Below are 288,358 nucleotides of genomic sequence, written 5' to 3' on the forward strand. Positions count from 1 at the left end.
AGGCCTCTGTTGTCACTTCCCTCTTTTCATTGGTCTTCATCCATTTGAGTGTCTTTAAATACAGTCAGAGCATTACAGTTTATATTTCCATCCGCTGAAACTCATGAGAGAAGAATGACCAGATCTCAATATAGAAAGCTGTTGCTGTCATAGTAACCAGAAGCAATGAACGGAAAACATGAGACCATATACAGAACACTAGCTGTACAATGGGTCTGGCGATGCATGATCATTTTGTGAGAGATTTTTTTTTTTTTTTAAAGCAGGCAATCTGAGCACTCAAGAAACTTAAACAGCCTGCACTCAGTATGTTCAATCCATTGTGGCTGTCTAAAAGTGAATGAAAATGTAAAGTTTCTTATCTGTAGGTGTAGTTTTGCTGTTTGAAGAATTTTCTGGGTTCACATGTTGTGCATTATTCTGCCAAATAATGGTTGGATTCAGAACTCCATTGATTTTTAGTCCTTCTCTTGATTTTTTTGTTTGTTGGTAGGCACTGACGAAGACACCATTTGGTGTACCCTTGTGACGTCGTCCAACTTCCTCCAGATGTTCCCACCCCTGGTCGCCATCTTCAAATCCTTTTTTTCCTTACTCCCATCTGCTTGGTGGAAGTGGGTGGGTCGCTTGTGAATCCAGAAAATTCTTCAAGCTGAAAAACTACACCTACGGGTAAGGAACTTTAGGTTTTGCAGAGTGAATCTTTTCTGGATTCACACCCTGTGCATTGATTTCAAAGAGGTTTTACTCTTGTGGTGCCTGGGTATTGATTTGTAAACCGATGTTGTGTCACCTTTTGACCTACTTGTGCTTCCTTGTTCCTGTGTATTTCAATACAGTAATGTCTTCTGAACAAATATACTGATGCCCATGTTGCTGCCATGCAAATTTCCTGCAGCAGAGTACTTGCTAAAAAGGCAATGTTTGCCCCTTTTTACTGTGTAGTGTGCGCTCCTGTTACCTTTTGCAACCTTTCTCATGCATTTGTCTGGCACAACTTCATTTTTTGTTTAATCCTTCTTGCTACAGTGTTCTTAGTTACCGATATGCCCAGATAACCTTTACCAAATGACAAAAGTAGCCGTTGAGTCTTCCGCAAAGATTTTATTTTTTCAGTGTAGTACGATTGACCATCTTGCGTCCAATGTATGCAAAGTTCTTTCTGCAAGGGTCTTCAGGCTCTGAAAGAAACTTGGTATTTGTATAATTTGCTTGATATGAAATTGCGAGCCTATCATTGGTAGGAATTGTGCGTCTCTAATTCTGTCCAAGTGAGTGCTTGTAACTCAGTCACTCTGGGTAGTGATGTAATGGCTACTAAGAAGGCCACTTTTGGAGTTAGCATCTGCAAAGTAGCCTTAAGTAATGGCTCAATTTGTTTTTCATGATTTGAGTTAACACCACATTTAGGTTCCATGCGGGTGCTGGCATCCTCTTTGGGGTAGTGCCTCTTGTTGCTCCTTTTAGGAATCTCTTTACTACTGGTGCGTGAAAAACGTCTTCCCATATATCCCCTTGTGTAAGCCACTACTGCCACTAGATCAACCTTCAAGGATGCATATGTAAGATCTTCTTGTAGGAGATCTGTCAGCTACCTTAGAACTGTCTTTTCATGGGTGCTTTTCTTGTGTAACCCCTTTGTTACACACCACAGTGAAACTCTTCTATTTTTCTGTGGAATACTTTCTTGTTGTCTGTTTTCTTGCCTCCCTCAATACTGCCATTGTCTTTTTTTGGTAACTTTAAATGACCAAATTCTAACTCTTCAGGAGCCATGACGTTAGGTTCAAGGATTCTGGTTCTGGGCGTAATACCCTTCCTTCTTTCATGGACAATAGATCCTGTTGTCTTGGTAGCCTTTGGCCTCTCCATTGTGCTAATTGCAATATCTCGGAGTACCGTGTTTGTATTGGCCATTGCGGTGCGATCAGGATTAATGTCATGTGACTCCTCTTGCATTTGTTGACTACTGTGTGCAACAACGGGATTGGGAGAAAGTCGTATGTCAATGTCCCTGACCAGTTTATCGAAAAGGCATTCCCCAGTGATGGACGGTGCGGGTGACTGGAGGCAAAGTTCTGGCATTTTACTTTCTGTAGAGCTGCAAATAGAACCACTGATGTTGTGCCCCACCTTTGAAAGATCCTTTCTATTACTGTTTGTTTGAGCTCCCATTCGTGGGAGCATGAGACTTGTTTGCTCACTCTGTCTGCCTCAACATTGTCCTTTCCCAGTAAGTATATTGCCTGAATGTCCATGTTCCTCTGTATTGCCCATTTCCAGAGCAGTTAAGCCAACCTTGATAGGAGTGGGGATTCAGTCTCCTCTTGCTTGTCGATGTAAAACATTGCAGTTATATTGTCTTCCCCCAAAGCTGGTTCTGGAATGCTTTGAGGGTAAGGAAATCCATTTTCAGTTCTAGGAGGTTGATGTGTCGTACTGCATCCTGATCCCTCCATATCCCTCTTACTTTGAGGGACCCCATGTGTGCCCCCCATTCAACGTGAGAGGCATCTGTGGATACTGTCACAGATGGATTTGGTTGTATAAAAGGCCTTCCTTGTGTAATGTTTTCTCTGTTCCATCACGGCATTTCCTCCTGCACCAGCTTCGTTAGTATTTATTTTTTCATATTGATGATGTTTGCCCTGATTTAATCGCATGCCATGTAGATGTCCCAAGAGTCGCCGATGATGTGGTTCTGTTAGCGCGGACCCCCAATACCCTGCGAACGTTGGTGACTCATTTTGTCGAGTTCATGAGCAGTCTAGATCTTGCAACAAACCATGGCAATCACAGATTATGGCTTGTGGCCCAGGGTGCGCTTCCTCTTGAAGGCTTGTTGTTCAAGGGCAGCCACCAAGTAGTGTTAAAAACTTCAGCTACTTGGGTGTAATTTTCAACTCAAAGGGCTCTTGGCAGCCCCAGGTATCTAGCTCATGTCTAAAGGTAAGCAGATCAGCAGGAGCTATTCTTAATCTTCAAAGGACAAGAGGGGAAGAGGACTTTAGGATCCTTTCTTAAAATCTATAATCCGCAAAGCATTTCGGGTGCCACATATGGGGCAGGGATTTGGGGACATTTGATTGATTGATTGATTGATTGATTGACATTACAACTGTGTTACCCTCCAGTTAGTGGAAAACCGATTTGCCAGAAGATGCTTCAGCTTCCACCGAGCCCCTAATTATATTATTAATTCTGAGCTAAGACAACATTATATAGAAGATAAGGTACACCTGGCTCCGCTTGTGCTCTTGATTAGAATCTCGGCCATCCTCCAAGCAGAGTCGTCATTACGGATTGCCTGAGCCTGGAGAGAGGTCTCCTTGGTTAAGCTATATTTTTAGAACATTTCAGTCATTAAGACTATCTGACCTATTCCTGAAACTTGAGGAAGTCAACAACGTTGATAAGAACAGGGTAAGGTGCCTATTTGGGGAAGCTTACGAGGAGAGGAGGCTAAAATCTGAGCTGATAAAAGTACCATGCTGACGTTTTATAGATCTTTCTCGACGTGAAGCATGTTCTGTATCTTTCCCTGAATTTAACTGATTGGGAGCGGTCACTTTTGTTTCATCTCAGAGCTGGCACAGTCTGGAGGCTCCTGAGTAATGGGTGACAATCAGACTTCCTGGGAGCCTCTCCCTTAGCTTGTAGCTCCGTAGGGACCTCTAGGCAGTTATTCTTACATTACATGCTTTTTTTCAAGCACTACAGTCATATATGCCACCTTTTTCTCAAACCTGTGTTAAAATCATCAGGTTATCGCAGGTGTAGTGAGGCCTTGCACTTTTTGCAATTATTGATTACACCAGACATCTGTTTTAGTGTATGTTCATTCTTAAGGTCTGCAGTACAAACAAGAACTATGGAGGGTAACTACTATTGCTTGTTTTATTTTACCTGTTGATACTTATTTTGGCTTTGCAGCCTCTGACAAAATTATACAATGACGAGTTATGGAAATTCAGAATTGTATGGTGTTAATGATTCTGTCTTTTATAATTATGAAAGTTATGTATTTATTGCTTCTTAATTATTTATTTCGTATTGGCTTAGTTGTTTATGGCCTTAACTGCCCAAATTAAAGATTTTATTATTTGACTGATCCTCCTGTACTTTTTAATGTGACAACCACTAGCTCTTGCCAACTCCCCGTTGCCTGTGACCACTGACTTTGAAGCCACTCCTGGATCTGTCTCATGTGAAGTCTCGCATATGGGATCAATGGAAAGCAAGATGCCATCTTCCCTAGTAGTTTCCCCACCATCCTCGCTGTCAGACCTTGCCCCCTGCGGTAATGGTAAATCTCTTCCAGAAGGGATTGAGTCCTCTTCGAGTTAGGGTATGCTTTCCCTTGAATTGAATTCAATCTTGCACCCAGAAAAACCTTTTCCTGTTCTAACTCTGGAGAAGACTTCGCTATGTTCAATGAGAAACCTAGTGTGTACAGTGTCTGCATTACCCAGTGAATATACTGCTTGCAGAGTTTGCTCTTACTAACCAGTCGTCAAGCTACAGATATACATGTATTACCCTTCATCTGAGATGCACAGCTACAGCTGCAAGGCATTTTGTAAGCACTTGGTGCAGATATTATTCCAAATGCCAGCAATGTATGTCCCGTTGACCACAAACCTTAGGTATTCCTTGTGTCTTGCATTCATAGGGATGTGCAGGTAAGCGTCCTTCAAGTCTATGGTTGCCATGTAATCCCCTTCTTGAAGTTGTCTTATGACTTCCTGTAAGGCTGTCATTTTGAATCTTTATAATCTTGTTTATGAATCTGAGGACTAGAATTGAGCATAAGGATCCATCTACCTTTGGAATTAGGAAATATGTAGTTTACTTGCCCTTGTTGATTTCCTGTTTTGTGATTAATTCTATTGCCCTCGTGTCCAACAACTCTTCGCCCTCTTTGAGATGAGCTATCTCCTCTTTTGAGTGTATTTTCCTCTTTGGTCCCCTTCCTGGGGGTAATTTGCTTAGTTCTATGCAATATTCAAATTGGATTGTTATTTAAAAATCCACCTGCCTTAAGTTATTTTCCTCCACTCCAGGAGGAAGTCCTTAAACCTTCCACCGACTGGTGTGCTGTGTTTGAATTTGAATTTAATGTTTTTTTTTCCTTGTCATTTTTGATAGTTTGGCCTTCTCTGAACAGTCACTTATTTGCAGGAGCTGCACCTCCTCTGGTTGTTTGTCTTCTCCCTCTGAATCTTCCTCGAAAGGAACCTCGCCCCTGTTGCAGATGCTGCCAACTTTGATCAGTTGAGGTGGTTTGTGTCCTGCTCTGGAAGCCTTGATGTGAGCTTCCTGTCTGGAAGCTTTCCCTTGAGGCTGGTCATCTTGTAGTAAATATTCTCTTTCATAATCATCCTCGAAACTGCAGTGCACCCATGGACTTTGCTGTTTTGTTGTTGTTCTTTAGTTGGTTGAGACTTTCATCCACTGTGTTTCTGAGCAGTTGTTGCCCATTGAAGGGGGTGTTTATAATATTCCCCTGCATATGTGGTTTAAACTCCAATATTCTCAGCCATGAGTGACGTCTTATTGCGATTCCCATCACCATCTGTCACCTTGATGGGTCTGCTGCATCTAACGCCGATTTTAAACTTATTTTTGTAATGTTTTATCGAGTTTCAGTAAAATGTGCTGCCCTTCTCCTATACTGTTCAGGGAGGTGTTTTAACAGCTCTACCATCACCTCCTAATGCTGATAAGCATGCCTACTGAGCTGTGCATTTGAGTTTGCAATGTGCCACTAGTTTTGCAGCACTACACTTGAATCTGAGTCCCACAAGTTCCATCCTTTTGTCCTATTTTTCTGGAGGGGGACTGAGGTTGAGGAGATATTGGCCCTTGTCCTGGCTGTAGCTGTGATTATGGAGCCAGCCGGAATGGTGCCTTTTATGTATGCCGGGTCCTTCGAGGAAAACATATGTCTTTTCAGCCCTTGGCATCACTGCTCTACATGTGACTGGCTCCTTAAAGGCTTTTCACCCCTGGTTGAAGATTCTTGGCTTCTTGTCCAAGTTTGAAGCAATGTTTCTAGTAGGAAGCATGATTGTGGTTTATCCTTCTCGAGTTGTACATTAAACCTGTTTACTGCATTTTTGATGGCCAAATTGTACATTCCCATGTCATCTGGGAGGTGAGGGCTTTGATGGGTATGATTCTTCAGACGAGTCTGTCTTTAAGTCCTCTCATTGTTGTTCCATGTGTTAACTCCCCTCTGAGGCCTGACACCTTCCAGTCTGCTCTTTATCCTCCTCATAGAAAAACTCTTGTTCTTCTGTCTAAGGATCTGGTGTGAGTGGAGGCTATATTTCTTCGACTTCCATCACAGATGAGTGTGTTTCAGCGTCAAAGCTTTTTGATGAATTCTAAATTCTTTACGACTATTGTCGAATTCCTTTCTCCGATGTAATAACATGGACATTCCGGTCTTGTGCCACCTCCCTTTCTTTTCAGTGTTGATGGCCCATTTGGGATCTTTGTCTTTGACATCAAACCCTCTTTCGACGTGGACTCTGTCATAGCACTTCGGTGACCTCCTCTCGACTGTTGTGCTTTCGATGTTGAAGCATCTTTTTCCCATCCATCCTTTGACGTTATAAGTTTTTTCGGAGTTCTGCTACCAGCAGAATTCCCCTTGAGGGCTCCGTGAGAATCCTTTCCTTGGGTGATGGTTGTGGGCAGTAAGATGTTTGACCCTGAAGGTCCCTTGTGCGTTCGAGTCCGATTTTTTTGACTCAGAAGTCTTGAGCAGAGTGCCCAGTGTCTCTTACCCCCACGTTTTGGTTCTTCTTAGATGTTTGTTCCTCCACGTCGATGATTTTCCGATAACCTTCTGATGTCGCGCCTTCGGCTCCCTGTGCGATTTTCTCATCATTGTCGCTCAACAGCCAAATGTCTCTGAGAGACGGTGTGGACTTCTAGCACTGTAATGCATGGTCGATCATTCTCTGTCTCACTCTTACCTTCAAAGTCTTCAGTGCAAACACTGCGCAGGTGATGTAATCTTCACTCCAGTGTTCCCGTGGTAGGCAGAGATTACACACCATATTTTTGTCCTTTTGGGCGTACTTGTGGTGACAATTTTTGCAAAACTGGAACAGCGTTTTCTCCGTTACTCCGAACAGGGGACCCCCTGAATGAGCATTCTCACTACTCTGTCGAATGAACAAAACTTATCTTCCTCTGGCTTTCCTTTTTTGTCCACTTCCTGCCAACAATTTTTCCAGATTCTACAAACTTCGCTTCAAAAAAACTTCTGACTCCTTCCAAACTATTTCCTCGTGTTGGAGACTTCTCTGCTAGCATCCAGACCCAACAGGAAAAAAAAAAAGAATCTGAATATGCCGACCAAGGGCGGTAACATCTGGAGGAAGTAGGACAACATTACAAGGGGACACCAAATGGTGGTTTCAGTGACGCCCACCAGCAAACAAAAAAATCAAAAGGACTAAATCAATGGAGAATTCCAAACACAATCACTAGATGGCAGAATAATGCACAGTATGTGAATATATAAAAGATTCATGCTGCAAAACTGTAGGTTGTATTATTCCAAAGACATTTAATACACATTCCATATGAGGTTACAAGCCATATAAGTGATTTAATGTGCATCAACAGTGGGACACATTATGTTTCCCATGAATGGCTGCTTTGTGAGGATGTTCTGAGCTCTAGGGCTGACAATGGCATGAAGCTACCACAGGAAGGGTATGGAAAAGTCAATAAACCAAGTCTTTGTGACCACACCAATTCTCTTTTCTTGAGGCAAGTTAACAAGGAGCTTGATAAGACAAATTATCAGGACATCCTTCCAAGGCAGGATATATAGATGCATGGTACTTACTCCTATGCCTTATAAGAGTGTAATCATCGATAAGCGCTAAAAGTTGTGCTGGTAGAGAGGAGATGGTCACTGAATGAAGACATCCTGTTGAGGTCAGAGTTTTCCAAGCCCTTTCCTGCTGTTTAAAATACTTGATTCCATCAGGAGGGCTGTAAAGAAGAAGTAGAACTGAATGCCAAAGATTCCACATCCTGAGTCTGGAGACAGACGGAATTGTTGGGAAAGTTCTCATATGAGCACCGATTATCAGCAGACCTCTGATGAAATCCTCTGATGCCCTGGACTTTGGAACAATAATGGCAAAACTGTCATGCTCAAGTGTCCTGGGAGGATGAATACGTGCCACTACAAAAGTTATGAAGAAAAAAACCACTCTCTGCAAATAGTGCTTTAAAACACTGGAGTTATTAAGCTGGAAAGATTACCATGCAAGTACTCAGATTTAATACCTTTGCAGTGCTGATGCAAATTCAAAGGTGAGCTTATTCAAAAGGAGAAATGGGAAATTTTAGAGAAACATCACAAGAAAATCCAGGATCCAATGCTCAGTGACACCGTAAAACATAAACTGACAATGCAAGCTGAACATCCTAACTCTTGACGTTTCCCTTTTTTCTATGTAACATTGCAATGTGCCAGTCATGCAAGCAATGACATTATTGGTGGTTAGGTTCCTACAGGAAGAGCCCTGGACGGAAACATAAAGCAGGAGATTTTAGATATTTTCTTTACAATGTAAATTTGTAGAAAATGAAGTGACAACATCTTGGAGACATCTATTATAAGCATGAAGTGCTAAACGTGAAAAGACATTACATATGAAGAAAGACTCAGTAGAGCGCGTTGGAAAGCAGACAGAGGCAGAAGACTGAACATAATAAAACAGAGTTCAGAATGGATGGGTGGACAAGAAGTTTAAGTGGTGACAGTGCTTAAGGGCAAAGAAATACATTTCAAATATCTAAATAAAGTAATTGGAAAGTAAAGTGATAGGAAATAAACTTGCAATTGGAACTACAGAAGAAGAATAACACAAGTGGAGTCTGGTTTATAGTAATGAAAACAAGTCAAAGTCTCTGAATAGTGATGACAATAACTTCACTGCAAACACACAGATTTGTTTTCGGTTGTAAATATTCTTTATGTGGAAATCTCTTCCTTACCTGATGGATCAAATGAGCTCCCACCAGTTGAAGGGGTTGCTCCAAAAGCTGCATAAAAGTTAGTCTGCAATACATTATTCTGAGCTGGAGTTATTGGAGCTGCAGAAGGAGCCATGAAAGAACCTCCAAACCCTGTAAAATAGAAAGTATGTTTCATCTTCACATTAGATAAACTCATTGAACTACATTCACATAAATGTTACTATTATTCAGACGTGTACATAATCAAGAACGTTAAGTCCTAGATTCCAATATGACTTAAATGTGACTGAAATCAAAATTGTTACATTTAATTTATAGTTTCCTATTCTTACGCATTATGCACTACACGCTGTACCTTCAATCATTAGTTGAGGCTCTCTGTTCCACAATGTTTGATGAAATAATCTTGCCCACCAGTTCTCAGAAGGACTGATACATTTTCAAAAGGTGGTTCTGGAAACTTCTCAAAAGTTTTATAGATCTGTGATGTGATATAGTACAGATGTGTCCCAGCTAGGATCCTCTAATTCTAATGTGGCATTACTGGTACTACTCAAAAGGAAACATCTAATTGTGCATCATTTTGTTCACATCAAAAATCATTTTCTGCACTCTTACACGTTTTTCCATTTCATGAGAGTAAAGAGATGATTTATGTATAAAAAAGAGCACCTAGATTCTCCGCCTACCTAATGTAGCGAAAGGCGATTGATCAGAGGGGCATATTACTCTATAGGTGGTTAAAGAGGAAGCATATTGTATTTTTTTTTTTTAACTGATTAGGGCTAGTAAAGGAAGGCAAATATTACATATCTCAGGAAAGAGAACACTACATCTCCTTTGTTGAGTAAGGGAGCTCCAGTCTGGAATTTCTTAATGGTATCCATTCGGTATTACAAGAAGCTGGAGTAGTCTTTTCTTGGAAATGAACACACCACAACGTTGAAAAATAAAGGAACTGTATATTTATGAAGCATCAGGGAGGGCATCATTTAAAAAAAAAAAAAGAAAAAAGAAAAAAGAAAAAAAAAAGAAAATTGGACACAAAGGATTTTTAAAGGCAGCAGTGACATGATTATAGATTTAATTTTCATAGCAGAACATACTGCCAAATTCATTGCAAACAATTAATGGTAGTTGTGGCAGTAGATGTGTGCTTCAAACAAGACATTTACATAAACAAATGTATTCAATAATAAAAAGACAAATGCTAATTAGTGAAACAATTAACCAGTACAGTACTTGCAAGTACCAAAAAGTGTCCATGTTGTGTTTGTACTTGAATGTTTTATCGATCTAGGTTTGGAATTGTATTACGTAGTATAGAAATCTCATATGTATTACTCTTGTGAGCTTCTGCATTCCAGGAATGCCAGTTGCTCACTGGGGGCAATTGTGTAAAGTGTGGGCCTTGTATACTTCCATTTGTTTTTTTTTTTTAAGTCGGATGTCAAGCCTTACCTTCTACGAAGTAATTTACTACAAATAGGCAACAAGTCTTCAGCCCTTATATCCTCAAGGGACATTGTGTAGTGTTGTTTAGTTGTAAGTTTCAGTTGTTGCCTGTTATTTCTTAGTAACATGGTTTGCATCGTGCCAATTTGGAATATCATGATGTAAGCCAGTTCAATTGTGTATCTTAGAAATTGTGTCTCTTGTTGCCTGGAGGAAAACGATGCAACTGCCGTCTTGTCTGGAGATCAGTGACGCCGTGGCTCTTTATGGTTATTTCTCAAACAGAAATAAATCTTCACCTTTACTGAAACCCTTCGTGACGTGTCACCGCTTTTATGCTTGTTAACCCACACTACACACTGCTCAGCATGTGGAAGTGCTGCTGATCTGTGCATGACGATACAGTCTTGAGCACTTATGTGATCGCCATCAAGTTAAACATCTAGACTGCGGCACAGTTTAGTTGTAGCCATTAGGGACACTGCTCAGCATGTGGAAGTACTGCTGATCTGCGTGTGACGTCACCGTCTCGAGCACTGGCGTGATTGCCATCACATTAAACATCCAGACCTCATACGCGTTCAAATTTGTCATTGCACAATGTTACATGCCACCAATTGTTTTCATACAGCACTCCATTCAAATAATATGATCCCCAGAGTGCAGCTGCATGCGCTGTTTATATTGTGCAACACTAGAAGGTATACATGGAAAATGTCACTTATTCAGTGTACATCTGTTCGTGGCATGTAGTGCTACAGATTCACATGCTATGCATATCTATATCGACATCTAGTGTTGGGCTCGGAGTGTTACAAGTTATTTTTCTTCGAAGAAGTCTTTTCGGAGTCATAGGAACGAGTGACTCCTCTCTTCGGTTCCATTGCGCATGGGCATCAAATCCATTGTTAGATTGTTTTCCCGCAGAGGGTGAAGAAAGGAGTGAGTGTATAAGAGAAAAAAGATAACCATGCAAATGTAAATGTATATACATATGTACAAATGTTAGTAACTTAAACAACTACAGGCTTCCGGGGAGGAGGGAGGGTGCATGTGAATCTGCAGCACTACATGCCTCGAACAGATGTACTCTGGGTAAGTGACATTATCTGTTCAATGATGTGTAGCTGCAGATATACATGCTATGCATAGACTACAAAGCAGTTAGTTCTCCCCAAAAAGCGGTGGCTAGCCTGTAGGAGTTGAAGTTGTTTGAAATAATGTTCTTAAGACAGCTTGTCCTACAGTGGCTTTTTGTTGTGAGAAAACATCAACACAGTAGTGTTTAGTAAATGTATGACGGGTTGACCATGTAGCTGCTTTACAAATATCAGCCATTGGTATGTTTCCTAAAAAAGAGCCATTGTTGCACCTTTTTTTCCTGTAGAATGTACTTTAGGAGTGATTAAAAGTTGTCTTTTTGCTTTGATATAACAAGTTTGTATACATCTAACAATCCATTGGGGTTTGGATGCCTGATTTGAACTTTGTTTTGTGTTAACAAATCTGGTCTGTTTGGGAGTTTGGAGTGAGGTACTACAGACAGGTCTAGTAGTGTTTTGTACCAAGGCTGACATGCCCATGTTGGTGCTATGAGTATCATGTTGAGTGACGTTAGACGCAACTTGTTGACCAGAAATGGAAGGAGTGGGAGAGGGGGAATAGCGTAAGCAAATATCCCTGACCAACTGATCCATAGAGCATTGCCCCTAGACAGGGGATGTGGTTGCCTGGATGCAAAGTTTGGCATTTTGTGTTTTCGCTTGTTGCGAATAGATCTATGTTTGGTGTTCCCCACTTTTGAAAGTACTTTTGAAGTACTTGGGGGTGAATCTCCCATTCGTGTGTTTATTGGTGATTTCTACTGAGGACATCTGCCAACTAATTGTCTATTCCTGGAATGTACTATGCTATTAGGCTAGAAGGGACAGTTGAGATGAATGTCTCCCTCCCTGTTTGTTGAGATAATACACGGTTGTCATGTTGTCTGTCTTTATGAGAACATTCTTCTGTTTGAGAAGAGGTTGAAATGCTTTTAGGGCAAGGAATACAGCCAATAATTCTAAGTGGTTTATGTGTAGCTGTTTCTGTTTGACATCCCATTGCCCTTGAATGGAGTGATTGTTTAGGTGAGCTCCCCAACCAATCATTGATGCATCTGTTGTAATTATGGTTTGAGGCACAGGGTCTTGAAACGACCACCCCTTCATTAAACTGCTGCGATTCCACCATTGAAGGGACATATGTGCTTGGCGCACCATCAACACTAGGGGGGTCATTCTGACCCTGGCGGTCGAAGACCGCCAGGGCCACGAATGACTGAAGCACCGCCAACAGGCTGGCGGTGCTTCATAGCCCATTCTCCGCCACGGTCAGAAAAGGGGATCCTTTCCCGCCGGATTTCCCCTGGCTGGGCTAAACCTGGGGATTCCGACCCCCTTCCCGCCAGCCTGTTTCTGGTGGTTTTTACCGCCTGGAACAGGATGGCGGGAACGGGTGTCGTGGGACCCGTGGGGGCCCCTGCACTGCCCATGCCACTGGCATGGGCAGTGCAAGGGCCCCATAACAGGGCCCCAGCATAGCAGACAGTGAAAATCGCGACGGGTGCAACTGCACCCATCGCACACCTGCAACACCACCAGCTCAATTCGGAGCCGGCTTCTGTGTTGCAGGCCTCTTTCCCGCTGTGCCGACGGGCGCTCCCTTGGCGGGTGCCCGCCGGCCCAGCGGGAAAGTCAGAATGGCCCCAGCGGTCTTCTGACTGCGGAGCGGCCATTTGGCAGTTCCCGCCAATGTTAGAATGACCCCCTAGATCTTGAAGTTGACCGTGGTGCCTGTGACCATTGTTGTGCAAGGCACTGCTGTAAGGGCCTCAAGTTTAATCTTGCATGTCTAACTATTGCTATGCAAGATGCCATCATTCCTAAAATCTTCATGATAAATCTTACAGTGTATTGTTGGCTATATGAGTGGAATTAGATTTTGGAAACCTTGTATCCTTTGGGTATTGAATACGCTAGAGCTAGTTGAGTATTTAGGATAGCACCTAGATACGGTTGTACTTGTGATGGTTGAAGGTGTGACTTTTGGTACTTTATAGAAAATCCTAGGGTGTGCAGAGTTTCTATCACATAACATGTATGTTTTTGGCATTGTGTATGATTGTTTGATTTTATTAGCCAATCATCTAGATATGGAAAGACATGGATGTGTTGTCTTCTTAAGTATGCTGCTACTACCGCTAGACACTTTGTGAACACCCTTGGAGCTGTTATGCCAAATGGTAACACTTTGAACTGGTAGTGTTTTACTGCTATGACAAACCTGAGATATTTTCTGTGAGCTGGGTGGATGGGTATGTGGAAATACGCATCTTTTACGTCTAGAGCTGTCGTAAAATCTTGTTTTTGTAGCAGTGGGATAACATCTTGCAGAGTTACCATGTGAAAATGCTCTGACAAGATGTAGAGATTGAGGGGCCTGAGGTCTAATATTGGTCTGAGGGTGCAATCGTTTTTGGGAATTAGGAAGTATAGAGAGTATACCCCTGTTCCTTGTTGGGACTGTGGAACTACTTCTATTGCTTGTTTGAGTAGTAGAGATTGAACCTCTTGTTGTAGCAGAACTGTATGTTCTGGGGATAATTTGTGATATCTTGGCGGAATATTTGGAGGGGTGTTTATCAATTCTAGGCAATAGCCATTGCAGATAACTGATAATACCCAACTGTCTGTGGTGGTATTTTGCCAATGAGAGTGGAACTGCTGTAGTCTTCCCGCCACAGGAGATGTATGGAGTGGAAGGGAGTGAAGTAAGTCACTGCTTTGGTTGGGTAGCTGGCTGATTAGAGGTTTGGAATTTACCTCTATTTCTAGAGTATTGACCTCTGTATGGTACTGGGTTTGAGATGGCTGCTTTGTTTGTGAGGTAGAAGACTCGGAAGATCGAAACTGAGGCCTACGAAATGACCCGCTGTATGGTGTGGTGTACAGAGCACTCATTGCTTTATCAGAGTCTTTTCATAATTTCACGATTGTAGTGTCCACTTCTGGGCCAAAGAGGTGCTTTTTATCAAAAGGCATGTTTAGCACAGCCTGTTGAATTTCTGGTTTAAGCGTAGCCATGCATGCCTTCTGATTGTAATGGCTGTGTTAACGATCCTTGCAGCTGTAACAGCAGCATCAAGGGCAGATCTTATTTGATTGTTACAATGGCTTGCCCTTCCTCTACCACTTGTTGTGCCCGCTTTTGGTGTTCTTTTGGGAGATGCTGTATAATATCCTGCACCTCATTCCAGTGAGCTCTATCATAGCGGGCTAGCAGTGCTTGAGAATTAACTATTCTTCATTGATTTGCTGCTTGGGAAGTAACTCTTTTCCATGCAGCATCAAATCTTCTGCTCTCTATCTGGAGGGGGTACATCTCCTGAAGACTGGCTATTTTCCCTCTTTCATGCTGCACTAACCACCACTGAATCTGGAGGCACCTGATGAATAATATAGGGGGTTATTACAACTTTGGAGGTGGTGTTAATCCATCCCAAAAGTGACGGTAAAGTGACGGATATACCACCAGCCGTATTAAGAGTCCATTATATCCTATGGAACTCGTAAAACGGCTGGTGGTATATCCGTCACTTTACCGTCACTTTTGGGACGGATTAACACCTCCTCCAAAGTTGTAATAACCCCCATAATCTGAGTCAGAGGGTGCAGGCTTATATTTCTTTCCATTCTAGGTGTGATGATTCTTGATTTCACAGGCTCACTAAAAATTTGGTCTGCGTGTTTTACCATGCCCAGTAACACTGGGAGGCACTGGTACCTAGAATGTGTTGAAGATAATGTATTAAATAACGAATCTTCTCCCAATGGTTCAGAGTGCATTGTTACCCCATGATAAGCTGCAGCCCTGGCTATGACCTAGTTGTATACTGTGGTATCCCCAGGTGGATATGGTTTGGATGGGTAAGTATCAGAGTCATTATCTGGGATGGGATCAGGATCATAAAGGTCCCATGGATCTACTAGGTCTTCTTGCGAATAAAAAGTGTGTGATGGAGAAGGCATTGGTGGAGGGCGAGACAGATAGCTGTGGAGAATGAGGAGGAGAAGAGTGAGGAGGTACTGGCTTCTTCTGCTTTCGCACTTTTGCTGGTGGCTATGCAGTGTCCAGTTCTTGGAATGCCAGCTTTCTTTTTGTTTTTAAAGGAGCTGCTGTAATAATAATAATAATCCTTCCTGTCTCTTTGCGACTGTGTATTCTAGATTGTCTCTCATCCATAATTTGTAGAATGGGCTCAATGTCTGACTCTTCCTCAGAGGTTTTATGGTTTTCTACTAATTTATTGGAACACAATTTATCCTCCTAGTAGGAATGGAGAAGTTAAGAGGTTGGTTCAATAGGGTGATAAAAGGTTCATTCCAATTCCAAAAAGTAGGCAGTCATTTTGGAGGGTGAGTATAAGGAGAAAGGTCTGGAAAAAATGGCACTACACCAAATGTTACTGGATTCAGTCCATTTACTATAATGAGAGGAAGAATTCCTTACATGAAAGAATCAAGGATGGTTAGTCCATTCCAGAATGTTGCATTGGTCACCTGTTAAGTTAGGCAAAATATTTATTTGTGTTGTAATTTTTTTATTATTGAGAATAGTAATTAAGATACATTGTAACACAGCATCAAGAGGCAGGTAAATAAGCCATAAGAACAAGGCTAACGGACAACAGTCCTTGCATAGTAGGGTCCAAAGAACGCAAGAATATCGCCTGAGATGAAAGTACAAAGACATAAAATATGCTTAATCATCAATATAATTAAGCGGTGTCAAGGAGAGAGAAAGAAGAGAATACCAGGAGAAAATAACAGGGATGGGGCGACCAACGACAAGGAACGATCAATACCAAAGGGGGGGGAGACAAAGGGGGGTAGGTGGGGGATGCAGGCCTTGCAGAAGTCTGCTGTCAAAAGAGGGGGTCAGCCAACATAATTGGGCAGCATTCAGAGGTGTGGCCGTCTCCCATGGTCCCTGGAGCTCTGTGTATCATCTCCTCCTTCATCCAGGATTGATGTGGGCAAAATTCAGTGCAACTACCGCAAACAGGATCCGTATTATAGCAGAAGCTATTGGACAGGGTATATGCGGGGACAAGGGGAGCAGCGGTGTGGCAGTTGGGCAATTCGAAAAGCAAGAGTTATGGAGATATGTATGGGGGAAAGGTAAGATGTCCAGGTCTTGCAGCATTAATCGGGAGATGAATGGGAAGGAGAGAAGAGCAGAGGAAGGGGAAAGGGGAGGGAGGGAAGGAAGACAGGGGCGACAGAGAGAAACAGGAAGTGGAGGGAGACAGAAGGGAGGGAGGGGAATGAACTGGTGTCAAAAAAGGAAGAGAAAAGAGGGAGAACATAAAATGTAAAATATATATAGGTGGGAGGGGAGAGGTGGGGGTGAAGGAAGAGAGTGATACCAGACGGACGAGTGCAGTGGTCCGAGGGCAAGGGTAGCAAAGAGAGGGAGAGTGAAGAGGGAGAAGGATAGGGGGGTGGGGTGGAGGTAGAGGGAAGGGAGAAAGAGAAAATGAAAGGTGTATGGGGTTGGCTGGGGGGCGGCAGTGGCGACAATGGCACAGTCAAGATGCCAGTGAGGAAGAGAGCCCACACCTGAGCAAAAATGGCAGCCTGGTCCTGTAGGTTATAAATTACTCTCTCATGTGTAGCTATGTTAGTCATCGCCACAATCCATTCCTCGGGCGCGGGGGGTAGTTGTGGATCTCCAGTGCCGTAGGATACATATGCCAGGGCTGTATGCAAAAGCCTTTTTTGCGGTCGCGATAAGGCCGGGAGGGAGGCCGTATTGTGCAGCATGAGCAATGACGGGGGTAAGGGAGTTGGAAGCAAAATGGATTCCGCCAGGACCTGTTCAACCACTCTCCATAGAGGCTGTACCGATGGACAGCTACTGAGTACGTGTAGCAAATCACAGCGCTGTGCAGCGCCAACATGATGCATGCGGAAGAAGGCCAGTCCTATGTAGTTTCACAGGGGTCCAGTACCAATCGTGGAGTAGCTTGAAGAGGCAGAACTTTAGGCGAGCCTCACGCTTACCTCTGTCTAATGCTTCCACTGTGTCTACCCAGTCCTCCTCGTCAAAGTCCTGCTGGAGGGGGGTTTGCCATTGCTGACGCAGCTTATCCAGGATCGGTCGTGAGAATAGATGACTTATAAGGACTTCGTACAGGCCAGCCATAACACCCTTGTGCTTCTCCCTTGTCGCCAGGCAAGCTATTATAGGTGAGGGCTGAAGTCCACGATGGACAATATTGGGGTTTTGACGCATGCAATGCTGGAGTTGCAAGTATTTCCACTCCTCTGCAGGATGGAGGTGGAATTCCTCCCTCAGGCTGGCAAAAGGTTTGAGCCTGCCGGTCTCCAGTACCTGGTCTAGACGATTAATACCAGCGTCCCTCCATTGCCGCTAGTTAAGAGCCGTTCCCCCTACGCGTATGCTATCATTGTGCCACAAGAGAGCCTGGGCGTGGAGAAAGGGGTGGACCCCCAGAAGACGGTGGGTCCTCTGCCAAGCCTTCAGAATCGGATTCGGGTCACCAGAGGGAGCGGAGGTCGTGCGGTGAAGCCCGTTAAGGCCTCCCCAGTGGGAGAGCAACTCTCTCTCCACTGATATCCATTGCGGCGATTCTGTGGAGTCAGACAGTGCGGCAGCCAACGATGACAGATGGAGGGCTAGAGCGTAATGTTCCACCGAGGGGAGTCCCATTCCGCCGTGTGACCTACGTGCTATGAATTTGGCCGATGCATAGACCCCCACACAAAAGACCTAATTGCAGCGTCCACCAGTCTCAATGTGGAGAGGGGTATCTGGAGGGGGAGAAGGCCCAGTATGTATGTGAAGCGCGGTACTGTGACCATCCGCACCGCCTGCCCCACATGGAAAGGCCTAGTTGGGCCCATTTGTCAAACTCAAGTCTCATACGTGCAATGAGGGGGATCTAGGTTGTCCGCTGTCATTCGTTCCAGGCCGCGGTTAACGAGGACCCCCAGATATTTAAGGTGCTGCGGGGTCCAGCGGAATGAGAAGCCCAGAAGCGCTGATTTCATCATCCTGCGTGACAGGGGTAGGGCCACGCTCTTGTCCCAGTTTACCTGATAGCTAGAGAGAGGAGCAAAGCCGTCCATAATCTCCATAAGGGCAGGCAGTGAGCGGTCAAGGTCGGTTAGGGTGAGCAGGACATCGTCAGCGTACAAGTAAAGTTTAGAGGTGGTACCACCTTGCAGAGGAAGGCCCGCTATCCCGGGATGGCGCTGATGGCAGCCGCCAGCGGTTCCAACACCAGCAGGAACAAAAGGGGGGAAGAGGGCACCCCTGCTGTGTTCCTCTACAGATAGGAAAAGGATACGAAAGGAAGCCCCCACAGTAGACCCGTGCCGTAGGATGATCGTATAGCAAGCGAACTTTGGAAATAAATTGGTCACCCAGTCCGTACTTTGCCAGTGTTGCAAAGAGGTATGGCCATTCTATAGGGTCAAACGCTTTTTCAGCATTAAGGGACAGTGCTAGGGCGGCCTCCGGGATGGCCAGAGCCCCCCAAAGGGCATGACATAAGGTACGGAGAAGATTCCTTGAGCTGCGGCCCGCACAAAACCGACCTGCGACTGGTGTATGAGAGATGGTATGACCTTGCGCAGGCGATTCGGCAGGACACTGGCTAATATCTTCAGAAGGGATATTGTAAGAAAGTACCATCTTGCCTGGCATGTTACCCCCATTTTTCACTGTATATATGTTGTTTTAGTTGTATGTGTCACTGGGACCCTGCCAGCCAGGGCCCCAGTGCTCATAAGTGTGCCTGACTGTGTTACCTGTGTTATGACTAACTGTCTCACTGAGGCTCTGCTATCCAGAACCTCAGTGGTTATGCTCTCTAATTTCTTTCAAAATTGTCACTAACAGGCTAGTGACCAATTTCACCAATTCACATTGGCATACTTATAATTCCCTAGTATATGGTACTGAGGTACCCAGGGTATTGGGGTTCCAGGAGATCCCTATGGGCTGCAGCATTTCTTTTGCCACCCATAGGGGGCTCTGACAATTCTTACACAGGCCTGCCACTGCAGCCTGAGTGAAATAATGCACACATTATTTCACAGCCATTTTCACTGCAATTAAGTAACTTATAAGTCACCTATATGTCTAACCTCTACTTAGTAAAGGTTGGGTGCTAAGTTACTTAGTGTGTGGGTACCCTGGCACTAGCCAGAGTGCTCCCACATAGTTCAGGGCAAATTCCCCGGACTTTGTAAGTGCAGGGACACCACCATTACACGCGTGCACTACACATAGGTCACTACTTATGTGTAGCTTCACAATGGTAACTCCGAATATGGCCATGTAACATGTCTAAGATCATGGAATTGCCCCCTCTATGCCATCCTGGCATTGTTGGCACAATCCCATTGTGAAGCTACATATAGGTAGTGACCTATATGTAGTGCACGCATGTAATGGTGTCCCCGCACTCACAAAGTCCGGGGAATTGGCCCTCAACAATGTGGGGGCACCTTGGCTAGTGCCAGGGTGCCCTCACACTAAGTAACTATGCACCTAACCTTTACCAGGTAAAGGTTAGACATATAGGTGACTTATAAGTTACTTAAGTGCAGTGTAAAGTGGCTGTGAAATAACGTGGACGTTATTTCACTCAGGCTGCAGTGACAGGCCTGTGTAAGAATTGTCAGAGCTCCCTATGGGTGGCAAAAGAAATGCTGCAGCCCATAGGGATCTCCTGGAACCCCAATACCCTGGGTACCTCAGTACCATATACTAGGGAATTATAAGGGTGTTCCAGTAAGCCAATGTAAATTGGTAAAATTGGTCACTAGCCTGTTAGTGACAATTTGGAAAGAAATGAGAGAGCATAACCACTGAGGTTCTGGTTAGCAGAGCCTCAGTGAGACAGTTAGGCACCACACAGGGAACACATACATATAGGCCACAAACTTATGAGCACTGGGGTCCTGACTAGCAGGGCCCCAGTGACACATAACAAACATACTGAAAACATAGGGTTTTCACTATGAGCACTGGGCCCTGGCTAGCAGGATCCCAGTGAGACAGTGAAAACACCCTGACATACACTCACAAACAGGCCAAAAGTGGGGGTAACAAGGCTAGAAAGAGGCTACTTTCTCACACAACCCCCCCCCAAACGAAGGACAATAAGGCTAACCTTGGCCAGTTGAGACTTTATTGTCTAAGTGGTGATAAGTAGAGAGTAGCTCTGCAATAGACTGGTTACTCCCTTTATCATCCACTATATGGTTACTTCCCTGTGGGGATGTAAACCACCCTGTTTGAAGTTTTTTAGCTAAGCAACAATGTGAAGATGTATTTTCAGAGTTTCTATCAGTAAGTTTTAGTTTAGAGCAGTGGGAATTGTCTACTGAACCTATTTGTAGTGATGGAAATGCCAGACAGGGATGCTGTCTCAGAAAAGCCATAGCTGGGCAAAAACTTTGTCCATATGGCTGGAAGAGAGAACAGGGATGCTGTTTCTCTTGGGTTGGAGCAGGGCAGGGAGGCTGTCCTATGAGCTCCACACTAGGGCAGGGATGCTGTCCTAAGTGTTGTGAGGCAGTGCAGAGTTTCTGCACTAAAGTTTCTCTGGGAGGGTTGGAGGGATGCTCCATGTTAACTAAAATGGTGCTCTTTTTCTCACCAATGTTAGTTATCCCACAGAGAGGTACTTCCACCTCAGGGAGTATAGTTTTGCCAACTGATGATTCCATGGAACAGGTGCCACCCCAGGAGAGGTTTCTCCCACCACAGGAATTGTATCCTGAATGGTAGGGTGGTTAGGGGATACTGTGATACCCTTTTTACCTGTTGATGGAGAGGGATCCTGAGTTTTCAGGCCTTCTCTCCTTTGCTTTTTCATTTCAGTAGAAATGAGAGGGAACAATTCCTCTGGGATGCCCAGCATGGCTGCATGGGCATAAAACTATACATTAGCCCAACCTGAGGTCTCTAGGTCATTACCTAAGAGACAGTCTACAGGTAAGCTAGGTGATACCACCACCTGCTTAGGGCCAGTAACTCCACCCCAACTAAACTGAATTATAGCTAAGGGAAGAAACTTAGTGGAGTTATGGACATCAATATTCTTATACTCTTGTCCAATGATGTGTTGATCAGGGTGCACCAGGTTTTCAGTCACCAAAGTGATACTGGCACCTGTGTCCCTGTAGGCCAAGGCCTCAACACCATTTATTGAAACTGTCTGCCTGTACTTATCCATTGTAAGGGGACAAGCAGCCAGTGTGGCAAGGCCAATGCCACTAGGTGTGACAGAAACTGTCTTGGGACTAACTACACCAGTTTCTACTATGGACCCATAAGTGAACCCAACTACACCCTTAACATGACTGTTGCCAGCAGTCCCACCACTAGTACCACTACTGCTAGGGGCACTAGAGCTTGATGTATTAGTGGTGGTAGGCTCAGGGGGTTTACCTGGACAGGACTTATCCCCTGGCCTATGGCCTCTGTTTTTACACACAAAGCACCAAGGCTTTTTAAATTGTGTAGGTTGAGAAGAAGAGGAAGAATTTGTTTTATCCCCACCCCCTGAAGAGTGTTTAAGATTTGAAGTGGAATCTTTGGTTTTACCCTTATCCCCATGCTTATCTTGAGATTTTTCACCATCTTTCTTCTTATTGTTCTCTTTGTCACCCCCCGTATGAACTTTTCTGTTCACCCTTGTTCTGACCCATTTGTCTGCCTTCTTTCCCAATTCTTGGGGAGAGGTCAGATCAGAGTCCACCAAGTACTGGTGCAACAAATCAGACACACAATTATTAAGAATATGCTCTCTCAGGATCAAGTTATACAGGCTGTCATAATCAGTAACTTTACTGCCATGTAACCACCCCTCCAAGGCCTTCACTGAATGGTCAATGAAATCAACCCAGTCTTGTGAAGACTCCTTTTTGGTCTCTCTGAACTTTATCCTGTATTGTTCAGTGGTTAAGCCATAACCATCCAGGAGTGCATTCTTAAGAACTTTGTAATCATTAGCTTCATTTTCTTTCACAGTAAGGAGCCTATTGCTACCTTTTCCACTAAATGATAGCCATAGGATAGCAGCCCACTGCCTTTGAGGGACATCCTGTACAGCACAGGCCCTCTCAAGTGCAGCAAACCACTTGTTAATGTCATCCCCCTCCTTATAAGGGGGAACTATCTTGTGCAGATTCCTGGAATCATGCTCTTTTGCAGGATGACTATGGGGAATACTGCTGCTGCCACCATGGGTTTCTAAACCCAGTTTCTGTGTCTCCTTCTCTACTTCTAAAGTCTGTCTATCCAAATCCAGCTGTTGCTTCTTGAGCTTCAGTCTGGTTTGTTCCACTCTCAATCTATTGAGCTCCCTTTCTAACAATCTGTCATCAGGGTAGGTGGGAGGGACATGCCTTGAAACAGAAGTATGGTGAGAATGGACAGAAGGAGACCTGTCCCTTACAGAGGGCACCCTAACAGCTTGGCTAACAGAAACATCAGTACCACTGTGGTGTGAATAAATGCTTTTGCTATGATGTGAGACAACACTATTTGTATGGTATGGCTCTCCATCATTATCAACTATGCTAGACTGTCTAGTAATGTAGTAATGGGCAGGCTAGGAAGTTTCTTTCCTGAATCTTTTCCTGGGGGAGTCCCTGGATCAGATTGGGAACCATTAGCTACTTTTTCAACAGATGGGGCACTTCTTGCCTTATCTTGTTCTCTAAGCATGTTAAGTAACAATTCCAAGGAAGGATTCTTCCCTACACTCAAACCTCTCTCTATGCAGAGACTCCTTGCTCCTTTCCAGCTAAGGTGGTCATATGCAAGTTTGGACAGATCAACATTTTGGCCTGTGCCAGACATTTTTAGAGAGAGTTAAAGTGATAGAAAAAGAGAAAAAAGTTTTCAGAACTTTTTAGAAAGACAGAAAAAAACTTTTTAAACTTTTAAGAACGTTTTGAAAGTTTAGAAGTACTTTTCAGCACTTTAGAAGAGAGTGAAAAGAGGAAATGCAAAACTTTTTAGCTATGTGTATATACACTGAACTTGTTTTGTATATTTTTCTCTTATGAAAAGTACAATGACAAGAGTGGTAAGTAGTCTCAAAGCCCTTATCCCACCGCTGCACAACCAATGTAGGAGGCTGGACTGGCTTGTAGTGAGTACCAATGGGTACTTGCACCTTGCACCAGGCCCAGTTATCCCTTATTAGTGTATAGGGTGTCTAGCAGCTTAGGCTGATATATAATGGTAGCCTAGCAGAGCAGCTTAGGCTGAACTAGGAGACGTGTGAAGCTACTACAGAACCACTTAGTGTCATATGCACAATATCATAAGAAAACACAATACACAGTTATACTAAAAATAAAGGTACTTTATTTTTATGACAATATGCCAAAGTATCTTAGAGTGTACCCTCAGTGAGAGGATAGGAAATATACACAAGATATATATACACAATAGCAAAAATATGCAGTATAGTCTTAGAAAACAGTGCAAACAATGTATAGTTACAATAGGATGCAATGGGGACACATAGGGATGGGGCAACACAAACCATATTCTCCAAAAGTGGAATGCGAACCACGAATGGACCCCAAACCTATGTGACCTTGTAGAGGGTCGCTGGGACTATTAGAAAATAGTGAGAGTTAGAAAAATAACCCTCCCCAAGACCCTGAAAAGTGAGTGCAAAGTGCACTAAAGTTCCCCTAAGGATAAAGAAGTCGTGTTAGAGGAATAATGCAGGAAAGACACAAACCAACAATGCAACAATGATGGATTTCCAATCTAGGGTACCTGTGGAACAAGGGGATCAAGTCCAAAAGTCACAAGCAAGTCGGAGATGGGCAGATGCCCAGGAAATGCCAGCTGTGGGTGCAAAGAAGCTTCTACTGGACAGAAGAAGCTGAGGTTACCGTAGGAACGAAAAGGGCTAGAGACTTTCCCTTTGGTGGACGGATCTCTCTCGCCGCGGAGAGTCGTGCAGAAGTGTTTTCCCGCCGAAAGAACACCAACAAGCCTTGCTAGCTGCAAATCGTGCGGTTAGCGTTTTTGGACGCTGCTGTGGCCCAGGAGGGACCAGGAGGTCGCAAATTGGACCAGGATGTAGAGGGGACGTCGAGCAAGACAAGGAGCCCTCTTAGCAGCAGGTAGCTCCCAGAGAAGTGCCAGAAACAGGCACTACGAGGATGTGTGAAACAGTGCTCAACCGAAGTCGCACAAAGAAGTCCCACGTCGCCGGAGACCAACTTAGAAAGTCGTGCAATGCAGGTTAGAGTGCTGTGGACCCAGGCTTGGCTGTGCACAAAGGATTTCCGCCGGAAGTGCACAGGGGCCGGAGTAGCTGCAAAAGTCGTGGTTCCCAGCAATGCAGTCTAGCGAGGTGAGGCAAGGACTTACCTCCACCAAACTTGGACTGAAGAGTCACTGGACTGTGGGGGTCACTTGGACAGAGTTGCTGGATTCAAGGGACCTCGCTCGTCGTGCTGAGAGGAGACCCAAGGGACCGGTAATGCAGCTTTTTGGTGCCTGCGGTTGCAGGGGGAAGATTCCGTCGACCCACGGGAGATTTCTTCGGAGCTTCTAGTGCAGAGAGGAGGCAGACTACCCCCACAGCATACACCACCAGGAAAACAGTCGAGAAGGTGGCAGGATCAGCGTTACAGAGTTGCAGTAGTCGTCTTTGCTACTATGTTGCAGGTTTGCAGGTTTGCAGGCTTCCAGCGCGGTCAGCAGTCGATTCCTTGGCAGAAGGTGAAGAGGGAGATGCAGAGGAACTCGGATGAGCTCTTGCATTCGTTATCTAAAGTTTCCCCAGAGACAGAGACCCTAAATAGCCAGAAAAGAGGGTTTGGCTACCTAGGAGAGAGGATAGGCTAGCAACACCTGAAGGAGCCTATCACAAGGAGTCTCTGACGTCACCTGGTGGCACTGGCCACTCAGAGCAGTCCAGTGTGCCAGCAGCACCTCTGTTTCCAAGATGGCAGAGGTCTGGAGCACACTGGAGGAGCTCTGGACACCTCCCAGGGGAGGTGCAGGTCAGGGGAGTGGTCACTCCCCTTTCCTTTGTCCAGTTTTGCGCCAGAGCAGGGCTAAGGGGTCCCCTGAACCGGTGTAGACTGGCTTATGCAGAATTGGGCACATCTGTGCCCAAGAAAGCATTTCCAGAGGCTGGGGGAGGCTACTCCTCCCCTGCCTTCACACCATTTTCCAAAGGGAGAGGGTGTAACACCCTCTCTCAGAGGAAGTCCTTTGTTCTGCCATCCTGGGCCAGGCCTGGCTGGACCCCAGGAGGGCAGCTGCCTGTCTGAGGGGTTGGCAGCAGCAGCAGCTGCAGTGAAACCCCAGGAAGGGCAGTTTGGCAGTACCAGGGTCTGTGCTACAGACCACTGGGATCATGGGATTGTGCCAACTATGCCAGGATGGTATAGAGGGGGCAATTCCATGATCATAGACATGTTACATGGCCATATTCGGAGTTACCATTGTGAAGCTACATATAGGTAGTGACCTATATGTAGTGCACGCGTGTAATGGTGTCCCCGCACTCACAAAGTCCGGGGAATTGGCCCTGAACAATGTGGGGGCACCTTGGCTAGTGCCAGGGTGCCCTCACACTAAGTAACTTTGCACCTAACCTTTACCAGGTAAAGGTTAGACATATAGGTGACTTATAAGTTACTTAAGTGCAGTGTAAAATGGCTGTGAAATAACGTGGACGTTATTTCACTCACGCTGCAGTGGCAGGCCTGTGTAAGAATTGTCAGAGCTCCCTATGGGTGGCAAAAGAAATGCTGCAGCCCATAGGGATCTCCTGGAACCCCAATACCCTGGGTACCTCAGTACCATATACTAGGGAATTATAAGGGTGTTCCAGTAAGCCAATGTAAATTGGTAAAATTGGTCACTAGCCTGTTAGTGACAATTTGGAAAGAAATGAGAGAGCATAACCACTGAGGTTCTGGTTAGCAGAGCATCAGTGAGACAGTTAGGCACCACACAGGGAACACATACATATAGGCCACAAACTTATGAGCACTGGGGTCCTGACTAGCAGGGTCCCAGTGACACATAACAAACATACTGAAAACATAGGGTTTTCACTATGAGCACTGGGCCCTGGCTAGCAGGATCCCAGTGAGACAGTGAAAACACCCTGACATACACTCACAAACAGGCCAAAAGTGGGGGTAACAAGGCTAGAAAGAGGCTACTTTCTCACAACAGGGAACAAGTAGAACACCGTCCCTGCCCCATTCCCCAGGCTCCATGGCTTTGGCTACCTTCAAGACACCTGTGTGTCAGCAGAGTCAGTGGTAATCATCACCCAGCAGGTCCATTCACCCAACTTTTAAAGGGGCAAAAGGAGAATAGTGCCACTGGCCCTGATGATATCCATCCTAGTCCTGGGTGGGTCAACTGGAGTTAAAGTCTTTCAGTCCATCTTTGCCCTGGCAGAAGGTGGCTTCTTCCAGCGTGGCGTTCTTCCACTATTGTAGCTCCCAGGTCCATGTCCTTCTCATCTGTCCCTCCTTGTGCAGGGAATTTAAATGAGGGTGGAAATTTCTAGAATCCAGGCAGCCCTGGCAAATCCTAGGGTGCCATATCACTCCACTCCTGTTCAAACCCTCCTGCACAGCATTCTGGGACATTCCAAAGCGACTACAACTTGCCTGTGGAAAGAGCTTCAATGACAGCCTCAGCTCAACACTAGCTGACATAGCTGCCTGATCCTGTCCCACCCAAACTTCAAAGGTGAAAACCCCCTGTGCTTGTCTGACCATTCTCCCTTGTTTCTGTGGGCTTGGGCTCTCCCAGCCCTGTTGCAAACTGACAAGCTAATCAACAGATGCAGCGTATTCCACCCTTTTCTCTCTCAGGAAGCGGGTCAAGCACAGTTAATGGCTATATTGTGTGGGAAGACTATAATCTACTGGACAGAAGAGTAATTAACAAGTAATCAAGTTGGCCAACTGGGGAGATAAGACTGGAATCGGAAAAGGACCTGAGCAGGGAAATATGGCAAATCGAAAAGTGCCATAAGGAGTGTTAATATGATAAAAGGGAGTATATACCTTTGTCAGGATACACATTTACCTCTAGACGAACCCTGTAGGCCTAAATGGGGGGAAACTGTACTTTAGTGCAGATTTTTCCTTGAATGTGTAATACAGTTTAAGCACCACAGGCTTCAGTGAGCACTATCAACCTACACTATGAATGCCTACTGTTGGAGGTGGCACATCCTGGTTGGCTGAGGTGAAGCTCTAGCTAGGCAGAACCTGTCACTCCAGTCAGGGGGTGAGTGATTACAGACTTACTGTATAACCTGCCCTCATCCTTGGGTAGCTTGGCACAGAGCATTCAGGCTCAACACAGAGGAAATGTGTAAAGCAATGGCACAGCAGAATAACAGAACAAGTACAATGAGTGTCACAAAAGAGACATCACACGAGGTGTATGCTAACAAAATTTGTATTCAACATACATTATTAACACAGCATAATCATCATGTCAATATGGGCATAAATCACATAAAAAATATAATTTGCCATACTGCCAAACACAATAACAAGTATGTACACATGAGAAAAATAACACTTTCCTCCGAACACCCTCATGCTATTCCAAACGTTGTCAGCACAACAGAGATTACCCCAATTGAATAACATACTGTTGCCGGGCGCACCTTGGTACACAAATTTAGCAGCTATATGTACATACAAAGACTTGCAGCATTTTAAGTTAGCTCTGCAGCCTGAGCCGCACAAGTGAAGCTCAAAGGCACCTGTAAGAGTCCTCTTGCAATAAATAACGTGTCAGGCAACACCACTGTGTTGTTTAAACAATCACCCGCATACACTCCCTGACGTTCTCTAAGCACCACTATGCGTTGCCACAGATATCAGACGGCTCATTTGCACGCTCTCGCGTCTTGCACCCTAATGTGGTGCACTGATATCCGCCTGGTTAATGTCACTGTGTGCGCAGACACCAGAGTCCCCAAACTGCGCTCCACCTGCCAATCAGTTCCTGCTACCCCACCCTCACAAGTTGAAGATGAAACCAACCTTTTCCCCGGATACTAGGTCGCATGTGATCAAAATCACACTTTGTCAGGATCCCAGGGATAAGGTGGGGGAGGAAAGAGATAACGGTTGATCAGCAAAAGTTAAAACTGGAGGTTTGGGCACCAATCGGGATCTTCACTCCAAGACCTGCAAAGGTTTGGGGGAGGGCTGCTGGGGCCACACGCTAGTCACAGCGGCACCCAGCCAGGCACTTCAAAACCCCAATAGTTACCAATTCCACACCTCCTGGGAAGGAGGCACATGTCTGGGCGTAATGACTCAAGCTGCCCTGAATTCCGGTTGTATACAAAAAGTTAACAGGTCCATGGGGGGGTGTGAGAGGATCGGAGGGGGTGGGGGTGTGTGTGTGGGAAGGAGGCACAATATCTGGTGTGCCATGACATGAGTCACACCAGACCATACCAATCCCACACTAAACGAGCTCAATGCCATGCCTTCCAGGAATAAGGCACAACGTCTTGGGCCTGGTGACTTGAGTCCCCCCAGACAATTCGATCACACACAAAATAGGTTTCCAATGCAGTATCTTCCTGGAATGAGGCACTAGTCTAGTGTCCAATGACTTGAGTCACAGTAGACAATTCCGGATGATCATGCAAAGAACTCTAATGCCGTACATCCCTGGAAAGAGGCACAATGCCTGGTGCGCAATAACTTGAGTTGCACCAGATAATCCTTTCACACTCTAAGACCTCCACTTCAGTACCTCTCTGGAATGAGGTGCAAACTCTGGTGTGGGATGACTTAAGGTGCACCAGACAACCCGGTCACACACAAAGATGCAAGTTAAGTGGTGCCATACGAGGTAGAATGTGGCACTGCTCCGGATGCATCACAACATTCGAGGGTCGCAACCTATGAGTGGGGCAATGCCCACAATAAGCATGCAGTCGGGTGTCACGTGAGAAAAATGTGATGCACTCGACAAAAGAGGGCCACGCGGGGTGAACCTGCTCACAACAAACAAGACATATAGGTGGTCATTTTGATATTGGCGGTAAAAACCGCCTACCACTGCGGTGACAGCCATCAAAATACCTCCACTGCGGTTACCATCTGTCCATTGTGGTGCGTGTCTGTGGGTGTGTGGGTGTATGGGGGGTGGGGGTGTCAGTGAGAGAATAGGAAGGGGTGGGGGGTGTTTGGATTGGGGTGGGGGCATGTATTTGAATGTTGGGGTGGGGATTAGTGTATGTATGGGGGTTGGGGGGCCTTTGGATTGAGGGGTTGGGTGCATCTGGTGTGTGTTGGGGGGTGTGGAAGCCACCTACTGGTGACAGGGAAACCATGGTGGTATGCAGGCTCATAACGCTGCCGGCGGTACTGTGCCGGCCACCGGGCTGAAGATTGACATCTCTGGCTCAGCGGCTGATACCACCATGGCGGTATTAGTGGAGAAGTGTTGGGTTGGCTGCAGCCAACTCGACATTCTCATAATGTGGCGGTATGTCCCGCAAGCCAGTTTGCGGTGCTACTGCCACATTAACACTCACTGCCGAGGTCATAATGACTCCCACAGGCTTGCAATGGACCCACAATGAAGAGCCCCACTCTAAGTGTGGCCTGTACCTTGAAAACTCTGTACCAGGCAATTCTGGACTTAAGGCGCAATACTTATTCTCCTTTCACACTGTTGGTATCAAGTGGAGTGCAGCAGAAGATGTAGGCATGGAGGAGGGCACCGCTCTCCAGATGTCACCTGTAGATGGGGTAGGTCCCTCACAGGAGGTCTTTGATGTCCCTGAGACCTCCAGGCAGAACAGGGGGTAAACCAACAAGCCCCTGGAGAGCACACTTCAAAGAGCCACACAGCATCAGGTAATCTGCCCAGGCCAGCCAGGATGAAGGAAGGGTGCCCGCATCCCTTTCAAGGACACTAAATGCTCCTGTGCATAACACATTCGTCTGGCAGTGTGCACCACGGGGTCCAGCCGTACTGGTCCCACGTCCCTGCTAGTGGATCTTTGAGTTGCTTAAGTGTGGTACTCATGGTTATACTCAAGTGTGCCTTTGAAGTTTGGACATGTCTTCCCAAAATTTCGGACCTGTCTGCCATGGGGCTGTGGAATGCGGATCTTTATCTTTAGTGATGCCATGCTCTGGCTCCGAGAGGCCAAGTGTCAGAACCTTTTCCTCCAATCTATGTAGCTAGGCCCTCAAATGGCAGAGGTCTGTCGTTTCAGTTGCCTACGTTTTATAGCTGTTACCAGAGAATGCACAGATGTGCTTTTCTCCCCTGCTTACAGTGCAATGAAGCTAAATTACAACACACACAAAGAGATTTTAGAACATAGAAATGCCCACTTTCTAGAAGTGGCATTTCTATGGTGTCATTGATGAAACCACCTTTAAACCATGAGAAGCCGTTTATCATTGTGAATCCAATGATAGTTAACATCATGAGGCCGCTCCACTGCAATCCACTATTGCAGCAGGGATTAATTATAATCTTTCCCCTATGGACATAGCAGCTCTGAGAACACACATGGGTATTGTGTGCTTCCTGGTTACATGTGCCCTAGTGCATGCACATGCCTGGAGTGGCAGATTGGACTCAAGTTAAGGATCACCAAAAAGGTGCAAGTGCGCCCATACAGGTCTGCTGTGACAGGTTCAATATATGTGAAAACACCAATGTGCCAGTGTGCACATATTGGGTAGCACCACTTCCTAGTGTATGTAGTATGAGTGTGCGCACATTCACATACTTTTTCAGTGGGTTAGTGCTCAGGGCCTAAAGGCCATTCAAAGAGAACCAGCAAAACCTCCTTAAAAAAAAAACAGTTTGGGGATCCACTACCTCAGCTTGTCAGGTTTTACACCCACTCACATGATAAGGCCTATCCTAAGTCAGTATAAATCCCTGAACTGTCCCTTTTATAACAAACTACCTGTGCACAGCTACTGGGCTGACCAAAACAGTAGTCTGACACAAGCAGTGCGCCAATGCGTCACATACTCACTTGTAACCAGTTCAGGGTCTCTACCCTACACCAGCCTCATCTTAAAAGGCAGACACTGGTGGTTGGCACTCTGTCAGTTTACCATGAATTTACCATGAGTGAGACTCTGGTAGTGAGGATCACTCAGAGTAAAAGTCAAAGACTCAGGTATTTACAAGCAAAAAGATCCAGGAAGATTACATGGGCGGAACCCACTTTACAACAGAGACCTAGGAGAGGAATGGTAGAAGACTAGAATCTATGGCAACTAACCATTTCATACACATGTTCAAAGGAGACATGAAGGTGCTCCACAAAAAGATAAAGTTATTCTGCTATCTGCAGTGGTCGCGCAAAAGCTAAGGGCCTGAGCATAAGATGCCTAAAGTGGAAGAGATGATCAGGGTTGGAAACTGGTTTACAAGTTGAGGGAGTTGGAACCATAATCTCTGTCAGGGTGAAACACAATCAAACCTCCAATCAGCGTGTACTTAACCCTCTGGTAGGTTATCACAAAAGCAATCAGGCTTAACTTAAAGACAAGGTGTAAGATATTTATGCAGCACTTCAAACAGTAATAAAGTGAAAACACAACACAAGAAAAATACTACACCAGATTACAAAATAGAACACAACTTACTAAATTATTTGACAACGACAGGACAATAATCCAACCAGTAGAATTAGAAATATGCAATGTTAAAGATTTAAGGTAAAACAGTGCCTAAAAGTGCAAAGCGACAACTGTAGTGCTTGACTGGGGCCAAGTTAGGCAATCGTGATGGAGTGCAGGCGGGATACAGGGACCAAGTTACGCCGGCTGTACAAAAGTACCTTGAATCCTGTTTTGTGGAGTGTTGCAAGATCCTTTGTCAAGCATGGGTTGCGCAGCAGCGGTTCAAAGGAGCTGTAGGGATGCGATGTGGAGTCCTGCATCACTGTCAAGGATGCTGTTGATGAGGGACTTAGGGTGTTAAGTTCTGCGTTGAAGATGCATCGCATACCCGCAGTTCCAGAGAAGTTACAAAGATGTGAAGTCCTGCATCGTTAACGAGGGGTTTGGAATGGAAAGGCCTGCGTTGATGCTTTGTCAGGCAGCTGCGGTTCCGAAGTGGCTGCAAGACCATGCATTGCGCTACATCGGTTCCGCTCACAGGACCACAAAGGACCTGTCAAAGCTCATTCAGGCTCACTTCTAAGCGTCCGGGACTGGGGTTGCACCACTGGAGGACAAGACTTGCAGCAAGTAGAGTCCAGGCGCTGGGTTCAAGATGGATGGAGCCTTTTCTGTCCATGAGGCTCTGGTAACACCTATGTTCCCTTGTCTCAGTGTTTGGGAGCAGTACACAAAGACCAACAGCCAGCTACTCCTAGCCACGTGACCAGGAAAACAGGCTGCAGGCACCAAATGGTAGGTGTTAGACCGGACATCCTTGAGGTATCTCCCGTAACATTTTGCCCTCTGATGTCCTGTTTTTCTGACTTCATTTTCGCTGGCGTTAGGATTCTGAGCACTTCACCACTGCTGAACAGTGCTAAAGTGCAGATGCTCTGTAATCTAAACATGGGGACACTGGCTTCTTCACAATTGGCATATTTAATTTACTTGTAAGTCCCTAGTAAAGCATATTTTATGTGTCCAGTGCCTGTAAAATTAAATGCTACTAGTGGGCCTGTATCACTGATTGTGCCACCCACTATAGCAGCTTTTCAAACATATCTCAGGCCTGTCACTGCATGTCAGGAATCCCCAAGGTGCCTCCTGGGTTGTGTGTCAGCATCCCCAGGGATTAGGGTTAAATGATATATCTGTTCTGGGTTAAACCTTCATGTTTCTAAGTAAACATGATGTGCTGTGTTACACAATTGGTTTTATCAATGCTTGTTTTACCAATGTTTGTTTGCTAATGTGAGCAGGTGTAGACATATGCTTCTAATTGGTTGTGGTGTAGACGTGCTTCTAATTGGGTGTGGTGACTCATCCACATGTGGAAACTCAACTTCTTTGCAGATTGGCTATAAATAGAAGAGTGAAGCATGCCTCCCTGCTTGGCTTTGTTTTGCTTCCTGATCTCAGCATCTGATTTGGAAGTCCAGCCCCTGATGTCATCCTCTTATTCAGGACTTTTGAGGCAATTCTTTTCTTTGTTCCTGTACCAGCTGACACCAGGCATTCCTCCAACACTCCGGAAAAGACTGCAGCTAAGTGACTAGTATTCTCCAGGGAGTTTGTTCTTTTAGCGCTGTGCTTTCCAAGAACAGCTGGTGTATTTCAGACCTCGTATTTTGCCAGAGTGCTTATCTTGAAGAGACAAATGCATTTCTGAACATTCTACATTATTATTATAGTTACTTGACTAAATGTGCTTCAGGAAATCTGCTTGAGCTCAAGTATTACAAAAAGTGACAGTGCAATTTTAAAAGAGCATTTCCATGACTTTTCTTTCTCTAATAGCATAACTCTTGGATTTAAATTGTGTCATTCATGCCTGAGTTTCAGGTTTAAGGAATTTGCTTTTGAAGGGTTTTTCTCACACAGTGAAACCAAATCAAATTGTGCCACCCTAACTGTTTAAACCCAGAGTGAACATTTGTATTTCTTGGATTGTTTTTGTTTCTTTTAGTTTAACCCTATGCATGCAGGAAAGTTGTACGTGATATAATTAATGCACTTGTTTGTCTTTCTTGTGCATGATAAGTGCAACCACAGTTCTAATTGTAGTGTGCAACAGTGAATCTCTGTGAAGCCAGCCCTAGTGTCGTAGTACTTATTGTTATGGTACTCAGTTTGGGTTTTTAGTAATGCAGTGTTAGTGATTGTGCTAACAGTTATTATTATCCAACAAAAGAGCTGAGCATCCCGGTGTTCTTCTACCGCTCCCGTGCCCATATCAGTAAGAGAGATTCAGTTTAAAGGAAGTTAAGTGCACTAACTCTACTACCACTCTCACTCTGTCAACAATGACCTGCCCCCCGAAGTTACAGGGTGCCTGGCTGGACCTGCAAGACGTGGCAGTGGTTTGTCTTTCTCTTTCACTCCCCCTTTCTTTTTGGGACACCTGCCAGGGTTTCTGTGTCCACCAGGAAGTGCCGAGAGGTGTTCCAGGAGGTCGGGGTGCATACCATCGCCCCTGCAGACATCCTGCTTTTCAGGTGAGTGGCCCCGTCTCGACACTGCAGAGGCTGAGTGTGCAGTTTTAAACTGCCACTGCAAAATGACAGTGCACCCGCTTGCCAGACCCAAACCTTCCTTTTTATTACACATAAGTCACTCCTGGTTAGCCCCTAGGTCAGGGTGTAGTGTACGTAAAAAGTTGGACATGTAGTTTTAAGTTTAACATGTCCAGGTAGCAAAATAATTACTATAATTGTCTTTTTTTTTTTTTTTTTACTACTGCAAGGCTTATCCTTCCCAATGTTTAAAAATGGGGTTACCTTAAAGCATCCTATAACTGTAACTTTCAATTGGGAAAAGACAGATATGTGGAGTTTGGTGTCGATGGACTCACAGTTTAAAATCACAACTTATGGTGAAGTTGAAGTTAAATTTTAAGTCTGAACATACCACTTTTAAAAGATTGGCATGTTCTTACTTTAACCATTCTGTGCCTCTGCCTGTCTCTGAATACATGTCTGGGATAGATGACGGCTGGGCTTTGTGCATTTCCTCTAGAATGTCCCACACTAAAGGAACATGGGTGTAACATCTGCAGACTGATGGGTCTTCCTGAGTTAGATGGGGCGGGATGAGCTGACATCTGAATAGGGCAAAATAACCACCTGCAGAGTGCCTGAGCCAGGGAAGGAAGGGAAGGGACATTGTCATCTTCAAAGGCCTCTTTGAACATTCCACTACTTCAAAGGCACATTGGGGTATAAGTATTGGACCCTAAACCTCATCAAATCAGAATCCTACTGGAACCAAGAACATTCTGCTAGGAAGAAGGACTGCTGTGCTACCAGGATGGACTGCCACGCTGCAACTGCATTCCTGTGCTGTCCGACTGCTTGCTGTGCTGTAGGAGGGACTGAGACTTTGCAACCTGGTTTGCTGTGTTGGCCTGCTGCCTACGCTGGAGTGAGAAAGGACTGGACCTGTTCTCTACATCCTTACACCAAAGAATCTCCAAGGGTCTGTTGGCTTGCCCCCTTTTCAGGGAAGTCTCAAGGCCGTCAAAGACTTCCTCCGCACAACTGCTGTTAGCTACTTCTGAGTCCGACCCTCCTGGATTTGCCCACGATCAGCCTTGGGCATCTTTTGGTGGGCCTGCTGCCGTTTTGCAAAAGCCTGCATGTACACACACTGTGCCCCAACTGAAAACTCATTGTGTGCACTGCTGATCACAGACTGTTACAGGTGCCTGGTTTCCCCAAACCTGCACTGCAAAAGTAACCCAGCGTGGCCCCATGCGGCCAACATCCATCAGGTGGGGGAGGACCACTCACTACGTGACACTGATCCCCTCTCCACCCCTGAAAGTCCAGATGAAGGGAGACTGCTGTGCCTGCCCTCACTGTCTTGAGTCAGCTGCATCGGACTCCAGCGTGACTTGCCTTTGCATTGCGGATGCTAAGGAAAAGTACTGTGCACGCCGATCTGCGTTCACATAGGTGGCCCAAAACCCACCCAGTTCAACTAAATCACCATGTTCTTGCATTCTTGCCATAATACTTGTGAAGGATGGTATGCATGCGTTTACATTGAGAAAATCCCTGTCTCCTTCCCCAGGCATCACCATAAAGGATCGGACTGTCGCTAGTATGTTTTCACCACTACAATTGCATACCTTGTTAAAACGTTAACATTTTTGTTGGTTTGCACTTTACTAAGACAAATATTACACATCTTTCTAAACTGATGTGGAGTCTTGTGATGTCTTTCACTACGTTGCTGTAACCAGGTATTGTACAAATACATTACACATTGCCTCCTTGTAGGAAGGTAGCCTCTTTCTAACCTTTCTACCCCCACTTTTGGCCTGTTTGTGAGTATATGTCAGGGTGCTTTTACTGTCTCACTGGGATCCTGCTAGCCAGGACCCCAGTGCTCATAGTTTGTGGCCTAAATGTGTTCCATGTGTGGTGCCTGTGTCACTGAGGCTCTGCTAACCAAAACCTCAGTGCTTATGCTCTCTCTGTCTTTACAATTGTCACTGCAGGCTAGTGACCATTTTTGCAATTCTGATTGGCACACTGGAACACCCTTATAATTCCCTAGAATATGGTTCCTAGGTACCCAGGGTATTGGGGTACCAAGAGATCCCTATGGGCTGCAGCATTTCTTTTGCCACCCATAGGGAGCTCAACCAATATTACACATCCACGTTATTTCACAGCCATTTTACACTGCGCTTAAGTAACGTATAAGTCACCTATATGTCTAACTCTCACTTAGTGAAGGTTAGGTGCAAAGTTACTAAGTGTGAGGCAACCTGGCACTAGCCAAAGTGCCCCCACATTGTTCAGGGCAATTTCCCCAAACTTTGTGAGTGTGCGGACACCATTACATGCGTGCACTACATATAGGTCAATACCTATATGTAGCTTCACAATGGTAACTCTGAATACAGCCATGTAACATGTCTAAGATCATGGAATTGTCCCCCCCAATCCACATCTGGTATTGGGGTGCAAATCCCATGCATCCCCGGGGCTCCAGCATGGACCCCGGGTACTGCCAAACTAGCTCTCTGGGGTTTTCACTGCAGCTACCGCTGCTGCAAACCCACAGACAGGCTTCTGCCCTCCTGGGGTCTGGGCAGCCCAGTCCCAGGAAGGCAGAACAAAGGATTTCCTCTGAGAGAGGGTATTACACCCTCTCCCTTTGGAAGTAGGTGTTAAGGGCTGGGGAGGAGTAGCCTCCCCCCAGCCTCTGAAAATGCTTTGAAGGGCACAGATGGTGCCCTCCTTGCATAAGCCAGTCTACACCGGTTCAGGGATCCCCCAGCCCCTGTTCTGGTGTGAAACTGGACAAAGGAAAGGGGAGTGACCACTCCCCTGTCCATCACCACCCCAGGGGTGGTGCCCAGAGCTCCTCCAGTGTGTCCCAGACCTCTACCATCTTGAATGCAGAGGTGTGAGGGCACAATGGAGGCCTTTGAGTGGCCAGTGCCAGCAGGTGACATCAGAGACCCCTCCTGATAGGTGCTTACCTGGATTAGGTAGCCAATCCTCCTCTGAGGGCTATTTATGGTCTCTCTGTGGGTTTCTTGTCAGATAAAGAATGCAAGAGCTCACCAGAGTTCCTGCGCGTCTCCCTCTTCGACTTCTGCCAAGGATCGACCGCTGACTGCTCCAGGACGCCTGCAAAACCACAACAAAGTAGCAAGACGACTACCAGCAACATTGTAGCACCTAATCCTGCTGACTTTCTCAACTGTTTCCTGGTGGTGCATGCTCTGAGGGCTGTCTGCTTTCACCTTGCACTGGAAGCCAAGAAGAAATCTCCTGTGGGTTGACAGAATCTTCCTCCTGCTAACGCAGGCACCAAACTTCTGCATCACCAGTCCTCTGGGTCCCCTCTCATCTTGACGAGCGTGGTCCCTGGAACACAGGAGCTGGATCCAAGTGACCTCAACAGTCCAGTGGTCCTTCTGTCCAAATTTGGTGGAGATAAGTCCTTGCCTTCCCACGCCAGACAGTAATCCTTTGTACTGCGTGGTCTGCAGCTGCTCGGGCTTCTGTGCACTTTTGCGAGGAATCCTTCGTGCACAGCATAGCCCAGGTCCCCAGCACTCCGTCCTGCATTGCTCAACTCACTGAGTTGACCATCGGCTTTGTGGGACCCTCTTTTGTAGTGTTGAGACGACCCCGTGCTCAGATTTCTTGAACGCCTGTTCAAGTGTTTCTGCGGGTGCTGCCTGCTTCTGCGTGGCCTCTCTGTGCTGCTGAGCACCCCCTCTGTCTCCTCCTCCAAGGGGCGACCTCTCCTGGTCCTTCCTGGGCCAGGGCAGCACCCATTTTCCTCAACTGTGAATCTTGCAGCAAGCAAGGCATGTTTGCGGTCTTTCTGCGTGGAAACAACTCAGCGTCCTCCAGCACGCCGTTGTTGCAGAATATTCAGCTTCTTCCACCCGGAGGCAAACCCTTTTGCACCTTCATCGGGGGGTTAGTGGGCTCCTGCCCCCCCCGGACACTTTCGTGACTCTTGGACTTGATACCCTTCCTTTACAGGTCCTCAGGTCCAGCAATCCGTCTTCAGTGCTTTGTAGTCCGTTGTTCTCTTTGCAGAATCTCCTATCACGACTTGTGTGTTTCTGGGAAGTAGGGTAACTTTACTCCTACTTTTCAGGGTCTTGGGGTGGGGTATCTTGGACATCCTTAGTGTTTTCTCACACTCCCAGCGACCCTCTACACACTACCCTAGGCCTGGGGTCCCTTCGTGGTTCGCATTCCACTTTTAGAGTATATGGTTTGTGTTGCCCCAAGGCCTATTGCATCCTATTGTATTCTACAGTGTTTGTACTACTTCTCTAACTGTTTACTTACCTGATTTTGGTTTGTGTGTATATTTTGTGTACTTTACTTACCTCCTAAGGGAGTATATCCTCTGAAATATTTTTGGCACATTGTCACTAAAATAAAGTATCTTTATTTTTAGTATCTGAGTATTGTGATTCTTATGATATAGTACTATGTGATATAAGTGGTTTAGTAGGAGCTTTGCATGTCTCCTAGTTCAGCCTAAGCTACTCTGCTATAGCTACCTCTATCAGCCTAAGCCGCTAGAACACTACTAATCTACTAATAAGGGATAACTGGACCTGGCACAAGGTGTAAGTACTAGCAGGTACCCACTATAAGCCAGGCCAGCCTCCTACACTCCTATGTTAAGTCTGACTGCTCAGTGCCAAGCTACCACAGGGTGAGCACAGGTTAAATTACATTGCATAACTGACTTACCCTGACTAGAGTGGTGGTCCTTACATAGAGAGGGTGCATTCACTTGCCAACTAGAGACCCTAATATTGGGACAAGACAATACCAACTTTCTAAGAGTGGAAGTTTCAGAATTGTGACTTACCAATAGAGTTTTAAATTACAATTCTTTGGACACCAAACTCAACATTCCTACTGGCTCTGAATTTAATGTTAAATGTAGTAAGCCAACCCACTGTATTCCTATGGAAGAGGTAGGCTTTGCAGTAGTGAAAACCAATTGAAGAGTTTTTCACTACCAGGGCATGTAAAAGCTAAGCGTGCATACCCAACTTTTATAATACACTGCACCCTGCCCTATGGGCTTTTTGGGACCTACCGTAGGAATGACATGCATTAAAAAAAAAATGACGGAAGGCTTAGACCTGGTAAAAGATGTATTTTGCCATGTCGAAATAGCAGTTTAAAACTGCACACATGGGCTACAATGACAGGCCTGAGACAGGTGTAAATGGCTACTTAAGTGAGTTGCACAATCCGTGCTGCATCTCACTAGTAGCATTTGATTTGCAGGCTCTGGGTACATGCAGCACACCTTTCCTAGGGACTTATAAGTAAAGTAAATGTGTCAATTGGGTACAAGCCAATTTCACCAGTTTTGAAGGAGATAGCACATGTACTTTATCATGGCTTAGCAGTGGTAAAGTGCACAGTCTTAAGGCCAACAAAAACAACATCAGCAAAAATGGAGCTGTAGGTCAAAAAGATTGGGGAGACTGCCCTAAGGCTGAGACAGCTAATAATCAAGAAACTGGAAAGCACCACTAGTTTCAGACATCAGTCTCAGATTGAAGAAGGCTTGCCATACTGAAAGAGTGTAGACAGATTTCTCAGAATCTGGGACCAATAAACTATGTAGGCGACAGGTGATGCATGTGATGGTTGTCTTCGGTTTTAAAGTCAGCCAAGTAAACTGCATGTCAGTAGTCAAGTGCTCTGACTTTTTTATTTACTAGGGGATGTCAAACTACAGATCAGAAAGCGTAACAGGCCCCCTATACAATCAGTTTCCTTAGAATTGTGGTTTACATTTTGGAAAGTTGTAATATGCAGTCCAGTATGAGAAGCAATGTACTGCCCACAAACACTGTGAAAATATGTTCTTACTCCAGAATACGTTTCAGTAAATCGTTATAGCTATTTAGTAGTAGAGAGACAACACCAATTGAGCTTATCCTCTCTCCCGGAGTTAAAGCCTTAATTAGCCTTAAACCAATGATGCTAGCATAGATACATCTGACTGTTCAGTTTATATTTTTACTGCTTATGAAGAAAACATGTAATTGGAATTGGAATTTATGTTCACTTCTTGGTACATTGTCAAATTTACCTCTAGTGGGTGAGTTACTGACATGATTCCTTGTGTAATGTGAGCAGAGTGATGATTTTGTTTGTCTTTCAAAATAAATATTTCACAGGAAAGATTGTAAGTTCAATTCATTTTAAAGTCATCCAGGTCATCAAGGTTCATGGTTCATGGTTCATTTAGAAAAAGACAGGTAGGGTACCCCAGTGCTTCACAGCTGCAGAGAAGGCAAGTGCACACCAACACAAGCCAACAATATGCACATACATACATACATCCCTAGGTTTGCTATATTGAACTGAGTATTACATGTAGCACTATCTGTGATACAGATGAGGAGACTCACACAATCACCAAATGCAGATCCATCCCTGGAGATGTCTGCACCCCAACCAAATGAAAACAGAATAAGCCCAATAGATAACACCCAGTGTACTGAAAAGCTGTACCACAATATCAGATCCAAACAAGCACTACCAACCTACATAAAAGTAGTATACCAGAAGCTCTAGGGATCATGGAAGGGGGTTTAATTCCATCAAATGACCAGAGCTTGATGTTAATTCTCCCTGCACAAGTTCACCCGTTGGAGAATTGAATCCTCTTCATGGCAATAGCAGCTTGAATAGGAGGATGAGTTTTGTAGGTCTAGCAACCAACCTGGGATACAACAATGATCAACAAGGCTATGTCCTATTTCTTCATAAATTATTATTGACAGAGGCATTTGACAAACATGGGTATAGTGCACAGCTTATGATTGTTATAAAAGTGAATGTGGAGGCGGCATCTGTGGTTACTCGCTTAGGTGAAAAAAACACCTACTTTGCCTCATCAGAACTTAATAACGAGAGTAAGGACGTTTAAGTCTGCAAAATATTGTTAGCAAGGACATACTGATGTTGCATAAAAATTATTACTCACCACAAGATCTCTGGAGAAAACCTGTAAATTAACTGGGAAGACGTTTATTCCTCAGATACAGTAAGGAAACAGACCTGGGGCTCAAATTGGGATTCTGCAGCGTGACTAATGTTTTTGTTACTTTCATGTTAATGTTTATGTTGCCGCATAGGCTCTTATTATCTTAATGAGAATACTGGATTTCGAGTGCCAGAATCGCCTGCGGTGTGGGAGACTGAGTATGACCCACTACAGGTGACACCTGTCACTCCAATCCGGGTTCAGCTCCGGCAAACTAGCAGTGTCATCTCTACCACAGGGCAGCAGAAAGCATGACATAACTGGTTTCTCAAGGAAGCCGTGGTCACTCAGGTCTCACCCGTTTCTCTCAGTTACATTAGTGTCACATACACAATGACAAACAGAGGCAGTATGTTTCAATAATGCTTTAATAAAGAGACTGCATCTTAGATAGCAAAGCGTGGACTGCAATAACCAGGATGATACAGCATGACAAGATTAAAATTGTGACAAGGAGAGTAAAACATAAATAATGCTACCATATTGTCACAAGAGTCAATAGACTAATTCCTACCTAAGCTATGATAGAGCACAGCGTGTTAAGCTCTAATTCTGCCCTTCAGGTTCCCATGGGAAGACATCATTCCCCATACCTGAGCAAAGGCCTGAAGTCTGTAAAGACAGCTGTAGCGAAGCAATCAGCATACAGTCGTGGTTCTCTGGCTGGAATCTCCCTCTAACGTGTAAGGGACAGGGAAGTGTTTTTATAATAAAACAGCTGATGTTCTGTAGAAAATGTCCCTATGTAAGGATGTGTATTTTCTATGAATGTCACAGACTAAACTTATTCCACTTTCACCGCCAACCTATCTTGCTGCAGCCTTGGAAGAAGCACAGAGTGAGGAAGAATGTCTTGTTTGAGAACAGAATGCTGGCCTAGGCAAAAACAGTTAGATAGAGAGAAATAAAAAGACCGTAAAAGTTGCTATCATAACAATAATAAAGCAAAGCTGAATAAAATATATCTAGGTTAAAGTGCACAGCGGCAGGCCTAGTATGTTAAAATAATGTGTGTGAAGCTATAACTAAAATGGCTACACAGCAATGTAGACAACGCACCCCCAGTTCCTTAAAAATAGTAGGTTGTTGGAGCAAAGATTCTCACTCTTCATGCTTATGGTGAGATATGTTGGAGAAAAAGAGGCTTTTTGACCCGTCTTGGACCCAGAAAAAAGACTTAATACTGATAAGGTGGTGCTGAGAAGTGTGTAGAAAAACATGCTGTTGAAGCAAACATGGCCAATGCCATGTTTATTCTCTACACAAAAAAAGATGAACATTCCAGATAGAGTGGGTGGAAAAGACTCATGCAGAGCTGTAAACTGGCGCCTACCCACTACAATATACTCCTAAATAATTTTGAGAATTGTGTTAGAGTGCCCAATGGGCAACAGTAATCAAGTAAAAGTTTATTATATCCAAATGATACAGTACTATTTTTCTAGAGCAAATTATCACCAGCTTCCAGATGCCTTTCAATAGTATTGTGGCCATAGACAATAAGAAACCAATGATTTTCACACAAGGTATCATAGCGAGCAGGCAATATATTGAAAAAAAAAAACAATTCACACTGTATAGGATTAATCTGCAAATGGTGGAGAGATATGACTATGTGGACCTCTGTTTAAGCGGTAAAGGCTCATGAGCATCACGTCGCAAAAATTCAATCCCAACCTGGCAAAAACAGCGAAGTCGATTGCAGGGACCTTATCAAGTCTAGGGGAGGGAGCCACCAAGACCCACTCCCAGTGGGGGAAGAGGGTGGGGAAACCATGATTGTTCCTCATGAAAGCAAAGACATTTCTGCAATAAAAATGGCAAGACAAGTGTTTAGCCGTTTTTTATCTGACTAGGCAGGAGGGCGATCAATTACTTTATGTAATCCATTTATATCCAGTCTTCACTGCCCAGTGGGTTATGAATATCACAACCAATGGCAGATGGTATTATGTAATTAGGACCACAACATGTATATAGAGTAAAAACACTTGCAAATGTCTTCCGTTCCTACAATTCTTGCAATTATATAACCAACATATGAAAATAAACTGGCATAAATCAAGATACATAAATCATAACCACTACACTGATCACATAAATAAAAAAGAATCATATTTTAGCTATATGTTACAATATTTACTGGCATACATGCACACGGCATATAATAATACATGACATGTAATAACAATTTTGCACAAACTTAAAGCAAGTCAGCATCTTAGTAACAAGAGGCAAGTACAATAGCAATGCACGACCTTGGTAAAGGCAAGGCATTTCTGAAAAAGCTAGAAAATATGTTTATTACCAGCAAGGAGGTCTGCAGAAGCTGATGAGCTAGATACTGCTTGCGCTGTGGATTGTGGTTCTGTAGTGCATCCTCCAAAGGCATCTGCAGAGTATTCCCGAAATTTAGCATGAATGGTGATGAAACACTGCAGTAAGTGCAAGGTTATTCCACAAATGGCAACACAGAGTACAATGGAATTATGACCTGGAGCCGCACATAAATCAAGTCTGGTGATGGCTGGCCATGTAGTATTATCATTTAGGGCCAAGAGTTATGACATGGAGACTTGCCCCGTCTGTGCACTGTGACAGCAACTCACTGCATCATGTTATTAATTACCTTCCACTGTGCCAAGGATTATACAGTCTGGACCCTCATTAGCTTGGCACCAAATGTATCACTTATTAAATGTACCTACGCCTAAAGTCATGTTCTGGGCCTTCTTCAAGTACCATTGCTGAAAATTCTCTCCAGTGGCTTCTTCTCATACCTTATACCTTAACTGAGTGACCTTCTATAGGGCATAGGCTTGCAACGGTTGGTGCTCTCATCCTTCTCATTCCTGATGACCTTTTAACCCCTGATGCAGTCAAAATGCTGCTGAATCTCATACAGCTACTTCCTTGGGTCACACAATCTTCTACTTGATTTTTTATGTTATTGACTAGTCTCATTATTTTAGGAGTCCTGAGTCAGCTGATTTTTACCTCTATATAATCTCTTCTTACTTTGTCACTTGCCCACCATGTGACCACTTTTTGAGAACTAGCTTTTGTGATTGGGCATTTATATGTTTATATGAATAAAATGTTTATTTTGTAATTCTCTCAGAAATGTTTGAGATTAAGGGTGGAGGTATGTACAACTCAATGCATTACTGGCTTAAATGGTGATCCAGTGAATAATCAAGTTACTGACACACAAGTCAATTATAAGCTATTATTCTTGTTACTGCTTTAGTTTCATAATATTCTTTGGTGAAGTATGAGATAGTCCTGGTTAAATGTGACCGATTTCCTATCCTTAGCATCTGTGAAGACAATCTTATGAAAATCATGCTAGCCTAAATTTCAGTCCAGCTATGGATGCTCTTGTTCAGCCCATACACATTTGTGAGAACTTGCAATGACGTGACAGACTTTTCCTCTATGCACAATAATTAATGTAATGGCATCATAAAGGGGTCACCAATGCTGCCCCAAAATACTTTGTTAGCCCCCTGGCCTACTGTGAAGCACTCAAATTAGCAGTAGTTACCTGACATTTTGTGTAGTTCTCCAAATTTATAGTCAGGACCTGGCTTACTGAGCCTACGTTTGAATGATTACATATAGTGGTAACAACCTGTCCTATGATGTTAGCACCCCACTATATAAAGCCACCATTTCTGTATTTTATTTTCTGCCCAGGGTGTTCAAAACTGTCAATGTTATTCAATCAGGTGTTTAAGGTACAAAAAAGAGTTTATCAAAGGATATATTCAAACACACCCCAATCATTAAATAATGGATACCTAGGCACATACCCCTCCTCATTGAACTAAGTTCTATTAACAGTTAAACAGATCGCAAAAATTAAAAAAAGGCCTGAGATTCATTTATAGTTGTGATACTTTACTTATTCAAATAAAAGGTAATCAACAGTCACCAAAATCGTTCAACCAAAGACTAATAATTCAGTATCCCAAAGAAAAACTATATATGAGCGACAATAATTAAGCTGTCCATGTTTATTCATCATTTTCCAACACAGAGGGGACTGAAGGTCCATCAAAAGAGTCAAATGCGCTGTACCTTTCTATCCCGCTTCCTAAATTGTCATTAAGCCGGGTATCTATGGTTAACACATGCTAGGAATATAAGTGTAACAGTGCTGAATATCCGTATGATTTGCTTTCTGAAAATACAAGTTAAGTCTTTAGTTTGTTACAAAAATAAGATAAGTGACTATTAGCCAGAACAAAATACTATCTAAGAAGTTAATTATTTTGTTTTTCACAGTTGACTGGAGGCTGAAAAAGTGTTGTCAGGATTGACTTTGATGGCAATAAGAATTTTGAGAAATAACTTCAGGACAGGTATGAAAGAAGTTTGTTAATGTGCTCCTTTGCGGTCGACTGGGAAGAATATAGGATCAACCATGAGTTGAAAATCAATTTCCGATCTCTCTAGCCAATGGTTTTGACTGGAAGCCACACCCTGTCCATTATTTTGCACACCATGCCACCTCAGTTTGGACCCAGTCATATGCGAATCAGTCTCGACCCTGCAACATTAGGACCAGGCCAGCCCAGACTGCCAGGTCCTCCTTGAATCTGAACACAAGCAATCCAAGACAGGTTTCACCTTATTAGGCTTTTCAGTCCACTGGGATGAACTAACACATTCTATCCATGCATATGGCCTGGGTCAAAACAGTGTGGCATGGAATACAAAGTAATGATGGGCTGGGATGCAGTTCAGAGTAATACCAGTACCAGAGATTAATTCAAGTATTCCATACATCTTTTCTGTATACTTAAGTTTGAGAGAGGCAGCAGGGGTTGGGTTTGATATGGGCCTGTAGCAAATCTGTATTTTCTGTATGGGCTATTTGGATTTTACTGTCTTTTTCTAGACCTTATTTTTGCTGGTTTTATAACTCTGCAAACTTTTAGTCCTGCTAATCACCAGGAAAGTACCCGTGCTTCCCTTTTAAACATAGTTACATTGGATTATCCCTGATTGGCATGCATAACTTGCCTGCTAGACCCTAGACTATGGTATGGAAGTTATACTGTGTGCTATAAAGTTAAATGCCACCTGTGAACCGCAGCACCTGTTGTGCCATCCACGAATGGTCATATCAAATGGGGTTTTACTCCTATCCTGTGTAGTCTGGCTGCAGCAGCCAAAAACCTGCTGTCAAGCTTGTGAAAATAACCCTTTTGACAGGTGGTTACTCTGCTTTTAAATATTAATAAGTATCCCCTGAGAATAACCTGTCGCCCACAAGGTAGGGTGCCTAATATTTCAAAGTAGGGCTTGTGCAAAATTAAATCTGGCATGTTCCTCCAATGACTAGCCCCCAAAATGTATTTCCAATGGCAGGACTGTAAATGGATGCTAGAAAATGCCAGTATAGGCTATAAACATGAATCTATAACCCTTGATTGGAAATAACTAAACTAGTTATTCAAAAATATTTTACTATCAATATATCAATGTTTATTAAAAAAAAGTCACTTTTAGAAAGTTACCCTTTTTCTGCCTGAAGTTCCCAGAGGCTAGTTTGCATTAGCCTCTAGCAGATTCCCAAAATGTACTTCCCCTTAAGGAAGTGTGAAAACTGCTCCCAGACAAATGAATGGCTTGGGCCTGGTGACAGGCTGGCTGGGTGCTGGGCATTTGACCGTTATCAGCCCAGGAAGGACACCTGGGGTGGCCCCAGGAATTTCATTAACTTGAAAGAGAAAGAGGTGAAAACTGCCCATTCATAACCTAATGCAAGGAGAGACTTTAAGAAAGGAAAGCTCTTGTCCTCAAGGTCAAAATTAGCCAGGCTGGATCTGAATCCAGTTGAAAGGAAGCTACCCCTCTAACTGGTTTGGAGAGGACACATAGGACTGCTCAAATCCCTAGCCATACCTCTAGGTGGACACTAGAACTCTGCAGACGGGGGAAGGGGTTGCCCATCTTGGATTTTATAAGTGAGGGAATCCTGTGGGATTGTTGGCAGTAGGGCAAATGGGAACTGCTGAAAAAGTGTTAACCTCACTGGTAAGGTAGTCGCCAGGAATCCCTTCCACCGATTAGTTAGTGCCAACCATAAATGTGGTATCCTGTGGTACCCTCTTCAAAACAGTTTCTGGTCACGTGGAAGATCAGAAGAGGACTGGACCTGCTGCCTGTGACCTGACAGCAGCCTGAAGGACTACACTTGCTCCCTCGTGTGCCCAGGACAAAGAAGTGGACTCCAAGAGTCAGTTAGCAGCAATTCTTTTCTGCAAGTTGTCTTTTTTCTGAAGTGATCCCTTAACCAGTACCAACTGTACTTGGAAATTACATTGCTGATGTCCTCGCGCTAGTGAGTCCTGGCCCTCAAGTGCTGCCCTTGAGATCCAGAGAGCCATAGAAATAACCCTAATGATCTGGTCCAGGAATCATGAGAGTTGGGAAGATTTTTTACTTCCTCAGGAACTGTCTGGTGGACCTTGCAGAAGAAGTGTCCACTTTTGATGCAGCTACACCGGATACTGCTTCAAATATATTCTGCTGGAGGGCTCTGAGCTACATAAAAAGGCTAAGTCAGAAGGTAAGTCTTTGACCCAGACAAACGCACTTGGAGTATTGGAGTTACACTCATCAATGATGCCATATGAAATCTCATTAGTGATGTCATAATTAATGTAATTTAACCGGTCACAAATTATGTAATATGTGAGGTCATAAGCAGTGCTCACAGTTGTCTTGGGACAACTTGAGGGGGATTGGTAGAGCAAGGATTCTAATGTTTCCATTCTGGGCTGCACTTGAAGTCATGACGCTGTTAATAGTGTTATGTAGCCCACTCTTGCCTTCTTGAATCCTCTGTAAGGACTACTCACCTGGCAGGCTTCCAAAACAGAATTCAATTTGTTAGTAGGTTGTTAAATAACATGATAAAGGAACTTTAGTTTGTGACCAAATGCTGCCCAAGCAGTAATGGGTTACTTGCAGGCAATTTACCCAATTATTGAAACTGTTACAACTTGCTAACAAGGTTTGCCTCAAAATAGAGCTCATTTTCATACAGTAGTTTCTTACAAAAAGAAGTTTCTTCTCATGCATATATTTTACAATTTACTTTCAAACATTGTAGTGTAAGTCTACATGACACTAATTTGGTGTTTAGGTTACTTTATAATACCAAAAGACAGCAATGGTGTTGTATGTGCAATCTGCTAATATCTGCTACCTTGTGGAGTAAATATGTTAAAAAGGACAGCCAAGCCTCACAATCTGAGATTTTACTAATATGGCTAAGTGTTGCTAATACTCAAACCCATCTTGGCATCCTGCACCCAAATATGAGGTGTCACATGTTTTATTTTCTTCTGCTGGCCTGTATTTGCCGGTTTCTCTGCTCCAGCAAGGGATGTCTAATTCAGATGAGCAGTGGACTGCCTTCAAATAGTGTCCTGATCATCTATAATTGAAAATGAATCCTTCTTCCTCCCCAGCCTTTCTTTCATATTCCCTGCAAATGTATTGCTTAGACCGGTGCCTGGCTGTACCCAGAGGCAAGTACTCCACCAGTACAGGTTTCCACAGCATTTCTTTCATCACCTGGGTGAGGTGCTCCACCTCGCTGGACTACAAATTAGGCAGGCTGATCTTTGCCTGCCCTTTGAATTGAACAGATCTCTTTATTCTAGCCAGCACACCCAGTTTCAGGACCACTGAATGTGTGAATTACTTTAAATTTAGTTTGTGGTGTGCATATAAACACACAGTACTGGTCCTAAATGAGTCACAAATAAATAATTTCAACCTTCTTCCTGGGTATCTAGGCCAGGCACCAGTCTTGACACTTTCATAGGCTTTTCCTAATTTGTTAAAATTTAATATATTTGAATACATATTTTTTTTGTTGAATCCCCATAACTTTCATTTCCATGTAATTATTTTATTGATAAATGTTGAAAATGGCCCTTTCTGCAGGGTTATCCCTAACGTTTTGCCCTCCTCCTCCTAGTTTTCAGACCACCTTTTTGTTGGCTTTGAGAGTCTTGGCACTTTACCACTGTTAATCAGTGATAAAGTGTATGTGCTCTCTCCCCTAAAACATGGCATGGTTGGCTTACACCTGTTTGGCATATTTAATGTATCTGTTAGTCCCTTCTAAAGTGGTATAGCATATACCCAGGGCCTGTAAATTAGCCCTGGCTCTTACAGGTACAGGCATAGATTACACAACCCACAGAAGTAGCCTTTCAAACCCATTTCGAGCCCTACACTGCAATGCCTGTGTGCGCAGTTTACTGTCACCTTAACTTAGTATTTCAAACTACTTGCCAAGGCCTTAAATCACCTTTTACTACACCCAAGTCACCCCAAAGGTAGGCCTTCGACAGCCCTAAGGTCAGGGTGCTGTGGAGATAAAAGGTAGGACATGTGCTTTTATGTTTTATATGCCCTCGTAGTGACAAACGGCCTGTTTAGTTTTTCACTACTGTGAGGGCTGCTCCTCTCATAGGTTAGCATTGAGAATTCCCTTATTTAATTTTAAGTGGTAATTTATTATCTGAAAGGAGTAGTGTTGGCATGCGTGGCATGGTAGTGAAAAATCCGGTTTACTGGTATAGTTGGATTTTGCATTACTATTTTAGAAATGCCACTTTTAGAAAGAGTTTAAAACTCTAGGTGCTTTGCAGCCTGACACCAATCCATGTCTACGGCAGAGTGACAGTTACTCTTTATCCATACTTTCCAGACAGCCACCACACAGGAAGTGCTGGATGCGACAGGAGAGGCATCTCCATCCATCTGCATACTGACAGTCTTCTTGGGCTGGGAAAATGGGAAAATGAGAGGTTTTTCACACTTTACATATCAATAGGCTGCACCCAGCCATCACACCAAGGGTCGATTTACCCCCTACTGATGTCTGGAGCCAGGGATGGGTTCAAAGAGGTCTGTGTACACTTGAAAGCGTTTCTTTTAAGTGACCCCTTACGTCAAAGACATTTTTGAGTATAAGTACAGTGGCCCTTACCCCATGTTTTTCAGAGCACTTTTGGAAGTGGGACTAAGCCTCTGTCAGGAGGACTGTTGAACTGCTCAAGGACTCACTCATCTGAAATGCTCTTCTGCTGTTGCCCTGGTACTGGCTGGATGGCCTAAAGGACTTGCTGGATTGCTTTTCTATTGTTGCCCTGTTGCCAGCTGCTCCCTGGCTCTGTTCTACAAGGACCCTACAGGAGGTACCAGGAGAGATAGCCATCAGGACTGTTGGACTGGTTGTGCTGGTCTACCTGCCTACTGCTGCCTGCCTTGTGTCCCCCCTACCAAATGTTCTCCCAGGTCCCAAGTGTTTGGCGAGCCTTGGTTCCTGCCCCTGCAATTATATAGCATGGTAAGTGATTTATATCAATACTATACTTATGCCACTAGTGCATGGTGAGCGCTCTGCATTCTCCCTTCTCTAGCACATGGGGAGCGCTGTTTGTGTGTCCTCTGGGGCCGTGACAGACTGCCCCCATGCATTTAAGCATAGTGTGTGGGACCAGCCTCCTTGCTCTCCAGTGCATGTGAAGCACTGTATAAGTTTCTGATCCCCACCACATGTCAGTGCTTAACCAAAGGAACATCAGGATTACAGCACACGTGCAACCTCAATGGAATACCCCAACCAGCATGAATGCAGCAGGTTGCCTCAGCAAAAACAAAGCTTACACTAATGGCTGTCATGCACCCTCTTCCCAAGGACTTCGGCCAAGCCGACAGAAGATTCCTCACACCCACGGGCCAGGTACACTACACTGCTGAAGTGCCACTGAGGATAGCCCTTTTGTAAGGAGGACACTTCCACTGCCTTTCTGAGCCTCTCCCTTCGACCAACGCGGGCCCCATGAGCGAGGCCACAGCTCCTGTGCTTCCCTCTGCTGCACTGCGGACAGCTTCCTTTCACCATTTCGTAAAGCGGGGGGACCAAGTGCGGCCTCCCCTCCATCATTCACATTGTGTGTGCCCCCCCTCATTTTGGACCGACCTGGGGGGAACTGATTCCATCATAGCCTTACAGGAAGAAACCTCGATGAGGTCAGCGAGAGTGGTAAGAGATTGCCGCTAGAAACATGCGTTATTTTTGAGAGTTGGAGATTACTGTAATGCAGATAAAAGGTGTGCAGGGGACCCTCTGACTTATGTATAGAACCTCAAATACTATGTAAAGCTTAGTAGAAGCATCAGTATGCTGTACCCTATGTGTTATAATAGGGAGTGATCGTTGTGCTTTCCCTGCAAATTGGTCTTTATGTCTAGCAAGATATTACATTCCTGTGGAAGCTATCAATCCCAGGAATGTAAAGTGCCATTTCTGTACTTTTTCTGCTGCATCTATGGTGACAATTTATTCCTGCATCGCGTGCAAAAATGCTCACTCATATAGACTGATTTTCTTGCCTTACATTAGCAGAATGCTGAATCCCATTGTACTACTTACATGCAATGCCTTCTAATTATGATTCCTATTGTTTTGGTTTTGTTTCATGCATAATATATTTCATATCTTTTATATAATCCGACGTGAAATCTCTTTTGTGGTATGTTTATTGTGTTTCTGTGCTAGTGTGTTGCTCTGTGCCAAGCTACTGGGGGTGAGCACAGGTTAGCTTTGGTGTGTAACTTACTTCCCCTGACTAGAGTGGTGGGTTCTACCTGACTTTGGTGCATACCCTAGTCAATCAAAAAACCCATTTCTAACAATAACCAAACTTTATTTCTATTGTTTGATACCTTCTCTAATGGATTTTGAGCGTAACACTCTTCTTATTGGGGAAATATGAAAAAGCATATCATATCTGCAATAAAGAAACAATTCAGTTCATTTAGCCAGGAGGATAAAAAACAGATTACTGCATATTTATTTAAATTATAATTTTTTTCATTTGAAACAGTCCCATGGAAGTTCTCATCTTATATAACGAGAAAAATCAAAGCATGATAGTAGAATATAGCGATGGCAAGGAGATGGGGAAGTGGGCACCTTATGGTAACCTGATGGCTCAGGATGGTTTAGGCTCACCCTCAAGATAGTGAATTGTAATTATGTTCTTACATTTGCTGGCTAGTTGGTCTATACAAATATTTTGCTCCCAGGTGACCTCAGTCTGTAGACACATCCTTCCAACAGAACTTTCAGTAAGCTGGAATGTGTGCAGATCTTCCTGCATTCAAGTCAGCTTTTCCTGGCCGACCCAGTCCAGCATGCAGGAAAGCGCTCCATCTCTGTTGAGGCCTCAGAGGAAAGGCTACTTAGACTTGGGCCCAGTTTGGAAGTATAGCAGCAACCCTGCAAAGATTCCACACCTGGTCCCATTTTCACTTCTTTCTTACACTAATGTAAAGGCCTTCTCTTTTTCATCTACTTTCCTACGATTTCTGGATCATCAAGAAAGATAATCGGTGAAGGTTCATATAAACAGATGTATAACTAATGCAACACAATTGTGTCCATTCAGGAGACTTCGACTTTGGAACAGATTATCTACAACACCCAGTTCCTCTAGCTAATAAGGATCCTTTTAAAATGTTTGACATCATCACCTATCTACAAACTAAATGTTCCACCTGACTTTTTCTAGCTCTCACACCAGCGATTAGGGATTTTTCAAAATGCAAAGGGCTAATGTATGTATCCATTCACTCATAATCCAATAAGTAATAAAAGATAACACATGGTGGCTGGTTATGTGACAAACTGTACATAACATGGTGTACATTGGCATTCTGCTTTTGTAGTTTACTGTAATACATTGAAAGTGTAATCAGGGTATGCAATGAATAGATTTGCAATCATGGTTTTCAGAGTTCTTGGTCATTATGAAATTATTAGCTGGCTGAGATAAAAAGGTCCTTCCTACCCAGCGTTTGTCAGATGAATTTTGACTTTTGACCTTGTGGGCACTGTAGGAGCTTCATTTAACTGACTGCTGACCCACTACTAAGACTTCACACCCTTAACTGCCAAGGGGGCATTAGTGGACATTGCAGTGGATGCTTCTGTTTTCGCACAAATCGCCCGCTCCCATTCACTGCTTGTTCCCTCTTGATGAGCACTGAGGCAACGCCACAGTTATGTACAACACTTTACAAAATCCAAATATTAGGAAATAGTTAATCGCACAAGTAAAAATAGGCCAAACAGACTAAGTACAGTAGTGTGAATTCACATGTTTTATGCATACTGATTAGACGAGATACAGCAATTGTATGCAGCAATGAAGGAATCATACCCACCACCAAATAAATCTATCACAGCAGAAGAGTCCACTTTTGCAGGAGAAGCTGTGGGTACAGGAGGGGGGGCTGCAAATGTATCGTCTAGAATAAACACAAATTGGGATGAAAATTAATCTGAATATAAATATTTTGCTTTGATGATATATTATTTATAAAAATGTGTATCACAATGCTGCAACCAACACACTAAAAGTAAAGGAAGCTCAAAACAAGTCAACATTTAATAATAGTGAGATCAGTGATATCGATTCCCCAGTTGCCTTTTCAATCAATGTAGTGCAGACGAAAGTCTGGATACATGGAATTATTTGTGATGTCGGGATTAGTTTATTGCAGTGGCACATAAGCACATAAATGCAAAATAGACTAGGGAGACTTTATGCAGTGTGTAATGTGTCTCTTAAGCTTCAAACACTGAATCGTTTTTCTGGTATGAATTAAAGCTAAAAATAAGTTTACAAGAGTACAAAGGGTCTGTGTGTTTTCAATCTGGCGCTCACACTTTTTAAATGCGGAGTTCTTCAATACTACAACCATCATAGTATTTGAAAGAAAATGATGTGACATGTAGAACCACCACTCACCGGACAGCAGATCAGCAGTGAGAGAACTCTCAGCCAAAGGAGAAACCCCATGGGAAGCAGATGAAAAAGCATCTTTCAAAAAACAAGGGCAAATCATTGGCAAATAATGTTTCATTTCTTGCGAGATAAAGCAGCAAACACAAGCCATGCAATTGAAACATTTAACTGAGAGGGTGTGATTTGTTACCTGAATCAAGTAGATCAACGTGAGGTGCAGTGTCAGACTTGGGAGCTGTAGGTACTTCTGATACAGAGTCAAATAAATCTACAACAAGATCAATAATGTGTTTATTTTCAGAATGCTCAGCAAATATTCTGAGGTTAGAAAATGTAAATGGTGGCCATTGTCACTTCAAGTATTTCACGACAGACATGCACATGCAATTAAAGAAGAAGGTACAATAATTTGACAAGCCAGAATTAAAATCACCTAGATGGAAATTATGCAAAATAATTTACCACCAAATATATCTAGAGCAGGAGCAGTGGTGGTGGAAGTGGTGGTGGAGGCAGATGTGGTGGCGGTTGTGGTAGTAGTAGTAGTAGCAGTAGTGGCTGCAGCAGGAAAAGGAGGAGGAGGAGGAGAAGGAGTAGTTGCAAGAGCCGGAGAGGCTGTGCTAGTTGTAGGGGTAACTACAGGAACACTGGTCTCAGTTGGCTTCATAGCAAAAAGGTCCAGCTCAGAAGCAGTCTCTGCACTACCTTCAGATGGGGCAAAGGGGTCTTGTAGAAAGGGAAGTAAAGAATATACAGGATCAGTAAGCAGGACATCAGTGAGACCATTCACAACTATGGCCAATATATGTTGTACAAGTACACAATACAAATGTACTCCCCAAATCTAACATTCATCACACCTCCCTCGACAAGCCAGTCTAAAATTTTGAGACAATAAGAACTATGTCTCTTTTCCAATTATGCACAAATATTTTCTCATTAATTTATACACCTCACACCAATCTTGTAACTTCTCAATAACGAATTTTAAAGAAACAGACTGACTGTGAAAGAAAAACAGAATTCAAGTCCTGCCATATTAGCCACCCTTATCATTTTTTAGCTATTCAACATCAAGTAAACAAAATGAGGGGCATACAAGTGGCAGACATTGTACAACTACTCACAACTGTGATTATCAATTAAAAGGTGTCTACCTAAGACTCTAACAAAGAGAAAAAAAAACTTCCCAACATAAAACCCACCATTTCCTGAACATGCATCAAGAGCTGCTGCAACAGGGACGGGGGTAGCTGGTGCTGCTGCCCCTTCAGGTGCTGCAGGGGTTTCACCAGGAGAAGCTGCAAAGGCATCTAGAGTGCATTTTTTAAAATAACAGAAATTAAAAGATGAAAAAAGAGCAAAAATATAGAAAAGGAATCAAAACAAGTTGATCTTCCTTATACAACATGAGTTACCTTTTGACGTGTTCATTGAAGAAAATAAATTCCACTTTTCATATTCATCATTGTATATTAGTTTTACATTGATTTAATTTGTGAAAAGGAACTACATCAATGTACAAACGTAAGTGTTCTCATTGTATAAGGTCAGAGAAGCATGTTTATGTGGTACTACAAATAAACTGTATGGAACTAACAACATTTTACACACCAGATGTCAATCAAATTCTAAAAGTTCAATATTAGTCAAACAAACTGTATGAACAGCAGTGATTTTGCACAAGGCTGCCTTTCTTATCTCATGTGCTAAGAATGATCAATGGTTCAAAGTAACTAATTTTATCTTACAAATTGATAGATAAAAAGCACACAATCTCACAGGACAGATGGAAACTAAGTTCAAATGTATTATTTTGACTAGTCTAAACTCCCTACTTAGAAACAATTTAGGTATTTGAGTTAACCTATTGCAGTGGTTGGTACACATTCAATTTTTATCAAATACGATAAAGCAGCCTAAAATAAAAAATTACTTCAGTGCATTTTTGTAGTGCATATCATCGAGTTGAACTTGCACCTTTTTTAATAATCCTAACATCTTGGGATCAGTACTTGCAAGGTATTTTCCTTAATTCCTTAATAGCTGACCAGATCACCACCTTGCTACTAACTAAATACAAATCCAGAGCTGGGGTCAGGACAGAGGGAGCTACTTTAAATGTTTCCATGACACCTACTGCGTAATGCACTGTACATCATCATCATAAACTGTTGAGTCTGTTTGAATCCATAATGGGCTTCTGCAACCACATCATTCATTGGTTCACCAATAAGCAGTAAAAATTGAGAACCATACTGCCTCTAATACAGTCTCCCCCAAGACTATTTTAGCACCATTTGTTTTTAATTGCCAACTAAAACCAAACTGTACTTGATTCTTGAGACACAGTACACTAGTATGCCGATGGCAGACAATTATATGTAAAGACATAATCCATCAATGACATAATTAACTCCTGATTCTGTCTCCGGAGTATTCTGCAGCTGATTTCAAATATTTCCCTGTTGCTCTAAATACCCCTCCTCTTCATAAAAATCATCCTGCTCACTACTAAGCATGAGACAAATTTGATATAGCACTCTTGAACAACTTTAAAATTTGATGAGTTCCATACAAAAATAAGGTATGATTTAATTGCCACTAACTTACATGCAACTGTGATGTCATACAGACATAGGGCTGCATGTGTGATGTTATACGTAAATAATAAAGAGCAAAAAGTGCAAGTCTATTGATTCAGCTTAGGACAGTTGCCCTGAAAAAAGAAATTGAACTTCAGCACCACACAAATTAAACACACAAACTTCCCCAAGGTAAAGGCACTGCAATTCCTCTACGGTAAATTTCCACTGAAGTTCTGCAGAAGAGTAAATGACAAGGGCACTGGTCTTATTTGGAAAAAAATTTACAAAATTCTAAGCAACATTTGGATAATAGATCACCTGAGGGACAGCTGTTCACAAAAGTGTACAAATCCTTCCAGGAGGGGCCCAGCCATGTAGTGTGAAGTAATTGCCAGCTCAGGTCAAAGAAGCGGTTTGTGAGCAAGTGCTGTATCTTACATCTTCTTGAGAATCAATACCACATCTCAGTGCAATAAACATGTTTTTAACTAAAACCAACTGGATGGGGCAAAACTATAAACGAATAATACCCATGCTCATTTGTGTTCAAAGCAATTGTGCTTAAAAAAATAAAATTGTCTGTTCGTAAAAGGCGTTTATGAGTAAAGGTTCATTGACATTTACTGCAGCTATGGACATTTTGACAAAAAGTGGCTAAAGCTGACAGACCAGTTAGCTCCATGTCTCTGGAACACAATTTTCTCATTACTGGACTATTTTTGTTATCATGTGTTTTATTCCAATCGGTTTAAACCTCAAGTAAAACAATACTACAATAATATGAACGCACTCAAGTATTAACTGAAGCACAAAATCACAAACAATATGTATTTGTTGCAGCTACATCTATGTATATTTTAAGGTTGAACTGCTTGGGCAGTGGATACCTCTTTAGATAGTATCTACCCAGTCCCACATACCCATTTACAGACAGGAGATGAACTGTGTGTCTGAATCACGTTTTGCCTGCTACGCTAACACTCCTAAATCAGTAAACCATGCTTAACCCAGCAAAGATGCCAAAACAACAATGTAGGAGTGAGTCTGTCGGCCACACTAGCTTGAGGCTTGTATCAATCAATATCAACAGAGCATTAGTGGCAAGTCTCTAGAAAAGATTCCTGGGTCAGCTGCAAAATCAGTGTAGCCAACACAAAGTTTAGAAAGGTAAGTTCAAATGGGAAATTGGAGTATCCCGAAATGAAGTTGGAGGATCCAGAATTATATCAATAGCCAAAACCCAGGAATAATAAACTAAAGACAAGTGCAGTATATATTAATTTCCATTTGTACAACAGATAGAATGCTGTAAATAGCATAAATTTCCAAAAGGAGGGAACACGACATATGCATAAGGAAGACATTCTGGACTATATCCAATGTAAAAACAGAAAATGCATAAGTAGGTAGGAGAGAAGAATGTAGGCATTTCAACAGTAAACTCCTTTGGAATCGCCTTATTCCAAGAACAGGATAAAAGCTTGGCTATCATTCACTGATGATCTATTGCCAGGAAACTTTAATTTAAGAGATCGGAGACAAATTCCACAAAGAATTGCTTGTTTCATAAGTATCGGCCTACACCAGTCAAAGTAATATCTGCAAATCAAATCTAACTTGGATCACATTTTAAATATTAGGAAACAATGAGACAAATTACTCAGAAGTGTTTGTCGCTGAATTTTAACAATGGATTTCAAAGTGATTGTTTAAAAATAACACACAACGGGGAACACACACTTTAGCTATCTAAACTTATTTTTATTTTGGTTTAAAAGGATTATACAACAAACCAAAAATCAAAAATAAGAGTATGTGGGGAGAGCAGGTGTTGACACTTAAAGGGTCTGTTGGTCCTGGTCCTTTCCGCAGGGTCACCACCAAACATTTTGACTTCACGCCTTCTGTTTTCTCAACCCATTTGTTTCGTCTTTTAGGGCTCTCTGCTTTTTATCACTGGTAACCAGTGCTGAAGTGCCTGTGTGCTCTCTCCTTTAAACATGGTAAAATTGGCTTACATCCAATTGGCACATTTAATGTACATACGTGCCACTCATAAAGTGGGAGTGTAGGTACCCAGGCCCTATAAATTAAATACTACTAGTGGACCTACAGAACTTACTGTGCCACCTACTTAAGTAGCCCTTTAAAACATGTCTCAGGCCGGTGTGCAGTTTCAAACTGCCATTTCAACTTGGCCAAATCAACATTTTTCCAACATAAAAGACAATTCTGAATACACAAATGTCACCGACTAGGGTCGGCCCTAAATAGCCCATAGGGTAGGGTGCATTGTATTTAAAAAGTTGGACATGTATTTTCAAGTTTTACATGTCCTGTTAGTGAAAAACTCACAAATTCTTTTTTTCACTACTGTGAGGCCTACCTCTCCCATACGATCACACTGGGTTGCCTTATTACATTTAATAGCTTTTGCTTGGGGCAGGCAGGAATGTCATGTTTACTATCTGGAGAATTGTGATTTAAATCCCTCTTTAAGGATAAAGTAGGATTTTAAGTCATGATTCTGAAAATTCAACTTTTCAAAAAGCCAGCATTTTCTTGCCCTAACCATTTGTTGCCTGCAGTCTGCTTCCTGGGTTGCATACCTAGGTGTAATTGGCAGTAAACCTTTGCACATTCCTCCCAGACAGTAGAGACAATAGAGGGCTTGGGCGTTGCCAGGATAGGCCATCCATGGCAGGGTGGGGTGCAAAGCAATGCACAGACCAACTTGCACTTTAAATAAACTGCCTCAGCTATCAGACAAAAAAATTCTCACTAGCTTATTTCAACTGCTGACAGACTAGGACCAGGAAATTCTTAACACCTTTACGGGAAGGAAAACTCCAGTAGCTTCTCCCATTTCAAAATTAGCAAAAGGTATGAAAATTGGACACTCAGGACCACTCTTCAGTACACTCATGGCTGTATGGGCACTACAGAAGAAGGCCTGCCCAGCTGCCCTAGGCCTCCACTGTGTGCTTGAGGTCTGCCCTTCTGACTGAAAAGGAAGACTGGACCTGCTCCCTTCATCCCAGGCTGTTTGAATGACTCCAGGTGCATGTTAGCTGGCCTCTTATTATGAGATAGAGGGACACTGTAAGAGGCTGGCCCTCTATGCACTGTGTAAAACTAGGCACACTGTGCAGGGAGTCAAGACAATCACACATTGGTTTCCGAGGTTAAAAATTAGACTACCTAATGCTCCAATTTTTAAGGTAGCAGGTCGAGCAGTTAGGCTAATCCAGATGTGCTAAGCATTTGTTGTACTCACAAAATCAATCATGCAGCACACACACTCAATGAATAACTTGAGACGAGACTTTATAAAAATGCTTCAGACTTTTATATAATGTTTAAGACCAAAATGGTTAAGATAAGTTTAGTACTTTTTGAGTTATGATTTTTCAAAGTTTAATAAAGTTCGTTTTTTTTTTTTGCATAATTACGCACCATAGGAATCAATAGGCAGTCATTTTTAAAAATGCATTCAAACATCGTACAGCTGAGTTACCAGTCACTTCTTTTGCAGGATGGTCGATGCAGTCGGTGGGCATCTAGTCCCAGCTGGAGGGCCTCGGTCGCATCCCGGTTCCGGCGGGAGCAGAGCTGGAAAGTCTCTTGGCATAGGCAAAGGGCCACCTGGAAAATTAGATGATTTGCAAACTTAAAGGTGGTGCCCTGGGGTCCCCTTGGGCTTTCAAGGTCGCAAGGGGTCGGGGACCCGTGGAGCACAGCTGGTTCCTCATTGCAGGACACAAGGCGGCCGGATGCAGGGCAAGTTGGAGATCTAGGAGCTATGCGCAGTGGAGTCCTTTGGAGCTGGAGGTGAGTTTCTGAGGGCTACTTACAGGACAACGGGGTCACTCAGGCAGAATGTCTGGGGTGTTCTGGAATTCCCTCAACTGGGGCGTCCTCCTGATCTTTTTTTTTTTTTTTTTTAGCTCAGAGGGAGCTGGTCTTCTGGTTGTCCGAAGTCAGCGGACCAGTACCCAGGGTATTGGCGTAACTCTGCCACTGGAGGACGCAGTGCCACCAAACTTGGCACACGTGTAGGTTGCGTCAGGGAGGTCTGTGTGTCACCTGGTCCGGCTGCAATTTCCGGTTGCAGAGACATCGGCCGGTCAGTGAAGTGACCCTTACAGGCTTTTTGGTTCTTGGTTGGTTGGTGAGCGCTGCCTCCACTCAGAAGGGAGATCTGGGATGATTCTTGAAGCCTGGTGGTCCCATGGGTTTCCTAGGGTCACTCCTGTGTCCAGGTCCTCTGCAGCATTGATTTTCTGGTTCTGGGTGCAGCAGGTAAGGTTTGGCACCTTTTCTTCTGCAGTAGGTCCACAGTTCTCTTGCTTTGGATCTTCTTTGGTGCTGATCTTCTTTATCCTTTTAAATCTGATTTCTTGGTCTAGGGATGCCCAATAAATACTGAATTTAGTGGGCATATTAGGGGGAACCTGGCAATGTCCAATGGGATACTTATCTATGGGTGGCTCTACCTAATTTAGTGACCACTTCCTGTGGGAAGGGTCACTTCCCTAAACCTGATTGGCTATTTTCCTCTATTTCAAGATGGAGGAAACTTAATTTGAGGGTCCACTTCACAGGCAACATCTTAGGGGTAGTGCATGCTAGGTGAGGCTGCCACTCCTACCCTTTGTGTGGTTTTCCACCTTTGCTACCTCCAATAGTGGAGGTTTGCAAAGGTGGAGCCATTCTGCTGCTAGCAGCAGGCCTAGGGATCATGTTTCAAGGGCGGTAGCCCTTTGAAGCTCACTGCCAGGGCTGTGCACATTCCTGTGGGAGGGGGTGTTAGCTCATCCAGCCAGGAAGGGCATTGACTTACAAACCAGAGAGACAGGGCTCTCCCCCTGGTTTGTATAGTGACTGTCAGGAAGTGGTAGGTTGGATGAAACCAGTCAGCAGCCATGCCAAGATAGTTAGCATTTGCAGGGGGCACCTCTAAGGTGACCCCTGGGTACATTTTATCATAAATCCAATACTGGTACCAGTTTAGATTGATCATTCTGAGATGCTTGATATCAACAACTCAGGGTTCAGAGTAGCCATTATGTAGCTGGGAAACTCATGTTGACCGGTGTTCAGCACATACACTAAAATGGCTACACTGTTCACTCACTATGCCCCAGGTTTGGCATGGATACGTGGGGGCATATTGCTCATGAAGCTATGCACTCACATATAATATGGAGCACCCTACCTTAGGGCTGTAAGGCCTGCTGGAGGAGTGTCTTACCCATAGTAAATGTAGTGTATGGGGGACAGGGCACACAGGTAGTGTGCAAGTCGACTTTTGTGTGTTAGGTTTGCACCAGAACACTCAGCCTGCTATGGCAGGGCTGGGTGCATCCGGATGCATGGCCCTAGAGTGTGGCACAATCAGTGCTGCTTCCCTCAGGGGCTTACCCATAGTACCCCATGCCCTGGGTACTTACGTAACTTTCACTAGGGACTTGTAGTGATAGCTAAAGGTGTATCCAATTACTTTTACATTGTTTTAGGGAAATAACACTGGCACTGGGAACCTGGTTAGCAGGATCCCAGTACACTCCAGTCCTAGTTACATTTAGAAACAAGGCACAAAGTGTGTGTGTGGGGGGGGGGAAATACTACAACAAGGTGCCAGTTTCTCACAGACACAACAAGTTCCAGAGGTCTCCCTGCATCTTTCCAGTTGGCCTGATGCTGTGGATCTGCAACTGGATCTGCCTGAGCTCTGCTTCCCTCTGCTGGAGTACATTCCTTGACCCCCAAAGAAGTGCCTTCCAGGTCCTGGACCTTTGGTGCTGTATAAGTTGAGCTTCTCTGAGAAGAAAAGGAGAAATTCTTAAGTTTGGGCTCTTCACAACAGCGAATAGGCCCATTCACACAAAGATCATGCCGCCTGCCAATGCGATGCTCTGATGAGTCTGACTTTCCACATTACAGCAACCACCAGTGACGACCGGTAACATGAGATCTGCACTTAGAACTACAGCATTGACAGCACACAGTGACCACCAACACCAAGCTCAAACATTGACCATCCGCGATGAATTGTCTTGCTACAGCGATGGCCTTATGCTACACTTGTCCAGCTCTTCATGCTGCAGTGATGACTATTCGCAACACTATCCCTGCTCCTTACAGCCTCCTCCGTGTATCTAATTCTTTGCTCTGGATTGTGGAAGATAACCTTTTTGGCAGGACTAACCGGTTTCTTGTATCCGGCCCACACTTCATCATGGTCGGCCTGAACTTGTGACTTTCAACCGTTCTCACATAACAAGATAAGTTGAAGTGGTGCTTTGAGGTGCTATACTTATCTTAAATCTTTGAAAGTGCGCATCTCCAGTTCTGATTGGATTTTATTTCTTTCGATGTCAATTTATTCAATTTTACTCTATTTTGCTAAATTTGTGTGGGAGGTTTGCGTTGTGTTTTCACTTTGTAACTTTTTTTTAAATTCTTTTTTTTTTTTTTTTGTTACAAACTATAACCAACAATAACATACAATGCAGTGCAGGTTATAGCAAGACATAACATTATCATTATATCACAGTAGCAAAGGGTATTATTCAACAAAGTCCAAGCAATGAGACAGTTAAAACCACTGTACTAATATTGCCCTCCACCCTGCCATCCCAGCCCAAATCATCATGAGACTAGACATCACATAGCTTGTAGAAAACAGAAACATGTTGAAACAATAGTTGGTCGTCACCTGCTCGGAAGGTTCAATCTGTATCCTCACCCCCTCATCCTCCGTACTACCTACAGAGCTTAAGTCCTCCACACCAGTAAACCGTTCCAGTAAGGTTTCCCAAGCCGCTACATCAGTGAGTGCCCTCTCATCCCCCCGGTGTCAGGGGCATATGCTGTTCCTCGGCTGCACCCCATTCCATTAAATCCTGTATCCAACTGGAGATCAATGGATTCTGGGTGCTCATGCAACCAATTGCTATCCTGCGCCTAGCCAACACCAGCGCTAACTGTGCCAGTTTATATGGAATGCTCCTGCCACGTTGTTTCTGCACCACTCCCAAGAAACAGGTCATCAGCATTTCCTCCAACCCCAGTCCCGTAACCTCCTCAACTTTCACTGCCACTTCCTGCCAGAAGTCATATACTGTCCTGCAAGTCCAGGCCAGATGTAGGAAGGAAGCACCAAGTGTACCACAACTAGGGCATCCCGCTCTGTGGCTCGGGTCAATCTTGTTTAGTCGACTGGGTGTGAGATACGTTCTGTGTACACAGTTAAAATGTAACAACTTAAACCTAATATTACATGACACCATACGTACCAGAGACAAAGCCAAATCCAAATCTGCATCCGCTATGTGTTCCCCCAGGTCATACTCCCACGCCCCACACTTATCACACCTGGTTGATCCTCACAAGGGCTTTATAAAACCGGGTAACAGTCCCATGGAAGTTCTCATCTTATATAACGAGAAAAATCAAAGCATGATAGTAGAATATAGCGATGGCAAGGAGATGGGGAAGTGGGCACCTTATGGTAACCTGATGGCTCAGGATGGTTTAGGCTCACCCTCAAGATAGTGAATTGTAATTATGTTCTTACATTTGCTGGCTAGTTGGTCTATACAAATATTTTGCTCCCAGGTGACCTCAGTCTGTAGACACATCCTTCCAACAGAACTTTCAGTAAGCTGGAATGTGTGCAGATCTTCCTGCATTCAAGTCAGCTTTTCCTGGCCGACCCAGTCCAGCATGCAGGAAAGCGCTCCATCTCTGTTGAGGCCTCAGAGGAAAGGCTACTTAGACTTGGGCCCAGTTTGGAAGTATAGCAGCAACCCTGCAAAGATTCCACACCTGGTCCCATTTTCACTTCTTTCTTACACTAATGTAAAGGCCTTCTCTTTTTCATCTACTTTCCTACGATTTCTGGATCATCAAGAAAGATAATCGGTGAAGGTTCATATAAACAGATGTATAACTAATGCAACACAATTGTGTCCATTCAGGAGACTTCGACTTTGGAACAGATTATCTACAACACCCAGTTCCTCTAGCTAATAAGGATCCTTTTCAAATGTTTGACATCATCACCTATCTACAAACTAAATGTTCCACCTGACTTTTTCTAGCTCTCACACCAGCGATTAGGGATTTTTCAAAATGCAAAGGGCTAATGTATGTATCCATTCACTCATAATCCAATAAGTAATAAAAGATAACACATGGTGGCTGGTTATGTGACAAACTGTACATAACATGGTGTACATTGGCATTCTGCTTTTGTAGTTTACTGTAATACATTGAAAGTGTAATCAGGGTATGCAATGAATAGATTTGCAATCATGGTTTTCAGAGTTCTTGGTCATTATGAAATTATTAGCTGGCTGAGATAAAAAGGTCCTTCCTACCCAGCGTTTGTCAGATGAATTTTGACTTTTGACCTTGTGGGCACTGTAGGAGCTTCATTTAACTGACTGCTGACCCACTACTAAGACTTCACACCCTTAACTGCCAAGGGGGCATTAGTGGACATTGCAGTGGATGCTTCTGTTTTCGCACAAATCGCCCGCTCCCATTCACTGCTTGTTCCCTCTTGATGAGCACTGAGGCAACGCCACAGTTATGTACAACACTTTACAAAATCCAAATATTAGGAAATAGTTAATCGCACAAGTAAAAATAGGCCAAACAGACTAAGTACAGTAGTGTGAATTCACATGTTTTATGCATACTGATTAGACGAGATACAGCAATTGTATGCAGCAATGAAGGAATCATACCCACCACCAAATAAATCTATCACAGCAGAAGAGTCCACTTTTGCAGGAGAAGCTGTGGGTACAGGAGGGGGGGCTGCAAATGTATCGTCTAGAATAAACACAAATTGGGATGAAAATTAATCTGAATATAAATATTTTGCTTTGATGATATATTATTTATAAAAATGTGTATCACAATGCTGCAACCAACACACTAAAAGTAAAGGAAGCTCAAAACAAGTCAACATTTAATAATAGTGAGATCAGTGATATCGATTCCCCAGTTGCCTTTTCAATCAATGTAGTGCAGACGAAAGTCTGGATACATGGAATTATTTGTGATGTTGGGATTAGTTTATTGCAGTGGCACATAAGCACATAAATGCAAAATAGACTAGGGAGACTTTATGCAGTGTGTAATGTGTCTCTTAAGCTTCAAACACTGAATCGTTTTTCTGGTATGAATTAAAGCTAAAAATAAGTTTACAAGAGTACAAAGGGTCTGTGTGTTTTCAATCTGGCGCTCACACTTTTTAAATGCGGAGTTCTTCAATACTACAACCATCATAGTATTTGAAAGAAAATGATGTGACATGTAGAACCACCACTCACCGGACAGCAGATCAGCAGTGAGAGAACTCTCAGCCAAAGGAGAAACCCCATGGGAAGCAGATGAAAAAGCATCTTTCAAAAAACAAGGGCAAATCATTGGCAAATAATGTTTCATTTCTTGCGAGATAAAGCAGCAAACACAAGCCATGCAATTGAAACATTTAACTGAGAGGGTGTGATTTGTTACCTGAATCAAGTAGATCAACGTGAGGTGCAGTGTCAGACTTGGGAGCTGTAGGTACTTCTGATACAGAGTCAAATAAATCTACAACAAGATCAATAATGTGTTTATTTTCAGAATGCTCAGCAAATATTCTGAGGTTAGAAAATGTAAATGGTGGCCATTGTCACTTCAAGTATTTCACGACAGACATGCACATGCAATTAAAGAAGAAGGTACAATAATTTGACAAGCCAGAATTAAAATCACCTAGATGGAAATTATGCAAAATAATTTACCACCAAATATATCTAGAGCAGGAGCAGTGGTGGTGGAAGTGGTGGTGGAGGCAGATGTGGTGGCGGTTGTGGTAGTAGTAGTAGTAGCAGTAGTGGCTGCAGCAGGAAAAGGAGGAGGAGGAGGAGAAGGAGTAGTTGCAAGAGCCGGAGAGGCTGTGCTAGTTGTAGGGGTAACTACAGGAACACTGGTCTCAGTTGGCTTCATAGCAAAAAGGTCCAGCTCAGAAGCAGTCTCTGCACTACCTTCAGATGGGGCAAAGGGGTCTTGTAGAAAGGGAAGTAAAGAATATACAGGATCAGTAAGCAGGACATCAGTGAGACCATTCACAACTATGGCCAATATATGTTGTACAAGTACACAATACAAATGTACTCCCCAAATCTAACATTCATCACACCTCCCTCGACAAGCCAGTCTAAAATTTTGAGACAATAAGAACTATGTCTCTTTTCCAATTATGCACAAATATTTTCTCATTAATTTATACACCTCACACCAATCTTGTAACTTCTCAATAACGAATTTTAAAGAAACAGACTGACTGTGAAAGAAAAACAGAATTCAAGTCCTGCCATATTAGCCACCCTTATCATTTTTTAGCTATTCAACATCAAGTAAACAAAATGAGGGGCATACAAGTGGCAGACATTGTACAACTACTCACAACTGTGATTATCAATTAAAAGGTGTCTACCTAAGACTCTAACAAAGAGAAAAAAAAACTTCCCAACATAAAACCCACCATTTCCTGAACATGCATCAAGAGCTGCTGCAACAGGGACGGGGGTAGCTGGTGCTGCTGCCCCTTCAGGTGCTGCAGGGGTTTCACCAGGAGAAGCTGCAAAGGCATCTAGAGTGCATTTTTTAAAATAACAGAAATTAAAAGATGAAAAAAGAGCAAAAATATAGAAAAGGAATCAAAACAAGTTGATCTTCCTTATACAACATGAGTTACCTTTTGACGTGTTCATTGAAGAAAATAAATTCCACTTTTCATATTCATCATTGTATATTAGTTTTACATTGATTTAATTTGTGAAAAGGAACTACATCAATGTACAAACGTAAGTGTTCTCATTGTATAAGGTCAGAGAAGCATGTTTATGTGGTACTACAAATAAACTGTATGGAACTAACAACATTTTACACACCAGATGTCAATCAAATTCTAAAAGTTCAATATTAGTCAAACAAACTGTATGAACAGCAGTGATTTTGCACAAGGCTGCCTTTCTTATCTCATGTGCTAAGAATGATCAATGGTTCAAAGTAACTAATTTTATCTTACAAATTGATAGATAAAAAGCACACAATCTCACAGGACAGATGGAAACTAAGTTCAAATGTATTATTTTGACTAGTCTAAACTCCCTACTTAGAAACAATTTAGGTATTTGAGTTAACCTATTGCAGTGGTTGGTACACATTCAATTTTTATCAAATACGATAAAGCAGCCTAAAATAAAAAATTACTTCAGTGCATTTTTGTAGTGCATATCATCGAGTTGAACTTGCACCTTTTTTAATAATCCTAACATCTTGGGATCAGTACTTGCAAGGTATTTTCCTTAATTCCTTAATAGCTGACCAGATCACCACCTTGCTACTAACTAAATACAAATCCAGAGCTGGGGTCAGGACAGAGGGAGCTACTTTAAATGTTTCCATGACACCTACTGCGTAATGCACTGTACATCATCATCATAAACTGTTGAGTCTGTTTGAATCCATAATGGGCTTCTGCAACCACATCATTCATTGGTTCACCAATAAGCAGTAAAAATTGAGAACCATACTGCCTCTAATACAGTCTCCCCCAAGACTATTTTAGCACCATTTGTTTTTAATTGCCAACTAAAACCAAACTGTACTTGATTCTTGAGACACAGTACACTAGTATGCCGATGGCAGACAATTATATGTAAAGACATAATCCATCAATGACATAATTAACTCCTGATTCTGTCTCCGGAGTATTCTGCAGCTGATTTCAAATATTTCCCTGTTGCGCTAAATACCCCTCCTCTTCATAAAAATCATCCTGCTCACTACTAAGCATGAGACAAATTTGATATAGCACTCTTGAACAACTTTAAAATGTGATGAGTTCCATACAAAAATAAGGTATGATTTAATTGCCACTAACTTACATGCAACTGTGATGTCATACAGACATAGGGCTGCATGTGTGATGTTATACGTAAATAATAAAGAGCAAAAAGTGCAAGTCTATTGATTCAGCTTAGGACAGTTGCCCTGAAAAAAGAAATTGAACTTCAGCACCACACAAATTAAACACACAAACTTCCCCAAGGTAAAGGCACTGCAATTCCTCTACGGTAAATTTCCACTGAAGTTCTGCAGAAGAGTAAATGACAAGGGCACTGGTCTTATTTGGAAAAATGTTTACAAAATTCAAAGCAACATTTGGATAATAGATCACCTGAGGGACAGCTGTTCACAAAAGTGTACAAATCCTTCCAGGAGGGGCCCAGCCATGTAGTGTGAAGTAATTGCCAGCTCAGGTCAAAGAAGCGGTTTGTGAGCAAGTGCTGTATCTTACATCTTCTTGAGAATCAATACCACATCTCAGTGCAATAAACATGTTTTTAACTAAAACCAACTGGATGGGGCAAAACTATAAACGAATAATACCCATGCTCATTTGTGTTCAAAGCAATTGTGCTTAAAAAAATAAAATTGTCTGTTCGTAAAAGGCGTTTATGAGTAAAGGTTCATTGACATTTACTGCAGCTATGGACATTTTGACAAAAAGTGGCTAAAGCTGACAGACCAGTTAGCTCCATGTCTCTGGAACACAATTTTCTCATTACTGGACTATTTTTGTTATCATGTGTTTTATTCCAATCGGTTTAAACCTCAAGTAAAACAATACTACAATAATATGAACGCACTCAAGTATTAACTGAAGCACAAAATCACAAACAATATGTATTTGTTGCAGCTACATCTATGTATATTTTAAGGTTGAACTGCTTGGGCAGTGGATACCTCTTTAGATAGTATCTACCCAGTCCCACATACCCATTTACAGACAGGAGATGAACTGTGTGTCTGAATCACGTTTTGCCTGCTACGCTAACACTCCTAAATCAGTAAACCATGCTTAACCCAGCAAAGATGCCAAAACAACAATGTAGGAGTGAGTCTGTCGGCCACACTAGCTTGAGGCTTGTATCAATCAATATCAACAGAGCATTAGTGGCAAGTCTCTAGAAAAGATTCCTGGGTCAGCTGCAAAATCAGTGTAGCCAACACAAAGTTTAGAAAGGTAAGTTCAAATGGGAAATTGGAGTATCCCGAAATGAAGTTGGAGGATCCAGAATTATATCAATAGCCAAAACCCAGGAATAATAAACTACAGACAAGTGCAGTATATATTAATTTCCATTTGTACAACAGATAGAATGCTGTAAATAGCATAAATTTCCAAAAGGAGGGAACACGACATATGCATAAGGAAGACATTCTGGACTATATCCAATGTAAAAACAGAAAATGCATAAGTAGGTAGGAGAGAAGAATGTAGGCATTTCAACAGTAAACTCCTTTGGAATCGCCTTATTCCAAGAACAGGATAAAAGCTTGGCTATCATTCACTGATGATCTATTGCCAGGAAACTTTAATTTAAGAGATCGGAGACAAATTCCACAAAGAATTGCTTGTTTCATAAGTATCGGCCTACACCAGTCAAAGTAATATCTGCAAATCAAATCTAACTTGGATCACATTTTAAATATTAGGAAACAATGAGACAAATTACTCAGAAGTGTTTGTCGCTGAATTTTAACAATGGATTTCAAAGTGATTGTTTAAAAATAACACACAACGGGGAACACACACTTTAGCTATCTAAACTTATTTTTATTTTGGTTTAAAAGGATTATACAACAAACCAAAAATCAAAAATAAGAGTATGTGGGGAGAGCAGGTGTTGACACTTAAAGGGTCTGTTGGTCCTGGTCCTTTCCGCAGGGTCACCACCAAACATTTTGACTTCACGCCTTCTGTTTTCTCAACCCATTTGTTTCGTCTTTTAGGGCTCTCTGCTTTTTATCACTGGTAACCAGTGCTGAAGTGCCTGTGTGCTCTCTCCTTTAAACATGGTAAAATTGGCTTACATCCAATTGGCACATTTAATGTACATACGTGCCACTCATAAAGTGGGAGTGTAGGTACCCAGGCCCTATAAATTAAATACTACTAGTGGACCTACAGAACTTACTGTGCCACCTACTTAAGTAGCCCTTTAAAACATGTCTCAGGCCGGTGTGCAGTTTCAAACTGCCATTTCAACTTGGCCAAATCAACATTTTTCCAACATAAAAGACAATTCTGAATACACAAATGTCACCGACTAGGGTCGGCCCTAAATAGCCCATAGGGTAGGGTGCATTGTATTTAAAAAGTTGGACATGTATTTTCAAGTTTTACATGTCCTGTTAGTGAAAAACTCACAAATTCGTTTTTTCACTACTGTGAGGCCTACCTCTCCCATACGATCACACTGGGTTGCCTTATTACATTTAATAGCTTTTGCTTGGGGCAGGCAGGAATGTCATGTTTACTATCTGGAGAATTGTGATTTAAATCCCTCTTTAAGGATAAAGTAGGATTTTAAGTCATGATTCTGAAAATTCAACTTTTCAAAAAGCCAGCATTTTCTTGCCCTAACCATTTGTTGCCTGCAGTCTGCTTCCTGGGTTGCATACCTAGGTGTAATTGGCAGTAAACCTTTGCACATTCCTCCCAGACAGTAGAGACAATAGAGGGCTTGGGCGTTGCCAGGATAGGCCATCCATGGCAGGGTGGGGTGCAAAGCAATGCACAGACCAACTTGCACTTTAAATAAACTGCCTCAGCTATCAGACAAAAAAATTCTCACTAGCTTATTTCAACTGCTGACAGACTAGGACCAGGAAATTCTTAACACCTTTACGGGAAGGAAAACTCCAGTAGCTTCTCCCATTTCAAAATTAGCAAAAGGTATGAAAATTGGACACTCAGGACCACTCTTCAGTACACTCATGGCTGTATGGGCACTACAGAAGAAGGCCTGCCCAGCTGCCCTAGGCCTCCACTGTGTGCTTGAGGTCTGCCCTTCTGACTGAAAAGGAAGACTGGACCTGCTCCCTTCATCCCAGGCTGTTTGAATGACTCCAGGTGCATGTTAGCTGGCCTCTTATTATGAGATAGAGGGACACTGTAAGAGGCTGGCCCTCTATGCACTGTGTAAAACTAGGCACACTGTGCAGGGAGTCAAGACAATCACACATTGGTTTCCGAGGTTAAAAATTAGACTACCTAATGCTCCAATTTTTAAGGTAGCAGGTCGAGCAGTTAGGCTAATCCAGATGTGCTAAGCATTTGTTGTACTCACAAAATCAATCATGCAGCACACACACTCAATGAATAACTTGAGACGAGACTTTATAAAAATGCTTCAGACTTTTATATAATGTTTAAGACCAAAATGGTTAAGATAAGTTTAGTACTTTTTGAGTTATGATTTTTCAAAGTTTAATAAAGTTCGTTTTTTTTTTTTGCATAATTACGCACCATAGGAATCAATAGGCAGTCATTTTTAAAAATGCATTCAAACATCGTACAGCTGAGTTACCAGTCACTTCTTTTGCAGGATGGTCGATGCAGTCGGTGGGCATCTAGTCCCAGCTGGAGGGCCTCGGTCGCATCCCGGTTCCGGCGGGAGCAGAGCTGGAAAGTCTCTTGGCATAGGCAAAGGGCCACCTGGAAAATTAGATGATTTGCAAACTTAAAGGTGGTGCCCTGGGGTCCCCTTGGGCTTTCAAGGTCGCAAGGGGTCGGGGACCCGTGGAGCACAGCTGGTTCCTCATTGCAGGACACAAGGCGGCCGGATGCAGGGCAAGTTGGAGATCTAGGAGCTATGCGCAGTGGAGTCCTTTGGAGCTGGAGGTGAGTTTCTGAGGGCTACTTACAGGACAACGGGGTCACTCAGGCAGAATGTCTGGGGTGTTCTGGAATTCCCTCAACTGGGGCGTCCTCCTGATCTTTTTTTTTCTTTTTTTTTAGCTCAGAGGGAGCTGGTCTTCTGGTTGTCCGAAGTCAGCGGACCAGTACCCAGGGTATTGGCGTAACTCTGCCACTGGAGGACGCAGTGCCACCAAACTTGGCACACGTGTAGGTTGCGTCAGGGAGGTCTGTGTGTCACCTGGTCCGGCTGCAATTTCCGGTTGCAGAGACATCGGCCGGTCAGTGAAGTGACCCTTACAGGCTTTTTGGTTCTTGGTTGGTTGGTGAGCGCTGCCTCCACTCAGAAGGGAGATCTGGGATGATTCTTGAAGCCTGGTGGTCCCATGGGTTTCCTAGGGTCACTCCTGTGTCCAGGTCCTCTGCAGCATTGATTTTCTGGTTCTGGGTGCAGCAGGTAAGGTTTGGCACCTTTTCTTCTGCAGTAGGTCCACAGTTCTCTTGCTTTGGATCTTCTTTGGTGCTGATCTTCTTTATCCTTTTAAATCTGATTTCTTGGTCTAGGGATGCCCAATAAATACTGAATTTAGTGGGCATATTAGGGGGAACCTGGCAATGTCCAATGGGATACTTATCTATGGGTGGCTCTACCTAATTTAGTGACCACTTCCTGTGGGAAGGGTCACTTCCCTAAACCTGATTGGCTATTTTCCTCTATTTCAAGATGGAGGAAACTTAATTTGAGGGTCCACTTCACAGGCAACATCTTAGGGGTAGTGCATGCTAGGTGAGGCTGCCACTCCTACCCTTTGTGTGGTTTTCCACCTTTGCTACCTCCAATAGTGGAGGTTTGCAAAGGTGGAGCCATTCTGCTGCTAGCAGCAGGCCTAGGGATCATGTTTCAAGGGCGGTAGCCCTTTGAAGCTCACTGCCAGGGCTGTGCACATTCCTGTGGGAGGGGGTGTTAGCTCATCCAGCCAGGAAGGGCATTGACTTACAAACCAGAGAGACAGGGCTCTCCCCCTGGTTTGTATAGTGACTGTCAGGAAGTGGTAGGTTGGATGAAACCAGTCAGCAGCCATGCCAAGATAGTTAGCATTTGCAGGGGGCACCTCTAAGGTGACCCCTGGGTACATTTTATCATAAATCCAATACTGGTACCAGTTTAGATTGATCATTCTGAGATGCTTGATATCAACAACTCAGGGTTCAGAGTAGCCATTATGTAGCTGGGAAACTCATGTTGACCGGTGTTCAGCACATACACTAAAATGGCTACACTGTTCACTCACTATGCCCCAGGTTTGGCATGGATACGTGGGGGCATATTGCTCATGAAGCTATGCACTCACATATAATATGGAGCACCCTACCTTAGGGCTGTAAGGCCTGCTGGAGGAGTGTCTTACCCATAGTAAATGTAGTGTATGGGGGACAGGGCACACAGGTAGTGTGCAAGTCGACTTTTGTGTGTTAGGTTTGCACCAGAACACTCAGCCTGCTATGGCAGGGCTGGGTGCATCCGGATGCATGGCCCTAGAGTGTGGCACAATCAGTGCTGCTTCCCTCAGGGGCTTACCCATAGTACCCCATGCCCTGGGTACTTACGTAACTTTCACTAGGGACTTGTAGTGATAGCTAAAGGTGTATCCAATTACTTTTACATTGTTTTAGGGAAATAACACTGGCACTGGGAACCTGGTTAGCAGGATCCCAGTACACTCCAGTCCTAGTTACATTTAGAAACAAGGCACAAAGTGTGTGTGTGGGGGGGGGGAAATACTACAACAAGGTGCCAGTTTCTCACAGACACAACAAGTTCCAGAGGTCTCCCTGCATCTTTCCAGTTGGCCTGATGCTGTGGATCTGCAACTGGATCTGCCTGAGCTCTGCTTCCCTCTGCTGGAGTACATTCCTTGACCCCCAAAGAAGTGCCTTCCAGGTCCTGGACCTTTGGTGCTGTATAAGTTGAGCTTCTCTGAGAAGAAAAGGAGAAATTCTTAAGTTTGGGCTCTTCACAACAGCGAATAGGCCCATTCACACAAAGATCATGCCGCCTGCCAATGCGATGCTCTGATGAGTCTGACTTTCCACATTACAGCAACCACCAGTGACGACCGGTAACATGAGATCTGCACTTAGAACTACAGCATTGACAGCACACAGTGACCACCAACACCAAGCTCAAACATTGACCATCCGCGATGAATTGTCTTGCTACAGCGATGGCCTTATGCTACACTTGTCCAGCTCTTCATGCTGCAGTGATGACTATTCGCAACACTATCCCTGCTCCTTACAGCCTCCTCCGTGTATCTAATTCTTTGCTCTGGATTGTGGAAGATAACCTTTTTGGCAGGACTAACCGGTTTCTTGTATCCGGCCCACACTTCATCATGGTCGGCCTGAACTTGTGACTTTCAACCGTTCTCACATAACAAGATAAGTTGAAGTGGTGCTTTGAGGTGCTATACTTATCTTAAATCTTTGAAAGTGCGCATCTCCAGTTCTGATTGGATTTTATTTCTTTCGATGTCAATTTATTCAATTTTACTCTATTTTGCTAAATTTGTGTGGGAGGTTTGCGTTGTGTTTTCACTTTGTAACTTTTTTTTAAATTCTTTTTTTTTTTTTTTTGTTACAAACTATAACCAACAATAACATACAATGCAGTGCAGGTTATAGCAAGACATAACATTATCATTATATCACAGTAGCAAAGGGTATTATTCAACAAAGTCCAAGCAATGAGACAGTTAAAACCACTGTACTAATATTGCCCTCCACCCTGCCATCCCAGCCCAAATCATCATGAGACTAGACATCACATAGCTTGTAGAAAACAGAAACATGTTGAAACAATAGTTGGTCGTCACCTGCTCGGAAGGTTCAATCTGTATCCTCACCCCCTCATCCTCCGTACTACCTACAGAGCTTAAGTCCTCCACACCAGTAAACCGTTCCAGTAAGGTTTCCCAAGCCGCTACATCAGTGAGTGCCCTCTCATCCCCCCGGTGTCAGGGGCATATGCTGTTCCTCGGCTGCACCCCATTCCATTAAATCCTGTATCCAACTGGAGATCAATGGATTCTGGGTGCTCATGCAACCAATTGCTATCCTGCGCCTAGCCAACACCAGCGCTAACTGTGCCAGTTTATATGGAATGCTCCTGCCACGTTGTTTCTGCACCACTCCCAAGAAACAGGTCATCAGCATTTCCTCCAACCCCAGTCCCGTAACCTCCTCAACTTTCACTGCCACTTCCTGCCAGAAGTCATATACTGTCCTGCAAGTCCAGGCCAGATGTAGGAAGGAAGCACCAAGTGTACCACAACTAGGGCATCCCGCTCTGTGGCTCGGGTCAATCTTGTTTAGTCGACTGGGTGTGAGATACGTTCTGTGTACACAGTTAAAATGTAACAACTTAAACCTAATATTACATGACACCATACGTACCAGAGACAAAGCCAAATCCAAATCTGCATCCGCTATGTGTTCCCCCAGGTCATACTCCCACGCCCCACACTTATCACACCTGGTTGATCCTCACAAGGGCTTTATAAAACCGGGTAATCAAGTGTGTTTGCACCCCCCAGTTAATCAAGCTGTTCAACACCACAGAGGTCTTAGGGGCTACCGGAAAACCACTCCATATCTCATGTGCCACACTTTCCATTTTTGCGTACTGCAAGAATTGACCAGGGCCCAGGCCAAAAAAATCCTTAGCTTCAGTGAAAGAGATAAACTCTCCATTGGGGTAAAGATCCCCAGCCACCTCACATCCTCCCAGTCTCCAAGCCTCCACAAACATCAACTTTTCCAAGTCCCGAAAGGGTGCCAAATCCCACATTTTCAGCTCTCTGTCAAAGGGGGCTCATTGGAGTACATGTTTAACTGCCTGCTCCCAGATTCCAGGAGTGGTCTTGACCAAGTAGGGAGCAGAGGGGTCAGATCTGTCCCCGACATCAATATATGCACAAAGGTCCACCCATCCAACATTCCTGTAAACAACCTTTTCTCACAGAGATCAGTATCCGTCATCCACTTGGCAGCATATTGCAAGTGTGCTGTGTAATAATAGTGTCTGATATTAGGAATCGCCAGCCCTCCCCCCTCAAGATCCCTCTGCAACACCGGTAGAGGCACCCTACTTCGCCACCCAACCCACATCAAAGAGATCAGCAGACTATCCAGGCAATGGAAGAGCCGGGCAGCCAACGGATATAGGGGCTGATTCTGACTGTGGCGGGCAGCGGAGGCCGCCCGCCACAGTCCCGCCGACAAATGACCGCACCACGGTCAAAAGACCGCGGCGGCCATTCTCACATTTCCGCTGGGCCGGCGGGCGCTCTCCAAAAGAGCGCCCGCCGGCCCAGCGGAAATGCCCCTGCAACGAGGATGCCGGCTCCGAATGGAGCCGGTGGAGTTGCAGGGGTGCGACGGGTGCAGCTGCACCCATCGCGTATTTCAGTGTCTGCTTTGCAGACACTGAAATACTATGCGGGGCCCTCTTACGGGGGCCCCTGCAGTGCCCATGCCATTGGCATGGGCACTGCAGGGGCCACCAGGGGCCCCGCGGCTCCCCCTACCGCCATCCTGTTCCTGGCGGGAGACCCGCCAGGAACAGGATGGCGGTAGGGGGTGTCAGAATCCCCATGGCGGCGGAGCGCGCTACGCCGCCATGGAGGATTCCCCCGAGCAGCGGAAAGTCGGCAGCAACCGCCGACTTTCCGCTTCTGACCGCGGCTGAACCGCCGCGGTCAGAATGCTCGAGGGAGCACCGCCAGCCTGTTGGCGGTGCTCCCGTGGTCGGTGACCCTGGCGGTCACCGGCCGCCAGGGTCAGAATGACCCCCATAGTGTTCTGGACCAGGTATAGACACCGCGGCAAGAACACTATCTTTGCCACAGCGGCCCTGTCCATTATGGAAAGAGGTAATCTGTTCCAGAATAATATCGAACTTTCCAGGTCGGCAACTACTCACTCGACATTATGCTTATAATGCGCAGCCATAGATTGAGTAAAACATATGCCCAGATACCTGAAGCTCAACTTCCCATCTGAGTCCTGCCCTAGGTAAATCAGCATGCGGAACGCCACGGGGAGCAGGAGTGATTTTTTCCTATTTACTTTGAGACCAGAGACGACCCCAAAAACATCCAACCTCTGCAGCAGCATAGGCACCGAGACATGAGGTTCTCGAAGATAAACCAGTGCATCATCTGCGTACAGAGAAACCACGTTTGGTCCGCTCCACTTGGATACCCCTCAGTCCTAGCTCCTCTCGAAGCCAGATCACTAGTGGCTCCACCACCAGAGCAAAAAGGAGAGGCAAAAGTAGGCATCCCTGTCTCGTGACCCTACCGATCTCCCAGGAGTCCGATAGCTCTCCCACCACCCGTACTTGTGCGGGGGGGTGTATAGTAACCGCACCCAAGCGCAGAAACCGGGGCCAAACCCCATGCCCTGCAAAACATCTAAGAGATAGCCCCAGTCAACTGTATCAAAGGCTTTCTCTAGATCCAAGGACACTAGCACCAATTCAGTTTCCTCACCTTCAGTCTTGTGCAGAACATGTGTCAAAAGGCGCAAGTTATAGGACATGCTACGACCAGGATAAACCCACAATAATCCTCGTGCACCAAACCCTGAATCACCCTGCGGAGCCGAGGGGCCAAAATCTTACAAAGTATCTTAACATCGCTATAGAACATGGTAAGCGGGCGATACGAGGAGGGGTCACCAGGATCCCCTCCCGGCTTGAGTATCAAGCACACAATGCCTTGACGCATAGTTTCTAGCAACATGCCACGCACTCGGGCTTCCTCAAACCCCTCTAGGAGCTTCTCCCTCAGAGACAAGGAAAACGTTTGATACAACTCAACAGGAAAACCATCACCACCCGGGGACTTAGACTTGGTCATTGCAGCAAGTGCCTCACTCACCTCCTCCACAGTAATCGCAGTCTCCAGACCATCCCTACTCTCTAATTCCAAGCGCGGAAGCCACATCTGCTTCAGAAATCCTCCCATACCATCCTCTGGGGGTGCAGCATTAGCCCTCGACACCCCTTGCAAATGCTCAACCAAAACCTGTAAAATGTCAGTGCGCTTCTTGAGCATTCGCCTCTAGTATTCCTAATGTGCAAAATGGGAGGAGCCACCACATCCTGATTCAGAATCCATGGCAAAAGTTTGCCAGATTTATCCCCCTCCCGGTGCAGTCACTGCCTGTATCCTATAAGAGAGACCCAACTCAGGGTATCCCAACAATTTTTAACCTCTTGTATAACCTAAGTTCCTCCCTTTCAGCCATTCTCATGTCCGGTAACCACTGCTGCAAGTTCCCTAATTTCTCCTCCAGATCTGTAAGTTCCTGCTCCATTTGTCTGCGTACGCCGACACCCCCCCATACTACTGCCTTCATAGCCTCCCACTCCAGGCCCCTAGACAGTGTTGTGTTCCAATTCAAATCCATGTACCCTTTGATGGCCTCAGCCACCCTTTCCAGACACCCCACATCAGTGAGGAAGTCCGCAGGCAAACACCAACTACGCGCTAAACAGGAGGTAGCTGCCTCCCACTGTAATTGCATCAGCACTGGTACATGATCAGATAAGAACCTACCTATTTGTGTAACATCCAGCACCTGCGAGCTATTAAGACCGCCCAGCAGAAACCCATCCAATCAGGTATGTGTAGTATGTGTTCTGGAATGACAAGTGTATTCCCTGCTCTCGGGGTGCAGCTCCCTCCAAATGTCCCAAAACCCTAAATGAGTCATCACTTTCGCAAGAGATTTCACCATCAAAGGCTTAGTCCCCAGCTTCGGTGGGAGGCAATCCAGTTCCCCGTTCAATATACAGTTGTAGTCCCCCGCCCAAACAATAGGCCTATCCACACTATCCCCCAAGATCTCTGGTATTTTGGTATAAAAGGAGTGATCATCAGTATTAGGCGCATAAGTGTTGAGGATAATAATAGGTGATCCATCCAACATACCTTCAACCAGACCATATCTACCCTCGACACCAACTTCACTGTCTATGTGGGTGAATGGAACCCCTAGAAACACCCCACGCATAAGAGGAGAAGGAGGATGAGAACATTTGATCCACCATTTCTTGGACAGTTTTTGTGCTTCCTCCTCAGTCATGTGTGTTTCCTGAAGACAAGCAATATGAACCTTATGCCTTTTTAAGAAGGAGTGTACCCTATAGCACTTGGTGCATCGCTTCAGCCCCCTGACATTCCACGTCAACATATTAATCAGATGACCCATATTGGTACAGAACTTCCATCCCTCCCATTTGAGCGCCACCCCTCGTACCCCAACCCACCATGGGAAGACAAGGAAGGTACACATTTCACATCGCTCCATTATACCTGCACTGTTGGAACAACTTCAAATATTGACAAACTGTGCCAACCCCCTCAAAACCCCAACCCCCACCCCGGATATACAATAAAACAACCATAACAAACCATACTGTAAATCCATGCTACAGATGCTGCCAGGACTACAGCCTAAACACCAACTATCCAGGTCTAAAGTCCTACCATAGCTGTGGAGTGACCACCTCCTACCCTGGCATCGATCTGCAAATTGCCTGAATACCACCCCAACGTAGCTCACTATTGTCATAAGCCCCAACCCCCTGATGTCCAATATATTCCGACTCTTAGGTGAGGCCCCCTCAGGACCTTATTCATATTCTAGTCCCATGTCTCCTCCAGAGAGGCACTCTCACGTTAACACAGAAGCCCGGCAAGCAAGGGTGCAACAGCCATCCTGGATCATTAAGGACATAGTCAGACCTGTGTGCAGACCCTCAGCTCCCCTCTCCAGCTCCACATTCAAACCCCCAGCCAAACCAGCAGACACCACTGCCATTGTCCCATCCTGTTGTATCTCAAATCTACAAGTAGAGTCTGCAGACGACCCGCAAGCCCCAGTGTCCTCCAGCTGACCATCATCACGTGAGCTCCATTACGGACCTTCCGCTCCAGAGGCCCAAGGAGAGACCCCTCCAGTCCTTTCCGGTATTCCCAGGGTCACCTTATCCCACATTTCCAGCCATCTCCATACCTCCTCCGGGCATTCGAAGAAATGAGACCTCCCACCTGAAAGCACCTTTAACCGCGCGGGATACAGGAGCATATATCTGATGTTCATGGCACAAAGCTTCGCCTTGACCTCCATCAATCCCTTTTGAGAACCTGCACCTTGTTCGTATAATCAGGATAGATGGATATTTTGCAGTTCTCATATATTGCCCTGTCGGAGTCCCGGGAAAACGTGCAACATGCAGTTTTGGTCTTTATAGTTCAGAAGACGGGCAATGAGCTCTTGGCGGCACGCCTGGCCAGGGAGGTGCAACAAGTGCCCTATGAGCATGTTCCACTACAAATACCCTGGAGAGCCCGGTCAGCTGCAGTACATCTCTGATCCACTTCCCCACAAAGGTTTCTGCTGGGGACCCCTCCTCATGCTCTGGGAAAACCAGCAGTCTGACATTATTCCACCAGGACCCCTCCTCTGGGTACTCCAGGACCCCAGAATTGGCTTACGCTATTTGTTTCCAAAGGACTCCCACCTCTGTTTGCAGCTCCACAAGAGAGCCCTTTGCCACTTTGACCTTATCAGACACCTACCTAAGGTCCACCCGGAGTAGGTTAACTTCCACTGCCACAGTTTCAATCTGACCCTCCAGAGCCACCCTAGAGCCCCGGATGGCCGCAAGAAGCTCCGCATGTGAAGACTCCTTAAGATTCGCCAGTACGCTAAAGTCATCTCCGCTCCCCTCCCATCTGGCCAGATGTTGCGGCAAGGGCACCGGGGTCGTATATATTGCTCAATGGTGTTACCCTGTGATGCATCTGTCCACCTATGCCGCACCATCTCACTCCATACCCGGATCTGAGATATGACCCAGTCTCAGCTGCTGCAGGGAAACAGCAAGAGTCTCTGGAGCACAAGGTACTGCAAGGACAGGATCCACTGCTCCTCCCTCTGTAGGGCACCACTGTACACTGCTATTCCACAGTGTGTTCAAGGCAGTGGTAGTAGATACCACCAATAAGAGAGGACCCCTCTCGATGAGTTCAGAGCTAAGAGCCAAAGGGTTCAGAAAGTTAGAAAATCTGGGAACAAGGGCTGACGCGTGCACACCTGCTCCAGTGTGCGCTGACCAAAAGCTTCAGCCAGTCAGGCCCCTGCACGGCTCTCCAGAGCCCAGCCGATCCCACCGACGCCCTTCTCAGGACACCTCCGGCCGTTTCAAGGCCCCGGAGACCTCCACTGTAAAGCAGGGGCCGCCCGGCCAGCAGGCCTACCGAATCAGCAGTGCGGCCCACGCCAACTGATCACTGTCACCACACTAGCCCATGGGGCCCAGCTGCCACCTCACCTCACCTGCAGCCCAGGAGTGGCCCACAGACACGGCCTCAGCACACGTCAGGCCTCAGTAGCCCAGAGCCCAGCCGATCCTACCAGCACCCTCTCAGGAAGCCGCCGTCCACTTCATGGCCCGAAGACCTCCTTTGCAGAAAGGGGGCCGCGTGACCAGCAGGCCCACCAAGTCGGCAGCACAGCCAAGTCGCCAGCTCACTGCCTCCACGCGAGCCCTCGGGCCCAGCAGCCACCTCGTGCACAGCTCAGGAGAGACCCACAGACACGGCCTCAGCGCCTGCCTCTGCGACCTCCCAAAAAAGGGGGACTGTGATGCACCGGACATCTCAGTGCACCGTCCCAATGCAGGGGGACGCCACCATTTGCCTCAGGCACCCCAGGATAATTACAGGATTCCACCGGAAAGCGGTAGCTCACTAGGAGTGTGTCCCACCGGCCATGTTGCTTGTCCACAACCCCCCCTACTTTGTTACCGTTTGAGGTGCTGCATAAATACTTTACTAATTGCCTTTGAGTTAAGCCTGACTGCTTTTGTGCCAAGCTTCCAGAGGGTTAAGCACAGGTTAATTTAGTGACTTTTGTGGTTCACCCCGACAAGAATTGTGGCCGTTGCTTAAGAAGACAATTCACCCCCCTCAAGAACAATACCATTTCTCTCAGGATCTATTGATTTTGAAAGCTGGCACAATTAAAAGAATATACATTCTCTAGAAAGTAGAGTGTTTGAGACTGCAAGAAAATATTTTCCATTTTGTTGTTGATGGAACAAATTGCTCAATTTAAAATGCTGCAGAGCAGTGAGATCTATGTGATGTTACGTGATGAAATTACAGCATTCCTTTACTGTTAGTCGTTACACATTTTCCAATTTGTCCTCTTCCAGAAATATGCTGAGAACCTGAGTAAATTTGCCTTTTTCAGTTTTCAAATTAGTTGAGACTACTACACTCTTGTGAGAAATTGGGTTGTTGGTGATTGGGGCGTGAGCACTGGTCAAGCAGCAATCACAATCCTTGTCAGGGTGAGGCACAAGCCAATCCTAAATTAGATTGTGCTCAACCCTCTATTAGCTTGGCACCGAGCAGTCAAGCTTAACTTACAGGCAATGTGTAAAGTATTTGTGCAACACTTCAAACAGTAATAAAGTGAAAACACCACGCAAAAGGGTCCTACACCTAGTAAGAAAAATAGAACATCCTTTAATAAATAAAACAAGACCAAACCTACAAAAGCTTAAAAGGGAGACATAACATTTTAAAGATTTTAGTAAAAATAGTGTTAAAAAGCAAAAAGCTCCAACTGTGGATAGCAGGTTGCACCAGACCGGGACAAAGTCACAAGTTCAGGTTGACTGTGATGGAGCATGGACAGCCTGAGGGATCCAGTAAGGCCTGCCGAACAGAGTACCTTAAATGCTGGTTTGCAGAGCATTGTGAGCATCCAAGTTGCAGTTGTGTCACGCAGCAGACGTGATGTGTCAGTTCTGAGATGAAGCAGGGCTGCGATGCAAAGTCCTGCGCCATCATTGAGGATTCCATTAATAGGGCTTGTGATGTGAAGTCTGGCATTGAGAATGCAACATGTAGTCAGGGTGATTTGCTGGTTCTGAGGAGCTGCAAGGCTGAGATGCAGATCTTTGTGACAAGTCCAATCCACACAGCAGCAGCAATGCATCCATTCTGCTTAGGTTTTCACCATGCAACAGAGGAGATGTGTCAGTTCTGCTGGATCCACAGGCTGGCAGACAAACCTAAGCCCGCTTCCGAGGGGCCAGGACTGTGGTGGGGTGGCACCACTTGTCAGGGTAGACTCACAAATGGCAAAGTCCAGGTCCAAGGTTGTTGGAACCTGTTGTGTATCTGAGCCTTCAGATCAGGAGACCAGCCAACTAGCCCTTGGAGTCACTCTGCGTATAAGAGAAGCAGGTCCAGTCCTTCTCACCCAGGCAAGACAGCAGCAGATAAGCATGTCAGCACAGCTGTATAGCAGTTCTCCAGAGCAGCAGTCCAGCAGAGTGGCAGTTAATTCAGCAGCACAGCAGTTTCTTCCTCGCAGAGTATCCAAGTCCAAAGGTATACTGAAGTGGTGGTGTCTGAGGTCCTGTATATACATACCCATCTGTGCCTCTGAAACGGCGAGAAGCTTCTAGAGGTAGACCTTTGAAGTGCACAGATACCCTGCCTTCCCCCTGACCTGGCCCTTTGTGTGGAGACAAAACACAGTCTTTCAAGTGAAGGGAGCTGGTCAAGCTCCTCCCTCCCATCCTCCCAGTGATGGCCCATCCAGGTACACCTATGGTTCCCATTGGGTGTGGATGTCTAGGAGGAATATACAAAGTCCAACTTTCTCCCATGCTCAGTCATGTAACCCTGCAAGCTGCAACCACCAAATGGCTTAGACAGGAAATGAAGCATTTTCAAAATTGCAATTTAAAATCTGACTTCACCATACATTAGGGTTTTCATTACAATTCCTGAGACACCAGACATGAACTGCTTACCTAGCCCCATTTGGGAATTGCACGTATAAAAAATAATAAGGTAACTCCAATGTTATCCTATTGGAGAGGTAGGCCTTGCAGTAGTGAGAAACACATTTCAAATTTTTCAATACCAAGACATGTAACACTTAAAAGTACATGTCCTACTTTTTAAATATATAACACTGCCTTCTGGGCTGTCCAGCGCCTTCCCTAATGGTTACATATGTATTAAAAAGGAAGGTTTGGGACTGGCAAAAGGCTTACTTGCCAGGTTGAATTGGCATTTTAAAAACGTGCAAACACACAGGCTGCAATTGAAGGCCTGAGACAGGTTGTAAGTGCTACTTAAGTGTGCAGCACAATCTGTGCTACAGGCCCACTACCAGCATTTAATTTACAAGTCCTGGCCACAGGTAGTGTCAGTTTACTAGGGTCTTACAAGTACACAAGATATGACAATTGGGTATAACCCAATTCTACCATGTTTTAGGGAGAAAGCACAAGCACTTTAACACTTGTTAGCAGTAGTAAAGAGTGCAGAGTTCTAAAAGCCAACAAAAACAGATTCAGAAACTAGGAGGGTGAACACAAACGTTTGGGGATGGCCCTGCACAAAGGGCCATCTTCGACAATCCTTGAAAATATATGCCTTCCAAATTCAAACAAAATACTCATTTTAATAAAAGGAATTCACCAACAGAAAAATTGAATGCTTTTTAAAAGGAATACTGCAATAGCCACTGAAGTCCCGAGCTAAGAATCATACTTCTTTTTGTTCAGTAACGTAAAACGTATGCTTTGACCTTCTAAAAGCATTTTACAAGACAGACTTTCAAAAGGTTTACGCAGAAAAGCTAAAACATCATAAGTATTTGCCTTTCCACAGTTCAACGTAATACTGCATTGCCATAAAGATATTCCTGTTTCAAACATTTCATAAACGGGATGGATATATCTATTTTGTGGAGTTTTATGTGTAAATTTCTATTGGTGCATTCTCATGCAAACTTGGACAGTCCACTCTAATTCAATAACTTCATGTACACTACTCAAAACCTTATTAAGGGTACTCAAGTACTCAAAGAGGCCAAACGTCTGACTATGGTGGCAGGAATAAAAACAGAATGCAGCTGGAATGCCTTTGCCTGGAAACTTGCTACATTTCTTAACACAGTGGCACAGAATTGTGTGCAGAAAATCTGTCCCCTGTTCTTAAGCTCCTGAACTTTGCTACAATGTTTGTACAATTTTGCCATCTTAGCACTATATCCTGTGGAAATAGTTGTAGTGTTCAAAACAGAATCTGTAGTTTTGAAATCCAGTAAAACCTTTACATAAGGACTTGGGAACTTCAAATACTCCTTGTCCACTGTGGTGATATCGAGGGGGATTTTTTTTCAGGTGGACTAAACAAGGACCATGAAACACAAAAGCACTGTTAGTGAAGCTATGCAGATTTTTCAATGCCATGTCCTGCAAAAAATAGAAAATCACAGAAGTGTAGCTGGGGTTAGGGCCCTCCTCACAAAAATAACCGTGAAAGCTAGGTCTGACCACGCAAGAAAACAAGCGCGACAGTTGTTCCACCACTAGAAAACAAGCATTTGCAATGCACTAGGGTCTCGCATTTGTCGGAGTTACAGCTGTTCACAGTTGTAAACTCCCAACTGGATTTTTCTTGCATTAAAAGAAAAAAACTGCACGATTGCGCAGCTACAGTTTACACATAATAATACCTATCGGCAAAAGTGCAATTATGAACATAACCGGCAAAAGTGCAATTAACTATGTAACAAGGTCGATAGTATGCGAAGCGCCCGACTTCTGCCCAGTGAGATCGCGCTGCGAACATAGAGAAAAAGTAGTCCACAAACTCAGCGAGCCTCGCATGTTTTCTGTACTTGGTCGCTGCGCTCGAGGAGGGCTAACCACCGGAAAAGCCATGACATATGTGTGCCTTCCACTAATCAAAAGAAGCGGATTCTAACAGGCAAGCCAACTTGCCAGTGAAAGACACTGACGTGACGTCGACGGGGCTCCAAGCCCTTTTCTAATACCTAAAGCATCTCGCTAGCGATATGCATGCACGAGCGCATGCGACGCAGGCTCAACCCTAAAAAGCAGGGAAAAGGGAGAAGGCCAGCGTGGTAGCCCGGCAATGAAGCGAAACACAGCTTTGTTTTTTAGTTCAGGCCTACCTTCACCCTAACAATGCACACACCGCCTGCTGCTCTTCCTAAAATAACACGAAGTCACATGGTTTGGCAACAGCAGATCAAAAAGGGGTGTGCTGGTGCAGTGGGGACAGAAATCAAAAATCAAAGAATGGCCAGAGATCGAGAAAGCACTGAGGGGCTCTCATCAGCATACTGTGTCCGTTATTGAGATTGGTCTAGTTAAATATTCTAGAACCATTAAAGTTGCAAAAAAAAAAAAACGACAAAATTGACTCAAGGCAAAGCCTCAATAAAATGGAGGAATCCACGTTTTTCTCTTATCCATTGGCAAGACAGAGGCAACTATGTTTTCCTGATGTAAATTTATAACAAATGGCATCATGCCAATAAGTTTGTCAAAAGCGTTTGATAATCTGGTGACCAAAAGCCTAGAAGCAACAATGTAATGCCTGACAATGAGTGAGTAGAGGAGACGAGGTGTTTGGGGTAAGGACATCATCTCTCCTAAAAAAAAAAAGTAAAAATAAATAAAATAAAATAAAAGATCTGTTAGAATTGTCTCTCTTTTAGCAATCAATAGACCAAGAAATTAATCTACGTTCCTGAATAGAAGAAGCACCCAAGTATTTTGTGCATGAAACATTTGAAGAACTAAAGCGTAGATCAGTGCATTTGGGTAGGGCCAGGTCCTCAGGCACTCAGCGATTCGAAGAGCCATTGGATGATAAAGCCATTAACAGAGTTTTATGCACCGTCTGATAATCCTAGTACACTCTCCTAGCTGGACTTCGGCAAAAATGGAAACAGTGCCTAGAGTTGTTAAGCAGGAATTTTCTTATTGTATGTTCATTAGAGGAATATGCCACAATAGGGGCCTGGTCAGCCTTTATAATACTCTGTCTATTCTTCTGCCTAGTCCTCAGCATTACATCCAAGATTTTCCTGTTGTGATAGCCAACTATGGTATCATGACACGAGGAAAGGTGGGTGAGCCATTAAACACGGAGCAAGATCAAGGTTAAGACACTGATTTGTCCCAAAGTGCAAAAGTACAAACTGAGCCATTAAAGTTCTATCATGAGAATGCGCAGCAGATGGCATGTTCATGTATGGAAAGAGGCTATGCATTTATACAGTTTTTTTAAAGTGTGTGTTTTAATTTAATATATTAGATCAAATAACTGTATACAATTACACTTACAAAATGTGTTAAGTGCTAAATAAACTTAGAAAAATACATTGTCTTAATGATACTGCCGTGAGTGAACCAAGAGACACTGATATTTTTGTTGGACGCTACGAAAATGATAAATAACAGTTGATGGAGCAACATTAACTTTTATTAAATCTCTATGATCTTTTTTTTCTGGGGCACTGCACATGGAACTTAATCGCCTTTAGATACTCCAAAAGTTAGCATTTAAAGGAAATCAGACATGGTGAAAGAAATGCTTAGCCTGGGATCACCGAGTTTTTTTTCCTATTGGGGAAGCAGGACTCGTGCTCAGGTTTACCAGGTACACTAAACGCAATGTAGCCACAATAACCATTTATTCCTGTCTCTAGTTTTACAGGGAAGGACAACGATTTATACAGCAAATCTATTTCCAGACCAACCTGCATCTTGTGCACCCCATATGATAAATCCAGACGAGGCTATGTGATAAAACTTTCAAGAAAACTTGGCAGGCAAAACGGATGTGAATCAACAGCAAATGGTCAAGAGCGCCTAAGAGAATCGCTATGCAGAACTTCAGCATGGAACAAACAATCAAAACACATTGATTCCCATGTAACAGCCTCAAAAGAGGCAATAAAACGATGGGCAGGAGAAAGAAGTTATCGTTACGCTCGGTTGCGGGATTCAGGATTAATGCGGCAGTTCCGTGACATGCAACAAGGCGGCACTCTACACACATTTCTCACTAGATTGCAATTTCAATAGAAAGAGAAAACATATCTTTCGGATTTGTTTCATAACCGAAGTGGGTGCAGCTGTCCTTCATCTAGCATGACGCTACGTCTTTATGTTTCAGCACAAGCGGTGCCCTGGCTCGGCTGCAGGGAGTCATGCACATGGAACATACCGACGAGAGGGGGCCACGGCAGTCATTTGGCTCGAGCCATGTCACGGCTTTTCTAGCCTCTCCCAGTGGTACCTGAGGGCAAACAGTACTCACAGCACAGTGTTCAGACTCTGCCCTCACGCTGGTATCTTCTAACGGATTAGGTTGGAAGCATCTGAGTAGGTACCTCATAGTGAACATGAGAAAATAGAATCCACGAACCGTCTTCTTAACACAGACAGGTCTTCGACATTTTGGCAAATTCAGGACAGCAACGTCTAAGAAAAGGCAGATGAAGGACTAGTGCATAACAGCAAGATTATGGGGCTCATTTTCAATACCGTCTGTTACCTTCAACTGCCGCATCTTATTTTATAGCATGCAAGTATATATATATATATATATATATATATATATATATATATTATTTTTTAAGATTTGCCTACTAGGTGGCAGAAGTACACAAAGTATGGGAAACCGCAGATTCTGACTATAGCTTAGTTATTCAAAAACTGAGTTATCAGGCAGTGGAACTGCTAATGGCCATAAAATCAATCAGGAATTTGTAAAGCGCACAACTCACCTGTGAGAGTCCCAAGGCGCTGAGGTGGGGGAGGGGGAGGATGCTGCTACTGCTCGAACAGCCAGGTCTTGAGAAGTTTCCTGAAGGTGAGGAGGTCTTTGGGCTGACGCAGGTGGGAGGGAAGAGTGTTCCACGTCTGGGCGGCAAGGTGCAAGAATGATCTGTCGGCAGTTGTAGTTCTGCGGACCCGTGGGACGGTTGCCAGGGCAGCGGAGATGCTGGGTCGGGGTGTAGAAAGGAGAGCCGTCTGTGGAGGTATTCCGGTCCTGTGTTGTGCAGTGCTTTGTGAGCGTGGGTGAGGAGTTTGGAGATGATTCTCTTGTTGACTGGGAGCCAGTGAAGGTCTCTCAGATGGCCTGTGATGTGGCGCTGGCGGGGGATGTCCAGGATGAGGTATGCAGAGGTGTTCTGGATGCGTTGCCGCCTCTTCTGGAGTTTGGCCGTGGTTCCTGCGTAGAGGACATTGCCATAGTCCAGTTTGCTGCTTACGAGGGCTTGGGTGACTGTTCTTCTGGTTTCGGTGGGGATCCATTTGTAGATCTTTCGGATCATGCGGAGGGTGTTGAAGCAGGAAAAACTGCATTGCAGCACCATCACATATAATAAAAGTATCCCTGCCTCCTGGAAACAAAGGGCCTGGTTTTCGTTGCGTCTTTACCACGCTGCGCTACGTGACAATTTCATAAATATGCCCCCACAGTTTATGAAATAGCAAGAAAAACCGGTGAACCATATTTATGGCAAAGGCACAGTGCAGGGTAGCAAGACACCTTGCTGCGCTGCACTGCATCACTTGGAAAGGGCAGGAATGCGATGTATTTAGGGCATACGGTGCATTTCTGTCCTTTTCGAAGGCACTGGTGCACAATGGACTGCTTGGTGCCACCGCAGGCACCCTTTCACCATGGTGCAAGGGTGCCTATGTTGCATGCAGGATTGTTTTTGTGAAGGAAGGGGCCCCTTCCTGCACAAAAACAATCCTTAGAGGCATATTCCTCTATGTGTGCTACAGCACACATAGAAAGAGGAAGTAACGAGGAGAAAAAGATATTTCTCCTCGTTACACCTCTCCTGGGGAAGCGTATCTTTGTGGCTCATTTCTAGGTTCACCAGATTTGGTAAATCTGGGAATGCCTAAAAAACTATATGACTTACATTTTGACACCCATGGGACGCCTCCCTTGCATAGAGTAATGCAACACAGCAATTTGCGCTGCATTGCTGTTGCAAAGTCATATTTTTGCCCTGTTCATACCCATGTTTTGTTGCTGACTGATGCTGATGGTAAATGACTGACTGTGCCCTGGGCTCTGTTATCCAGACCCAGGCAAGTGCTATGTTAAAAAACACTCATGTATTACACTATGTATTAGGGTACCCTTCCAATTGGCCTGACAGACCCTGTAAGCCTCTAGTATATTATAGGGCAAGGGGGTACAATCTGCCTATTAGCCCATGCTATATAATAGGGCATGGAGATTAGACGCCCACAGAAGGTCTACACTTGCATGTGTGAACTGCTGTTTTCTTTCTGTCCTTCTAAATGCAGGCCTGCTTTGCAGCCTGTCTTTAAAAGTTAACTTAATACAATTTGCATGACAGCCCCTATGAGTCCCTAGTAATTAGCATGGCAAGGGGGCGCCAACTACATACAAGACCCTAGTTTATAAGAGGGCATGGGAGTAGGGGCCCAGCAGAATTGCTGCCCTTTGCATGTGGGCACAGCTGGAGGTTTTCTGTTTGTACATGCAGCCTCACTCTGTAGACTGCATTTAAATGGAAATGATGTCCTAATTTGACTTTGGTGTTATAGGCACTTTAAATGTAATGATCTTCTATATTTTCACATTAGATACCCACATGGTCCACTCTAGGTATACCGGGGGAGGGAGGATCATGTAACTATAAGTAGGGGACATATAAAATGTTTTATAAACCCTGGTGAGGGAAAAACTGATCATTTCACGTTTCCCCCATTGTAGATACTGGCCTTAAAAGGCTATCATAGCAATATTGTATTTTATTTTCATTATAGTAAGGAAAAGCATAGAAAAGTCATTCAAGGACTTAAGATTTGTTTTGATAATCCCAGCAATTTCACATTGGTGAATTTATCACAATTTGTACAGAAAATAAGTTATAAGGCTTTTCTTTCGGTAAACCAAAATTTGTCCTTTGAAGGTCCCCTTTGATTGGTCAGTGCTAACAGGATTAGCAGAGCTGCCTGGTTAAGTGATAAGTGGCTGTCCAGGGGAGAGTCTATCTGGTGAAGGGCAGCTCTGGGGCTACATAGGAATGCTGGAGCAGGGGGAGGGGTAATAAAATATACAGCCTCAAAGGACAGCAGGGCAGGAGGGAATACCAGATTGCCTAACCCCCACCTTCTGGACCCCTGAGCCAGATACCAGGTTTAAAGAAGGAATTTACAGATGTTAGGAGAGCTATGGAAATGAGCCACATTGAGAGATGGTTCAGTCAACTCTTACTGCTCTGCTGAAATTTCAGCCATCATGGTTTTTAGAAGAATGGTGCTTTTTGTGACAGGAATATGCCACACTTTGGAGGAAGTGGTCATGCATCTGGGTGTCACTCTGCATTCTATTGGTCAGGATGCCCATTTCCAGATGCCTAGGAGCTGGGAATAAATATGTGAGAGGTGCATAGCCTCTCAGACCTGCTGCCTGAAACTACAAAAGGAAGAAGGACTGCCCTGTTGGAATGTGGAACTGTACCCTTGGCCTGCACTTCTGAGTGAACTATGCCTACTGCACAATCTGGTACTGCATCCCTGGGGATGGTGCCCTGCTTCAAGAGAAACTCAGGAGTGGACTCCCTGCAGCTACCGGTTAACAGAGCTTCACCTGTATCATCCCCAGCCAGAGTCCCTAGCCTGGAGTGCATCCAGTGGACTTTTACAGATTTGGCCAGGTGCATTGTGGAATCATTGTACAAGATTCCAGACCCTTGGATTTGTGTTTTGGACCCTTTGCACCTTCAAGAAGGGCTTCAGGAAACAACTCCTGAAGTTTGCAGAAGTTTGAAGATTGTTGGTAAAGTTGGCACTTTGTGTTTCTGGGAGGTGCTTATTCTTTAAAAAATAATAACTCTGGTTCCAAGGACCATCCTGGAGATTCCAGACCATTGGATTTGTATTTGGGCCCTTTGTACCTGCAAGGAAGACTTGAGGAAACACCTCCTGAAGTCTAGAGAAATTTGGTAAAGTTGGGTGCTTAGTGTTCTTAAGCACCAGAAAGTGTTTATTCTTTAAAAAAAAAATCATCTCTCTGGTTCCCTACACTCGATTTTTGTCGTTTTAATGTCTATTTACTCATAAAAATATTACCTATTTTTTATTAAGCGGTGTAGGATTTTTATTGTGTGTTGTGTTCCACATATTTGCTGTATTGGTGTTTTTGAATGCTTTACACTCTTTTCTCATAAGTTGGGCCTGCCTGCTCAGTTACAGCAACCAAGGGTTGTGCAGGGGGCTATTTTACTGGGACCTTTAATGAACCTATATTTGATTAGTGGCCTTATTACAAGTGGTAGGCTCATACTTACCACTACTAATAATCCACTTTCCAACAGTTGCATTACTCCAGATTTTTAAAGCCATTCACAGTCACTCAAAGTGGCATTACGTGGCTTAAAATCCTACTTAGAGGTTTGCATTACGCATGTATCACGATGTATGGTGCAATCATGAAGCAAAAATCTCATAAATATGTCTTGGTGTGTGCATCCACTCTCAGAAGATGCGCATTCTGTGAAACGTGTGTTAACTTACTGATTGATTGTTTGCTAGAAAACAGTTGGTTAATTAAATTATCTTTAAACAAAGTAGTTTGCTGGCTTCAAAATGTGTAAGGTAAAAAAGTATATTTCATCGAAGGATCATCCAAGGACTAAAGAGTCAACCCAAAAAGTCTTGTGAGCATACGGAAAATAAAGTTAGATGAAGAAAGACCAATTATTCATTTCAGCTGCCATTTTACAACTAGCCCATGCCTGTTTTTCAAAAATGTTCAAAGGTCAACACTTTTATTTTATTTCTAAAGCACAGAACGTAAATCGCAGACACCTAAGCGCCCAGTTCCTATGCATCACAATACATTCTTTAAAAAAAAGTAACGTAAAAGGAACAAGCATAAACCTTCAAAATACCAAGAACGTAAAACATATTTCAGTATACTTTGGCAAACAAAGTTTTACCCATATTACTAAATCATCACCGACTACAAAATTATCGTAGACAGCAATGAAAGAAAACGATTAAATCCGTAAGTTTCCCAGATGATAGGAGTAAAAGTAACTTTACAGAAAAAGCAACCAAACTAACCTCCGAAAAGATCAACTTCAGTAGTGACAGCAGCTAGAGTAGCAGAAGTGCCAGAGGGCGCAGATGTCTCACTGGAGGTGGCACTTGAGACTGGCTCTGGTGCAAACGGATCAGAGAGCTGGGCCTCAGAAAGAACAGTAGCAGAAGGTGCAGAAAGGGTGTCTGTGTGCAACCAGAGATGAAGACCAGAGGGTATTGAGAGAGGGTCGAGTGAAAACACTAGGCTTGAACTATAAACTTAAGATGCAACATAAATGGACAAACAACAAAATCACTACACATACAAAAAAACGAACAGTGACAACTTAAAACATCACTCACATTCCCTCAAAAGATCTGCGGTAGTGTGCTTTTGGTAAGCAATGTAAATAAACAAAAGTTAAATAACCTTCTATTCTTCGTATTAGATTTTATTTACACAAGTAGGAAAGTTGTACAATAAACAATTTGAAAAATCGGCTTTAATCAGGTGTTCACAATTTTATATCAACTGTAGTCCCACGAAAGACTAATTTTTGGACAGTGTGCAGTGTATCACCACCAGGTTGGACATCAAACAACAGAAGTTTCTTTGATTTCAATAAAGAAGAAAATTATATATTTACACGTTCTTATATATAAAAATAAAATCTAGCATTGTGGACAAATTATTTTTTAGGCCTTCGTATTCCAGGTTCCTGGGTGGGGGGTGATTTTAAACTCTAAAGACTGAATAGCAACTGAAGGAGTGAGCCTCTGCAATTTAACAAGGTAATCCGTTGAGACGGGGCAATTCAAGCCTCACTTCCAAATCTGAACTGCACTGGGGTATATACTGGGCAGAGTACAGCAAATACTGCTTCTAGATGTGGATGATAACACAAGATAGTGGCGGTCTTATTAATGAGCAGTCACGCAACATTCCAACTGAAGGCATGTTTTGTGATTGACTAGAAATCGCAGGTCTGCCACTATCTGAAAAAAAGTGTTTTAAATAAAGCAATTATGGGGGGCATGGCCAGAGGTCACGCAAGATGGCCGCTGCTCTTTAGAGCTCTGTGAGGCTTCAGCACTTCCAGGAAGGAAGGAAGATGTTTTCACATCAAAATGATTCATTTCTTCAGCATTTTTTAGCACTGGAGCTCTGCCGCTGCATAAATATGCCTTTATCTTACAGAGACATCGAGTTTTGAAGTCATTTCAGAGACTTCATGTGAGGGCCTGAGGTAATTATTTATCTGCATCATTTGCGTTTCACTCCATAAGCCTCTGCATAAACCTAAACTTTCACAGAGATGTTTCTATTTGACATTTAACTGCTAGCCTGGATGTCATTCTACAAATCTAATTTCCTCTGCAATGGAATATTTATTACCTTCTGACAGTCAGCTGAACTTTTGACCTCTCTCTTCAAATACATTTAGGGAGGTTTTCAACTTTCAGTATTCACTGGCAGCTCTTGTTGTCAAGGAGCTCTTTCAAACTTTCAGTATTCACTGGCAGCTCTTGTTGTCAAGGAGCTCTCTCAAATTTGCTCTTCATAACATGGTAAATGGTTTCCTTTGACGGAGGGGATTTATCCTTTTCAGAAGGTTCCCTTAAAACTATTCACCAATTGTTTGACTATGTGCAGTAAAGTGCTTTGCTCTTGTGGTATTCCGTCATGCCTGTTATAAGGGAATAATTTAGGATTTTCTATTTAAATATTTGTCATTATATTTTGCTCTGTTGTTGGAAACTTCTTGCAGCAGCTTCTCATCGTAATATAATTTCTTCATCACCTCACATTGCTGGCTTCCTATTACCAAATTGCTGCTGGCTTTTATGGGGAGACCAAATAATTCTCAGAGCAGCTAGTCATCCTCTTACTCCAGGTCTAATAATCCTCTTCGAGTGGTGTGCACACATATGACTAAATCTTCTCTACCATCAGCTTTAACAATGGATAGTGCTACAGACTTTTTAAAGGATAGTGCCTCTTCATCTCATGCTGCTGGCGCAATTGCGAAAAACACAACACCTAACACCTCCTCTGTCAAGTGCCCAAAAAAAAGACCTTGATTCTCCCTCCAAATCACCTACACATCTTACTCTAGATGATGTCATGGAGGAATTGCGTGCGTTAAAGCCCTCTATGATGGACACTAATGCCTCTTTGCAACTTATTGAGGAGCAATGGTCCCAACACAAACACTTCTCTCCTGCTACAGCTGCACGTCGCAAACAGTTTTTGGACTTACGTCCACAACTCAAATCCTTGAATATTCAATAGGGTCTTCTTCACCCATGCCTTTTCAAAATTACATTCAAGGACAAATCTTACTCGTTTGAGGAACCTTCAGCACTACAAACTTTTATTAACCAACACAAAACAGAAGCAATGGAACTAGGAGCATCTGCAATTACTTGAAGATATAATTTAATTTGTCTTTAATGTCCTTTCTTTTTTTTTTCTGGACAGTTTAATAGTAATGGTTATGTTTAGTATTTATATCCATGGTTTTCCTTCTCTGCATCTTCCTATTTTTTTTTTTAGATAGTGTTCTTTGTGCAATCCTCATGTTCCTTTCCCAACAGTATCCCTTTCTCACCATCCAAATTGTTCTACACGTTCCACTGGTAAGGTTTGATTTTTATTGTTCTTCATGTCACACTTCTTTACTGTAGTTATTACGTTTTTTGGTCTCCTGAATGCTAAATTTTTCGTTTGTATGTTTTTTTTTCTTCCTTGAAACTCGCCTTCATATGTTTTAATATCACTTTTCTTGTGCTGAAGCCACTCTTGCCTGTCTTTTCAGGTTCTAAGCTGTCCCTCTACCTTTCAGGGTATTCACTTTCTATCTTGCCTTCTTTAGCTTTTGTGGACTTTGTCCCTGTATTGCTGCATCAATGTATATACAACTTCTGGAGGACATCTTCCTCCTTTTCTTTTTCTTTACTATCTTGTTTCTTTCCCATTTCTTTGCTTTTGCAAAATTGATATGCCTAGTTTTTTCCTTGTTACAGCAGTTGTTTATTAATACTTCTTGTTATGCAACTTGGAATGTTAAGGGGCTTATACACCCCATTAAAAGTCAGCGTGTCTTATCTCACCTAGCTCATTTGAAATGCCAAATTGCTTTGTTGCAAGAGACTCACCTCAACGACTCTGAGGCAATTAAGCTTAAAAAACAATGGGTGGGGGACATTTTCTACTCCACTTCTACCACAAACAAAAATGGGGTAATTATACTCTGTCATAAATCTCTCAAACCTACCATAATTTCACAGCATCGAGATACAGAAGGTCGCTGGGTACTTGTTACATTTACAATTGACAATTTTTCTCTTACTATCCTAAATATATAAGGCCCCACACATCCAGATCCACATTTTTGGAAGAATCTTTCACATATTGTCTCTGAACATTCCTCAAACAATTTACTAATAGGTGGTGACAGCAACCAAATTCTCGATCCATTTTTGGACAGACGTTCCACGTCACATTTAATTCCACATGCCTCCCACAAAGGTTTAAAAACTTTATTTTACAGCATTCTCTCTCTGATTCCTGGAGAATATGCAATCCCGACCTCTTGGAATACTCTTTATTCTCCTACCCACCATTTCCATTCTAGGCTTGATTATATCTTTCTGAGTAAAGGTTTATTGCAACATATGGTCAACTCTGAAATCGGTGCTATTTTGATCTCAGATCACGCACCTGTGATTACTGACCTTGATCTTTTTCTTAATGGTTCTAAAACATCTTCATGGAGGTTTAATAACTCTCTACTTTTAGATGCTACTTTTATCGCTTCCTACAGTAAGTTTATAGAAGAATACTTCCACATCAACGATAGTGATCAACTATCATGTCATTCTGTGTGGGATACATTCAAAGCAGCCTCTAGGGGTTTCATCATAAGTTACGCTCACTCAAAAACAAAAGTCTGCTCAACAATAATCGACTTCCATCCTTGAAAATATAAAGTCCCTAGAACATGAATACTATACTCAAAAAACTAGTAAATCACATCTTGAAGCACTAGTCTCAGCTAAAATGGAGTTTAACCAGTATACCACTGAGCAAGCATGCAGCACCCTCCTGAAAATAAATGCCAGATATTATGGTGGTAACAAAAAAGCTGGTTCTCTTCTAGCTCGATATTTGAAACAAAGAAAAGAAAAAACAACTATTAAATCTATCACAGATAACAATGGTGTTAAACACTTTAGAGATAAAGATATATCATTGTGTTTCGCTTCTTACTATAAGGACCTGTGCACTCCAGAACACATGCCAACAGTTGAATCTCTCAACCAATATTTCTCTAATCTCAAACCAAGAGACCCACTGCAGATTGACATCTCATCTTTAGACCAACCTCTACAATTTACCGAACTATATATATTCCTCTGGCAGCTTTATCATTGGATGCGGAAAAGGCCTTCAATAGGGTCTACTAGGGTTTCATGTTGAAGGCATTGGAATGGCATGGACTAGGTACTAAATTCTGACATTTTATATTCCTTACCATGTTCCTCGGTTATTTCAAATGATATCCGATCTCCTTTTTTCCCCTCTTAAAAGGGGTACTCGTCAGGGATGCCCATTAACTCCTTTACTATTTATTTTGGCTCTCGAACCTTTTCTATACCAATTAAAAACGACTGAACAATTTACCGGGTTTCAGATTAATAATGCACACATCAAATTTATGGCATATGCTGATGATATTCTTTTGTTCATGTCTCACCCTGACACTTCTCTTTCTGCATTCCTGCATGAGCTCAACCTATATTCTGATGTATCTGGCTATAAACTTAATATAGACAAAACAGTGGTCTTACCACGTAATGCTCATTGCACTGGCTCTGTATTCCTTGATGCAGGATTATCTTGGAATTCTTCTAAGATTAAATGCCTGGGGGTATGGTACTGCACTACTCTCAAGGATACATTAAAGACTTATTTAGAAATCTTATCTGCAAAGCTTGTAGATCTCACACAGAAATGGTCTCCGTTATATCTCACGAGGTGGGGCCGCTTGGACACCATTAAGATTATGCTTCTCCCTATCATGAACTTCTTCCTTATGATGCTTCCTATTAAGATACCTAAACTATTTTTTAGTTCAGTTGATAAAATTCTATCGAAGTTTCTGTAGAACGGTAAACAATCCTGAATCTCTCTCTCGAAATTAAAACTTTCTAAAGTACAAGGTGGAGTTAATTTTCCTTTTTAATTTATCACAAATCTTTTGGCATTAAGCAAATACATCCCTAGTAATCTACACTCAATGGTGCCCCTCAAAAGCTATGGTTCTCTTTGGAAGAAACATTTATTTCTCCCTTTTCCCATAAACCCATTATATTCATGTCTAACCCCACAAAATTCTGGTTGCCCAGCACTATCTCTCATTCAGTCAACTTACTGAAACCTTTTTTCATTTCGCATCTTACCCCCATTAATCAACTCTTTAACAGTCTTATTTGGCACAATAGTTCTCTTAGGAAACAAGGTAAAACCTTGTGTTGGAAGGCTTGGATGACTAAAGGTATTCTTCTCATTTCCAAATTTTATCATAAAGACTCTCTCATCCCTTTTACTACTCTCTGAGCAATTTATAATCTCCCTATTCGCATGAAATCCCAATATATCATTCTTTCTATTCTGGTCCAAGAGGCCCTCTATAAACTTATGCATCATAATCATTCTTCTCTTGCATCATCTCCACACCCGATCGTAACTTCTAATAATCCTAGGGCAGCTGGAATTTATAAAAAAAAATGTAAAGAGTCTGTTTCACCTAGACTCAAATCACCTCTTGAGACATTGTGGGAATCAGATCTTTGTGTTGTTTGGCCAACTTTTTTATGGGATAGAATATGGTATCAGATACATTCCACTACACACACTTGAAGCCTCACGCAGACCCTATTTATTTTTTATAATGGACTTTTCTACACTCCTGTACGCCTTTACAAACTCAAACTTGCACAAAATGACAATTGTTGGCACTGCCACACTCAGCAGGGTATTGACTTTCACATGTTTTTTTCTTGTCCATCCCCATCTACTTTTTGGTCCTCAATATGGTCTTGCATTTCACCAGTAGATCAGATCTCCTTACCAATGTCATATGAATTACTGTTTTTGGGTGGCATACACAATATCTGGAGTTCATTCAGGCCTCTTGGAAAATTGGTGGACCTTTTGCTTTCTATTGCAATCTCTATTACTTCTAACTGGAAATCTTCGGAGAACATTACTCTCAGACAGTGGTGGAATTCTGTTTGTTATCATCAATCGTCATAGACTTGACAGCTATAAGCTTAATTCAACAGGAACTTTCTTCAAACGTCATCAGCTATGGTTGCCATTAAGTAACTATCTCTCACGCACTGCGAAGGAAATTGATTTTTCTCCTCCTTTGAAAAAATTGCCAATATATTTCCTGTTTTTCTTCTTATGTATACTTATTTCATCTTACATTCCCTGTAACTAATGTCTATTACCTCTGTCTCCACATGGCTATCACTTGATTCCCTTTTCTATCCCTATAGCTCTTCTCCCTCTCCCTTTCTCTTTCTTTATTCAAACTTGGAGTCTTTGATACTATATTGCTGTATATGCCTAATTCATTTAAATGTTTAATATGCATTTATAAGTACAATATTCTTTATGCATATATATTCACAACTGCATATCTCCGTCCTGGCAATGTTAAGTTAATGTTCTTGTATTTGACTCAATAAAAAACATCTTTAATAAATAAATAAATAAATAAATAAATAAAAAAGAAAGCAATTATTAGTTTTAAAACCAATTCCTACATGTCTTTTAAAATTGTTTTGGATTGTTTTAATGACGAATGTATGGAACTGGGATCATAAATGGAATCACATCTTTCCTGGTACTTGACACTCAAAGCACTGAGTTTAGACCCAAGTCTGTGGTCAGAAATGTGGGCTAGAAGAGAGCCAAATATGTATGAACCCCTAAATTCTGCACTACCATACATCCCTGCAATAGGTCAGTTTCAAGGGTCTGTAACTAGATTGGTCACGGCTTATTATCATGTCTTCTTTTTTACAGTCACTGCATTCTAGAATGAGTCTTTATACCAGAGGCAGACAATCTCTACTCAAACCAAAAGGCAAGAAAGGAGGAAAAGCTATGTGATGCCACAAATTCAGATAGATTATTTTTATTCCATATCTGCCCTCTCCCTTTGGCCTAAATGTAGCCAAGCTCACAGAGGAGTCCTACTTTGTACAATCTCCATCCATGACAGGGGTGAGTGATAGTGTGTGAGAGTGTGCGACAGTGTGAGTGAGAGAAAGGCTGTCTATATATTTTCTCTCGCTCTCTCTCAACCAACCGGCGGTTGCTAGTAGGTACTTATATCTAGGATCCAGTCTACATAAGAAAAACATTTTTTTATTGGCTTTTAACTTTGGTGCTGTTTGCTGAATCTTCCGAAAAGCTTCCTAAAAAAGTGCACTATTTTGTCTTGTTCCGCATGGAAAGTTTTGGGGTGATAGTTAATGTGCGTTTCTCTTGTTATTTCCCATAGAGCTTTTCGACAACTTCAGCCTGAACGGCTGAATGGAATGACACCAAATCCAGCAGAAAGCTAGACCTTGGTCCAGTAAGATCTTGAGTGTCTTCTCCTGGCTTTTCCTTCATTTTCACTGTTTTTCCTTGCTGTTTCCGCTGTTTTTTTGTGTGCCTTTGCCTCTTTTTCCCTTGTTTTCTATGCTTTCTCCTTGCTTTTTCCCCTGTTTTTTGTGTGATGTGCGCTTGCTTTTCACTCGTTTTTACTACTTTCTCCTTGCCTTTCTCCTCGTTTAATGCGTGCCTTATCCTTGCTTTTCCATAGCCTTCACTGCTTTCTCCATTTTTGAGTGCAGTCTCCTTGCTTTTCTGTTGTGGTGTGGGGTTGGATGCATGCAGGGGTTGACTGCGGCCAACCATTTGGTTGTGCGTAGTGAGGGGCTGGAGGATGGATGCATGTTGGCGGTTGGCCACAGGCCAGACCCTTCAGCCAACCCCCCTGCTACGTAATAAAAAAAAAGAAAAACGCATAGAAATTCACTTTAAAGAAAACCAAAAAAACAACCGTTACAGAGGTTGTTGTAGTTAGGAATTATCATTTACAAACGCTTGGAAAGTAACTAAAACAACCGAAGGTTACAGGGACGTTCTAGTTAGGGTTAGTATTTACATGCACACCACCACAGGAATTCAGCTATTATAGTTAGAGTTATTTCAAGTGACTAACTCGTGCCCTAATGTACATAACTGGTACCCTTGCCACTCACTGCTTATTATCCCACATATTACATCAGTAATATGTCTATGACATAATTGATAATATAATTGCAGCAAATTATTGATCTGAAAACTACATGGCCAGGAGTTATAGTTACTTGAAATAACTACTTGCATTTCTACGGTTTGTGTGTGTATAAAGTGTGTATATATATATATATATATGGAAAATGTCACCTACCAAGTGTACATCTGTTCGTGGCATGTAGTGCTGCAGATTCACATGCTATGCATATCTCTTCCGACATCTAGTGTTGGGCTTGGAGTGTTACAAGTTGTTTTTCTGCGAAGAAGTCTTTTCGGAATCACGGGAACGAGTGACTCCTCCTCTCGGTTACAGTGCGCATGGGCATCGACTCCATAGTTAGATTGTTTTCCCGCAAAGGGCAAGGGAAGGAGTGATAGAGTATAAGAATATAAAGAGATGCCCATGCAAATGTAAATGTATATACATATGTATAAATGTTAAACTTAAACGACTACAGGCTTTCGGGGAGGAGGGATGGTGCATGTGAATCTGCAGCACTACATGCCGCGAACAGATGTCCACTGGGTAAGTGACATTTTCCGTTCCATGGCATGTGTAGCTGCAGAGATACACATGCTATGCATAGACTACAAAGCAGTTAGTCCTCCCATAAAATAGCGGTGGCTAGCCTGTAGGAGTTGAAGTTGTTTGAAACAGTGTTCTGAATACAGCCTGGCCTACAGTAGCCTGTTGGTGTGAGAAAACATCAACACAATAGTGTTTTGTAAATGTATGTAGAGATGACCATGTGGCAGCTTTACATACATCAGCCATTGGTATGTTTCCTAAAAATGCCATTGATGCACCTTTCTTTCTCATAGAATGTGCTCTAGGAGTGACTAAAAGTTTTCTCTTTGCTTTGATGTAGCATGTTTGGATGCATCTAACAATCCATCTTGCTAAGCCTTGTTTAGATATAGGATTACCTTTATGTGAATGTTGAAAAGCAACGAAAAGTTGTTTTGTTTTTCTAAAACCTTTAATTCTGTCAATGTGGTACATAAGAGCTCTTTTGAGATCTAAGGTATAGAGAGCTCTTTCTGCTACAGAGTCTGGCTGTGGAAACAAGACTGGCAATTCCACTGTTTGGTTGATGTGAAAAGGAGACTACTTTTGATTAGAAATTTTGGATTTGTCCTAAGTACAACTTTATGTTTGTGTACTTGGAAGAAAGGTTCTTCAAGGGTGAACGCCTGTATTTCACTAACTCTTCGTAAAGAAGTGATAGCTACAAGGATGGCAATTTTCCATGTTAAAAATTGATTTTGACAAGAGTGCATGGGTTCAAAAGGTGAGCCCATAAGTCTGGTAAGTATGATATTTAAATTCCAGGAAGGAACAGGTGGTGTTCTGGGTGGAATAATGCGTTTTAATCCTTCCATGAAGGCTTTAATAACAGGAACTCTGAACAGAGAAGTGTGTGTTGAATATTTTGTAACTAAGCAGATATTGCAGTAAGGTGGACTTTCATGGACGAGAAAGCTAAATTTTATTTCTGCAAATGAAATAAATAACATAGAATATCTTGTAAAGGTGTTGTAAACGGTTCAGTGTTTTTAGATTGACAGTAGTAGACAAATCTTTTCCACTTGTTTGAGTAACATTGCCTAGTAGTAGGTTTACGTGCTTGTTTAATTACTTCCATACATTCTGAAGGAAGCTTAAGGTAACCAAATTCTAAGACTTCAGGAGCCAAATCGCCAGACAGAGCATTGGGGTTTGGGTGCCTTATTTGACCTTTGTTCTATTTCTGTATTAACAAGTCTGGTCTGTATGTGAGTTTGGAATGAGGTACCTCGGACACATCTAGGAGTCTTGTGTACCAGTGCTGATGTGCCCACATTGGGGCTATGAGTATCATGGTGAGTGACGTTTGACGTAGTTTGCTGACCAGAAAGGGAAGGAGTGGGAGAGGGGGAAAAGTGTGAGCAAATATCCCTGACCAATTGAGCCGTAGAACATTGCCCTTGGATAGGGGATGTGGGTATCTGGATGCAAAGTTTTGGCATTTTGCTTTTTCGCTTGTTGCAAATAGGTCCATTTCTGGTGTCCCCCACTTTTGAAGTACTTGCGGGTAAATCTCCCATTTGTGAGTTGTTGGCGATTCCTGCTTAGGAGATCTGCCAGCTGATTGTCTATCCCTAGAATGTATTGTGCTAACAGATGAATGTGATTGTGAACTGCCCATTTCCATATTGTTTGGGCTAGTAGGGACAGTTGAGATAAATGTGTCCCACCCTGTTTGTTGAGGTAATACATGGTTGTCATGTTGTCTGTTTTTATTAGAACAGTCTTCTGTTTGAGAAGAGGTTGAAACACTTTTAGGGCAAGAAATACAGCTAATAATTCTAGATGGTTTATGTGAAACTGTTTGTTTGGCAGCCCATTCCCCTTGAATGGTATGATTGTTGAGATGAGCTCCCCAAACTATTATGGATGCGTCTGTTGTGATTATGGACTGAGGCACAGGGTCTTGAAATGACCACCCCTTCATTAGATTGCTGAGGTTCCACCACTGAAGGGACATATGTGTTTGCCGGTCTACCAACACTAGATCTTGAAGTTGACTGTGTGCCTTACACCATTGTTGTGAGAGGCACTGTTGTAAGGGCCTCATGTTAAGTCTTGCGTGTGGAACTATAGCTATGTAAGATGCCATCATCCCTAGAATTTTCATGATGAATCTTACAGTATATTGTTGATTTGGATGTATTTGTAGTATGAGATTTTGGAAAGCCTGTATCCTTTGTGTATTAGGATATGCTAGGGCTTTCTGAGTATTTAGAAATGCACCTAGGTAAGGATGTATTTGTGCTGGTTGAAGTTGTGATTTTAGGTAATTGAGAGCGAACCGTGGTGTATGTAGGGTTTGTATCATGTATTGAGTGTGTTTTTGGCATTGTGTAAAATTGCTTGATTTTATTAGCCAATCGTCTAGATATGGAAAGACGTGAATGTGCTGTCTTCATAAGTAAGCTGCTAATACTGCTAGACACTTTGTGAGCACTCTTGGAGCTGTTGTTATGCCGAACGGCAGAACTTTGAATTGGTAATGCTTTCCTGCTATGACGAATCTGAGGTATTTTCTGTGAGCTGGATGGATGGGTATGTGGAAATACGCATCTTTGAGGTCTAAAGCAGTCATGTAATCTTGTTTTTGCAGTAGTGGAATGACATCCTGCAGAGTTAACATGTGAAAATGTTCGGACAGGATGTATAGATTAAGAGGCCTGAGGTCCTAGATGGGCCTGAGGGTGCCATCTTTTTTGGGAATGAGTAAGTATAATGAATATACTCTTGTTCCCTGTTGAGAATGTGGAACCAATTCTATTGATTGTTTCGTTAGTAGAGATTGTACGTCTTCTTGCAGCAGAACTTTGTGTTCTGGGGACAATTTGTGGTGACGTGGTGGTATGTTTGAGGGGTGGAGATTAATTATAGGCAACAGCCATTGCGGATAATTGATAATACCCAATTGTCTGTTATTTTGCCAAGGAGAGTGGAATTGCTGTAATCTTCTCCCCACAAGAGATGTGTCGAGTGGAAGGGTGAGAAGGAAGTCACTGCTTAAATGGTGTAGTGCTTTTTTTTGAGGCTTGGAACTTGCCTCTGTTCCTGAAATATTGTCCTCTGTAGGACCCTCTAAATCCCCCTCTTTGATATTGAGTTCATTCTCCCTGCTTGGTCTGGGAGGTAGACGCGTCAGAGGATTGTGGCTTAAATCCTCCTCTAAACTGTGGTGTGCGAAAGGAGCCTCTATATGGTGTGGTATATAATGCTACCATTGCCTTAGCAGTGTCCGAGTCTTTTCTCAGTTTCTCTATAGTGGTGTCTACTTCAGGGCCAAATAGATGTTTCTTATCAGAAGGCATGTTATTTACTGCCTGTTGTGGTTCTGGTAATTAGAAGGCAGCGCAGCAATGCATGCCTTCTAATTGTAATGGCAGTGTTGACGCTTCTTGCAGCTGTATCAGCAGCATCGAGGGCAGACCTTATTTGGTTATTACTTATAGCCTTTCCGTTTTCTACAACTTGTTGCACCCCTTTCTGATGCTCTTTTGGGAGGTGCTGTATAATTTCTTGCATCTCATCCCAATGGGTTCTATCATATCTAGCCAGCAGTGCCTGAGAATTGGCAATTCTCCATTGGTTAGTTGCTTGTGTGGCTATTCTTTTGCAACAGCATCACATTTTCTGCTTTCCTTATCAGGAGGAGAAGTGTCTCCTGATGACTGGCTGTTAGCTCTTTTTCTGGCTGTGCTAACTACCACTGAGTCTGGAGGAACCTGGTGTGTTATATAGTCTGGGTCCATAGGGGCAGGTTTACATTTTTTGTCAATTCTAGGGGTAATGACTCTAGCTTTGACAGGTTCACTAAATGTCTTCAGCATTGTTAGAAATGGGGTCTTTGGTTGACAGTCAGGTTACGCCCTGTTCAAGCAAGGACCCTCACTCTAGTCAGGGTAAAAGAGAATCACCCTCAGCTAACCCCTGCTTTCCCCCCTTGGTAGCTTGGCAGAGCAGTAGGCTTAACTTCAGAGCGCTAGGTGTAAAGTATTTGTACCAACACACACAGTAACTCAATGAAAACACTACAAAATGACACAACACCAGTTTAGAAAAATAGGAAATATTTATCTAAACAAAACAAGACCAAAACGAAAAAAATCCAACATACACAAGTCAAGTTATGAATTTTTAGAGATTAAACTCAAAAATAGCGTCTAGAAACAAAAATGCTTCGATGAGATGTTAACACGGCGTCGTGATGGAGTCATTCCAAACAAGCCAACACCAGCGGCGCCGGACACGGAGTCGTGTAGACCTCCAAGTACAGTACCTTTGGTGAAGAGTGAAAACAAGCCGAGACGCGAAGTCGGGGATTGCGGCATCTATGCGAAATGTTGAATCCACGCGTTTCGAGCGGCGTCGGTCATGACGGGGTGTGGCGACTTCCACAGAGCCGCGGACTTCAGCGGGGCTGCAGCGGCGTCGAGCATGCGAAGAGCGTCGCGTTCCAGCGAAGGTCACGCGTCAGGTGCACGCGGCGTTACCGGATTCGGCAGCGGCATCGGTCCGGAGTCGTCGGAAGTCGATTTCCTTGGATTTCCACCAGCTTTCCTTTCAAGGGCCCAGGGACTGGATAGGGCACCACTTGTCAGAGCAGGAGTCTCTCCAGAGACTCCAGGTGCTGGCAGAGAGAAGTCTTTGCTGTCCCTGAGACTTCAAACAACAGGAGGCAAGTTCTAAATCAAGCCCTTGGAGATTTCTCCACAAGATGGAAGGCACACAAAGTCCAGTCTTTGCCCTCTTACTCTGACAGAAGTAGCACTGCAGGAAAGCTCCACAAAGCACAGTCACACGCAGGGAAGCACTTCTTCCTCAGCTATCAGCTCTTGTCCAGGCAGAGGTTCCTCTTGGTTCCAGAAGTGTTTCTAAAGTCTGTAGATTTGGGTGCCCTTCTTATACCCATTTTAGTCTTTGAAGTCACCTTTCTTCAAAGGGGACTCACACCTACTTGTGAAATCCTGCCTTGCCCAGGCAAGGCCTCAGACACACACCAGGGGGTTGGAGTCTGCATTGTCAGAGGCAGGCACAGTCCTTTCAGATGAGAGTGACCACTCCACCCCTCCCTTCTAGCAGAGATGGCTAATCAGGAAATGCAGGTTACACCCCAGCTCCCTTTGTGTCACTGTCTAGTGTGAGGTGAAAAACAACCCAACTGTCAAACTGACCCAGACAGGGAATCCACAAACACGGCAGAGTCACAGAATGGTTTAAGCATGAAAATGCTCACTTTCTAAAAGTGGCATTTTCAAACGCACAATCTTATAATCAACTTTACTAAAAGATGTATTTTTAAATTGTGAGTTCAGGGACCCCAAACTCCACATATCCATCTACTCTCTAGGGGAATCTACACTTTAATCATATTTAAAGGTAGCCCCCATGTTATCCTATGAGAGAGACAGGCCTTGCAACAGTGAAAAACGAAGCTGGCAGTAGTTCACTGTCAGGACATATAAACCACATTACTATATGTCCTAGGGCCTACCTTAGGGGTGCCTTACATGTAAGAAAAGGGAAGGTTTAGGCCTGGCAAGTGGGTACACTTGCCAAGTCTAATTTATAGTGTAAAAATACACACACAGACACTGCAGTGGCAGGTCTGAGACATGATTCCAGAGCTACTTATGTGGGTGGCACAACCAGTGCTGCAGGCCCACTAGTAGCATTCGATTTACAGGCCCTGGCACCTCTAGTGCACTTTACTAGGGACTTACTAGTAAATCAAATATACCAATCACGGATAAACCAATCACATACACATTTTACAGAGAGAGCATATGCACTTTACAATGGTTAGCAGTGGTAAAGAGCTCAGAGTTCAAAAGCCAACTGCAACAGGTCAGAAAAAACAGGAGGCAGGAGGCAAAAAGATTGAGGATGACCCTGCATAGGCAACAAAGTGCAACAAGCATGTTAAACCATTCCAGGCAACATTGGGAGACACTGGTATCTGGATTGAGTGGAAGACAAAGTGTTGAATAGAAAATCTTCCAGGGGTTCAGAATGCATGCGCACCCCATGATAAGCCGCTGCCCTAGAGACTACCTGAGTGTAGGCAGTAGTGTCTTCTGGTGGTGAAGGTTTTGAGGGGTAGAGTTCAGGATCATTATCTGGAATGGGATCAGGGTCATAGAGATCCCATGGGTCCACTATATCTCCATGTGAGTATAATGAGTGTGTCGGAGAAGGCAGTGGTGGTGGACTATTGTGAGGTGAAAAAACGTTGTGGAGAGTGAGGAGGAGAAGTAGGGAGAGGTGCTGGTTTCTCCTTTTGTTTCTGCACTTTTGCTGGTGGTTGAGCAGAATGTAACTCCTCTTGAAAGGCCAGCTTTCTTTTAGTCTTTAAAGGAGGTGCAGTGAGGATTCGACCAGTCTCCTTATGTATATGGATTCTTGATTGTCTTTCATCCATAACCTCCAATATTGGCTCAATTTCAGTCTCTTCTTCTGAAGCTTTGTGAGATTCTTGAACGGGCTTTGAGATTTGCTTTGGTTGTCTTGAAAGTCCTTGTTCCTCTGTATATGAAGATTTTTTCGGCTCAGAAGTTTGGATCTTTTTCGGTCCCAAAAAATAAGTTGGTTGTTTCGGCTCTGAAGCAGGGTGCCGAATTTTCGACTCCAAAGAGTGAGGACGTTTGCTGGAGTCCGAGTTGAAAGTTTTAACCAACTTGCTCGACTCTGAAGTGGACGGAAGAGTGGCCTTTTTTGGGGCCGATCCAGAAGGGGCAGATGTACTCACATGCTGGCCAGCTGTGATGATCTATCATCTTCCGATTCTTGTTCGGAGTCGGTGTCTCGGATGGAGACTGCTGTCTGCATCTGCTCTTCCTCCATTACGTTGAGATGTTCGGTGCTCTTGGACGCCATTTCTAATCTTCGGGCCCTGCGATTTCTTAAGGTCTCCTTCAATTGAAATGATCGACAGGCTTCACAGTCTTCCTCTCAATCTTCCGGAGAAAGGCACAAATTACAAACCAGGTGTTGGTCTGTATATGGGTACTTTGCCTTGCACCGAGGGCAGAATCGAAATGGAGTCCGATCCATCAGGCTTTCCACGTGGTAGGCCCAAACAGGCCTAAGTCGGGTGCATGCAACCCAAAGGGCGAAATTTAGATTCCGGCGGTACTACAGATTCAATGCTAGATGGGAAACGCGATCGAAACAATACCAATGAATAACTAGGTTTTCTAAAGTTTTCCCATTCGAAATCTCGATGCAAGAGGAAACATGTCCGATGCCGACAGCGGAAAGAAAACAATCTAACTATGGAGTCGATGCCCATGCGCACTGTAACCAAGAGGAGGAGTCACTCGAACCCGTGACTCCGAAAAGACTTCTTAGAAGAAAAACAACTTGTAACACTCCGAGCCCAACACTAGATGTCAGAAGAGTTATGCATAGCATGTGTATCTGCAGCTACACATGCCATTGAACATATATATATATATATATATATATATATATATATATATGGAAAATGTAACTTACCCAGTGTACATCTGTTCGTGGCATGAGACGCTGCAGAGTCACATGCTGTGCACATCCCGCCATCTAGTGTTGGGCTCGGAGTGTTACAAGTTGTTTTTCTTCGAAGAAGTCTTTTTGAGTCACGAGATCGAGGGACTCCTCCCCTTTCGGCTCCATTGCGCATGGGCGTCGACTCCATCTTAGATTGTTTTCCCCTCAGAGGGTGAGGTAGGAGTTGTGTATTATAGTAATAGTGCCCATGCAATGGAGTAAATATGTATGTACATAATGTGGTTTAAATCGATATATTTAAAAATGTACAAATGTTCAAGATCAACTTCAAGCGGCTACAGGCTCCCGGGGAGGCGGGTGGGCGCATATGAATCTGCAGCGTCTCATGCCACGAACAGATGTACACTGAGTAAGTGACAGTTTCCGTTCGATGGCATGTGTAGCTGCAGATACACATGCTGTGCATAGACTAGTAAGCAGTTATCTCCCCAAAAGCGGTGGTTCAGCCTGTAGGAGTTGAAGTTGTTTGAAACAAAGTTTGTAGTACTGCTTGTCCTACTGTGGCTTGTTGTGCTGTTAACACATCCACGCAGTAGTGCTTGGTAAACGTATGAGGCGTAGACCATGTGGCTGCCTTACATATTTCAGTCATTGGAATGTTTCCTAGAAAGGCCATGGTAGCACCTTTCTTTCTAGTTGAGTGTGCCTTTGGTGTTATAGGCAGTTCTCTTTTTGCTTTGAGAGAACAGGCTTGAATGCATTTAACTATCCATCTGGCAATGCCTTGTTTGGATATTGGATTCCCTGTATGAGGTCTTTGGAAAGCAACGAACAATTGTTTTGTCTTTCAAATTTGTTTTGTTCTGTCAATGTAGTACATTAACGCTCTTTTGATGTCTAATGTATGTAGTGCTCTTTCAGCTACAGAATCTGGTTCTGGAAAGAACACTGGTAGTTCTACTGTTTGATTCAAGTGGAACGGTGATATGACTTTTGGTAAGAACTTTGGATTTGTTCGTAAATCTACTTTATGCTTGTGTATCTGAATAAAGGGTTCTTGTATAGTAAATGCTTGGATCTCACTTACTCTTCTTAGAGATGTGATGGCAATTAGAAATGCTACTTTCCATGTTAAGTATTGTAGCTCACATGAGTGCATGGGTTCAAACGGTGGACCCATGAGTCGTGTTAAGACAATATTAAGGTTCCACTAAGGAACTGGTGGCGTCCCTGGTGGGATAATTCTTTTCAGACCCTCCATAAAAGCCTTTATGACTGGGATCCTAAAAAGTGATGTTGAGTGCGTAATTTGCAGATAAGCTGAAATTGCGGTGAGATGTATTTTAATAGATGAAAAGGCTAACTTTGACTTTTGTAATTGCAGTAGGTAGCTGACAATGGGGGTCATTCCGGGGACCACGGAAGCACCGCCAACAGGCTGGGGGTGCTTCCCTCCCCATTCTGACCGCGGCGTTAAAGCCGCGGTCAGAAAAGGGAATCCGGCGGTTTCCCGCCGGATTTCCCCTGCATGGGCTGAATCTCCATGGCGGCGCGGAGATTCCGACCCCCTTCCCGCCATCCTGTTCCTGGCAGTTTTTACCGCCAGGAACAGGATGGTGGGAACGGGTGTCGTGGGGCCCCTGGGGGCCCATGCACTGCCCATGCCACTGGCATGGGCAGTGCAGGGGCCCCCTAACAGGGCCCCAGAAAGATTTTCACTGTCTGCTTAGCAGACAGTGAAAATCACGACGGGTGCAACTGCACCCGTCGCACCCCTGCAACACCGCCGGCTCCATTCGGAGCCGGCTTCTGTGTTGCAGGGTCTTTCCCGCTGGGCCGGCGGGCGCCCGCAGGCCCTGCAGGAAAGCCAGAATGGCACGGAGCGGCCATTTGGAGGTGACCGCATGGCGGGCGGCGACCGCCACCCGCCGCGGTCAGAATGAGGCCCAATGTCTTTAGCAGATGCGTGTAAGGGTTGTATTTGTTTATCATGGCAGTAATGAACAAATCTTTTCCACTTATTTGCATAGCAATGTCTTGTGGTTGGTTTCCTTGCTTGTTTTATGACCTCCATACATTCTTGTGTGAGGTCTAGATGTCCATATTCTAAGACTTCAGGAGCCAGATTGCTAGATTCAGCGATGCTGGATTTGGGTGTCTGATCTGTTGTTTGTGTTGAGTTAACAGATCTGGCCTGTTTGGTAGTTTGACATGAGGTACTACTGATAGGTCTGAAAGTGTTGTGTACCAAGGTTGCCTTGCCCAAGTTGGTGCTATTAGTATGAGTTTGAGTTTGTTTTGAGTCAATTTGTTTACCAGATATGGAAGGAGTGGGAGAGGGGGAAAAGCGTATGCAAATATCCCTGACCAACTCATCCATAACGCATTGCCTTGAGACTGATCCTGTGGGTATCTGGATGCAAAGTTTTGGCATTTTGCATTGTCTTTTGTTGCAAATAGGTCTATTTGTGGTGTTCCCCATTTTTGGAACTAAGTGTTTAGTATTTGGGGGTGAATCTCCCATTCGTGGATCTGCTGGTGATCCCGAGAGAGATTGTCTGCTAACTGATTCTGAATCCCTGGTATAAACTGCGCTATTAGACGAATGTGGTTGTGAATTGCCCAATGCCATATTATTTGTGCCAGGAGACACAACTGTGTCGAGTGTGTTCCTCCCTGTTTGTTCAGATAATACATCGTTGTCATGTTGTCTGTTTTGACAAGAATGTGTTTGTGGCTTATAGGTTGAAATGCTTTCAACGCCAGAAATACTGCCAGTAGTTCTAAGTGATTTATGTGAAACTCTCTCTGCTGAGTGTCCCATTGTCCTTGGATGTTGTATTGGTTGAGGTGTGCTTCCCACCCTATCATGGAGGCATCTGTCGTTATTACGTATTGAGGCACTGGGTCTTGGAAAGGCCGCACTTGGTTTAAATTGATATTGTTCCACCATTGAAGCGAGGTGTATGTTTGGCGGTCTATCAACACTAGATCTTGAAGTTGACCCTGTGCCTGTGACCATTGTGATGCTAGGCACTGTTGTAAGGGCCGCATGTGCAATCTTGCGTTTGGGACAATGGCTGTGCATGAGGACATCATGCCTAGTAGTTTCATCACCATCTTCACTTGTATCTTTTGTTTTGGGTACATGGCCTGTATTACATTTTGAAATGCTTGTACCCTTTGTGGACTTGGAGTGGCAATCCCTTTTGTTGTGTTGATTGTCGCCCCTAAGTATTGCTGTGTTTGACACGGCTGAAGGTGTGACTTGTTGTAGTTGAGTGAGAAACCTAGTTTGTGGAGGGTTTCCATGACATACTTTGTGTGTTGTGAACACCGTTCTTGCGTGTTGGTTTTGATTAACCAATCGTCTAGGTACGGGAACACGTGTATTTGCTGCCTTCTGATATGAGCAGCCACTACTGCCAGGCATTTTGTAAAAACTCTTGGCGCAGTTGTTATCCCGAATGGCAACACTTTGAATTGGTAATGTACTCCTTGGAATACAAACCTTAAGTACTTTCTGTGTGAAGGATGTATCGGTATATGGAAGTATGCATCCTTTAGGTCTAGTGTTGTCATGTAGTCGTGTTGTTTGAGCAATGGGATTACGTCCTGCAGTGTCACCATGTGAAAGTGATCTGATTTGATGTAGATATTTAATGTTCTGAGATCTAATATAGGTCTTAGAGTTTTGTCTTTTTTGAGTATGAGAAAGGTCAGCGAGTAAACTCCTGTTCCTCTCTGATGAATTGGTACCAGTTCTAGTGCATGTTTTTGTAACAACGCTTGGACCTCCAGTTGTAGAAGATCCATGTGTTGTTTTGTCATATTGTGTGTTTTCGGTGGGACATTTGAAGGGAATTTTAGAAATTCTATGCAATAACCATGCTGGATAATTGCTAGGACCCAAGTGTCTGTTGTTATCTCCTCCCATTGTTTGTAGAACTTGGTTAGTCTCCCCCCAACTGGTGTTATGTGCTGGGGATTTGTGACGTCGAAGTCACTGCTTGTTCTGTGGAGTTTTGGGACTTTGGAAATTCCCTCTACTTTTTGGGAACTGTCACCCTCTATAGTGCCCCCGAAAACTTCCCCGCTGATATTGGCTCTGATAAGTGGGCCTTGTTTGTGAGGTTGTGGGTTCCGTGCTTTGTCCTCGAAATCCCCCTCGAAACTGTGATTTTCGAAATGTGCCTCTACTTTGTGGGGAGTGGAGTGCGCCCATGGCTTTGGCCGTATCTGTGTCTTTTTTAAGTTTTTCTATGGCAGTGTCCACCTCCGGCCCAAACAACTGCTGTCCGTTAAATGGCATATTCAGCACAGCTTGTTGTATTTCCGGCTTGAATCCTGATGTACGCAGCCATGCGTGTCTCCTTATGGTCACTGCTGTATTTACTGTCCTAGCAGCTGTATCCGCTGCATCCATTGCAGAGCGTATTTGATTATTCGAGATGCTCTGTCCTTCCTCCACCACTTGTTGGGCCCTTTTTTGGAACTCTTTGGGCAAGTGTTCAATGAAATGTTGCATTTCGTCCCAATGAGCCCTATCATATCTCGCCAGCAATGCCTGTGAGTTGGCAATGCGCCATTGGTTGGCTGCTTGTGCTGCAACCCTTTTACCCGCAGCGTCAAATTTGCGACTCTCCTTGTCTGGAGGTGGTGCGTCTCCTGAGGTGTGCGAGTTCGCTCTTTTGCGAGCTGCCCCTACTACCACAGAGTCTGGTGTTAATTGCTGCGTGATGTATACAGGGTCTGTTAGTGGCGGCTTGTATTTCTTCTCCACCCTTGGAGTTATGGCCCTGCCCTTCACAGGCTCCTGAAACACCTGTTTGGAGTGTTTTATCATTTCAAGTATCATAGGGAGACTCTGGTACTGGCTATGTGTGGACGATAGTGTGTTAAATAAAAAGTCATCCTCAATAGGCTCTGCATGCAGGGTGACATTATGAAACGCCGCAGCTCTTGACACCACCTGTGTGTAGGCTGTACTGTCCTCAGGTGGCGACGGTCTCGCTGGATAACAGTCTGGGCTGTTATCTGATACTGGCGCATCATAAAGATCCCATGCGTCGGGATCATCCTGACTCATTCCAGTATGAGTTGGAGACTGCATCAGTGGTGGAGTGTCTATCGGTGATGGTTGTGTTGAACGTGGTGGAGATGGTGACGGGGTTACTTGTCTTGCCACCTTTGCCTGTGGCTGCTTGTCTTTCTCTTGGAAGGCAAGTCTTCTTTTCATCCAAATTGGGGGAAGAGTACTTATCTTCCCTGTGTCTTTTTGGATGTGGAGCCTTCTTTGAGTGTAATCTGGTTCCATTGACTCTAGTTCTTGTCCGAACCTATGTCCTTGCATTTGTGAGGACAGTCCCTGTTCCTCTGTGTAGGAACTTGATTTCGGTTCCGAGGCCGGATGTTTCGGTATGGAAACTTTTTTGGCAGTCTTTTTCGGCTCCGACGCCACTTTTTTAGTTTTCGGCGTTCCGATCTCTCGATGCCGACTTGCTTCGGTGCCGCCCTCTCGGTGCAGAAATTGCTCTGACCTGCATTCTCGGGGTCGCGTCTGCTCTGTGCCTATATCTCGACCGGAGTCGGATGCCTTCGACACATGCGTGCCCTTTTTCGGTGCCGATGGTCGGTCACCTACTTTCTGGGTTAAGCCATGGCCTGCTGGCGGTGGCGTCCCCTGGGCTTTATTGGACTTTCCGTGTGTTTTGTGTGTCGACGTCTTACTCACGGTTTTTGGCGTCTTTTCGGGATCGACCTTGTCCGAGTCCGAATCCTCGATGGAGAAGGTTTCTTCTTCCTCCTCCAAGTGTCTTTGTCCTGTCGGCGCCGACGCCATTTGTAGTCTTCTCGCCCTTAGGTCTCTTAATGTCTTCCTCGACCGAAACGTTCAACAGGCCTCACAGGTATCCTCTTTGTGTTCGGGAGACAAACACAAATTACAGACCAGATGCTGATCTGTGTAAGGATACTTGTTGTGACATTCGGGGCAGAAGCGGAATGGGGTCCGTTCCATTAGACTTGAAGATGCACGTGGTCGGGCCGACCAGGCCCCGCCGGGGGATCAAAAACCCCGAAGGGCCACCGGAGTTCTTCAAAATTCGGTGTCGATCTGTTGTAACTAACCCGATACCGAACGCAAACAATACTGTAGAATTTTCCGAGATTCTAACTATCTTTCCGAACCGAAACGCGGAGCGAAAAGGAACACGTCCGAACCCGATGGCGGAAAGAAAACAATCTAAGATGGAGTCGACGCCCATGCGCAATGGAGCCGAAAGGGGAGGAGTCCCTCGATCTCGTGACTCAAAAAGACTTCTGCGAAGAAAAACAACTTGTAACACTCCGAGCCCAACACTAGATGGCGGAATGTGCACAGCATGTGTATCTGCAGCTACACATGCCATCGAACATATATATATATATATATATATATTTTTTTTTTAACTCACACACACACACACACACACAGATACACAGAAAGAAATATCCCAGTTTTGTGCAACAAACCCTTCCTCTCACACTGGGAGCAATTCAGTCTTGCTTCACCACGTTGTAGTAAATTCTCACAGGGTGGACAATGCCTCTAATAACAGAACAGTGTGAAATTCTTTAAAAAGCCAAACTCTTGTGATGAAGAGGAGAAGGTACACAGTTTTTCAGAGTCTTCAGGGAAAGATGGTCCAGACCCAGAAATGTAAAAAAAATAAAAAATAATCCAGGACCAGCAGCTGTCTGATATGCTGTGGCACACCATGGAAAATATTGGGTTCTTTTCTTGATGCGTTTTCTGCCCCAATAACAAGCATCAATTCCCATCTGGCCAGCACCGGAAGCTCTGTTGGAGTTATTTTTTTTTTCTTTAAGAAACAGCCACCTTGAAAATGGATATGCAGGGAGGTGAAGATTTGTAGGTACTGCTCAGGGAGCAAAGAGGTGGAGGTATTATTAGGGAACAAGATGATGTAGCAGAAAGAGGAGTGATGGCAATTCATCAAGATAAATGGGGAAAGGGAATGTACTTCATCCTGTTTTTGATACAGAAGACATCTAACGATTTTGGACCTAAGCGATGTCAACAAATACCTTGTATATACTTTGTATATCATCCCTTCAAAATGGTTTATTTCCTAGATCCCAGGCCCCTGATCCACCTGAAAGTATATATGCACATATCCACTCAACCTATCCACATGAAATTAATGTGCTTTCTCCTTAAGGAAAATGACCTATAGTTTGCTGTCATATTCGGCCGTCCATCGTCTTCAAGGTAGTTTACCAAAGTTGAAGAGATTTGCTTTACGTGTCTCTTGGGAGCCCCCCCTATATTGAGCTTCTGTTTATTTGCTCTTTGACACCTCCAACCGTATAAGTCATTCTTTCTCTCTAATAGTAGGTGTACTTGTGTTAATTGTGGTTGTAGGAAAACAACCCTTTTAGCATGGTTAGTTCCCGCTTTTTGCCTAGCTTCTGATGTAATTTTGACTGAAACTGCACTGGATTCCTGCTAACCAGGTCCCCAAAGCCAGATCTCTTTCAACTAAAACTGCATTTCCCCAAATGGCAAAACCTTTAGATTCCTCTGTAAGTCCCTAATAAATGGTACTTCAGGTACCTAGGGCCTGGGGTACTAAAGAAGGTCCCTAAGGGCTGCAGCGTGAATTGTGCCACCCAAAGGGACCCCTCATAAAAGCACGTGGCAGGCTGCCATTGCAGGCTGCGTGTCTTGGTGCAGACAAAAGTGAAACTGCAACATGGAGCACAGTGTGTGTGTGTGTGTCATATACCCTAAAACTGTACGTAATATATGTAAGTCACCCCTATTGCAGGCCTTACAGCCCTAAGGCAAGGTGCATTATATTACATATGAAGGCATATCTGCAGAAGCACACATGCCCCTGCTACATATCTGTCGACTCTCAGACATAGTAAGTGACCAGGAAGCCATTTTAAAAACGTGCTGGACACTGGTCACTATGAGTTCCACAGCCACATGATGGCTTCACTGAAGATAGGGATGTTTGGTATCAGTGAACCCACACTGATGCAAGTGCTTGATTCACTAATACATGCACCCATACGGCACCTTAGAGGTGCCTCCCAAAAATCTACCAGCTACTAGCTTTTTAACTGACTGGTCGTGACCCGTTTACCCACCTTAGCCACGTTTCTGACCCCTTAAGGGCTCTTGGGTTCCACAGACAAAAGCCTGCACTGGGCGGGGCGTGGACACCTTCTCCAGGCAGGATGGACATTTCAGGTCATGAAGCTTCAAAGGCCTAGCCGCCTTTGTAATGCAACCCAGGTCTCTCCAAGTGGTGGTGATAACCACCCCCCCCCTTTTTTGTCCTGACCCCGCTTTTGGCAGAAAGGCAGGAAAATTAGGGAGATTAGGGGGTGTGCCCACTTTATGGCAGTCACCCCCACCCAAGTATGTGAGCTGAAGTGGGCACCAGTTTTTAAATTCCTCAATCATGGTTTGGAAGGAATTAGACCACTGGGGTCAGGGTTATGCCAACTTCCCAACAGAAGTGGTAATAGAAAGGGTGCAGTCACCCTAATGATGGGCAACCCATTGGCACTCCCTGTAACACCCCTAAATTGAGCCTTTAGGTGGCACATCTGAACCCCAGAACTCATAAGCTGATGACCTAAGTAAAGAACTAAGAAGAAATACACCCAGAGAAGAGGAGAACAAGAAGCAGCTGACCTGGTACCAACACTGCCGGCCTTTCTTCGACGGACTAGGCACCAGAAGATGCCCGTCCAGTAGCTGAACCATCAGAAACCTGGGGGGACTGCTTGCCTTTGAAGAAGACAAGTCTTCTGTGACCAGAGGACCTGCTCTCCAACCATCTCTAAGGAAAGGACTCTGCAGCACCCAGAACCTCAAAGACCGGACACCTGAAGACACCATTGCACGCAAAGTCACCGACCCTAGGGGGAGTGGACTTCTGGTGCCAGCAAGGTTCCCCAGCTGCCCAGGGCCTGAAACCATCATGGTTTCACCCTTCCTGAAGTTGAATGTAGCCTCAGCAACCAGGCCCCCTCTCCATCAGCCTCTGAGATGAGACACCTGATCTCAAAAGAAACCACTGCATCCGTCGCCGCTGGCCCGAGTTGAAGTGGACCCCTGGTGTGAACAACATCCTCCAGCTATTCTGAGCTGACGTCCACTGTGGCTTCACCTCTCTTGGACTTCATGACGAAGCCTGCAGCATCAGAACACAGAACCCTCCCAACCGTGATTCGTCCTGGTCAAGGAAACCAGACGCCAAACAACACCCCTGCATCCATCACACCCTGAGCCCTAGTAAAGAGGACCAAAGATGCACCTATGTCCCTAAGCACATCATGTTTGCGACCTACCTGTTGGTTGGCCCCGACTGGCACCCCAGTCAGAGCCTGCAGCCTAAATCCCAGGGGATCAATCCCCATTGAAATACATTGGTCACTCGACGCCATACTACACCTCTACACTCGGCTGCCCTAGTGCTGCCTGGAGTGACCTGTTGGTGTGGTCCGGTACCTTGCCCAGTGCTCACTTTAAGTCTACACAATTGGTCCTATGAGTAGTTGTAAAGTGCTTGTTTGCTGAATGTGTTTTCCTTTAATGGGCTAACATTGAAGAGCTAGTGAAATTGCACTGTGTCGATTTTTGCAAGTGAAAAGTATTTATGCTTAAAAATGTACTTACCTTATAACGAAGTATTGGGGTTTAAAGTATATATAAAAAGAAGTGTTATTTTGTAAATTGGTCTCAGATTTATTCTTTCAGTTTGTGTCTCATTTAGTGGCTCTTTGATCACAACAAATGCTTAGCACTACCCTCTGATAAGCCTAACTGCTCACCCACACTACTACAAAATAGAGCATTAGTCCTATCTACTTTTTCTTCTGCAAACTAATTGGGGATCCACTGGCCTCTCTGCAGGGTGTACTTCTTAGTGCACCATATAGAGAGCCAACTTCCTGCATTGGTGGAACTGCGATGTGGTCTACCACTTAGCATCTGCTGATACCACTTGTTCAATAAGTGACTACATGATTAAATCCAAACATTGCCTTTAGATAATTTTTTTGAATTGGGTATTTTTTTTTCCAAATTCCTAAACGTAACTGTTAGGGTCCTGGATAGTTCCCAGCAGCATAACAGTTAAAAATCTTAAAAGACTTACTTTAGTTAGGACTGTAAAATTTGTGTTCGGATTATGGCATAGCTCAAAAAGTTCCCAACTACAGAACTATAATGAGTACCTCAGAGGGTGTGCATAAGTAGCTCATCTTTACCCTTTACTTTTGAGGTTTACTTCCAGTTTTCCCATAAGCAGTTAAAAACCCTCTGCAAAGGGCACAAAATTAAAACAGGCTCAAACCTTACCACAGTAAAGCTCCAGGACCTGTTGCCACAGTATGATCAGACCCATCTGATGGGGCCAATGACCCTAAGGATCACAGCAGATTGAGTAAGTTGGACCCTCCATACTTGAGAGGATCCTGCACCCCACATATAACCTCAGATGCCTAGAGCACATCCCTCTAGTGAGGACGGCTCAAGGCCCAGAGAAGAACTCTCTGAGGATGAGATTATTTAGAAGAGATTGGCTTGAAGAATTGCCCTGGAAGACAGGATACCGGCCATAAAAAAGGTAAAGAGCAGAAATGGGTTTAACATCCATGAAGAATGGCAGCAATGTTATAACTAGGGACAGTGTAGGGCACTCTAACCCTAAAATACCCAAAGGGATTGTCCCCAAATATGAGGATGATGATGATATCACCAAGTGTTTCACAGCCTTTGACAGGGCCAGTGTTTCCTAAAAGCTTAGCAAACACTGGGGCTCTCTCCTTTGGGAAATGTTCTCAGAAAAATGCAGGGATAGACTCTTGACACTGAATGAGGCAGATGTTCAATCCTATGACCTCAGAAGAACACCCCGCTTGAGGGCCTTGGGCTTACTCCTGAAGAGTACAGAACTAACTTCAGGTAAACTCTAAAAAACTCAGTCAGCCCTGTAGTCTTTTCAGTACAGACACTAGGTGGCTGGTTAGAAGGTAACAATGTGCATGATTATGAGGGGCTTTACAATGTATTGATGACTGAACATCTGTTGAGTAATTGCGTGCAGGAAAAGCGAAATCAGTACCTGGTAGGCCTAGGTTCACTTTCTCTTCAAGAATTGGGCAAGAAGGTAGACCACTGGGTCAAACCAAGGGTGAACAAAACTTCCACTGGTGGGGGAATACAACAAAAAGAAGGCCAAACAGTTCCCACGAGGAAAAGAGGGTAACCAAAAAAAGGAGTCTTCTGAAGGCCCCCAAAAACCTACACAGGAGGGTGGGTCACAAGTCTTTACCCAGCCCAAAGGCAGGTACAAGGGTAATAACTGGGATCATAGAAAGGCTTGGTGTCATACCTGCCAAACCAATGAACACCAAATTGGAGATCTTAACTGTTCAAACAAAAATAATGCTTGTAGTGCACCTGCAGTAATTGCAGTGTTAAGTCTCCAGATGGGATTCCAAGTTGGCCCTGCCCATGTCAATGAGCTTACTGAGGCAACCTTAGTCTCAGAGGGTGGGATGGATGTAGCTGCCGTGGCCGTCTGGCCCAAGAATCTATAGAGATTCAGACAACAGCCTCATATCAACCAAGTTGAAGCACCGAGAGACACTGGTGCCAGTGTCTCCATTGTGACTGAGCAACTTGTGTCCACTGAACAGTATCTGACTGGTAAGACATACAAAGTCCTTAATGCTGATAATCAGGCTAAGGTACATCCTACGGCAATGGTATCCTGGGAATAAGACGGGGTTCTGGCCGGAATAAGATGGTGATATCTCCCGCTATACATGTGCACTGTCTGCTAGGAAATGATCTGGGCTGAGATAGAAATAAAAACCCATGCAGCTATGCTGAGTATCCCTGAACGGATCTGAGTAAAAACAAGATCACAAAGCAAGGCTGAGGGTGAAAAAGTAGAGTTGGAGTCTGGAATGATGGTCCAGCCTACTAAAAGGAAAGACAAAAAGTCTGGGACGGCAGCTTCCAACCAGACACCAGAACAAGTCCCCTCTTCTCAGGGATAAGACCTGACAGCCCCAAATGAATTGAACCTCAGCTCAGGACTTGCGTGGCAGAGCTCCTAGGACCAGGGGGACGCTTTAGGGAGGATCTGCGCCAGGGACAGAGGACCTGTCCCACTCTTGAAGGCCTGAGAACGCAAGCTGCTTGTCAGGAAAAGGGAGATATCAGTGGCTCCCACAGGACCTACTCCTATTCACTGAGGCCAGAGACCCACACCTGGTGCCACTAGGAGGGTGATAGTGCCTCAGCAGTTTAGAGAGTTTCTCCTCACTTTGACCCACAATATCCCCCTAGCTGGACATCTTGGCCAGGCAAAAACACGAAGTAGGTTGGTAACCCATGTCTACTAGCCTAGTATGTCCAAAACGTTTTCCCCAGGGAGGGGAGCTTTAAAGGCCTTTCCGCCTTTGTAAAGCAACCCAGGTCTCTCCAGATGGTGGAGATGACCAGCCCCCCATCCTGACCCCAAATTTGGCAGCAGCACAGTTAGGAAATTAGTTAAATTAGGAGGAGTGCCAACTTCATACCAGTCGAACCCCTGAGGTGGACGAGCTGATGTGGAAACTACTTTTTAAATGACTCTACCTTGTTTGGAAGGAGTTAGGCCACTAGGGTATTGCCACTTCCCAGAGGAAGTGGTCATAAGAAGTGTGTAGTCAGCCTAAAGGTGGTTAGCCCATTGGCTACCTCCTGGCACTCCCCAGTAATACCCCTAAATTGAGTATTTAGGTGGCACCCCTGAACACTAGAACTCAGATTTCGACAGCCTAAGAAGACCCAGACAAAGAAGGGTTGCACCCACAGAAGAGGAAAAGAAAAAGCAGCTGTCCTGGAACAAGCCACTCCAGCCTGCCTGCTGACCTTGAAGGATCCTGCACTAGAAGCCAACTTGACTCAAGCCTCCAGTGGGAACTGGACTTGCCCTGCAACAAGAAACTCCAAAAAACAAAACAAAAAAGACTCTGCAGCTGGTGGACCCCAGAAACCCGATACCAGAAGTGACCACTGCATCCAACGTCCACGACCTGAGGTGAAGCCAACTGACAGTGCTAACACCAGTCCCCAGCTGCCAAGAGAACAAGTCCAGTGTGGTCTCACCCATCTTTGACTCTCCTGAGACGCCTGCAGTCTCTCAACGCAGGCCCCCTCTCCCACATGCTTGTGGAGAAAGAAAATCCGTCAGCTCCAGCAATCATTGCACCTGTGACCTCTGACCCCAGTTGAGGTGTGTTATGGGGGCCAATGACGTCCCCTTGCTCCTAAGAGCTTAAGTAAACCCTGGGTCTATCCCTGCTGGACTCCACAGCGATGCCTGTAGCCTCAACACACAGGACCCCTTGAAGGTGAGTGCTCCTGGACATAAAAACTCAATGCATAAAGATACCACTTGCATCTGTCACCCATGGGCACAGGAGAAGAGGGCCAGATGTGCACCTACGTCCCTGAGCACCCCAAGTCCATTACCTACCTGCTTGTTGTCCCCTACTGGCTTCCCAGCCAGAGCCTGCTACCTGTTTGTCATGGGGTGAAACTCCCATAGGAAACCTTTGGGCATCCAATCCTACACTGCACCTCTGCATGCGGCTGCCCTAGTGACGCCCTGTGTGACCCATTAGTGTGGTTCTGATCAGTGCCTAGAACGTTCTTTAACTGCCTGAGATCGGCTTTGTAAGTCGTTGTTAACCATGTGTTTGCTGAATATTGCTTTTCCTCCATAGGATAACATTGGGAGAACTCTGAAAATTGTGCTGTGTATATTTTTGAAACTGCAAATTATTTATGCTGATAAGTCTACTTGATTACGAAGTTCTTGGGTGCAAAACATATATAAAAAAGAATTATTTTTCTAAATTTGTCTTGGATTTATTCATTGAGTATGTGTCTCATTTATTACCTCTGTGACTACAACAAATGCTTAGCACTACCCTCTGATAAACACTCACCGACGCAACCACAAAATAGAGCATTAATCATATCTACTTCTGTCTTTGCAATACCAACTGGGTATCCACTGGACTCTCTGCACAGTGTACTTCATTTAAGTGCACTATAAAGAGAGCCAGCTTCATACAATGTACCTCTTTCTTCAATAAGTAGTACTATTCCCTGGGGAAGGTGCAATCAATATTCTATGATTGTTTTATTGGCACTGAATGATAAAAGCCAACCTCTAACTAATTAGTTCCATGAACAATACAAAATGGTACTTTGTCACGTTTTGTGGGCACTTTGCCGGTTACTGCTTTGGATTTGTAGCCTGTATAGGAGGTCCACGCCTGACTACTAGAGCCCCAATCTTGGTCCTTGCCACCTGTAATACATACGGTCTGGGTTGTCTATATACATTCACTAGTTTCAGCAATACCTCATATTTGATGTGCATTAAAATGTTTATGCTTGAGTGTGGTGTTTATTCCATTAACGCTGCCCATGTGGATCCCGGAAGTCTTGATAGACCCGTTCTAACTAGCTCTCCTATGCATGGTAACTCCCCATTGAACCATAATGAAGGTTCTTGATAACTTAAGGGAGGGTCTGCCAATTACAACAGTGCCTGTCCCCAAAAACATCCTGCTGGGGGACTGCAGCCATTTTTACATATTTGCGCTTTGACAGGTCTTGTAATGAACATCTAAAACACTTCCTGAGAGTGGATCTTTTGAACAGCCCAGTTTACTACATGGGGGGACAACAATACCTAAAGCATATTCCCTCTAGGTATTGTTGTTCAGGTTGCTTTTTGAGTTTAGCCATGCCACATTTCCATTGTCTTTGATTATTGTCGGATTTTCAAGAGGATCGACAACCATATACCCATGTAAACAGTCTCATTCATTTAGGTTTTGGAATGCTACATATCGTTCTAAGTTGTATGCACCACCATTCTATGAAAAGTTAGTGAATGTCTCACAACCTTAACTACGTAGGAATTATTTGTCTGATACTCTCCATCCAGAATACTACACAGGCACTGTCAGAATCTGTCCTGCATATCCTACACCTTTATGTCTGTGTTACAAAAGCAAGTTATTAATATAGCAAAGTATTAATAAAGAAAACAAATAAAACAAAACATTTCTTGGTTCATCTGGAACAATCACCTAATTAAGAGAACACAAAATATCTGCAAAGCACATATGCTGTGAAAAAACAATCTTAATAGAATCCCACATTAATTCAGAAAGGGAAAAAAACATTTTTAGGCTTAAGGTACTTAATATTCCACTATTGCAATCTGAGGGTGCATGATGTTAAGCAGACAAGAAACGAACACTAGCTCTGAGACCTAAATGAGGAGAGAATCAAACATTTGTCTACTTTGTACGATGTTCTGAATTTCCTGAACCATGGAGGAAATACCTCAAACTAGTTTTTTTCCTAATGGGACAAGATCTGATAAATCGGTTTTTAATAATATTTTAGACAGATTAATGGAAAACTGTGTTGTACAACTGTTAATATTGAAACATTTTAAGTAGTGGAATAAACAATAATTCAAATGCATTCAAATTATCACATGAAGGAGAGCAGTTCTCTTGCAAAGAGTGCCATATTTGTTTGGTGACCAGGGCACAAGATCTTGATTGCTACTATATACTTAATCAGACTGAATGCTACAATGCTCTATGACCAAATTCTCGTGCAGCTAGTAGGCCTCATCTTTACACAGCACCTCTTTCTATTTACCCTATCTGACAATTTTCCAACTTTTTCCAACTGACCAGAGAAAGCTTGAAGATTGCCACAGACTGAGAAGTCCTTCTTATAAACCAAATCCACCAAAAGACACAGGGAAAATGAATGTGCACTGCACTGCCCCGACCTTCTACTGCAACAGAGGAGGTGCTGAAGTGTGTTGTCAAGCTTAGGAGAATTAAGGCTCTGTCTCTCTCTCTTTGTATGACTCTTTCATGAAGGGCATTTCACAAAATTGTAGACAGTGGCCTCAATTATTAAAATGACCAAGACATTCAGTGTCACTTATTGAGTATCCAAATATTTTTCTACATTACTGTACAAGTTCAACCCCATGCCACACCTAAAACCAGTCCATTATGGAGTAATTATATTTAAATGCTGATGAAAAGGCAGAGCAAATGGCCTCTTAGCGCGTGACGAGATAACAAAATAGGCGAGCATTTGTGCAGAAATAACATACACAATAGCATTGATAAAGATTCTAGCCTTAGATATACTGGAAGAGATAAATACCAAATGAGAAGACAGATTCATTTGATCGAAATGAAAAACACATTGAGTAAAATAATGTTCAAATCATTCACTCTAAAACACACAACATATTACTCAAATTTTTACCTCCTCATGAACTTGTCCCTGCAGAAGAAACTGGAGCAGACTGTACAGATGATGTAAAATCTGGCTGCAGATCAAGAAGATCATTGGATGGTCTACTGGCACTGCACACAAAAACACTTTATTTTGAATTTGATCATAAAATAAATTTACTGCAAGCACTTTGCATGTTTTCATGACTTCAAATAACTTTGTACCAGAAACAAAACCACATTAGAAGGTATTAGCCTTGCTTTCCTTACTCCCTCTATTTTCTCTGGAAAGTGACAATAGGCTGTGTTTTTGTAATAACATTTTAAGGTCTGGCATTTCCTCATTTGTACAGCGCAATCCATAACACCACCTGAATATTTTTTCATTGCTTCCCATCACTTGCCCAGTTGTCTGTGGTATTATACTCCACTTCAGAATATGTACTGAATGTTGATTTATGAAAATATTATAAAACTACTAAAATACAGACTATCACTTATGTTAATTTGGGCAAACGTATTCCCAGTAATTGACAACATAAATACAATTTAAGGTGAATAGTCAGATTTTGTCCTACACCAACTGCACTGCCATTATACCAGCTATTTTACTGGTATGTACTCTTAGCTGTTAAGAAAGATAATCTATGGATACAATAGTTACATAATCAATCTGGTAAACAGCAAATATCAAAATGGTTTTTCATCATCGTCCGCAAAAAAACCAAATAAATTAACACTGTCAAATCAAGCAAGATAAATGTTCGTCAAATCATTAAATTGAAAAGTTCAAATATCAATGTACAAAAAAAAAGTTGCCTACTACTGCCTATATAAATATTATATATGGAAAATGTCAGTTACCCAGTGTACATCTGTTTGTGGCATGTTCCGCTGCAGATTCACATGCTGTGCATAGGTCCTGCCATCTAGTGTTGGGCTCGGAGTGTTACAAGTTGTTTTTCTTCGAAGAAGTGTTTGAGTCACGGGATCGAGTGACTCCTCCTCTTCTGCTCCACTGCGCATGAGCATTGACTCCATCTTGAATTGTTTTCCCGCAGCGGTAAGGTAGAAGTGATAGAGTATAAAGGAAAGAGATGTCCATGCAAATGGAAGTGAAATATATGTATACATATGTACAAATGTTTGTTGTAACTTAAATGGCTACATGCTCCCGTGAGGCGGGTGGGTGCATGTGAATCTGCAGCGGAACAAGCCACGAACAGATGTTCACTGGGTAAGTGACATTTTCCGTTCAATGGCATCTGTAGCTGCAGATACACATGTTGTGCATAGACTACAAAGCAGTTTTTCTCCAATAAGCAGTGGTCAGCCTGTAGGAGTTGAAGTTGTTTGAAATAGTGTTCTTAGTACAGCCTGTACTACTGTGGCTTGTTGTGCTGCTAACACATCTACACAGTAATTCTTGGTAAATGTATGGGGTGTTGACCAAGTGGCTGCTTTACAAATCTCTGTCATTGGTATATTTCCTAAAAAGGCCATTGCTGCACCTTTTTTTCTTGTGGAATGTGCTTTTGGTGTTACTAATAGCTATCTTTTGGCTTTTAGGCAACACGTTTGGATACATTTTACTATCCATCTAGCTAGTCCTTCTTTTGAGATTGGATTTCTAGTATGTGGTTTTTGGAATGCCACAAATAACTGTTTAGTTTTCCTAAATGATTTTGTTCTGTCAATGTAATACATTAAAGCTCTTTTAATGTCTAATGTATGCAGCGCTCTTTCTGCTACTGATTCTGGCTGTGGGAAGAAGACTGGAAGTTCCACTGTTTGATTGATATGAAACGGTGAGATGACTTTAGGTAGGAATTTTGGTTTGTGCAAAGTACTACTTTATGTTTGTGTATTTGTATAAAGGGTTGTTCAATAGTGAATGCTTGTATTTCACTAACTCTTCGTAATGAAGTGATTGCAACGAGGAATGCTACTTTCCACGTTAGATATTGAATCTGACACGAATGCATGGGTTCGAATGGTGGACCCATGAGCCATGTGAGTACAATATTGAGATTCCATGAAGGCACTGGAGGTGTGGTATGATACGTTTTAGCCCTCCCATGAAGGCTTTGATAACAGGGACTCTAAATAGAGATGTGTGTGGTATACTTTGTAAATATGCTGAAATAGCTGTGAGATGTATTTTAATGAATGAAAAAGCTAAATTTGCTGTTTGCAGATGAAGCAAGTAACCTACAATATCTTTTATTGATGCGGAAAGAGGTGTAAATTGTTTGGATTGACAGTAAAAGACAAACCTTTTCCATTTATTTGCATAGCACTGCCTGGTAGTGGGTTTTCTTGCTTGTTTAATTACTTCCATACATTCTGGTGGAAGATGTAGATATCCAAACTCTAAGACTTCAGGAGCCAAATTGCTAGATTGAGTATTGCTGGATTTGGATGCCTGATTAGTTGTTTGTTTTGTGTCAACAGATCTGGTCTGTTTGGCAGCTTGATGTGTGGTACTAGTGATAGGTCTAACAATGTTGTGTACCATGGTTGACATGCCCACGTTGGCGCTATAAGTATGAGTTTGAGTTTGTTTTGACGCAGTTTGTTGACCAGAAATGGAATGAGCTGGAGAGGGGGAAAAGCGTAAGCAAATATCCCTGACCAGTTGATCCATAGAGCATTGCCCTTGGTAGAGGGTGTGAGAATCTGGATGCGAAGTTTTGGCATTTTGCGTTTTCGCTGCTGGCGAATAGATCTATGTCTGGTGTTCCCCATTGGTGAAAGTATTTGTGAAGTACTTGGGGGTGAATTTCCCACTTGTGTGTTTGTTGATGATCCTAGCTGAGAACATTTGCTAATTGATTGTGTATCCCTGGAATGTATTGTGCTACAGGGTGAATGTTGTTGTGTATTGCCCAATGCCAAATCTGTTGTGCTAGAAGGCATAGTTGTGATGAGTGGGTCCCGCCTTGTTTGTTTAGGTAGTACATTGTAGTCATGTTGTATGTTTTGATGAGAATGTGTTTGTGAACGAGAAAAGGTTGAAAGGCTTTGAGTGCTAGAAATACTGCTAGCAATTCTAAGTGGTTTATGTGAAGTTGTTTAGGTTTGTTGTCCCATTGTCCCTGAATGTTGTGATTGTTGAGGTGTGCTCCCCATCCAATCATTGATGCATCTGTTGTAAGTGTGGCTTGAGGCACAGGGTCTTGAAATGGCCGCCCTTTGTTTAAATTTGTGGATTTCCACCACTGAAGCGAGGTGTGTGTTTGCCGGTCTATCAACGCTAAATCTTGAAGTTGACCATGTTCCTGTGACCATTGTTTTGCAAGGCACTGTTGTAAGGGCCACATGTTTAGTCTTGCATTCAGTACAATGGCGATGCATGATGCCATCATGCCCAACAGTTTCATGACAAACTTGACTGTGTACTGTTGGTTTGGCTGTATTTGTGGTAATATATTGTGGAATGATTGTACCCTTTGTGGACTTGGGCTTGCAAGTGCTTTTTGGGTATTTAATGTGGCTCCTAAATACTGTTGAACTTGCGCTGGTTGGGAGTGAGATTTTTGGTAGTTTATTGAGAACCCTAGCGTGTGTAGGGTCTGTATTACATAACGTGTATGGTGTTGACACTGTGTCTGGCTGTTGGATTTTATTAGCCAGTCGTTGAGATATGGGACGACATGGATGTGTTGCCTTCTTATGTAGGCTGCGACTACGGCAAGGCATTTTGTAAATACTCTGGGAGCTGTTGTTATCCCGAAAGGCAACACTTTGAACTGGTAATGTTTTCCTTGTATTACAAACCTAAGATATTTTCTGTGCGCTGGATGGATGGGTATGTGAAAATACGCATCTTTGAGATCCAATGTTGCCATAAAATCTTGTTGTTGTAACAGTGGGACTACATCCTGTAGTGTTATCAAGTGAAAGTGTTCTGATAAGATGTAAAGATTGAGGGTTCTGAGATCTAGTATTGGTCTCAATGTTCCCTCTTTTTGGGGAATGAGGAAATACAGGGAGTAAACCCCTGTTCCTATTTGATGATGTGGTACAAGCTCTATGGCTTGTTTGAGTAGTAGTGACTGTACCTCTGTTTGCAACATTGAAATGTGTTGGGAGGAGAGTTTGTGTGGTTTTGGAGGAATATCTGGAGGAATTTGCGCGAATTCTATGCAGTAACCACGGTGGATAATGGATAAGACCCAATTGTCTGTTGTGATGGGTAACCAGTGTGTGTGGAACTTTTGCAGTCTTCCTCCCACAGGGGAAGTGTGGTGAGGGAAGATGTGGAGCAAGTCACTGCTTTGTGTGTGAGGTTTGCTTTGATGGCTGATATTTTCCCCTACCTCTGGGGAATTGGCCCTTGTAAGTTCCTCGAAACCCACCTCTTTGGTATTGAGGCTGGTAGGACAGTTTTGATTGTGAGGTAGATGCCTCAGATGTTTGGGCTCTAAAACCTCCCCTGTATTGAGGCTTGCGAAATAAGTCTCTGTACTGTGTTGAATAAAGAGCACCCATGGCTCTTTACCAACCTGAGTGACAAAAAGCTTTTTTTCTTTAAATGGCATGTTAAGGGCAGCCTGCTGGATTTCTGGTTTAAACCCAGACGACCGAAGCCATGCGTGTCTTCTAATGGTGACCACAGTATTGATTGTTCATGCCGCTGTGTCTGCAGAGTCTAGAGCTGACCTAATTTGATTATTTGTAATAGCCTGCCCTTCCTCGACTACCTGCTGGGCTCTTTTTTGTTGATCCTTGGGGAGATTCTGGATGATATCTTTCATCTCGTCCCAGGGGGCCCTATCGTACCTAGCCAGTAGTGCTTGGGAGTTGGCTAATCTCCATTAATTGGCCGCTTGTGATGCTACTCGTTTACCAGCAGCATCAAATTTCCTGCTTTCTTTATCTGGTGGCAGTGCATCAGCCTAGCGACTGGGAGTTAGCCCTTTTCCTTGCTGCGCTGACCACTACGGAATCTGGAGGTAGCTGCTAGGTAATGAAAGCTGGGTCAGGAGGCGGCGGCTTATATTTCTTTTCTACCCTAGGAATGATGACGCTTGCCTTAACTGGTTCCTGAAAAATCTGATGTGCATGTTTTAACATGCCAGGAAGCATGGGTAGAGACTGGTACGTAGTGTGAGTGGAGGATAACGTATTAAAGAGAAAATCATCCTCAAGAGGTTCTGTGTGCATGGCTACATTATGGTATGACGCTGCCCTAGCTAGAACCTGAGTGTATGACGTCCGATCCTCTGGGGGGGAAGGTTTTGACAGATAGCAGTCTGGACTGTTATCAGAAATGGGATCATTGTAAAGGTCCCATGGGTTGACATTATCTTGGTGCGAATCTGCAGAGTGTACTGGAGACTGTGCAGCGGGGGTAGTAGGTGGAGAGACAGTCAGGTGAGGAGAATGAGGAGGATACTAATGAGGTGAGAACTGTGGAGGTGGAGATTTTTTGGGGGGTTTTGGCACTTTAGCTGGTGGCTGATCATTGTCCAATTGCCCTTGAAAGGCCAGCTTCCTCTTTGTTTTTTAGAAGAGGTGCAGTTAGGATCTTGCCAGTGTCTTTATGAATTTGAATCCTGGCCTGCCTTTCAGCAAAATCCTCCATTTGCATAAGTTCCTCAGCAAATCTATGACTTGCTTTAAGTTGTTTGGAAAGTCCATGCTCCTCTTTGTATATTGGTCTTTTCGGCTCCGAAGCCGGTTTCTTCGGGATCAAAAGGCCTGGAGTAGATGTTGGCCTCGGCTCTGAGAGGGATTTTCGAGGTTTTGACTCAATGGGTTGGTGTTTGCCTATTTCGGAGCCTGTGCTTCAGCTCGAGTGCGAAGGCTTCGGTGGCGTGGTCTTTTTCGGTGCCGAAGTTGTTGCTTGGTCACCGGAAGTCTTTTTACGGGTGGTGCCATGGCCTTCTGACAGTGGCGTCCCCGAGGCCTTGTGTTTGGGCTTGGATGGGACAGGGGCAGGTGAACTCATGTGCTGTTCTGCTGTGATTGGTCTGTCATTGTCGGTCTCTTGCTTGGAGTTGGACCCCGAATGGAGACTGCGGTGTGCATAATCTCCTCCTCTTCCATGTCGAGGCGTTCGGTGCTTCTCAACACCATTTCCAACCTTCACCTCTCCGGTCTTGTAGAGTCTTCTGCGAGTGGAAGGGTCAGCAGGCCTCGCAAGTATCCTCTTGGTGGTCTGGAGATAGACACAGGTTACAGACAAGATGTTGGTCTGTATAAGGGAACTTGGCGTGGCACCGAGGGCAGAAACGAAACGGGGTCCAGTCCATGAGGCTTTGGTCAGCCCAACTAGGCCCAAGTTTTGCGCAGGTGCCCCGAAGGGCAAGTAAGGAGCTGGATCTGCTGGTATTGAAGTGTTGATGACAGATGGTACGCAATTGAAACAATACCGACGAATTAGAGAGTTAGTAGCACTTTTCTGACTCAAACTACCGGAGCGAAAAACAAACCATCCGAACCCGATGGCGGAAAGGAAACAATCTAAAATGGAGTTGATGCCCATGCGCAATGGAGCCGAAGAGGAGGAGTCACTCGATCCCTTGATTCGAAACACTTCTTCGAAGAAAAACAACTTGTAACACTCAGAGCCCAACACCAGATGGCAGGACCTATGCACAGCATGTGTATCTGCAGCTACAACATATACACACACACACACACATCTATACACATAGATACACACACGGTTATACATACATATATTCTAGAAAAAACAACTCAACTTAAGTGTGGTTTGCAGCTCCACATGCAGCTTTATTAAGTTAAATAGCCAGCCATGAAATCATAGATAATCGTATGAGGAGTATCCCATCCACGACTGACATCATTACATGGTCAAAGTGAAGAAGAATGTACTAATAAAATCAAAGCATGCAACACTACTCCAACAACCATATCTGTCATAAAAGAGAAAAGAAGCTATGCTTGGCATGCAATCCATTAAATCTTGTGAAAATGACTGTGTTATCATTTTAATTCACTTGGAAGATCAACTAGATACAAGAACCTATTCTATAGAAATTTGGTCATATACATGTTTGAAGTTCTAAAAATAAGAGAGAACATAGCATTATTTTTTAATTCAAGTTGCTGTTTTAAACAATATGTGAGCATTTCCTTCAGGTGGAATTAAAATAGCAATTTGTTTTTAAAAAGGTGTTATATAGACAGAGTTGCGATATGGCAACCTAATTAAGTGAAAAGATGTTAGCTTTTGCTTAAGAAAACATGAATAACCTCATGTTTAGTATTGCTGAGGTACTTGTACTACAGCTGACAGGTACTCCGGATGTACTATTAGAAGGCTTGTTTGATCCCCAGTGCAAAGGAGGAACAACTATTACATTGCTTAAAATGGAAAACAAAGAATTACGAAGTGCATATAAAACAAAGTAGCCGGTTACTTACCGCTTTAGCTCACTAGAAACTTTCCAATCACAATAACATTTTAGAATATTGAAAAAGCAAAAAAAGAGGTGGTGTCTGGAGCTACGTGGAGTTGGGCAAGAAACAAACTACATCATCTAATTACAGTTTAAAAGCATGCTTATTTTTGGTATTCGTTAATTTTAGTCACAGGATTCACACATTTGGTGCCATGGGGGTAGAGAAGGGGCAGTTATTTACAGGTTTACTGGTCTGTCAAATAACTGAGTTACATTACGGCCACAGTGGGCGTTACCTCATGACTAAGTTCAACTGAGGCTCTTAACTACTAGTTTCAGGCACATATTTAAATTTCCTAATGTGTCACAAATATTGTAGTTAGCAAAAAAGACTCTTTCATGCTCTACTGTTGTAGGTTGTGATTTGCCAGGTTATATATTGTAGTATTCTTGTTTGTTCATGTAGTTTGCTAGTCTTAGGTGCTCAAGTATGTAACTAGGCCTTTAAAAATAGAATGAATAATTTCCCTAAATTATCTTAATAATATTAGCAAAAGGTGTGAAATTGTTTAGCAACATAGTAGTTTTACAAAAGAGGTACTAAGGTGTGACTGAAACGGCAATGCTTTGTTGTGAATATGTTGGACGAAAGTTTCATCATTGTTACAGCAATTTTAGTATCTTAAGTATTTTATTTCACAACCCACAGCATTTGGTCCCAAATATTTGCGGTTTTGGTTGTCTACACATGTACTGTGGAGTGTTGCCCAGCATAATATTGGCAAGAAAGAGAACCATTCGGAAAATCAATTACAGTATTTATCAAAATACAGATATTTGTCATAATATCAAGCATATCAATAGTTTATTTTCTAGACACAAATTTAGCAAGTGTGGATAGGAAGGTGATAATAGGGGAGACTTCAAAAGGTGTAAATGTTTTTATTCATGGTCAGTACCTTATTTTATCTCTTTATTTTTCATAATTTTATAGTGCACAAACTTGACACAAGGACAATAATTGATTTACATTAGCACCAGACTACATCAGGCTTTTATTTTTTAGCCAAGGTGAGATTAAGCGATTGGCCCAAAATCACTGGATGTTGAGCTGAGGCTGCGACTCAAGTCTGGTTCACCGATTAGGCCACATCTCCTGTGTTGCTGGGCCTTAAAGGAAATGGGACATGCTGATGCATGAAAACTTGCAAGATAAACTAAGTAGTCCAGAGAAAGGCACAAAGGCCAACGTTGACAAGTCAGACCTGGGGTCAAAAAGAGACTGAGGCCTATACATTTGATTTAAATAAATACTTGAAGACCTGCTCCACTGAAATCATATCATTAATAACTCACTGAATTAATGGCACATGCCGTGCCATCTATTTTCTCAACACACAGCACCCACTCAATCATACTTTTTCAATCATCTACTTACAACCTCTTAAATTTTCTCATCGCTCATTACGCACCTCATGTTTTACCCAAGTCTGCTTAATATGTCACTCACCATTTAAACCACTTCTAACACCGCCAATGAAGATACTAATTATAGTAATAAAACAGACATGTCACCCCTCACACCCATGCATCCCAATAATGACCAAGCAATCACTCACATCATCCACCCAGTCATACCAACGCTATATTCACTTCACCAGAATAGCACTCACTACACCTCTTACTCTCGCACTTACAGCAGCATACTCCAACAATTGATGATTTAAAGACTCACTAAAGTACACAACCCACAACTGTGTCAACACCTCATTCTGGGCCTGATTTAGATTTTGGTGGAGGGATTACTCTGTCACAACAGTCACAGATGCTCTGTATACCGAAATTAAATTCCATAGGAAACAATAGGATTTAGTTGTCAGAGTACGGGATAGCTGTCCCTGTTGTGACGGAGTAATCCCTCTGCCTAAATCTAAATCCGGTCCTCTGTCTTTTGGTCCAACTCCCATACAATCTGGCATTAAGACTCCTTTGGTTTTCACTAAGTAATAGCGTATCACCACCTGAGAGGTAAGGGGGTAAAAGTACTATATAGTTTAAGCAGATATAGCACTAAGCTAGAGTACATACGGTACATTTAAGAAAATTTGCAAAAGTTACCAAATGTTTATACTTCCATTCCTCAGATCTTCGTTTTTCAGCTATACTATCTTTCGACAAGCAATACTGGTCTGGAGATTACAATGCATTAAGAAGATATGCGCTGGCAGGACCCCATACCAGGTGGTGGGAAGAAATTGCAGTATGAATGTTTACACTTGCTTTAAAATTTGAGATAGGGTAGTCTTAGTTGCAGAGGCAAAGCATTACAGAGTCTAGGAGTATTTCAAGAAAAAGCTAGTTATCAAACTCCCGGCAGGGTGGCCGCCATCTATGCCGTGACCTCCCTGCCAGAGCTATTATGAGTTTCCTGCTAGGTCAGTGGGCGGACACCTAAGTTTAGGTTACACTAATCGAGCCGTCAGTAATGCTGTCGCCTGCAGGGTGCCAAGGCACCCTCGCAATGTTCACTGTCTGCAAAGCACTGCAATGGTGCTGACCAGGGGGGAGCCTGCACTGCCCATGTCAAGTGCAAGGGCAGTGCAGGATTCCCCCCCGTGGCCCCTTGCACATGTTCTCCGCCAGCCTTTGCATGGCAGTGCTACAGCCATGAAATCGCTGGCACAGAACAAGGTCATAATCCCTAGGGCAGTGCTGCTTGCAGCACTGCCCTGGTGGATAAGGATTTCCGCCACCACCAGGATCCAAGCTCGGTTGTAATGTGGCAGTCAAGAGCACCACAGTGAGTGTGGCGGTCTATAGACCACCACACTCTTAATGAGGCACAAAGTCTTGATTTTAATGAATGCATGAAGATATTGCCCGTACAAGGCTTTTAGGGATAGATGACGGAGGCAGTACATTCCTATGATCAATGTGAGAAAACAAAAGAGACTGGAGTGGATGAAGAATTTGATCTTGTTGATTAAGCAACTTGGTGAGATGATGATTGTGCCTTGTTGGTCACACAATTCAAAAGGCTAAATAATAGCAGAATCATTTTGCACAGAAGATGAACACAATGCCTGACAGACAGGACTACATTTTTTTGGGGTCTGCCCAAATGGGAGAACAAATTCTGTTTTTATATTTAATTTTAAGGAACGAGCATACATCCAGGCTTTGCGTGGCTGAGGCCAAAATGGAGGCATATGGTTGAACTATTAGGTGAAAAAGGAGAGACATGCAATGCATCACTTATCAAGGAAGTACCCAGTTATCTAGATTAACATATAGCCATGTTTCAAAAGTCCAAAATATGTCCCTTCATGGTTACTTCTATAAATATGATTCATAACTTTTTAGAAATTCATCAAGAGTCCCAGGAGATTTCCAGGAACTCTAAGAGAGACATCTTGGTGTAAATGCAATGAGTAAAATATACACATAACCCTTTTCTAGAATGTGGAAATTCATTAGTAAATAAGTACTGAGTCCTTATAACCTTTTATATATTGTCAACAATGAAAAGCATTTCCATTTAAATATCCAGTGTTCATTCATACACACACATATATATATTTATATACACATATATATATATACATATTTACATATACATATATATATACATATTTACATATACATATATATATATATACATATTTACATATACATATATATATACATATTTACATATACATATATATATATATATATATATATATATTCCTACAGGAGCAAATCTGCATGTGTTTATGGAATTGGAAACCACATAAACGAGTTGAGTACTTTCAAATTTGGTAAAACACCTATGCTCCAGGGGCTGGACAAATGCCAAAACAGGGAGGAAAGCCACAGAATTAAGAGCAAGATACTACAATAGACAAGAAAGCTATCCAATAGTGAGCAAAGAGCTGATCCAAGGCCCATTCTATGCATTGTAGGCAAAAGGTCTTTTAGAATTGTCTGCAAGGGATACCTAAAATGGAATATAGTGCTATAAGAGCATTTAGGTCATATTTCGGCCCCCAAGGTACTAGCATAAGATTTACTGATGGCTCCTTGTCAATAAGGTTCCAGTGATTTAGTTGTTGTCCTATTACAAATTATTATTAAGTAATTTAGGCCAGTTGGATTTATTGACAATAATCAGTACTAGGACAGGTCGAATGCACTCATAAAATAGTAGCCTTAGACAGAAGCCTTTGAAAGATGGATGATGCAATGTGACTAATTCCTCAAAGCACACAGAGATTTCCATTGGCTCCTCAGGGGTCTTTATATTGGAATAAGGCCTCTGAGCTGGCTAGCCACTGATGTTTTTTTTTCATTCTGCTCAAATGAAAAGTGATTGCTGTGGTGACTGGTCATTCCAGTCCTGAATAATGAACAATCTGCATTTGCAGATTAGGAAAAACGGCAATCATCTTTTCTTTAGAAAGGTATTAACAACTTTTGACTTAAGTTACATTGCTTAGGAGACCACCTCACCTCTTGATCATGATTCCATGAAATATTGCTATTTTTTGTTTTGTATTCCAGCATCACGAAGTCACTTGTTGAAGTTTGTCGTGCTTTTCAAACCAGCAAATTAAATCGTTGGTTTCTTGGAGACATCGCATAACCTCTCCTTGCACACCTCATTTATGTATCTAAATTTTAATTGTCCACTTTTGATTTCCTCTAAATTATAAACCTGTTAATTTTAAAAGTAACATCACTAACTGGCTCTTCTTATGTTATTTATTAAGCTGTATCTGATTTACGAACCAATTATCTTCTAGGGTAAACCCTAGGAGATGGAAATTGGTTTGGAAATCAGATACAGCATAATTAAAAGTTCCTCAATAAAGCTTCAAATACTCAAGCAGAGTAGCATTGCTTTACGTTTTGAATTACACAATTATTGAGGCCCACGGACACCAGCAGAAAATTACAATATTAACCTCACACAGAATGCAGTACAGTAACCTCAGACTAGCCTAGAATCCCATAAATATCAACGCAGCCCTGACATTGATAAGCTTCTGATTAGTTCAGGCTTTTGAATAAGACATGCTTGACAAACTAGCAGAGCTGTGTGTGGCACCTTTTTCATCCAGGGGGTCATTCATAGGTTGCCGAATGGATGATTGCTTTCTTTACGTCTTGCCTGGGCAGCTTAGAGAGACTTCTCTGATTCTCTGTAGTGTGGGAAGGAGATCATGCAGATTGTCACTTGGTCTGCTCAACAATGATTCACAAGAGTATTGAATGAGATTCCATTAGACAGTTACCAAAGTGCACTCTGTCCACTTGGCTTCAATATGGTGGACATGCTAAGGGCATTTATTTTAGAAGGGTGCATTCTGAATTCAAAGATCATTTTGTCTTGAGAGGTGTGAGACTATGGAATACAAAATGGATCTGATATTAAATACCTTTTTCACTACTGCTCTGAGATCCTAGTCTTCCTCGCAGTTCAGCATAGATGGAGGGGTCACACCAGGACAATGGCTGGTGAGATTTTTAAACTGACGTAAGAGTGCAATATTTGTGACCACTCTTCTTCCTGATATCATTAGAAGCCCATCTGTGAATACATCTTGCTACAACCCTTGCTTGTTGTTTTTTATTTTTTTTATTTGAGAAATTGTGTGAATCTTTCAATAAATCCCTCCACCGACACCCCGTCCCTCCTTCCGCCACCTTCCCTGTCCCGGTTTGAATCACAGGTATGCACGCTAGAGTATGCTTAAGGACTTGTTCCCAGAAATGTTTTGTTTCTTAACCCCTATGGTGCCTGGGACCCCTATGGTGCTTAGTATTTCTCTTCCGCTCAGGAGGAGGGGACAGGCAGAGGGATGAAAGGAAAGGACTTTACTTTCCTGTCTCTGTAAGCATTTCTGCAGCCCGATCGCATCACCCACTAGGCAACGGGGATTTATTTTATTTTTTTCCTATATGTGAATAAGGGGAGTGGCCCCTTGGGCAAGGGCTGCTCCACAGGGGGGCTAATAATTATTAGGCTTTTTCTGCCCCCCAGGGCAGATCGGACTATTAGGATTAGGCCAATCTGCCCCCAGTGGGCAGAAACCACTAGACATCCGGGATTACTATTTATTTATTTTGGTTTGTTTTGGGGGGGGGCAGATCGGCCTTTACTGATTAGGCCGATCTGCCCCCGGGGGCTGGGGGAGAGTTGGGGGGTGAGGAGCAAAAGCTACTGGACACCAGGGATTTTTTTAGGTCGAGCATTGCAGCGCGCAAGCGCTGCTTTTCCAATGTGTTGGTGTTTATCTGGGCTTTTAACAACGCCCACCTCACGCCCATCACTATTACTCGTTTGTGGGCTTGCCCTTCAAAAATCCTTTGATTACATTGGTAAATGGTTTACCTTTGTCCGTCCTTGGGGAGGTTTTGTTACCGCCTTGGCCATCGCCCCTGTTACGTGGCTAATTGCTCTTTTGCCGATAAGTTTAGCTGCAAGTGGACTTCTTTTCCTTTTGTGTATCTCTTCACGCTGATGCTCATGGAGGCCATGGCGCTGTGAATTGGCTCCCTTATGTGAAAGTGTTAAACTTTTAATTTTCAATTTATGTGGCAAGAAAAGTCGGGTTAGGAGTTTATAACGCTAATAGCTCTAACTCGAGCGGATGCGAGACCCACTGCATTGCAAATGCTTTTTTTTTTTTTTTTTTTATCACATTGGCATAAGGGGCGTGGCCCCTTTGGCAACGGTTGCTTCCCAGGGGTCAATTTTCCTTTTTTATTAGGCCTTTTCTGCCTCCCCAGGGGCAAAAGCCACTAGACACCAGTTTTTTTTTTTTTTTAATTTAGTCTCTCAAACCAACAAATGCAGCAGACTCATAAAATGTGCACCTATCCCTACATATCCCCAGTTAGGGCCTGGGCAAGATATTATATTGTTCTCTGTATGCACCTCAACCAAATACCTGCTGCTAAGGTGTAACCTTTTTTATGAAAAAAGGAAAAAACATTAAAAAAACATAATGGTGGTGCACCACTTTTTCAAATAAACAAATTTTATATTGAAGAGTCCAATTCCTTTGAAGTGTGATAAATCTTCTCTTTATTTTCTTCCTCTTTTTCTCAATAACATAAAATTGTGGTGACAACAGCCAACACGTTTCGTCCTTCAACATAGGACTTCTTCAGGGCTAATCCATTTCTGACTGGCTTGTTATTTTATTTATTTCCTCATACCCTTGGAGTCAGCTGTGACACATCTTCTTAGATCTCCAAGATCGTTGTGATCAAAAAGAGAACTCCTGTTATAAGCCAGTTGTCTTTCAATTTCCCCTATGTAGTCACCTTTTTTCATTATAACCACATTTGCTCCTTTATCCGCTTCGCGGATCACTATTGTGTGATCAGATCTTAGAGATGCAAGGGCCTTTCTTGCCAATACAGTTAGATTACCACTTTTATGCCACTTATCTGCCCTTTTATCAAAACATTTATATAAATCTTTTGTGACCTAACTGGTAAAGAGATCAATGTTATGATGGGTTCTAGCAGGTATGTATTTAGAGCATGATTTCAATCCACTGTTCACGTCCAAATTTTCCTTAATACCTAGATGTGCCCTTAGGTCCTCAATGTCCATTTCCTTATCCTGCAAAGACATCATAAGTTGTAAATCATATAGATTTGAGACAAGATGTGTAGATGCCTGTGAATCCTCAGTAAATATCTTATCTGGCACTGTCTTAGGAGTAATCATTCCTTGTGAGGAATTAAAATAATCTTTCAATTTAAGCGGACGTGTAAATTTGAACAGATCTACAAAGACATTAACCCGACCATTCATTTGGGTGGGACAGAACCCCAGACCTTTACTAAGTACATCAGATTCTACTTTAAGAGGGCAGTCAGACAGGTTTACAACAACCAACTCACCCCCATTTATGACTTCTTCATGGGGTTTTGTGGAAGCTAGTTTTTTTTGGACCGTGTTCTGATCCCTGGTTTTCTAGTCCTTTGTTTCCATCGCTTCCCACCCCTTTTGGTCTTTGTTTTTTTCAGATCAGTTTTGTTCCTACCATAACCTTTTCATTACCACTAAAAAATTAGATGTGCCCTGAAGAGTAGATTTAGATTAACCAGTTTCATTTGATGTCATACTATTCAATGCAGTTACAGAACTCCCATTGGACAGATCAGTATCACTTAGATCCTCACCTGTGTCTGGCACCTTCACATTATATTTACAGGCAAAGGTATAAACCCTGCCTAATTTATAGTCCAGGTCATCTCTTAACTTTACGTAATTTCTTGTCACGTAAACAGATTTGGTAATCCTCCACTATTCTGTCTAAGATCTCATAGTTCTTTTTAATCAGATCTTTTTGAGAAACACTATCTATTTCTTTTTCCAATTTATCTATATCTGCTGGTTTTACCATCTTGAATCCTAGGTTGGCGGGGAACTCTGGGAGCATCTGAGTGGCCATGTCAGACAGGTGATGTCAGGACCCCCTCCTGATAGGTGGCCACCCAGCTGGGTGACCAATCTCCCTATTTAGGGTCTCTTTTTTGGGTGGTTCCTCAGATTTGGCTTGCAAGATTCCAGCAGGACTCCTCTGCAACCTCCACTTCAACTCCTGACCAATGAAACTGCATTTGAACTCTTCAGGACCTGACAATATGCAACAAAGACGAAGACTTTGCTTGCAACATTGTTTACACTGCTCCTTCCAGCTTCTGCAACATTTCCCCAGTCGTCCATCCTCGAAGGACTGCCCGCCTTCAGTCTGCACAGGAAAGAAGAAGGAATCTCCCTTGGAATGACTAAGACACCCACCCCTCGCATCTGCAGGGGCCAACAGCAATGACGACCGGCTGCATGGATCCCCTCTCCTGCTGAACTGCGTGGATTCTATATCACAGGTGGTGGTCAGAAGTGGTCCCTTCAGTTCTCTCTACCACCTGTCCTACTGTTAGCCCTTGCCTTCCCACACAGGACAGTACCCCTGTGCACTGCATCTTTTGCAGCTGGCAAGGCTTGTTGGTACTTCCTCCAAGGGGTCTTCAGGCATCGTGTAGCCCAGCCCCAGCACTCCTTCCTGTGATTCACAGCTCAGTGATTGGCTCTCCTGCGGCGTGGGATCCCTTTTTGTAGCGCTGCGTGGGCTCCATTTGCAACTTGTGTGTCCCGTCCTGTGGTACTTCTGAGGGCCCCCTCTGGGTCCACCTCCTGGGTTGAGTCATCCTGGGCCTTGCTGGACCCCAGCAGCACCACTTTCCGCCAACCGCACATTTTACCTGTACAAAGGCTTGTTGTTGGAATCCGGACATGCACACCCAACTGCAAACTTCCTTCTGGCGTGGGACATCACTTGCATCCTCCAGGAAGTCGACTCAACTCCAGGGCTGCAGTGCTGACTTTTCTTCCCCACCGTCGACCAACGTCTGCTTCCTCAGCCTGGTGGGTAGGAACTCCTGCCCCCACTGAACTCAGCTGTGTCTTCTGGACTTGGTCCCCTCTTTCCACAGGCCTTCCTCTTCAGGAGTTCCCCTCTGGGTTTTGCAATTCTCTTCTTTTCTTCGGAGTGGGTGTTTTGGGGAAATTCTAGTAATTTACTCCTACCTTAAGGGTCACTGGTGGGTGTTGTGGTACTTACCTTTGTGCTTTCCTCATAACCCCAGCACTCCTCTACACACTCCACTTACCTAGGAGGGGGTCAGATTCTCGCATTCCCTGCTTTTAGTATATGGTTTGTGCTCTTCTGGAGTAAGAAGTAATGGTCCATCCTCATTTAAATGGAAGAGTAATCTGTTTTTCTCTGTAGTTTACACACAAGAAAGTGTTGCTAGAATGTGTGATGTTAAAAAGTGTGCATAGCCACAGATGTTAGCACTTATTTTTCAAGTGGTGTGCTGATAAAATTATATTTCACATTTTAATTCTGATCTCTATGACCCATTCTTTCTCTTCCTCTATTTAGAGCATGTTTATTACTACCATGGGAGGAAGATTAAGTGAACATTAAAAAGTCTCCATCTCCAGGATGGCAGCATAGCCATAACTGGTCATCCAAGAAAACACAGCCCACATGTCTGGTTGGCACTGAGGCACTCCAGGACGACTAGGGTAATCTCTCAATAAGTCTGAACTACTCCTGAAGATTTGAATGTGAAAAGTGAGCTTAGAGTCTCACCTAAAGACAATTCCATGGCTATCCATGCTAAGGTTCCTGACATTGAAGGCAGACATGTTGCAAAACCCCAGAAATGACAGTCCTAGCCTTTACACAACATTTGAAATACAGGACAGGGTGGACAAGAACTAAAATATACCAAGTAAAAGTAAGACATCACACTATGCATTTTTCAGCAAGTGACAAAACAGCTTCTGTTTTACATCAGTCTACAAACCTCCAGGATATTGAGAAAGGAAAGTTTACAGATATTAATAAAACATTGACATGCAATTATCAGGGCTACTGGCAGACTGATAAAAAAAAGTCAGAGTAAATTTGTGGGAGTGTTATTTTCAGCTGCTTGTAAATAGACATCCTCGTTTGGCAATAACTGACTACTCCAGGAATCTCTTCCCTATTGTTCTCCATCAATTGAAAAGGTAAGCACCAGCACCAGGGTCATGGCTGAGTAGCAGTCGAAACCTGAGAATTAGGTGATTATCTGTACAACTACCACAGACCAGCAGTAGCAACTGAGCAAAGTAACAAGGAGGAACAAGCATTATGTGGGGCTAGTGAACGATGAAACCATGTGTATAAGGACTCAGGACTGACAGTATTTTTGACACCTGCTCAGCATGACTGCCTACAAGTTGTGAATATTGCCTGAGAGAAGTCACATCTAAAAAAGGTCTGGTTCTCGGGGTACATGCCCAGCTGGATAACATTTTCTCATGTCTCATTTCTCAGGTAACTAATTATTGTAACCAATTAGCACCATCATCACAGATGAACACAGCATAGAACCATGGGAAAAGGTTATAGAACTGACTTTTGACACACCTCGAATGGAATCAGTCTCTTGATCACAATGAATTAATTCTCACAGGATCTAGAGGTTAAGCTAATTCACTCAACACACTGGAAAAGCTGTTGAGCACACGTGTTTCCACAAGGTATTCAAAACTGTCAACGATTCACCCTTCAAGTCATGAGAATTCCACAACAATCTGTAGAACCTAGACATTTACCCTCACCAGATCTAGTGTCAATGGAGAAGTAGAAAGGATAAAGCACAATATCAATTAATTGCTTCATAAATTCCTGAATTAATCTCAGTCACTTGTATTTAGTCTGTAGACCTTTTCATTCAATTTCTTGTTCATTGTGTCACTACAGAGAGGGACCAAACATTATGAAATTGGTCTAGGTCCAGTAGGACACAACTCAACCATTCCTACTATGCGACAATCCCTCTTTCTATGGGAACACAAGCAACCTCTGCCCTTGCGGTCTTGTTGGCCCTCATCCGTGAAATGCAGATTGAGTCCGATAGCATAGCCAGCTAAGGAACCAATATTTATGCTCACTCCAAAACCTAAAAAGGCATTTAATTTGAATACTGCATACTAAAAGACTTGATATGAATAAAGCCCCGCCTTCCAGGCAATGAACGGAGTCTCCTTGACTGTGTTGCTCACAAATCTGTGCCATCAGTTTCCCACCCTTGTCAGAATTCAAACTATATCTAAAAATGTAATGTGTTCCAATTTTATCAACTAGCTTAGTCAGTTTCCTTCAAGGGTACCCATATTCATCGCTAGAGAACGATACCTTAAAAAACAAGTGGGCAGTGTGGTAGCAAAATATGTGTAAACATTGGCACCGAAAAAGAGTTATGTGAGCAAAATTGAAGTGTCCATAGAATACACTAGTAAGGTATCTGTGCATGCACAAACCTGACACAATACATTCGTTTTTTCTCTTAGAAAGGTTTTGTATTCTGTACTGTTGAGCTGTTGTCAGATACACCCTTCCAAATGTAGAGTTCCTGAATATGTATGTATTTATGTTTATATGTAATATGACCAAAAGGCAACTTAGTGCTGTAGAGGGCCAAAGGCAAAAATACAGTCAACAGAGGATTAAAGAGGTAATTGGGTCCTGGGTACAGAAGTGGACAGTTACTGCATCATAATGTAATGTTCTTTAAAGACGTGAATTTTCAGCTCTTTTCTAGGTCACAACGGGGGTCAGGCCGTCGCCAATGTAGAGGTCCAACCGTCACATTATGACCGGAGCTGTAGCGCCCCAGTTCGGCTGACAGCACCTCCCCTTTACTGCTACAGGACAGACTGGAAGTGCTAGTGGTCCTAACCCAGCAGGGCAGCTTTCCGCCAGTGGTTTCATGGCTGTAGCACCACCATGAAACTGCTGGTGGAGACAGGGTACAGGGAGACCCTGCACTGCCCATACACTTAGCATGGGTGGCGCAGGGGCCCCGCTGGCCAGTCCCATCGCAAAGTTTACTGTTTTCCTTGAAGACAGTGAACTTTGCAACAGGTGCTGCTGCACCCTACGCACTACAGCATTGCTACCGGCTCTATTAGGAGCTAGCGACAATGCTGTAGGCCATTTCCTGCTGGGCCAGCGGCCAAAACACTGTTTCTGCCCGCTGACCCAGCGGAAAAGTCATAATGGGGCAGACGGGGAGGCAGCTGCACTGGCAGAAACCTACCCATCGGAACTTCGGTGCACGGGCTTTTCCGTCTGCCAAAGTCATAATCGACCTCTTTATGTCTATACTGGTGAAATGTTTCAAGTATAGTTGTGTCATGTCAGCATATTGGTCAATTTTAGTGTGGTCATCAGAGAGTAGAGCCCCAAGGACAAGAAGCAATCCTAGGGAATTCAGCTTGGTGATAAGGATCTTTTGGTTCCTGCTGGTGTCCACGTGAATAAAATTGGTTCTGTTTGTATAGGCAGGAGTACCAGTTAAGATCTTGCCCTTTTCACCCCAATCCCTTCAAGTGCAGACAAATGCACATGCTTACTGTTCAAGCAGGCACTGTAGGGCTACCAGGGGGATGGAAAGGGTTCTTTAGAATATGGCCAACTATATCACTCTACTGTGTAGCACTGTACCTGACCACTTTAGCAATATATATATTTAAACAATTATAATAATTATTGAGGAGGATTAATAGCAAAAATTACAATGTAGTATGCTAAGGTACGCCAAGTGAGACTGAAGCAAAAATGAAGATAATACTGCACTACAAAGCATAATGCAAAGGAACAACTTAATTTACTGATCAAAGACAGCAGAGCAAGCATTCTGGAGCAATGAAGCAGCATTTATGGGAGCTTACTAAACTCATTGTCGGTTAAAAAAAAGTATCAACAGGGCCAAATTCATTGACCAGTAGATGCAGCCATAGTTTGCAAGGCCTACCTCAGCCAATTGGTATGTTGACCTAGAAACAGACGTGCTAGCATCTAAATATTCTTAAAGTATAGAAAGCCTCAAAGATGCCCTCCTGGCATGCGTGCCTATGTAGGAGAAACAACCTTGGAATGGTTAATGATTTATAATAGCCGCTTGTCGATACAGCAGCAGCCGGCCCTCAGAGCATGCCCTGGCCTGGGGGGCATGCTGGTGCTGATAGTATGTTGGGGGAATGGAGGAGATGGATTTAAATAAAATAGGCTGGGGAGGAGAGACGAGAATAGACAGAGAGGGAGAGAGTAAACTCATATGCAATGCAAAGTGTAACATCAGCAGTGGAAAGATACGTGCCTTCAAATTAGAACACACTGAGACTGAAACTCTACTTGGGTGGGACAAACAAGAATAGGGAGTAAACTCATTAAATGAGGAACCGGTTAAGTAGGAAAGACAAGAAAGTCGCCCAATCATGAGCATACAGCTAACCAAAGCCCCCGTTGTGTATTTTGCACAACACACAATAAGCCATTAACAGCACACAGGTACACCTATCTGTTCGCATGGGCTAAAACGTAAGCACTGCATAATTTAAACAGAAAGCACCATAACAGTCCCTAATAAACTAACGTTTTTATTTCTAATTCAAGGAGTTCATGCTATGCAAGAACTCACCTTGCTGCACCTGTTGTGCACGACGTTGCAAAAAGGTCAATAGGTGGCGATGTAGTAACCGATTTTGCTGGGGTTGTACTGGGTGACGTAACTGTTGTAGCTGGAGCAGCCTAATGAATACAAATAGCAAATGGTTAAATGGAAAAATAGAAGAAAACCTACGTGAAAAATATGAAAAATAAATGCGAAAGACACTTTGTATCATAGTACAGCCACGTTAGCTCACATTTTTGCTTCTTAAAGTCCTGAATTTTTTTTACAAACAGCAGTAAATCACCGACTGAATATGAAAGTGTGACAGCTGAATGACCTGGCAGTCATACGTTCATTTTCAAACTGTCTAGGGTGCCTGGTGCGTATTTTCAAAATATACTGTGTTTTTGCATCTCCTATAAAACACTCCAGGTAGCGGGGTGCCATTTTTGATTCTGGCACTTCAGACTACCTCAGACCTCATCCAATTTACATTGTAAGCTTCCAACACTTTTGAATACCCTATTTTCCTACAGTGACATCCCAATGGGAATGCAGCTCCGGCCGGTGTGAATTTATTTCTCAATGGTGGCGTTTTACCAACGAGAGTTCAATTAATCGATCAATCAATCAAAACTAAAGAGAATTATCTGGCAGAGAGCATTCAAATAGTTGTCTCCCCTTCGGTAACGGGTGGTATCTTAAAACGGACGGTTTCAGCAGAACGGATAAAGGAAAGGTATGGCCGACACATTTATCTGCTTCCCCTTGCTCTCTCCTAGTCTTCCTGTGAGCTCTCTCAATCTTTCCCTTGCAGTCTATTGTTCAAGAGTTGAAAAGGCCTATAACAAGTGAACACCCCGTTTTGATTTCCCATGGCTGAAGCATGAACAATCGAGTCAGACTGCAAAGTATTAAAGAAAATCTCAGAAGGCAACCGGAACTAAGCAGGTCATACAAAGTATGTTAACTTTGCAAATATGTTAATTGTGTTCATTGAAATATATGGTGGCAATTTTGAGTTGATTAAAAACTATTCAGGCAGCATGGGCCCTAAAACGTATTTATCGTAATTCATCTAACTGATAAAAATGTTACATGAATCTCAGTAGGAAATCCCTCCCAACCCATCGCACAATGTAACAGTGATTTCCTAGGTAGATATTTGAGCTTTCTTGCAGTGGAAAAATATTCAAAATCTTTCCTAAAAACTTGGTTTGGAAAGAAACCTATGTATGGAAAATACTACTTACCTGTAACAATAGCTTGTAGTGGTGTAGATAACATGCTGAGCACACTCTTGCCTTGGACTGTTGGTGTGGAAGTTGCAAGTTGTTTGTCCTTGAAGAAGAGGTTTCTGTTTCAAGGTGACCCATACCACCTCCCTAGAAGCTCACAATGCACCAGAACATATACTGTCATAGATTGTTATATACTGCTGGTGAGAACAAGTGAGCGTAGAGATGCAAAGCTGTAAAGTCAAAAGTCCTATTGAAAGCTTACATCCAGGAATATGGGAGAGCACATGAACCTAGAGCTCCACAAGCAGGAAACCAGATTTTACAGGTAAGCAATGTTTCTCGTTTGCTGCATGTGCGGTTGTATATCTCATGCTCAGAACAGACTGAAAAATAGTACCCATTTCCCTAAAGAGGTAATGAAAGATGTTCAGAACAAAATTAGAAGTTACACTATGTGCAATTTGGGCTCCCTTCGGGCATGAATGTCCCCACTGTAATTCTTACTGAATGTGCGAAAAGCAGATCATGTTGTAACTTTACAGATGGCTGAGGGCGATGTGTTGCTTAGGAAAGCCGGTGTGGCTTCCTTCCTACAAGCAGTCTCTGTCCTAGGCAAAGAGTGCTGGCTTAACATATCTGAATGTATTCGACAATCTACATGAAAAGGCTGGTCTTCGAAACTGGTTTTCCAAAACTGAGGTTGGTGAACAGGGGCAAAGAGCGTTTTGGTATCCAAATAGATTTGGAAAGAACAATGTACTACATAAGGGCTCTTTTAACGACGAAAGTGTGTAAAGCTGGTTCTTTAACTGACCATTGTTGGAAAAAAAGAGTTAATCAATGGTTTGATTAGGTGAGATAGAATTTGACAGAAAACAACAGTGTGTTATGAGGATAAGCCAGTCTTTATGCACTTGGATAAATGACCCCTCAATTCTTAGAGTTTAAAGTTCACATATACTATGGAGGGAAGTGATCACAATGGGGACTCCACTTTCCAGGAGAGGAACTATAGTGGACAAGTGTGTAGTGTCTCAAATGGGGCTCTTATAAGCTGAGTGAGTTTAAATTTCAGGTCCCATGAAGGGGGCAGTGGTGTTCCTAGTGAGGTAGTACAAGTTTTTTTTTTTATGTGCAATTTCAGGTGCAACATATTTTTGCAAATTAATGATTTTCATGACATATCTGGTTGTAACTGATGAACTAATGATGCTGCACTTAAAATGATTTTATTACTTTGCTTAGAAGTGTGATTATTAATGTTGTGTACTTATGCCACATTTTCATGTGAGATACCATTCATTTAATATGGATGCAGTTTCCGATGTCCTGCTCATCGCCCCTACCAATCAGTGGCCCACTGCAAGTTTTTCCACAGTTTCCATGGAGCACAGAATGCTAGGACACAAAAGGACAATGTATTAGAAACATGTATTGTGAATTAAACTTTTAAGGTGTACATGATAAATCATACTGAAGGTTTTCTGCTGGAAATTCTGATGAGTTTTTTTTTCAAACTTCGTTAATTGGTATTTTGCAAATTATGTACAACTCTTGGATTGGAGTAGTATCTCCTGTTGCATGGTAAATGCGAAAGTTCCGACATTTCAGCTGGTCCCGATCAATGTTATTACAGTTCTATCGCGACCCCTCTGGGTTTACTGATGGCATCCAGTATATTCAGTATATAAATCTTCATTCGCATAGTCTTGCAACAACTACCCCACTTTAGTTAGTAGTCATGCACTATCATCCTTAATATTACCATTCACACCATTAACACAACAAAAGGCAACATTCAACAATGCGCTGGAGAGGCTGTTCCATGCTGTGGTGTAAATGAGGTATTCAAGACTAGCCGGGATATCTGAGTTGGGAGATCAGTATCCTTACAGAGACCCCTATCTCTCCCCAGTAGAGGAGTACAGTTCCCCCCGACCGGCTATAGATGTTGTCTAGGGTTTACTGGTTGAGGCAGTATAGATGTTGTGATGTCAAAGCTGTGGCCCCTGTCCATCTACCTCCAGTAATGCACACCAAGTGATCTCTGCTTAATGACATGGGTTACATCACTTCCCCTATATTCCATCAATTTAGGGATGGAGCCCACTTCTAGCAAGGCACAACCTCCTCGGCTTCCAGGTCCCCACCTACCCCCGTCTCTGTGTCTCCCATGCCTCCAGCACCCCGGCCCACGAGGGAGCAATAGGACTTGCATGCACTCCCCGAGCCTCCTCTCTCCACAGCGTAAGCAGCTCAGCCTGTGCCCAGACTGATACATCTTGTCTCCAGTCCACCAGGTCCGGGCCCGTAGGTGATTTCCAGGCCATGGCAATCTGACACCTGAGCAGCACCACGGCTAGGTCCAAGAACCTGCTGCCAACCTTCCTAGAGGTGGGTCTGGAGTATAGCCTCAGTAGGCAGAGGGAAGGATCCAGCTCCAGCCGCTCGTCTAGGACCCTCCACAAAGCTCCCAATGCCCCCTGCCAGCACCGTTGTATCTCGGGTCACCCCCATGTCATGTGGTCAAAATCTGAATCTAAAGTATTGCACCTGGGGAATTCCCTGGGTTCGCCACCATATATTACCCTGAGTCTATGTGGAGTGAGATATGTTCTGTGTATATAATTATATTGGATGTAGCGGAGACGTGTGTTATGCGATGCCCTACAGGGTTTGCCAGCACTTTCTGCCACTCTGTGCCCATTATCTCCTTGCCCAGTGTCCCTTTCCATTTCACTCTTAATGCCTGCAAAGACTTCAGGGTCATCTCGCTATGGGCTCTATAGAGCCTGGTCACCGAATGGGCACCCTCTCCCATTGTCAATAAGAGTTGGAGTATTTTATGCACCTCTGGTTCTGCGTTCACTGTGAGCCAGAGTCCCCTTATAGCATGCGTCAGCGTCTGGTACAAGAGAAGTTGCCCCCCTGGGACTCCACTCTCCTCAACCAAATCCATGAATGGCCATAGGACCCCTTCCCGGAAACAATCCCCCAGTGTCGTCAACCCTGCCCAGATCCAGGTCCTCATTTGGCTCCTCAAGAAATTGTGAGTCGATGTCCCCAAGGGTATCCCCGTCAGTTGTATTTCAGGGTAGTAGGCAACAGTCACACCCGTACATCTCAGGCACCATCTCCAGCAGGACAGGGCCACTGTCAGCACGCCATTTCGTGCCGGTAGGGTGATCTGGGGGCTGAGCATCCGCTCTAGAAACAGATCTACTCTGACATGGCCCCGGTCTGTGGTCAAGTATAACCGATTCCCGCCCACGGGCCATCTGGCTACCCACTGAAGCTGGCTCGACAGGTAATATAATTCAAAATCCGTACTCCCAATCCACCTCCATCAGTGGGGCAGCTGAGATTAAGAGATGTTCGCTGTCAGCTCCCGTCCCATAGGAGCTCCCTGAGGAGCGCATCTAATTCTTTAAACCAGCTCACTGGTATATTCACTGGGATATGAGCTATTGTTTGAGAAATGTTTCATATTATGAGGTCCATCTCCGGAGTGCAGTGACTGAGGAAGCAAGCAGAAGATTTCTCTTACCTTAAGAAATGGGTTTGTCCTCAGATGGATTCATTAATAAGATGATTTTGATTTGTCAATGTAATCTAACCATGATCATAAGATGCTGAAATTGTGGTTTTGCTAGCTGCTATACTCAGATTGTGCATAAACGCTCCTGGAGTTGAAGGACTGGGGGCAGCATCTTCTTTTCCCCCTTAGAATCAGTCTGGTTATTTTGAGACTTCCTTTTACTCACTTAGGATGATGTCAGTACTCTTTATGAGTTTCATACCTAGTATTTGGAGACATTAAATTGCTGAACTAAGGATTTTTATGATGAGACTGTAGTTATGTATACTGTATCTGAGCCTTTATGGCAAGCAATGCATTTTTTCCTGTATCGTTCAATTAATATGGTGCATAGAATCTTTTAAAGTCAATTCTGACCTAGAACTCATGATTTTGAGTGGTCTCGGTTTCTAATTTCAGATTCTACTCAGCGGAATAATTGATAGACTGAAAGATAGGGGTGTTTCCTCCTGCTAGATCAACGAGAAATCCTGGAGCCGAATTGCCCAAGGTAAACACTGTGCTAGGGAGGCTACTGGGGTTTAGGAAATTACTGGGGTTAGGCTCCCACAGGATAACTCTTTTTACCCCTTCCATAAAAGCTTTAGGATCTGAGATTTAAAAGGTAGGGTGGTGTTCCCTATTCTGTAAATAAGCAGCTAAGGGCTTTGTGTACCTGTTTGACCTGTCATCCTTGGCATGGTTTCCTCCTAACCTTTAGCCCTCCAGTTTGGCCGAATCATTTTTGCTTGCTTTAGGAATATGTACACTTTACCATTGCTAACCAGTGCTAATGGGCTTGTGCTCTCTGCTCAAAACATGGTAACACTGTGTTACATCCTGTAGGAAAATGCCACTGTTGGCATGGTCACCCCCCACCTTTTGCTTAGTGTTGATGCCAGCTTTGATTGGAAGTGTGCTGGGACCCTGCTAACCAGGCCCCAGCGTCTGTGTTCTTTCCCTAAAACTGTACCTTTGGTTCCACAATTTGCACAGCCCTGGAACACAGTTAAGTCCCTTGTGAAAAGGTAGCCCTTGTACCAAGGGTCCTGTGGCTAGGGAAGGTCCCTAATGGCTGCAGTATGTATTATGCCACCAAATGGGACCCGTAGCTCAGTACATGCACACTGCCTTGCAGCTTGGGTGTGCTAGTGGGGAGAAAAGACAAAGTCGACATGACACTCCCCTCAGAGAGCCATGTCCACCAACCCCGGCCTGTGGCATAGGTAAGTTACCTCTCTAGCAGGCCTTATAGCCCTAAGGCAGGGTGCACTATACCACAGATGAGGGCATAGCTGTATTAGCACTATGCCCCTACAGTGTCTAAGTCAATTCCTTAGACATTGTAAGTGCAGGGTAGCCATACTGAGTATATGGTCTGGGAGTGTCATTACGAACCCCACAGCACCATAATGGCTACACTGAATACTGGGAGGTTTGTTATCAAACTTCTCAGCACAATAAACCCACACTGATGCCAGAGTGGGATTTATTGAAAAATGAACACAAAGGGCATCTTAGAGATGCCACCTGTAAGTTAACCCTACTGCTAGTGTAAGGCTATGTAACGTCTATGCCAGCCTGCTACTTCTAGACGAGTTTCTGACCACATAGGGTGAGTGGCTTTGTGCACTCTGTGGTCAGAAACAAAGCCTGTCCTGGGTGGAGGTGCTTCACACCTCCTGCTGCAGGAGCTGTAACACCTGGCAGTGAGCCTCAAAGGCTCAAGCCTGGTGCTACAGTGCCCCAAAGCACTCCAGCCAGTGTAGATGCCCGCCCCCCACCGGACAAGTCGCCACTTTTGGTGGCAAGTCCAGAAGGAAAATGAGAAAAACAAGGAGGAGTCATCCCCTCAGCCAGGACCACCCCTAAGGTGTCCAGAGCTGAAGTGACCCCCTACATGAGGAATCCCCCATCTTGCTTTGGAGGATTAGGACCAATAGGGATAGGGATGTGGCCCCCTCCCCAGAGGGAGTGGGCACAAGGAGGGTGTAGCCACCCTCAGGAACAGTATCCATTGGCTACTACCCCCTGACCCTAAACACACCCCTAAATTTAGTATTTAGGGGTGACCCTGAACCCAGTTCTTCAAATTTCCTGACGACCTCAAGAAAGAAGGACTGCTGCGCCCAAAAGCCCACAAAGAAGAGAAGGAAACAACTGACTTGTTCCCAGCCCTACCAGCCCGTCTCCTGCTTTAAAAAGCTGCAAAAGAATAAGCAACGTGTTCTGCAAGACCAGCGACTCCTGAAAAGCCTCCAGGGGACTGCCTTCATCACCGAGGACCAAGAAACTCCAATGGACAGCGGACCGGACCAACAAGAAGACCAAGAAACCATCTTTAAAGGACTCCCACCTGACTCCAAAGGCGTGAGTCCCCAACTTCTGTACACCCTACGTCCCTGGCATGTGTCCCGAGAAACCAACTAGCCAAAGAGGATCCCCAGGCGATTCTGACTATGTGTCCACCCTGGGCTGACCTCTCCAAACCTCCACGACGATGCCTGCAGAGGGAATCCCTAGGACTGCCCTGACCGCTACTGCCCGGGACAAAGATATCCATCACCTGGAGAAGCACTGTACCCACAGCCCCCAGGCCCGAGAGAAACTGACCACCAGTGCAGCAACAACTAGCAGGCGGCCCTCACCCTTGCCCAGTCAGTGGCTTGCCCGAGAAGCACCCTGTGACCTGCCTGCAGCGTCTAAAGGACCCCCCCATGTCCCTCCATAGAGTTCTATTGAGAACCCGACATCCTGTTTGCACACTGCACCCAGCCACCCCAAATAATATTTTTCTATATAAAAACCTACTCGTCTGGAGTTAAGTCATTGAGTGTGTGTTTTTACTTATTGCTTGCGTGTGTACAACAAATATTTAACACTACTCTCTGATAAGCCTAACTGCTTGACCACAATACCACAAATAGAGCATTAGTATTTTCTATTATTGCGGGAATCCTGGACCCTGTGCAAAATATATCTCATTTTGATATAGTATATACAGAGCCAGCTTCCTACACATCCAATTAGCATATTTAAAAGACTTGAGGTCCCTAGCAAAGTGCACCACCTGTGCCCAGGGCCTGTAAACAAAATGCTACTAGTAGGCCTGGCACACTGGTTGTGTGAACCTCTAAAGTAGCACTTGAACCATGTCTCAGGTCTGTTTTGCCAGGCCCAAACCTTCCTTTTAAATACATATGGAACTCCAAGGATGGGCCTTGATACCCAGAGGTCAGGGACAACTGTATTTAAAAAGGTGGAGCACGTAATTTTTAGTTTTACATGCCCTGGTAAAGAAAACCTCTTAAATTTGTTTTTCCCTACTGCAAGGTCTACCTCTCCCAAATGATAACACAGTTGTTACCTCATAACATGTAATAAGCTGTAACTTCCAAATGGGAACAGGCAACTCATTCCTGTTGGATGTTTTTGGAATTGTAATGGAAAATCCTAACTTATGGTGAAGTTGGATTTTATATTACAGTTTTGAAAATGCCACTTTTATAACGTTGGCATTTTCCTGCCTTAATTATTATGTGCCTGCAGCCTGTCTCTAGGACAAATTACTGGGTGTATGCAGGAAGCTGGCCTGGTGTGTGGTGTCTAGAAGCCAGGCTCTCTAGAGGTAGTTATGGAGAGCAGCCAAGGCATATCTAGGAGACAAGCAAAGCTCATGTAATATCACTACAGTCACACAGTACTTACACACAAGAAAGAAAACATTTGGTTGTACAAAAATAAAGGTACCTTATTTTAGGAACACAATATCAGAAAAGACTAGAGGAAACCCTCCAATATGCTAATCCTATGCTTGAAAACTTTGTAGATAAACAGACATTTGAGGTGCAAATCTAGAGTGTTGCTGGTGTTGCAGAGTGCTCCTTACTAGAGCTGCTCTCCACCTGAACTTGGGAACTACCCAGAGTTCTCTATTCTTTTTTGCATAATTTATGCATCACTCTCACCCTGAAAGGGATTTGTTTTGACTTATACTGGATGCTCCCTTGTGTCTGGACAAAGCTAAACGTCTCTGATGAGCTCTAATGAGAGCGAAACACGTGTCCAGGGTTGCTTTTACTCATTCCAGGTTGGCTTGGACGGTATTTTACCAGTCGAAAGCTGTAATACTGTGCCTGGAGTGGTAAATGGCTTTTGTCATTTTACAGCTCGGCAAGGTTGACACTGTGTCGAACCTATGCTTAAAGACTTTGCTGTACAAACGGCAAAAGACTTTGTCACTATCTAACTCGGCATGGATAGCACTGTGCTAATCCTATGCTTAAAAACTTTGCTACATAAACAGACATTTGAGGTGAGCAAATCTAGAGTGTCGCTGGTGTTGCAGAGTGCTCCTTACTAGAGCTGCTCTCCACCTAAACCTGGGAACTACACAGAGTTGTCGATTCTTTTTTGCATAAATTATGCGTCACTAACCCTGAAAGTGATTTGTTTTGATTATATATATATAAAAATATATATATAAAAACAGTAAGAGGCATAAAAAGGTTGGAAAACAATTGTAAAATAGCAATAAGCAACGGTGGCCCTAGGGGGAACCCAAACCACATACTAAGAAAGTGGAATGTGAACACAGGCCCCCCCCCCCTAGTTAAGTAAATCGTGTAAAGGGGAGCTGGGAGTACTAAGAAACCACACAGGTAAGTAATACAGTACCCCCAGTGACCAGGAATGCAGGGGTAAAACACTTGATTTCCCCAGAACCACCCCAAAGGATGAAAAGAAGAAAACAAAGACTCCCAGAACAGCCTGCAAGAAATCAGCAGTGGATTGCCGAAGATGGAGACCTGTGGAGAGAGGGGACCAAGTCCAGAAGTGTCTGTGGTGTCCAGGGGGAGTAGGAGATACTACCCACCCAGAGGTACCTTTTGGAGTTGGTCCATGAAAAAGAAAGACAAGTCAGCACTGCACCTGGAGAAGAGTTCCTGATGCATGCAAAAGGTGTCCCATGCTGGAAGCTGGTTTTCAGATGGGTGTGGATGAAGGATTTCCACTAACAAGCCTTGGCAAAGGCAAAATCGTGGTTCCAGGAAAAGAGGCACTGCCAGGAACCAGCAAGGTCCAGGAGGACTATACCCAGCAGGGGGAGAAACAGGGGACTCTCTGCGTCACAGAAGACCCACAGGAGCAGAGGCAGCACCCATATCTGTCCCACGTGGCAGGGACACAAGTCGCCGAAGCAGCCCACACAGCACCAAAGAAGTTCCCACATCACCGAATGACTACACAGAGGCCCATGAGTTGCAGGAGGGAGTGCTGGGGGCTGTAGCTACATGTTGCCTGAAGTTCACCTTGGAGGTGAAGCAAACAGGCCTTGGTAGCTGCAAAGGACGCAGTGCACAGGGGTGCTGTCTTGCACCAAAGTGCGACAGCTGGTAGGGAGGACCAAGGGTAACTCTCCGGACCACCACTGTGATGCAGGATCCACACCACTCAGGATGAGGGGAGATCCATGCAGCCGGTCGTCATTGCAATCAGGTACCTGCGGATGCAGGGAAGTGATGTCTTCACCCCAAGGGAGATTCCTTCTTCTTGTGCAGGCATAAGAGTTGCAGTTTTCGGAGGATGCACAGCCGGGGAAATGTTGCAAAGCTGGCAGGAATTCTGGATACAATGTTGCAGAAGACTCTTCCTTGTTGATCTGCAACTTGTAGGTTCCTGGAGGGTTCAGTCGCGGTTCCGGAGGGCAGAAGTTGAAGCAGAGGTTGCAGAGGAGTGCTGCTGGAATCTTGCAAGCCAAATTTGAGGCCCCACCCCAGAGGAAGACCCTATACAGCCCAACGAGAGGGCTTGGTCGCCTAACCACTTATCAGAGGGTGCCTCGGACATCACCTGCCTGGCATGGCCACTCAGATGCTCCCAGAGTTCCCTGCCAACCTTGGAATCAAGATGGCAGAACCCAGGGACCCTCTGGAGGAGCTCTGGGCACCACCCCTGGAGTTGTGATGGACAGGGGAGTGGTCACTCCCCTTTCCATTGTCCAGTTTCGCGTGAGAACAGTGACTGGGAGCCCCTGAACTGGTGTGGACTGGTTTATGCACGGAGGGCACCAAATGTGCCCTTCAAAGCAAACCAGTGGCTTAGGGAGGCTACCCCTCCCAAGCCAGTCACACCTATTTCCAAAGGGAGAGAGTGTTACCTCCCTCTCCCAAAGGAAATCCTTTGTTCTACCTTCCTGGGCTTGATCAGATCACGCGGCAGGAGGGCAGAAACCTGTCTGAGGGGTGGCAGCAGCTGGGCTTCCGGAAACCCCTGTAAGACTGGTGGTAACAATGCTGGGGGTTCTCTAAGGAGCCCCCGGAATGCATGGACTCATACTTTCAATACTTGCAACAGTATTGGGGTATGATTCCAACAGGTTTGATTTCAAACATGCCCAGATTCGGAGTTACAATTATGTAGAGGGACATAGGTAGTGACCTATGTCCAGTACACATGTAAAATGGGGTCCCCGCACTCACAGTCCAGTAACACGGTGCTGGAGTTTGTGGGGGCACCTCTGCTAGTGCAGGGGTGCCCTCACACACAGGTACCTGCTCCCTGCCCTCTGGGCTGAGAGGGCCTACCATAGGGGTGATTTAGTGACCTGGTGCAGTGACCTGCAGTGAAACCGGGCGCGTGCATCCGGTTCACGCAGACTGCAATGGCAGGCCTGCAGAACCCTTTGCATGGGCTCCCTATGGGTGGCAGAATAACTGCTGCAGCCCATAGGAATCCCCTGGAACCCCAATGCTCTTGGTACCTAGGTACCATATACTAGGAACTTATATGGGGGGGGCAGTATGCCAATTGTGGGAAGAAAAGGTTACTAGCAACCAGATGTAGAGGAGAGCGCATATTCACTGGGGTCCTGGTTAGCAGGATCCCAATGAACACAGTCAAGCACACTGATAACATGCAGAAAATGGGGGTAACCATGCCAAGAAAGAGGGCACTTTCCTATAGTGTAGTTGGCAGTTGGGGTCTGTGTATTACTCCTAAATGGAGGCACAGGATAGGGATCTTAGTTGTCCCTAGATGGGCCTTCACAGGCAGGATGCGATTGTGGAGCTGGACCCAGCCCCACTCTTACACTTGAACAGGCTATGTCCTGTATCCATACAAAGGACTGCATACTCCCTGTAGTTAGTCTGGGGCGGGGGCAAAGAAGGCAGGGCACCTGTGCACTTAAGTCTTTCCTCTAGAAGCTTCTTCCACTTCAAAGGCAGAACTGGGTATAAATATTGGACCTCAGCCACTAACTCTTCAGTACACTTCAGGACCTGTAGATACTGTACCAGGAAGATGAACTGCTGAGCTGCTGAAGGGAATGCCACTCTGCTGGACAGCTGCTCTGAAGGACTGCTGCCCTCTTGCCTGGGTGAGAAGGACGGGACCTCAATCTGTTGAGTCTAGGACCCAGAGTGGCTCCAAAGGCTAGTTGGCTGGCCTCCTGACTTGAGCCTCAAGGCAGAAGGCTCCAAAAACCGCAACTCCAGCACCTGAACTCAGCTATCTGGGAGTCTACCCTGCCAAGTGGTAACACAGAAGTCTGGACCCTTGGAAATGGAGTTACGATTCTCTGTCAGCATTTGTGGACCCAGCGGAACAAATGGATCTCTACTGCTGTGTGGCGCAGCTCAGAGCAGAACTGACACATTGCCGCCACTGGCTTGGCTCTCCTCTGTCTCAAAGACCTCCATTGCAGCCCACCATATCATCAGAACCACCACTGCGTCATGCACCCTCAGCGCAGGCCCTCGCATCCCTCGATGGCAGCTTCAACAATGTCACCAGACTCCGCATTGCAGCTCCTAGGAACTGACGCCTGGGCCAGACTGTGCAAAAAATCCTCAGCGTTGGACTTCGTATCACAAGCTCTCTTTGATGGGATCCTTGCATCTCAGCATCTTGCAATCAAAGCATTGCTTTGGCTGCACAACTTATCTTCGCCGTGGACCCTTGCAATGCTCTACCAACCAGGTTTAAGGTGCTTTGTGCAGCTGGGCTAAGTGAGTGCCTTTAGATGGCTCATGCACCCCGGTTGGCCTGAACTTGAGGTGGTCCAAGTCCTACGCAACCAGATACCCACAGTTGAAGCTTTGTGCTCTTGGGTGCTATTTTCCCTGAAATATTTAGAATTGCTTATCTCCAGTTCTACTCATAAGTGTTTTTTTTCATTTTGGTCTGGTTTTATTTATAAAAAATGTGGTGTGGGATCCTTTTTGTGTGGTGTTTTCACTTTATTACTGATAGAAGTGTTGCACAACTACTTTAAGCAATGCTTCTTAACTAAGCCTGACTGCTCTGTGCCAGGCTACCAGAGGGTTGAGCACAGGTTAATTTAGGGTTGACTTGTCTCTTACCCCGACAAGGATTGTGGTTGCAGCTTGACCAGGGCTCACACCCCAGTCAACCAACAACTCAATCTCTTACAGTACCCTTACAGAAAAAAAGTTAGCCTTGCCTTTTCTTAAGTGCAATAAATATCAAATAGTGTCTTCCTGCAACTTCTTAATCTGCAGGACCTGTGGGTCTATTACCCCTACCGCATCAAATCAAGGGGAGGGAGGGAAGAGTCTGTTGCTGCTCTCCCACATTCTTGCTCTAGGCCAGTTCTGGACATGATGCTGAAGGCACAATGACAGAAGGGGTGTGGTCAGCTGGAGTGAAGTACTCAAAAACTGTGTGGCCTAAAACATTTGGGTTTCTAAAAGGGCACCTTGTGAATCATTGTCCTATATGGGTACTGTGATGGCCATCTGGAGCCCTTTTTTGTATCAAGAGAGGTTGGTGGGGGGGGACAATGAAAGAAAACCAAACCCACTGCACAACATCAATCAATGCGGAACTACAGCAGGGGCAGCAGCGCTTTACATTGCAGAGCAGTCCGATTCCATCTGGTGACAGAGGACGTTTATAGAAGGCCTTGAAATGTAAGCGACCCTCCTCAGTGACTATCCTTATTCCAAACAGTACATTTTGCAACCACCAGACACAAAATAATTTCTGTGGCACACTTGAGACCTGCCAAAACGATTGGCAGGAGTTTCCCTTGACCATTATTTATCTCGGTAGGGTATTTGGGGCACTGATCTTGGAGATAACTTCAAGATCAGTGATGAACCTAGAATTCCAGGGACGAATACCTGTTAAGAAAACATTTGTAAGATAACTTGACCTTTAATTGTAGAAGGCTCACTGTAAAGACCACTGAGAAAAGCTTGCTAAAGGCCACACAGAAAACTTGGATGATTAGGCTAAAGAGGGGCTTTTTGAAAAAATGTCAGTAGAGATGCGATATAATTGCTTAATACTGTTGCATTACAAGTGTGCATAATGAGGTGAGCGCTAATCACTTACAGCTTAGAATAATTTGTGCATTATCAAGTTGAATGTGACGGTCTACAATGGGAGTTAATGTTTGTATGAGTTTTCACAGGCCTTCTGGCCTAACCTTCCACCACAGAGGTGCCATTTTGTTTTCATTGTGCTCTAGTGGTTGGAGCCTGCTCAATGTCAGAGAGGTCTTTTGAGCATTAAAAGAGGGCCATGGCACAGATGTGCAGTGGCTGAATTGCCTGGTAATTGCATGTTTGAACAGCTAAATGTTTTTATACCTTTTAATTGTTCGAGGAAATCTGTTAAAAGGGGTTGGAGGAGAGGTGAATGGCATTTTTAACTTTATTTTCGGCAGGAACATTTGTCTTTTACACATTTTGAGAACTTTTCACCACAGAGGTGCCATTTTGTTTTAGTGGTGTTCTAGTGGTTGTAGCCTGCTCAACATCAGAGCAATCTCTTGGGGATAAAAGCAGGACCATGACACAAACGTGCAGCAGACGTGCGCAGTGGGCATGCTGATGGGGTGCCAAAGGCTACCCTGTCTACACCTGTCCGTGCCCAGATCACCTTCTGCGCCAGCCAAGCTGCTGTGACCTGGCCGAACTTCCCTTTTCAGGTCTTTTCCAGGGAAGAAATGATTGTAATACACAAATCAAATGTAATTTGGATTTTGGTGACGGCCATATGTACACCCGTACAGCCTGTAAATCCACTCTTGATGCCCATGCTTCTAGTCAGCACACGTCATATACATCTATAATTAACACCAATACCTTGAATAATAGTGTATTTAACTATGCTGCTTCTATGGCTGTTTCTTTTTCAACTTCTCATCAATTATCGATCCTTCCCCAAACATGCCTTAACTATCTATAACTTACTTCTTGAAGATAAGTGTGACTTTATGTTCCTAACTGGAACCTTGTTGAAGGATACATCTACACCAGGTATTGTGCAAGCAACACCCCTTGTTTTCTAATACAACACCTAAGCCGGGAGGGCAAAGTGGGAGGTGAAATTGTTGTAAGTAAAATAGATCTAATTTTACATATTCTACTTCATAAATCAGTGTAATTAGAAATAATGAAGAGCAGATCTTTACAATGAAACTGCCTCCATATTTCTCTCTATTAAGTGCCCCAATTTATAGACCTCCAGACTGCAATACTGGTTCCCTACAATAGTTTGCTAATGTAATTGGACAATATCTCTTTATCATTCTAAATTCATGGTACCAGGTAATTTTAGCTTGCATATAAAATATCGGAATTGTACTGCAGCCAATTAATTTAAGGCATTATTAGAAGGTGTCAATTTAAAATAATTAGAGTCTGGCTCTACTCATACAGCTGACCACACTTGGGATCTTATTTTTTCCAACCTTTTCAATTTTCAATTTAAAGCTGCTCTTAAAATTGTTTGGTCTGCCTATTTTTGGTTTCTTTACTAGACTGACAAATCAAAGATTTCAGGAAGTGACACAAAAACTCTCAAGAGCCTGGCACAAAATCTTTAAAATTCGAATGGTTGAGGTCTTTCACTCTATTCCCCTAAGAGGAAAAACGTTTTTGTGAATTATTAGAGCTAAAATGGAGAAGATCATATGAAGAGGATGCAAAACTGAACTATAAGGATATGTTAAAGACGTTTTGCAAATCTATAAGCAAGACACACAGTGAATACATCTCACATCAAATTTCATCCGCTTCTAATATGCCCTGTAACCTTTTAGTATTATCGGTTCTTTTCTATCTCCCACTGTCTCGAAAATAAAATCACTCCTTCATCCAAACTATGTGACAATCTTTCTGACTTCTTTTATAAGAAAACAAACAATATTTGCTCAATTCTCAGGACAAGGTGCAACTGTTAGCCTCTATGCCTCAAGCTCTCCCTCTGGACCTTTGTTATTCACATTTACACCTTTGTATCTTGAGGATTTACCTTAAGATTTACCTAAAGAACCTGCCAACTGTAAATCTGGATCCTCTCTTGACCAATGCCCCCGCTATCAACTTAAATCTAGTATCCAGATCTGTCAATCCTATATTAAATAATGTAATGAAAAATTCCTTAGAGTTGGCTACGGTTGCCAGGAGCTGGAAACAAGCACTTCTGCTTCCAATATTAAAAAAGCCAAAAGCTGACCCAAACACCATGTGATTTTAGACTAATTTCACTTTTGCAAGCTGTGTAAATGATGCGAGAGAAAATAATTAACAGCAAGCAACTAACCCATTTTTGGAATCCAACCATCTCATGCATGACTCTCGATCCAGATTTCGTCCGAATTTTAGTATTGAATCTGCTCTGTTAGAAGTCACAGAATTTATTAAAGACAATCTTGACTAGTACTTCTGGGCTATGGTGGCCCTACTCAACCTGTTACCTGCATTTCATGTGGTCTCTCATTCAGTTCAGGTCACGCCTTGGCTTGGTTGAAATCTTTCCTTGAAGATAGAACACTGGCATTTACTTTCTGACACTTACATCTATTGCAAAATCGCTTTGTTATGGAGTCCCACAGCAAACTATTGAGTCCTACCCTCTTTAATTTATATTTGGTGTCTTTGGCTAGCCTCATTGAATCTTGGAGCTTATGAGTGATCTCATATGCTGATGACACTCAACTCTGCCTGTCTTTTCAGAAGAACAACAAGAATGCATTGACTTTGTTCAAGCAGTGTTTCAAAGAAGTGGTTGAGTAAATGGACAATAATTGTCTCAAATGAAATTAATGAAATTCGGAAAAAACAAAAAATATTGTTTGGGGGGGGGAGGGAGAAAGTCCGCTCCAGATTCCAGCAGATGGTGGCCAGATGAGCTTGTTTCCTCCCCCAGTCTCACCTTATCAGTAAGAATTTTAGGTATCAAATTTGATATTGATCTTTCTTTGAACCTCAAAGTCAGGCCATTTTTTTTCTTTACATTGCTAAACTCAAGTCTTGCATTTAGTCCAAGAATACCATTTAGAGACCATTGTCCATACTATTGTAACTTCCAGACTTGATTATGGCAATATAATATAATAATAATTTAGCTTTATTTCGGCTGAAAGCCATAAAAGCAATACACAAACCAAATAAATGCATACTGTTCATAAAAAGCATATTTCAAATACATAAAACATGGTTAAAATCAAAGTCCATAATATCACTAAGTAGGTAGGGCCTCACAGGCAGTTTCTCTGATGAGTCCATCACTGTCTGGTATCATCCTCAGACTCCAATAAAGCACAATTCCAGCCAGCAGTCACGGTAAAAGGTTATGAACCACCCGAGTGCAAAACCCCCTAGATGTCTCGGACCAAGCACTTTGCAAATATCTGATTACAGCAAACACAACCTTTTCACTGGAGTCACTTGTCAATATGCAAAGTGATTCCCTGTGAGTCCTTACACCAAAAAGCCTGCATAGGGGGATGATCCACTTCCTCCTAGGTGTTAAATAACTTGGGCAGAAGAATACAAAGTGGGCGAGGGTCTCGAATTGCATCGGACAGTAATATTGAAAGCTAGACACATAGCTGGCTTTGTTCCAACCCATAGTAAAAGAGTTCAGTGGCAAGATCCCCCATCTAAAATTAATAAAAAGGCTTTTAGACTGGGCCAGTTGTATATTATCCATGTAGTGCTCAATCGCTGGTGAGCATTTGTGATTTAAAAATCGGTACGTTCTGCTGCCTGATATCTGGCTAAGCCATGCCTCAATCAAAACCGCCTCCCAATAACATCGCTTTATACGCAAGATCACATCTCTTGTTATAGTCTGGGGAGATCGCCATACCTCCTCCATTTTGATCCAGTATCCAGTATTAATACCACACTGTAAAGTATTAATGACTCAGATAAGGAACCAGAGGACCAGAGGTGCACCCATTATATGAGTGGTCTCAAGGCAATTACTTTGTGCATCTGGTTAAGTGCCAAATCGAATATAAGGGGAATAAGTGGTGGGCTAGCTGGTAAATAAAGCAAGAACGTAAGAAAGTATTTTCTACCAAGGTCAAATTCTGAGAGTTACAATACCCCCAAAGTTCGGCACCATAAGTTGCAGCTGTCGCTGCAGCAGCTTTATATACCATAATAGCTGGCAAAATTTGCCCTCCCATAGAATTTTTCATTTTCCTTCTGATCGCCACTGACCACTGCTGAAGGGAAACAGCACTCTTCTTGATTTACGTTGACCATGAGAGATTATCAGATAATCTTATCACCAGATAATCAAGCTGGCTAACCTGTTCAATAGGTACACCCCCAATACTAATGTTCCGTCTAAATTTCTTATGTGGATTTAAGGCCATAAACTTAATTTGATCTGAATTAATCTCAAGCCCCCTCATCTCGCAAAACATTGTAAATGCATCTAGTTCATTCTGGAGTCCCATTGTAGTTCTTGATATCAATAAAGTATTGTCTGCAAACATGAGGATTGGAACAGGTACTCACGTTAGCTTGGAAGCATGACTGCACCAAGTTAGTTGATCTACTGCACCATTAATATAGAGGCTAAACAGGATGGGGGGCAAAACACACACCTATCTAACCCCTCTAGCAATAGAAATTGAGGATGTAAGATTGCCTTCCTGGGTCCACCTGACCCTTGCATAGGTTCCCTCGTGAAGATATTTCATCAGCCTTAAAAGTTTGCGGTCTAGGTAGTTAGTGGGAGCACCTAAAGTTAATGTTTTGCATTTTATGTTCTCGCACATGGCAAACAGGTCTACTTCTAGGAATCCCAACTCTAGAAGTACTGTTGAAGCACTTGGGTGTTGACTGCCCATTTGTATCTTTGTTTACACATCCTGCTGAGCAGGTACATAAAATAATTGTCCACTCTAGAGAGGTGTCCCACTAGACAGAGGACATGATAAAGAATGGCCCATTGCCAAATTGTCTGCATTAGCTTGGACAACTGTGGTAAGAGCATGGCCGCAGGTTTCTGAATGGCATACATTGTAGTAATGTTATCAGTGGGAATGAGCACTGATTTTCTGCTAATGAGGTTGCCAAATTCTTGCAGCACCAACTGAATTATCAGCAACGGTAATGTGAACTGATGGTTGCTCCCCACTCCTTGAGCGAAGTGTCACTGTTGATGGTAAATTGTAGCAGAGGCTCAAGGTTCAACAGGTCCAGTAATAAGTTCTTGTTCCGCCACTGCAGTTGGTGCTAGGCTCCATCAATAATGGATCTTCCCACTGCTCAGTAACCTATGACCATTTTCTTGCAAGTACATCTTGAAGAGGGAGCACATGCAATTGGATTTTTGGGAGTAGCAAAACGCAAAATACTATCACCACCAAAAGTATCATTCTTATCCTCACTGTCAGAGAACACAATGGGCCTGATTCTGACCTTGGCGGTCTTTTCGCAAGACCGCCGAGTTACCGCTGCGGCAAAGACCGCCGACCGCGGCGGTATGCCGCTGCGCGTATTCCGACCGCTGGGAGCGTTCCGCCGGAATACCGCCAGCAGCCACACTGGCGGTCGGCGGGAAAGTGGAGACTGGTCAACCTCCACCGCCACGCCAGCAGAACACCGCCCCCAGAATTACGACCCACATTTCTGTGTGGCGGTCTTCTGTTGGCGGTCTTCTGTTGGCGGTCACGTCCCTATGGCTCCCGTCGCCTCCCGGAGGACCAACGCACAAGGTAAGTTGATCGTCCGTGAGGGGAGGGGGTGGGGGGGTGTTGTGTGATGTGTGCGTGCATGGGGGTGTGTAGAGGGGGTGTGTGAGTGCGTGCATGCGGGCGGGGGGTGCTGCTGTGCCTTTGGGCAATGTGTGTAGTTCGGCGGGTGCGCATGTCGGCATGTATGTGTGCGGGTATGTGCCCCCGTTGTGTATGTGTGTGTGTAGGGGGTGTGCATACGTGCATGTTGGGGGTGCGTGCATGTCGGGGTGCGTGTATGTGCATGTCGGGGTGGGGGGGGCAGGGGGTTTGTACCACCTCTGGGGGGTGGCAGGGGGGTGGAGGGTGTGGGGGGAGGACTCGTGGGGGGCAGTGGGGGGTGGGGGAGACCCCTATCAGTGCCAGGGAAGGAATTCCCTGGCCCCGATAGTGCCTACCGCCATGGTTCGCATGGCGGTTCCCGACCGCCAAAAACCGCGGCGGTAAGCAGGGTCATGATACGGTTGGCGGTCTTGGGTCGACCGCCGGGCCGGAGTGTGCGAACTCCAGCCCGTCGGTCATGACCGCCGTGGCGGTCGGAGTGGGGAAGTAGCGGTCGATCGCGGCGGTGACCGCCGCGATCAGAATGCCATTTTTTGGACCGCCGGTCTGTTCGCGGTCCAACCGCCGCCTCTCCGCCGACCGCCAAGGTAAGAATCAGGCCCAATATCTGTTAAGGAGAATGCAGCCTTTGAAATGTTATCACCCTTTTGTTGCTGTGGCAGGTTTTTCCTGTGACTGTTACTGAGATGGTTCCCAAAAACAAATGCCTATGTTGGGGACAAATGTAAGAGTTTTTTGGCATATACCTCTTGGTAGGGAGAAAGGAGACTGCTTCCAGTTGCCCAGGTATGGAAAGAGATGAATGGTTACACTGAAGATTCTGTGTTACCCCTGTCAGACTTCTGATAAATACCTGAGGGGCTGTTGTGACTAAGGGATAGGACTGTGACTTAATAATGAACTCGACTTACCACAAACCTGAGGTGCTGATGGGAAGCTCAGTGAAGATAGAGAGGCAGGCATAATTGAGGCAGAGGATTTTGAGTAGTGTCCAATGCAAAACAATGCAAAGATGTGTTGGCTAGTTGTGATCTTGCAGTGCTCCGATTGTATCGACTGAGTGGTTGTAGATTAACTGTAATATCCCATCATTCTTATGTATTAGAAAGTATAGAAAATAGTTACAATATTCTCACTGATGCAGAGGGAAAGGGTCTGTTTTTTCTTTAACTAATATTTGCACTTGAGAGTTCTAGATGGTCTTGGCTGATTCTATGGCAGCATGGAGAAATATTCCATGGTGTGGAATTCCATACAGTAGCATTGGGTGATGATGGAAAGCACCCAGCGATACAAGGTTATAGCCTTCTAGGCCTGGTACAAAGGGCTTTGGAAACAGGTTGCAGATTTTGCTGTATCTCATGTTTGTTCTCAAGGAAAGCCCAACTTTGGAGACCAGTTCTGTAATGCCTCCATGGCTTTTGCCTTATCCTTTTTTAATTTTTTCCAACATGGTTTCGACTTGGGTCCTAAAGATGTGTTTACCATCAAATGGAAACAACTAAAGTGCTGTCAACAACAGCAACAGAAACTTACCAGCCAGCTGAAGAGCTTGGTGACCAGAATCAATCTCAATTTCCTACATTGCACTTGCACCACAAAACACCTGAAGGAGCTGCACTGGCTCCTCATTTATAAATGAGTACAATTCAAACTCATCACAACACACTTTTAAGGCACTACATAACACTGGCTCAGCATACCTCAACAATCGGTCTGCTTTCATAAACCTTCCAGAAACTCCACTTGTCGAAACTCCTGCTTGCACAAATCCCACGCATATGGAAAATCAGGTGCGGCAGTCGAGCCTTCTCTTAAATTGCTCCCAAAGTGTGTAACGACCTGCTGCTACACACAAGAGCCTCCTCCTCACTTCTTAAATTCTGCAAGAAGCTAAAGATCTAGCTCTATGAGGTGTCCCACTGTGCCCTAGGTGTGCCTAGATTCACAAAGCTCAGCACCAGGATACAATCCCTGGGGATAGTGCACTCTACAAATCTGGATTGCGTAACAAATTCTTCAGAATATAACCTGGACACTATAAACTAAACTGGGCAGTAAAATAAGGTTGCAGGTAATAATTTGTCTGGATGCAGTATTAGCAGCATCTAAGGTAACCCTAATATGTGTGTTTGATATTGTCTTTTCTGTATGTGTCATAAGGCTGCTTAGCCATCTACTGCACCTCCTTCCACTGTTATCAGTCATATCTTCTACCGTTAGGGGAGGCTGACTGAGTTTGCAATACATCATTGCTCAGCTGGCTCAGCACAGCTCAGACTTCAGTTGCATTGATTTTCCCGCTCTCCTTCTCAGGAGAAGGGTGTCTCGTCTCCTATGCCCTGCATGTTAGATTATATGAATTGTATAGCACAATCATTACCGAAGAGGGTATCCAGGAGCTTGGGCAGGTGTGTAGATTTGTTGTAACTAAGGTGATTATACGAAGAGCCAAGTCATCTGCTTCTTGCAAAACTCATGAATTGAGGAGGATGCTCTGATCTATAGAGTGGGGGTTGTTTCATGGCTTGGGTGAGAGGTAGGAGAATAAGTGGCCTCCAGTGTTGATTTTGCAGATGCAGGAAATGTGTGCACAAGAGGCTGTGGTAAAGAATAGGTGTCTGGTGGGTTGGGGAAAGTTGTTCAGGTATTCTGTTCCTAAGGTGCAATGTGATGTCTGTTCGGTGTGGGAGGTCGAGTATGAGTGTTGAAGCGGTGTTCTGGTTATTCATTTACACTGCTACTTAACTCCTTTTTGGAGCCAGGATCCTTCCCACTTGAATGAAAGAAAGCTGGCATCCTCCCTTTGCTGGAAAAGCCCACCATGGATCCTAAAGAGGTGCAGAACTATCGCCCCATCTCTCGTCTTACCCTGTCCTTCCCTTCATATGCCAAAAATATATGAACGTCACCTTGTCGAAGGAGATAGAAGGGAACCAAGTGTTCTATACAGCACAATTTGGCTACCAACCAAGTGAGGAATATACTGGATAGCGGTGGGAAGGCAGCCACTATTTTAATAGATCTGTTGGCAGCTTTTGATACTATCGATCATGAGACTCTTATAGCACGGCTAGCAGAAACTGTAATAGGTCGGCTCTACCTTTTGAGCTGCTTCTCTCTTTTCTGTCACAGAGAGAACAATTTACAGCTATGGGAAAATTAGGTCAAAATCATTTACCCTTCCCTGCAGAGTCCCGCAGGGCTCATCTCTGAGCCCTACTCTTTTTAATATTTAGGTGGCTCCTTTGACTAAACTAATTTGTTTCTTTGGCTTTTCCCCCATGCCATATGCCAATGATAAACAGCGTTTTGTTTCTATTGCTAATGACACGGAGACAGCTTTAAGTTTACGGTGTCAGAAATGTTCGGGGGCTAATTTGCAATTGATGAGTTTAAACAACTTGATAATTAATTTAACAAAAATAGGAGTACTTTTGTTTGGGAAGAATTCGCCCTCATGGAATCAGGCTTGATAGCCTCAATCTTTGGCCCTCCTTCCGACTCCAGTATCTACCATAAAAAAATCTGGATATCATGTTTGATGCCAGTTTGTCCCTTAATGCACAAATAAACAAACTAGCGTCTTTCTGCTTCTATTTACCTCATAAGATCAGGAAGATCATGGTTTATATTGCATCTGAGCTCAAGTAAACAGTGGTCATGGCTTTTATTTTGTTTACACTGGACTATTGCAATGTCCTTTATTTGGGGGTCCATGAGTACTCTGAATAAATTGCAAAGCCTTCAGAATGCAGCAGCAAGACTTTTAAAAAAAGATACTCAAATTATAGTCTGTGTTTGTTTCCAAAACATTAAAAGAGCTACATTGGCTGCCTCTGAGGAGAAGGGTCAAGTTCAAGCCCCTTTGTCTCATTCATAAAACTCCATATGGAGCTGATCATGAATTTTATAAGGAAAATCTCATTTGATAATCCCCCAGCAGATGTTTAAGATCTTCCAATGCCATGTTGATCAAGGTGTGTAAATTTAGGAAACCTAAGTCAACATGGCATTCCCCTCAGAGTGCCATGCCCACCTCACACTGCCTGTCGCATAGGTAAGTCACCCCTCTAGGAGGCCTTACAGCCCTAAAGCAGGGTGCACTATACCACAGGTGAGAGCATATGTGCATGAGCACTATGCCCCTACAGTGTCTAAGCAAAACCTTAGACACTGTAAGTGCAGGGTAGCCATAAAGAGTATATGGTCTGGGAGTGTGTCAAACACGAACTCCACAGTACCATTATGGCTACACTGAAATCTGGGAAGTTTGGTATCAAACTTCTCAGCACAATAAATGCACACTGATTCCATTGTGGAATTTATTGTAAAATGCACCCAGAGAACATTTTAGAGATACCCCCTGAATACCAGTCCGACTCCTAGTGCTAGGCTGACCAGTTTCAGCCAGCCTGCCACAACCAGACGAGTTTCTGGCCACAAGGGGAGAGTGCCTTTGCCACTCTGTGCCTGGGAACAGAGTCTGTATTGGGTGGAGGTGCTTCTCACCTCCCCCTCCAGGAACTGTAACACCTGGCGGTGAGCTAGTGGAAATGCCCACCTCTCTGGCCACTGCCCCCACTTTTGGCGGCAAGGCAGGAGAGGATAATGAGAAAAACAAGGAGGAGTCACCCACCAGTCAGGACAGCCCCTAAGGTGACCTGAGCTGAGGTGACCCCCTGCCTTTAGAAATCCTCCATCTTGAGATTGGATGATTCCCCCAAAAGGATTAGGGATGTACCCCCCTCCCCTCAGGGAGGAGGCACAAAGAGGGTGGAGCCACCCTTGAGGACAGTAGCCATTGGCTACTGCCCTCCTGACCTAAACACACCCCTAAAATCAGTATTTAGGGGCAACCCAGAACCCATGAAATCAGATTCCTGCAACCTACACAAAGAAGAAGGACTGCTGACCTGAAAGCCCTACAGAGACGACGGAGACACCAACTGACTTGGCCCCAGCCCTACCGGTCTGTCTCCAGACTCAAAGAACCTGCACAGCGACGCATCAGACAGGGACCAGCGACCTCTGAGGACTAAGAGGACTGCCCTGAAACTGAACGACCAAGAAACTCCAGAGAACAGCGGCACTGTTCACCAACAACATCTTTGCAACAAAGAAGCAACTTTTAGAGAACTCACTCTTCCCGCCGGATGCGTGAGACTTCACACGCTGCACCCGACGCCCCCGGCTTGAGCGTCAGAGAACCAACACTGCAGAGAGGACTCCCAGGTGACTGTGACCTCGTGAGTAACCCGAGTCAACCCCCCTGCACCCCACAGCGACGCCTGCAGAGACAATCCAGAGGCTCCCCCTGACCGCGACTGCCTGGTAACAAAGAGCCCAACGCCTGGACCAAGCACTGCATCCGCAGCCCCCAGGACCGAAAGGAACCAACCTCCAGTGCAGGAGTGACCAGCAGGTGGCCCTCCTCCTAGCCCAGTCAGTGGCTGACCCGATAAGCCCCTCTTTGCCCTGCCTGCATCGCCTAAGTGACCCCCAGGTCCCTCCATTGCTTTCTATAGCAAACCCGACGCCAACTTTGCACACTGCACCCGGCCGCCCCTGTGCCGCTGAGGGTGTGTTTTCTGTGCCTGTTTGTGTCCCCCCCACCAGTGCTCTACAAAACCCCCTGGTCTGCTCCACGAGGACATAGGTACTTACCTGCCTGCAGACCGGAACCAGAGCACCCCTGTTCTCCATAGGCGCCTATGTGTTTTGGGCCCTCTTTTGACCTCTGCACCTGACCGTCCCTGTGTTGCTGGTGCAGTGACTTTGTGGTTGCCTTGAATCCCCAACGGTGGGCTGCCTATGCCCAGGAAACTAAACTTGTAAGTGCTTTACTTACCTCAGAAACTTAAACATACTTACCTTACCCAGGAACTGTTGATTTTTTCAGTGTCCACTTTTCAAATAGCTTATTGCCATTTTAACCTATACTGTGTGTACTGGTGCTTTCATTCAAAGTTCCTTACTTACCTGTGTGGAGTACCTTGCATTTTATGTATTTACTTCAAATCTTGAATCTTGTGGTTCTAAAATAAATTAAGAAAATATATTTTTCTATATAAAAACTATTGTCCTGGAGTTAAGTCTTTGAGTGTGTGTTCCTCATTTATTGGCTGTGTGTGTACAACAAATGCTTAACACTACCCTCTGATAAGCCTACTGCTCGACCACACTACCTCAAAAATAGAGCATTAGAATTATCTAATTTGTCACTATCAACCTTTAAGGGGATCCCTTGGACTCTGTGCACACTATCTCTCACTTTGAGATAGTATATACAGAGCCAACTTTCTACAGTCAGCCAATGAGGGAAGGCAGCAGTCCCAACTTTGTCACAGAGTGGGATGGGGGTCAGTGAGACTTCTGACCCCACCCAACTCTGTGACAAGGTGTCACTGGTTGACACTCGCCCTGGGCGCTTCAGGGCTTAAACCTGAAGCGCCCAGGTCGAAGTCAATGGGTGATGCTTCCCCTCGTCACTGAGGAGAAGGGCCTTGAGGCGCCTTTGCTGGGCTGAGGAGGTCACGCCCATAGGAGATGTGACCTCCTCAGCCCAGCAAAGTTCAGTTCAGGCAGCCAGGAGTCTGCGTAAAATGCACATGTCTTGCTCCTGGCTGCCTGAGCTGAACATGAAGAGTGTGTCTGGCTGATCTATGCTCAGCCTGACAGGCACTCTTCATGATGGGCAAAATGTGGGAGGGTGTGGCCCTTCCGCCCTAAAGGACAGCCATGGCTGCTTTGCACTTATTCTCCACCCTAGGTTTGAACACTGACACGTTCACTGGGTCCTCGAAGTAATTTAACCATGCTGTTTAGCATTGGCAAACACTGTCTGGCCCACTTGATCTTCGAGAACTTCTTGATGAGGAAGTCCTCATCTTGTGGTGGCAGCTACTGTTAATACATATCTTTGGTGCAGTGTCCAAAGTACAGGAGTGCACCAGCAAAAAAATTAACTAATTCCTAAGTGGCACCCCGCCTTTGAAGACAGCCCCCAAAATAGGCATTTCCTCCTGCAAAAAGGGAAATCAGTCCATCTGCTCATCGTTTTTTTTTTTTTTTTTTTGAACAACGAAAGTCTTGTCAGGATTGATTTGTGTTCCTATAAAGTGAAATGTATATAGCAAACTAACTTGCCATGCATTTTGTTACTTCTTGAGGTATTAATCCATCACAGATTTTTTAAAGCGTTTTGCCTTCAATCAACAATACTTAGAATTACCTTATTCAGTGGAGAAGGTACGCTGGATCTAAAGGAAAAGATAAAAATAGCATTTTCATTACTTCTAAAATCATAAGACATGGTCAAAATTCACATGTACATTACAGATCACAAAAACTTTATATAATATCATTTGCTGGTCATTTTTTGAAAATGAAAAATGTTTCACTTCAACAATTAAACTTTCTTAATCATTTGTACAATGGAATATGAATTGTCTTGTGAAAATATATTAACAAATGCATAAAAAATCTAAATTACATCAAGACATTTAAGAAAATGTGCAATTAAACGTTTACATATTAAAAGTGCATTGTGTTTGTAAGAAATGTGTACACAGTAAAATTGTCAAAAAGTGAAAAAGGAACTTGCAAGTTAGTGAGAGCTGCCTTCTAAAAAATGCACAGCAGGTGACTGGCACGCAAGATGCAAACCAAGGAAAATGGTGTTACACATTTGATAACTCAATTGGCGCTGGCCCCTGATAGAGATGGTCTGTTATGATTGAAAGAGAAATACTGGCGGTGAGAAATACCTTTGTGGGGTGCTTAGGATGGTCGCAGTTTTAAAGGTTATCTTTTTTATGATTGTGGCTTATAATAACAATAGAAAAAACAAGATCTCAGTCATTTAAGAATTTGGTGGTGGGACAAGAGGATTCTCAAGAAAAAGGCAGTGGCTGGTTTGCGGTTGTGAAAAATAAAAAAGTGTCAAAAGTAAATAGAATTTAATTGAGATTCGAGACAAAGGCTAGACGGGTGAAAGGAGACAGAACACGCTGGTTTTCCATCTAGACAAGCAATGTTTGAATGTTCAGCGGCTTAAAATGAAATTGAGGGTGTTTATTAACAAAATTAGAGGAAACAAAACCACTTACAAACCTGTCCCTTTGGGTGCTTACCCACTTCGGTTTATGAATGTTACCTTGCTGGTTGGACTCCTAGGTTTCTCAACAAATACTAATGTTCCTCATAACCTTTAGAGTAAACATCAAAAACAACCCTGTACCCACCATTGCTACCACCATTTCACAAACCCCCGCTAGAAAGAAAGAGTTTACTCTTTCCCTTAGTTCTGTAACCGAACAGCCATGGAAGATAAAAGGTATAAAAAGGCTGACAGCTGCTGGGTAAAGTGGGAGTGCGCATGGGAAGGTTATTAAAGCAATGCACAGAAAACGTCATTCCAAGGTACTTAGGTGTCCATCTCTTCAAGGTATATTAATCACTGGCATTACTCCCACAGCAGCTTCAGTGTTGAGGCTGGAGTTTACAGATGGTTTACATGAACAGATGATTTAGGTCTGCCAATCCATATTTTGTCATTAGCATTGGATTCAACATCCATACAGTAGTAACACATGAGCATGAGACAGCCATGGAGATTTTGAGCACTGAAATCTTTCTAATACAGACAGAAGTGTGTGAATATAATATAAAGGGAGCAGATTCATTTCCACAACATGCTCTTACGTTCGCTTTTATTGTATCACTACATAACATGTTAATACATTTACTATTATAGTTATTGAAGAAACTATCTAGATATAAACTTTTTACTAAGAGGCTGAACAAATCAATTTTGGCAAAGATTCCTTTGCGCTAAAGTCCTTGATAAATTAAACTGGTACTAACTCCAACTCAAGCTATGAGTTGTAGGAAATAGAGATGGAGACTGGACATCGAATTTTAGCCAAAAAAAACACTTTAAAAAAACGCTAGGACCAACAGTAAAGAAAACATGTTGCAAATGAGGTAGGCCTCATTTGACATGAACAAGTGGCACAATGGAATGTTTGACTATTATATTTTCTATTATAAATGATAAAGTAAATTTAACTAGCATTTTTCCTTTAGTCACCACCATAGATATTAATATAAATGACCAAAGCAGTACTCACTCTTTAAGGTGCTCATATATTTAAGCAAGGACGTAAGTAAAGGTGTCACATGCGAGATGGCTCAGTGAGTTGTACATTTACTGTTGTCATCAGGTACTACCGAGTTAGCAAGCCCATGAATCACAGCAGCACTAAACCAGGATTTCATCTTTCTGATAAAGAAACTAAACATCATTTCATTGGAAACCAACACCTCTCCATAGTGCTTCATGAGGGCAAAAATTGTAATCTCTGCTTGGTTAAAGAAATCGCAGCACTTAATTTCTCATCATGTGGGATCATTATCCTACTCTAGGAGTATACAATTTTAATATTTTTTTCAGTTTTATATCGTGCAAATGTGGTCAGGACATTATCAAGCTCTATAAGACACCAGGTCATGTCACTTTCTGTTTTTCAAAAAACGGGGGTATTAAGTAATTTGGCTACAATCACGACATGGTGAGAAGGCCTGCATTTACAAATGGTTGCACACTTCCAAAATCAGTGGTGCTGGAACAATTTCAGAGTTCAGGTGCTGTCTGCCATCAATGTTATATCACTGAAGTCAAGGGGATTGGGAACAATCCAAGCTTCGCACAAAGAATAAGCATAGCAAATGAACCACCCCTATTTAGCAGTAGGCTGGCAAGGATGTAGTATCTATCAGGTGGTGCATTTTGGAGTACACTGTTGCAAACATATTACTAGAGCATGGTCAAGTAGCACATTGTAATTTGCAGACAACACATTTTCCACTGAAATGCTGGCTAAACTGGCAAAGACAAAATTTTGACTGATGAAACTATACAGCACTCAAATGATAGCGTGTAAAACGAGTTTCAGCAAATATTTATCATTTGCACTTCACCAAAGTAAAGATGCTTTATACATGTAGATCCTGTTAAAATCACTGTTTCAATCACACTTCAGAATTCAAAATGTGCCTCAGAAATATTTGTACACTTCAATTATGGGTATTTAAGCGCTGTTGTGTGTTAGAAAAAATAAGATCCTACTGAGTTTCCTTTCCCAATCCCTTTCCACAGTATGATTGTCTCATAGTTCACATTACAAAATCCCCCACTTTGTAATCCGTTAAAGTAAAGTATACACTAATAATGTGCCTTTCAAAAGAATAAGTAGCAGTTTATAAGAAGACAGCCTAGATAGACATTTGACCCCCGTCTTTGAAAGCAGTGCAAATACATTACAATATAAAGATAGTTTAAAGGGATCTTTATTCCTCATTCACACTCTGAACTCCAGTATGGTTATGTTGGGGGTGCTGCAGCACACCCCGACTCCTACTTCGGGCACCTATGTCTACGATCATCAGTTCTTGCCACTAGACCACAATCTTCCGATAACCCATGGCTTGCCTATTTTTGTCACATGTTGTGTGGTTTGGGGCGCCAACTTGGGGGTGGGGGAAGGGCTGAAAGATAGTGTTTGTGATACCCTTCTCTTCATGTCTACTAGCAAGAGGGAAAACTTCACAATTATCCTGCAAGGTAAACTTCCCTTTACAGAACACTCAAAGAATATGGTATTGTATTGATGAATAAAGTTTACACTAGTAACATGCTGACAAGGGAGACTTATTGGCACTATGTACAACCATACTTTTGAAGAACATTTTTGCAAGGAATCCTTGTGTATGTCATGATGGAGCCTCCATGGAAACTGCCATGCATTTTCATCTTTTTTTTTTTCCCAAAGACTTGTTTGCTCAATCACCATAATGTAATATGGCAAGGGCACAGTGGCAAACTTGTTCCCTCATTTACATGCCATCATGCCCCCACACGTGAGAGAAAGCAACCTTTGAAACCCTTAGGTGCAAAACCTGTTACTGCACATCCACATTACAAAAGGGGCTGCACAATCATCTACAGTCCCTTCTACAATACTCAGAGCGCATACGTAATATGGTCTAAGATACATATTTTATAAAGTATACAGTGGTTGAGGGAGGAGAAGCCCTATTTCACAATGTTCCCCCATGATTCTCCTACTCCAGCACAGTCCATCATGAAGGAGGAGCATAGCACAATAAACAATTGTAGATCATACATAACTAGACCTTCATGTCTATGATCTCTGTCTACTGATTTAAATAAAATATCTCGTTGAAAATAAAATCCTGATAGTTCTGAAGTGCACCTGTTCCTCTTTCAGCCCAGGTCTTCCAGATCTGTTGGGAGTGGGTGTATCACTCCTTTGTAATAGGTCAGGCCACTACCTATTTAAGTGTGAGCAACTCCACCCTTCCTCCCAGGAAGACCCATCAGTATGCAGATGCAGTTGAGTGTGCTGTGTTTATGGCTGTCTGGATAGAATGCACAAAGGGAGCTGTCACCCAGCACAGACCAGACGTGGACTGGAGACAGGATCTAAGACACAGAGCAGTAAGAGCAGAGAAATGCCTACTTTCTAAAACTGACATTTCTAAAATAGTACTGGTAAATTTGACTTTGCAAGTAAAAAGGACTTATCACTACCATTGCAAAGATATGAAACATGACATAGCTACTCCTTTCTGATCAGGAATTACAGGAATTACAGCTTAAAAGTATATTAAGGAATTCCCAAAGCTAGCAAAGGAGCAGGCTTCACAATAGTGAAAAAACATACTGGGAGTTTTTCCACTACCAGGACATGTAAATCTTAGAAGTACATGTTGTGCCTTTTAAATAAACTGCACCCTGCCCTGTGGGCCTAGCTTAGGGGTGACTTATATGTAATAAAATGGGAGTTTACGGCTTGGCAAAGAGATTTAAATCCCAGATCAAGGTGGCAGTAAAACTGCACACACAGGCTTTGCAATGGCAGGCCTGAAACATGGTTAAGGGACTACTCATGTGGGTGGCACAATCAGTGCTGCAGGCCCACTAGTAGCATTTAATTTACAGGCCCTGGGCACATATAGCGCACTTTACTAGGGATTTATAGGTAAATTTAGCACGGAAATTGAGTAGGGGCCAATGTTACCATGTTTAGGGTAAAGAGCACAAGCACTTTGTGCACTTTACCACTGCTGACCAATGCTAGAGTCCTAACACCAGCAAAAAAAAGAGGTCAGAAAAATGACCTTTATATTCTTCAATATAAATTAGAGAAAGGAAAAGGGGTAGAGGGTCCATGTCCAAGGTCAGAATCCCGAACATAATTAGGCGGGGTCATTTCAACTACGAAACCCAGGGAGTCAGAGATTGTCTTACCCACCACTGACCAGAATCTTTTTAACTTGGGGCAGGCGGCAAACATGTGGACATCATCTGCCTCTAAGCTATAGCACAGTTTACACTCTGATGTTGAGCCGCTTCTCTTTATCTTTGTCAACCTCCCAGGGGTCTAAAACACTCTGTGAAGGGTAAAAAGGTGGTTCCTTCTTAATGCTGCTGATTTGACCATTGAGTATAATGTAGCAAAGGATACTTGCCATAACTGTTTCAGCTCCTCCCCCGGCAGAAGTCCACTCCATTTCCTATAGAATGGTTGCGACACATTCTCTACTCTTGATAGAAGATGTTGATACCATCGAGAGACTTTCTCCCTCTTCTAAGAAAGTGGGGAAATTTGCTGCTTTCGATTTTTGGACGTGTTAATCTGATCAAGATGTCTATGCTCCCGAAGATTACTTTCTTATTTGATAATATGCCCTTACATTTTGATAAAGAAGTTATCCTAAAACTGCATGCGAAGATTACCTCATTTATTTGGCCCAGCAAAGGTATTCTCCTTTCCTGGAAACATTTGAGGAGGAAGGTGGGTGTTGGGGGTTTGGCCCTTCTTGATCTACAGTTGTATTGTTGGTCTTATCAATTAAAGAATAATAGGATGCTCTTGTTGACTCCAGATGGCTCAATAACGGGGTCTATGTCTATTTTTCAGGTGAATGGGTGGCTTAAAGGTCAGGGGCATCTTGGCCCTGGTTTTGCAGTTTTAATAATTCCTATTCATCAAAACTGCATATGCCCTTCATCTGGAGGTGAGCCAGTAAACTTTTTAAGACCTTTCCTAAGACTAGGGATACTGCCCAAGTTTTTATTGATTTTGATGCACAGTTGTGTCTTAGCATTTTCCTGCATTTATTGCTGCGTCCACATTGTATTATCTTTGTACTGTGCCTTTGAAATATTTGTAATAAGCCTTAATGATTTTTCTTACATTTCTGAAATCCAATTCAAACTCCCCTATTGAGTCAGCTCAAACTGAATATTAAGATGCTGTTTGAATCTGGTCTCTAGGGACACACTGAATCACGGACTTTGAGGTTAACACGGTCACAGAATCACCCGATGTTTCTATGCACCACTGTAATGCAGAATTTCTACGGTCCTGCGCACCCACAGTTGCGAACTCTGATTTCGCAGATTGCAGGCTTTGCAACTGTAAAGGGCCCTGTTCATCAGACACGTCTATTTCACGTAACGGTAAAAAGGGCTAATGTGGAATGAGCAGATTAAAAAAAATTAGCCCTCATGAAAACATAATTCCTCAAAATTACAAATGGAAATGTTTTGTGACGTTTATTTCTACAAAGGAAACCCGTTATTACTTTAATCATGTGCTAAACTATATTGAAGTGCATCATTACAATCATTACCAAGAAAAGCTTCCATACAAATTAACCATCTTTAATGAAACAAAGTTCAGACGTAAGAAGAACGCACACCTAGTTTGACACTCCCGACCTCCAATCATTTTCTTGGCATTCTTGTCTGAATGTTTCTGAATTCGGACAACCGAGCACTCTCTAAGATCAAGACCGTCATAAGGACAAATTCCAAACCAGACGGTTTTCTTACCATGAAACGTATTCCTTACATGCTCGTTTTATGTTTATTACCTACTGGGTGGCTAAAAGATTGTTAATGACTAGATCAGTTAATTTTCAATTGACAATCTCAACTAATTGCTCTATTTTTGATATTTTATTCATTTACGGACCCCGGGGTCCGTCTACTAACTTTGGCACTGCTTTAGCCGAATGTATCTCATCTCTTGTAATCATTCCAGAGAGTTTGTCTTCAGAGATTGCACCTTATCAATTGATGCTAGTGAAAAGTTTGACACTATCACACCAATAGGCTACCTTGGGTCCAAGCTAGCTGGCCCCTCATCCTGCACATAATGAAGGCTGTATGGGTGTTGACAACCCCCTGGCTCTGGATAGAAAACCTACAGGTCTTATTCTTTATTCCTGGCACCTGCCCCATAAACATGGGTGCAATAAACGTTAACGTCCTCGAGCTAAAATTAGTTCAAGTAAGTTTTATTCTGCTTTCCAAAACCTCCACCCGAGATATCTAGATTAGATCAATCAATCAATCAATCAAGGATTTATAGAGCGCACTAATCACCTGTTAGGGTCTCAGGGCGCTGGGGGGGGGGAGAGGGGGGTACTGGTCGTAGAGCCATGTCTAGATATTACCACTACATGCTTCAATATCTAGACTACATTTGCTCTTGATGTGATTGCTCTCTGAAAGCTTAAGCATTCTTGCAGAAAGAGTCCAACAGCACCTTGGCACTTAGTACTCCGAGGACATAGTCAACACCAAGACTTTGCAAGGCGCAAAATCAACAATGGAGATTAAATTTCAATTTATCATTAAAAAAATGCTTGATGGTAGAGCTGCCTAGTACAATTCTGCCTTCACTTCTGCAAAAAAATCTTCCTATAGACATCTTTAATATCACAAAAGATATTTTTTCATCCCCACTTACCCCTCTCTCTGCCTCCCTTTCTATCACCTTTTGTGAATCAATCTGTTCTTACTTTGAGGAGAAAACACTGTATATCAATATTTTAATGAGGAGGAATCTGTGCTGGAGATGGTTAGGGAGGACACTTCCAAAACTCCAGAAACGTCTGCAACGTATTCAAAACGCCTCCGCCATCCACATCCTCGACATACCCCGCAACAGCCACATCTCCGCCCACCTGAGACACCTACATTGGCTCCCCGTCAGCAAAAGGATCACCTTCCGACTTCTCACCCACGCACACAAAGCCCTCCACAACAAGGGACCAGAATACCTCAACCGATGCCTCAGCTTCTACGCCTCCACCCGTCTTCTCCGCTCCACCAGCCTTGCTCTCGCCGCCACCCCTCGCATCCGCCGCTCCACAGCGGGTGGGAGGTCCTTTTCCTACCTGGCGGCCAAGACTTGGAACACCCTCCCCACCAGCCTCAGGACTACCCAGGACCACTCCGTATTCCGGAGACTCCTCAAGACCTGGCTCTTCGAGCAGCAGTAACCCCTTCCCCCTAGCGCCTTGAGACCCGCACGGGTGAGTAGCGCGCTTTATAAATGTTAATGATTTGATTTGATTTGATTCCATGTCCGGTTTTCAATCTGCTCTTTCAGTTTCTTCCAATAGTGCTTGAAACATCTTTGGTACATGCCCATGCAATATACCCGGGGTGTCTTAATGACACCCTTATTCTCACACTGGAAACAATAGCACCACAGCTTACCTCCTTATGCAATGCCTCTGGTAATTATGCTGCAGTGCCTCTTATTTGGAAAGAAGCTTTCGTAGGCCCTCTATTGAAAACGCATGTGGCCGTTGCTTTATTTTTAAGTAACAACCAACACATCTCTTTTGTCCACTTTGTCAAAAAACAGGGGAAAAAAAAGTTAACCTCTAACTTCCTTAACATTTTGGACGCCATTCAGGCTGGATATCACCCCTTCTACAACACTGAGATGGCTTTACTAGTTGTCACGCATGACATTTGGATGACTTCAGGTAGGTGAGAGAGCCACACTACAGCTTTAGGGCCCTAGCAATACTTCAAATATTGTTTCCCACAACGCACTTTGCCAGCGATTACACTCTATAGGCATTCAAGATGAGGTATTTGGTAGCCATTCTTTCTGGAAGATCATTTGCAATCAGTCTTTCTGACTCAATTTCACTCTCGCCCTAAGCTTCTGGTGGTGAGTTAACACAGGGCTCCTTTCTGAGCATGACCCCTTTTAATATTTACCCACACCTCTGGCTGACCTGATAAGTGGTTTTGGTTTCTCTCTTATGCAGCAACTGTCACACGTTGTCAACCGTAGCTTACTGGGTGGCAAAGCACTCACTCAAGTTGAATGGAGACAGAACCAAGATGTTAATGTTCGGAGGGGCCTCTCTTATATGCACCCCCCCCATCCCCATAACACCGATGGTAGACTTCTGAATGGGGCAGCACTTTCTCCCAAAGACTTTGGGAAGTTTAAGTCATTCTGAATTTCTCTCTGACCTTTGTGAAGTAAACTAAAGATATTACTATTTCTTGCTTTTATAACCCAAGTATGCTCCGCAAAACAGTATTATCATTAGTGCTGTTTAGCAATGGTCAAAGATCTTTTCCTATCGCATATTTAACACAGCAACTCTTTGTATACCGGCCTTCTGAAAAGACTCATACAATATCTCCAACTGATCTGAAACTTGGCAAGCAGGCTCTCATGCATCCTTCCTTCACATTGACCCTCAACGCAGATCATTAAACTGGCTATTTGTGGAACAGTGCAATAATTTTAAGGCCACGTTTTCATAAAAAAATAAAATAAAAATAACATTCAACACATTCCTGAGCATTGATACACTTTGTTCATTCCTCTTTGTTGTTAGTCCCCTTTGGGATGGGAACATTTATTGTGTGCAGTCACGTTCCCCTGCCCTGAATGCCCAATTCATCTGGTGCGTGAAGTTCTTTGCCTGTCCCTCGACATGACTGAGATCCTGGTGGGAGCAAAATGTTTACTCTCATTTGACTGACAGAAGGATACTGTCCCTATCATGGGTTTAGCATGTAAAGTTGTGGTGGCAGCATACCGTGTTTTGTGCATCAGATCTATTTATCTGTGTCACTGTAAAGGTCTGATGCTAACCTAGGTCCTAATGCTATCAACCCAGGTCTTGGTTCTGTGTATATATGTGGGTGGGTGTCAATAGTCAAACCTTCATTGTGTATATGAGTGAACTAAAGTAATGGAGGCCTATAGTTTCCATACTGAAAAACACTAGCCTATATGTATGCACAAGACTGAGGTGAGGTTTTATTCGCCAAGACAGTGGAAGTGAATTGCTAACAATCTTGAAGCTGAAAGGAGGAGATCTACATCTTGAAAAGGGGAAAGCGAACACACAGCTACATTTGGAAATGTGATTAGGTCCCTTTGCTGCAAGGTGCTATTGGCTAGTCTTTATAAGTACTGCCATTTGGTAGATGTAAGGGGAAGGGTGGGACTGGAGTCCCTGTTCACAGAGTGAAGGATCCTTTACAGGTGGCCTGCCTTTTCTCTCTTTTCCCTATCACTGTTCAGAGTGGCTGCCGATAGCCAGGTGCAAAAGCTCACACATTTTTGTGCCTCTGCTGTAAGTGCTCCAACGGGAAGACAACCCGGCTCTGCACCACAAAGGCTGTGTCTGGAAGTCAGCCTGGAAAGGACACAAGAATGAAGAACCAACCCCAAAGAGAATCCACATTCCCCGTATAGTGTATCTGTGTTAACGTGGGACCTGATGAACAACTTGTCCTTCCAGTTCCAAGTTCTCTTAAACCAGGAGGGGGTGCTCTGCAGAGTACACAGAGAACTGCCATATAACAAGAGATGGTGTCTGCCTGACAGCCAGCTTCTAGAGGTAAAGGGACAAGATCTGTTTCCCTGCTGTGAGGTGCCTGGATGCTGACCTGTCAGTGAAGGAGAGTGTCAATCCTGCAGGAGGTCTTGACCAAGAGGATTAGCAGCAGTGGACCCTAGAGCTGAGGGTCCATCTGTCCAGAGGGACGTGAGGGAAAGTGATTGGCATGCTCTTGGAGTGACCTTTCACTAGGGGGCTGCCAAAGTGTGCCCTAGCAGACTCCGCCGCTGTGATAGTGTAAGCCTGTATGGTGGCACTGCTCTGAAGTGTGCCCAAGCAGACACTGCTGCTGTGACCAATAACTTGTGTTCCAAGCAGACCATGCTGCTGCAAGTTGGGAAGTGTGGCTGAAGCACACTGCACAAACTAATCAAAGTTATGCAGACTAAGTCGATGTCCATTTATTAGTGGTGTCAGAGCTGCATCTTCACCTTGTGAAGTACTTTTGTCAGCTCCATGATCCCTGACCCCACTCGACTTAACCTGCATCTGGAAAAGGGCCTTCGAATGATTAGAGAGCATCAGCAATATCAGAGCCTGCCAGGACCAAGGGAGCAGCCTCCACAGCTGCTTCCGTAAACAAGACCTGAGTGCCAATGCACCTACAGTCGGAGCATCTTCCTCCAGGAGTAGAGGGGTGTTAGAAATGGGGTCTTTGGTTGACAGTCAGGTTACCCCCTGTTCAAGCAAGGACCCTCATTCTAGTCAGGGTAAACAAGAATCACCCTCAGCTAACCCCTGCTTACCCCCTTGGCAGAGCAGTAGGCTTAACTTCAGAGTGCTAGGTGTAAAGTATTTGTACCAACACACACAGTAACTTAATGAAAACACTAAAAAATGGCACAACACCAAAAATGCGACATACACAAGTCAAGTTACGAATTATTAAATATTAAACTCCAAAATAGCACTTTGAAACAAAAATGCTTCGATGAGGTGTTAACACGGCGTCGTGACAGAGTCGTTCCCAACAAGCCGACACCAGCAGCACCGGACACGGGGTCGCATAAACCCCCAAGTACAGTACATTTGGTGAAGAGTGAAAACAAGTTGATACACGAAGTCCGGGATCGCGGCGTCGGTGCGAAACGTTGACTCTGCGCACTTCGAGCGGCGTCGGTCATGACGTGGTGCGGCGACTTCCACGGAGTCGCGGACTTCAGCGGGGCTGCAGCGGCGTCGGGCCTGTGAAGAGTGTCGCGTTCCAGTGAAGGTCACAGCGTCGGGTGCAGGCGGCGTCACCAAATTCAGCAGCGCCGTCGGTCCGAGGTCATCCGAAGTCGATTTCCTTGGATTTCCACCAGCTTTCCTTTCAAGGGCCCAGGGACTGGATAAGGCACCACTTGTCAGAGCAGGAGTCTCTCCAGAGACTCCAGGTGCTGGCAGAGAGAAGTCTTTGCTGTCCCTGAGACTTCAAACAACAGGAGGCAAGCTCTAAATCAAGCCATTGGAGATTTCTTCACAAGATGGAAGGCACACAAAGTCCAGTCTTTGCCCTCTTACTCTGGCAGAAGCAGCAACTGCAGGATAGCTCCACAAAGCACAGTCACAAGCAGGGCAGCACTTCTCCTCAGCTCTTCAGCTCTTCTCCAGGCAGAGGTTCCTCTTGTTTCCAGAAGTGTTCTAAAGTCTGTGGTTTTGGGTGCCCTTCGTATACCCAGTTTCTCCTTTGAAGTAGGCCTACTTCAAAGTAAAGTCTCTTTTGAATGTGAAATCCTGTCTTGCCCAGGCCAGGCCCCAGACACTCACCAGGAGGCTGGAGACTGCATTGTGTGAGGGCAGGCACAGCCCTTTCAGGTGCGAGTGACCACTCCTCCCCTCCCTCCTAGCACAGATGGCTCATCAGGATATGCAGGATACACCCCAGCTCCCTTTGTGTCACTGTCTAGTGTGAGGTGCAACCAGCCCAACTGTCAAACTGACCGAGACAGGGAATCCACAAACAGGCAGAGTCACAGAAATGGCATAAGCAAGAAAATGCTCACTTTCTAAAAGTGGCATTTTCAAGCGCACTATCTTAAAATCAACTTTACTAAAAGATGTATTTTTAAATTGTGAGCTCATAGACCCCAAACTCCCAAGGTCCATCCACTCCCAAAGGGAATCTACACTTTAATCAGATTTAAAGGTAGCCCCCGTGTTAACCTATGAGAGGGACAGGCCTTGCAACAGTGAAAAACAAATTTAGCAATATTTCACTGTCAGGACATATAAAACACATTACTAAATGTTCTACCTTAACCATACACTGCACCCTGCCCTTGAGGCTACCTAGGGCCTACTTTAGGGGTGTCTGACATGTAAGAAAAGGGAAGGTTTAGGCCTGGCAAGTGGGTATACTTGCCAAGTCTAATTTACAGGTAAAACTGCATACACAGACACTGCAATGGCAGGTCTGAGTCATGATTACAGAGCTACTTATGTGGGTGGCACAACCAGTGCTGCAGGCCCACTAGTAGCATTTGATTTACATGCCCTGGCACCTCTAGTGCACTTTACTAGGGACTTACTAGTCAATCAAATATGTCAATCATGGATAAACCGAGCACTTGCACTTTAGCACTGGTTAGCAGTGGTAAAGTGCCCAGAGTAACAAAAACAGCAAAATCAGAGTCCAGCACACATGAACAACCTGGGGAACAGAGACAAAAAGTTAAGGGTGACCACGCCAAGGATGAAAAGTCTAACAAGGGGAGAGACCTGATGTGGGCTATGGGCCGACCACAACCAGTGGAAGAAAAGGACTTGCATTGGTAAACGTTACCTACTGCAATGACGACTGTAAAACTGACCACACAAACTCTGAATGTGGGGGTAGTGTTGCACTTGTGCCTGAATCCTGCTGTATACTAGTTACGGTAAGGTGGGATTCACTTTTTTTTTTTTTTTTTAATAAAACCTTTATTTTTCATTTTCAAGAGACAACAACTAGCAGTAGAGGCAGTGGCTTACATATTTCCTCACATAGCACATTGAGGCCCTCTAACAATGCATCATCTTTCGGGCATGTAATCAATTGACTCCATACGTCAGAAAAAAAAAGCCCACATTATACTTGTATCCAGGACATTCCAGTTACGCCGAGGGCGCAGTCCTATTCCCTCCTTGGGGTGTCTCACCCCCTGGTCATGCAGACTAATTATCACTCTGAGGATTCTGCGCTTGCACATGGTCTCGAAAAGAAGTCACACACTGCTCTCCATGCCACATCATCCCCCAACCTTTCATCCAGTCTGTTTTTCTTCATATGGACCTCCTCGGCTATCGCCCATTCACCCACCTCCCTGCACCAATTTGTGATCATGGGCACTCGCTGCCCCATCCAAGTAACAAGCACTCTGGGCCTTGCAAATGGAGATTCCAGATCTAACTCTCAGACAGCTCGGGCCCTGATCAGCGTTCGACGGGTCTTTCTCTCTCATCACTTTATACAGTTGTGCGATCAAATGTCGACCCCTGCCATGCATCAGTAGGACGTCTAGTGTTCGCAAAGTCTGTGGTGTAGCGGGCTATGTGGGCCCGATTTGTTTGGTCACCTCCACCAGCCCTGCGCAATGGAGAAAATGTCCCAGGTCTAGCCTAAATGTGTTGCAGGCTTGCTGGAACGTAATAAAGTATTCACCTGGGTATAGGTCTCCCAACTGTATACATCCCTCCAGGCCTTGAATGACACATTGGTCATCATCTGACGTACCAGAGCCAGTAGCCAAGGCATAGTTCTTGATGAAAAGGAGCTCTCTGCAAAACCACTTCCACGTACCGCTGCCAGATACTTGCAGTATGGCGAATTACATATGGAATCCTTCCCTCCACTCCAGCTCCCTCAATGTCACTGGGAGGTGTTCCGCTGTCACCAAACCTGTGACCAATCCCTTTTCTCAACTGCCATCCTCTATGAGCCACCGCACTGATGCTGCTGGTCAACTGCATAACAGTAAAGGTCCAGTCTTGGCACCTCTAATCTACCCGTCTGCATAATGGCAGGTCGGTGTGGTCAGAGCCACTGTACTACGACGTCCCTCCCATAACAATGACGTGAGTACCGAAGTCAGTTGCTTAAAAACCCTCTGTGGTATGGGGCAAAACGACTTCTGTAATGTATACATGGACCTGGGTAGTAGAACCATTTTGGATATCGCCAACCTGCCTATTAGCAAGAGTGGCAGAGTGTTCCAAAATGCGACTGATTTACTCATGGAGTCAACCACTGCCTTTATTGCGAGACGATTGCTGTGCCTCGGTGTGTACCACCTGCAGCCCCAGATATCTGAAGTTGGTCATCACCAGCGCAAGCCCAGCTCCAGGAGAAGATCCAGTGGTGTGGTAGCCGATGCCGCTAGCGGGAAGACGAGTGACTTATGTCTGTTAAGACAGAGACCTGATACATCCCCAAATTCCTCTAGGAGTCGCAACAGCCTTGGCAGCGCACTACGTGGGGATGAAATGTTGAACAGCGCATCATCAGCGTAGAGTGAGATGATATGATGAACGTCAACCAACTTTATATCTCTGTTACCCATGTCACGACACACCCAGATAGCCAAGGGCTCGATGGCCAGCGTGAACAGGAGGGGTGACAGTGGACAATCCTGCTGGGTGCCCGTGCCCACCTCCCACACCACTGACTGACTCTGTCCAACACGCACCCTCAGTGTGGGTTCTGTGGGTAGTAGGCACACCTAACCTCGGTACCAACACCTCAAGTAAATAGCCCCAGTTCACTGTGTCGAAGGCCTTCTCCAGGTCTATGAAGACCAGAGCCAGCTCCTCTCCGGGGCCCTTCCACCTCGTGCAGGACAAGCACAAGGCGTCTTAAATCCATGCCCATGACCAGGGATGAATGCACATTGGTCCTCGTGTACCAGCTGAGAGGTATATGGTGCCAACCGACTGGCGAGCAATTTGCATAGGCCTTTTATGTCCACATTTGTCATAGTGAGCGGTCTATAAGCAGAAAAGTCAGCTTCGTCACCGCCAGGCTTGTGGAATATGTGTATTTCACTCTCACGCATTGTCGGCAGCAGCACCCCCTTCTCGAGTGCCTCCATGAACACCTCCAGGAGTCCCTTCATGAGCATCGCCAAGAATGTCTGGTAAAATTTGAGCGTAAAGCCATCCCCTCCCAGCCCCTTGTTTCACGCTAGTATTTTGAGAGCTGTATGCAGTTCTTCCAAATCCAATAGGCCGTCTAGCGATTCGGTTGCTGCGATGCCTGCCGCCGAAGCGTTAGCCCCTCCAGTAATGGGAGATACCGTGATGGGACTATGACAGGGTCTGTCGTGTATACACGTCGAAGGTGCTGTCGGAAGGCGTCCAGCATCCCTGCTCTGGTGGTAAACCAGACACTACCCTCCCATATTAAGTGCATCATTTGTGGTGTTGGCTGTTCCCGTTGCATATCCATGTCAATAGTCTACTTGATTTGGCCCCCACCTCTGTGTAGTGTCTGTACTGTTGTAGTGTATATATGTTGAGGGGGTCCCATATGTCAGCTATACAAAGTCTCACTGCTAGCTCTCTATGCTTTGTATCTGGGTAGCAACTGGTCCCCGGTCTGCAGCTCAACCAATGCCTCCTCCTCACTGCACTCCATACTGCCACATATTAAGCTCATGCAATGGCCCCTTAACACTGCTGTCAGGGCCTCTTACTCCTTTGCCCTGCTTGACACTGTACCCCAATTGATGGTCATGTAGTCAGTCAGTGCTCCGGAAAGAACCTCCCTACCAGCTACATCTTCCAGTACGTCTACAGACATCCTCTAAGCTGCACTGTCCCGCTCACTGCCTCCCCACCACAGGACACAGCTAACAGATGTGTGATCTGAAAAGAATTGCGCCGTATGTGTCAACTCCATGTCCTCCAGACGCGGAAACCCACCACTAGTATCCTGTCCAACGTGCTATATCTATTGTGTGGCCGAGTAACGTGTGTATCTGCTTTTCCGGATGTCTTATTCACCAAATGCCCATCAATCCCACGTTCCACATTACTTCCCGAAGCATGTTGGTCATTAGGGGTTTGGTGGCCACCCTAGGAGGTGCTCTGTTCAGGTCAGTGTCCAATATTCAATTAAAATGACCAAGCCACATGGTTGGCACATCTATTGCGAATCAGCAGGTCCTGCATGGAGTGAAAAAAAAGTTAGATCATCATTATTTGGCGTGCATGAGTTCACCCCACATCAGTACATATCTGCCACCCACATAGTTCTCCAAATAGGTAAGGGTGAAGGGAACAACCGGCGCCACCCAGATCAACGTGCCCCTAGCATACGTCAAACGTGAGGCGTGATATATGTGTCCCTGCCAATTCTTAGCTAGCCGTGCCGCTCCTGCATCATCTAGGTGCGTTTCCTGCAAGCAGGCTATGGAGATTTTGTGCCTCTTTAAGAATGTGAGTACCCTTTACCTCTTAGTTTATGTCCCTAACTGTCAGACGTTCCAAATCAAGAGTTTATATTCAGCCCCCATCTTTTGGCATATCCATTATGGTTTTTCCACCAAGTCACTGCAATGTCATGTTACTCACTTCCCTCTGCCCACTATGAAAGTCTATCAAACAACACAATACAAACTTCCCCTTACCATTCCCGCCCACGGACATACTTAGCACAACTATATGTCTATCTGTGCCCATCCCACGCATGTGCCAGGACGTGCACTGCATCCCAGCCTGTCCAACAGGGACCAGCTAACTCAAATAATTGTTTCTGCTCCCTGCCCATTGTCCACCTCCATTATGTCACAATCCACTGCCAATCATTATTGAATGTAGTCCTCTTCCATTCTCGAACCCCTCCTTCCAGCATAATATCTGGTAAGAACTGACTTCATGCAGCTACACCCCCTCAGCGTGCAACCCGCAGCTGCACAATACTGGCCCACCTACCCCCCCACCACTCATTTTTACATGCAGCATCTGTCAATCAAATGCAACTCATGCCTCTGCATTATTAGCCATCTCCGGGGTGACCAAAGTATCTGATATGAAGTCCGACCCTGGACTGGCACCTGTGAGTCAACATCATCGGATGCTGGATGCATGCCCACATCCCACTTCCTGCCCGTTCGCTGGGCACTGTTGCAGGGTACCATCCTCACTGACTGTGAACCTCTGGATCTCCAGCCATTCCCACAACTCCTCCGAGCTATCAAAAAAGTGTGCTTTTCCTTGGGCAAGCACTTTCAGCCTGGCTAGGAACAAGAGCATATACTGTAAGTGGAGTGCCGGTAGTTTTTGCTCGACACCCAGATATGATTTACGCTGTTCCTGCACTTGCTTAGTGTAGTCCGGGTAAATCCTCTTACCATTTTGCTGAGCATGTGCGCTCTCGAGCCACCCGTAGGATGCAGTCCCTTTCACAGTAAGTATTTTGGCTATGATGGCCCTCACAGATGTCCCAGGTGGCGATCTTTGCACCAGCGCTCTGTGTGCCCTCTCCACCACAAAAAAGTTAGAGTTGTTCTTGCACGCATGTTTCCATGAACTGTTCTGTTGAGTTCCCCTCCATTCCCTCTGGGAAACCCAGCACTCTAATATTACTACATCAGGATCGGCCCTCTACATCGTTTGCCCTCCACTCCAGTTCCCTGGTTATCGTAGTTAAGGGCCACCATTTCCCCTTGCATGTCTGCTATGTTGCCTTCCACTGTTGTGACTTTGTCTGCCACTTTGCCCAAGTCCACCCTCAACAAGCTGACATCTATTGACAACGTCTCCAAATTTTGCTCCAGAGCCGTTCCACAGCCCTGAAGGGCAACCAGTAAGTCCACTCGTGTGGGCTCCACCTCATCCTGCAGTGCAGTCTCTTCATCCCCCGCACCAGAATGCTGTGCTATTCTTTGAGTGGGGGTGCCACGGGGTGGAGTATTGTGTGATGGTATTCGCTGGGTTCTAGCGTGCTGTCCTAGCCTTGCCCATGGTTGTTCGGCAGGGGTGGACACTTCCTGGCCCCCCCAACCATGCCCACACCAGTCATTTCCCCCAGCGAAGTGCTCATCGGGTCTCTTAGCCCTCGGGAGTAGACATCCCCGATCCTCCACCTGCACCCAAGTGATATCTCCCTAGGCACCAGACCGCCTGTAGTCCTGAGCCTGGGAGGCCTTCACCTGGTTCCTTCCACACACTCCTGCACTGCTGTGTGTCGCCCCTGCCATCCAGTGTGGATCTCAAGCTACCATCAAGCTGACAGTACCTTCATGAAGCCACCCCAGCAGACACCCTGTCTGGTAATTGGTTCCTGCAGTCCAAGTTGGTGCTCTCTTCTCCCCACCACCTTTTTGTTCTCCTCTTGGGGATCTGTGTGTCACAGTCAATATTATTCCAGTTCCGCAAGGTGGCCCACACAGAATTACATTTCAGTTCCTTCACATTGGACGCACTCTGTCCATCATAGGATTGCAGCTTGGATGAGTGTTCAGTTCATGTGAAAGCCCTACCTCGGATACTCCCTATATTGTCACCAATGCCTGCAAATATTTCTGGGGCCCATCTCCTATGGCTTCCCTGAGTCTCTATATAACCATTGCGGATCTCCTGTGCTCCTGATGCGGCCCGGGAAGACACCGTAGACCATCCTCCACATCAGGGTTTGCACCCTTTTTTTTCCACAGTGAGCTGGTTGAAGGCTTAGCGAGTATGTATGCAGGATCAGGGAGTCACCCATACTTTCCCCCCATTGTGTGCCGCCGGGCACGCCTCCTCGCTGGTCAGCACTATTCTTTTTTCCCATACATCTGCCCTGGGTGCAAGGCTAGAATTCCCAGGTGCACGGCCCCTTGCTAGACACCGCAGAGCGGGAAGGGGGCCGCAGCCAGGACCGACTCTTCAGGCGCGAGCGTCTCCGGGCCTCGGTCAGAGCATCGCTCGCCAGTCAGGGGCACCTCCTCCCTCAGTTCCTCTTCACCTCATCCCCGCATGGCAGCCAGTCATTCCCGTACAGGTCCCATGTTTTGTGCGGCAAGATAGTCTCAGTGGTGGCCACAGCGCAATCAGCTATCGGAGCCTGCCCGCTACCTGAGTCTGCTGCTTTTGCGGCCTGTCACGCGGCACATGCCTCACCACTCTCTCGATCCGTGCCAGCTCTGTGCGGCACCACCGTCCTAAGTCTCACCGTGCTCTGATCTCACAGTGCATTAGGGGTACTTTAGCCATAGGTGCGCAGGGTCGCACATCGTAGTATGTAGCAGGATTATAATAGTAATGAAAAAGACAGGCCGGGAGCTATTGGGCTTATGTCCTGCAGCCATCTTGCCTCGCCACGCCGGGAGGAATTTCTTTAACCCTGTCACAAGTGGATATTTGTACCTGCATATTGTTGTGTTCAGTATTTTATTTTTATGCCTTTTCATAAACGATAAGCACTGGATTCTACAATCAATCATTGCACTGATGGATGAGTGTTGAGTTCTGACGTTGTTGTACGCCTACATTACCACCCTGTGAAGCCTGTCACTGCTCGCTATTGGCAGACCTAGTCAAGTGATGAAGGGTTTGTACTGGGTCCAGTCTGCACAGCCATAGTAAGGCAGACCCTGGGACACCAGAGGCAAAAAACCTCACCTCCCACGGCAGAGGGCTAGAAGCCTGTTTGCCTGTGCCTCCTCTCCTGAACTGAAGTCTCATATACCCCAAATCCACTGACCTCAAAAGACAGTAACAGCCTTCTTCCACCCCAAACCGGGCAATAATCCTCCTCTCTATTTTCAAAAAGAATCAGATTCCTTTAATTTCACCAGTGCCTGGCAAATGTGAATATTCTATGAATCTGTACTATGTCTGTACATCTAGCTCTAATGCCACAAAATAATTACTGGGTAGCTGTTCACATTTTATAAGTACACATCCTAATTTTCTTGTAGAGCACACCTACCACTGTGGGCATGTAGGTATGGATACAGACTTTTTCACATTTTATTTCTTATCTCACTTTTATGTTCATTTATAGCAGCTTCACATACTTTAACAGCTAGAAGGACATTGGGCACTCTCAACCCAGGTCTGAACCTTTGTAGCTCATGTGTACTTGCGCAACAACATTCAACTATAGTCTTAACACTTGCGCTGCTCGGATACTTGTATTGCACATTCATAGCCGTGTCCTCTCTCCTAGGTTTAACACAAAAACACATGCATGTTGCACTGAGGTTCCTCTTTTTACTTCAACTTACATCAGAAGATGCACTTATGAACTACAGGTGCCTTTTGGGGTGATGGGGCCCATGTGTAGCACTTTCAGTAAACAATGTTCATCTACATAGACACTGGTGTTTTATGTTTCTGATATCACTTTTCCAAAATGGGGATAAAAGCAATCCACCATCCAATTCCATTCCTTGCTTGCTGTCAGGACCCACTGACATTTTAAGGGTCCGCACACATTACACAGACCAGAGATAAAAGTTGGCAGTTCTAATAAGAGTAAGACATTCAGGGAATTGAAGGCTATGGCAACAAGGGCATAGTTAGAGAATCAAGACTTAGTCAGCTTGTTTTCAATTCCAAGATGCTTGGAATTACTTAGAGTTACTGACTTAACACATTGGTACCCAATCCAAGACGGCATCCGTCACTACAGATCATGAAGTCACTTCCTCTTCCAGATCATTCTAGGTGGAGACACTATAAAAAGGTGATACAGTGCAAATAACCATTGCCTGCAATGATTATACCGAATGTGCCCACCTTACAGGACTGGAGTATTCAGCTGTGGGTAGAGCTTCCCTATTATTCTTTCTTTTGTTCCCCACAATCCCCAAGTCCAGTCCAATTAAGCATTGTATTCTTACCTGTACTCTTGAGATTTTGGGGTTAGGGAAGCTAAGGTTGGTAGCTGAAGTAGTTGTTACTGCTGGTGTTCTTGTCATTAATCCACATTCCTTAACTAGTTTGGTGTGTCGGATGACCGGGAGCCATCAGACGCTACGGTGCTCATGAGCGTCAGGCAGCTCCCGGCAGTCCATTCCCATGGCACTTGAAATTCCTCTGGTGCGGGCACCAGAGGGATTTATTCTCATGTTTTTTTAATTTTTTTTAAAGAGACAGCCTCAAGAGACTGGGGAGAGCTTCCCCATATTCTGAGGCCACTTCTTTTGTTTCAGTGAAATGACAATCAGCGTGCAGACAAGTGACATATCATTTGAAAGGAGAGAATCTCCCCCTTCCAATGGTACCCCTCACTAGTGGATTCCTGATTGGGGATTGCTGCAGGAGGGCGGTCCCCAAGCAGGGATCCACGCACTAGGCACCGGGGGGAGCAGCCCTTTGGTCAAGGGGTTTTGCTCCCCCTGTTTTTTTGTGGGCATTTTCTTTTTCTGTCCCCCTGGGGGGCATATGGGGACAGTGGCCCCTGATCTGTCCCCCCAGGAAGGTTGGAGGGGGGGGAAAGAAAATTAAAAAACTGATTTTTTTTTTGTATATACATCTGGGGTGAAGACTGTGATGGAAGGGCATTACAATGCCCCTGTCCCTCCCCAAAAGTAGCACAGTCTTCTGCCCCAGAGGGACAGATGTGGGCAATAGCCCTCCCTTCTGTGGAAGAAAGCATACTAGGCACCAGGGTTTGTTACCTAAATGCTGCAATATCTTCTAGTGACCCCCCCAAATTAGTAATCCTCAGAATAGTAGTAAATTAGATGAGAAAGCATTACACTTAGATGCATCTAAGGGAGATTATCCTGCAAAGGTATATTTCTGCTTATTACATGAATGTGGCGAGACTATGGAAGCAAGGGATTGCTATGAATGCACTCAATTGCCTGCTTATGTTTCTGAAGGCATTACCTATCAACATGTTCCTGTGACTTATGGAATTTCATCTAGTCTTTTGTTAATTATGTATTATGGGACAGGTCAGTATTACTTTTCAAACTACAATTTAGTTCTTTCAGAGAGCCCTATTATTGACTATTTGAACAGACCTCCAGTTCCATTGGAAATAAAAATAATTGCAAGATTTTGCAAACCTGTTTCCACTCAAGACACAGTTTATGCACATCAACCTAATTTAACTTGCATATTATAAGATGTTTAGAAGAAATTCTTGAATTTAGTTGAGGACAGAAGAGGGTTGGAACCAGCTGACAGTTAGATGTGCATTTCTCAAGTCGAAATAAGTGGACACACCAACAGACCTATTTGGCCTGACACTCCATCCTGGGACTCTCAGTCACAGGGAGCATCACATCTGCCCCAGCCTGCCTCAACTGAGAAGGGGGGGGGAAGGGTAAGCACTAGCGCTTAAAGCACCAACTGTCTCCTCACAGCAACGGTTGTGCCTAGAGACTTCTTTGGCCCAACACTCCTTGGTCGCAGGGAGCATCACATCACCTCCAGCCTGAGCTGTGAAGTGGGGGGAGGAGCCGCACTAGCGCTTAAAGCGCCAACAGTCTCCGTGCGTGACACTCATGGGCAAAGCCTGGGCCAAAGGCAGGCCCGTCCTAGCCCATCAGAGGCTGAGCTGGGCCACCCTCCCAACATGCGTTGTAAATTTGTTTTTATAATTTTATTCTTCCAGCCCTACAAATAGGTAAAATGGGTAAAAGGAAGATCTCTCCCTCGACTAACATCTGGGGCAAACTTGGATGGGTATTTACAGAGAGCTTCAGTGGCTATAAACAAAGAAATTTAACTGGTAGAAAGGTATCTATCGCAGTCCTCTCCCAGTGCTTTGGCTATTAGTGCAGCAACATGTAATTCTGACTTAGCGATAGAAGGAAACTGTGCACAGTTACACTCCAAGAAACCTCTATCACTGAGACCCAGAACACACTGACAGATGACTCTTCAAAAGGAACCTCAGTCAAGGCTTATGACTCAGCTAGGTCAGGAATTTCCAAGCCTTCTGTGTGGAAGAGGAAAAAGGCAGAGTAAGACCTTGAAAGTAAAAGACAATGGCCATCATTATGACCTTGGCGGTGAGTGATAAAGTGGCAGTAATACCACCAACAGCCTAGCGGTAAGTTCTGCCAATTATGACCATAGCGATAACTCCCCTAGATAGCCAATGTACCACACACCAACCGCCATGGCGGAAACAACAGTCACCACGGCAGTAGTCAACAACAGTCAGGTGGGAGACGGGGGCGTGGCCTGGGACTAATGGAGCTCTCACGCATAGAGCGGCGCTCCCGGACCATAATATAGGCCTGGAGCTTAAATCCTGCCATAATAACGACCGGAGGTCCTAAAAACTGAAGAGAAGTGATCGGAGACTATACAGCATGAGTAGAGACCGCGGCGATCCACTTTGGGGCAGAGTTTACCCAGAAAACTCCCCCCAACAACTTTGCGGCTGCCGTGACCCAAAATGGCGGCCGCGACAGAGCAGTGAACCCGTTACAGCCGCGGCCCGCAGCTGAGAGGATATGACGGTCCTGTAGAGGTGGGGGCCCCCACACCATTCGTTGGAGGGCGCGGGGGCTCAGACACTTTCGCCACAAACGACGAGGGCAAAAGTACGAAGCGGAACATCAGCAAATGCGGCATAGTGTGGTGCCTTCGGGCCACATTCCAAGCCCAAAGTTTAAATTCTGACATAGTGACAACCGGAGGTCTTGGGGACTGAAGAGAAGCGATCGGAGAATATACAGCACAAGTAGGAACCGTGGCGCTCCACCCTGGAGCAGAGATCACCCGGAAAACTCTTTTCAAAAACTTCGCGGCTGCCACAACCCAAAAGGGCAGCTGCGACAGAACAGTGAACTCACTGCGGCCCTCGGCTGAGAAAGTCTCGTAGAGGTGAGGACCCTCGCGCCGTCCGACGAGGGACACAAGGGGCTCAGACACCTTTGCCACCAATGGAGAGAACAACATTACGAAGCAGAACATCAGCGAATGCGGCATAGAGCGACGCCCTCAGGCCGCAATCCAGGCCCGAAGCATAAATCCTGCCATAATAACGACCGGAGGTCTTAAAAATTTGTAGAGAAGCGATCGGAGAACATATAGCACAAGTAGGAACTGCAGCGCTCCACTTTGGGGCAGTGATCGCCCGAAAGACTCCCCCTGACAATTTCGCGGCTGCCGCGACACAAATTGGCGGCCGCGACAGAACAGGGAGCCAGCTACAGCCGCGGACCTCGGCTGAGAGGATACGAAGGTCCCGCGGAGGTGAGATCTCCCACACCATCCATTGAAGGGCGCAAATTACACTTTTGCCAATAATGACGAGAGTAACAGTACGAAGCGGAACATCATCGAACACTGCGTAGTGCCATAATCCAGGCCCAAAGCTTAAACCCTGCCATAATAACGACCGAAGGTCTCAAAATTTGAAGAGAAGCATCTGAGACCTGTTACAATGGTAAAACCAAAAAAACAAGACAAATCACCAGCAGGGGACTCCTCGCACACTGAGAATCCACCCCCAACGCCAGCCAGAGAATCGCATACGGGGCACGAACAACAAGAAACAACTCTGGACACTGTGCTGCTGGCCATTAAAGACTCCCGAGAAGCGCTTGAGCGTAAAATCGATAACCTCACCGCAGATCTTTCCCTTTTGCGAGACGACCACCATAAATTAAAGGAAACGGTGGGTTTGCATGAGACTACCCTGACGGGGTATTAGCGGCGCACAAAGACTCATCTTAAGAAATTAAAGACCTGACCACCCGGCTGAAAACATTGGAGGCAAGGACAGAGGATGCAGAAAACCGAGCCCGGCGGAACAATATCAGATTGGTGGGGGTCCCAGAGGGGGCGGAGGCCTCCGCAGCTAATACAGAAGTATTCCTGGAACAGTGGCTTAGGGACACAATAGCATCAGAGGGCTTCTCACCATTTTTGAGGTGGAGCGAGCCCACAGGATCCCTGGCGGACCACCCCCGCCGAGAGTCAGGCCACGGCCAATAATCGCTAGATTACTCCACCACAAAGATAGAGACTACGTACTGTCACAATCCCGCCAGCTAGGAGAGATTCAAATTGACGGCCAAAAGGTTATGATATTCCCAGACTTTACGAGAGAAAAACAGGCGCAAAGGGCATCCTACATTGCAGTAAAACGAACCATGTGTGAGCATGGTATAAAATATGCCATGCTCTTTCCGGAAAAACTGAGAGTGGAATACGATAACAGAACCCATTTTTTTCTCACACCTCAGCTGGCAATGGAATGGGTTGAATCGGTGAACATCCACTGCAGAGCAACCCGTGACAGGACATTCCGAAACCCCGGGAAGAAACGTAGCAGATCACGGAAGAAGACCACAGAAGCGGCTCCATCAAAACGTCAGTCACAACAGGAGATGCGTGATGCGGTGGAAACAGCAGCAGCGTTAAGCAGGGGAGACTTCCATACACACCGGACCCCAGACGATGCATCAGACGCTGCCTCAAACTGCGAACATTCCTCAATATCCTCACAGGATACTCTCGTCGGCTTGCCTTTGATCACCCCAGGAACGGTGGACGAGATTATTTGACCTCACTAAAAGAACGAGTTGGCAAGTGAGCGGACAATTGTGGGGGAACCTCAATCTGTTTAGGGATATTGATAGAACCCAACCGTGAATATAGAGCGATAGGAACCTAGAGGTTATTTCTTAACCGGCACATTACACATGATCGGGCCTGGGGAGGGGACGGGGCGCTGCCTCTTGGTCTCTTGGACGCCTCCCTCCAATAGGTTGATAATTAAGATTACAATAGTTGTAATGGTTTGGACGGGGAGAGTTGTAGGTACCGGTCCTGGAGTTACAAAAGGGGTTTGATTTTGGTTGTGTTGTTTTCAGGGATTATCAGGCACATCTATCTCGCAGTCCAAACGGTTCACACCTTAGATTACAAAACTCAATAGGTATGTCCAGTAGTAGTAATAGAGCGGTGTTAGCGGACCGCCTCTACGCCCCTCCTTAAACTATGACCACAGAATACAAGATAATCACATGGAATGTCAGGGGACTAAATAACATGTCCAAGAGGTACAAAGTTCACAGCTATCTTAAACAAAGGGGAGTGCACATAGCTATCTTACATGAAACTCACTTGTTGGAGCAGGAGATCAAGGCCTTGAAAAAGCGTTGGAGGGGACAAATATTTGCCACTACCCACTCAGCGTTTGCAAGGGGAGTGTTGATATGGATCAGACCAGGCGTCCCATTACAGGTTCTCCATACCTTGATCGACACTGAGGGGACATACGTAGTGATTTCTGGTAGATTGGACGGGAGAGAGGTAACTCTTGCGGGACTATACGCCCCAAATCACGAACAGGGAAGATTCCTAGACAGATTATCACTGATCATGAGCACGCTTCTCACTAATACTACGTTAATAGGAGGAGACTTTAATTGTGTAATGGATACCGCAATGGATAGATCGCACCCACCATTGTCACAATCCGTGACCCATAAAGCAGCACTGCACTTCCAGCAGTGGCAAAAACACTGGCAATTAACGGATTGTTGGCGAAAACTTAACCCCCCCAATAGAGAATACTCTTTCTATTCAACAGTTCACGACCTGCATGTACGACTGGACACCTTTTTGGCGTCTCCAGAGGTGCAGTCTGTGGTGGCGAAAGCCGAGTATCTTAGCCGCACCATCTCAGATCATAATCCCTTATTGATCTCTTTGGCCTGGTGCGGCGAGAGACCTTTGATTCCCACTTTGCGTCTGAGAGCAGAGTCACTTGAAGACAAGCCTTTTAGAGCCCAATTGGGCACGCAAATTACGGAATTCTTTGAGAACAATACTGGGACTGCCTCGTCCAGGTCTGTCGAATGGGATTCATTTAAAACAGTGATCAGGGGATATTGTATTAGCACAACTGTGGGAGTGCGGAAGGTGCTAGAGATAGAACTAACCGATCTCGAGAACTCCCTTAGGGATCTCGAACGTAAGCACCCAACACAACCCGACCTCCCAATACAACTAGAAGAGACAAGGGCTAGAATAATAGAAACTAACACTAGATTGTCTTGATTCGATTACAAACAATTCTTGCAGAAGCAACATACAGAGGGCGACAGAGCAGGTGCCCTACTGGCCTGGCTGGCCAAACCGCCCCAACATCAAACCATAGTGGTGGAATTGGAGACCACCCCGGGTATTAAAGTATATGGACAGAAGGAGATCAATGCCACGTTTCTTAAATATTACTCAGAGCTATATGCCCCCCCCCCACCGAAGTACTCAGCGAAGCTCAATTACATGATCTGGGGGACCTCAACGTCCCGGCATTACAAGGGGAAGATAGAATAGCCCTGGCGACCCCCATATCGCTTACAGAAATAAAGACTGCAATTCAGAGTATGGCAAGGGGCAAGGTACCGGGAGCAGATGGTCTCCCTTTGGAGTTCTATCTTACGTATCAGGACTCATTAACCTCCCAGCTCAGCATCTTATATGCAGAGGCATGGAATAACAACAGCTTGCCTCCTTCCACTACAGTGGCCATAATGATTCCCCTTCTGAAACCCACCAAACCCTCTACAGAAGTTCGATCGTACCGCCCACTATCAATGTTGAACTTAGAGTATAAAATACTAAGCAGGGTACTAGCTAACAGACTTCTACCATACATGTCCTCATTAATTCATCAGGACCAATCGAGATTCATCCCAAAGCGAAGCACCGCCCAAAATATCCGTTGATTGATTTCACTCCTTCATGCCCTGCCCTCTGACGCAAATAGAGCAGTAATCATCTCGATAGATGTCGAGAAAGCTTTTGATAGCCTACGATGGGATTATTTAGAACGAGTGATGCTGCAGCTAGGACTAGGAGAAGGGTTTGTCAAATGGACGAGGCTTCTCTACACAAACCCCACAGCGAGAGTGCGCACTGGCCGTACAATATCCCCTTCCTTTGCCATAGGTAGGGGTACAAGACAGGGCTGCCCACTATCACCTTTGCTTTTTGCGTTGGCAGTTGAGCCTCTCGCCCAATCAGCTAGGTCCCAGAGGTTCTATGAAGGCATTACAATCAACGCATGGACGCATCATATTGCTCTCTATGCGGACGACATGTTACTCTTCCTCCGGAATGTAGAGACCGATCTACCAGGGGCAATGACAATGTTAGACAACTTTGGGGCTGTATCTGGGCTCCGGATAAACTGGGGGAAGCAGTCCATTTTTCCAGCTACTAGGGGTATCGAAAAACCAATGGACAATAGGGGTCTCCCGTGGTCCCCATCCACATTCAAATATTTAGGGGTCAATATATATCACTCCGGTGAGGATTTACTAGAAGGGAACATTCAGAGCACGATTAGGAGTATTAAAAACAGCATGATATTCTGGCAAACTCTTCCATTAGCGGTCACTGGGAGAGTTGCACTGATTAAGATGATAGTATTACCTAGAATGTTATATTACTTTGCAACCATCCCACTCATTATACCGAGGGTGGTATTTAAAACAATTTCATCCTTGATAACAGGATTTATTTGGGGTACCAACAGACAAAGGATAGCATTGCGCACCCTCCAGAGAACAACAGCAGAAGGTGGTTTGGCTGTTCCTGACTTTGAATTATACTACTGGGCGAGCCAACTCCAATGGCTGGCACGATTCATCAGAGCACCCCCAGTGGGGGAAGCACTGAGAGCCCCTCTCCACTGCTCTCGTGATAGAATTCTGGGCATTCTATTAAACCCCAAGAAACAGAATAAACCACTTCCGATAGAATGGGAAGCATCGCATCACTGCTGGGAACAATACCTAAAACAAACACATACCAGAACACCGTACTCACCAGAGGCCCCCCTGATCTGTATAGGAACCGTCACAGGTAATCATGTGATAAGGGGTATCACCCAATTCATGGCACTTCAAATCGACACCATAGGGGCTCTATATAATAATGGGAAAATGTGCACTTATGCAGAACTGCAGGAAAGGTTCCAGATACCATCAGGAATGGGAAGTTATTTTGTTCTGTATGCGTTTTCATGCAATAATAAAGCAATAAAAGAGATCTTAAAAAAAAAAACAGGTGGGAGACAAAGTACCGCCCACCATATAATGACACACGAAACCGCCACCTTTCGGGGGTGGAACCATCACCAACAGAAGCCTGGCGGAAACAGAGGTCAGAAGTGAAAGGACTCACCATTGGAGAAACAGGGAAGAACCACGCCGCCATGGAACCCGAACTGCAAGTTTTCCCAATGATCTTCTACGTCATGGTCAACCTGGAACACCAACGCAGACGGTGAGTACAGCCACTTAGCACACAAGGAGGGAGGGAGGAAAACGAGAGTGACGCACACATGCACAACACACACCACCCACACAACCAGCTGCACACGTAAACCAATGGCACACAGCATAATAAAACACGGACCACAATGCTGGAGTAACAACAATGTATTGGCATAGCAAAATCCACCACACAAACCAAATATATACAAATGTCCATAAAGGGCCAATGCCCCGTCCAAAGTCATGAACGAACACAAGGCCACAGGGCACAGACCAAGGCCCAACCTGTATCCTGACACAGCCAGAGAGAACACTGCAGGGGCATCATTTTGCAAGTGGGAAGGAACCTCAGGGGAATTGGGGGGCCAGGGGCTCCTCAGCCGAATACGAAAACATCCCCACTAGTTCTGGAGGGATTGCTTCGTTCTGGGGAGTGCAAGGCCACAGTCTCTGATGTGGGTGAGTTGCCCATTGGTTCTGGAAAGGACAGCCAGCACAGCAGCCCCTGGATGGTGGCCTACATGGCGCCCGCTGGCAGTGAGGGCTGCACAGTTGTGGTGTTTGGAGGAGCCTCCTGGGCAGCCTCTGCACTGTCCAATGGCTGCAATGTGGTGGTAGTTGGAGGAGCCTCCTGGGCAGCCGCTGCACTTACTGATGGCTGCAATTCGACAGCTGACAGTGGGGGCCCCTGGACAGCTGGTGGTGGTGGCAGTGTCGGTGTCAGCCTGACAGCTTCCGCTGGTGTAGAGTGCCCAGTCTCCTCCTGTATATGGGTCGTGGATCCCTTACCCTTTCTGGCAGGGGTGGATGGGCTCTTCCCCTCTTTGCCTGGTGGTGCAGGCCCCTTCCCCTTCTTCACAGGTGGTGCAGGCCCCTTCACACTCTTCCCTGGTGCTGCAGGCATCTTCACACTCTTCCCTGGTGCTGCAGGCACCTTCACACTCTTCCCTGGTGCTGCAGGCACCTTCACACTCTTCCCTGGTGCTGCAGGCCCCTTCACACTCTTCCCTGGTGCTGCAGGCCCCTTCACACTCTTTCCTTGTGGTGCAGGCCCCTTCACACTCTTTCCTTGTGGTGCAGGCCCCTTCACACAATCTTCCCCGGTGCTGCAAGCCCCTTCACACTCTTCCCCGGTGCTGCAAGCCCCTTCACACTCTTCCCCGGTTCTGCAAGACCCTTCACATTCTTCCCCGGTTCTGCAAAACCCTTCACACTCTTCCCCGGTGCTGCGAGCCCCTTCACACTCTTCCCCGGTGCTGCGAGACCCTTCACACTCTTCCCCGGTGCTGCAAGCCCCTTCACACTCTTCCCCGGTGCTGCAAGCCCCTTCACACTCTTCCCCGGTGCTGCAAGCCCCTTCACACTCTTCCCCGGTGCTGCAAGCCCCTTCACACTCTTCCCCAGTGCTGCAAGCCCCTTCACACTCTTCCCCAGTGCTGCAAGCCCCTTCACACTCTTCCCCGGTGCTGCAAGCCCCTTCACACTCTTCCCCGGTGCTGCAAGCCCCTTCACACTCTTCCCCTGGTGCTGCAAGCCCCTTCACACTCTCCCCTGGTGCTGCAAGCCGCTTCACACTCTTCCCCGGTGCTGCAAGCCCCTTCACAATCTTCCCCCGGTGCTGCAAGCCCCTTCACACTCTTCCCCGGTGCTGCAAGCCCCTTCACACTCTCCCCTGGTGCTGCAAGCCCCTTCACACTCTCCCCTGGTGCTGCAAGCCCCTTCACACTCTCCACTGGTGCTGCAGGCCCCTTCACACCCTTCCCTGGTGCTGCAGGCCCCTTCACACTCTTCCCTGGTGGTGCTGGCTCCTTCCCCTTCTGTGATGGAGGTCTGGTATCCTTACCACCACAAGCAGATGGTGCTACCACTGTCCCTGTGGACTGTTTGGCTGAGGTGCTGGCTGTGTTCTTGGTACCCTGACCATACATGCAGGACGGTGGTGGTTGAGGGGGAGGGGGGATAGGGAAGAGGTTAATTTGGGAAAGGAAAAGATTCTTAGGGACGTTGGGGCGGGAGGAGTAATGGGAGTGGAGTATAAGGGAGTGGTTGTTGAAGGTGTATGTCTGCTGGACTTGGGTGCAGGTGCATGGGCAGTATGCTGATGTGAGGTGGGTGGCTGTTGGGTGTGTGAATGCTTGCGCTTGTGTCATTTAGGAGGGTGCAGGTCTAATCCTGTTGAAGGTCAGGAAACAAGTAGGGAATCAGAAAATGGCTGTCATGTCCGCAGCGGTGTACACCGTCACCTCTGGTGTACATCCCCATTGGCCACTGTACTCCATAGGGCCCAATATTATCGAATGAGGAATTGAACGGCGGTGCACGACCGCCTACCACCACGACACCGAATGTTGGTGGAAATACCTTACTTCCAACTGTTCCTCCACACAGGACAGGATAGGCCATTTCAGGGGGGGGGGGGAAACAGGCCTATCGAGAATTGATGCATCACAGGATAAATAGGCACATTCTTCAAAATTTACACTATCCCAATACATAAGTGCACAATGTGGACTGCTGTTGTGGTTTAGTTGTTCAAATTGCGACAGCCCACTCACTCTTGTGTCCCTTAGATACCTACCACTGCGGGTGAATAGGAGATAGAGACATACCCCCGTGTACAGACCACTGGTGGACTTAACTACACTGGAGGACAGGCACATTATCCTCACCTATAGACTGGACAGGGCCACAATCACAGAGCTATGTGCTCAGTTGGAGCCAGACCTTATCTCATCCATCCATCACCCGACTGGGATCCCCCCCATCTTGTGTAAGTTCTCCATTTTTTGCAACTGGTTCTTTCCGAGTGTCAGTGAGCTTGGCAGCAGGAATGTCACAGCTTATGTTCTCAGTGTTGGCTGCCCTGGTAAAACACATGTGCAACTACATAGCTTTCCCCCAGGCGGAAGATTTGGCCACTGTGAAGGCCGGATTCTATGCAATGGGACACATCCCCAATATTATTGGAGCAATTGACGGGACACATATTACGTTTGTCCTCCCCCCCCAGCCAGAATGAACAGGTGTACAGGAATCGTAAGAGTTTCCACTTCATGAATGTGCAGATGGTGCGCCTGTTGGACCAGTACATCTCCCACATCAATGCTAAATATCCTGGGTCAGTGCATGATGCCTTTGTCCTGAGAAATAGCAGCATTCCAAATGTGATGGCCCACCTACAGAGGCACAGGGTGTGGCTTATAGGTGAGCCTTGGTTCTCACACAGTGTATGTAAGTGTATGCCTCTGATGTTAACTTCATAGGATAGTGTGTGGCTAAATGTTGTCCCTCACTTATCTTGCAGGTGACTCTGGCTACCCAAACATATCGTGGCTACAGACCCCTGTGAGGAATGCCAGGACAAGGGCTGAGGAATGTTCTAACGAGGCACATGGGCGAACCAGAAGGGTCATTGAGAGGACCTTTGGCCTCATGAAGGCCAGTCTCGGGTGCCTCCATCTGACAGGTGGATACCTGTGCTACTCACTCGGGAAGGTCTGCCAGACAGTAGTGGCATGCTGCATGTTGCACAACCTGGCCCTCAGGCACCCTGTACCTTTTCTGCAAGAGGAGGAAACTGGAAATGCTCCTGTGGCAGCAGTGGACCCTGAGGACAGTGAGGATGAGGAGGCAGAAGATGAGGATGTGGACAACAGAACATCAGTTATCCGTCATTACTTCCAATGACACACAGTTGAGAAAGCGCAACTTCACATTTCTATGACTATTGGTGTATTCTGTGTGGCATGAAGGCATTACCCACTTTTTATCTGTACTTACTGTCACCTGTGGATTATAATTTTACAGATGTTGATGATTGGACAACAATGTCCTGATGTGATCACTACAGCCAGCTATAGGTCATCGTTTCTATGCTCTCACAATGTACAGTTCATTTGCAATGGATGTAGCTGTTTCCATCAATACAAGTTTTCAATACATGAAATACTAGTAGTTGAGTTTTGTTCAAGGGTGTTTATTGTAGTGCTAAGAAATTGACAGCAAAGTGCAATGGAATGGGTTGATGATGGAGGAAAGTCCAGGGTATTGTTTCAGTCTGTTTGTAGCACAGGTGCAGTGTCCAAGGGGACATAGGAAGGGGAGCAATGACAGTTCAAGGTGGACAAGGTGACTGAGTGAGACACAAGGGGGACAATAAGGAGAGTCTCATTTCCTGGCGGTGGTCTTGGCATGTGTCTATGGCTTCTGTCTGGGTTGCAGGGAACATTTGCACGGTGGTTCACCTTCTGCAGGGGGAGAGGTGCTGGTGGCCTGTGGGTCCTGTGGTGGGGCCTCCTGGCCACTCGTGGCAGTGGAGGTGGAGGGCTGTTCAGTTGACAGGCTAGTGGTAGGGGTCCGCTGGTGTGCTGTTGCCTCCCTCATGATGTTGGCCATGTCTGCCAGCACACCTGCTACAGAGATCAGGGTGTTGTTAATGGCCTGCAAGTCATCCCTGATCCCCTGATACTGTCCCTCCTGCAGCTGCCTGTTCTCCTGCACGTTGTCAAGGATCTGGCCCATCATGTCCTGGGAATGTTGGTAGGCTCCCAGGATCTCGGAGAGTGCCTCCTGGAGAGTCGGTTCCCTGGTCCTGTCCTCCCCCTGGCGCATAGCAGTCCTCCCAGTTTCCCTTTTGGCCTGTGCCCCTGTCCCCTGAATGCTGTGCCCACTGCCACTCACCCCAGGTCCCTGATTGTCTTGGGTATGAGGTGTGGCCTGGGGTCCCTGTACAGGTGGGCACACTGCTAATTGACGTGTCCTGGGGACAGAGGTATAGGTATGCTGAGTTGGTACTGTGGTATTGGATCCTGATGGGGGAGGCTCTCTGGTGGTCTGTGATTGTGCTTGGGTGACCGGCTGTCCAGTGGTCCCTGATGGGCCAGGTAGGTCCTCCAGATCCAGAAGTCCAGAGTTACTGTCACCACTGGGGGCCTCTTCTGTTGGGGGACTGGATAGTGGTGGCACCTCCTCTCCACTGACATCGGCTGGGGTACCTGTGGGAATGTAATGATGTATTATGCTTCAAGTGTATGACATTTGTACATCCCTGGCTTCCCCTCTATCGTTGGTGTTGCCCTGCCAGCTTTTGCTTGTGTATGGTGATGTATTGTGGGTATGTTAGTTTCCCTATGCTGTGCATGCTTTAGTGATGGGTGTCCATGCAGGGCTGGGAGGGGTGTCCATGCATTGGTTTGGCATGCAGAGCTTGGCATTGGGGTTAGTGAGATGTTTAGGTGTGTGGGTTGGAGTGGAGTGATGGGAGGGTGTGAGATAGCATGCAGGTATTGTGGGGAAGATGGGGGTTGATAGGTAATAAATGTTGACTCACTAGTGTCCAGTCCTCCAGCAACTCCAGCGAGACCCTCAGGATGCAGTAATGCCAAGACTTGCTCCTCCCATGCTGTGAGCTGTGGGGGAGGAGGTGGGGGTCCACCGCCAGTCCTCTGTACGGCGAGCTGGTGCCTTGCTGCTATGGAACATACCTTCCCCCGTAGGTCGTTCCACCTCGTCCTGATGTCAACCTTGTACTAGGGTGCTGTCCCATGGCGTTCACCCTGTCCACGCTTCTCGGCCATAGCTCCAGCTTACTTGGAATGGAAATCTGCTGTACCTGTGCTCCAAAGAGCTGTGGCTCTACCCTGACAATTTCCTCCACCATGACCCTTAACTCCTGCTCAGTGAAACAGGGGTGCCTTTGTGGTGCCATGGGTGATGTGTGTTGGTGAGGGTGTGTTGGGTAATGTGGTGGAATGTGTGATCTGGAGTGTGTGAGGGGCATATGGGTGTGAGTGGTGTATGGGTGTGAGTGGTGTGTGAGTCTAGTTGTCTCCGTGCTCTTCTTCTCGGTCTCCTGGTAGCAATTGGTGTTCGTAAGGGGTTGTGGGTAATGTAGGTGTGTGTTTTATAGTGGTGTGTTTGGGTGTGGTGTGTGCATGAGTGTCAGGTGTGTGTTTTTAGTATTGGTCAATGTGGTGGTGTTTTGTATGTGGGTGTCCATTCTGAGCGCCAATTATCATATTATTGTACCGCCAAAGGTTTACCGCTGTTGAATGTCCGCTGTGGTGATTCGTGGGTCATAAGGTGATGGGTATTGTTCTATTGGCGTTACGGTCTGGTTGTTGGTATTGCCACTTTATCACTGACCTTTGGTATGGCAGATTTGTCTATGTGGTAGTATTCTGTTGGATTGGTTTTTCTTGTGTGTGTGTGTGTCATAATATGGTGAACAGATATCTGCCACAGCGGAGGTATTTTGGCAGCCGTCAGCGTGGCGGTAAGTGGGATTTACCACTAATGGCATAATGGGGGCCAGAGGCAACCTCAAAACAAGGCTGAAAGCCCAGGAAACTAATCTGGAGTAAACAAAGATGACAGAGCATTCTCTGTGTCTGCAGAATACAATACCTGTGTAACCCAAATTATTAAAAAAGCTATACAATCCTCTTTATCCCCAATAATGACCCTCCTAGAGAATGTGGAGTTGGAAAAATTCTTTAGTTGAGGTTAACAACAGATCTCTCCTCACTCCGGAGTGCCGTCTCTGTCAATCAAATTCAAGAGGGGTTAGTGCGGGAGGGGTTGCGCATGATACTATTGTTAGACCTCCTAATTCTTCAGAATTTCCACAGGGGCCAGGTTCACTCTTGCACCAGCACTCAGTTAAGCCCTCACCCTTTCCAGTTTTGCATCCCCCTCCTCAAGTCACCACTTACATTGTGATATTGAAGAGAGTTCTGCCTTTAATGAGTAACAGTCCAGAGAATTAAAATGAACTTTTAAACAAAGTAGTACATGGGTTAGGAACAAGAATAAATCGCTTTGGGCAGCTGTTTAACTTGAATCATGTAAGAAGAGTCTTATGGGTTGGATCATCGCCTAAGCCTGATAATAAGGATTGCATTGTAGTTACTTTTACGAACGAAGATGCGGTGAAGCATAGTTTACTTAGTTCCAATTATTCAAATCATGGTGCAAAGTCGACTAAGGTCTGTCCCTTGGGTAATTTCTATAGACCACCAGTAGCACTTGCAGTAAATAATCCAAATTCAAATTACGTTCGTTTTTCAGTGCCCACACAAAACAGATTTGAATCACTCTCAACCTTGGATCAAATGGATTGACCTTCATCTCAATAGCTCACTTCATGTTCTAGTCCTCTTAGGCTTTTTTCTCCTCCTCCTATGAGGGAACTTGAAGGGGCAACTATACAATTTGATCTGCTCCAAGGAAGGAATGATAATTGTTTTCTGGAATATTGCAAGTGCACAATTAAAAATTTAAAATCTGGAATGGATCGCCTTTGCAAATGAAGTTGATATTTTATGTTGTCAAGAGACTTGGTCCCGGAAGGCAACAAATCTAAATGGCTACCAATCCTTTTTGGAACTGGCAATCCCCTCTATCGTGGGTAGAGCTAAAGGGGGATATTATTATTATATATATATATATATATATATATATATATATATATATATATATGTGTGTGTGGAAAATGTCATTTACCCAGTGTACATCTGTTTGTGGCATGTTTTGCTGCAGATTCACATGCAGTGCATTAGTCCACCATCTAGTGTTGGGCTCGGAGTGTTACAAGTTGTTTTTCTTCGAAGAAGTCTTTGAGTCATGGGATTGAGTGACTCCTCCTCTTCGGTTCCATTGCGCATGGGCATCAACTCCATTGTTAAGACTGTTTTCCAGCAGAGGGTAAAGGAAGGAGTGATGGAGTATATAGGTATAAAGTAAGAGATGTCCATGCAAATGTAAATGTATCTACATATGTACACATTTTGTAACTTAAACGACTACAGGCTTCCGGGAAGGAGGGAGGGTGCATGTGAATCTGCAGAACATGCCACGAACAGATGTACACTGTAAGTGACATTTTCCGTTCGATGGCATGTGTAGCTGCAGATACACATGCTGTGCATAGACTACAAAGCAGTTTGTCCTCCCAAAAATAAGCAATGGTCAGGCTGTAGGAGTTGAAGTTGTTTGAAATAATGTTCTTAGAACAGCTTGACCTACTGTGGCTTGTTGTCGTGATAATACGTCTACACAGTAGTGTTTAGTGAATGTATGTGGTGTTGACCATGTAGCTACTTTACATATTTCAGCCGTTGGTATATTCCCTAAAAAAAGCCATTGTTGCACATTTTTTCCTCGCAGAATGTGCTTTGGGAGTAACTAAAAGCTGTCTTTTTGCTTTAATATAGCATGTTTGGATGCACCTTACGATCCATTGTGCTAAACCTTGTTTTGATATAGGATTGCCTGTATGTGGTTTTTGGAAAGCTACAAATAGTTTAGTCTTTCTAAACGGTTTAGTTCTGTCTATATAGTACATTAAAGCTCTTTTGAGGTCTAATGTATGTAGAGCTCTTTCTGCCACAGAATCTAGCTTCGGGAAGAAGACTGGCAGTTTCACTGTTTGATTTATATGAAATGGTGGTACAACTTTTGGTAGAAATTTTGGATTTGTTCATAGTACAACCTTATGTTTGTGTAGTTGGAAGAAAGGTTCTTCAAGAGCAAAGGCTTGGATTTCACTTACTCTTCTTAAAGAAGTAATTGTCACTAGGAAGGCAACCTTCCATGTTAGAAATTGAATTTGGCAAGAGTGCATAGGCTCAATGGTGGTCCCATAAGTCTTGTAAGCACTATATTTGGATTCCAAGAAGGAACTGGTGGTGTTCTGGGTGGAATGATGTGTCTCTAAATAAAGAGCTATGTTGTATACTTTGTAAATATGCTGCAATTTCAGTAAGATTAATTTCTATTGAAGAGAATGCTAAATTAAATTTTTGTACACGAAGTAAATAATATACAATATCTTGTATTGATGCTGTAAAAGGGTCTATATTTTTGGATTGACAGTTATATACAAATATTTTCCATTTGTTTGCATAGCACTGTCTAGTAGTTGAGTGTCTTGGGATTTGGATGCCTGATTTGACCTCTGTTTTGTGTCAAAAGATCTGGTCTGGATGGGAGTTTGGAGTGGGGTACTACCGACAGATCTAATAATGTTGTGTACCACGGTTGATATGCCCATGTTGGTGCTATGAGTATCCTGTTGAGTGTGAAGTTTGACGCAACTTGTTGACTAGAAACGGAAGGAGCGGGAGAGGGGTAAAAGTGAATGCAAATATCCCTGACCAATTGATCCATAGAGCATTGCCCTTGGATAAGGGATGTGGGTGTCTGGATGCAAAGTTTTGGCATTTTGTGTTTTTGCTTGTTGCGAACAGGTCTATGTTTGGTGTTCCCGACTTTTGAAAGTATTTTTGAAGTACTTGAGGATGAATCTCCCATTCGTGAGTTTGTTGGTGATTTCTGCAGAGATTGTCATGTTGTCATGTCTGTTTTGATAAGAAGATTCTTCTGTGTGAGAAGAGGTTGAAAAGCTTTGAGTGCTAGAAAAACAGCTAATAACTCCAAGTGGTTTATGTGTAGCTGTTTGTGTTTGACATCCCATTGCCCTTGAATGTTGTGATTGTTTAGGTGAGCTCCCCAACCAATCATTGATGCATCTGTTGTAATTATGGTCTGAGGCACAGGGCCTTGAAATGGCCGTCCTTTTATTAGATTTATGGAATTCCACCACTGAAGGGACATGTATGTTTGGAGGTATATCAACACTAGATCTTGGAGTTGACCGTGTGCCTGTCACCATTGTCGTGCATGGCACAGTTGTAAGGGCTGCATGTTTAGTCTTGCGCGTGGAACAATTGCAATACATGATGCCATCATTCTTAAAACTTTCATGACAAATCTGACAGTGTATTGTTGATTTGTTAGTATTTGTGTGATTATATTTTGGAAAGCTTGTATCCTTTGTGTATTTGGATATGCTAGAGCTTGTTGAGTATTTAGTATTGCACCCAAATACTGTTGTATTTGTGCTGGTTGAAGGTGTGATTTTGGTAGTTTATTGAGACGCCTAGTGTTTGTAAGGTTTGTATTACCTAATGCGTATGATTTTGGCATTATGTATGATTGCTTGATTTTATTAGCCAATCGTCTAGATATGGAAAGACATGTATATGTTGTCTTCTTAGGTAGGCTGCCACTACTGCTAAGCACTTTGGGAATATCCTTGGCGCTGTTATTCCAAAGAGTAACACTTTGAATTGGTAGTGTTTTCCCTGAATGACGAACCTGAGGTATTTTCTGTGTGCAGGATGGATGGGTATGGGAAAATACCCTTCTTTGAGGTCGAAGGCTGTCATGAAATCTTGTTTTTGTAGTAGTGGGATGACATCATGTAAAGTTACCATGTGAAAATGTTCTGACAGGATGTAAAGATTGAGAGGCTTGAGGTCTAATATTGGCCTGAGGGTGCCATCTTTATTGGGAATTAGAAAGTATAGTGAATAAACTCCTGCTCCTATCTGAGACTGTGGAACCAATTATATTGCTTGTTTGATTAGTAGAGATTGGACCTCTTCTTGTAACCGAATTTTGTGTTCTGTGGATAGTTTGTGTAACCGTGGTGGAATATTTGGAGGAGTGTTTATCAATTCTAGGCAATAGCCATTGCGGATAATTGATAGCACCCAGTTGTCTGTGGTAATATTTTGCCAATTTGTGTGGAACTGTTGTAGTCTTCCCCCCAAAGGAGAGGTGCGGAGTGGAAGGGAATGAGGGAAGTCACTGTTTTGGGTGCTGTGGCGGCTGCTTAGAGGCCTGGAATTTTCCTCTATTTTGGGGTATTGTCCTCTATATGTGCCTCTAAAACTACCACGTTGGTATTGCGGTTGGTAGGTTGGCTTTGTCTGAGAGGTTGATGCCTCTGAGGGCTGTGCTCTGAAACCACCTCGAAACTGAGGTTTACAAAATGACCCCCTATATGGTGCAAAGTAGAGTGCACCCATTGCCTTTGCTGTGTCAGAGTCTTTTCACAATTTTTCGATAGCTGTGTCTACTTCTGGCCCAAAAAGATGTTTTTTGTCGAGCGGCATGTTCAACACAGACATCTGTATTTCTGGCTTGAATCCAGAAGATCAGAGCCATGCATGTCTACGTGTAGTGACTGCAGTGTTGACACTCCTAGCAGCAGTATCTGTTGCATCTAGGGCAGATCTTATCTGGTTATTTGTAATGGCTTGCCCTTCCTCCACTACCTATTGTGCCCTTTTCTGGTGTTCTTTGGGGAGATGTTGTATTATGTCCTACATCTCGTCCCAATGGGCTCTATCATAGCGAGCTAATAGTGCTTGCGAGTTGGCTATCCTCCACTGATTTGCTGCCTGGGATGCAACTCTTTTCCCTGCAGCATCGATTTTCCTGCTTTCTTTATCAGGAGGGGGTGCATCTTCTGATGACTGACTATTTGCCTTCTTCCTGGTGGCGCTAACTACAACAGAGTCAGGATGTACCTGATAGGTGATATAATCAGGGTCAGAGGGTGCAGGTTTATATTTCTTCTCTATTCTAGGTGTTATGATGCGTGGCTTTTCTGGTTCGTTAAATCTGATCTGCATGTTTTACCATGCCTGGGAGCACTGGGAGGCATTGGTACCTAGAATGAGTTGAGGATAGAGTGTTGAATAAAAAATTCTCTTCTAGTGGCTCTGTATGCATGGTAACACCATGATATGCTGCAGCCCTAGCTTTCACCTTGTTACAGACAGTACTATCCTCAGGTGGTTATGGTTTAGAGGGATAGCCGTGTGGATCATTACTTGGAATGGGATCAGGATCAGAAAGATACCATGGATCAACATTGTCCTGTTGTGAATCATATGAATGAGTGGGTGAATGCATTGGTGTAGGGCTGGTAGGAGGAGAGGTAGGTAGGTGGGGAGAATGAGGAGGAGAGTGAGGAGAAGACTGAGGAGGTGGTGGTTTCTCCTTCTGCTTTTGTACTTTAGCTGGGGGCTGCATAGTGTCCAATTCCTCCTAAAAAGCTAGCTTCCTCTTTATTTTTAAAGGAAGTGCTGTAAGAATTCTTCCTGTTTCTTTATGGATGTGGATCCTGGATTGCCTTTCATCCATAATTTCTAGAATTGGCTCTACCTCTAAGTCTTCTTCAGAGGTGTTGGGGCTTTCTTTAAGTCTTTTTGAAAGTCCATGCTCCTCTGTGTATGTTGGCCTTTTGGGCTCCAAAGCATGCTTTTTCAGGATCGAAAAAGATGAGGACGACAAAGGTCTCGGCTCCGAACTTGCTTTCTTATTTTTGACTCCAAAAATTTATGTCTACTGGAGTCAGAAACTGAGCTTTTTGTCATCTCTGAGGTTTTCGGAGGCTTGGCCTTTTTCGGTGCCGAACTGGGAGGTCGGTTACCGACAGTCTTTTTTCAGGCCGAGCCATGGCCTTCCGGCAGGGGCGTACCCAAGACCTTTTGTTTTTTGTTTTGTGAGGGTGCAGGGGCAGGCGTACTCACATGTTGTCCTGCTTTGACTGGTCTGTCTTCCTCTGATTCCTGCTCCGACTCCGAATCTCGAACTGAGACTGCTGTCTGCATCAATTCTTCCTCTTCTACGTCGAGATGTTCCCCACTCTTCGATGCCATTTCGAGCCTTCTTGCTCTTCGGTCTCTAAGAGTCTTTTTCGATCGGAAGGATCGACAGGCCTCACAGTTTTCTTCACGATGGTCTGGGGGGAAAGGCAGAGGTTGCAAACCAGATGCTGATCTGTGTATGGGTACTTCGCGTGGCACAGAGGACAGAATCGGAATGAAGTCCGATCCATGAGGCTTTCCACGCGGTCAGCCTAAGTTGGGCACGTGGGCCCCAAAGGGCGTACAAAGTTGTTTTCCTGACGGTACTGCTGTGTCGATGTAAGAAGATAAACCCGATCAATACAATACCGACGAAGAGAGAGTTTTACAAAGTTTTCCGTATCGAAATCTCAGAGCGAGAGGAAACACATCCGAACCCGACGGCGGAAAGAAAACAGTCTAACAATGGAGTCGATGCCCATGCGCAATGGAACCAAAGAGGAGGAGTCACTCGACCCCGTGACTCGAAAAGACTTCTTCGAAAAAAAACAACATTATAACACTCCGAGCCCAATATATTATTATATATATATATATATATATATATATATTCATATATATATATTCCTCAACCCTATCAAAAATATGGTCTTCATCTAATTTCCAGGTCATGCTTCTCTCCTTTTTAAAATGAGTACAATATTTTATTGGTTAACTTCTATTACAATAATTTTAATCATGTGGACACAGAAGCTACTGTCCTTTTTGAGGATTTTCTTGACTCCTTTACAAATACAAAACGCATTAGTCTGATTTCGGTGGGGGGGACTTCAATATTACTTTGTGTGATCACAGTGGAGATGGGTTTGTAACTTTAGAAACCAGTGGAACCTAGACACATTCCCTATGGGGAGACCTTGAATACTATTATTCTGAAACATGATCTTGTGTGTGTAAATGATATGGCAGCTTTGAGTGGAAATTTAATCCCAACTTTTACGGGAAGTAAAAAGTGCAGCACTATTGATTTTATTTTATGTCCCCTGAACTCATACAAGTTTATACAGATTTTAAGGTAGTTGCGCATTCATAAGTGACCATAATCCTTTAGCGTTAACTCTGAATTTATATATAATTAAACCCACCAAAAATAAAGGTAATAAGATAACTTATCCCAAACAAAGAGGGATTAGAATCAAGTGGGATAAACTTAATGCTTAAATAATCTTACAAAATGTACCTACTGTATTACGGTATCTTAACTATAATTTAGATGTATCCACAATCTCGAACGATTTTAGCATTTTATGCAGAGCTAGCTCAGAAAAACTATCCACTGATAACCCCAAAAAATATAAGCAACCTTGTAGATGGTTTAATTCAGACACAGGTCTTGGAGGACCTTATAGCAGCAGCAAATCGGAATGATAGCCTTTTGGGGAATTTTAAATCACCCTTTTTTTCTAGCAAGAGGTTGCACGACATGAAGCCCAAATTCCAGCAGATCAATGGGTGGCATACTATGAATATATGTTTAAGAAACAATGTAGTCTAACATCTGATGTAACTGATAAAGCTGATCCCATGTGGCAGGTTGACCTTACCCAGGAATCCACCATAGCCTTTGAGGTAAAAGGCATCTTAGCAGCACTAGGGAAATGTGGTGGAGGGAAGGCACTGGGTTCAGATGGCGTACCAGTTGGTGTATTAAATCAAAATCAATTCTGGGCGCCTCTTCTGACAAATGTATTCAAGGGTATATCTTCATGTCAAATAACGGAGTCCTGCAAAATGGCCATAATTTCGACAATCTTTAAAAAGGAGACTGGGAATTACCATCTTGTTATAGGCCTATATCTTTAATAAGCTCCAGCTGAAAATCCTGGGAAATGTACTCCTAGCTCGGCTGGAATCTCGGGTCACAGAGCATAATATTTTGTCTAACATACAATATGGTTTTAGACCTGGTATTGGTGCTGTTGATTAGTGCCTAAACTTGTATCTTCTAACAGGTAAATTCATAATGGCGAAGGAAGGGTAGCTACACTTATCATTTATTGATTTATCCTGTGCCTTTGATATTGTGAATCGGTCAACGCTCTGGTCACTGATGGAGAAGAATGGGGTTGAATTGGAAATGCTTATTTTAATCAAATGTTTACACCAATGCTTAAGTCTATTGTGGTAGCTCGGGTGAAACAACTTCTTGTATTATTTCTTTCTGTGGGGTGAGACAGGGTTGCATTCTTGCCCCCTTTTTATTTGCATTATATATGAATGGAATTGCCAAATATTAGGCAGAAGTTGTGTAGGATATCCCCTATATAGATTCCCAACCAATCTCCATTCACCTCTTTGCAGACAATGCTGTCCTCATACACCGCACGGCTAACAGTCTTCAAATATTATTAGATTCTTTTCACTCTTTTATGGGTGATTTGGATTTAAAAGTGAATTACCTTCGTCATGGGGAATGCCACATTGGAAAAAAATGAAAGATTTGAATTATTTGGGGATTTTTTGTTTCAGTTTTAAATGGAACTCACTTTTGAATAAATGAGGTGCAACCCTTTCAAAAACACAGAGAGGCTATTTTTAGATTTTCACGCAGTTTTGGTAGGATGCCCATTAAATAAATGCTGACTCTATATAAAACTAAAAGCATTTCTGCCAGGTCCTATGAGGAAAGTCTATGGGGATACCCAAGTCAGTCTGCCTTTCAACAGGCAGAGAATAGTTTCATTTGTAGACTACTAAATGCTTCCAGTGGGAGCTGCAACCCTCGTATGCCATGTAGAATTAGGATTGGGGTATCTAGAAAATCAGTCGACACTTGCTCCGCTTTTGCTATGGATCAAATCTTGGTTTAATTTTGGAGACGCGGTTAGTTAGGTCTTGTATTATTGATTGTCTCACTTTAGATAGTGTGGCTTACATTCCCCTGAATTACTTATCTGAGACAAAATCTCGAGGCCATAGGTCTCAAGGATTTGTTCAACCACCCTTATCAAATCACCAGTTCATCTAAGGAGGAGGTTAATTCACTCTTTCTAATATATTGTACAGATGTAAGATTAAGGAGGGCCCAGTCCATGGTTTCATTAAAAAGGCATATCAAGATTGCGACTACAAATTGTGTGGAACCGTATATCTCTTTTGAATAGCGAACCCCATATATCATAGTTATCTTAACCTTTTTAGGTGGTCTGATTCACTATAAGGTACTTTTCCCCCAGTGTAATACCTGTAAATATGGTTTACCTCTGTGTAACTGTGACCATGTTTCCACACAAAGCACAAGCCACTTTACATTTGTGTCCTATATATAGAGTTTTTAGGCGGGAGTATTTAATTCCTATTTTATAGAAAACTAATTTAAGAATATATAAAAAACACTTGATCTTTTTACAGAAAATCTCTAGTACAGAAATATGTCTTGCAGTATAAACTTTATTAGGAGGGTTCGTGAAAGAAGGAAAAGATATGAATCATTGTCTTTATGATTACATGGTAAAGAGGTATTTTCTCCAAGACTGGTGTAGTGCTGATAGCTGTGACTTATGATTTTGTTTATTATGGTTTTAAAATCTGTATTCATAAAAATGTATCTTGATTTTAGCAAACATATGTTTTACATATTTAATAAGGAAGGAAAATGTATGTATGCATATTTGCATGACTTTTGTGGCCAATAGCCTGAATAAAGTTAATTGACTTGACTTAAAGTAGACAAAAGAAATGGAACATCAGTTAGCTCGAAACCTAGCTACCTTACCTCTAGACTGGGAGAAGAAAGGAAGATTGTGCATCCGGATGGAAGGATCTGAAACGGATAATGTGTTTGTGGGAAAAGGTGAATGGTAACACACTTTTGATGTCAGAGGGAACTATAAGTTCCATTTGGATGGGGAGGACGCTGTTAAACCTGGAGTTAATTTTGTTTGTGGAAAACATGCTTATTTTAGATTGCCAAAAGGATGATATGGAACATGTTAGTTGGGGATTGTTTTTCCTAAAACTTACCATGTGGAGCACTTTGACGATCCTCTTTGGACTCAAGTTTCTAGATCTAAGCGAGGTGTGAGTGCAGGAGAAGTGGAAGGAGACTTTTTTGGTGCTTTGATCCTGTCTGTTGGAGTGATTTTGAATTATTTAAAGTTTAGAAGGCTGAAAAATATAGTGGATAAACTAGCCAGTAGTACTACTGGAGTGTTACTGGTCATAGATTCTGAGCGGACTGCGATCAGATCAATGGTTTTGCAAAATTTACTTGCCTTAGACATATTGCTCACAAAAGAAGACGGAGTCTGTCGGACGCTTAAGGTCTAACAATGTTGTACCTTAATTCCGCGTAAAAGTAAGGATTTGCAGAGGTATATCCAGAATATTTCAGGGTTGATAAAAGATTTGAAAGAGTTGGAAGCGACTGGTGCATGAGAAGAATGGAAATGGATATTCTGCTATAGATAGAAGGTTCAGAAATTTAGGAAGTGGAATTGTATGGCTTGTGTTGAGACCATTGCTGATTATTTCCATAGTGGTAATAATTCTGTTGATTGGATACAACATTTTCTAAGGAATGAGGATTCAGCAAAGCAGAAAGAAAGCAGAGGTTGAGTTGGAAGAAAGTCAGAGTGAATATTACAATGACATGAAGCGTTTGGAAGAACCCAGGCGAAAGCTGTTCAGAATTACTAGGTTTTAGAGTCTCATTCAAGAATGAAGTGGGTTTGTGATGATGTTACGCATCAGAGGTAGGGTTGAAGGAGCATAAACTGGCTACTCCATTATGCTTCCTAAAAACATGTAAGATGTAAGACAAATAGTTAAACATAGTGCACTGAAATAGATCAGTAAAAGTGCACAATGAAAGTTAGTGTTTTATGCAAGCAACATTTAATACTCGTTTGCAAGAATGACAATTTTATAGTATATGTTAGCCTTCATAATTTTTTTAAATCAACAAGGAAGGCATTTAAAACATATTTGAACTTAAGTATATTCATGTTCATTATAGTTGGTTGGAGTGAAGGCCGCATTCTTTTTTAACGTTCTAATCTTCAACGTGAAAGCTTGTTTTTCAAAAGCTGCAGGTGCTGACATTAACTAGGAACTCGTTGTGCACAAGAGATCAGAGGGTCTGAAAGAACCGCTACCAGACGAAAGGAGTATCCTGGCACTAATAGCTATAGCTTTTTAAATTTGAGAATGCAGGGGTGTATCAAGGTTGGGTGTCGAAGGCTTCGGACGACTAAAGGGTTAATGATAATTGATTTGCAGCTTTCTTTTTCCAAATGAGGGTTTTTGTTATGATATCATCAAACCTGGGAAAAACTACGAGTTAAGTGGGGTTAGAAGGAGAGCGATTCAGATTCTCTCTGCCCCTTGCTTAGAGCAGACCTTCTGCGGTACAGACCTCATGTTTTCTAAGTGGCTTTATTCCACCGCACCTCTCCTGAACAGAATCTTCTACTGAAGATGTGTTTGCTAACCTATCAGAATATTCCTTTAGTATTAGAATACTTTAGGCGCTAGATTCAATGGTTTGGCAAGAGAACTTCATTTTGTTGCTTCAATTCAATATTGTACAACATCTTAATTCTCCATTGGTGGTTTTGTAGATATATACTATGGTTTTGAGATTCACCTATGTAACTTTGGCTTTGAGTCTGCAATAAAGGCCTTTGAAAATTAAATTTGAACTCTGAGGTTTAAAGTGTGACTATTAAGTTGCACTGTGATTGGTTTGAAAAATTTGGTAAAATTACTTCTTCACCCCTTGGGACAGAGAAGAAAAGATTAATCAGACCCCAGATGAAAAGATAGGGTCCCAGGCTCCATCAATGCTTAAGAGAAAGAGGTTTTATATTTTGAGTGCCTAACCATCGTATGTCCTGATACGTTTCATAGTAAAAATAATTTCACAATGAAAAAAATGCCTTTATGAATTAGGCATCAAGAGTTTCTATACCTACTCTACTGCAACTAATCGTAGTGTAAGTTGTCGGGTCCTTTCACGTTTTAGGTGGGAACATGACATTTGTTGAAAAGGGTGTTTGCATAAGGTTTATTATCTCCTCTTCATTTCCTTGCCCCAGTTGTTACATCATCATCAGTGTTCACATCCTAGAGACAGGCAGTCGGGGATGGACTAACAGTGCCCTACAGGGTGGTCTGACAGGCCAGTGTGTGGACTAATTTTCTGGCTGTTTGCAGGCCTGCTTATGGTTTGCTGTGCCAGTTTTATTGTTGTTTAGATTCATATTAAAACATACATAACCTGCAGCAAACTCAAATCCACGCCGTCTTCCATACTTTGCAAAAAACCTATACAGTGTGTCTTTACAAGCTCAAAACTGCCTCCATTTTCAAACATGGGCACCTATTTTTGCTATCTATTTAACTAGTGGGGCCACATTTATTTTGATGCCTGGGCCTATTGTCAGTCCCAGTTGGACCCATTAGGCAGTCAACTGCCTAAGTAAAAGAAACAAAGTTTAAATTCTTCCTCGTCGAGGAGTACCTATAAAGGCAACCTCTGTTATGCCATTAATGGAGTTTGACCAATGACTTTGTGTTTCACCACTGCGCATATTAGTTGCTCAATGTTCACCAGTAGCACATTGTATGTTTTGTTCAGTTGAGCCGCCTATTGGCCTTGACATGGCATTAGCCATTACTTTCTGTATTCAGTTTAGCCGCCTATGGGCTTTGACATTGCATTAGCCATTACATTCTGTATTCTGCCTATTGGCTTTGACATGCTGTATTCAGTCTAGCTGCCTATTGGCTTTGACATGATATTAGACATTGCATTTTGTATCCAGCTTAGCTGCCTATTGGCTTTGACATGATATTATATATTACATTTTGTATTCAGCTCAGCTGCCTATTGGCTTTGACATGATATTATACATTGCATTTTGTATTCAGCTCAGCTGCCTATTGGCTTTGACATGATATTATACATTGCATTTTATATTCAGCTCAGCTGCCTATTGGCTTTGACATGACATTAGACATTGCATTTGATATTTAGGTTAGCTGCCTATTGCCTTTAACGTGGAGTTAGACATTGCAGTTGAGAATCCAAGCTGTATTTTTCCAAGCTGTGTTTTTGCACAAGATGAACCAAGCTGTTTTCTTCTCACAGTAGACTAGACCTGATAAGAGAGGGTACATTGGGTGTTTTTCTCTCTGCTTGAGCTTGGGAAGAGGAGCAGTCTAGGAGATTTGGCCAGTCTCCAAAGGCTTGCGTAGTCTTCCCGAGTCTGAGAGGAGGGGGCACACCTTTGTAACGGATGTCACAGGCTTCAGAGAATTAGATTCGAATCTGCCTGACTTCGTACTGGAACTAGGCGCCAGTTGCCAGTATCCCGTGTGGGTAGATAAATCTCTTTCTCGCAGCTGACAGGAGTCATCAGCTTGCAGACCCTAGAAAGATGAAGCTGTAAATAGTTTCTCACACGGTGAAGTATTTGTTTTGCTTTGCATTCAATGTCTTATAAATATAACCTGCTGTGTACATTGCAACTGTGTTTTCATTGAACGTGTGCTTGAAATCTAATAATTTGTCTCTTACGAAATTGCGGTTGGGGAAGAATTAACAACAATAAAAGTCTTCTTTGAACTCAGAAGTGCATTCTTGATATGCTATGTAAGTGCTGAAAACGAGATAAGTACAGAAGCACTACATTTGGTACCAGGAGTGGGGTGGTTAAGGGGTGTTGACGAATTAATAGATTTCTACGTGCACACTTTAAAAGTGTAATTGTTTTTGTTGTTTGGAGAATTACAGAAATAGTTTTTTGTTGTTTGGAGAATCACAGAAGCACGGCAGACCATGTTTGAAAATGCATGTGTAGCTAAACTGCCTGATGGTGCTTTGAGAAATATTCTTTGTTGTGATGAAGCATATTTAGAAAATGTGCCTTTTGGAAGCAATGATGACAGAAAGGTTTGGATACCTTTATCTGCTTACAGAGAAATGCAGGAGAAATGTAGGCAGTTGGAACATGAAAATGAGAATTTACGTGAGCAAATTAGCCAGAATACATTAATTCAAGATAATGATGAAAGTTATAAAAATACTGTTTTAGAAGAATCTTTCTTTTCCCATTCTAGTAATGAGGGGGTTAAGACAGCTTCGGGCTGCTCTGAGCCTCCGTGTGAGCCAGGTTTTTTGGCAGTCAAAGTGCATTCCTTAACTGATAACACGGACGAGAACGAGAGAGCTCAGAATGCGATTTACGAGTTACCGTGGCAAAATGCACAAGTAAAAGGAAAGATTTTAGAGCTTCTTACTGTTTGCACTAAGCAAGAGACACCGAGTTTCATTAGCTTGTTTGATTTTTGGAAACAGAATAGCCCTCATTTGAGTGAAATCCTAACACTTTTGTATATGGTCACTGGTAAAAATTATATGCAGTTGCGCGCTTGTGATTTGGCAAATGAAATAATGCAGACTTTAGGTTTCTGCGCAGTGAAATTGAGTGTAAATACTGATTTACATGTAAATCAAGAACAAGGGAAGAAAATAGTGCCCCTAGCTAGGATCATACATTGGATCTGGTACTTGCAAGACAGGGCTAGAGTACCACAGGTAAAAGAGTCACTAGTGAAATTGTGTGCACCATTTGTCCACTGAAGATAAAAAGCATGTTTGTTTTACTAATGATTCATTGACTGAAATGTTGTTTTATGGCACAGGAGAAGGAACAGCGTTGTACAATGTGTGCCAGATTTTAAAGCAAGAGCTACGTGAGATGTGTCATTTTTACGCTGATTTTTGGTTCATTGCCAATGGTTTAGCAGTTTGTTTTTCCACATGGCTTGCACCTAACTGGTTCAATTCCCTTTCAGATGTTAAAGAGAAAAATTCAGAGAGAGAAGTGTACACCCAGAATTCTGCCTTAGTGGGGATGGCTAAGTGGGTGTCCCAGAAATGTGAACAGCTGGGAGAAAAAGCCACTTACAGGTGGGCAGAGATGAGAGAGATGCACATTCCCCTAGATTTGATAAAAACTGTGCAGCACGCACAAAAGCAATCTGTCATGCAAGCAGTCACAGAACAGTTGGGGAGAGGAAAGTTACCAGGACAGAAATGGCAAATTGATCAGGTTTTAGGGAGAGTGATTGCTGCAAATTACCAAGGAGAAATCGAAATTATGCTGATAACTAGAAAAGAATCTGATTTATTGATACAAATTGGAGACAGAATGGCCCAAATTGTCAAAAGTGCAGTGAATGGAGGTTTGGTAAAGAAGGAGTCTGCCCCAGCCCTTCTGACAGTGCAAGAAAAGGGAAGCTGTGGTGCAGCAGATAAAAACCTCAGTGCTGATGTGTGGGTTGAAGCCCCAAGTGACCCTCCAGAATCTGCAGAAATTATAACAAAGGGCCCCAAAAACGTCCTGCTGATTATAAAACAGGGAAAGGAAGAGGAAGGGTACATTTTAAATGACAAATGTTATTTGCAAGAAAAGTCATACTTGTTTCTTTTGCAGATCCTACCACGTTTCGCCACTGTCCCTGAGTGTGCTGTGTGGTCCCCCTTCGGGTGTGTGCGTGTGGGGTCGGGGAAGGGACCGAACCCCCAACCTGAACCTGGCTGAGTAAAGTGCCAGCACCATGGATCCATTTTGCGCAAATGGCGCCTTCAGTTCAAGTTCAACTTGTTTGATTGCATTCTTCCACTGGAACTAAGCTGTGTTTTTTTCCTTCTCGTATGGAACTCTGACTTTCACTTATCTTCCAGCATACCTTTCAGGTGGACCGTGCACCTTTACATGAGTAGAACTCATGCCACATCAAATTGCTAACACTGTTGAATTAGAGACACTATACTCTCATTCACTCTTTTCTGTGTAGACGTATCTGATGTGAAAGGTTATGAGATCAATTTGTTAATTCACTTTCATTGCTTTACAGGGATTGTTTTGATCATTCAAATCTGACTTGCTGATAATATTTTTTTGTGCTAATGTTTTTTTTTTTTTTTGTTTGAAACAAGAGATATGTGAAACAAAAATTCATTGGTCAAAGGATGGAATGTTATGCCATTAATGGAGTTTGACCAATGACTTTGTGTTTCATCACTGCGCATATTAGTTGCTCAATGTTCACCAGTAGCACATTGTATGTTTTGTTCAGTTGAGCCGCCTATTGGCTTTGACATGACATTAGCCATTACTTTCTGTATTCAGTTTAGCCGCCTATGGGCTTTGACATTGCATTAGCCATTACATTCTGTATTCTGCCTATTGGCTTTGACATGCTGTATTCAGTCTAGCTGCCTATTGGCTTTGACATGATATTAGACATTGCATTTTGTATCCAGCTTAGCTGCCTATTGGCTTTGACATGATATTATATATTACATTTTGTATTCAGCTCAGCTGCCTATTGGCTTTGACGTGATATTATACATTGCATTTTGTATTCAGCTCAGCTGCCTATTGGCTTTGACATGATATTATACATTGCATTTTATATTCAGCTCAGCTGCCTATTGGCTTTGACATGACATTAGACATTGCATTTGATATTTAGGTTAGCTGCATATTGCCTTTAACGTGGAGTTAGACATTGCAGTTAAGAATCCAAGCTGTATTTTTCCAAGCTGTGTTTTTGCACAAGATGAACCAAGCTGTTTTCTTCTCACAGTAGACTAGACCTGATAAGAGAGGGTACATTGGGTGTTTTTCTCTCTGCTTGAGCTTGGGAAGAGGAGCAGTCTAGGAGATTTGGCCAGTCTCCAAAGGCTTGCGTAGTTTTCCCGAGTCTGAGAGGAGGGGGCACACCTTTGTAACGGATGTCACAGGCTTCAGAGAATTAGATTCGAATCTGCCTGACTTTGTACTGGAACTAGGCGCCAGTTGCCAGTATCCCGTGTGGGTAGATAAATCTCTTTCTCGCAGCTGACAGGGGTCATCAGCTTGCAGACCCTAGAAAGATGAAGCTGTAAATAGTTTCTCACACGGTGAAGTATTTGTTTTGCTTTGCATTCAATATCTTATAAATATAACCTGCTGTGTACATTGCAACTGTGTTTTCATTGAACGTGTGCTTGAAATCTAATAATTTGTCTCTTACGAAATTGCGGTTGGGGAAGAATTAACAACAATAAAAGTCTTCTTTGAACTCAGAAGTGAATTCTTGATATGTTATGTAAGTGCTGAAAACGAGATAAGTACAGAAGCACTACAACGTCTTACCAAAATATTTCCCTTTTGTCAGTCTTTGGTAGGAGGCAGTCACCAGCTGCTTCTTGTCTATAGCCTCCTGCTTAAGTTTTGGGGCTTGTTTGTGCCTTTTTTCCTTGTTGATTGCAGTTTGTTTTTGTTGTTCACTGTGTTGCTGCATTTGCTAGCTTCCTGGGCCACTGCTGGGCTTATGGTCCTGGTTCTGCCAGCAACGTGTTTTGCTGCACACACACCTCATTCTACTGGGTTTGACTGGGGCCGATTTGATCTGGTACAGGAGTCTCACATGGGCTGCTCCAGCTCACAACAGGATTGGGCTATGATTATTTTCCTTGATGTCAAAGTGGGACTTCCGTCAGTTTACGTGGGTTGTCACCTCAGGTTGGGCCTTTACCAGTGTGCCATCTGCAGGGCTTGGGGCAAACATTCTCTGTGTGAGGTGATGGATGCTCCTTCGCAGATAGATATTGGCCAAATGCTTTGGGGCTGGCGGGTTGGAGGTAATGGGAGGGTAATAAAAGTTGACCAAACATCAGGATGGCAGAAGTATGCAAAACAAATAGGTATATAAAATAAGATTATGGGAAACTGTTAGATTACGAAAAAGAAGTATGAAAAAGGGGACGAGTATGGAGTTGCCTCCCTGTAAGGGGGAGATGAAGGGGGACAATCACCTTAATCCATGAGGGGAAAAAAAGATGAATTAAAGTGAAGCTATGTATCAGACGTTAATAACCGTTAATAAAAGCAATTAAAAAATAATTACTACAAAATGTATCTTTAAGCAATAATGTTCCTTAAAATGACACATGGAGTCCAGGCTGCATTGTGGACGCAACTTGTGCTGCGCCATGCTGGTCTTTGGACTTGAGGGACGTTGGCTCATTTCAGAATGCTGGTGCCTCTTGTTTTGACCAGAGTGTGGCCCAGCTTTCCTGATGGGCTTTTTAGCTGGGCCTTCTCTAGATCCCTATTGGGTCTGCAGCTAGTGTTTAGGTTAGTTATCCTTGACAATGCTGTGGACCTTTCATGTTAGATATGGATAGCTCCTGAGATGGGAGGCTGGTTGTAGGCCCTCTCTCCTGGATACTCTTTACTGGGCTTGGAACTGAAGTGTCACTGCTCTAAGTGTGGCTCTAGAGCACCTTTGCTACAGGTCAGGTGACTGCTGTTCTTTATTTCTTGTTGAGAGTAGGCTTTGGCCATCACCTGTGCTCCCTGATGGCTTGTGGGGTAGTATCATGTCTCCATGTTTCGTGGCATCTTGTTTAGTTTTGATGCATCACTGCCTCTCTGCTGGGCTTGAAGGGATTGTGTAGTAATAGTTCAAATGTTTGCCTTACTTTTCCCTTATTTCATGCTGGTCTTGGTCCCCAAGGTGTGCCTACTCTGTGGTGCTAGAGGATGCAGGAAAGGTAACCCCCATGCGCCCCCACAATTTTCGTGGAGGTCAGGCTTTTTTCCTTGAGCTTTGAGTTACCTTTGGGATGGTGAGATGTGTTATTTGTCTTCCTGGACCACGTCTCCTTGTCTCAGTGCTGAGCTTGGTGAGAGTTGGGTTGTGCTACTTAGGGCTTTATTAGGAGTGTAGCGGTCTACAGACTGCCACATTACAAGCCTGGCAGTCGAAACTGCCAGGGACCCATCAGCTATGCCAGGATCTTGGATCCCGGAGGTCTGGAGGATGGTGGTGGTCCTAATCTGCCAGGGCAGCGCTGCCCTGGGGATTATGACCCCCTGCTCCACCAGCAGTAGCACAGCCATGAAAAGGCTGGTGAGAATGGGTGCAGGGGCCTTCCTAACCAGCACTGTTGCAATGTTCACGGTCTGCTATGCAGACCGTGAACATTGTGAGAGTGCTGGTGCACCCTGAAGGTGACAGCATTGACGCCGGCTCGATTACGAGCCAGAGACTATGTGTAGCGTCTTCCCACTAGGTTGGTGGGTGGAAACTTAGGTTTCGCCTGCCGACCTAGCAGGAAACCCATAATAGCTCTGGCAGGGAGGTTGATGCACAGGTAGCAGCCACCCCATTGGGAGTTTAGCGGACGGAGTTTTCTGCCCGCCAAACTCATAATGGGGCCCTTAGTCTACCGTTTGCTGGCACCTGGCTGGAATTGGGACTGGGATTATGGTTGCACTCCTTGACTGGGTGCAGGCAAGACACCTTCACTTCCTAATGGGCTTGGGCTTTGTGTGCCGATTGCCATGTTGTTGTTTCTGTCCATTTTGTCTATTAGGCTTGTCCTTAACTACTCTATTGGTATTGCTGGGTGACCAGGTGCTTGTTGGATGTTTTCTGTTTGCTCCCTATTCGGCTCAAGGTCTATTTTGCTTAGACACACGCCATATTTATGCTCATGAAGTTTAATGCCTTTCTGTCTCCTTTTTCTTGGGTGGACATTGGTGTCTGCTGTGGCTAGGAATGTGTAATGGTGCACACTAGTGCAGGAGTTGACTTTTTATTGAGGTTTTCACTAAATTTTTGTTGGACTTCTAAGCTGCATCCCTGTTCTTTCCACTCAGGGTTGATTCCCAACTATTTGCTGCTACGAAATGCTGGTTCAGCCTTCTTGCTTTGGTTCTATCCCATTTGACTCCATTTTTGAGCTTTGGGTTTTAGAGGTGCTATGTCTTGCTCCTTTAGTTTGGGCTGCTGGGAAAGGGAAGTTTTATTTGGGTGTCCTTGTGCTTACTTGGTCACCTGTCTGTGTTTTTCGTGATCCCTATTGGACTCTGGGATTTTAGCTACTAGCCTGTTTTCTTCAGTAAATCTTCTTGCCCTTCACCTTAGTTTTGTGTTGGCTGCTGTAGATGGGGAGGTTGTGATGTTTCCACAGTTGTCTGACTCTTCCAAAGGGATTGCTTCTCTCAGTAAGTTGACCTTACCTTCTTTTGCTTATGTTATGTGGGCTGGTGACATTTTATGTTGGAACTGGACATTCACCAAGGTGCGTGAGGCCCATTTGTCCTTTTGAGGGGATTTGCTCATGCTTCTAGGTAGACTGGCTGGCCTTGGGTTGTCCTGGATCAGGTTGTGTGCCCAACATTGGTAACTGGTTATGGACTGCCCTAAGAGGGCTTCCCCTAGACATTCCACCCTTTCTGGTTCGACACATTAGCATCCCAATTTGCCATTTTGTTGTGGGTTCTGGTGGAGGGCTACCCTGTGCTCCTTGCTGGCCTGGTGCTTGGTCTACCTTAGCTGTACAGTGCCTACTGTTGCCAATGACATAGCCAAATTGCCATGGGCACCAATGAAGAAAATGAAATGCCCTCCATCTCATTGTTTAGTAGTGAAAGCCAACCTTAATTTTAGTCTAGTGGGCCCATAACACTCCTGGTCCCCTGTGCCACTGCACCTGCTGCACTGTTGATAGCTACATTCTGCCTAACTAATACCTAAACGTCATCACATTCTGTAGGGCTGCTTTGGTAGTTGTCTCATGAGTATTTTATGTAATTAGTCCTTTAAAGGCACCCATAAATGGTTTTGTTGGCCCCGTAGGCAGCAGAGTATCACTCGCCACAGTGTAGACTCACCTCATGATGATGTATGAATGGGGAAGAGGAACAGTATATAGGCTGCATATTTACATGATTATCTCCCCGAGAGAAAGAACATGCTTTTTACACATTTTGGAAATTATCGTCCTAGTTTGATTGCACATCTGAGTTTTAAGTGAAACATACCTTTGTGGTACCAATCGCTACAAAGTCTTGAAACAGGAAAGCTGAACATACATCATATGACTTATTACGTTGTGAAAACAAACAGGAAACACCAGAGGATTTTAGCTTGGGAAGCAACAAACAGTGAAAAGAAGTGCTGGCACTCAACTAAGACAATCCAAAGCAAACACAACTAAACTAAAGGGATAGTTTAAACGTGAAGCAGACATTAAATACTATCCAGCCATAGTTTTAATGTCAAATTACATTATGGATCAAAGGACTCACATAGAACACACAGTGCCTCAGTCGAACCCTAAAAAGTTGGTTCTGCTGAAGTCCTGAGGCTCTGCTGCTGCATTCATTTCTGTTTGTCCCGACTCCTCCTCTCTGTGTGAGGGATTAAATGTACAGTGTTGTACCATTAGTGCTTTGAAGAAAGTCAACAATATGTAGCATTTTAAACCCCAAACTAAACTAGCATCAAGCACAAACATGTAAAAATGAAAGCAAAAAAGCCAAAGCACTAAAAATAAATATAGCCAAAATTAAAATCACACTGGAAGGGAAGGAATGTGCTGAAAGTACTACAAGCCACCACCAGTCAATAACTGATAAATGATCTTGTTTACGTTCTACCAATCCCACAGTCTCAATGCATGCTGATGCTCAATTAGCAAGACAAACATTTCTTCTTTTTTGGAAAAAAAATGTTTTGATGCTTTTCCTTCGAAACTATAAAACTATAAAAACATGGAAGATGGCAGAAGAGCATTCAAAGGAGTGACAGTAAATTCAGGCAAAGTACTAAGATGGTCACACTGAGCCTTAGGGCTAAAACTGCCACGAGAAAGCCTAGAACACAATTTAATCAAGGGATATCATAAAATAATGAAGGTCACTATATGATTGCAAAGAACAAATTAAATAGGGTGCGAAAATATGCATATATTGGTCTTGAAAATATATTTAAGTTTTATTTGAAGTCATAGAAAACCACAGCACTGGTTACAAACACTTAAAACAGAATGAGCAGAGAACATTGTTCGATAGCAGTAAAGGGTCATCAACTATTTCTCAAAGCTTCTTAATTAATATTAAATGCTGTTAATTATCTTTTTTGCTTTTGACATCTAGATTAGCCAGTCATTTTGTGGGCACAGTGATAGAATATCAATATACTGCTCTTCTCTAACTGCAAGGCTAGGCTGCAACCTCTTCCGACTAGCAACACACACATTTTACCAATAGGCTTGCAATATCTGCACTACATACTTGTTTGGGTGTACTTTATTTCTCATACTAGATAATGATATATAACTACCAAAAACATCAAAGATAGCTAGTGTGTAAAAATGTAGTATGACCACAACAAATTATTGGAATGATCTACGGATGTATGTGATGGAGTCTGATGGCAATAATGGTTAATTTCAATATCATAGTGCCATTAGGCACAATTCACAATGCACAATTCCACTCATATGATCAGATCATCCGGCTATTCCATTTTCGGTCTTCTATTCAACACCTACTGGGTTTCATCCCCAGGCCCAGCCTGCGCAAGATAACCAGTCAGCGAAAGTGACAACTTCCAGTTGCACTCAAGCTTTAATGGATAGCAGACTTAGTTTAGATGGGTGTGTGGAAGATAATCTCTTTCTAGAAACTGGATTGTTGGTGCGTTAGATCAAATTTCCCCTGTATCTCAATGGTCTTTTCTGCTGAATGGTTTAATGAAGAACTCATTAGGTTGAAAAAGATTATTAATTGGCTGGAAAGCTTATGGAAGTGGGCATATGATCCAGACAGTAAAACTATATGGTGGCACTCAAGCAATATCAGCAACATATTAAGCAGGTTTGTCAACACTATTATTCCAATAAAATTCAATCAGCACAGAAGTCTTCACAAGAAGTGTTTGCCACTGTAAATCGCTCACTTCTTTGTCCAGAATGTCAGCATCTACCATACCTTCAGAGGAGGGCCGTAACACCCTCACTCAGAGTTGTTTGGACAAAGTGGCAAGGATTTATGACTCCCAGTAGAGGTTTGAGAATCTGCCTGCCCATCCCACAGCACAGAGGCAGCCCTGCTGTTAGCCTCAGAATCCATTCATCAAATTCTGGTTGCATGAGACAGTCACTCTCTTGATCTCAGGGCGGCATTCAACACCATATCACACAATTCGCTTATTGAGTGCCTATGGAGATGCGGTGTTGGTCACACAGTCTTATGCTGGGTAGCATCCTTTCTTCAGGGACGCACATTACAGGTGTGTCAAAAACCATTCTATTTGAGGGTGTTCAATCTACAGCAAGGAGTTCCTCATGGTTCCTCCATGTGTGCTACTTTATTTAAACTATACATGCTTTCCCTGCCCCAGATTATGTAACACAATGTGTTTACAGTAATCACCTATGCGGATGATACTTGTAGGAGGTTGCTGGGTGGATGGAGCACAATTCTCTAAAACTGAACGCAGGGAAGGCAGAGATCCTGATCATGGGCAAACAACCCAACATTTGGGTGACCTCTTGATGGTCCCAAACCCTTTGCCTGTTAACTGTTCCTCAACCCAAGTTGAAAAACCTGGGCATATAGTTTGATCAGAAACTGTCCCTTGACAGCCAAATCACAGCTTTGGTTTGGAAATGCTTTGGAGTCCTTAAAACCTTGAAAAAGATCCTGATGTGCTCCCAGAAACTGCAAGGAAAACTGTGATCCAGGCCTTAATTATTTCGAGGCTGTACTACTGCAACTTGCTGTATCTAAGGGAATCACAGTCTTGCATGATGCGTCTTTCAATGAGTGCAGAATGCAGCAGCTCACTTACTGGTTAATCTTTGAAATCGTGTCTCCCTGGGATCCTCACTTGCCAAGTAATAATGGCTCCCGGTGAATAGGAGGATCTCATTTAAGGAATTATGCTAATGTTATAAAGTTCTGTCATACAGTGGCCCTCTGTATATGCAGCGTTTCAAAACTCTGGAACTTGTTGCCTGTGTCTGTTCAACAGGCCCCTTCAGAACTCCTTTTCAGAAAGAGATTGAAGACTTACTTCTTTAGACAGTACTGATTTTCTGAGGTAGTGAGTGTTTGGCATATAGGAGCCTGAAGTTTAACTGTGGGACACCTAGTTTGGAGGAAGCTATGCGCTCCAGATGTTCTATTATTATTATTGCTTTTGTTATTATTATTATTATTATTATTATTATTATTATTATTATATCAAACCTTTATTTGTATTCATCTATTTTCTTCATCTTTCCAGCACAGCCTTGGGCCGGTCACAACCCCCCCAGCCGCTCCACAGCCTTCCTGCCTTCTAACCACATTCTCTTCAGCATGTCTTCCCACCCAAGCCCCTCCCACACCCCAGGAAATAAAATGTAGGCCGCAGTTCGGCCGCACCACTTGTGCATCAAAGCAAGTCCATCTGTGCCTGTCCCTACCTGGACAGCCCAAGAATCCCTTGTGATTCCTCTGCTACACCACCAAGGAGCTTCAGGTCCTGAACATTGGACCCCACAACAACAGCTGCTTCACGGCCTCCCCATGATCGCCTAAAGGACCTTTCAGCTGACAGCACTGCCACTTTACCTGCAAATGGGACCCACTGACCTACACTGATGCCCGCACTGCACCCTCAAAGAGGACTACGACCAGCCCAAAACATCTCCAGTGCATCCTGCTCAACACCTGCTCCCTATGCAAGCAAGCCAAGAAAATCTGGTACACCATCACCATCTACGACCTGGACATTGCTTTCCTCCCCGAAACATGACCTACCCACTTCCTCAAACCCCAACATCCCACCCGCCACACCTGCTGGCTACAAGATGATATACAGAGATCGCATTAACAAGCATGGCGGTGGCATCGCCATCATATTCATGGAATCCATCCAATGCACCATCACCGACGACAACGATAAGGCCTTCATGGAACACCTCAACTTCTAACTTCAGACCGTTGCCAGCACCACAATATGAGGCACCCTAATGTACAGACCCCTGTGACCACGCCCTGCCTTCTGAGATGCCATCATTAACCTCTTTACCACCTCACCAGACTCCCTTTACTTCCTCCTGCTCGACAATCTCCATTTCCACCTCAACGACCCCAAATCCACCTCCACCTCCCTTCTGGAGAACCTCAGCAACATAGACCTTGCCCAGCTGGTTACCAAACCCACGCACAAAGCAGGGCACACAATGGGCGCCATCTTCACGTCCAGCAAGGGAAACAAAATCACCCACATCATTTAACTCACCTGGACTGGCCATGACATTGTCCATTTCACCATCTCCAGTGCCCAGACCATCTCCAAGCACCCCCACTGAAGCTGGGGCAAGGCAAGTGATGCCCTATGAACCCAGACTCTAGGCAACTCACAACCCGAGCCCACTGCAGACCTCAACCTGGTAATTCAGGACTTCACCACCTGGATCACCAAATGAGCTGACAGAGTGGTCCAACTGAAACCAGCTAAAATCAACACCTCCAAGCAAGCAAGATGGTACACACAAGAGCTCAGTGGCCAAAAGCAACTGCCAATGACCCAAAAATCCAAGGCGCATAACCAAAGACCCCTCCGACAGAGCAGCGCACAAGGCAGCCCTCTACAACTACCACTGTCACATCAAGGCAGCCAAGAAAGCAGCTATCACCACCTGCATTGATACCAAAGCCAACCACAGTAAAGAACTCTTCAAAACCATCAAGGAATTCTCCAACTCGACAGCCACAGAAACCACCACCCACCCATCTCAGGAACTCTGCAACACCCTCTCAAACTACTTCCACAGCACAATCACCACTATCTACAAAAATCTGACCCCCCCTCACTAACTGACCACTTCCAATCTTGACCACCTCCCACAATCGGATATCACCAGCACCAGGATAACCACCTGGTCTCCAATTACCACGCAGTCTACTGCAACCATCATGACTCAGGGACAGCCACTGAACCCCTGCCCCCACGTCTCTTCAACCTCGGAATCAAAACCATAAGCACAGAACTAACCAGTATCCTCAACATCTTCATTTCATTGGCAACCTCCCAGGACAGATGGAAGCATGCAGAGGTCAGACTCCTTGTAAGGAAACACTCTGCCGACTCCTGTGACCTCAAAAATTATACACAGATATCCCTGCTCCCCTCTCCTGTCAAAGTACTCGAGTAAGCCTTCAATCAACAGCTCCACAAACACCTAGAACAAAGCCATCTTCTCTAGACCTCACAACCTGGATTCCCAGTCAACCACAGCAATGACACTGCACTGATCACCGCCACAGATGACATCAGGATCTTTCTCAACCAAGACGCAACGTCACTCAGGGAAACCAAGACCACCTGCCCTGGAGTCTGGAGCACCAGTACCTGCCTGCTCACCAAGACCAGTGTGCCCGTGAGGGAGAGGAGCGTGTTGGAGGGAGCAAGATACAGATTGAAGCCCAGGCATGAGAGCCTCCTGAGCAAGGTGTAAAGAGCAGTGCCGTACTAATCCGGGCATCTTCCCATGTGCAGTTTTGCGAGTATGGCAACCCCATATGCCAGGAAGTGCCATAGTGCACCAAGGATAAGTGCTGCACCGATCGGGCTGTCACCCATGTGGAGTATTGTGAGTTTGACATCCATGTATGCCAGGTGGTTCCACCATGCATTGAGGTCTAGTGCTACACTGACAAGACCATTGCTTGGGTGCAGCATGGTGAGCCTGGTAACCCTGTAAGCCAGAAGGGTCCACCGTGCACCAAGGTCAAGTGCTGCTGTGATGAGACTCTCACACAAAAAAAAAAAAAGACTGCTCAGTTTTGGGCGGCAGCACCACCGATTATGAGGAACTGAGTCAAGTCCCAAACCATGTGGCAGCTGTTGGCCTAACCCTTTGGGACAGGTAGCAGCACCTCATAGATCCTGTAGGTAGAAGTGGTTTAACCCCTCTGGGAAGTTCTGGTAGAAACAGATCGTGCCCTGTTCTGTCAGTTACACCGTGTGCCTGGGAACTGTCCAGGCCGCATTGATCAGGCCGTAGTTTGTGTGTAGAATATTTGCAGTGACGCCATATCCCAGGATGGCCTGCGGGAGAGGCATCCTGAGGCCAGCAAGACCCAATAAGGGATGTTCATTGGAGTGACCCCGTATGCCAGGAGGGGTCACTTGAAGCGCTGAGGCCAGAGGTTCGGGCCATTGCCCGTGACGCCCAAGTGGTGCTATGACCAAGACGTGGGGAGATTCATGCCCAAGGATGTCCAAGGACAGAAAAGACGTCATCATAGCCCCGCCAGAGCAAGGAGACTAAAAAAGAGAGAAACGACTTACCACGTGTGGCTGGAGCCATGCAACTCCGATCTCCAGGACACTGGTGAGCACAGCTAAACATGGAGCCAACACCTGCGAGGAGCTGTGTGTGTGTGTGTGTGTGTGTGTGTGTGTGTGTGTGTGTGAACACGAGCAGCCCAACTTTGCTGATCTGAGCAAGGACCACACTGCACTGCTGACAGATGTCATACCACCAGGTAAGCTGGGAACTTGGTCTACGGAGCCCTGGGGGATATATCTCATTTAGTTTTTAGAACCCTACTTGACACTAAGTGACTACATCTTATTGACTGAGTCTGAGAGCGGGATACCCTGTGAACAAGCCTAGTAGTTTCCATTCCCTGGATGTTGCTGCATGTGAATGGGTAATAACAGAACACTTGTTACAGAGGCGTTAGTAGCTCGGATAGTGGCCTGACAACTAGTGTGTCCACCTCAAGGGGGACCAGTGTTATTGCTTTTTGAGTGTTCTTTGCCTTTGCATGTGTGGATTTAGAATTAAAATTCTTCTTTTATACAAAATAATGAAATACAAAATAAGTATTTGATGAGATGTTGATTTATTGTGTCTGCTGCTTTAACATTGAGTTATGAGTCGTTCTCACTGATGTGTATCTACAGTTCCCTCCGAGGGAGCCTTGACTGTTCGAGCGACGCTACCTAACGGACAGTCAGGTGCAGGAGGGGGCGCTTTACCCAGTTGAGTGGGATTCACAGTTGGGTGGGTCCTGGGACATCAGAAGTAAAAGGCCTCAACCACCTAGATTGGGCTCAGTAACTCCTGCTTGGCCATGGCCCTCTGAACGGGGTTCTGATGGCCTACACAAGCCCTCTAGAGGTGCAAATATGTACATATGGCCTTAAATTATATTCCCACGCTGATGACACACAACTGCTTCTTAGAGACTGAGGGGGTCATTCTGACCTTGGCGGACGGCGGAGGCCGTCCGCCAAGGTACCGCCGTCAGAACACCGCACCGCGGTCAAAAGACCGCGGCGGTGATTCTGAGATTTGCCCTGGGCTGGCGGGCGGCCGCCAAAAGTCCGCCCGCCAGCCCAGGGCAAATCAACCTTCCCACTAGGATGCCGGCTCAGAATTGAGCCGGCGGAGTGGGAAGGTGCGACGGGTGCAGTTGCACCCGTCGCGTATTTCAGTGTCTGCTAAGCAGACACTGAAATACTTTGTGGGGCCCTCTTACGGGGGCCCCTGCCGTGCCCATGCCATTGGCATGGGCACGGCAGGGGCCCCCAGGGGCCCCGCGGCACCCCCTACCGCCATCCTGTTCCTGGCGGGAGAACCGCCATGAACAGGATGGCGGTAGGGGGTGTCAGAATCCCCATGGCGGCGGAGCGCGCTCCGCCGCCATGGAGGATTCTGACGGGCAGCGGAAAGTCGGCGGTACACCGCCGGCTTTCCGCTTCTGGCCGCGGCTGTACCGCCGCGGTCAGAATGCCCGGCGGAGCACCACCGGCCTGTTGGCGGTGCTACCGCCAACCTCCGCCATGGCGGTAATTACCACCGGGGTCAGAATGACCCCCTGAGTGTACTCAGAATCTCTGGCAACTAAACCCTCAAGCCAGTTTATTTTAGTCCCCCTCTGTCCCATTCCCATCAGTTCAATAAAAAGCCCAGGCATCAAACGTGATATCCAGCTTCACATGGACAGGCAAGAATCATCAGTAGTCTCTTCCTGAACGTTTTCATGCAAAAACTTCACCCAAGTTTATATCATAGGAAGGACTAGACATTTACTGACAGAGAGAATAGAAGCATGCTCTATATGTTCAAATTAAGGTGCCAAGAAGTCTACAGTGCCTTGACCCTTGGTGTGAGGAAGGAAAATGCCCAGTTCCTCCTCTGTGTGATCAAGTGGCAGCAACGTATATATATATATTTTGTTTTTTAACTCATTGATTAAAATAGTATACCATAAGAAAGTATGGATATGAAATAGATGTGGAATGTGTGGAACGGCGAGTTCTGTCAAATGTCTTCTTAAGACTTTTTACATACGTTAATGTTTATATTCATATGTATCAAAGAACGGCATATAATTTGTTGACATTCCTTGATCCATTGCCAGAGGTGAGAAGTGATGAAAATTAAAGACCATCTGGGTACACATTGGATTCTAAATGGACATTGTTGATTGTCAAAAGTAAGTAGTCTTCACTTACAAAGTATTATCCTATTGTGAAAAGTAGCTCATTTAGAACTCGGAGAAGCATATTACAAGCAGCTGGGGCTGCAGAGGACCCATTTGCATATGATGCAGCGGAGACCAGTCTGGCATATTTAAAGTTCCTCGCTGTGTGGCATGGAAATTTTGCCAAACGTTCAGTTTCACTTAAAGTGTTGATGCTAGCTGGATCACCCGTTGGGGTCCAGTTGGTATTTTTTATTCTATGAAAACGAAGTCCCACAGCCGAGGTTTTATGTTTGTGAAACAAAAGGTGTCTTTGACTGGTGAGGAGATTTCTACCAGGGCCTTGGGACGTTGAGGATGTATATTTGCTGTTCTCGAACGTCTTGTCTTGCATGACAGTGATACAAAGACAACACCAGTGTCAGAAGGTCCATCTTAATAGGGAAGAGCATCTGATGCTTTGTAGCTGGCAGTCCTGCAGGATATGCCCGCAGGCTATGGGGTTCTGATGGCAAAGATGCTCATTAAAAATGAAAGATGTAAGGAAAACAATGAAGCTTACTGAAGACACTCCTGTGCAGTGTTCTTTGTTTTTTGGGCGCTACCACAATATTCATGTCTTTCACATATGGCTTCAGTGCCAGTGGACAGTGGCTAATTGTTCCCTTGATTGAGAGTTGCATTTTTGTACATCTGGATTGTTCTGCAGCATTCAAAGTCAGCACCAGCTAACAAGGCTAGGTTTCTCTGAAGAACTTTAATGAAAGTCAACCCTCATGATGTCATGAGATCACCTCAGTGAAAATTGGGCTGTACTAATTGTTTAAATGAAAGGAGATTACCTTTTTGAAACTTGTTCAGTATTTTACTGCTAAATATAGGTTGAAAAAGGAAATTAAAGATACAGGAACTAAATCGGTCAAAAGTCACTTGGCCTTACAAAAATGCCCACACATATGGAACGTTCTGAGCTGCTTTATTTCAGTCCTGCAATAAGGTGAGAGTATGAATTTTAAACGTGTAAGAAGCACAGATCATACAACTCTAATGAATCCATTGTATTTTTTTAAACTGGATTACCTATAGGCTGTGAATATGGAATTTGTAACTGTTGCTTACAGGTGTTAGCGAATCGGGATTTTCAATACAAACGACACTTTTAAAACAAGTCTTTCCTGTCTTGATGAAGAAAACCAGGCTTTTTAAGTTCATCTTTGTAGGTAAAAGTGAAAAAAAAATGTTTGCTTCAAATGTAGATACAGTTCACTTGGCCTGCACATAGCCATGAGTTGACCATCTGGCTAACTCAATGTTAATTTTGGGTATGTTTATTATCGATAAGCCGCTAATAGAAAAGTTCTGTTTTCAGTTGTTTCTGAAGAGGAGCTGGCTGGGTTTTGCCCCTATGTCTGGTAGTAGAGTGGTCCACAACTTTGTGCCTGCGGGTCAAAGAATCTGCTTCCACACTATATATTTATGTATTATGGTTAGCAGATTTGTTGAAAGAAGGTTCCCGTGTTTAACAATGTATTGCTGGCTTCGGCATGTAACTTGTGCCCTTGAATCTGAATTTTCTGTGTAGGGTGCTCTGAATTCTGGATGCAATTCAAAATTACTTCAAGAGCCAGTGGAAAGCTTCCAGGAACCTGGCCCTATTTCTTCTAACTAAAGACCTAGACTTGCTGCTTGCTTTTGTATGAACAGTGATGAGTCAGAAAACTTGCAGCCATGAAGATCACAAAGCAGCTGTCAGAGCTGGCTATAAGGTGTGCTCTGAAATGCTGCACCAGGTCTCATTTGCTTGAATAAGTGTTCAGATTTTGCGGAGTAGTGATGCCTTCAGTGGTTGAATTATTAATTGCAATCAAAAATTACTTCTAGGTTCCTCAGGGTTTTATAATGTTTCAGGGCTATTACCAGTAGAAGAGACAATGTCAATGGTATCTATGAGCATCTCATTCTGCAAAAGAGTAGTGTTTAAATTTTGTCTTCAACGCGGACAAAAAAGTTATTCCTTCTTCCAGTGATAAATGTGCTTAAAACAGTCCAACAGTCTTTGATTGCTTTTAGGCAGCTGTCTATATACATTACAAATCATATTTTGTTCAGTTCCAGTCTGCACATGCACGTGATAAAGAGTCGGGCTGATGATGAGGAGTACTCTGGCAAAATCAATGCGGTCTTTCTGTTGAGCTCCACAGACACATTTATTATTATTTGGTTCCTATTGTCAAGGTCCGAATATCAAATTATAATTAAAATAAAGTTGATATTTGGGCAAGAACAGCTATAATGTAGATGTTAATTCAAAATGATTAGGCACTCATTGCTGTTCTACTCCACCCATAAAATGCCCCGAGGCATAGAAATGCATGTCTGCAGAAGAGGGGAGACTGTACGTCAAAGTCTTACAAGTTGTTTAATGCTCTAATATGATGAGCAAGTAGAAGAAAAAAAAAAAGAAATTCAACACGTCTGCTCGGTTGATATGGAAAATGTTACGTACCCAGCAGACATCTGTTTGTGGCACGTAGTGCTGTAGATTCACATGCCATCTAGTGTTGTGCTCAGAGTGTTACAAGTTCTTTTTCTTTGAAGAATGCTTTCAAGTCACGGGATCGAGCAACTCCTACTCTCGGTGATACTGAGCATGGGCATCTAGTGCTTTGTTAGATTGATTTCTCGCAGGAGGGTAAAGTAAAGAGTGTATAAGTATTTAGGAGATATATAGTAAAGAAGATGAGATCTCCATGCAATGTATATCCATATTTACAATATGTAATACTACAACAGCCACAGGCTTCTGGGGAGCAGGAAGGGTGCATGTGAATCTACAGCACTACATGCCACGAATAGATGTCTACTGGATTAGTAACATTTTCCGTTCGATGGCATGTGTAGCTGTAGATTCATATGCTTTGCATAGACTCTAAAGCAGTCCCCTCCCTCAAATAAGCTGTAGCTAGCCTGTAGGAGTTGGAGTAGTTTGAAATTGTGTTTTAAGCACTGCCTGTCCAACATTTGCTTGTTGGCGAGATATTACATCCACACAGTAGTGTTTAGTAAATGTGTGTGGTGAAGCCCATGTGGCAGCTTTACATATGTCTGCCATTGGTATACTTCCTAAGAATGGCATTGAAGTTCCCTTCTTTCTAATGGAGTGTGCTTTTGGGTTACTGGTAATTGTCTTAATTTTAACATAGCATGTTTGAAAACAGTTTGCTATCCATCTGGCAAATTCATTTTTTTAAATAGGATTACCTTTGTGAGGTTCTGAGAATGTCACAAGAGTTGCTTGGATTTTCTGAAATGTTTTGTTTTATCTATATAGAACATGAGGGCTTTTAGCATCAAGGGTGTGAAGAGCTCTCTCAGTCACTGAATCTGGCTGTGGAAAGAAAACTGGCAATTCAACTGACTGATTGATAAGAAAAAGGTGAAACTATCTCTGGTAGGAATTTTGGACTTGTTCTAAGAACTAATTTGTCTTTATGGATTTGAAAGAAAAGTTCTTCTAAAGTGAATGCTTGAATTTCGTGAACTCTTCTGAAAGAAGTAATTGCTACTAAAATAGCAACTTTCCATGATAGAAACTGTAGAGTACATGAATGCATGGGTTCAAATGGTGGCCCCGTAAGTCTTGTGAGTACAATATTAGGATTCCATACAGGGGTTGCAGGAACCCTAGGTGAAATAATTCTTTTAAGACCTTCCAAAAAAGGTTTTCTAACAGGAATCCTGAACAGGGAATTATGTTGTCTATTTTGGAGGTAAGCAGTATTCGCTGTTAAATGAATCCTAATAGAGCAATATGCCAAATTTGCTTTTTGTAAGTGTAACAAATAAACAATATCCTGTACTGAAGCTTTAAGTGGATCAATATTTTGGGGTTGATGGGGTTGACAATAGTAGACAAAACGCTTTATAACACTGTCTAGTTGTGGGTTTGCGTGCTTCCTTTAGAATATCCATACATTCAGATGGAATTTCTAAATAGCCAAACTCTGACTTCAGGAGCCAAATCACCAGGTTGAGTATGTTGGGATTTGGATGTCGGATTTGGCCTCTCCTTTGAGTTAACAAATCTGGTCTGAGTGGTAGTTTTTGATGTGGTATTACGGTCAGGTCCAATAGTGCTGTGTACCAATGTTGATGTACCAATGTGGGAGCTATGAGAACATGGTGAATGAGGTTTGTTTCATCTTTATCAGATATAGAATTAGGGGGAGAGGTGGAAAAGCATAAGCAAATATCCCTGACCAATTGATTCATAGAGCATTGCCTTTGGATTGAGGATATGGGTACCTGGATGCGAAGCTTTGGCATTTTGTGTATTCTTTTGTGGTGAAAAGGTCTATGTCTGGGATTCCCCAGATCTGGAAGTATTGTTGAATCACTTGTGGGTGAATTTCCCATTTGTGGACTTGTTGCTGTGTCCTACTTAAGAGGTCTGCTAGTTGCCAGTAATTGAATCTGGTTGTGAATTGCCCATTTCCAAATTGTCTATGCTAAGAGGGATAATTGAAATGAGTGTTTCCCCTGCCCCTCCCCCTTCCTCCTCCCCTTTTCCTTCCCCCTCCCCCCCCAACCATTTTGCAGATAATACATTGTGGTCATATTGTCTGTCCTTATTAACACTATCTTGTGGGTGATTTGTGTCTGAAAAGCTTTGAGTGCTAGGAATACTGCTAGTAATTCTAAGTTGTTTATATGATATGTCTGTTGAATTGTCTTTGTATGGTGAGGTTGTTGAGATGAGCTCCCCAACCTATCATCGATGCATCTGTTGCGATTGTGGTCTGAGGTACAGGGTCCTGAAAGGGTCGCCCCTTTCCTCTGATAGGTTGGAGTAATTCCTCCATTGCAGAGTGCGGTTGGTATGGAGGTCCAACAATACTAGCTCCAGAATTTGACCCAGTGCCTGAAACCATTGTTAAGAAAGACGCTGCTGGAGTAGTTGCATGTGTAGTCTTGCAGTGGGTACTATTGCTATGCATGAAGCCATGATTCCCAACAGTTTCATCACCAACTTTACTGTATAAGTGTTGTTGTATTGTAGTTTAGATATGAGATTGTGAAATGCTTGAATCCTCATTGGGTTTGGGTATGCTTATCCTGATTAAATTTTCAGAATTGCTCCCAGATACGATAGTATCTGTGATGGCTGCAGGCAAGTTTTTTGGTAACTGATCGGGAATCCTAGATTGAGTAGGATGGTATACTGAGTAAGTTGTTGACAAATTTGAATTGTACTGGATTATACGCCAGTCATCCAGATATTGGAAGACATGTATGTGTAGTCTTCTGAGGAATGCAGCAACACTGCTAAGCATTTGGTGAACACCCTTGGTGCTGTTGTTACCCCAAACGGTAGCACCTTGAATTGATAGTGCTTTCCTGCTGTAACAAATCATAGATACTTTCAATGTGCTGGATGGATGGGAATGTGGAAATAAGCATCCTTAAAGTCTAATGCGGTCATGTAATCCTGTTTTTGTAGTAGGAAAATTATGTCTTGCAGAGTGACCTATGAAAGCGTTCTGAAATTGGTCTTACAGTACTATCTTTCTTAGTTAAGAGGAAGTATTGTGAATATACTCCTGATTCTTGTTGGGATATAGGCACTATCTCTATGGCTCCTTTGAGTAGTAGTGATTGTACCTCATGTTTTAATAAAGTGAGATGTTCCTGAGTAAGTCTGTGTGAACAAGGGGGGAATGTTTCCTGGAGTAGAGATGAGTTCTAGACAACAGCCATGTTGGATAATTGATAAAACCCCTTGATCTGTGGTGATGTCGTGCCATTGTGGGTAAAAATTTTGCAATCTTCCTCCCAACAGTCACTGTTTTGTTGAGTTGGAGGAGCCTCTGGGAGTGGCTGATTTACCTATTCCTCTATAATTAGATCCCTTGTAAGAGCCTCTGAATGAACCTCTGTTATGGAAGTGTGGCCATTGTTTTTGTTATGAAGTGGATGGTTCTATGGTTGATGGTTTGAAACCACCTGTAAATTGTGGCCTACGAAAAGTGCACCTAGTGGGTCTGGTGTATAAGGCACCCACGGCTTTAGCTTTCTGAGTCCTTTTTAAGCTTATCTATTGTGGTATCAACCTCATGCCCAAATAAATGTTCTTTACTGAAGGGCATGTTTACTGTATCTCTGGCTTAAATCCTGAAGCTCTTAGCAACGCATGTCTCTTAATGATTATGCTTGTGTTGACTCCACTTGCTGCTGTATCAGCTGTATCTATGGTGCATCTAATTGCATTGTTAGAAATAGCCTGTACTTATGCTATTTGTTGTCCCCTTTTTTGATGGGCCAGTGGAAGATACTGTAGCAAGTCCTCAATCTGATCCAAATGAGCTCTGTCATATCTTAATAGGAGTGTTTAGTAGTTTGCAATCCTCCAATGGTTAGCAGCCTGAGTGGCAACTCTTTTGCCTGCTGAATCAAATTTTTGACTTTCTTTGTCTGGAGGAGAAGCATCTCTTGTACACTGGCTATTGGTATGTTTTCTTGCTGCACTTACCACTATGGAGTCAGGTGGTAATTGTACCCTAATAAATACTGGATCAGAGGGGGCGTGGCACCAGCGTCAAGATGGTGGTCGCACTCTAGGAGCGCTCTGGACCCCTCCATCATCTGCCGGCGAGAGGCCCACTGTCCTGGTGCCCCACTGCTCGCCCGCAGACCCCCGGGCGCGGGGAAGGTGAAGGGGGGGCCGGGGACCCGATCCCCTGCTGTGGATGATGCAGCGGAGCCACGGACGGGCTTTGCTGCCTGAGGCTGTCGCGGCGGGCCTTCTTGCGGCCTCGTGGACGAGGCGGGCCACAGCGGAGTCTTGGAGGCCGGTGAGAGCGGCTGCGCTTTCGGAGGAGGTGCGCCAGGGCGGCGCTGCTAGGCTGGTGAGTGCGCCACACTGGCAGCGAAGGAAAGACTTAGTGATTTGGACCCCCCAGGCCGCGCCCTGTGGTCCATGCTGCGGCATGGGGTGGGGAGGAGCGACGGGAAGAGGAGTTGGCGCTTCCCCGAGATCAAGCCCCCCCCAAAAAATAGCCACAGTGGAGGAAGCGCTGCGGACCCCCAACCCGGCTGGGCCTAAACTGGGCCTAGACTGAGGGCCAGTTGTCGATCCTGGGTCCGGGGGCACCCGGGTGGAGACAGAGAGCCGAGGCACCCGGGGTGGACAGCGCTGGGGCCCCGTTGATCGGGACAGCAGTGGCGGTGAAGGAAACAGGGCCCCACAGAAGTGAAGACTGTTGAAGTTGTTGAAGGTCCGACGGCAGCAGGCTGATTGGGCTGGACGCTGGCAATAGGGAGCCCGGGGCGGACGTCGACACGGTCGTGGCCCTTCTAGAAGCTGTGGCGGCAGGGGGACATGAGCTAGACGGGGCCCCATGAAGGTGATGGCTGGTCTGTGAGGGGCTGGCAGCAGTAGACTGATTGGGCTGGACGCGCCCGGTGGGGAACCTCTGTGGTCCTGAGGCAACCTGGGACCCCTGGCTCGCTTCACCAACCCCCATCCCCACCCCCCCCCCGGAGAGACCGAGGTCGGGCGCAGGTGGCGGTGGTCCGGGTGTGGAGACAGAGGCCCTTGGAGGAGTCGTGTGGACCGGGGGGGGGTGTTTGGGCAGGGTGGCGCCCCGGTGAGAGGTGGGCGGGCCAACTCTCGGATCAGACCACGGAGCGATGAACAACCGGTGAGCTCAGATTGGTGGTCAGGTGTGAATGGGCACTGGACTGCAGCTGTGGAGACAACGATCTGGGTCTGAGCTGGCGCTTCACGGGAGATAAGAGCTGTGACCTGCCCACCGGCCCAGAGATACCCTCCGGGGCTGGAGTGTGCAGTTGGAGACCCCGTTTGGGGCTCCCTTGAGACCACATGGGTGGAGGCGGTTGGCGATAGCGGCACTGCCCTGACCACACACCTGAGATGGGGAGAGACAAAGCGGCCAAGCAGCAGCTGGCATCGCAGCAGCATATAGACCAATTTACTAAGCAAGGATCCTCTCGGGGAATGCGAGAGCAGGAGGTGGAGACTGCGGCCAGGGGAGTGAACACGATTCTACAAGCTATCCAGACCTCGCAGTTGGCAGTAGAAGCCAAGGTCGGTGAAGTGAAGGAGGATGTGGGCCTCCTGCGTCAGGACCTGCGAAAGGCGGTAAGCCGCATCAAGGAGGTTGAGGACCGGGTCTCTCAGGCTGAGGACGAGATCGCATACCTTAAGATTAGGGTTGCCCAGCTGCAGACCTGTGCCGGTGAACTGCACCACAGAACAGAAGATGCCGAAAACCGCTCCAGGCATAATAATTTGCAATTTGTGGGCTTTCCGGAGGGAATGGAGACAAGCTCTGCGATTGAATTCTTGGAGTGTTGGATTCGATCGTGGGCCCCGGAACAGCGTCTCTCCACGTGGTTTGCCATAGAGCGCGCCCATAGGGCTCCGATGCCACGCCGCCGCTGGGTGGCAGATGATAGCATGATTCTTCAACTTCAAAGACCGGGATGTAGTCCTTTGAGAGGCTAGGGCCCAGTCGGATCTCCGCTGGGACAACCATAGGATCCTGATATTCCCAGACTATACTGTGCGGTGCAGGCCAGGCGCTGTTCATACGAGGGAGTCAAACAGAAGCTGCGGGCAATGCAACTGACATACATGCTCCTCTTTCCTCCACAGCTCAAAGGCATGATGGAAGGGAAATCCTTCTTTGACTCGCCGGAGGCTGCATGAGAAGGGCTCACGGAAGAGCGCCATGGGACTCGAGGGGGGCCCCCTGAGCCGAGGAGCGGTTTGCCGGCGATGGGCCGGGCTGACCCCCACCAGGGGAGGTGGGGGGCCGCAGGCACACCCGGCCCCATCGGAGAGGGAGGAGCGTTCCTCATGGAGATTCAGCAGAGGATGTACGGCCGAACCGGGCCCCTGCTGGATGAGGGGCTGTGCCAGACGGCCCTGAGGAGAAGAGGCCGACTCGAGACTTGGAGGGGGAGCACCTGAGCCAATCTCCCTTGCTCTCCTGACTCTGATTCCTGGTGCTGTAAGTATTTGGGAGAGTTCGAGCGAGCGCTCCCCCCTGGAGGCGAGGGACAGTGATTGGCCGCATTGCAGAACTCTGACTCAAATGGAGGGGTCCACCATTCCACATTCACTGTAGACATTCTATATCTACTGTTTGGGGCGACAGATGTTTCTGGGGTGGAAGTATGGGGAGGGGGCAGTTGGGGGGAGTTCAGGTGTTGTTTAGCGTTTTTTTGCTAAGGTTGACTCAGTGTTTCATTTTTCAGGGTTGGCTTGATAGGTCACAATGGAAATGTCTGGTGGGAGCATGGAGTGCACTGTCCTTGCTCTTTTGCTTATGTCCGAGTCTGCAAAGCGAGTATTAGCCTGGAATGTAAACGGACTCCTGGATAAAATCAAACGGTCAGCGGTGTTTAGCACCCTCTGTCGTTTCGCACTGTCTGTGGTCCTGTTGCAGGAGTCCCACCTACTTGGCACTCGATGCCCCATGCTGCTGAGAGGGGGGTATGACAGGGTCTATCATGCAGGCTTTTCCAGGGGCTCACGGGGTACGGCCATTTTAGTGCACCGTTCTCTATCCATGGTGGTGGCTATCTCTCCCTCTGACCCGCAGGGCCAGTATGTGGTGATCTCTGGGCTGGTGGGAGGGTGCCCCATCAACATCCTTATTGTGAATGCCCCCCGGGAGCACTACAAAGTCTTCTTATGACCCTTAGGGATGTGGTGGCGGGGCTTCCCCCAGGACTGACTATTTTGGGAGGAGACTTTAACTCAATGCTGAACCCAGAGTTAGATATTATGGGACCGTTGTCCTCGAGTCGGGCTGCCAGAGCGTCAGGGCTGCTTAATTGGGTGGAACGTCTTGGTCTCTGTGATGTCTGGCAGACATGGCATCCCCGTTTGCGGCGGTACACCCACACATCGGCAGCACATCACACTCACGCCAGGATAGACCTCTTTCTTGTTCTAGCCCTCGACGTACCTCGGGTCACGGGGTGGAAATGCTCCCACACGTGGTCTCGGATCATGCGCCACTCTTGCTTTGACTGGATGAAGTTGATGCGGGTCGGCGCCCAATGTGGCAGCTTAATGCGTGGTTTCTTCAGGATGGCAACTATGCTCAGGCCATAGGAGAATGCCTGTCAGAATATTTCTCTGTTAACCTCGGCTCGGTGTCGTCCCCGGGTACACTTCGGGCTGCCTGTGAAGCTACCATTTGGGGGTATGCCAAATACCTTCTTCGTGAGGGAACAAGCGTGTAGTCAGGCGGTGTCAGTGTGGGAGGCCCAAGCGGTGCGCCTGGAGGGCCGACTCGCGGAGGCTGACAGTGAGGTAATCACAAGGCAGCTCATACTGACTCAGCAGGAGATTAAGCACGCTACTCTTGAGACAGCAAGGCATGTGTGGCGAGCTTCCGTGGCCCGGGTTTATGGGTGTGGAGACAAAAACGGCAAGCTTCTGCATTGACTGGCAACTGGCCCGATGGCGTGGAGGATCGTTCTGGAGGTCATTGATGAGTCGGGGTGATCTCCAGGTCGCCTTGCCATATTGCGCAGAGCTTTGCCACCTATTATGCGAGATTGTATGAGGAGCACCCCAGACCTCTGGCGGAGAGGGACGACCCCCTATTATATGAGGTGTCCTTTCCGAAGATTCCGGTGGCCGACAGATGAGCTTGGATGAGCCGTTGGGTGTTGAGGAAATTGGAGCTGCCATCTCAGAGGTAGCGGCGGGTAAGACTCTAGGTCCTGACTGGTTCCCGGCTGAGCTCCATAGTAAGTTTAGAGATGTGCTTGCCCCACACCTGCTAGCCATGTTTGAGAAGGCACAAAGGACTGGGGGGGTTCCCGCCGGGGCTTAACCAGGCAACTATTGAAGTAATTCCCTAGACGAAGCCTCCATCGCAGAGCTGCTCAGAGTATCGACCCATCTCACTCCTCAACACAGAGATTAAGATTTTTTCTCAAGTTCTAGCTACCAGGTTGAGAAAGGTGTTGCCCTCACTAATACATTTCAGACCAGTTTGGATTTATGCTGAATAGGAGTACTAGGCATTGTATCAGACGGCTGCACGTAGCTCTGGCTAACAAAGCCCTCTTGGCCCCCCCCACTGGCACTCCTTCTCGTGGATTTCTAGAAGGCGTTTGATATGGTGGATTGGTCCTATCTCCGAGGGGGTGCTGGAGAGGGTTGGGTTTGGCCCGCGATTTCAGGCGTTGATGAAGTTCCTCTATTCTAACCCTACAGCCCGAGTGCAGGTGAATGGGGTGGTCGGATTCGCTCCCCATCCGGAGGGGGACTCGTCAGGGCTGCCCTCTCTCTCCGCACTGGCGATGGAGTTGTTGGTGAGGCTGATAAGGGAGGATGCCTTGATTGATAGGTTGGCCTGGCCAACTGGGCAGGAAGATCGCATTGCGCTGTATGCAAATGATGTACTGGTGTTTTTAGCAAACCCGGCTGGAAGCGGGCCGCGGAAGCGTCGGGTCTGGTACTAAATCCCGGTAAGTCTCTCCTGGTCCCGCTGAGCCCGGCCAGGGATAGCTAGGATTGGCAGCGGGATATCCCCCTCTGCCGTAATAGCTTCAGGTACCTTGGGATACATGTAGCACTCTTGCCTGAGTTAGCGTGGTCCCTCAATGTGACACCCTTGACTCGGAGAGTCAAGGAACTCCAGCACTTTTGGTCGCTCCCCCTCAACATTCTGGGCTGAACTGCGCTATATAAAATGATGGTGCTTCCTCGGCTCCTCTACGTGGTTCAACATTTTCTGCACCATATTCCTAGGAAGTGGTTTAGCGAGATGAAGGTGGTGGTGTGGTGGTTCTTATGTCATGGTTCGCACCCCCGGCTAGTGCTCCTTACCTGTCAAGGGGATGTTTATTAAGGGGGATTGGGAATGTCGAACCTCTATCTATACTACTTAGCTATGCATTTATTGGTCATCCACGACTGGTTGGGAGGGGGCTGGTCAGATCCAGCGTGTCAGCTAGAACTCTTGACGATGGGCTTCTCTGGCTTGCTTGGGAGGTTGTATGGTGACCTCCGGAAGTGAATCAGGTGGTGTTGGTGGGGTGGAGGGCTGCGCAGCGAATGATGGGGTGGTAGCGCTGCCTTACCCAGCAGACGCCGCTGTGGCAGGGACGGTGGCTATGGGAGGTCTCAGCACTTCAGGGATTTCATAAATGGGACCTTATAAGTATTTCTCAGCTGGGTGATGTTTGGACTGGCTCCCGCATGAGATCAATTCAGGAGCTCCAGGAGCAATTTGAGCTGCATGAGTCCCAATTTCATAAGTATCTGTAGAACCCCTTAGAAGCCAAAACTATGATAGGTGCCCTGGACAGAGGGGGACTGTCACGCATCTACCGCTCATTAGTTAATAACACCACCCAAACACTTGACAAGCTCCGAGAGCGATGGGAGCAGTGGATGGGCCCGATCGACGATGGAGACTGGAGGGAAGCGTTGTTGGCCCCACGGTCTCTAATTACGACCTCCTGACTCCGAGTGGTATAGGTATACTTTCTTCACACAGCATACTTTACACCTCACAAGTTGCATAGAGTGGGCCTGCAGCCCCAGGTAGACTGTCCTCGTTGTGCAAGCCCCAACGCAGAATTCTTTCATATGGTATGGACTTGCCCCCATATACCCTGTTACTGGAGGGCGGTGCTCGGAGAGATCGAGAGTTATACAGGTGGAAGTCGAAGTGGCTCCACTACTAGCTCTCCTAGGGGTGCTCAACAGGGTGGGTTGCAGTAGAGCACATCGGACATTCGTGGGGATGGCCTGCTTGGTGGCCAAAAGGGACATTGCAGTGAACTAGAAGGTCAAGGCCGCTCCCGCGATCGTAAAATGGCGTCAGGGAGTGGACTGGTGTGCTCAGCAGGAGAAAGTGGTCTATGAAGCATGAGGGTGCCCAGCCAAATACACAAAGGTGTGGAGGAGCTGGGAGGGGGAAAGAAGCCTAGTTTCACCATAATGGGATGTGTGCAATCTGACAAGTGGGGCAGTGGCTCCTGCGTGTGCATTGGTGTATTATTTTACCTGTGATGATTGTACCAGTGACCTATTGGACTGTTAAGCCATTTCACGTAAAACAAAAAAAATGGTTTAGCAAAAAATAAAAAAAATAAAGAATACTGGATCAGAGGGTGCACTATTTTTGTTTTGTTTTGTTAAAATCAACCCTGGGTGTAATGATTCTTGCTTTTACAGGTTCTTTAAAAATGTCTCCAGCATGTCTAAGCATGCCTGGAAGCATAGGGAGGTACTGGTACTCTTTAAGAGTAGATGTTAAAGTATTAAATAGAAAATCATCCTCAATGGGATCTGTATGTAATTGTACCTTATGATACGCAGCTTCCCTGACTATAACTTGATTATAAGCAGTAGTATCTTCGGGGGAGATGGCTTCACTGGGTATAAATCTGGATCATTAGGGAGAATGGGATTTATGTCCTATATATTCCATGGGTCTACCTCTTCTTGAGGTTCAGTTAAGTCATCTCTATGTGGTGATGCAGATGATTCCTGTGTAAAGAACTGTGTTGAATGTGTAGGGGAATGTGGTAGTGGTGGGGTAGCAGGAAGAGAAGGAGAATGTGGTGGTGAAGGCTGAGGCTGTTATATTGCTTTTTGTTTCCCCTTCTGTTTAAATACTTTGATAGGTGGGGGCCCAGCGTCTAAAGTCTCTTGAAAAGTCAGTTTTCTTGTTATTGTTGGAGGAGGAGAGGCTATGATCCTTCCTGTTTCTTTGTGTACATGAATTTTGCCCTGTTTAGGGTCCATAACACCCAATATAGGTTGTATCTCTGGTGGCTCCTCAGTAGCTGGAGAATATTTAACACCATCAATTTACGATTCCGAAGACTTGGATATGGAATGCTTTACTCAGACTGAAACAGTCTGTTCTAAAAGTGCTGTTAATTTTTCGGCTCTGAGGAGGAAAAGTCTAATTTTGGTCTTGGTACCGAAACAGATGTGACAGGCTGTTTAGTATAGGCTGAATGCACTTTGGTCTTTTATTTTGGTGCCGAACCCGAGGGTTGGTCATCCAAAGGTAATTTTTGGGTCAGACCATGGCCCGAAGGCAGTGGAGGACCAAAGGCCGATGCAGGTGTCATTTTAATAGTCTTTGTTTGGTGCAACGGGGCTGGTGTACTCATCTACTGCGCTGGTGGGATGGATTGGCTTTCGACATTAGAATCTCGATCTGAATCTGCAATTGAGATGGCTACATGCTGTCCTAATTCTTGCGCATGTTCCTCTCCGAAGATGTCTGGTGTGTGCTCTGACGACTTGGATGCCATCTCCATTCGACTCACCCTTCGATACGAAGAGTCTTTTTGGATTGAAACCGTCTATAAGCTTTGCAGTTTTGCACACCACATGCTGATCAGTGTAGGGAAATTTGGAGCAATAGCGAGGACAGAACCGAAACAGAGTCCATTCCATTAGCCTAACATTGTTCAACTACGTGTCGAAGTAGGCCCTGAAGGGGCGAGGTCGCCCCTATGGGTGTGTAATCGACCCCAATGACTGCAATCAGATCGACTATGTGAGTGGAAAATGCAATTGAAACTATACCAACGTTTATAGAAAGTTAGAGGAAAGTTCCGAAGATACCGAACTCAGATGTACAGGAGCAAGAGGGAACACGTCCGAACCCAACTGCGGGAAAAGGACTCTATGGCTATGCACAGTATCACCGAGAGGAATCCCATGACTCGAAAGCCTTCTTCGAAGAAAAAGAACTTGTAACACTCCAAGCCCAACACTAGATGGTGGACTTATGCAAAGCATGTGTATCCACAGCTACACATGCCATTGAACATTACAATACAGCTGGTTAATTAATGAACAAGTGAAAGTGAGAGGAGAAACACTGGTATGTATGAACAACAGGTCACAGTTTCACAACAATCTGGCTTCCTGCAAGTTGTTCCATTAACAGTGGAGATGCTATCACTAACAACACACGTTTTAGACTAATCTGATACATTGCATTAGTTGCTACTGATGTTTCAATAAGTCTTGAGCAATCTTTCGACCACTTTGTGTGTCAATGAAAATCTACGAGCCAGTAGCACATGGAAACATGATGATCTGCTGAACAGTGCTGACAGTAACCTCTGACAAGATCATATGCTTTCTCCAAAATTAGGTGTTCTTTAGGTGGCACTCCCTGAAGACACTGTTGGCCAAATAGACTGTCACGATTAATCAATATTCTGACAATACCCTGGTCAAGGTGATCTCAGCGCAAACCACTAACTACCAAAGAGCCAGACTCACTCTCAGGCTAACAAGAGGCCTGCGACCCACCACAAATCAACACAGTAAAGACAAAATTTGTTATCATCTGTATTGGAATAGACAAGCATGCATGAGATCTAGTTGACATCTAGGTCAGAATAATCAACATGACCCTTGAGGTGAAACCAAAAGTTATCCAATAGGCACTTACCCAGTGCCAGTAAGGAGTAAATTATTCATCCTTACTGGGGTTATCAACCTAACTGAGCTCAGTCAAGTTAAAGGGCAAAGAAACCTATTTTCCGGCTCTGTAAGTGTTTAAATTATCCATTATCTCATCTGAAATGGTTGGCAATGGTAAATGGGTTTCCAACCAAAAATATGAATCTCATAAGTGAGTAAAGTAGATCCACGAAGTGTCACTAACAAGCATTAGATGTGGTGCACTGGAACTGCCACTCTAACTCAGTCAAACTGAGTGTCTAAAATGAAGTACACAGTTATAAGTTAGCAAATGCAGAAGTCCTCTATAAACCAGTTTGTGTACAGGCTACTCGTGTCCAGAAAACAATCTCACTTTAAAGAAAGGACTGGTCTAAACCCAGTCTCCTAAATTCTAGTCACCTCTGATTGGAAAAACTACCATCTTCTTTCTTTCAGGAAAGCGCTCAAGCCCACCTACTCATATTGGCCTTAAGCCACCAGCATATGTAGAAAGGATTAACAGAACACATTTAAGCAACTTTGGTCTTTGAAGGTTCACTCTGTCCAGAATATTGACTTTCTCAGAAAGCATCGGACAGCAAGAAGGAACTACATAATGTGACTTGCAGTACAATTCTTACAACCACTGTATTTAAATTCTCTAGTAATCATTTGGCACAATAAACTCCCCCTTTTTAAATTATGTGCATTGCAACCATCTTGTCAGTTATGGTTGCTTATCCCTGGAGGTTCTCTCTGTAAAGGAACTCGAGACAGAGGTCTTTAGCAGAGGATCTCAGAAGGCAGATGAAAGTACAAGCAAAGGACAAAACAACACATTTTGATAGAAGGCAGGGGCACTGTCCCTAATTTGTTCTAATACATCATTTGTTCTAGACATCAGTAAAATATTTATTATGAGATTTGGTACTTGAAAAAAATTAGGGGCGCATATACTGTGATAGTGAGATCACCAATACAGATTTAGAATACATTTTTCAGTGTGGTGATTCATTCCACACAATGATTGTTTCTGTGTGCTGTATAAAACACGGTGTTAATATACCAGACAAGGAAGAATAAAAGGCTGAGTCAGTCTTACTGGCCCTGAAGTTTACTGTATAGACCACCAGTGAGTGCTTAACGTGTTGAGCCATACTGTCTAGTCATGTATAAAATATTAGCTTTTTCTATATATTAAACTATTTAGGAAGAGATGGGTGTTTCTCAGTGGGACTGTAGGTGCGCCAAATTGTGAAGACCAAATTTATCATGTAACAGGTATCTTACGAAAGTGTTGAGGTGGAAATAGTGCTTCTTGCTCATGCTCAGTAGAGGTGAAACACTGCTAGTCTTTTGGTAATGTGTGTGCTGGGTTACCGACCGTTTAATTCTTGCAAAGGCCAAGTCAGTGAACTCCAGCAGTAATGTTTATAGAAGAAGTGCTACCATCATTATCATAGAATGAAGAAACAGCACTGATCTTTGCTATATCCCACTATTTAAGCAGTGTATGAAAGCAGAAATCACAGTCTCCAGAGTTAGAGAACTTCCTAAGGTTAATGGATAATGCCCTCAAAAGCTGCCTTTAGGTAGGGTGCAGATATGCCATTTTGCTGTTCGTTCTTTTCATTGATTTTAGATGGGCACCAGACCTGGAATGGCCACTTTCGCGCCGCTTTGATAGTGAAATGGTCTGCCATGACTCCAAGATGCCTTCAAGGCCTTCTTTTTCTGGAACACTGCTCCGAAGTGGGACTGATTTGTAACATTTTTTGTCAGGACTGTTTTTTGGTTTACAGCGCAGGCCTCATGGGCACTTCCTTGTTGCATAGCCTGCACATGAGAAGGAAGACCTGTAACAGTGGCACAGAACTTGGCGGACATGATGTTGTTTAAGAAGTTACAGACAAAAACTTGTTGTTTCAGAAGCTAAGTGCTACATTTCAAATGTGAAGCACAAAAGTCATCAGAAAGCGGATGAAAGAGCATTCCTTCACGTGGAAAATTCACCGCTGTGACAAAACAGCCAAAATAAACTTAGTACAATTAAACTATGAGAACTGCTAATTGTGCTAAAAATGAATATGCAGATTATTGATACTTAGCAAGGATTAAATAAAATCAACATATAAAGACAACTGAAAACTAATGCTGAGGCATTAGTAATTTGTTGCCATGATTTAAGGATAGAAGATTACCCCACAACCGCTCACTGGAATGGAAAGAGAAATGGGGTTTACAGGGCTTCATCTCACTTTAACAGTGACTTTATCAGATTCCCTGTAGTGCCATGTCTTCTGCATCTCAATTAAAGGCAACACATTTCAGCCGACCAACTTGTGTAGATTGCAATCATCTAGCACAGAGAAGCTGTAAATGTCACCAACAATGCACTGCAGAGTTTCCATGATAGACTGGTCCCAGGTGGGAGCTGTCCCCAGCCAAAAGTGCCCCGCCAGGTGAAAGATGTGACAGCCATGGATGCAAATACTACTTTGTTCTTCCTTTAAGGGCTGTGGGTGCAGTCTAGGGATAAGATGCAAGCTGCGGCCGCTTCCTGAAAGACAAGAAGATAGACTCTCCTGTCAGAAGACGGGCATCAGTGACTGAGAGGATAACAAACCCTGGATCTATCGGACACCTGTGAGAGGAGTTGGCCCTGGAGACTCCGAGGTTCTGCAACCCATTTGACATGGACTAATGCATCATCATGAGAGGCTTGATGACATTCCACAGACTCAGAAGAAAAGTGCCAGCTGACCAGTCTGCACTACCCACTTAACTTTCCCCCTGTACACTAGCCATTGCAGTTCTGTGTGGTGTACCTGGGTTGATTTACCGGAGGTAGATATGTGGAATGTAAGAAGTCAATTAAACCTCTAATCATTTAGTGGGCATCAGTATCTTCCTTCCGTGAGTTCAAGAGAATGAAGTTTTCATATGAATCCATTATCCTTGAGATGTCTTCCATGCGTGCCCAGTGCTACAGAACTGTTTGAACCATCTTGCTATGACCTACACTTTCCGACTCATCACTGTTACAAGATTTGTACTCCCATGATGACACTCTGATCAGTGGGTGCCTCTAGTTCCCTGCATGCCCTTAACACCGTACATTTTGCCTGGTTCTTGCCAATATATATGCACATTACACTGAGAACAAACTTGGGTGCCAACTGTGAGGTGAGTTTCCTAGCACCCTCTTACCATCCAGAATAGAACAGCAACTAGCTACTGCCTAACTAGATTACTACACCCCCAAATAGTTTCAGAAACTAGACCCACCATCTCTCTGAGACAGGAGGCTTACACATTGGGCCCTTGAACACTGTTTTGTCCAATTCTTCCAAAACTGATCAATGTTAAACGTGTGCATTTATTTTGAGTGCTCCATCACTTAGCAGTTTGAGCTCAATCCATCCCTGGCCTGAATGAACTTTGCAAACACTCAGGCCACATACCATCAGCTCCCAATTCTGTGTAACCATTCAGTGGCTGTAGGAGCATTGATAGCCCTCAATGGCCCACTTGTGTTTTTTTATTTTTTGGAGGGCAGGAAGCTTAACCAGGACAGATAAAGGTTCATCACCACTGCACATAGGACAGAGTATTCCCTACAAGACAGTACCACGGTCAATAAAAAATTGTACTGCAAGGGTACCCAGGGCCCTAGAGCACCAGTGATAAGTAACAGCACCCAACATGTATGTTGCCCAGTAATTCCTTGCAGGATCATGAAGAAAAAGCCTTACAAACACAGTTGGTTCACAGAAGCTTGTGGTACAAAAGCTGGTGCCTTGCAGATCACTATAAATGGAACATGCATTTGGAAAGCTACTATAATGCCACTTTGACCATAACCCCATGTCAAAGAATCCCTTCAGGACATGTGTTTTTCTTCCATCTTTGTAGCTGGAGAAACGTTGCATTTTCCAGATCTTACCCACATGCCCTGGGTGTGATTTCCTCATTTTCTTTACTATCCATTCCTTTTAGACCCCGACTACACTACAGACATATCTGGAATGCAACAATGAGGCTGCAAAACTCCTTCAATATTTTCAACCAAGCCAACAAGGTTCACAACGGACAAAATGGTCAACCAAACAAAATGCAGTATTTGCCACTTCAGCTAATCGTTTGATCTCTATAAACAATAACCAATGGGTTCGTTCTACTTGACATCTTCCACCAAAAACATCCATACCAATTGATGCTGTTGCTCAACTGCAGCTAAAGAAATACAATTAGCCCAGAAATCTGTCGGAAAATGGTTTAATTTATACCAAACAAACAAGAAAATAAAATGGGCCAAATGAAATCTGAGATACTGACAAGCAGCTACTGACAAAAAGCAGAATAAAGTTCACATGGTGGAATATTACAAAGCATTCCAGAAGGCAAAGAAAAGCCTGATTTGCAAAAAAATGAATTAGGCTTTATACCAATCTAGTGAACTAGTTAAAGTATTACAGATCCTGAGCTATTACAAATCCTGAGGTACTTAAGAGCAATTCTCTCTTCTTTCAACACCGTTACATTTTGATGCACTTCTTTGGGAAAATTGAAAAGAGCCATAAGTTTCAGAACAGCAAGAAACATTTTGCGTTTTTATCAAACCGCCACTATCTAAACAACATTCTCACTATTACGTCAATTAAGCCTTCAGAAAGTGTGCATACCACCCACTTGTTTGAAAGCCTCAAATACACAATTCGAGCACCATATAGCCATCACTATAAATAACTAAGTTAGCTTATTGGGTGTAGATGTAACAAAGGTTATAAATAAATTTCACCAACATTGTTCAGTGATCATTGCCATTAAACAAGCTCTACTTTCTCCATTACCAAAGAAGCACTAGCCAGACCCATTAGATTCCTCTAATTATTCACTAATACTTATCCTGCCCTCTACTAGCAACATTGTGGATGTTGTGGTAGCATACTGAACACAATACTTTATAGTATCAAATAATACTCTCAATAAAAGGATCAGTTTTCACACCCAAGAGCAGTATATAAATGGCAATAGCCAATATCAGAATGGTCTGCATTCAGGTCTAATTAAAGGGGCTATTTATCCTAAAGAACCTATCCACTGTTTATAAGAGAGTGGATGATAAAACATTGTTAGAAAGCCTGGAAAATGGTCCAGAAATGCCCTTGAGTGGTGCCAATCATCCTGATGAGACTATATCCAGCAATTTAAATTGATTATATCTGCCTCTTCAAAAGTGGAACAGGTCTCTTCTTTGGTCCCACCTCACTTATCTCCACTGTTACCATTAATCTTCAAAACTTACACGAGACCCATTGCTCAAGTAATTTTTAATCACACTCTTCCAAACATATCTGGTTGACATTCAACAGTACGTAGGTTGATCAGCCAGAAAGTTCATCACAGAAATTTCTCCACAAGCATGAAGCACATAAGTCACTGAAGGAAAGTTGGTCCTTCATTAACGGCTCAAAGATTAAAATCTTCTGCGAATATCCACAGACTACTGCCATTCATGTCGCCTGGAGAATTAAGAGACTTATCCAGGCCATCTGATGTAGTAGAAAAGAAAGGTGTTTCGACTCAAACATTTCTTCGTTCTTCAAATCATAATGGTGGTTAATAAAACCAATTAATGTGCTCAAAACGTTTATCACACTAAGCAAGTTACCACATGGCATCAAACTGACCAGGGACTTAGGGCCTCATTCTGACCCTGGCGGACGGCGGAGGCCGTCCGCCAGGGTACCACCGCTGAATGACCGCACCGCGGTCAAAAGACCGCGGCGGCCATTCAGACATTTCCTCTGGGCCGGCGGGCGCTCTCCAAAAGAGCGCCCGCCGGCCCAGAGGAAATGCCCCTGCAACGAGGACGTAGTTGCAGGGGTGCGACGGGTGCAGTTGCACCCGTCGCGTATTTCAGTGTCTGCTTAGCAGACACTGAAATACTTTTCGGGGCCCTCTTACGGGGGCCCCTGCCGTGCCCATGCCATTGGCATGGGCACGGCAGGGGCCCCCAGGGGCCACGCGGCACCCCCTACCGCCATCCTGTTCCTGGCGGGCGAACCGCCAGGAACAGGATGGCGGTAGGGGGTGTCAGAATCCCCCATGGCGGTGCAGCAAGCTGCGCCGCCATGGGGGATTCTAAGGGCAGCGGTAAACCGGCGGGAGACCGCCGGTTTGCCTCTTCTGACCGCGGCCGAACCGCCGCGGTCAGAATGCCCTGCGGGGCACCGCCGGCCTGTCGGCGGTGCTCCCGCCGACCCTGGCCCCGGCGGTCTTAGACCGCCGGGGTCAGAATGACCCCCTTAGTGATTTCAAGATTAGGCTACTATAACATTATCTAGACAGGAGCCACAAAGTAAGAGATTATAAAAGTATGAAGACCATAAAACCATGTTTTAGGATTGTTTGAGCTTTAAGAAGTTTGAGGATTACCAACCCGGAGTCTCAAATCTCTTCATGGCTCCTGGTGGGTCACCAAATCAAGTTCAAACATCTCTAAACCGTTTGGTGAGCTCAAAAGATCATAGCACCACATGTGTACAACAACTTTACCCAAATTACATATTCCATACTCCAAATCAAACCTTTATATCTAGTAATACTACCCTGATGCCATTCATTTGGTCAGAGCAAAACCAAGGAATGGACTGGGCCCAACCAAATCAGTTTGGCTTCAAGATAAAACTGAAACCATTGCTCTATAAGGATGAATTTCTATCCCTCCACAATATCATGGGGGTACATCTTCTCTACAAAGAAACAAAGCTGCATATAGTTCAGCCTGTCCCTTGCTGACCTTCGGATCTGAATATCAACTTAACAAACATGTAGCACTCACAGTCACAGATTCACAAAATGCAAGAAAGGATTGGGTCAAAATTAAAACTTGACATATACTTTAGCAACAATGATTTAAAGTGCCTCCCGACAAAAGATAGTACATTAAAAATAAGTAAATAGATGGTGCCTACTTGTCCCTGTTCACATTCATCAATAAAGGACAACTTTGGAGGTTCTGAGCATGCTTCTCAATGATCTCGGATAGATCAACAAGATCTTCCATATACAAGTCTTGACATAAAAGCACCGAAAACATGTCTTTAGGCCGGACAATATCAATATGAAGCTTACTGCACTTTGAAGATCAGTTTGTGAATTTCATGTCTTCTAGAGTCTAGACCTGCCATGGGAAGGCTTTTTAAGTTGGTAAGAAACAGGAAATGGACAGGGATGAGGACATTTTTTTTTTTTTTTCCAGAAAAAAAGCACAGGTGGATTTGCTTTATGTGCAACCGGATACACACGCCGTTTTTAAACAGGGTGTCTTAAGATACCCTGCTCTTTGAAATTCCTGGTTTTGTGGAGCACAGCACTGTAAATAGAATACAATTTCCTGAAGTGTGAAATACATGTCAGAGGAAAAAGGTTCTTTCCAAGGAATGAATGAGGGCCCTGAAAAAGTGGGTTCGCAAAAAGAAGGGTGATGGATTGTGAGGCCAAGAATCAAAGATCCTTACTGTCACCAAACCAAGCCATCTCAATCCAGGAATGACAAAGCCATAGATCAAGCTGTTATCCAAGGAGGAATGCTTGTTCATTTCTAGCTACCACCACGGACATGATCTGACCTGGATAAAGATCCGTGGTAAAGAATTCAAAATGAAGGTGAGAATAATCAGCACTACTCTGAAAATATTTATGGTGGTAGGCCAATTCAGGATGTGAACACAGGCATCCTACACATAAATAATGGAGTGGCAATTCTCTAATGGTTGAGGCTACCTGTCCACAACACAGAAACAAACAGACAAACCTTTTTATGACCTTACAAAGTATGACTTACTTGCCATCTCTGGACAAAGATCTAGCATAACATGTTGTTGTAAAGTGGGAGTAAGAGAGAAAAATAAGAACCTTAAGGGCCTCATTACAACACTGGCGGTCTTCAGACCGCCAGGGTTGCGGTGGTGGTCTAACCACCATAGCAGTGGTCCGACCGCTTTGGCGGTGGTCTAACCACCACATTACGACCGTGGCAGTTGCGCTACAGTCATACAAGCCAGTTCACCTCCACAAGATGGACTAGGAGTGCTGGCGGTCATAATTCTCCAGAGCTGCCCTGGATCTTACAACCCCCCCCCCCGCCAGCTTTTACATGGCTGTAGCACCGGCACATAAAGGCTGGCACAGACGGGCTGTAGGGAGCTCCTGCACTGCCCATGCACTTGGAAAAGAACTAGGTTCCATAAGGATCTGGTCTTAAGAAAAGTTAAATTTAATGAATATAACAAAACAAAAGAAGATCGTCTACATAGGGGAAGATCCTAAACAAACCCTATGTGAACCAAGAACGACTCCAAAAGTTGCTGCCATTTTTTCCACTATCTCCGCTCCAACTAACCTTACACATTTCTGAAACTTGAGCAAATAATACAAAGGCATGTAAAACTGATCTGACAAAAACTCCTTTAAAATGTTGATCAGAGAAAGCAAAAGTTCAATTAAATAGCTTCTCTGTAAAATTAAACTTTCAATTTAAAGCATCAAACATGTATGCTATTTTACAGATTCCTGTTAGAAATGTATATATCAGTTTTTGGGAGCTGAAAGTTTTAGGTCATATAATATAGCATGGCGAGTTATAATTTGATTTCCTTGAAATCAAATGTGTTTAATGCTACGCATCAGCAATTGATTTGCCAGTTAAGATTACTATTAACTGTTCAAATTAGTTGCAAGACATGGAGTCTGTTATCTACATTAAGAACATAAGGTGAACACAGATGAAGTGAAGGTGAACAGCACATACATAAAGAACATATAACAAACTCAGACATGCTCAGAAACTGGTCCACTCAAAGTTTCATGCAAAGCTCAAACTCACAAAAATCAGAGGCGATATACTCACCCTTCACTTCAGTCCAGAGAGGCACAAAAAAAGGAAAGTTTCATCAGTTCGGATAACCTCCTGCACGCAAACATAACTTTGATCTTCTTAAATTGAGATTTAAAACAAATGTAAAATGCATCACATGTCAGTCTGGCAACTGAGTGCAGTAGAATCCTCCTTCCCAAATGTGCCCCATTGTGCCAAAGAGAACAATTGAAAGCACACCTTTCTATAAAGGCACTGAAAAACCAAGAAGAAAAAAAACTTTGTAGTTTTTCACTTCTTATTCCATACATCCTCAGCACACCCTGCATACATTATTCCTCCCAGTGGAAAGCTAAAGTTTGATATTTGCTGTATGACCAATTACTGCAGATGTGTTAGAAAGCTATCATTCTTTAGCCAGAACCAGGAGTTTTAACAATGAATTAAGTTGAATGTGCTTTAATAAAAATATAAAACAAACAGGTATAAGGTTATGAAACTACCAAGCACTTTTATTCCATCCTAGCACACATTTTGTTACTAAGAGAAGGAGGGCATGAGAGAGGCCATCAAAGTACCAAGGACATGTTAAGAAACCCCTCACATCTCCAGAGCAAATTAGAAAGCAAGCTTGCAGTGCATCGAGGGTACCTAACAGAATAATAGATCTTCAGACTGCTGGATTTGGTCTGGCATTTTTAAATGCAGATTTTTGTGTTTAGAATTCGCTTCCACCTGCCCTCGTGCCTTTACAAAGATACATGATGAATGCAAAACTCACCTTGTCCACTTGACCTTCTTCGCCCTTGTATAAAGTTCTTTTTCAGGTATATATATATATATATATATATATATATATATTTTTTTTTATTGGAAAGAATCATACAGCAAATATATTCTTACATCACTTTACACTGAGAACATAACATTCTGAGCCGATAGTGGAGAAACAGACAGGGGAAAGAGAGAGATAGATAGGGGGGGGGTTTATTTACACGCTATTCATTATGAGTCAGAATCCAGACCTGAAGTGGCTCCCATATTGCCTTCCCTTTCCTCCTGGCGTGTTTCCCCTTGCGTTCATATAATGCCATCTCCAGATGATATACAGCAAGCAGCCTGGCCAACCATTGCTGCCAAGACGGGGGTCGTACATTCAGCCATGCGGATGATATACATATTCGATACACTGCCATGGCTACAAAAATAAATGCTCTATGTGAACCATCCAGATCGCCAGCTACCCGAGAACCATAATCTCGGGAGTAAGGACGAAATCACATCCCAAAACCTCCTTCAAGACCGACTGAATACCTTCCATCGAGGCCTCCAATTCCTCACATGTAGCCATCATATGTACGATATCCGTGCCATACCTCCCACATCTTGGACAGTTTCTTCCTGCCATACACCCCCATTTGGCAAGGTGAGCTGGAGTATGATACAGGTCAAATATAGTCTTATAATGCTGCGCTTGCAAGGAAGAAGATAATAAAATGGTACATCCCAGCTCCAATGACCTCATAAAGTTATTACTTCCATCCCCCAGTAGTTTATTCCACTTCTCCTTATACTTCTCTAGATCATCTAGCTGATCCGCCAGCATTAAAGGGTAAATTGATCTGATGGTTATATTAGGATTGGCCAGGATATCGTTCAACAGTTGGTTACTTCTAAATCCTTGCACACCTCCTGTTTTTTTCCCTAAAAAATCCCGTATCTGTAAATATTTAAAAAAGTCCCTTTGCTCAAGACCATACTGCTCCTGTAAATCTCCAAATGCCTTCACCCCGAAATTATCAAAGAGATTACCTAACCTACTTATGCCTAAAGAAGCCCAATTTGCCATGTATTTATCCTGAAAAATCTCCGGGAGCGATGGGTTCTTCTCAATCATGGTATAATGATTATATCTACCGAGTCCTTTCTTCTTATACCATACTCGCCAGCACTTATATGCTGCTCCCAAAACCTTAAAGCCTCGTGATATGTTACCAGACACCCATTGGCATCTAATCCTATCTGCAACTCATAAATACTAGGGCAATCTACTTCTGTAATTCCTTCTTTCTTGGGACCCCATAATGGACGCATGTACTGAAAAGCTGCTGCAATTTGATATAATTTTATATTCGGTAATGACCAACCCCCCCCCCCTTTCTCCAGAAAGAGACATAAATTTGCTTGCTCTTCTACACTTACCATATGCCCAAATAAATCTCATAATCACTCTTTCTATCTCTTTAAATCTAAGATTATTAAAGCTCAATGGTATGGCCCGAAAAAGATACAACAGTTTAGGAAGGAGGATCATTTTCACCATATTACACCTCCCCACAATAGTCAGATGTAAATTGTTCCATCTGCACATATCTTCTCTGGCTTTCCCCAGTATAGGATCTATATTCAGATTAACAATTTCATTTATCATTGGTGTAATATTGATACCTAAATATACTGCATGATCCACCCTCCGACTGTCTTTGGTGTTTGTGTATTGATTAGCCAGCAACTGCGTTTTAGCGCTATTTAACAAGTATCCAGAAAACTTTCCAAATTTTGTCGTCACCTCTTCAACCTCTCTCAATGCTGAGTCGGGGAGGGCGTTAAAATAGCTTTATCATCTGCATATGCTAATACTTTTGTATCCCATCCCAGCCTATGTATTGGTGGAATCTTGCTATTTGCCTCCAACTGTCTGAGCAAAGGGTCTATATACAATGCAAACAAGAGGGGGGAGCATGGGCATCCCTGCCTAGTGCCTCCCCTGATCATAATACTCTCGGATTGTCCTCCCATTAACTGTATTTTCACGACCGGTGATCTATATAGAGCCCTTACTGCTGTAATAAATTTCTTCCCTAACCCATAATATTCCATAACATACCACAGATAATTCCAGTTCACCCGGTCAAACGCCTTTTCTGCGTCTAATAAAGCAACCGCCATAGGCTCCTTTGCTACCTCCGTAGCATCCAAGAGTGCTATAACTCTCTGGATATGGTTAGTAGTATCTCTTCCTGGGACAAACCCATGCTGCCATGCTGCCTAGGGGAAACAAGCTTCTTGATCACCTGCGATATTCGTGCAGCCAGTATCTTTGAGTATATTTTAACATCACTATTTATTAATGTAATCGGGCGATATGAGGCCGGGTTTGACGAAGGTTTCCCCTTCTTCAAAAACATAACTATATTGGCCAGATTCCAAGATGGGGGGATTTCCCCTCCGTTCTGAACCTGAATGAACAGCTCTGCCATTACAGGGAATAGTAATACTTTAAAAACTTTGAAGAATTCTAAAGGAATCGAATCGGGCCCCGTAGCTTTTCCGGTAGGTAGATCGCTCATTGCCCTGTAAATTTCTGAAATGTCTATCCGCTCACCCAAGCGTAAATTGTCACTCTTGGCTAATTTCTCCACCTTAATGGGGTGTAGAAACTCCGACATCTCTTCCTCCGGATGTCCAGATATATCATTATATAATTCCTGATAGTATCTATGGAACACCTTTCTAATTCCATCTACTTCTGCTACTATCTGGCCTTGCCAGTCTTTAATCTCTCTGATAACCCCAGATGCTATTTTCTGGCTTGCCCGTATCACTAGCAATCGCCCGACTTTTTCTCCATACTCAAACCCTTGTGCACGCTGTGCTAAATATTTCTCTGCTATTCTTTGGGCCGTATCCATGTTCATTGCTGCTTTTACAATAGCAACTTCCTCCTGAGCCCTCCTTACATCGGCTCCAGCTTCTACAGCTATAATCAGTTGCCTCTCTGCCTCCTGCAGCTTCACTTGGAGCTCTTTTATTCTACCTTGGATATCCTTCTGTCTTTTGATACTAAAACTCAATGTTTCGCCTCAAATTCCTGCTTTCAAAGTGTCCCAGATTATCTCTACTGAAGCTGACCCCTGATTAAACCCCAAAAGTGTCACTAACCACTTTCTCATATGCTCACAATATTCCGGGTCCTTAAGGAGCCCTCGTTCAAATGTCCATCTACTAACCTTTGGCTCTAACCCATCCAGTTCTAAATCTAAAACTAAAGGATTATGATCTGATACAATCCGTGAATATAGCTCAATCTTACCCTGCTTCAAAAGCACGGGAGAGATTACAAAATAATCTAGTCATGCTAGTTTTGCATGAGGGGATGAATAATAAGTATATCCAGGGTCTGGCTTACGCAGCTTCACCCAAGCGTCCACTAATCCTAATTCTTGCTGGATAGCGACCCTTGCCTTATATACCCGAGGTTTGCGCCCCTGATACCTCTTGGTTGTAGGTGCTAATAAATCCTGCAGACCCTCCCAAGATCCGTTGAAGTTGAAGTTCCAGCATATAATATAGGGAGGGGCCCAGTCTGTTAGCTCAATGGCAAGAGTATCTACAACTACTGGATCGTCCGTAACCACCCCGTACAGAGAGCATAATGTAAAGCTACTATGTCCATAACAACATTCTACTATTACCCATCTTCCACCCATATCTGCCTTCTGCCGAGCAATATTTAGTTTATTAGTTCGGTCTAATATTGCTACTCCTTTAGTTCTGGCTTCTTGTTCTGTCCGAGCGATCACTTTCATACCAAGCGAGCCAAGGATCCCAGAATTTTTATATTCCACATGTGTCTCTTGTAAGCAAAAAATATCTGCCTTAAAAGTTTTCAATTCCTCGGCCACGCTCCTTCTTTTACGAGGGTCATTTAATCCACATATATTAATTGAGGCAATTCTAAGCCTAGCCATTTATTATTTTTGTTGTTTCCCTTTTTTTCTCCCTCCTTCTCCTCCCCTCCTTCTTCTCAATTGGATCCTTACATTTAGCTTCACTTTCTCTTGAATTCTCTGTTCCGACTGCTCCGCACTTCTTATTTTTCCACCCCATTTCTCTCGCTTCTCTTGAGCCTTTCCTTTCCATTTTCTCCCCTCGTTTTTCCTCCCTCCCTCCACCTTTGCCCCTCCCCTCCTCCCTGTTTCCCCCCTATCTCCCCCTCCACCTCCCTGGGCCAGTCTCCGCCCTCGCCCACCTCATCTCCTTCCCGCCCCCCCCCGGGACTGCCCCCCACCTTGTTGAGCAATCAGACCACCGGTGGCCTGAATATTGGTGTCGTGAATACAGCGGCTCACCCACCCATCCGTCTCCCAAGCACCACTTCCTCCCCTATATTTCTATATTCTATTGCTTGTCCCCCATCAAATATTCTTTTGCCTTAATTTCTGAGGTAAAGACTTTTACTTTTCCATTCATTATTGTTTTAAGTCTAGCAGGGGCCAACAAATAAGCTTCCCCTCCTTTGTCGGAGAATGGTTTAATAAGCTGTCGTAGCCGCCATCTCCGCTCCACGGTAGCATGGCAAAAATCGAGGCGGGTAAAGAAAGTAACCCCGTCCAAAGAGCGTGGGGTGTTAGGACGGGTTTTGTCAACTATCTCTTGACGTAGCAAATAATTCCCGAAATAGACCAAGATCGCTCTTGGATATTTCGATTTTGCTCGTTGGCCCCCCTCCCGTTGGGTTATTGGAAACCTATGGACCCGTTGTAACTCATTATGCCAGTCCCAGTTCCCCAGCTCTGGAAAAGCCCCACGCAGGAGATTGACCATATACGCCTGTATATTATTTCCATTTAGCCCCTCCGGTATGCCCAAAAATCGAAGATTGTTCCTTCTCTGTCTATTTTCCAAATCTTCAATTTTCCACATCACATCCGTCAATTGTCCGTCTCTCTCAGCGTTCTGCTCTTTCAGAGTGTCCACATCCTCCTCAACCGCCACGATCCTTTCTTCCATTGAGCATAGCTTGGCTTCGATCTCTGTGCATGATTTCGCAACTTTACGAACCGTCCCCTGCAGTCTCTTAGTAGCGATCCTTGCACGCCGGCTTTCGATCCTGGTCTCAGTTTGCAGTTCTTTAATTGAGTTATATATTGACTGCAGGATCCCTGCCTCAGTGCCCATCGTAAATGCGTTGCCAAGGCTACCAGCAGAGGCTCCAATGTCTGTTTTCTCATTAACAAGACCCTGGGAGCCACTGGTGGGAATATCTATTAAACCAATACCAGAGTAGTCCCACTTTAAAGTCCTACCACTCATAGATGCTGCATTTTCAACACCCTCCTGAGAACCAGGGCGTATTCTGACCATTTGCCGTTGTCGGTATTGCCGTACTGCAAGTTCATTACTTGGAGATTTGTTGCCAGCCTCAGATGTCTCACTCCCTTCCGATTCACTAAAACTGCGGTCAACACTGCTGAGATCGGACTCTTCTGTCAAAGAGTAGAATTTGTCACTACAATCTTTACCCCAGTCCATGAGTTGGGGGTCCTTTCCAACTACTTTATCCAATTTTTTCCAATTTCCTAAAGGGATAGTTAGGTCATCATTTTCTAATGCGGGTCCTGATGCTTTTATAGTTCCCTCCTTATTTTGAAGCTCGGACTCCTCATTTTGATCAGATTGTTGTATTTGAGATTGCCTGAGCCCAGAGAGGCCGGGTATTTTCTCACTTATCTCTTTATTACTATCTTCAGTCTCTATACCGGCACATGGGAGAGGGGTTTCTACCCCTAACACTTTGCTTTCCAAGGAGGGGGTTATATGTGCAGGAAGACTATCTTGCACCCCGCATGCAAGAAAGGCCGTAATAGTTGACTGGTGTTTGCCTATCGGCCTTGTTTCCGATGGGGGAGTATTGCTATTACCTGTCTTGGCATCTCTCAACGATCCGGACACATTGTTCCCAGCCGCTTTGCCAGTTATTGAGGTCAGACGTTTATTTGCCCCTGCTGCCTCTCCTTTATCCTTGCCGATACGTGTCGTCTTAGCCCCCCCACTCTTATCTCCAAGATTCCGGATGGTTTTAGGCGCCATATTTGTTTTTACAGCATAAGATAATAATCTAATAAATCTTGTGACTCCGGCCACTGCAATTAGTACATCCGATATTGTTCATTCAATAACACTCCTTAAAGAGCCATGAGGGGGTATACAGATACCAAGCTGCATTACATTGCATTCAATACACACCTGAGGCTCTCAGTTTTTCAGTTACCCCCTCCTGAAACTTTGACCATTTTAGCCTGACTCCTCAGTTTTCCCTGAGAGCTTTGTCGAATGGGGGAATCTGATACAATTAGTTAATATCGTAGTCCTGTGTTCAAAGTACTTTAATAATAGTCAGAGAAGACCGCCAACCGTTAATGTTTACTGTTTATACAACTACATCAGTGCTGCAGAGAATTTTTTTCACTCCCCCTTTTCTCTTCTCTCTTTTTTTAATTTTTTTTTAAAGGCCAGAGATTAGTTAATAACTGTGCAGTTCTTTTTTTTGTGAGTTTTTGAGCGTGGCTGTTTCCGTCCTCCATGTGCCTGGTGCCTTCAGCCCCCAGAAATAGTCAGATTTCAAGGAGCCCAAAAGATACCCCAGTTTCCTTGAGCCCTTTCTTTTTCTTAAGTGCGAATACAAGCAAAAGAAGGAAAAAAGAGTCTTCTTTTTTTTTTTTCCCCCAAAAGCCCTCCGGGGACAGCAGCAAAGTTCAGGAGTCACCGCGTGCCTCCAGTACAATAAATCACTGTACTGTACTCACTGTGCGCTTTCCAGATGCCTTATCACGTCTATCCCCCTTACCGGAGCAAGACGCGCGGCAATTCAGAGTCCTTACTCTGAACGCGGTTCAGCCTTGAGAGTGCTGAATGCTGACCGCGTCTAATTGCGTCTCTCCGATCCCCGAGCAAACCGAAGAGCCAGGAGCCCCCGCGTCCCCGCGTTCTCCAGCGAGGGAGCAGGAGCAATCCTTTATCCAAACGGCAGCGGCTGGGTTCCTCTGACAAGGGAAATCCTCGCTGCTGCAGCATGGCGTTCCTCAGAGACGGGGGAGGCAGCAGCGGCTTGGTGCTTGGTTCCGGTGGGCGGGGCTTCCGAGCCTCTCCACTACGCCGACACCATCTTGCTCCCTGAGAGCACACAGGTATATTTTCATTGCATTTAAAATTTAACCTATGCAGTTAAATCATGTGTCCCAGCATAGAGGGAGTAGTAGAAGTGTTATGGGGTACTACACAAGAAAGTGAATATTGTAGCTTTGTACTTTTAGGTAAAGCCATACTGATATACAAATGGGAACAATTTCAAAATGTTTCAGGTTATAAGACTCAACTCAATCTATTATCAGCAAAAAATACTAATCTGGAGGTTATCCACATTTTACAACTTCCAGTGGGTCAAGGAAAATGGCAAATGTTTAGCCATTACCTGCCACTAGACACCCATCTCTAGAACCACAATACTACAAAGACTTTAATAACCCCACACAATGCACTGTTTAGCTGAGGTAGAATAGAAATCTACTGAATAGGTCACACAAACTGAGGACAAATTATTTTACTCCCACCCTTTTTTTTTTTTTTTTTTTTTTTAACATTTATTAGACCCCACTGGTTAGAATGGTAGACTTCATCGAAAAACAAGAGTGTAACAAATGGTCTAAATTGTATAACTAGCCCACCATAAATTTCCAGGTAAGGTCCTTTACAGCACTCAAATAAAATCTCAATTTGTATGAATGGAGATTACAATTAAAAATTGTTTTTGGAAGAGAAGGGATAAATATTTTATTTTCTTTAGCTATCATGCATTACTCACTGGTACTTTTCTACAGTGTGAAGATCATGGGTGCCAACCATGATTCCATCCCCTCTCAATCCCATACCATTGAATCTCTACTTTGTACTTCTCCTGGGCTACAGTGCCTTTGATCACTGGGGGGGGGGGGGTGCACCACTGAAATGTTAATATTTTATGATCAGTCACCACAAGGGGATTTATATCCTGTAAAAAAAGAATTTGGCCTGAAGAAAAGTGATAGGTTGCAATATATCCAACTCACTTCTGGATCCAGATCAAATGCAAGAGAAATATAGTGAAAAATGTCCCTCACACAATACATTTTTGCACAAAATTCAACAAATAGCATAGTTTTGATCTACTACCAGGTGCTAGTCCTCAAGTATATAATGAAGAATCCAAATCTTTGATAAGTTTCCCGAATATCAAACTTACAAAAAAGCTATGGTTTTTGGGAACCTCACCAAATCGACAGTGGGCCCTATATTTGGCACTTCTATGTGCTGGATTCGATGCCAGCAGTTAAGCATGATGTTGCACCTATGGTGATCATGCAGCAGAGCTGAAGATATCAGAAAGGAAGTGTGAATTGCATAAAATATATAAATAGGGTCCAACTCTCCACACCCTTCTCTAGTGGGTTTGCTGGGAGATGTGAATAAGCACAATGCTTCTGTGAACCTACTCATCTCACAGTTACTTCTAGTATTGTAACTGACCATAACACAGAGCTAGAAATCCCAAAACACACTACCACTGTCCATAGGGCAAATAAAAATATGTATAACAATGGAGCACATTTCCTGTACTCTGAAAAAAACATAAGGTGAAACAGCTAGGTGAATTTGGAGCCCATTTTCCACAGAAGCCAAAGGTCATATTGCCCTCATATCGTATTCTCACCCATGAATGTACTGACATATTGGCATTTGTAATGTAGGTACACATAATTAAATCTATCTCCCTTCAGGCTCTCTTAAAATACTGGGTGCACATCACTGGTGAAGCAAGGATGTTATGGGCTCTATACAGGCAAGGTAAATGGGAACAACTTCTACCATGTTAGTAGTAAAAGAAAACCAGCACTGCGATGCACTATATCCTCAATTGCTGCACCTTTCACTCTTATGAAAATTGTGTGTCACAGAACACATCGGAATGATCAAGGTAGTTTACGATCTTCTGCGTACCCCTTGGAAAACCTTTAAATAAAACTGTTAAGAAAATAAATTGTTCTGTTTAACACGGAAAACAATCCATATTTCAAATAATAAGGTTATTTATCCTAAAACGCTGAATTAAATTACTAGATTTCACAAGAATTTTTATGTACATGTTGAGAATATAAGCCATGCGGCCAGATGTAACATAATAACAATTCAGAGTAATAGCACTTTCGGAAATTAAAAAAATGGTCAATGAAATTAACGATGATCCATTTCCTGAGCTGAGTACCGAAGATCCATAGAGTCAAAAGTGTTGGTAACCTTTGGCTAAATTGTTAATAATAATAATAATAATAATAATAATAGTAATAATAATAATACGCAATACATTTTAACTGTGAACGTTAACAAATAACCATACAGCCGGGTACTAGAGGAGAAAAATGTAAAGCTTGAACCATGAGCCTTTGCTATTCATATATTTTTTTTTAATTCTTAAACTTTCTGCCTGTCCACAAGATCAACAAATATTGAAAGCATGAGGGAGGATGTGGGCTCCGTAGAAAATCCATTCTAGGGTCTCCACTCTGGCTACTACTTGTTTCAACAGTTGGGTTACCTGCCTTGCCCGAGACTGCAGGAGAAGAAACCTAGCCCAGCAACTTAACCAGAAAATAACAAGTACTTTACTTACTGTCAATCTACACTACGCATTGTCCTTGGAATTGTCATTACTTCATTGGCTTGGGTCCACGTTTGAGAAACTTGAAAACCCACCTGATCTTTGAGGTGTAAATAGAAGGGCTCAGGTCCCACTCAGGATTTTGCCATGCTTACACATTGCCCATCGACTAAATCATGCTGGTCTGGTATTCTGGCAGTACAACAGATTGTAAAGGATGACAGATTGATCATGAGGATAAATAAAAGTAGAACTCAGTGTAAAGAACATAAAAAGTAAGTAATTTAGGTATTACATCTCCCCCTCTCTTCTAAAGGTCCCCATTTCCTCTAGGAATGGGAAAGTTGAGCCTATAACAAACTTGCGGGGTACGTGGAACCAAAGGAGATAGAAATCAAGCAACAAAATAAAGTTAATCACCATCAATTCTAGTGGTGGCTACTATTCAACAGGAGGGTGTGGGAAGAGGGGAGGCAGGGGGTAAAAAAATAAAAATAAACAACTTACCTTTTCCATCGGGAGAGACGGTTTTGTCTCGTTTTCGTCCTCTTCTCTTCCCCGACTCCTGGAAGCACACAGGCTCCCAGACTCTAAGCCAATCACATGACACTGCTGTCTCCAGCATGACAGCAGCGTTGTGATTAGTCTGAGCATCCTCGTTCAGCGCTCAGACATGGAGTGGGAGCGTGAACACTTTCTCCCCCAGCTGTGCAATTCAGCCGGGTGGAGAAATGCTAAGTGTGCATGACTGTTTGGGTGGCCAAATTGTCATGCACACTTATGGTACACTACACTACTCCTCCAGCCCAGCTGCGCCACACACCCACCCTAACCCTGCGTTATCAGTATTTTATTTTTCCTTATTCTTCACTGCACAAACCAGTGGGGCGACGCTCCTCCACTTTAGCAGAGCAGCCGATGCGGGTCAATTCTGCGATACAAAAACAGGAATTTAATATCTCACCAATAGTCAATGATGAATGTGTTCTGGGTAGCACAACAAAGACACTATCTATGCTTGATTTGTAAAAGACAAAGGGCTTTTAGAGTTTAGCGGACGGGTTATTCCATCTCAAAACATGACAGATATCCAGTCTGCCCTATTACAATCCCCATATCAGTCATGTTTATGACGGAGTAACCCCCTCTGCCAAAGTCTAAATGAGGCCAAAAGTGCTGGGTCCAAAGTTTTATTTTTTGCATCCAAATGGGACAACAATCCAGGCAACAGGCGCATGTAGATGTTAAACAGTAAAAGAGACAACACTGAACAATGTGGAGAACCACAGGAGCTTTGGTTCTGATTGGAAAGGAGATAAAGTCACTCCTTGGTAAGGGTTGGACAGGTAAGATGTGAACCACTTTAGAGCTGTACCTTCAATCCCTGTATCTTGGAGTCTGGAGAAAAGAATAGCAGGGACAAGGGTGTGAAGAGCAGCCAATACCTCAAGAAGGACCAAGGCAGCTGGACTAAACCGCAAATGATATCAACAACAGAGAAAACAGTCAATTTAGTGCTTCTGCCCAACTAAAAGCCAGTCTGATGTGGGTGAAGTAGTTTTGAATGTTCAACATATTTTGACGAGTAGGGCAGATGAGAAATGGTTGGTATTTGGGTACATTAGCTGGGTTAAGGGTCAGCTTCTATAGTGAAGGTGTAACCAAAGCTGTTTTACACTGATTAGGGAAGATACCCAAAGTTAGGGAACAGCTGAACAAAGTGGTTAGTTCAGTAAGGTGTAAGAGTTCAAGACCATGGAGCCAACCTGCAGGGCTAATATCTAGGAGACAGCCAGATTGGTGGTTGGGCTTAGTGGCTAACTATGCATGGACTGGGTTCAGTTAAAGATGGAGTGCAAACCATTTCTGCTAAAATGGCTGAGGGAATAGTTTTGATTTTGTTGCCGAAAAGAAAATACTAAACACTCCCAAAAAGAAAAAGTGAGAAGTACTTTGTACCAGAGCACAGGAAGTCTGGAAATCATTTATAATGTGGAAACGATCTTCAGCTAGGAAGATTTTGGGGGAATCCAGTGACTAATATGATGCTGATGCCATTTTTCAATGAGTCTCTGCCTTTTCAAGTGTAGCCTATAGACTGCACATTTGCATTGATCACTGAAGTATAATTGGCATGTTGGTTCAGCCTGCAGCACATCAAACATAAGTGGGGCAATAGGGCACCCTTTACACGTATTGGCTTTTTTGCCACTGCCATTGACCATTTGGATCAGCCTACTGCACAGACATTTGGTGGCAGGCTTGTTGTTGAAGTGTTGAAGCTGTTGAAGTGATACCGAATTTTCCCCTTCACTATGAGGCCACACCTTAAGGCAGCAACACCAACAAAGTACTATATCAGCATCCACCACCACTGAGCATTACATATTGGCCTACTATGTGGAGCAATAGTTGTACGAACTTCGCTATGCAGATTTACATATACAGTGTAATTTATGATGCTTGGTAGTTCTGGAACAGACAACGGAATAGTATGGTTAATTCTCTTGTGAAACAATGGAACATAACTCATAGCTTTCAGACTGTTGGAGTACGTCATTTGCGATTTCTGTACATAAATACAGAGTAAACAGACAGAGTGATTATTCTGGTGTTTCTGTTTATAATTCTGGAGTAAGCTTACTGGCACATGTACTAAAATACTCACCAGTGTATAATTTTTAGTGTATATCTTGAGCACTGCCTATTTACGTACATATTGTATAGCATTTGTATTTTCTACATAAGCTTTGTAATATTATGGTCTAAAACTGATTTATATATTTACTCTGTTTTTTATAGGGCACACATTACCTAAAAGCGTACAAGCACTTTACAAATGAAATAGAGCTTTGCCTAAGCCACATAGATTACATGGTCCTGAATAACATTTGACACAATGAAATAAATGAAAGACTAGAATGGTGGCAACAAATATCGAGCTGGAGAGGTAATTCTCTGGACGTGGGTCAGTGAGAGCATTCCCCGAAGTTAGAGCACTTTACAGTACAAGCAGAGAATTATATCATATGCATCCATTACATAGACATAAATACTGAGTAACAGAATGAATACAAGTACAAGACTAGGAAGGTGCCAAATAATATCACAATTCCCAAGGAATGGATCAAAGCAGAGCACACCAAGCTTTATGATTTAGGAAGAAGAGAAATTAGCTAAACTCTCTTTTGAATAGAAGGGATTTCAGTTTCGATATAAAGATTGCCAGTAAAGTATTGGTATGTAGGCACAGAGGTAGAGTTCCAGACTTGTTTCGCACTCCCTGAAAAATACAGGGCCATTAATTGTTCCTTTTTAAAGGATAGTGGATCCAGGAGCAGAGAGCCTTAGCATTCTGTGATGGTCCAGACTACCCCACCTCCAAATCTAAACCTTTGCAGTCAGGTGACGCGAAGTAGATGTGTGTAAGGCCTCTACATCGCTCTGGCTTCAACGAGAAGTGTGTTAACAGTACATGATCATTCCTTTTCCTTTTCGCCCTAAGATGAAACGTGCTACCACATGTAAAACCGCTTCTGTTGGCGTGAGATCAATTTTGAAGGGGGAAACTTAGTCAGGAGGGCCAGCGCCCTAGAGCAGTGTCTGATGATAACTTAAATTTTTAGAAATGTGTTTCAGCTTTGACTTGGGCTTTAGGTTTACATGTGTCAGCACACCTAGCTGCAGGGCTAAAAGCTTCTGTGATCTGTCAGCCACAGCCTGCGATTCCATCTGTACCTCCTTCCTGCAGTGTTGCCATTAAAAGTAAAAGTTACCTACCTGTGCAACATTACCTCTCCTAGCTCCCACCCACCCTTGTGCATTTTAACCTTCACTTTGGGTTTCACCCCACAGATGCGTAGACCCACTTTGAAAAGTAACCAGAAGGGTAGAAAAAGGGAGAAGAGATCAATGGTTAGCAGAACGATCAAGTTTTCCGAGCCTAGGAAAAAAGGCACACTGAAAAGTAAAATAAATATACACAAGGGCAGTTAAAGGCATAGGAGAATCCTTCTCAGCAAACAAGTCATATCCACTCTTTGACTAAGGAAGCACTTCCTTACCATGCCACTTTCCCCACACCACTACATTAGAACAGTCTAAAGTAAAGCAGCCACTGTGAAGGACCAACATAGCTAACTCTTTCTTAACTCTTCCTTAACTCATGCCAGAGGCTTGATCATGGCTCCCATGCTCCTGAGGTTTATTTCTAAAAACGTAAAACAACAACTAAGAGTCACACATAACATCAGGCTTTTCCTGAGAGCATATTTATTGAACTGAGCAACAGTCAGGGTTCATCTCGCAAGCCAAACACTGGAATGTTTTAACTTGTAGGCCTTTCCGTGGCTCAAGTAGCAACCATCAAATTTGTCTTCTAGTCACCATAATACATTTTAATGCAAACCTAAAAGAAACCTAAAAACGTCTGACTACAAAAAAACAAAATCCATATCTACACTTTTTCAAATTGTGATCCCAGTGTTTTGCGTGATAATAAAACAGAATCCTGTTAAATATATATGAAAAACTCAGAGCAATTAGTGAAGAATCAGACCTTACCAATTCTAATACACTGTCATAGACACATCCTAGTGTACTAATTAGACTCAATTGCAAGGTAACAACTGTTTGCTTATGAGGTATTAGTTTCCTTTCAATGCTAGCGACGATACTTCATCGATACACACGCGTACTCGCGCTTCACGTTTTGACTCATTGGAAGGTGGATTGATACAACTGATATCAGCAGATAAGTTGCTTAACGGAATTATTCTGGGATTCGCTCGCTGGCATCTGTATTACGTGTGGCAGGATTCTTTATTCATTTGGTTCGGGATTGCCATCAAATGGCGCATTGATGGCTTTCGTGAATTACAGACGTACTGCATGCATGTGTGTGTGTGTATATATATATATATACACACATATATATATATATATATATACACACACAGGCGTAAATATATGTGCATATGTACTAAATGGAAAAACAAATGTTAAAGTCATGTTCTAGTTAGCTGACAGAATGAGACAAGTATCTTTAAAATAAAAACAACACTTAAATTAGCCAGTTATGGCTTAGTCAACTATCTATAATGCGCTACCCAGTCATTCACTGCTTATGATCTTCCATACAAAATGACTCATGAAATGTTCAATGACACATCTCAAACGACATCAGTGATGACATCACTGATCACATCCTTGAGATTGCTGTTCATCTTCCTCCATAAACTCTTACACCATTTTGAAAAAGAAAGTTCATAGTAAAGAGTGTCCATCATTCACTGAATATAATGTATGGTTGCATGGTAGGCAAATAGTGTAGGGTCTGAGCCTTTTGCTCCTGCGATGCCGGTATTGGATATCGCAGACATGCAGTTGTCGGAAGTTGCCCATGTGCGTGAGTTTCTTCGTAAGTCTAGCTTAACCACCTTAGGCTCTTGGTTTTCTGATGGGCTGTTTATCTCCTCGGAGGTGGCGCTTAGCGATGGGCGAGATACTGCGTTGCACCGACTATATGTACTTAGATTTGGCAAGTTGTTCCGCACGCGCTTCCCCTGTTTCCCTGCGATGCCGCCGGTGTGCCGAGCGCTGGAACTCATGCATCAAACGCAATCCTGCACAGGCTTATTACCAAGCTCTATGCTTGTATGCAGAGCGAGACGCCTGAGATTAAAGCTAAAGTACACTGGGAGGTGGACATCGGCGAGGCCATTTATGATGATGTGTGGCGAAGATGCTGCATGCATATTAGAGAGTTGTCCCATGACTACAGACTGTGCCTTATTCATTCTAAGTTCCTACATCGATTGTATTATACACCCTGTAGATTGCAAAGTATGGGTCTGCGTGTTGATGCGCATTGTGCTAGATGCAAGGCCCCTGATGCAGACTTTTTGCACCTCACGTGCAGCTGTGTTGCGCTGCGCGAATACTGGACAGAGGTGTTGCGGATGATTGAGGAGATGACTGATCTCGAACAGCTGCATACCCCTAAACTTGCCCTTCTGGTTTATGTGGAGGAGATCCCCTCCGATCACAGGAGACTGGTAGGACTGCTGCTGCCTAAGTGCAGGGTCGTGATGTGCTGGGGGCGTAGCCAAGCTCTTCGTTGTAGTGAGTAGCTGCGAAATGCTTAGTTCTGTCAAGAACAACTAACGATATACTGGGAGCTGATGCCTGAGGGCTTCCGGCCGAGAGACATTTGGGGCCTGCGCTAATTTTTGGAGACCCAAGCATTTGGCGGCATCTGATGGCTCAATGCTTCCCATTGAGAATGCAAATAGTTATGCTTTTCTTCCATGCTATCCCTCCCGGCCTGCAGTTATACTGGTGAATGACGGCTGCATTGTTTTTCTGATCTTTCCTCTTTCACTTCTATCTTTACTCCCCCCCCCCCTTTTTCTGTCTCTTCCCTATTCTCGATCTTTCTGAACTTAGCCTTCTGTTGTTGTAATGTTTTCTCATTCCTCATTGTGCACGTCAGGAGGTTTCAGAATATGGAAACATTGTACTGTACTTAGTGAAGCCCTGACTTCTTCTATTGATGTAGAGTAAGATAGCATATGCCTTTGTTGCTTCTTATGCTTTAATCAGTAAACAAGATGTAAGTGCTGACCTCTCAGATGTGGTACAATGGATGTGTTCTTATAAATGCATAATAAAAAAAATATAAAAAAATAAATAGTGTAGGGCCTGCAGCCAAGTCTGGCTGAGTTTGGTGGCAGTTATATGGAAGTGTTTTACCTACCAGTAAAGTTCCACATCTAAGCAGTACTCCATGTTAAACAAGATAAAGCTTGAGCACACCGGGTGTGGGTTGCAGAGGCTTGTTTCAAAATAGATTGTGACAAAGTCAAAGACTGTTGAGAAAAAGCCAAAGCATCTGTTCACAATAGATTATCCACTTGAGGATCACTAGGCATGTGCACATGTAAATTTAAGTACAATATCTGGTAAGTGTATCAGTATAAACAATGAATGATATAGAGGATAAATCCAGGAGATTTTTTAGTAACACATTTTTTTAAATTAATATACTAGGTTACATAACTGGACACTTGTCCTTATCATTTACATTTCTCTAGTTTTATTATGTTTATGGGCTGCTCTTGTAGCATATACTCATGTTAACTAGCTGTTTTACTGTGCTGAAGATAATTTGTATGTGAAGTCTGTAAAGTCTGATCATTTATTTGCAGAACTACTCAGAGGATTTTGGTGCATTCCACATTGCTAAAGAGCACACAATGTACGGATAACCCTCTTTAAAATGGCTGAACTCAGAGTGATTGTAAGCAATGCTCTAAGGCTGCATGCCAATCTGCTAACTTCAAGAATGTGTGTAGTGTATTTTACCAAACGTTGGAGGATAGTCCCTAGGGATTGCCTAGAGGAGTCTTTTCAGTGGCTAATACATACCCAGTCAACCTATTGACTCAAAATAGCAGCTCATGTGTGTGATCCCATCAATGTGAACAGAGAAAAACCACTTTTTTAGATAGTTCATAGTTTAAAAGGTGAGTGACCTCATTAAAATTCAGAGACATTTTGTTTGTTAGGTGAGTGAATAACTGTACAAAAAGGCTGTTATACAGTAAACGTGGGTGAGTTGACAAAAATACCATGTATCCTGCATATTGCCACAGGCTATAACCATTATCAGTTGAATAGCTATAAAAGATCAGGCACAGGTTTAGGTTGTTGAATTACTTCCAGTCCACAAACCATATAGCACACTGCCACAATTGATGGATCAGGTCATAAGTGATGCCATCAATATCATTTGAGATATGACCAATTATGTCATCACAATGATGTAATTTAACATGTCGTCAGTGATATAATATGCAAGGTCATAAACAGGGAGTGACAGTGGTGCAAAGTTACAGTTAGCAGGGGGCGTGGTCAAGATGGCAGCCGTGACAGGCATGTAGTTCTGAGTTGCGGTCATTGTCCTGGTTGTTCCTCCATCATCCAACCTTAATCACCCCATCTTCTTTGTTCCCCAGGAGCATACATCCCCTGCTGTGTCCTGGGCATCACAGGCCTGAGCGGAGGACTGCAAGAATGACTCAGCGTGGATCAGCATATTGGGGCTGCTGTGTGGGCTGCTGCCAACCGTGGCTGGGGGCCCAAGCTATGACAAGCCACGAATTCGGGAGCTCCATGCCTGGAGATGGGGGCCCCCAGTGGTAAAATCAATGGTGGGTGAGCCCACCAATAAATGGTGTGTGGTGGGAATGCTCAGGACACTGAGACACACTGCTGCCATCGGATCCACCAGCACTATGGCCATCCAGACCTGAGTGGGGCTGTGCTGCAAGGATCTCGCTGGCAGAGGAGCTGCCCCACAAGCAAAGCTCTATGGCACACCACAGTGATTAGGCAATGGTTCTAAAGGGGTGGGCCCTTGAGGAAACATGCTGTTAGGCAAGGGAGCAGGGCCAACTGTGATACCTGCATTGTACCTTACCTCCCCCTCGCAAAAGTTTGCCTTGGCACAGAATGGGCAATAGTGACTGCGGCTCTTGGGGAAACGCTCCTGCTGGTGTGATGACCCAGGAAGGACTCTGACTCCCCTGACAACACTGGGCAGGTGAAGACCTGGCACAGCTCCCATTGGTTAAAGCACTAGCAGGTTGTGCTTTTTACCATGGGAGATGGCTTATCGGTGACAACGTAGATGGACAGGTGCTGCTGAGGACTGAGTGTGGCTTTTGAGGGACCAGCGTGCTGTAACCCCAATGACTTGGTTGGAGGCCTTCTCTTACGCCACAGCATGGTGCAACACAAAGGGCACCATCCACACATGTTGAAGGGAGATGGTCCACTGAATCAACTGGAGACTACCTTGACAAAGCACCCAGAGAAGTTCGACAAAATCTTACAGGCAAGTCAGGGCATGAAGATTTTCCCCAGGGAGTCCCCTTACTGCGTGCAGACCACAGAAAGTTGTCTGACAGGGGAGATGATGTGGAACCTGCTATAACTGCAATGCGTCCCACCCTCAGGGAGGTGCATTCCCAAATGCAAACAATGAAAGCGGAACTAGAGCGACTACAACAGAGAGCAGAAGACACCAACGGGCAGTTAAGATGGAATAATATGTGTTTCACAGGATTACCAAAACTCACAGGGTCAAAACATGGAGTTGTTCTTTGAATGCTAGCTGATAGATGGGGTGCTTGCAGGAAGCTACCTAAATTCTTGGTTACTGAAACAGCACACTGCACCCCGGGATTTCACCCCCACCCAGTAACTGCAAGACTACTGAATTATAGAGGCAGATCTTATTTTACAGCTATTCATAATGAAAGGCCCATGGAAATATGAAGGATCCACTGTTACAGCTTACCTAGACTACACAGCACAGATACAGCAGCTGCTCACATGCACATGCAGCTGTCAAACAGCAACTCCGTCTCAGGAACCTCAAATACGCCCTCCTCTTCCTCACAAAACTACAGGTGATAGGGTTGAGGAGACTCATTCCTTTCAGACATCATAGGATGTATGGGCCTGGCTACAGGAAAAGGGCAAGTTGCCTTGGACAGGGACAGTCTCCCGTGAGGGAAGCTGGGAGACATGGATGCAGAGACAGAGACACAACTGGAAGAGGGGAAGCAGCCCATCCTCAAAACAGGCCACCAAAGAAAGAGAACAAGTAGTGGCAGATGTGTTGCACCACAGCAAGAACCCATTCACTGTTCTATCATTAGACTGTGGTTCAGACTCATACCGGCACGAATGGTTCAAGTGCCTCAGGAGGAGGAGAAGTTCATGGTCCAGCTCTCACTCCATGATTGGTGGATGACATTGCATGAAACAGGTTGGACCTTTAACATACATGAAACACTTGTGAACCAGCCATTCATAGCAGATTTTGGGCACACCTTGGGGTCAGGGGATCCTGGGGAGGCAGGAGGTCATTGGGGGAGGTGGGAGCCAGTTCGACCAGACCACTATGAAGGTACCCTCACTGTATCACATTTACTGCAAGGTGCATTTACTCGTTTCCTATGGATACACACACAGTTGAAGATGCCTTCGATTTTAGTGGCAGGGTACCTAATAAGTGCCCAGTTGGGAGTGGCGGGGGTTGGAAATGTGCTTACTTAAGTTGTTGCTGAGTCAGAGATTGGACCAGGTCACATACAATGGGTGCTCCATGAGGGACACCAGCTGGACACATTGTGGGACTATCTTTGGGACTGGAGGCTTATTGAGGAATGGTTAGATGGGAGACAACATACAGACACTGGTCCCAACGTATAATTTCCTGACTTGAAACATTTGGGCAAGGCAACACCTAGGAAAAGGCATGAGGTTTATGCATATCTCAGATGCCACCACATTCATAGAGTTTGCTTACATGAGACATTCTTGGAAGCCACTGATATGCAGAAAGTGCAGAGAAAATGAAGGAAGAGAGTACGTGGCACAGTGTATTCTGCTTTTGCAAGAGGGTCCTAACCTTAATTTCCCCAAGGGGTCTCCTATGTAGAAGTGTCATGCAAAATTGACCCAGAGGGCCAATATGTGGTATTAGAGGGACACTTGGATAGAGATCTCCTCCCGCTGATGGCAATCTATGCACTGAACTTGAAACACTCAGACTTTCTGAACCAGTTGACCCTGGCTATTATGGGGAGAGATCTCCCCCTAAAACTTGGGAACTACCCAGAGTTCCCTGCTGCCTTCCTTTCTTGCATATTATATATATATATATCTAACAACATATATAGACATGTACAGACACAACACAGAGGGGAAGCTGGCAGTTTAATTAGACATTTCGAGAGGCTAGGTATCAGGTCCGTGCCACTGTTCTTGTACTGAATTTCTGGGACCCTACTTACAGAAAAGGTATGACTAAAGAAGAGGAACTGCTAATGGGTACTGAATTAGCCCACATAATGTGTAGGAAGGGCATTTGGAAGCATTTACAACATAATGGATTAACAACTCCAAGATGCATGGGGCTCAGACAAAAACATGAACATGTGGAGTGTATTGCATAAGCAATTTGAGGCTACTTGATTACAGCTGTAAACAATGATGTTTGTTAGACATGCATGTGAGAAATAATTATCTGACCGAACACATGTACAATCTATGACACTACTTATCAAGGTATTACACTTACAATATTTTAAAATAGTGGATGCCTCTTAGGCCGGACCTCGAATGCAATTCAATTCATGCTATAAAATGATGGAAGGGTACCTCAAAGAACAATATTAAGACTAGGGCCCACTAAATGCCCGCAGGAAAGAAATATCACATTTCCATGCAGCTGGAATGTTAATAGGGCAGGTAGAGCACCCAAGTGAGATGGGGTGATCATTACAAGCATGTTCAAGTGTCTTCTTGAGATGTTAAAAGAAAATGTGGGCAAAACATTACACTTCAGGGCAGAAGTGTGGAGTTTACAACCTAGCCAGAACAAACCACTAGGGCTTTTTGAAGGCTCAAAATAAGTATTGCCCCGGCTTCACAGGCACAGCATGTGCCCTCCTAGAAGTGGGTTGCAGCAGCACATCCCCTGATTTGACATCCTTTCGGATCACAATGTGCTATGCAACTAAATTAAGCACAACTCAAAATTATTTGGTAGTTGGACTTAATTGCGAGCTCGCTATTACCCAGTCAAAAAACTATTATTAAAAAAGAAAACTAAGTATAAAGAGCTGCAGTGTAAAGCCTTTAAAGGGGAAAATTGGTAAACTCTAAGTTCTAGCTTGAAAAACTCGCTTCTCACTATCTTACCATATGCAGAAGCATGCACTAGAAATGTAAAAGTCAGAAGAAAAAAAAATCGTCTTTTTTAGGTCTTAAGCAAACCTCCTCAAAAGAATTAGTTGCAAGAAATAAAGTCAGTCAACTCCCACCTCTGCCCAAGCAACACCAGACAGAATAAAGATCTACATCAGATGTTCTTCTTTTACGTCTGTTAATCAAAGAACGATAGTTTCCAATGCCTTTAAAATATATATATGTTATATTCAACAAAAACAGCAAAAAACAAACTTTGTGTTTTGCTGTTTTTGTTTGCTCTGCCTGATTAATTTCACTTTTGGATTATGACACTAGTGGCTGTAACATTGTCTTCTTTTTGAAGAAGTAATTTGTTGAACTGATATGGGTTTGCGACCCTGTTATTTATTTATATATATATATATATATATATATATATATATATATAAATAATATAGTAGGTTTTGGATCTGCCTCTTCCTCTTGATTGGATTGTTTTCTTCTCTATATAATTTTCCTGCTTCCTAATCAATGCTATTCCTCCCTCAGACTATTCTTAGTTTGTCCCTCTTTAGAAGCATTTCTTCTTTTCTATGTTCTGATTGTATGACCTGTCTCCTTCCATGGCTTGCACTGGGGGAACTTTTTTTTTTTCTTTTAGCACACCATGAAATTGGATGTGTATTCATGCTCCCCCTTAATATCGCCCCACTCAGTGTTCCCGCCTCTATCCACAGCTACTCCACTGCTTTCCCCACCTCTACCCATCCAACTTTAATTATTTTTTTAAGTCACTATTGCTCAACGTTTTATTCCCAGCCCTCACAAACCATAGTTGTTCACTTAGAGGTGCAATGGTTAATATTATGACACATTAGGACCAGCAATGATTGG

At 44.2% G+C, this 288,358-nt stretch overlaps 2 protein-coding genes and 2 long non-coding RNA genes across 4 annotated transcripts; all 4 read right to left on the reverse strand.

Moving 5' to 3' along the window:
* Positions 1-9,086: 9,086 nt before the first annotated feature.
* On the reverse strand, positions 9,087-54,191 carry LOC138260769 (uncharacterized). The gene is made up of 3 exons (XR_011198976.1): positions 54,090-54,191; positions 44,128-44,211; positions 9,087-9,165 (listed from the first exon to the last, which is right to left on the reverse strand). It is a non-coding gene; the product is annotated as an uncharacterized lncRNA (long non-coding RNA).
* A 697-nt stretch (positions 54,192-54,888) lies between these two features.
* LOC138260770 (uncharacterized) lies at positions 54,889-56,057 on the reverse strand. Its single transcript, XR_011198977.1, has 3 exons — positions 55,879-56,057; positions 55,136-55,399; positions 54,889-54,941 (listed from the first exon to the last, which is right to left on the reverse strand). It is a non-coding gene; the product is annotated as an uncharacterized lncRNA (long non-coding RNA).
* A 5,346-nt stretch (positions 56,058-61,403) lies between these two features.
* On the reverse strand, positions 61,404-109,864 carry LOC138262429 (clathrin coat assembly protein AP180-like). The gene is made up of 7 exons (XM_069212328.1): positions 109,737-109,864; positions 94,101-94,330; positions 67,814-67,921; positions 67,071-67,334; positions 66,799-66,876; positions 66,612-66,683; positions 61,404-61,666 (listed from the first exon to the last, which is right to left on the reverse strand). Exons 1-7 carry the CDS (start codon positions 109,862-109,864, stop codon positions 61,404-61,406), a joined length of 1,143 nt encoding a protein of 380 aa, XP_069068429.1.
* Positions 109,865-126,888: 17,024 nt separating this feature from the next.
* LOC138262430 (clathrin coat assembly protein AP180-like) lies at positions 126,889-232,914 on the reverse strand. The gene is made up of 4 exons (XM_069212329.1): positions 232,700-232,914; positions 175,380-175,407; positions 148,276-148,385; positions 126,889-126,985 (listed from the first exon to the last, which is right to left on the reverse strand). The coding sequence occupies exons 1-4, from the start codon at positions 232,879-232,881 to the stop codon at positions 126,889-126,891; spliced, it is 417 nt and encodes a 138-aa protein (XP_069068430.1). The 5' UTR covers positions 232,882-232,914.
* Between the last annotated feature and the right edge of the window lie 55,444 nt (positions 232,915-288,358).

This window comes from Pleurodeles waltl, chromosome 10 (genome assembly GCF_031143425.1).
Source record: "Pleurodeles waltl isolate 20211129_DDA chromosome 10, aPleWal1.hap1.20221129, whole genome shotgun sequence".
Classification (NCBI taxonomy): Eukaryota; Metazoa; Chordata; class Amphibia; order Caudata; family Salamandridae; genus Pleurodeles; species Pleurodeles waltl.

Excerpts from the sequence above, each read along its gene's own strand:
- LOC138262429 (XM_069212328.1), bottom strand. The coding sequence starts at position 109,864 with ATGGCGTCCAAGAGCACCGAACATCTCAACGTAATGGAGGAAGAGCAG. Across the intron at positions 67,922-94,100 it reads TGAAGTTGATCTTTTCGGAG|ATGCCTTTGCAGCTTCTCCT; the intron begins GTTAGTTTGGTT and ends AATGCACTCTAG. Across the intron at positions 66,684-66,798 it reads CGTTGATCTACTTGATTCAG|ATGCTTTTTCATCTGCTTCC; the intron begins GTAACAAATCAC and ends GTTTTTTGAAAG.
- LOC138262430 (XM_069212329.1), bottom strand. The coding sequence starts at position 232,881 with ATGTTTGTGCTTGATGCTAGTTTAGTTTGGGGTTTAAAATGCTACATA. Across the intron at positions 148,386-175,379 it reads TACCTTCTCCACTGAATAAG|GCTGCTCCAGCTACAACAGT; the intron begins GTAATTCTAAGT and ends TGTATTCATTAG. Across the intron at positions 126,986-148,275 it reads TGCACAACAGGTGCAGCAAG|TGCCAGTAGACCATCCAATG; the intron begins GTGAGTTCTTGC and ends TTTTGTGTGCAG.